Raw genomic sequence first — 240,980 nt, forward strand, 5'->3', positions numbered from 1 at the left:
AAAATCATTTTGTGGATTTTTTTGATGTTTTCGTCGGTAACCACCTCTTTCGGGCGTCCACTGCGTTCACCGTCCTCCGTGCTCATTTCACCACGTATGAATTTTGCATACCAATTAATTATTGTTGATTTCCCTGGGGCAGAGTCCGGAAACTCATTATCAAGCCAAGTTTTTGCTTCCACCGTATTTTGTCCCTTCAGAAAACAGTATTTTATCAAAACACGAAATTCCTTTTTTTAAATTTTTTCACAATAACAGAAGTTGCTTCACAAAAGACGCTCTATCTTACAAACTAATTGGCTTACAGACGTCAAATTTTGACACGAATCATTTGAAGGTTGGTACTATCTAAAAATAATACTAGCGACGCCATCTATATGTCAGACCGGGGACTTATCAGCCAACCTGTTATCGGACCAGTTTTAGATATAGCCCCCATATAGACCAACCCCTAGCTTCTTGGAAGGAGAAATTTCATCCGATGTGGTTGATGTTGGTATATGCCCTCTAACAACTATGTGAAAGTTAGTCCATAATTATATATAGCTCCCACATAAAACGATCCACAAACTTGACTTCCCGGGACACTTGAAGGAGCAAATATTATCCCATTTGCTTAAAATTTAGTATGTGATGTTAACACATGGCTCTAACAACCATGCAAAAATTGGTCCACGGCGGATTAAATATACACGCTCACAAAAAATAGCTTCTGTAACATATACTCCCAAACATATTTTGCTTCAAGCATATACATTTTTGGGTATTGCCCAAACATTTATATGTTTGATCTCTTCCAATATATAATATGTTTGAAAGCATATTGGTCTAAACAATATATGTTTGGGTAGTCGAAGTTCCAAACATTTTGTATTTTTGCATCCAAATTCAATAATGTTGTCTTCCAAAAAACAATATGTTATTATGTGAACATATAATATGTTTGGAAGCATTTTGCACCCAAAAATATTATCTGCTTAAAAAAAATTCTCCCAAACAATATTGTGCTCAAAATTTTATTTATTTATTTATATATCTACAATCATAATGAATTATGAAAATAAACAGGTAATATAGGTGCTAAAAACATAGGTTTTCGACCTGAATGCTCAAAATTTTGTTTCTGCCCAATTGTATATTCCCCGACATCTTTCTCACTTCCACGAGATTTTTTAGTTCTTAGCACCTTTTTCTGTAATACAAACATTGTAGAAGAAATTATTCAATTTTATGATTTGTATACCCACCACCATAGAATGGTGACGGGGTATAATAAGTTTGTCATTCCGTTTGTAACGCATCGAAATATCGATTTCCGACTATATAAAGTATATATATATTCTTGATCAGGGAGAAATTCTAAGACGATATAAGCATGTCCGTCTGTCCGTCTGTCTGTCTGGCTGTCTATTGTAATCACGCTACAGCATTCAATAATGGAGCTATCGTCCTGAAATTTGGCACAGAATCGTCTTTTGTCTGCGCGCAGGTCAAGTTCGAAGATAGGCTATATCGGGCCATGTTTTGGTATAGACCCCATATAAACCGACCTCCCGATTTGGGGTCTTTCGCTTATAGAAACCGTAGTTTTCATCCAATTTGCGCGAAATTGAAAATCTAGAGATATTTTGGGACCTTGAAGAGGTGTGCCAAAAATGGTGAGTGTCGGTCCATGTTTTGGTATAGCCCCCATATAAACCGACTTCCCGATTTGGGGTCTTTCGCTTATAGAAACCGTAGTTTTCATCCAATTTGCGCGAAATTGAAAATCTAGAGATATTTTGGGACCTTGAAGAGGTGTGCCAAAAATGGTGAGTGTCGGTCCATGTTTTGGTATAGCCCCCATATAAACCGACCTCCCGATTTGGGGTCTTTCGCTTATAGAAACCGTAGTTTTCATCCAATTTGCGCGAAATTGAAAATCTAGAGATATTTTGGAACCTTGAAGAGGTGTGCCATAAATGGTGAGTGTCGGTCCATGTTTTGGTATAGACCCCATATAAACCGACCTCCCGATTTTACTTCTTGGGCTTATAGAAACCGTAGTTTTTATCCAATTTGCTGAAATTGGAAATCTAGAGGTATTTTTGAGCCATAAAGAGGTGTGCCGAAAACGGTTAGTATCGGTCGGTATTTTAGTATAGCCCCCATAAGAACGGTTTCCCGTTTTAACTCCTTAGGTTTCTACACGGATGAAAAAGACTGTTTTTCATATGTTTGGCTATAAACATTATATGTTTGGAACACAAATTTTGAAACACAATATTTTTGAGTGCAAGCATATAATGTTCATAAACTAGCATAACATGTTTGGGACATATATGTTAATATGTTAGAACATATTATGTTTGGGACATAAAATGTTTGTAAATATAATATGCTTGGATGCAAACATATATTAATTTAGAAATAGCCTATAAACATATATGTGTTTAGTAGCTTGGAGCGCTATTTAACAGGGAGCGATATTGAATTAAGTTGGTGGTTGTTGCTTGTTATTACAAAATTAACATTTTATTTTTCCTTGGGCAATTGATCAGCTACTTCTTTGATCCTTACAAACTGTGTGGTCCGTTGTTCGAATCCCCGTCCGGCAGGTAAAATTAAAATAAAAAAAAATCATACAATTGAATAATTTCTTCTACAATGTTTGTATTACAGAAAAAGGCGCTAAGAACTAAAAAATCTCGTGGAAGTGAGAAAGATGTGGCGGAATATACAATTGGGCAGAAACTAAATTTTGAGCATTCAGGTCAAAAACCTATGTTGTTAGAACCTATATTACCTGTTTATTTTCATAATTCGTTATGATTGTAAATATATGAATAAATAAATAAAATTTTGAGCACAATATTGTTTGGGAGATTTTTTTTAAGCATATAATATTTTTGGGCGCAAACTGCTTCCAAACATATTATATGTTCACATAATAACATATTGTTTTTTGGAAGACAACATTATTGAATTTGGATGCAAAAATACAAAATGTTTGAAACTTAGACTACCCAAACATATATTGTTTAGACTAATATGCTTTCAAACATATTATATATTGGAAGAGATCAAACATATAAATGTTTGGGCAATACCCAAAAATGTATATGCTTGAAGCAAAATATGTTTGGGAGTATATGTTACAGAAGCGATTTTTTGTGAGCGTGTAGAAACCGTAGTTTTTATCCGATTTGCCTGAAATTGTAAATATTCTCGTATTTAAGGCTCACAAAAACGTGTATCGGATTAAGTTTTTATCGGTCCATTTGGTAATGCCTCCATATAGACCAATTTCACTTCTTGTGAGTATAGAAGGCGCACTGATCATGAAAATTGCTTGAAACTCAATGTAAAATTTCCAGATTTTATTTTTCGGGTGAAAATCTACAGATTTAAAATTTCAAATCAAGACGTTATTTTATAATTTTCTTGCACACTTACAAGAGATGTTAATGATTCCTCTAAAACTCAAACAAAAATGGTTCTTATAAATCCAGAATCTGATATAGTCCTCATAGGTGAAATCTTTAAATGTATCTTCGGGAAGTGTCCTCAAGTCCTCAAGCCCTCCTGAAATTTCAAAGAAAATCCTAATATTTGGTTCATGGTGGTGGGTATTTAAGATTCGGCCCGGCCGAACTTACTGCTGTATGTACTTGTTTTATTTTAATTTTACCTTTTGCCGGACGGGGATTCGAACAGCGGACCACACAGTTTGTAAGGATCAAAGAAGTAGCTGATCAATAGCCCAAGGAAAAATAAAATGTTAATTTTGTAATAACAAGCAACAACCACCAACTTAATTCAATATCGCTCCCTGTTAAATAGCGCTCCAAGCTACTAAACACATATATGTTTATAGGCTATTTCTAAATTAATATATGTTTGCATCCAAGCATATTATATTTACAAACATTTTATGTCCCAAACATAATATGTTCTAACATATTAACATATATGTCCCAAACATGTTATGCTAGTTTATGAACATTATATGCTTGCACTCAAAAATATTGTGTTTAAAAATTTGTGTTCCAAACATATAATGTTTATAGCCAAACATATGAAAAACAGTCTTTTTCATCCGTGTAGCCGACGAGAAAATTACATGTCATGTTGGTATAAATCCTTTAATAACTATGCAAAATCGAATCATCGATCCCTAAATTTTACTTCCAAAAATTCTTCGAGGAGGAAATTTCATCTAATCTGGTTGAAATTTGGTTCGTGATGTTAGTACATGACCTCTAATAGCCATGCAAAAATTGGTTCCATAATTATATGTAGCCGTCATATAAACCTATCTCCAGATTTAACAACCGATTTTCTATTTTTTCTATGACCACTACTTTCTAATTATATGGCAACACTTCCCTTTCTGGTAATTTGTATAGGTCTAGATCAACGTTAAAAGTACAGTGCGTGTGTGTGTAACATTACTTAATGGACAAATCTCTAAGATTTCATTCAAGACACAGGATTACAACAATTTTGAAGAAATAAATAAGGAATGTCTAAAGTCAGGCGGGTCGACTATATTAGGACTGTTTTTCTTTTAGCACTGGATGCAACATTTGTATGGGCTATCCAGAACATCGTTTCACTGGTGTTCTATCCAGAACAACTCATCGGTGCAAGTCGCGCCGATATTGCCAGATTGTATTTTGATAAATTGATGCTTCTTTGATTCACAATAGAAATTTAATGTGACTAATTTATCGAAAAACATGAAATTCAAAGTGGTACAATCAGGGCTGCCAATTTTGCCGATTTATCGGCATTATTACGATTGTTTTGCTCACAAAATAGCAAATGTCGATTTTGCGATTTTTGCACCAAAAATGACGATACTTTATTTCTATAGAAAATTTTGTCAAAATTTTATTTCTATGGAAAATTTCGTCAACATTTTATTTCTATAGAAAATTTTGTCAAAATTTTATTTCTATGGAAAATTTCGTCAACATTTTATTGCTATAGAAATTTCGTCAACACTTTATTTTTATAGAAATTTTTGTCCAAATTTTATTTCAATAGAAAATGTTGTCAAAACTTTATGTCAATAGAGAATATGTTCAAAATTTTATTTCTATAGGAGATTTTGTCAAAATCTTATTCTATAGAAACTTTTGTTAACATTTTATTTCTATAGAAAATTTTGTCAAAATTTTATTTCTTTTGTCAAAAGTTTGTCAAAATTTTTCTTCGATAGAAAATTTTGTCAAAATTTTATTTTGATAGAAAATTTTGTCAAAAATGTATTTCTATAAAAAATTTTGCCAAAATTTTATTTCGATAGAAAATTTCGTCAAAATTTTATTCCTTTAGACAATTTTATCAAAATTTTATCTCTATAAGAAATATTGTCTAAATTTTATTCAAAGAGAAAATTTTGTCAAAATTATATTTCTATAGAAAATTTCGTCAAAATTTTATTTCTATAGAAAATTTTGTTAAAATTGTATTTCTATAGATAATTTTGTAAAGTTGGATTTTAAAGAAACTTTTGTCAACATTTTATTTTAAAGAAAATTTTGTCAAAATTTTATTCCTATTGGAAATGTTGTCAAAATTTTGTTTCGATAGCAAACTTGTTTCAAATATCCACACAGAATCTCGAGTCTGTCGCATAGTGTACGCTATGTAGTATCATCATCTTTGTTTGAATAGAAAACTACAAAGACATGAGCAAACCCACGTCAGAATCAGATACAATTACAGACAAAGAAAACATTTTAGAATATTACGATTAACCATTTTACTTCCGTTTTTTATGCACTACAACTATTGTCTTAATAGGCCGATAAAATAGTATCATTGCGACTATCTAAGTGAATGGTTCAGTTTTCATAAAAAAAGGACGTCAGTATTTTTAAAGGATGGTCAACAACTTGGATATCACCTCGAAAAGTGGAAATGATTCCAACAACAGTAGTATTCCAGCCAAGGAAAAACCAGAATGGCTAACACAAGATCTGTTTCGTGAATTTCTGGAAAAGGATTTCCCCAACTTTAAGAAAATTAAAAATTTCATTGTCAAACCAGCTGTGGCAACGGGAGAAAATTATATGACTGTTCTTCTGCGAGTCAATCTATCAGTGGAAATGCCCGATTCCAGTATGAAAACTACATCGTATATGCTTAAAATTCTACCTTCAGTAGAGAAATTCAAAATGATGGTTAAACAATGGCAAGTCTTTGCCAAAGAACTAAGAACCTATACTAAATTAATACCAAAATTTGAAGAATACTATGGCAGGGCAGGAGTGAAGGTAAAATTTGCACCATGCATTTTGGAACCTTTAAGGACGAAAATTGATGATGACCTACTTATCCTGGAGGATTTACGTTTAAAAGGCTTTAAGAATTTTAATAGACATTTGGGTCTAGATTTGCTTCACACCAAAGCTGTTCTCAAGAAGTTGGCCCAATTTCATGCTGCCTCAGCCTATTATGTGGATATGGAAGGTCCTTTTCCATCGTTGTATGATCAATGTTTTTCCTCGGCAAAAGATGTTTTTGGTGGTCATCGTCAAAGAATTGCCAGTAATTTTAGACAAAATCTTCATTTATATGGTGATGTTATGCATTTGGAAGAGAAGTTGGTAAGTAGGGGCATATTATACAGATTAACCCTAATATAAATTAATGAAGGCCCTACGAAATTTATTTGTTACGGTTTTATTGGGTGATTTAGTTAGTTCACACTTGATATTTTGATAAGATTAGAGAAACTATTTGATGTAGATGGAAACATCTAATGAGATTGTAAATTATGAAACAAACGTAATTAAATTTAATTTAATTAAATGGTAGTCGCTGCACAATGGGATGGTTTTTTTATTTTTTTATCACAACCAAATTTTTTAATTTTATTCCTAAAGAAAATTTTGTCAAAATTTTATTCCCACAGAAAATTTTGTCAAAATTTTATTCCCCTAGAAAATTTTGTCAAAATTTTGTTCCTATAGAAAATTTTGTCAAAAATTTATTTCTATACAAAATTTTGTCAAAATTTTATTTTGTCAAAATTTTATTTCTATAAAAAATTTTTCAAAATAGAAAATTTTGTCAAAATTTCATTTCTATAGAAACTTTTGTCAAATTTTTATATCCATAAAAAGTTTTGTCAAAATTTTATTTCTCTTAAAAATTTTTATAGAAAATTTTGTCAAAATTTTATATCTATAAAAATTTTTGTTTCTTTCTATAAAAAAATTTGCCAAAATTTTATTTTTATAGAAAACTTTGACAACATTTTATTTCTATAGAAAATTTTGTCAAAATTTTATTTTCATAGAAAATGTTGTCAAAATTTTGTTTCTATAGAAAATATTGTCAAAATTTAATTTTTATAGAAATTTTTGCCAACATTTTATTTCCACAAAAAATTTGTCAAAATTTCATTTTTATATAAAATATTTCTATATAAAATTTTTTCAAAATTTTATTCCCATAGAAAATTTTGTCATAATTTTATTCCTATCGAAAATTTTGTTAAAATTTTATTTCTATAGAAAATTTTGTCAAAATTTTATATCTATAAAAATTTTTGTGAAAATTTTATTTCTATAAGAAATTCTGTCAAAATTTTATTTCTATAAAAAAATCTTGTCAAAATTTTGTTTCTATATAAAATTTTTTCAAAATTTTATTTCTATAGAAAATATTGTCAAAATTTTATTTCTATAAAAAATTTTGCCAACATTTTATTTCTACAAAAATGTTGTCAAAATTTCATTTTTATAGAAAATTTTGTCAAAATTTTATTTCTGTAAAATATTTTGTTAAAATTTTATTCCCATAGAAAATTTTGTCATAATTTTATTCCTATCGAAAATTTTGTCAAAATTTTATTACTATAGAAAATTTTGTCAAAATTTTATATCTATAAAAATTTTTGTGAAAATTTTATTTCTGTAAGAAATTCTGTCAAAATTTTATTTCTATAAAAAAATTTGGTCAAAATTTAATTTTTATAGAAAACATTGACAACATTTTATTTCTATAGAAAATTTTGTCAAAATTTTATTTCTATAGAAAATTTTGGATTTTTTTTCAAGATTTAATTCCTTTAGAAAATTTTCTCAAAATGTTATTCCTAAAGAACATTTTGTGAAAATTTCATTCCTATTGAACATTTTGTCAAAATTTTATTTCTATAGATTTCTATTCGTATTCGTTTTTTTTTTCAAAATTTTATTTCTATAGAAAATTTTGTCAACATTTAATGAATTTTTTTTTCAAGATTTAATTCCTATAGAAAATTTTCTCAAAATGTTATTCCTAAAGAACATTTTGTGAAAATTTTATTCCTATTGAACATTTTGTCAAAATTTTATTTCTATAGATTTCTATTCGTATTCGTTTTTTTTTTCAAAATTTTATTTGATAGAAAATTTTGTCAAAATTTTATTTCTATAGAAAATTTTGTCAACATTTAATGGATTTTTTTTTCAAGATTTAATTCCTATAGAAAATTTTCTCAAAATGTTATTCCTAAAGAACATTTTGTGAAAATTTTATTCCTATTGAACATTTTGTCAAAATTTTATTTCTATAGATTTCTATTCGTATTCGTGTTGACTACCTTTGCCACGAATTATGGCCTACAAAGCCATCACACGCTGCACGAAAGTAGCTCAGCGGTATTTTGCCCCTGGTAATGGGCCAAAATACCGCGAAGCACCGTCGTGAAATAATCGACACTTCGATATTTTGAGAGCCAATCTTACTCTCCAAAATGCCTCAGGGGCAAAAGTCTAACGAATTGACATCTGGAGATTTAGGGCTATTACCAGGAACCTTTCTTTTCTATATATTTTTTGGTTGACGCGTGCTAAGTGTTGTCCTGTTGGAATGTCCATGGTTTGCGGCTGAAATATTTACCTACCTATGGCTTCAATGATGTCTTTAAGACATCTTTCCGATAATATTTGGTATATATTTTGACCCCAGAACGATGAATATGAGCGGGGAGTGACCATCGGCCTTAGGGAGTTCAAATCATTACTATCAGCGGCCTTTGATTTTTGGTGTTCAATCGAAGGTGTACATTTTCAGCTGACATCGTTGGCTAGTAAATCCAATCATTTTATTTGTCCATGAACTGCTCAATTTGGAATGGATCCTCATCAGAGAAAAATAAATTCAGTAACAGACCATATTCGTGCAAGCGAAGCAACTCCTTGATTCTTCCCAGACTAACTTTTTTTGTTCATCTGTGAGTTCTTTTAGTTTTTACCTTCAGTGGCTTTAGTCCAAGTTCATTTTTCAATATGTGTGACATCCTTTCTTTCGATATGTTCAGCTCACAAGAAAGTTTTCTACCACCGCTTGTAAGCATGGAAATGAACTGACACTGGACTCTTCCAGACGAGCGGATTAGAAATTATGAGAAACCTGAAGTTGATTGCAATACACATCAGCCATACTGTAAGTTTTCCATGATACCACCTCACCATGCATGCAATCCCAGTGGCGACCAAACGCAAAAAAAGTTTCTCAGAATTTTAGTATGAATTGCCATTGGGATCCGGCTATAAAAAGGAGATCGCTTTTCATTGAGCTAAACGTCGGCCAGAACTCACTGATAAGATAGAAGTGTCCCGGATAAATATCATCCGGATCATATAAGAACAACTCTTGTGTTTTCCAAGCTAGAATTTGAACAGATTGTGCTCTTAATGCAAAATTACATATTTTGGTTGACAGGGATAATATAATTGATTTTGAGTTGAGTATTGATCTTCCCAATTGCATTACCTGGTGCTCTTAACGCAATATTTCATCTTCTTCCTTTATAACAGAATATAAACGAAATAGTTTTTGCTTTTGGGATGAGTATAGCTTTTCGTGATAGTTTTAAGAAACCATAGAAAAGGTATTGTCAACATTATCCATAGCCTAAATTAAGGAGCAAAGACCAAGGCAATTATTTGAATAATTAATTTGACTTAATTTAGTTGCATTATTAAATTTAGAAAATAAATTCTTTTCTTACAGAGAATCTATGGAGAAAATCAAATAGATCCATTCCATTTGAAATCTGAAAAGAATCCCTATGAGTTTAATGTCTTAAATCATGGAGATTTATGGGTCAATAATATAATGTTTCAATATCACGAAGATGGTTCCTTGAAAGAAACTTATTTTATAGATTTTCAAATGGGACGCTATGGATCACCAGCTCAAGATTTATTATATTTCTTAATATCATCAACAAATTTGGATATTAAAATACAACAATTTGATAATTTCATAGCATATTATCATAGGGAATTAATTGATCATCTACAATTGCTTAAATACCAAGGTCAGTTGCCAAAGCTAAAAGATTTACACATGGCTTTATATAAATATGATTATTGGGGTAAGTAGAAAATCACAATATTTTATTTATAAAAAAAATATTTTAAAATTTTATATTTTATAGCCTATACCACAATTAGTTTACTCGTGCCTATTGTGCTCTGTGAGTCTCGAGATGATGCCAATGTTGATTCTTTGGTGAATGAGAATAGTGATGATTTCCGTCAGGCCATGTATAGCAATCCTGAATATGCAAAATGTATGGGTACTGTGATTCCATGGTTGGATGGTCGGGGAGCTTTCGATTTGTGATTTTTTTTATTGCCATATAGCATTTAAAAGTAACATTGTTTTTTAACTAACATAATGTTTTTGTTTTATCTTATTATGTTTTTTTTTTTTGTTTTATCTATATATTTTATTAACAATATGTAATATATATTAACTATAAAATATCATCAATGTAATCACGGTTGCCACAGTTGGTATAATTCTACCAAAAATAAAATTTTTACCAAATTTTTTGACCACAGAATAGAAATATTTTTTTGCAACAATTGTGTGTGGAAATAAAATGTTTACTAAATTTTCTATAGAAATAAAATTTTGTCAAAATTTTCTATAGAAATACAATTTTGACCAAAATTTTCTAAAAAAAAAATCTATATAAATAAAATTTTGACCAAATTTTCTATAGAAATAAAATTTTGACCAAATTTTCTATAGAAATAAAATTTTGACCAAATTTTCTATAGAAATAAAATTTTGACCAAATTTTCTATAGAAATAAAATTTTGACCAAATTTTCTATAGAAATAAAATTTTTACACAATTTTTTATAGAAATAAAATTTTGAAAAAATTGTCTTTAGAAATAAAATTTTGACAAAATTTTCTAAAAAAAAATCTATATAAATAAAATTTTGACCAAATTTTCTATAGAAATAAAATTTTGACCAAATTTTCTATAGAAATAAAATTTTGACCAAATTTTCTATAGAAATAAAATTTTGACCAAATTTTCTATAGAAATAAAATTTTGACCAAATTTTCTATAGAAATAAAATTTTTACACAATTTTTTATAGAAATAAAATTTTGACAAAATTGTCTTTAGAAATAAAATTTTGACAAAATTTTCTAAAAAAAAATCTATATAAATAAAATTTTTACCAAATTTTCTAGATAAATAAAATTTTGACCAAATTTTCTATAGAAATAAAATTTTGAACAAATTTTTTAGAGAAATAAAATTTTGGCGAAATTTTCTATAGAAATAAAATTTTCACCAAATATCCTATAGAAATATTATTTTGACAAAATTGTCTATTTAAATAAACTTTTGAAATCATTTTCTGTAGAAATAAAATTTTGACAAAATTTTCTATAAAATAAAATTCTTACAAAATTTTTCTACAGAAATAAAATTTTGACAAAAATTTTCTACAGAAAAAAAATTTACAAAATTTGCTATAGAAATAAAACTTTGAAAACATTTTCTAAAAAAAATCTATATAAATAAAGTTTTGTCCAAATTTTCTATAGAAATAAAATTTTGACCAAATTTTCTATAGCAATCAAATGTTGACCAAATTTTCAATAGAAATAAAATTTTTCTATAGAAATAAACTTTTGACAAAATTTTCTATAGAAATAAAATGCTGTCAAAATTTTCTATAGGAATAAAATTTTGACAAAATTTTCTATAGAAATAAAATTTTTACCAAATTTTCTATAGAAATTAAATTTTGACAAAATTTTCTATAGAAATGTAATTTTAACAAATTTTCTATAGGAATAAAATTTTGACAAAATTTTCTATAGAAATAAAATTTTGAACAAAATTTCTATAGAAATTAAATTTTGACAAAATTTCTAAAGAAATAAAGTTTTGTGAAAATTTTCCATGGAAGTAAACATTTTCAAAATTTTCCATAGAAATAAAATTTTGACCAAATCTTTTATCAAAATTTTGGCCAAATTTTCTCTAGAATCAAAGTGCTGACAAAATTTTCTATAGTAGTAAAATTTTCACAAAATTTTCTATAGAAATAAAATTTTGAACAAATATTCTATATAAATACAATTTTGGCAAAATTTTGGCAAAATTTTCTATAGAAATAAAATTTTGTCAAAATTTTCTATAGAAATAAAATTTTGACCAAATTTTCTATAGAAACAAAATTTTGACCAAATTTTCTCTAGAGTCAAAATGTTGACAAAATTTTCTATAGTAGTAAAATTTTCACAAAATTTTCTATAGAAATAAAATTTTGACCAAATTTTTTATAAGAATAATATTTTGACCACATTTTCTATAGAAATAAAATTTTGGCAAAATTTTCTATAGAAATAAAATTTTGGCAAACTTTTCTTTAGAAATAAAACTTTGACAATTTTTTTTTATAAATATTTTGTAAAATAAGTTTTTTTTTTTGGTTGGTAGTTTTTTGGTAACATTTTCTGTACATCTTTGTAGAATGACAACCGTGTTCGTAAGACGAATGTGGAGGCCAGTTTATATAGGGTTATACTTAAAAGTGAACCCATATGGTCTATTTGCCGAAGTATCTACATCAATAAAAACGGACGGGCATCCCTAGATCAACTAATAGTTTTACCACGGCACAAAATATAACGTCCCACACATTAGAATTGGTATTTGCGAAAAATATATAGAAATAAAATTTTGATAAAATTTTCAATAGAAATAAAATTTTTCTATAAAATAAACTTTTGACAAAATTTTCTATAGAAAAAAATGTTGACAAAATTTTCTATAGAAATTAAATTTTGACAAAATTTTGTATAGAAATAAAATTTTGACCAAATTTTCTATAGAAATAAAATTTTGAACAAATTTTCTATAGAAATAAAATTTTGTCAAAATTTTCCATGGAAATAAAAATTTTCCATAGAAATAAAATTTTGACCAAATTTTCTATAGAAATAAAATTTTGTCAAAATTTTCCATGGAAGTATAAATTTTCAAAATTTTCCATAGAAATAAAATTTTGACCAAATTTTTTATCGAAATAAAATTTTGACCAAAAATCAAAATGTTGACAAAATTTTCTATAGTGCTAAAATTTTCACAAAATTTTCTATAGAAATAAAATTGTGAAGAAATGTTCTATAAGAATAAAATTTTGAGCAAATGTTTTATCGGAATAAAATTTTGACCAAGTTTTCTCTAGAATCAAAATGTTGACAAAATTTTCTATAGTAGTAAAATTTTCACAAAATTTTCTATAGAAATAAAATTTTTACCAAATTTTTTATAAGAATAACATTTTGACCAAATTTTCGATAGAAATAAAATTTTGGCAAAATGTTCTATAGAAATAAAATTTTTGGAAAAAATTTCTTTAGAAATAAAATTTAGATAAAATTTTTTTATAAATATTTTGCAAAATAAGTTTTTTTGTTTGGTAGTTTTTTGGTAACATTTTCTGTAAATTGACTACCGTGTGCGTAAGTCAAATCTGAGTGCCAGTTTATATAGGGCTATACTTAAAAGTGAACCCATATGGTCTATTTGCCGAAGTATCTACATCAATAAAAACGGACGGGCATCCCTAGATCAACTAATAATTTTACCACGACGCAAAATATACAGTGCCACACATAAGAATTGGTACAGCACCCCAACCCAAATAGTAGTCGTGGTATTTGCGAAAAACATTTGCCTACCAGAACCACCTCCTGAGTCGGTTTAGCCTTTGGTGTCTGACCATGTATTTGTAATTCGCAGTATTCTGGTCACTATTATTAAACGATTTTGATGAAATTTGGTGGCCGATTTGGTGGCCGATGAATGTGAAGGAAATTGTGTTGGGAAGCTCTGGTTTAGACTGTCAAACAAATACGAATGCCCAACAAGTGCTAAATGTACCAAAAACTAATTTCAAACTAACTGTACCAATACTTTTGTTCTTCAAAAAATGTGAGTTTTTTATTTTATTATAATTTAAATATTTAAATTATTATATTAAAATATTTTTTGATTTAAAATAGCTTCATATCACTTTTAAGATGTGGTTATTATCAAAATTGTTTGGTGTACCAATACTTATGTTAGTTACTGTATATATTTTAAGGGGTCTGATACTAATATTTCGATGTGTTACAAACGGAATGAAAAAAAATTTGTATAGCGGTGTAGGGTATAACAAAATGAAGGAGAATTGTGTGGCTAGGCAAACGGATACTACTAAATATCCTGTAAAGTTCATTGAAATTTAAAAATGTTATTATTAGAGCACTACGTAATTTTTGTCAAAACACTTAAATATTTTTTTTTCTCAGGTCTGTTTTTAATTTTTTTAATTATTGTCTGCTTTGCCGAAAATATGCATCGTTTCCCAGCAATATTCAGTTTTTGTTTTTATAAATTATAGACTAGCGATAATAAAAGCTTCGTATGTAACACGCAATGTATTAGGATTCTTTCTTTTCCCTTATGGGGTCATGGTGTTATATATGTGTACATACATTAGAATATAAAACAAATTAATTCAGGCTTTACTCAATTTACATTATAAAGGTTGGAAAATCAAAGTTTTGAAAAAGTATTTTTTTATAAATTTGTATATTTATTCAACAAAAACATTTTTGAAGTTTTTATAGAGTTAAAAAAAAAAAACTTCAAAAATTGAAAAAATTATCTGAAAAGAAAATTTTATTTTTTATTAAACTTCCAAAATTGAGAAATATGTATGTACAGACTGAATATTTTACTTTTAGTTGCCACAATTATTATTTCGAGGCCTACTCGATTTAAACCAGGTAATATGTGGGTGCCCCCACAGTATTCCCCCTCCAAACAAGTTGAAAGTGGTTAACCTATTTGGACTGATTCACAATTATTTCGGATATATGCTGGTTTGACTCGATCGATTGAAATTATTTTTTCTTTGCCGTTTATACTGACTGTAAGGTGTTTTGGAGTTTTGCTCAAAATTAAGAATGGACCTTTGTATGGAGGCTGTAGCGCATTTCTCACCCCATCTTGACGAATAAAGACATGTTTACATGCACTGAAAAAAATATTGTTGTGAGGTCAAAGATTTCATGTCTTTAAAATACGAATGCAAATTTAGCTTAGCATAGAAGACGCATTTCTCTAGTATAAAGTTTTTTTCCTTGACCAAAGGTCGATAAACTTTTCAATGAAGTCGTATTGTCCTTATAATTAAATGATTTGATTTAAAAATGGATATCATAACATTAAAGAAAAAATGTTTGTGCTAAGGTCAACTTGACTTTAATAATTTAGAAAAAAACAAGTAAGGAAAGTGTAAAGTCGGGCGGGGCCGACAATATTATACCCTGCACCACTTTGTAGATCTAAATTTTCGATACCATATCACATCCATCAAATGTGTTGGGGGGTTTGTCCCAAATACATACATTTAAATATCACGCGATCTGGACAGAATTTGATAGACTTCTACAAAATCTATAGACTCAAAATTTAAGTCGGCTAATGCACAAGGGTGGAACACAATGTTAGTAAAAATATGGGAAACATTTAAATCTGAAGCAATTTTAAGGAAACTTCGCAAAAATTTATTTATGATTTATCGCTCAATATATATGTAATAGAAGATTAAGAAAATTAGAGTCACTTTTACAGCTCTTCGACTAAGCAGTGGCGATTTTACAAGGGAAATGTTGGTATTTTGACCATTTTTGTCGAAATCAGAAAAACATATATATGGGAGCTATATCTAAATCTGAACCGATTTCAACCAAATTTGGTACGCATAGCTACAATGCTAATTCTACTCCCTGTGCAAAATTTCGACTAAATCGGAATTAAAAATTGGCCTCTGTGGTCATATGAGTGTAAATCGGGCGAAAGCTATATATGGGAGATATATCTAAATCTGAACCGATTTCAACCAAATTTGGTACGCATAGCTACAATGCTAATTCTACTCCCTGTGCAAAATTTCAACTAAATCGGAGTTAAAAAATGGTCTCTGTGGTCATATGAGTGTAAATCGGGCGAAAGCTATATATGGGAGATATATCTAAATCTGAACCGATTTCAACCAAATTTGGCACGCATAGCTGCAATGCTAATTCTACTCCCTGTGCAAAATTTCAACTAAATCGGAGCAAAAAATTGGCCTCTGTGGTCATATGAGTGTAAATCGGGCGAAAGCTATATATGGGAGATATATCTAAATCTGAACCGATTTCAACCAAATTTGGCACGCATAGCTGCAATGCTAATTCTACTCCCTGTGCAAAATTTCAACTAAATCGGAGCAAAAAATTGGCCTCTGTGGTCATATGAGTGTAAATCGGGCGAAAGCTATATATGGGAGCTATATCTAAATCTGAACCGATTTCAACCAAATGTGACACGCATAGCTACAATGCTAATTCTACTCCCTGTGCAAAATTTCAACAAAATCGGAGCAAAAAATTGGCCTCTGTGGTCATATGAGTGTAAATCGGGCGAACGATATATATGGGAGCTATATCTAAATCTGAACCGATTTCAATAAAATTTGGGACGCTAGACTACACTACTAATTGAACTCCTAGTGCAAAATTTCGACCGAATTGGGGTAATACTCAGGCTTCTAGGGCCGTATAAGTGCATATCGGGCGAAAGATATATGGGAGCTATATCTAAATCTGAACCGATTTCTTCCAAAATCAATAGGGTTCTATTTTGACCTAAAACACTTACTTGTGCCAAATTCGAAGACGATTGGGCTTAAATTACTACCTAATCCCTTGGTTGCAAAAATGTGTTCACGGACAGACGGACAGACGGACATGGCTATATCGACTCAGGAACCCACCCTAAGCATTTTTGTCAAAGACACCATGTGTCTATCTCGTCTCCTTCTGGGTGTTGCAAACATATGCACTAACTTATAATACTCTGTTCCACAGTGTGGCGCAGGGTATAAAAAACTTTAAATTCAATGAAATTGTCTTTAAATTTGTTGTCTTTTTGCATCTTGACTACAAAGCAAAAAATCGTTCAAATATAGGACATGTTTTTCAACACTTTATTTTAAAGACGTTTTTACTTGAAACACAGCATAATTTCTACTAGAAGTCGAGTCTCAATTTGGAAAATAAAGTCGTCGTTAACTTGTTTTTAAAGGACTTTGATAGCATATGAAGAAAAACAGCTGAAAAACGAAAAATTAAAATTTGCTTCCTAGAAGCAAGTACACAAAACCCGATTTTAAAAGAGAATTGTGTCTTAAAAGTATCCTTACTTGTATTCTCCGCTTCTTTTGCTCGGAATCAATACCAAATTTTTTAAAGTAAAGACAAAATCTTTGGAACCGGGTATGCTTTTTTTCAGTGTGAGTTTAGATCTTTGTGGATGAAAATTGTATTAGAAGTTAATGTCTTTGGTTTGCAGTTCTTGCATATCTGTTTTTAATTGTAATATGAATTCATTCGATGGCCTTGTGCCCAACGTTGGTACCAATAAATCTCCTGGGATTCTCACAGTTTCTCCATAAATAAGATCTGAGTCGTCTTCACTTCTTAAACTAGTTCGTAATCCAAGTAAAATCGTCGGTAACATATTCATCCAATTGCTTGTATTGTGACACATAATTGCGGATTTTAAGATTCTGTGGAATCGTTCTACCATTCCATTAGCGCAGGGGTGATACGGGGTGTTACGAATTCTTTCACAACCTAGTAAATTCATTAGAATGCTAACCATTGCACCACGGGAGCCACCGTGCTGGTTATATTTCTGAGGGTTTCAAAGCTTTTCTAAGTGGTTTCACTGCAATGTGGAACGCCGTTCGGACTCGGCTATAAAAAGGAGGTCCCTTGTCATTGAGCTTAATATGGAATCGGGCAGCACTCAGTGATACGAGAGAAGTTCACCAATGTGGTATCACAATGGACTGAATAAAGGGTCAGAGGGTCAAAATTTGGTCAATATAAACTTGACGTATTTCTTTCATGCATTTAAAAAACCTGAACACCCCTCATTTTGAAGGTGTATTTATTCAACAAAAACATTTTTGAAGTTTTTATAGAGTTAAAAAAAAAAAAACTTCAAAAATTGAAAAAATTATCTGAAAAGAAAATTTTATTTTTTATTAAACTTCCAAAATTGAGAAATATGTATGTACAGACTGAATATTTTACTTTTAGTTGCCACAATTATTATTTCGAGGCCTACTCGATTTAAACCAGGTAATATGTGGGTGCCCCCACAGTATTCCCCCTCCAAACAAGTTGAAAGTGGTTAACCTATTTGGACTGATTCACAATTATTTCGGATATATGCTGGTTTGACTCGATCGATTGAAATTATTTTTTCTTTGCCGTTTATACTGACTGTAAGGTGTTTTGGAGTTTTGCTCAAAATTAAGAATGGACCTTTGTATGGAGGCTGTAGCGCATTTCTCACCCCATCTTGACGAATAAAGACATGTTTACATGCACTGAAAAAAATATTGTTGTGAGGTCAAAGATTTCATGTCTTTAAAATACGAATGCAAATTTAGCTTAGCATAGAAGACGCATTTCTCTAGTATAAAGTTTTTTTCCTTGACCAAAGGTCGATAAACTTTTCAATGAAGTCGTATTGTCCTTATAATTAAATGATTTGATTTAAAAATGGATATCATAACATTAAAGAAAAAATGTTTGTGCTAAGGTCAACTTGACTTTAATAATTTAGAAAAAAACAAGTAAGGAAAGTGTAAAGTCGGGCGGGGCCGACAATATTATACCCTGCACCACTTTGTAGATCTAAATTTTCGATACCATATCACATCCATCAAATGTGTTGGGGGGTTTGTCCCAAATACATACATTTAAATATCACGCGATCTGGACAGAATTTGATAGACTTCTACAAAATCTATAGACTCAAAATTTAAGTCGGCTAATGCACAAGGGTGGAACACAATGTTAGTAAAAATATGGGAAACATTTAAATCTGAAGCAATTTTAAGGAAACTTCGCAAAAATTTATTTATGATTTATCGCTCAATATATATGTAATAGAAGATTAAGAAAATTAGAGTCACTTTTACAGCTCTTCGACTAAGCAGTGGCGATTTTACAAGGGAAATGTTGGTATTTTGACCATTTTTGTCGAAATCAGAAAAACATATATATGGGAGCTATATCTAAATCTGAACCGATTTCAACCAAATTTGGTACGCATAGCTACAATGCTAATTCTACTCCCTGTGCAAAATTTCGACTAAATCGGAATTAAAAATTGGCCTCTGTGGTCATATGAGTGTAAATCGGGCGAAAGCTATATATGGGAGATATATCTAAATCTGAACCGATTTCAACCAAATTTGGTACGCATAGCTACAATGCTAATTCTACTCCCTGTGCAAAATTTCAACTAAATCGGAGTTAAAAAATGGTCTCTGTGGTCATATGAGTGTAAATCGGGCGAAAGCTATATATGGGAGATATATCTAAATCTGAACCGATTTCAACCAAATTTGGCACGCATAGCTGCAATGCTAATTCTACTCCCTGTGCAAAATTTCAACTAAATCGGAGCAAAAAATTGGCCTCTGTGGTCATATGAGTGTAAATCGGGCGAAAGCTATATATGGGAGATATATCTAAATCTGAACCGATTTCAACCAAATTTGGCACGCATAGCTGCAATGCTAATTCTACTCCCTGTGCAAAATTTCAACTAAATCGGAGCAAAAAATTGGCCTCTGTGGTCATATGAGTGTAAATCGGGCGAAAGCTATATATGGGAGCTATATCTAAATCTGAACCGATTTCAACCAAATGTGACACGCATAGCTACAATGCTAATTCTACTCCCTGTGCAAAATTTCAACAAAATCGGAGCAAAAAATTGGCCTCTGTGGTCATATGAGTGTAAATCGGGCGAACGATATATATGGGAGCTATATCTAAATCTGAACCGATTTCAATAAAATTTGGGACGCTAGACTACACTACTAATTGAACTCCTAGTGCAAAATTTCGACCGAATTGGGGTAATACTCAGGCTTCTAGGGCCGTATAAGTGCATATCGGGCGAAAGATATATGGGAGCTATATCTAAATCTGAACCGATTTCTTCCAAAATCAATAGGGTTCTATTTTGACCTAAAACACTTACTTGTGCCAAATTCGAAGACGATTGGGCTTAAATTACTACCTAATCCCTTGGTTGCAAAAATGTGTTCACGGACAGACGGACAGACGGACATGGCTATATCGACTCAGGAACCCACCCTAAGCATTTTTGTCAAAGACACCATGTGTCTATCTCGTCTCCTTCTGGGTGTTGCAAACATATGCACTAACTTATAATACTCTGTTCCACAGTGTGGCGCAGGGTATAAAAAACTTTAAATTCAATGAAATTGTCTTTAAATTTGTTGTCTTTTTGCATCTTGACTACAAAGCAAAAAATCGTTCAAATATAGGACATGTTTTTCAACACTTTATTTTAAAGACGTTTTTACTTGAAACACAGCATAATTTCTACTAGAAGTCGAGTCTCAATTTGGAAAATAAAGTCGTCGTTAACTTGTTTTTAAAGGACTTTGATAGCATATGAAGAAAAACAGCTGAAAAACGAAAAATTAAAATTTGCTTCCTAGAAGCAAGTACACAAAACCCGATTTTAAAAGAGAATTGTGTCTTAAAAGTATCCTTACTTGTATTCTCCGCTTCTTTTGCTCGGAATCAATACCAAATTTTTTAAAGTAAAGACAAAATCTTTGGAACCGGGTATGCTTTTTTTCAGTGTGAGTTTAGATCTTTGTGGATGAAAATTGTATTAGAAGTTAATGTCTTTGGTTTGCAGTTCTTGCATATCTGTTTTTAATTGTAATATGAATTCATTCGATGGCCTTGTGCCCAACGTTGGTACCAATAAATCTCCTGGGATTCTCACAGTTTCTCCATAAATAAGATCTGAGTCGTCTTCACTTCTTAAACTAGTTCGTAATCCAAGTAAAATCGTCGGTAACATATTCATCCAATTGCTTGTATTGTGACACATAATTGCGGATTTTAAGATTCTGTGGAATCGTTCTACCATTCCATTAGCGCAGGGGTGATACGGGGTGTTACGAATTCTTTCACAACCTAGTAAATTCATTAGAATGCTAACCATTGCACCACGGGAGCCACCGTGCTGGTTATATTTCTGAGGGTTTCAAAGCTTTTCTAAGTGGTTTCACTGCAATGTGGAACGCCGTTCGGACTCGGCTATAAAAAGGAGGTCCCTTGTCATTGAGCTTAATATGGAATCGGGCAGCACTCAGTGATACGAGAGAAGTTCACCAATGTGGTATCACAATGGACTGAATAAAGGGTCAGAGGGTCAAAATTTGGTCAATATAAACTTGACGTATTTCTTTCATGCATTTAAAAAACCTGAACACCCCTCATTTTGAAGGTGTGTGTGTGTAGAATGTTGCTCCTATTTTGATTTTGGAATTCACTCTTCAGTTGTCAAAATGCCGTCCAAGCAAGAAGAGCAGCGTATCAAAATTTTGCTCGCGCATCGCAAAATCGCTAAAAGTTGCCAAATCAACAAATGTAATTAAATTGTTTGGGGAACGTTTGTCGACAGCCAGGAAGTCTGGATCGGGGTGAAATCGAAAACCGGAAGCCGCTGGGACGACAAAGAGAGTTGCCGGTAGTTTCAAGCGAAACCCTAACCTCTCTCTCCGAGATGCCGCAAATAAGCTGGGTGTATCGTCTACAACCGTGCATCGAGCCAAAAAACAAGCCGGACTATCGACTTACAAGAAGGTAGTGACCCCAAATCGCGATGATAAACAAAATACGACGGCCAAAGCGCGATCCCGGAGGCTGTACACGACGATGCTGACGAAGTTTGACTGTGCGGTAATGGACGACGAAACCTACGTCAAAGCCGAATACAAGCAGCTTCCGGGACAGGAGTTTTATACGGCAAAAGGAAGGGGAAAGGTAGCAGATATTTTCAAGCACATAAAACTGCCCTCCCAATACGCCAGAGCTACGCCCAATGGAGAAATACTGGGCTATTGTCAAGCGGAACCTAAAGAAGACCAAAAAAACTGCTAAGGACGAGCAGCAGTTCAAGGCAAACTGGCTTTCTGCGGTGAAGAAAGTGGACAAGGTGGCTGTACAAAATCTGATGGCAGGTGTCAAGTGTGAGGCCCGGCAATTCGGATTTGGAAAAGCGAAAGCCTAACTGAATATTTTTCCTGAATTTTATACTAATTGAACTTGAAAAAGAAATTTAATTTGATTTTTTAAATAAACGATTTCACCGATTTACACTCGTTTTCCCTTGACCAAATTTTGACCGTATCACCCTTTAGTCTAAGTGAGCCTGATACCTCGGGCTGCCACCTAACCTAACCTAACCTAGTTCCTTAAAGATAGGAGATTCAAATTGTGTCCTTGGTCCGTAGTAATTCGTTCTGGTATACCATTTTCCGGTTGGTTTAAAACAATGTCACTAATTATTGTTAAGATCTCTTGGTCCATTTCAGCGATAGCGTTGAACATTTTAGCTGATTCAGTTGTGATGTCATGTTGTGTGAATTGGGCCTCAGCGAGAACAAGTTTCCAAAAGTTTCCCAAATTTTGGTAGTTTTACATCGCACATTGTTGGGGTTGTTGTGAGGAACTGAACGTTTGGTACTGAACTGACCGTTGGTCCAGATGACGATCTCGTTGTTCTCCGTGACATTTGAAAACGTTCGGGGTCACCAAATATAAAATTATCTGATAGGAAAATTTTATTTTTTTATTATATTTCTAAAATATAGAAATATTTATGAATATTTTATTTTTAGTTGTCACAATTATAATTTCGAAGCCATATCGATTTAAACCAGGTAGTATGTGGGTGCCCCACACATTGGTCATTGAAAAGAAATTCAACAATAAACAAGTATATACGGCCGTAAGTTCGGCCAGGCCGAAGCTTATGTACCCTCCATCATGGATTGCGTAGAAACTTCTTCTAAACACTGCCATCCACAATCGAATTACTTAAGTTGCGGTAACGCTTGCCGATGGCAAGGTATCTTAAAACCTCCTAACACCATCTTCTAAATTGTATATAAGTCCATACGTGGTATATATTAAATCAAAAAAGATCGATCCAATACGTATATAATTCAGTTTGACAAAGTAGACATAAAATTTTGACAAAATTTTCTACAGAAATAAAATTTTAACAAAATTTTCTATAGAAATAAAATTTTCACAAAATTTTCTATAGAAATAAAAATTTTGACAAAATATTCTATAGAAAGAAAATTTTGACAAAAATTTCTACAGAAATAAAATTTTAACAAAATTATCTATAGAAATAAACTTTTGACAAAATTTTCTATAGAAATAAAATCTTGGTAGATTATTTGTGGCTCGAGTGGCAACCATGATTATGAACCGAATAAAATTTTAACAAAATTTTCTCTAGAAATAAAATTTGACAAAATTTTCTATAGAAATAAAATTTTGACAAAATTTTCTATAGAAATAAAATTTTGGTAGATTATTTTTGGCTCTAGTGGCAACCATGATTATGGACCAATTTTTGTGTGATTGGACCAATTTTGGTGTGGTTGTTAGCGACCATATACTAACACCACGTTCCTAATTTGAACCGGATCGGATGAATTTTGCTCTTCCAAGAGGCTCCGGAGGTCAAATCTGGAGAACGTTTTATATGAGGACTATATATAATTATGGACCGATATGAACCAATTATGGCACGGTTGTTAAAGACCATATACTAACACCATGTTCCAAATTACAACCGGCTTGGATGAAATTTGCTTCTCTTGGAGACTTCGCAAGCCAAATCTGGGGATCGGTTTATATGGGAGCTATATATAATTATGAACCGATGTGGACCAATTTTTGCATGGTTGTTAGAGACCATATACCAACATCATGTACCAAATTTCGGCCGGATCGGATGAAATTTGCTTCTCTTTTAGGCTCCGCAAGTCAAATCTGGGGATCGGTTTATATGGGGGCTATATATAATTATGGACCGATGTGGACCAATTTTTGCATGGTTGTTAGAGACCATATACCAACACCACGTACCAAATTTCAGCTGGATCGGATGAAATATGCTTCTGTTAGAGGCTCCACAAGCCAAATCTGAGGGTCCCTTTATATGGGGGCTATACGTAAAAGTGGACCGATATGGCCCATTTTCAATACCATCCGACCTATGTCGATAACAACTACTTGTGCCAAGTTTCAAGTCGATAGCTTGTTTCGTTCGGAAGTTAGCGTGATTTCAACAGACGGACGGACGGACGGACATGCTTAGATCGACTCAGAATTTCACCACGACCCAGAATATATATACTTTATGGGGTCCTAGAGCAATATTTCGATGTGTTACAAACGGAATGACAAAGTTAATATACCCCCATCCTATGATGGAGGGTATAAAAAATATATTTTTAAGGTACAAAAAATTATACAAAAATGAGACTTATAATAAAATACAATGTAATACGGTACATGTGTAAATACATATACATTTAATTTATTTATTTTCAGCATATGGCATTATGAAGTAGTTTTGTTTTCGTTACACCCTAATAACTTTACTATTAACAAACATTTTCACGCAATCTTCACGCAAACTTAAAAGACAATAGTTTTAGTATGGGTAATTGAAATGGATGGTGAATATTTAAAATATTTTTTTTTTCCAAAAATGTACGATGAAAGCAGAATGGCAATCCAAAGCTAATGCTTTCGTATGGCCAAATCTTATAAGAGACATGCAGTGAGATATCAAACATTAAAAACTATTGTTTCGGAAACGGAAAAAATAAAAAAAAACTTTCAATTAATATTAATAACAAAAAAAATCAATAAAATGTCCGAAAGTTCATTGGAGGATTCAAGAAGTGATGGCTGTTTTATCACAATCGGTTCTTCAATACAACAACGAGAATGGCTTACTCCCGAGCTATTCTATGAGTTTCTTGAACAAGATTATCCAAATTTTATTAAAGTCAAAAAATTCGATGTTAATTCAGCTGTGGCACCAGGTGAAAATTTTCTTACTGTGATGCTTAGGATTACACTTGAATTGGAGATGCCTGATGATGGTTGCCAATTAGCATCATATATGTTAAAAATAAGTCCCAGAACAGAACAAATGCAAAATATGGTTACAGAATGGCAAATATTTGATAAGGAGCTAAATATGTACTCTCAATATATACCAAAATTTGAAGAGATATTCCATATCGCAGGTGGCAATGTAAAATTTGCCCCAAAACTTTTGATACCTCAAGGCATGAATATCGATGAGGATATTGTTATGTTGGAAGATTTACGTTTGAAAGGTTTTCGAAATGCCAAACGTCTTATGGGATTGGACATGCTTCACACCGAGGCAGTCCTAAAGAAATTGGCTCAATTCCATGCCGTTTCAGCCAAATATGTTGAGGTCGTTGGTGAATTTTCATCTATCTATGATCAATCATTGGCCACTGATGTTGACAATTTGGTGGAATATCGTTTTAGTCTTGGTAAAATATTTCGAGATCATTTGCATCTTTACGAATGTGAATATTTAAAGGAAAAATTGGTAAGTGGAAGACTGAGCCTATGGACTAAAACTTATTCATTATTATGTTCCCAGAAAATACATATGGAAAATCAATTCGATCCCTATCAACATAAATCGAAAAGAGATCCCGAAGAATTCCATGTCTTAAATCACGGTGATTTGTGGGTCAATAATATTATGTTTCAATACAATGAAGACGAATCAATTAAGGAGACTTATTTTATAGATTTTCAAATGAGTCGTTATGGTCCTCCAGCTCATGATTTACTATACTTTTTACTATCCTCCGTGAATTTGGATATTAAATTACAGAATTTTGATTATTTTATATCATACTACCATAGACATCTTATAGAGAATCTTACATTTTTGGAATATCAAGGAAAATTGCCCACTTTAAGAGATATTCATATGTCTTTACACAAACATGATTATTGGGGTAAGTTTTGAGAATGCGAATTTATATAATAATTTTTTATACCCTCCACCATAGGATGGGGGTATATTAACTTTGTCATTCCGTTTGTAACACATCGAAATATTGCTCTAAGACCCCATAAAGTATATATATTCTGGGTCGTGGTGAAATTCTGAGTCGATCTAAGCATGTCCGTCCGTCCGTCCGTCTGTCCGTCCGTCCGTCTGTCCGTCTGTCCGGCTGTCCGTCCGTCTGTGGAAATCACGCTAACTTCCGAACGAAACAAGCTATCGACTTGAAACTTGGCACAAGTAGTTGTTATTGATGTAGGTCGGATGGTATTGAAAATGGGCCATATCGGACCACGTTTACGTATAGCCCCCATATAAACCGATCCCCAAATTTGGCTTGGGAAGCCTCCCGGAGCAGCAAAATTCATCCGATCCGGTTGAAATTTGGTACGTGGTCTTAGTATACGGTCTCTAACAACCATGGAAAAATTGGTCCATATCGGTCCATAATTATATATAGCCCCCATATAAACCGATCCCCAGATTTGACCTCCGGAGCCTCTTGGAGGGGCAAAATTCATCCGATCCGATTGAAATTTTGTACCTGATGTTAGTATATGGTCTCTAACAACCATGCAAAAATTGGTCCATATCGGTCCATAATTATATATAGCCCCCATATAAACCGATCCCCAGATTTGACCTCCGGAGCCTCTTGGAGGGGCTAAATTCATCCGATCCGGTTGAAATTTGGTACCTGATGTTAGTTTACGGCCTCTAATAACCATGCAAAAATTGGTCCATATCGGTCCATAATTATATATAGCCCCCATATAAACCGATCCCCAGATTTGACCTCCGGAGCCTCTTGGAAGAGCAAAATTCATCCGATCCAGTTGAAATTTGATACATGGTGTTAGTATATGGTCTCTAACAACCATGCAAAAATTGGTCCATATCGGTCCATAATTATATATAGTTCCCATATAAACCGTCCCCAGATTTGACGTCCGGAACCTCTTGGAGGAGCAAAAGTCATCCGATACGGTTGAAATTTGGTACATTTTGTCAATATACGGCCTCTAACAGCCATGTAAAAATTGGTCCATATCGGTCTTTAGTTATATATAGCCGATGACTTATTACACAAAAATTGGTGCATATCGCCAAAAATAATCTACCAAAACTTTATTTCCATAGAAAATTTTGTCAAATTTTATTACTATAGAAAGTTTTGTCAAAATTTAATTTCTATAGAAAGTTTTGTCAAAAGTTTATTTCTATACAAATGTTTGTCAAAATTTTATTTCCATAGAAAATTTTGTCAAAATTTTATTTCTATAGAAAATTTTGTAATCTACCAAAACTTTATTTCCATAGAAAATTTTGTCAAATTTTATTACTATAGAAAGTTTTGTTAAAATTTCATTTCTATAGAAAGTTTTGTCAAAAGTTTATTTCTATAGAAATGTTTGTCAAAATTTTATTTCTATAGAAAATTTTGTAAAAAATTTATTTCTGTAGAAAATTTTGTCAACATTTTATTTCTATACAAAATTTTGTCAAAATTTCATTTCTATACAAAATTTTGTCAACATTTTATTTCTATAGAAATTTTTGTCAAAATTGTATTGCTGTAGAAAATTTTGTCAACATTTTACTTCCATAGAAAATTTTGTCAACATTTTATTTCTATAGAAAATTTTGTCAAGTTTTTATTTCTATAGAAAATTTTGTCAAATTTTTATTTCTATAGAAAATTTTGTCAAAATTTTATTTCTATAGAAAATTTTGTCAAGGTTTCATTTCTATAGAAAATTTTGTCAAAATTTTATTTCTATAGAACATTTTGTCAAACTAGATTATATACGTATTTAATCGGCCTTTTTTTTGTTTAATATATACCCCGTATGGGCTAACTTACAATTTAGAAGACAGTGTTAAAAAGTTTTACGATACCTTGCCATCGGCAAGTGTTATCGCAACCCAAGTAATTCGATTGTGGATGGCAGCCTTTAGTAGAAGTTCCTACGCAATCCATGGTGGAGGGTACATAAGATTCGGCCTGGCCGAACTTACGGCCGTATATACTTGTTTTTTTTTTTAAATATTTTCATTTATAAATTATTTGAAATATTGAATATTTTCAGCATATGCCATTATAACGAATTTAATAACAGTCGTCCTCTGCGAGTCTCGTGATGATGTTAATATAGATTGTGTCCTCAATGTAGACAATGGAGAGGAAGCCCGAGAGGCAATGTTCAGCTCTGAGAAATATGTGGAGTGTATGAAAACCCTATTGCCATGGTTGGACAATCGGGGAGTTTTTGATTTATAGATAAGGAAATATACAGACATGTTTTGTAATTAAATATAAATAAAACTATAAACCACCTTAAAATAAAATAAAATTGAAATGCAACCAAATATTAGGTCGAAGCAGTGTTGCCAGGTAATTTTTGATTCTCCCCCCCAAACCTTAAGAAAAAAACCCCTAAATTGATCTAGACTTTTTTAAAAAAACCCCCAAAAATTTTATGTATGTAAATAATACAAAAAGAGGCCCAAAATTTCGTTAAAAATCCTGTAGTTATACACTTAAAAAATTAAATTTAACACAAATATATAAACTGAAAGAAGATTTTTTCTGACTAACAAAATTTTAGACAAAATAAGGTTTTTATGCTAAAAATTTTCTTTTGAAGTAAATAAAAATCATTAGATAAAATCATTACACCACTTGTCACAAATTCGGGTTCGAATCTTGCTTCTACCGAACACCAAAAAGTTTTTCAGCGGTGGATTATCCCATCTCAGTAATGCTGATGACATTTCTGAGGGTTTCAAAGCTTCTCTGGGTGGTTGCACTGCAATGTGGAACGCCGTTCGGACTCGGCTGTAAAAAGGAGGTCCCTTTACATTGAGCTTAACTTGGAATCGGGCAGTGAAACGAGAGAAGTTCACCAGTATGGTATCACAATGGACTGAATAGTCTAAGTGAGCCTGATATATCGGGCTGCCACCTAACCTAACCTTGTTTTTAATTGTATCAAATATTAAAAATGCCCCTTCAACAGATTCGTTTAAAAAAGAATGTCAGTGCATACTTGCTTGTATTTAGGAACATGGGTTGACTTCCCTTATTTTTTTTTTCTAAAAATTCATGCCAGAATTGTTCCAAATTTTGTTGAGAATTGCTCTACTTTATAAGATTTAATATATTTTTTTACCCCCAAAAATCCCCCAAAATAAATGTTACCCCTAAAAATCCCCCTAAACGTGTAAAAAACCCCTAAATTTGGGGGAAAACCCCCCAACCTGGCAACACTGGGTCGAAGGTAAGATGGAATTGTAGAGAATATAGCCTGTAACGGAACGAACACACATTTTTGTTTGTATTCGTCCTTACAAAGATTTAATTGATTGTGCCTCATGTTGTATAATATAAAGGCACACGCCTTGTGTGGCAACATACCCACTGCTCTACTCTCCACATACCCACTGTCATTCAATGCAGTCTGAGTGGGTATGGGAAGAATGATTTATAAGGCAATCTGACTTTGGTCAACATTTATTTTTGGGTGCTATGAGTATAATTCCCATCTACGTCGTGGCTGACGATATAAACTCAGGGTTTTTGGGCAACGAGAAGAAGTCCCGACAGCCGAAGGGTATTGAATACGACGAGTGGCACGACCGCAGTCAGTTCACACTAAGCGAAAGGAACTCTACCAACGCACTAATCGTTTCCCGTCGATTAGCTTGCTTCCGCACTAATAGCTTCGGCTATTTTCAAATTGTAAAAATTAGATAATAAGAAAATAAAGCTATTGTACTGAATATGCATCACTTCTTAAGGTATGGCCCGAATAACATACAGTGTTTTGGATGTGAATTATAAAATTCTGTGGTATTTTACCAAATAAATAATTTTTAAAATTTTATTTTTTATGATTTTTAATAAAATCTAAGGCTTGTCTGGAACGTTAGACCTCAAATATTTGAAAAAACACAATGTTAGTAAAACAATATGGGAAACATTTAAATCTGAAGCAATTTTAAAGAAACTTCGCAAAAGTGTAATTATGATTTATTAGACGTTAAATATTTATTAGAAGTTTAGGAAAATTTGAGTAATTTTTAAAAGTTTTCGACTAAGCAATGGCGATTTTACAAAGAAAATGTTGGTATTTTGACATTTTTTGTCGAAATCAGAAAAACATATATATGGGAGCTATATCTAAATCTGAACCGATTTCAACCAAATTTGCTACAGACAGTTGGAATGTCAATTCTACGTCCTGTGTAAAATTTCAAGTATATCGGAGTAAAAGATTTGCCACTGTGGTCATATGAGTGTAAATCGGGCGAAAGATATATATGGGAGCTATATCTAAATATGAACTGATTTCAATAAAATTTGGCACAATTGACTACACCACTAATTGTACTCCTAGAGCAAAATTTCAACCAAATTTGGTTAAAACACTGGCTTCTGGGGCCACATAAGTCCATATCGAGCGAAAGATATATATGGGAGCTATATTTCAATCTGAACCGATTTCAATCAAATTTGGCACACTTGACTATAGTACTAATTGTTTTCCTGTTACAAAATTTCAAGCAAATCAGGGTAAAAATATATATGGGAGCTGTATCTAAACCTGAACCGATTTCTTCCAAAATCAATAGGGTTCTATTCTGACCCAAAACAGGAACTTGTGCCAAATTTGAAGTCGATTGGACTAAAACTGCGAACTAGACTTTGATCACAAACGTGTGTTCACAGACAGACGGACGGACATGACTAGATCGACTCAGGGACCTACCCTGAGCTTTATTGCCAATGACACCATGTGTCTATCTTTCCTCCTTCTGGGTGTTGCAAATATATGCACTAACTTATAGTACCCCGTTCCACTGTGTGGCGCAGGGTATAAAAATAATCTCGGGGTAGTTAAAATAAAGAACTTCTTTCGGAGGACATTTTTGGAAACGCTTTTAAAGTTGTGCCTTTATAAGAACCTCCAAAGTTTCTTACTGGTACCAAGAAGTAAAATCTTGGGATCAGCCTATATGGGAGCAATTATTGCGAGTTGGTTAGAGGTCATATATTGAAATCACGTACCAAATTTCAGATCGGAGCGAATGCTTTTTTTTTTCAGTGTATATATAATTTTGTATGGTTGCACTCAAAAAAAATGTTTACTTGGATCCAAAGATGTTGACCTTCCATTAAGGATTTTGGTATTGATTCCGAGCCAAAGATGCGGGTTCTTTAAAATAATTAGTATCTAGGTAAGAGATATTTTAGGAGAATAACATTATCCAGAGAATTAAAAACAATTGAGCTAGTAAACATTTATCTGAAAAATATTGTGCTATACTTCCAAAAAAAATTTTTTTTTTAACCGCGAAAAGAAATTTCCAAACGATTTTCGTTGATCTAAAATTTCTTTTAGAAGGAAAGCATTTTTTTTGTGTGTAAGGTTTCGGTTTTAGGTTTGTTTTCTTATGGTATGGTCACACTGGACAAATATTTGCCACAGTCAAACCAGCAAGCATTTCTAGCTCATATTGGATACATATTTTACGTCAGAATAGTATTTTTGAAAAATGGTATCCAGATATTTTGAAAGTATTCCAGGAAAAAAGTTTGGCACTCATTTTGGGCAAATATTTGCCTAGAGTGGCCATAGCCTTAGTTTATTTTATTTGCAATGAATTATTAATTTTTTATGTCTTTACAATATAATAAGTGTTTAAACTAATTTTCCATGATTTTTATTTTTTCGGTTTCTAACCGGTTCCGTTGATTAATTTTGTAAAATGGAATTTATTCCAAACTCGTGAATACAATTTCTCCAAACAGACGCATTGTGTGTAATAATACATACATTTTTCGTTCAATTAAACAATAATATAATTTAAATAAATTGTATTAAGCTGATAAAGCCATTTTTGAAATCTGTGTTTCATACAAATAAAAAAAAATAAAATAAATAATAAATACTTAATGACAAATACAGCAATTGAAAGAAAGCACATCGCCTTACAATTCAAAATGTAATACAAGGCAGTGTAATTTTGAATATTCTGCGGAATGGTGTCGGTTTTATCCTATTGAAAAAAAAAGAAATAAAAAATATCTGTGATAGACAATAATTTTTCAATGTCTCAAGAAAATATGGAGTTACAAGAAAAATCGCATCCCATCGACCAATCAGAATGGTTAAAACCGAATTTATTTGAAAAATTCCTAAAGGAAGCATTTCCAAATTTTACAAAAATCACAAAATTTCTTATCGAGCCAGCCGTACCAATTGGTGAAAATTTTATTACCACACTCTTAAGGATTATAATCGAGGTGGAAATGTCAAATGGTTATACAGATTCCATATCGTATATAATAAAAACGAAACCCAAAAGTGAGCAATTTTGTACCATAACTGAAGATTGGCAGGTATTTAAAAAGGAAAATCTTCTATATACCAAATATCTACCTCAATTTGAAAAATATTTCCTAAATGTCGGAGAGGTTATACAATTTGCCCCACAGATTTTAATTTCGAAAAATTTGAATATAACTGAAGATTTTATTTTACTAGAAGATTTACGTCGAAAAGGTTTTAGTAATGGCAAAAGACATATAGGTTTAGATATGGATCATACGAAGGCTGTCCTCCGAAAATTAGCTAAATTTCATGCAGCATCTGCCAAATATGTTGAGGATATAGAGCAATTCCCTAATTTATTTCAACAATGTGTCGTTACCGACAAGGATTATCTGAAGCATTTTCGTATGAATGCTGGAAAAGCTTTGCAAGATAATTTACACTTGTATGGTGATTTTAAGGAGCTCCGGGAAAAATTGGTGAGTAAATATGAGAAAGCAGAAACAGCTATGAAATCGGACGGCAGGAAATTTCTCGGACTGCCTGAAATTTTAGATTCGCCTGAAGCAAAAAATTTCGAAAATTACAGCAAATTTTAGAGTCAGTTAAGATTTCTTCAAATTGATACCTTAGGCTTGAATTATGGCCTTCAAACAGCCTAATAAGCCATTCACGAAAGGGGCTCTGTGGTATTCTTCCCAATCTCGGCGAAGCGTCGTCATGAGATGATCGATACTTTGGTACTTTTTAGTGTCAATCTTACTTTCCAAAATACCCCCGGCGAAAAAGCCCAATTGATTCAGATGCGGAGATTTTTGTAAGGAAAAAGATTAGTCGTCTCGCCCAATAAGCGAAATGGCCCAGGCGCAAAAGCCCAATTGATTCAGATCCGGAGATTTTTTTAAGAAAAAAGATTAGTCGTCTGATCCAATAAGCGAAATGGCCCAATTTTTGACTTCCTCATAAAAAATAAAAAGCTCATCAGTCAGGTTATGCGTTTCTGGGCTGGGGTAGAACTTCCGAATCTTATGTACCCTCCACCATGGATTACGTAGAAACTTCTACGAAAGACTGTCATCCACAATCGAATTACTTGGGTTGTGTTATCTTAAAACTTCTTAACATCCTTTTCTAAATTGAGAGTTAGTCCATACGTGGTATATATTAGTCGGAAAAGTTATGTATAGGTAAGTCTACAAATAATTACGAATCGATATAGACTTTTGCACGGTACGTAGAGAGCCAGAATTGAAATATGGCGGTCGCTTATATGGGGGCTATATACAATTATTAACTTGATATGGACCAATTTTTGTGTGATTGGGGATGGATTTATCTGAGGGTTATATATAACTATAGGCCGATATGGACCTAGTTAGGCATGGTTGTTGACGGCCATATACTAGCACAATGTACCAAATTTCAACTGACTCGGATGAAATTTGCTCCCCCAAGTGGCTCCAAAGCCAAATCTCGGGATCGGTTTATATGGGAGCTATATATGATTATGGATTGATATGGACCACTTTTGGCATGGTTGTTAAATATCATATACTACCACCACGTACCAAATTTCAACCAGATCGGATGAATTTTGCTTCTCCAAAAGGCACGGGAGGTCAAATCTGGGGATCGGTTTATATGCTAACCATTGCACCACCGTGGTGCAATGGTTAGCATGCCCGCCTTGCATACACAAGGTCGTGCGTTCGATTCCTGCTACGACCGAACACCAAAAAGTTTTTTAGCGGTGGATTATCCCACCTCAGTAATGCTGGTGACATTTCTGAGGGTTTCAAAGCTTCTCTAAGTGGTTTCACTGGAATGTGGAACGCCGTTCGGACTCGGCTATAAAAAGGAGGTTAGGTTAGGTTATGTGGCAGCCCGATGTATCAGGCTCACTTAGACTATTCAGTCCATTGTGATACCACATTGGTGAACTTCTCTCTTATCACTGAGTGCTGCCCGATTCCATGTTAAGCTCAATAACAAGGGACCTCCTTTTTATAGCCGAGTCCGAACGGCGTTCCACATTTTAGTGACACCACTTAGAGAAGTTTTGAAACCCTCAGAAATGTCACCAGCATTACTGAGGTGGGATAATCCACCGCTGAAAAACTTTTCGGTGTTCGGTCGCTCCCACCGGTGGCTCCCACCGTGGTGCAATGTGGGGGGAGCCACCATATACTAACACCATTGGAGCCACCATAAACTAACACCATGTACCAAATTTCAGATGGATCGGATGAAATTTGCTTCTCTTAGAGGCTCCGCAAGCGAAATCGGGGGATCGGTTTATATAGGCGCTATATATAATTATTGTGGACCAATTTTTGCATAGTTGTTAGAGACCATTGCACCACGGAGCCACCGTGGTGCAATGGTTAGCATGCCCGCCTTGCATACACAAGGTCGTGGGTTCGATTCCTGCTACGACCGAACACCAAAAAGTTTTTCAGCGGTGGATTATCCCATCTCAGTAATGCTGGTGACATTTCTGAGGGTTTCAAAGCTTCTCTAAGTGGTTTCACTAGAATGTGGAACGCCGTTCGGACTCGGCTTGTCATTGTCATTGAGCTTAACATGGAATCGGGCAGCACTCAGTGATAAGTTCACCACTGTGGTATCACAATGGACTGAATAGTCTAAGTGAGCCTGATACATCGGGCTGCCACATAACCTAACCTAACCTAGAGACCTTACACCATGTACCAAATTTCAGACGGATTTGCTTCTCCTAGAGGCTCCGCAAGCGAAATCGGAGGATCGGTATATACGGGGGCTATATATAATTATTGACCGATGTGAACCAATTTTTGCTAAGTTGTTAGAGACCATATACTTACACCATGTACCAAATTTCAACCCGATCGGATGAAATTTGCATCTCTTAGAGGCTCCGCAAGCCAAATCGGGGGATCGGTTTATATGGGGGCTATATATAATTATAGACCGATGTGGACCACTTTGTGCATGGTTGTTAGAGATCATATGCTGACACCATGTACCAAATTTCAGCCCGATCGGATAAAATGTGTTTCTCATAGAGGCTCCGCAAGCCAAATCAGGGGATCGGCTTATATGGGGGCTATATATAATTATAGACCGATGTGGCCACTTTTTACATGGTTGTTAGAGATCATATGCTGACACCATTTACCAAATTTCAGCTGGATCGGATGAAATTTGCTTCTCTTAGAGGATCCGCAAGCCAAATTTGGGGGTCCGTATATATGGGGGCTATACGTGAAAGTGGACCGATATGGCCCATTTGCAATACCATCAAGTACTTGTGCCAAGTTTCAAGTCGATAGCTTGTTTCGTTCGGAAGTTAGCGTGATTTCAACAGACGGACGGACATGCTCAGATCGACTCAGAATTTTACAACGACCCAGAATATATATACTTTATGGGGTCTTCGAGCAATATTTCGATGTGTTACAAACGGTATGACAAAGTTAACATACCTCCATCCTATGGTGGAGGGTATAAAAATTGCGAATTTTTGAAAACATTTCAGACAAGCATAAGAATGTATTAAAAAAATCATAAAAAAATTATACAAATTATTTATATGGCAAAACATTAGAAAAATTTTTAATTCACATCCAAAACACTGAATTCGAATCACAACGTGAAATACGGTGCAAGTTCAATGCAACGGCTAGTGAAATGGTGGACATCCGTCCAATGAGAAGCCCATGTTAAACTTATTGCTTTTGAGCCAATTTAGCACCATTTCCGGATACAATAAGAACAGCTTCACTATTTTTTTTGCGACGCTGTTTTTCTGGGATGTTTCCGTGTATTGAAACCACTTTACCGTACAATACTTGCAGGGCATAAACTTACTGATACTCTAAAACTATTCTTTGTTATAGAAATTTCATGTGATATTAAAATATTGTATATAAAAAAAATATTTTTTTCTTGTTCCTATTTTTATTTCTCAGAAAATCTATATACCGCAACAACCAGATTACTATCAAACCAATTTCAAGCACCAACCTGGAGAATTTCAAGTACTTAATCACAGTGATTTATGGATCAATAATATTATGTTCCAATATCATGATGATGGTTCGATAAAGGAGACATATTTCATTGATTATCAAATGTGTCGTTATGGTTCACCAGCTCAAGATCTCTATTATTTTCTATTGTCTTCAATTCATATAGAAATTAAAATAAAATATTTCGATTATTTTATTGCTTTTTATCATCGTGATCTCGACGAGAATTTAAAGTTACTTAGCTACAAAGGAAATATACCCACATTGAAGGATCTACATGTGGCTTTATTAAATCATGATTATTGTGGTAAGTTTTCAAAATTATTACAAATTACAGAATATTATTTGATAAAAAAAAATAAATATTCCAATTTTAGGCTATTCCGCCGTAATCAATCCTTTGCCAGTTGCACTTACTCAACCTCAAGACGATGTCAATATGGATAATATGATGAGTGCTGATGATAGCCATGATGTTCGAAAGGATATGTTCCGCAGTGAAAGCTATGTGGATCATATGCGTATTATTCTGCCATGGATGGTATATAGAGGCATATTTGATTCTCAGTTTGTTTAACAAAAGAAGATATGGAAAAATATATTTTTTTATACCCAGAACAATATGTTGATAAATTTCCCTTTCAATTTGCATCGAAATATTGGTTTACTATTCATTCATTAGGGTGATATTCTAAGACATTCCAGAGAGAATAACAAGTACATACGGCCGCAAGTTCGGCCAGGCCGAATCTTATGTACCCACCACCATGGATTGCGTAGAAACTTATACGAAAGACTGTGATTTAGTCCATACATGATATATATTAGACAATAAAGTTATGTATAGTTAAGTATACAAATAATTACCAATCGATATGGACTTTTTGTACGTAGAGAGCAAGAATTGAAATATGGGGGTCGCTTATATGGGGGCTATATACAATTATGAACTTGATATGGACCAATTTTTGTGTGATTGCGGATCGATTTATCTGAGGGCCATATATAACTATAGACCGATATGGACCTAGTTAGGCATGGTTGTTAACGACCATAAACTAGCACAATGTACCAAATTTCAACTCACTCGGATGAAATTTGCTCCTCCAAGAGGTTCCAAAACTAAATCTCGGGATCGGTTTATATGGGGCTATGTACGATTATGGACTGATATGGACCACTTTTGGCATGGTTGTTAAATATCATATACTACCACCACGTACCAAATTTCAAGCAGATCGGATGAATTTTGCTTCTCCAAAAGGCAGCGGAGGTCAAATCTGGGGATCGGTTTATGTGGGAGCTATATATAATTATGGACTGATAGGAACCAATTCCTGCATGGTTGTTGGATACCATATACTAACATAACGTACCAAATTCCAACCGCATGGGAAGAATTTTGCTCTTCTCTGGAGGTCAAATCTGGGGATCGGTTTATATGGGGCCTATATATAATTATGGACCGATATGGACCAATTTTTGCATGGCAGTTTGAGGCCATATATTAACACCACATACCAAATTTCAACTGAATCAGATGAATTTTGGTCTTCCAATAGGTTCCGGAGGTCAAATCTGGTGATCGGTTTATATGGGGGTTATATATAATATATATAGACCATATATTAACATCACGTACAAAATTTCAGCCGGATCGGATGAAATTTGCTTCTCTTAGCGGCCTTGCAAGCCAAATCGGGGGATCGGTTTATATGGGGGCTATATATAATTACGGACCGATGTCGACCAATTTTTGAATGGTTGTTAGAGACCATATACTAACACCATGTACCAAATTTCAGCCAGATCGGATGAAATTTCCTTCTCTTAGAGGCCTCGCAAGCCAAATCGGGGGATCGGTTTATATGGGGGCTATATATAATTATGGACCGATGTGGACCAATTTTTGCATGGTTTTTAGAGACCATACACTGACACCATGTACCAAATTTCAGCCGGATCGGATGAAATTTGCTTCTCTTAGGGGCCTCGCAAGCCAAATCGGGGGATCGGTTTATATGGGGGCTATATATAATTATGGACCTATGTGGACCAATTTTTGCATGGGTGTTAGAGACCATATACTAACACCACGTACCAAATTTCAGCCGGATCGGATGAAATTTGCTTCTCTTGGAGGCCTCGCAAGCCAAATTTTGGGGTCCGTTTATATGGGGGCTATACGTAAAAGTGGACCGATATGGCCCATTTGCAATACCATCCGACCTACATCAATAACAACTACTTGTGCCAAGTTTAAAGTCGATAGCTTGTTTCGTTCGGAAGTTAGCGTGATTTCAACAGACGGACGGACGGACATGCTCAGATCGACTCAGAATTTCACCACGACCCTGAATATATATACTTTATGGGGTCTTAGAGCAATATTTCGATGTGTTACCAACGGAATGACAAAGCTAATATACCCCCCATCCTATGGTGGTGGGTATAAAAAGACAAGAGGACGAAACTGTGAAGCGAAACTTCGCCAGTAGGTGGCAGTCATGAGGAAAATTTCTCTAATATCATGCAGTTTTTGTTGGCGCTTCTCTCAAATACCATACAGTTTGCATCGGCGTCACACAGTTCAGTTCTCTGCCGGCTTTACGTAAGGAAAATAGAATTTAGAACCTACTTTGTAATAACAAATGTTCTTTTATATAAATCTTTTCATTCTATTAATTTTTTTTGGCATACAATTTGAAATTATAACTGCCCATGCCTTTATAAAGAATTTATCAAAACTGCGATTCGACCGCTACGTCGGTAATACCAAAGCTGCAGGCATTGTGCGACATCTATAGGTTAGGTATAGTGGCAGCCCGATGTATCAGGCTCACTTAAACTATTCATTCCATTGTGGTACCACATTGGTGAACTTCTCTCTTATCACTGAGTACTGCCCCATCCCATGTTCCGCTCAATGACAAGGGGCCTCCTTTGGACAAATTTTTGCATGGTGCGTAGTGGTCATATACTAACATCATGTACCAAATTTCAACTGGATCGGGTGAAATTAGCTTTTCCAAGAGGCTCCGGAAGCCAAAGCTTGGGATCGGTTTCTATGTAGGTTAGGTTAGGTTAGGTTAGGTGGCAGCCCGATGTATCAGGCACACTTAGACTATTCAGTCCATTGTGATACCACATTGGTGAACTTCTCGATTGCATGTTAAGCTCACTGACAAGGGACCTCCTTTTTATAGCCGAGTCCGAACGGCGTTCCACATTGCAGTGAAACCATTTAGAGAAGCTTTGAAACCCTCAGAAATGTCACCAGCATTACTGAGGTGGGATAATACACCGCTGAAAAACTTTTTGGTGTTCGTTCGAAGCAGGAATCGAACCCACGACCTTGTGTATGCAAGGCGGGCATGCTAACCATTGTACCACGGTGGCTCCCATCTATAGATTGACATTTGTTGTTTTTGTAGAAGAGCGCGTTTCGTTTCCTTGTGGACATTCTAGCGACAGTGTTGCCACGTTGGGAATTACCCCCAAAATTCGGGGGTAAAATTTAAGAAAAGGGCTGTTTTCTTTTAGCACTGGATATGCTAAGCCGTTAAGGACTAAAAGAAAACAGAATACTCGTTTATCCAGGTAATCTCCAAAAATATGCAACACTGTCATCAGCTATCTAAAAACAATCACAGAAAAGAAGTGAAATCTTGCGTTTTTAATGTATGAAATGGTCCAATTAGTAATAAATATTTACTGCTGCGATTATTTATTACAGTGTCATAACTTTGAATTTCATGTTTTTCGATAAAATAGTCACAATAAATTGCTATTGTGAATCGAAGAAGCGTCACTTTATCCAAATACAATGTGGCAACATCGGCGCAACTTGCACTGATGAAATGTTCTGGATAGAACACCAGTGCAACGATGTTCTGGATAGCCTATACAAATGTTGCAAAAAGAAAACAGCCCTAAAGTATCAAATTGGAGATTTCCCCGTTTTATAGAATTTTTGGGGGTACATTGTTTCCTATCCTTTCATTAGGGTGATTTTCTAGCGACAGTATTTCCAAGTTGGGAATTTCCCCCTAACATTTACATGGTAGGATTTTTAGGAAAATACCAATTTGGGATTGCCCCGATTGAAAGGATTTTTAGAGGGAACATTGAATTTTTAATTTACTATTCATTCATTAGGGTGATATTCTAAGATATTTTAGCCACAGTGTTGCCACGTTTCGGAATTACCCCAAAATTCCGGGGTACAATTGCTTGGGGGATATTTAGGAAAATATCAAGTTGCGGGTTTCCCCGTTTGATATGATTTTCAGGCGGTTCACTGAAACATTAATTTTCTATTCTTTCATTAGTGTGAAATTCTAGCGACAATGTTGGGGTTTCCCTAAGTTCGGGATTTCCACCCAAAATTTAGGGGTACATTTACTTAGGGGGAATTTTTAGGAACCAAGTTGGTGATTCCCCGTGTGATAGGATTTTTAGGGGTACATTGAAATATTGATTTTCTACTCTTTCATTAGGGTGAAATTCTAACGCAGTCTATCGACAGTGTTGCCAAGTTAGGGATTTAAACCCAAAATTTTGGTGTACAGTTACTTGGGGGATTTTTAGGAAAATACCATGTTGTGGGTTCCCTCGTTTGATAGGATTTTTAGAGGGTACATTCAACTATTGATTTCCTATTCCTTCATTAGGTTTAAATTTCAACACATTGTAGCGACATTGTTGCCAAGTTGGGAATTTCCACCCAAAATCGAGGGGTATATTTACTTTGGTGGGATTTTAGGAATTTTTTGAAAAAAGTTGGGTGTTCCGCGTTTGATAGGTTTTTTAAAGGGGTACATTGAAATATTGATTTCCTATTATTTAATTAGGTTGAAATTCTAAAATATATTAGCGACAGTGTTGCTAAGTTAGGGATTACCACCCAAAATTTAGGGGTACTTTTACTTAGGGGGGATTTTAAGGAAAATACCATGTTGGGAATTGCCCTGTTTGATAAGATTTTCAGGGTGTACATTAAAATATTGATTTCCAATTCTTTCTTTAGGATGAAATTCTGACACATTCTAGCGACAGTGGTGGGATTTCCCTAAGTTGGAGATTTTCCCCCAAAATTTATGGGTATATTTACGTGGGGTAATTTTTAGGAAAATGCCAAGTTGGGAATTCCCCGATTGATAGAGTTTTCAAAGGGGTACATTGAAATATTGGTAGGGTGAAATTTTAACACATTGTATCGACAGTGTTGCCAAGTTGGGAATTTCCACCCAAAATCTAGGGGTACATTTACTTTGGGGGGATTTTAGGAATTTTTAGAAAAAAGTTGGGGATTCCCCGTTTGATAGGTTTTTTAAAGGGGTACATTGAAATATTGATTCCCTATTCTTTCATTAGGTTCAAATTCTAAAACATTTTAGCGACAGTGTTGCCAAGTTGGCGATTTCCTCCCAAAATTTCGGGGTACATTTGCTTAGGGGGGAGTTTTAGGAAAATACCCTGTTGGGAATTCCCCCGTTTGATAGGATTTTTAAGGGGTACATTGAAATATTGATTAAATTTGATTTGATTTAAATTTGATTAGGGTGAAATTCTAGCGACAATTTTTCCAAGTTGGGCTTTCCCTTTAACATTGAGGGGTACATTTACATGGGAGGATTTTTAGGAAAATACCAAGTTGGGGATATCCCCGTTTGAAAGGATTTTTAGGGTATTTTTAGTATTGATTTTGTAGCCTTTTATTAGGGTGAAATTCTAACATATTCTTACGATAGTACTGCCAAGATGGGGATTTCCACCCAAAATTAAAGGGTTCATTTACCTGGGGGAATTTTAGGATAATGCAATGTTGGGGATTCTCCCATTTGATAGGGGTTTTAAAGGGGTACATTGAAATATTGCTTTCCTATTCTTTCATTAGGCTGAAATTGTAATACATTCTAGCGACAGTGTTGCCAAGTTGGGGACTTCCACCCAAAATTTGGGGTACATTTACTCTTTTTAGGGAAATACCAAGATTAGGGATTGTAGAATCAGTCTAGATTTGTTCTAATTTACTACTACTTTTGGTACAAATTATGGCATTTAAACGACTGAAAAAGCCATCACACTCTCCACGGAAGAGGCTCTGCTGTATTTTGACCCTTGAGAAAATCGATTCTTTTCGAAATGCTCCAGACGCAAGATTCCAACGGATTTCCGACCTCAGTAATGCTGGTGACATTTCTGAGGGTTACAAAGCTTCTCTAAGTGGTTTCACTGCAATGTTGAACGCCGTTCGGACTCGGCTATAAAAAGGAGGACCCTTTGTCATTGAGCTTAACATAGAATCGGGCAGCACTCAGTGATAAGAGAGAAGTTAACAAATGTGGTATCACAATGGACTGAATAGTCTAAGTGAGCCTGATACATCGGGCTGCCACCTAACCTAACGGATTTCCAATAATATTCGATGCGAAAATTGGTTCATATCGGTTCATAATTATTTATAGCATGCTCTATATAAAACGATTTTTCCATATGGAGGTTAAGAAGGTTTAATAGACCTTGTCATCAGTAACTGGTACTACCACTCAAGTAATTCAATTGTTGAGGATAGTCTTTGGTAGGACTTTGTACATAATCAATGGTGAAGAGTACATAAAATTCGTCCCAGCCGAATTTTCGGTCGTATTTACGTAGTAATTTACATTTCGAATAAATCCTTCCACTGAACTTTTATACCCTAAACCACATAGTGGTCAGGGTGTAATAAGTTTGATCGGCCAAAAAAATGTGCCTACCAGAAATATTGACTTTAGACCCCATAAAATATATACCGATCGACTCAAAATCTCCTCCTGAGTCGATCTAGCGCTTGGTGTCCATCCGTCCGTCCGTCTGTCCATGTATTTGTTGTTCACAGGATTCCGGTCGCAATTATTAACCGATTTTGATGAAATTTGGTACGGGGAGTTTCTTGGGCACAAGGACGAACGCTATTGAATTTGAAAGAAATCGGATCAAATTTAGATATAGCTCCCTTATATATGTATCGCCCGATTTCGACAAATGGGGCACGTTACGCTTTTTTTCAAACGGATCATCACCAAATTTGGCAACAGGTAATCTTTTCCATCGCCCGATTTTCCCAAATTTGGCCACAAAACCTTTATTTATCAACCGATCTTTCTCAAAGTTGGCTAAATATAATCTTCTATTGCATTAACTATATGTGCAAAAAATCATCGAAATCGGTTCAGATTTGGCTATAGCTCCCATATATATGTACCGCCCGATTTTTCTAAATTTGTAAATTATTTATCAACCGATCTTACTCAAATTTGGCTAAATGTAGTCTTCTATAGCATTAACTATATGTGCAAAAAATCATCGAAATCGGTTCAGATTTAGATATAGCTCCCATATATATGTATGCCCGATTTTCCCAAATTTGGCCACAGAACCCTTATTTATTAACCGATCTTACTAAAAGTTGGCTAGATCCAGTACTCTATAGTACTAACTATATGTGCAAAATTTCATCGAAATCGGTTCAGATGTAGATATAGCTCCCATATATGCATCACCCGATTTTGAAAAATTCGCCCCTAATAACCTTATGTTTGACCATACAGGCCTCATTTCTTAACTGATCTTACTCAAATCTTGCACAAGGTTACCTTTTGTGGTATTAATCAAACCCGCAAAATATTATGCAAATTGGTTCAGATTTAGATATAGCTTCCATATATATGCATCGCTCGATTTTCCCAAATTTGGCCATAGTACTCTTATTTATTAACCAATGTTACTCAAATTTCAAATTTTGATGTACTAGCCGATCGTACTTGTAGCTCTTACATAAGAATATTGCTCGATTTTTACAAATTTGTATTTATTACCCACACTAATTTAACGATTTTCTCTTTTTTAATAATGGGCTCAATATTAGTGGCATACTAACTCCGTAGGTGCAATATCAACACAGCCATTGTTGCTAGAAGTAGGGGAAATTCCCTATATGTAGGGATTTTCTAATATTTAGCGTCTTGTAGGGACGTAGAACCACAATGTAGGACATTTTTACTCAACACAATTTGTAATAATTTTTACATTTTGGTGGCTCTAGACACCGAAAGAATTCTCTTCGTTAATTTTAAGAAGAATTCTTCATTAACTATTCTTCGTGAATTCTTCATTAAAATAAGGAAATTTTCATTCATTTTCGTAAATTTTACGAAGAACATTTTACGAATATACGAAATTTCTACGAAATATTCTACATTAACTTTTCTTCGTAAAAAGTTCGTACTTTTAACGAAACTTTCTTCAAATTTCATGAATTTTGTGAAGAAGTTTTTACGAATATTTTACGAAACATTCTGCGTTAAAATTTCTTCATAAAAAGTACGAAACATTTTCTTAGAAATAACGAAGAAGTTTCATTGAAGTTGTAAAATTTCCGTTCGCGGCATTAAATTGTCTTTTATAATGTGCGTGAGTGTATTATTTTATTCTATTTTTTTATGCAAGTCTATGCTACTTCTCATTTGGGTGATAGCGCGCTATGAATAAAAGTGAAGCAATAAAACAAAAAATTATTCAAAAACTTAAGATGTAAAGTAGTGATGTCATTTTTCACACTTGTAACTATAACCAAATGCACTTTCGACTATAAATTTTTTTCTAAAAGTTCAAACATTTTTGAAAAAAAGTACGAAAGTTTTTCATAAAAAGTACGAAAATTTTTCATAAAAACTACGAAAATTTTTCATAAAAAGTACGAATTTTTTTCGTACAAACTACGAAAATTTTGGAAGAACTTTTCTTCGTAGAAAGTACGAAATATTTCGTACTTTTAATGAAAAGTTTCTTTGGTTGTAAAACAATGACAAATTTCGTACTTTCAACGAAATTTTTCGTTCTTTTTACGAAGAAAATTCTTTCGGTGGAGGAGGATATTAGAAGCCGGCAAGGCTTGATCTTTAACAATGTGTGGTAAACTTTATTCCTGTAGAAAATTTTGTCAACATTTTATTTCTATAGAATATTTTGTCAAAATTGTATTTCTATAGAATTTTTTTTTTTCAAAATATTATTTCTATAAAAATTTTTCTCAAAATTTTATTTCTGTGGAATTTTTTCTCAAAATTTTATTTCTATAGAATTTATTGTCAAAATTTTATTTCTATAGAAAAATTTCTCACAAAAATTTGTTTATAGAAACTTTTTCCAAAATTTTATTTTTATTGAGATTTAACAAAAAAGGTAACTAATTTGGGTAGAATTCTACCAACTGTGGCAACCGTGATGGTAATACAAATTTATATTTTAAGTTATATACGTTGCATATTCATGTTCTAAGATAATAAAGTACTTAGAACCATTTTTGTTTTGTAAAATTTCTTAAATTTAACGAAAAATATAGTAGGGAAAATTGTTTGGGAATGTATGAGAAAGTAGGGAACTTTTTTTGTCCTTGTAGGGTAAACCGAACATTTTCCCTGGCAACATTGACTATGAGCTATAGTCAGATTGACACAAAGCACCCATAGACATGTACCCCTTAATTTTCTTAAATATGCAACTGCGGTTTATTTCCCAGACCTATATGTTACCCCTCAAATGCTTATGATTACTAATTCTGTAATGGTGGTTTAGGGTATGATATAGTCGGCCCCGTCCGACTTTCTACTTTACTTACTTGTTTAAATTAAAAGTGTCCAGTCACAAATAATGTTTTTATAAGACCAATTTTCTAATACATATTAGACTAATCATACCACCTTCATTCTAAAATATAATTTTTGATGTGGAGAATATTAAATATGTCTAGGGGTTACACAATACTATTTGTTAGGAATGTTAACCAAAAACCATGCTGATATTTCTAACGAATTTAATACTGGCCGATTAGTTGTTTTACTTAAATTTCATATAATAGATAAGAAAATACAAGGTCGTCATTGTGATTTTTGGTGATTAGATATGAGAATATTTTTTTATTTATACTCATTATAGAAAAGTTTAAGGTCGAGGACAATTTTTTTGTGGTTGAAGGAGTTTTTGTTGCAAAATTCAGAAGCTAACCAGATATATTTTTATCATTTGAAAATAGTTGTGTACTAATTTCATTGGAATTGAATTAACTATATTTGTCATCCGATTCGCCAGGTGAAGTTTATTCCCTATTAATTAATAGGTTAATATATTGAACTTAACAATTTGATGTAGGCCCCCAAATAAATCAAAAATTTCTTCCATACCAAAAAAACTAGTATTAAAGTCAATAATGGGAAATAGGTCCTATGCATTATCTATATCTACCCTACATTATCAATATTTTTTTGCAAAATTTTATTCAACATTATAAATATCTTAACTTATTCATGGATAGATAAGAAACGAGTTTTGCATGAGTAAACATATTTTTTATATGGTTTTACCAATTGCGACATTTTATAATCATGTTTTCTAATTTTTTTCTGGTGTACTAATTTTAACGCTTAACTATACGTTTTATGTTTCTGATAATAACAAAACTAGAAATTGGGTGATGAAAAAGAAGTGAAAATTTTCTCATCATTTTTTTATGTAATAATAGCTAATATTATTGAAATATTAATGATTTGTCAAGTGGAAGCTTAGGAAATGCTTAATATAATGAAGGATATTTTCCGCCTCAGTAATCTTAGTTATCCTCTACAAAATGCTCAACTTATTCAAGTTGGTCTATTACAATCAACTGATGATAATATATCGATAAATATATCTCCAAATGACATTTACATAAACATATTATTCTTCTATATTAAAAATAATTAGTAAAGCATCCACTGAACTGTAACTGAAATAACCTAACAAAAAATTTGAACTTCTTCTACACCCAAAAAAAAAAAAAATTAACAAGAATATTTTACTTATTGCAAAAACAATAAATAAATTAACACTTAGTGTTAATTTGAAGAAAATTTATTAAAAATAATACTTTTTTATTAAAAACAAGTATAGTATATGGTATCCAACAACCATGCAGGAATTGGTTCATTTTAGTCCATAATTTTATATAACCCCATATAAACCGATCCCCAGATAATACGTTTTTTTTATTAAAAACAAGTAAGAAAAGTCTAAACTCGGGCGGAGCCGACTATATTATACCCTTCACCACTTTGTAAATCCACATTTTCGATAGCATATCAAATCTGTCAAATGTGTTGAGTGCTATATACAAAGGGTTTTGTTCCCATATATATATATATATTTAAATCTGACCCGATCTGGACAAAATTTGTTAGATTTCTACAAAATTTGTAGACTTTAAATTTAAGTCGGGTAATGACCCGGGGTGAATCACGGTGTTAGTAAAAAACATTTAAATCTGAATCAAGTTTGAGGCAACTTTGCAAAAGTGTATTTGATTTATGATTTATCGGTTGATAAATATGTATTAGAAGTATAGGCATATCGGAGTAATTTTTACAAGTTTTCGACTTAGCAGTGGCGATTTTATAAGGAAAATGGGTATTTTGGCAATTTTTGCCCAAATAGGAAAAACATAGATATGAAAGTTATATCGAAATCTGAACCGATTTCAACCATATTTGACATGTGTAGTTCCTATGTTAATTCTACTCACTGTGCAAAAGTTCACGTAAATCGGATTACAACTCTGTGGTCATAGGACGGGAAATCGGGTGAAAGATATATATGGGAGCTATATCTAAATCTGAACCGATTTCAACCAAAATTGGCATGCATATCAAGAACCTTAATTCTACTCCCTGTGCATAGTTTCAAATAATTCGGGGTAAAAGTTCGTCTCTGTGGTTAAATGAGACTAAATCGATCGAAAGATATATGTGGGAGCTATATCTAAATCTGAACCGATTTCAACCAAATTAAGCAAGCGTAGTTCGAATGTGAATTCTATTCCCTCTACAAAATTAGCACGTAAATCAGAGAACAACTTAGGCCTCGGTGGTCATATTAGTCCAAATCGAGCGGAATATATATATATATATATATATATATATATATATATATATATATATATATATATATATATATATATATATATATATATATATATATATATATATATATATATATATATATATATATATATATATATATATATATATATATATATATGGGAGCTATATCTAAATCTGAACCGATTTCAATAAAATTTGGCACACCTGACTGCAGTACTTATTGTTCTCCTGGTGCAAAATTTCAAGCAAATTGGGGTAGAGCTCTGGCTTCTGGGGCCATATAAGTCCATATCGGATGAAAGATATATATGGGTGCTATATCTAAATCTGAACCGATTTGAATCAAATTTATTGCACTTGACTGCAGTACTAATTGTACTCCTAGTGTAAAATATCAAGCAAATTGGGTTAAAACTCTGGCTTCTGGGCCCATATAAGTTCATATATGGGAACTACCGTGGTACAATGGTTAGCATGCCCGCCTTGCATACACAAGGTCGTGGGTTCGTTTCCTGCTACGACCGAACACCAACAAGTTTTTCAGCGGTGGATTATCTCACCTCAGTAATGCTGGTGACATTTCTGAGGGTTTCAAAGCTTCTCTAAGTGGTTTCACTGGAATGTGGAATGCCGTTCGGACTCGGCTATAAAAATGAGGTCCCTTGTCATTGAGCTTAACATGGAATCGGGCAGCACTCAGTGATAAGAGAGAAGTTCACCACTGTGGTATCACAATGGACTGAATAGTCTAAGTGAGCTAAGTGATACATCGGGCTGCCACATAACCTAACCTAACCTAACCATATATGGGAGATATATTCAATTCTGAACCGATTTGAATCAAATTTGACACACTTGACTATAGTACCAAGTTCTGCTTTTTTCAAAATTTCAATCAAATTGGGTCAAAACTCTGGCCTCTAGGCCCATATAAGTGCATATCGCGCGAAAGATATATATGGGAGCTATATCTAAATCTGAACCGATTTCTTCCAAAATCAATAGGGTTTTATTCTAACCCAAAATAGAAACTTGTGCTAAATTTGAAGTCGATTGGACTAAAACTGCGGCCTAGACTTTGATGACAAAAATGTGTTCACAGACTGACGCACGGACGGACATTGCTAGATCGACTCAGGAACCCCCCGCCCTAAGCATTATTGGCAATGACACCATGTGTCTACCTAGTCAACTTCTGGGTGTTGCAAACATATGCACTAACTTATAATACCCTGTTCCACAGTGCGGCGCAGAATATAAAACCCTTATAAAGAAATGAGGAAACACTTTTTGGACAGAAATTCTTTGAAGTTCCATTGATAGAAGCTTTTCAAATCTAAACGATATGGACTCTTATGGGTCTGAATTGTTTCTGGATTCTAAATTAATTTCTCTGGTCGAAGCTAACCATTGGCATTGTTAGAAGATTATCCAGTCAACTGATTTAAAGGATAATATCCACCAACAACTCTAAAGTTTGCTCACTGAACTATGTTCTGTGGGCCATGGATGTTTTAATATAATACGGAAGGAAGAGAAATGATCCTTATAAATTTCCTAACTTTGAAGCTTCGAGTGTGATATCTATGCCGTTTGAAAAATCAATCGAGGAGTGGGGTTGTATTCACCTAGATTGTACTCATACGAAACATTCTTGGACTCTGCCTTCGACATAAGCTTCCTGCAGGATTTCCTCATTGTACTTCACTCTCCACCATCAATTCAATATATAGAATTTTTTACCATCGAGGAATCACACAATCTTAAAGAATTGAACAAAAAAATGAACTTATCTACCCTTTAACTTTCAGTGTAGGGCAGCAGCTAAAAATTATCTTCTCGCTCGATTTAAATATTTGTTGACTTGTTTTTATTTTCACTGAAATTGCTTCATATTTAATCTGGTATATTGACTTATATACTCTATGCAATCTCAAAAGAATATTCATCGTTTTTTTTTTTCGTTTATAGCTCGACTATGTCGACATGGTAGTCAAATGACATTAGACTTTACTTTTATCATCAGAGTCGTCATACCGAAACTGCAGGGTAACAAAAAATCACCGACCGTTGTAACATCTGTATGTCTATGGTTTTTCGCCGGTACTCTTCTTATCTGGGCTGGAAGAGATTGTTATGACTTATTCGTCATATCTATTATATATGCATTCAAGTAGAGCGCATCGAACCAACATTTCCATAAGTTATTCGTAATTTTCATAGCAGTTAAGAAATCTTAGAGCTTTGTGCTGGTTGCGATTTTTTCTTATTGTGGGTGTTAGTAAAAATATTTCAATATTTGTGACGATGGGTGGACGTGTATCGAAAAATAGTTCAAAAAGTTATGATATAACACCAATTGAAACAACCAAAAATGTTGGAGGTAGAAGATCACCTAGAACTTTACCTAAAGTAACATTACCTACTGGAGCATCAGGAACAAGTGGTAATGATTCAAGTAATGCCAATTTAGAAAATGAAAATAATTCAACTAATGATCAAATAGAAAAGGGAAAAGATCACAATAATGATGCTCCCAGAAGTGATAAGGCAAAAAGATTTCTTGGAGCCCAAGATAAAGATGAAAATGTGATGGATTCCCAGGTTATGGAAAATGTTGTTAGTGACAAGGCTCAAGAGAGTGATAATTCAACGGGTGAGAGTAATAAGTCCAGTGATTTGCATAAGGATGACAGTGATCGTACCGGTGAATCCAAATCAGATTGGAATGATCCCAGCAATGTGAAGGTAGTAGATGTCCAATGCACGGATGTTATTAAAGGAAGCACAGATAATACCGCTGTTGACAATAACAAATCCAGTGATCTTCCAAAAGAAGGAAGAATTATCGATGGTACTATAACCAGTGATCTTTCAGAAGAAGAAATAATCAGCAGTGGAAATATTGGAGTACTTTCACCTAGGAATACTGCAGCTGATGACTCAGATAATTGTTGTGTAAAAGATGATGTGATTGAGGAAAGATATGATAACACAGACTATAAGAAATTCAGTGATTCTTCAGCAGAAGAAAAGATCACCAGCGGAGATACACCAAGAGAAATTGAGGCACCTAAGATAAATGTAAGTGATAGAAACGACCATAGTGGTGCGGAGGAGTTCGAAGCGAAATGCAATGAACTGATAGATGCAAATAAGGAAGGCAGTGATACTACAACTGGCGACAGTAATAAATCCAGTGATTCTTCAGTAGAAGAAAAAACCAGAAGTGAAAATATTATTAGTGCAGTTGATCCACCCAACGTTCATGTATCTGGTGGAAATAACCAAGACAGTATGAATCTGATGGACGCCGAATCAAAATATGTTACTGTTATGACTACAATAGACAGTGATAATACAGTTGTGAAAAGTAATAAATCCAGTGATTCTTTCGTTGAAGAAAAATTCCCCACTGAATGTATGGTTGACCCACCGAAGGACAATGTAACTGATGGAAACTCTCAAAGCAAAGCTGCTATAGAAGATAGTGATAAAACAACTGTTGACAGTAGCAAATCCAGTGATACTTCAGTAGAAGAAGAAAGCACAAGGGAAAATATAATCAGTGTAGAAGATTCAACGAAGGATAATGTGGCTGATGGAAGTTTTGAAAGCTGTGTGAAGATGGTGGATGTCAAATCCAGTGATGAGATCCATGTGAATATCAGTGAATTTGATCTACCTAAGGACAATGCAACTGATGGAAACTCTCAAAGCAAAACAGCTACAGAAGGCAGTGATAATACAACCGTTGACATTAATATATCCAGTGATACTTCAGCCAAAGAAGAAACCAATAGGGAGAGTACTATCACTGAAGTTGATCCACTAAATGATAATGAAGCTGATGGAATTTTTGAAAGAAGTGTGAAGGTGGGGGATGTCCAATTTAATAAGGTTGTGGATATTAGTAAGGAAACCAGTGATCATAGTAGAGTTGACAGTAATAAATCCGGTGATGCTTTAGCAGAAGACACAATTACCAGCGGAACATTTCCCAATACAGTTAATAATGAAATTGGTAGTAGCTGTTTAGAGATTGGGAAAGACCAATTGAAAGACGATGATCATAAAATAGGTGACATTAATAAATCCACCGATGCTTTAGCAGAAGAACGAAATACCAGCGGAACTATTCCCAGTGCAGTAAAGGATGAAAACGATAGCAGAAGTTTAGAGATCGACCAAGTCCAATTGAAAGATAATGTTCAAGTCTGTGAGTCTTCAGAAAAACTCAACCTTGTAAATATTCCCAGTGGAATTGAATCATCCCAGGATAATGCTACTGATGGAAATGTGATAGATCCTCATTGCAGTGATAATATTGGAGTGATTAATAAAATCAGTGATACTACAACTATTGGGTGTAATAAATCCTGTGATTCTTTGGAAGAAGAAAAAAACAGCACTGAAAATATTTCCAAAACAATTAATGATAGCAAAAATCACAGCAATACAGAGACGGAGGAAGTTCAATGCAATGATCTTATTGGTATGAAGAATGAAGACAGTGATAATACAGCAGATGATAGTAAAAAATCAAGTGATAATTTAGTAGAAGAAGAAATCAGTAATGCAACTATTTCCAGTAGCATTAAACCACCCAAAGATAATTCTAATGATGGAAATGATCATTACAATATAAAGGTTATGAATATCCAATGCACTGATGCTACAGATTTAAGCCTCGGACACAGTGATACTACAAAGGCTGACAAAACCCAAGTCCATGAATCTTCAGATGAACAAACCAAAGGGAAAGATAATCCCAGTGAAATTGATACAGCCAAGGATAATGTATTAAATATACTAGATCATGTTATCAACAATGCTGAATCAGATTTACAAAGTGATAACATTGAAGGTCCAACGACATCATCATCATCATCGTCGAAAAAATCAGAAACATCATCAAATCCTCTCCAAAACTCACAAGTTCCCAATTGGGTAAATGAAGGCACTTTTTTGGAATTGTTAAGAGAAACAAATCCAAATTTTGTAGAAATTATCTCATTTACCACTGAACCTGCTATTGCTGTTGGAGAAAATTATGCCACACCTATATTTAGAATCAAAATCGTTATAAAACTTGAAGATTCCCAAAATCTGGAAATTTCTTATATTTTAAAAGTTGCTCCTGATAGTCAAGATCTTGTGGAAATTCATAAAAATTTCTTTAATGTTGAGAATACAGTATACAACGAAGTAATACCGGAAATGGAAGATATTTACTTTCAACAAGGATTAAATATACATTTTGCTCCGAAAATCTATAAACTTGGCGAAGATACTTTGGCGCATCATCATATTCTTTTGGAAGATTTAACTGTTAAAGGTTTTCGAAGTGTTAATCGTTTAGATTGCCTGGATATGGACCATACTAAAGCTGTTCTAAGAAAATTAGCTCAATTTCATGCTGCTTCAGCTTCTAGAGTTTTATCGAAAGGATGCTATGCAGATATTTTATCTCCTTATATGAATAATCCCTTGACCCGTACTATGATGCAACATATGATTGGTTCATTTAAAGAACCATTTATGGATAATCTGGATAAATTTGAAAATGGTGAAGAATACAGAAAAGCTATGGTTAGTATTCAATAGCAAAATTTATTTTTTCTGAAAATTTTATTTATTATTTAAAATTCAAGTTTTATAAATATAAAAAATAAAAAAATTCTTCTCTATAGAAATAAAAGTTTGAAAAAAAATTTCTATGGAAATCAAATTTTGAAAAAATTTATATAGAAATAAAATTTGAAAAAAAAAAATTATCTAAAGAAATAAACTTTGACAAAATTTTCTACAGAAATAAAATTTTGACAAAATTTTCCATAGAAAAAAATATATAGAAATAACATTTTGAATTTTGTAAAAATTTTCTATAAAAATAAAACTTTGACAGAATTTTTTATAGAAATAAAATTTTGATAAAACTTTCTATAGAAATAAAACTTTGACAAAATTGTCTATAAAAATTAAAGTTAGAAATAAAATTTTGACAAAATTTTCTATAAAAACCAAATTTTGACAACATTTTCTAAAGAAATAAAATTTTGCAAAAATTTTCTATAGAAATAAAATTTTGCATAAACTTTCTATACACACAAAAAAAATTTTTTCTGATTCAATCACCAAATTAATTGATCCAATTAATTTTTTAATTGAAATGTCTTCAATCACGAAAATGATAGTATCAATCACAGTTTTAATTGGGCATAGAAAAAATTCTTGATTAAGAAATTAATTGATTTTTTCAGCAAATTTCAATTAATTTTTTAATTGATTCAATTAAAAATTTAATTGATGTTGATTGCAAAACTCAATTAATTTATTAATTAAAAAAGGTAACTATTTTTAATTATTTTCTGAATTGGTTTAGAGTTTTTATTTGGATTAACAAATGATTGTTTGAAATACAATTTTAATTAGTCTTCCGAATTAGATTAAAAAGTTAATTGTATCAATTAATTTTTTAATTACAAATTTTAAAATTTTCAATCATTGACTTAATTAACTTAATGTTTCTATCATGATTAAAAAGTTAATTGTATCAATTAATTTATTAATTGAAAAAATTTTCAACTTCAATTAACTTTTTAATTGGAAATATTTTGGTGATATTTTTTTCTGTGTAGCAATAAAATTTTGCAAAAATTTCATATATAAATAACATTTTGCAAACGATTTCTATAGAAATACAAATTTGATAAAATTTTCTATATTACTAAAATTTTTACAACATTTTCTATAGAAAAAAAATTTGACAAAATTTTTTATAGAAATAAAATTTTTAAAAAATTTTCTGTAGTAATAAAATTTTAACAAAATTTTCTATAGAAATAAAGTTATGACAAAATTTTTTATAGAAATAAAATTTTGACGAAATTTTCTACAGAAATAAAATTTTGACGAAATTTTCTACGGAAATAAAATTTTGAAATTTTCTATAAAAAAAAAGTTTGAAAAAATTGTCTATGTTAAAACATTTTGCAAAATTTTCTATAGAAATAAAATTTTAACAAAAATTTTTATAGAAATAACATTTTGATAAAATTTTATATAGAAAAAAAATTGTGACAGAAGTTTCTACAGAAATAAAATTTGACAAAATTTTCTATAGAAATAAAATTTTGACAAAATTTTCTATAGAAATAAAATTTTGACAAAATTTTCTATAGAAATAAAATTTTGACAAAATTTTCTATAGAAATAAAAAATTAATAAAATTTTCTGTAGAAATAAATATTTGACAACATTTTCTAAAGAAATAAAATTTTGACAAAACTTTCTATAGAAATAAAATTTGACAAAGTTTTTTACCTTAACAAAATGTTGATAACATTTTATATAAAAATAAAACTGGGACAAAATTTTCTATAAAAATAGAAGTTTGAAACATTTTTATATAGAAATAAAATTTTGGCAATATTTTCTATAGAAACAAAACGTTGACAAACTTTTCTAAAGAAATAAAATTTGGCAAAATTTTCTATAGAAATAAAAAAAAATAATAAAATTTTCTGTAGAAATAAAATTTTGACCATATTTTCTAAAGAAATAAAATTTTGACAAAATTTTCTTTAGAAACAAAATTTTTTATATATTAGTAAAATTTTGATAAAATGTTCTATAGAATTAAATTGTAAAAATTTTCTATAGAAACAAAATTTTGACAACATTTTCTAAAGAAATAAAATTTTGCAAAAATTTTCTATAGAAATAAAATTTTGCATAAACTTTCTATGGCAATAAAATTTTGCAAAAATTTCCTATAGAAATAAAATTTTGCAAACATTTTCTATAAAAATACAATTTTGATAAAATTTTATATATTACTAAAATTTTTACAAAATTTTCTATAGAAAAAAAATTAACAAAGTTTTTTTATAGAAATAAAATTTTTACAAAATTTTCTATAGAAATAAAATTTTAACAAAATTTTCTTTAGAAATAAAGTATTGACAACATTTTCTGTAGAAATACAATTTTAACAACACTTTCTATAGAAATAAAATTTGGACAAAATTTTCTATAGAAATAAAATTTCATCAAAATTTTCTATAGAAATAAAGTTTTACTTGTTGTTAAATATACCCTCCACCATAGGATGGGGGGTATATTAACATTGTCATTCCGTTTGTAACACATCGAAATATTGCTCTAAGACCCCATAAAGTATATATATTCAGGGTGGTGGTGAAATTCTGAGTCGATCTGAGCATGTCCGTCCGTTTGTTGAAATCACGCTAACTTCCGAACGAAACAAGCTATCGACTTCAAACTTGGCACAAGTAGTTGTTATTGATGTAGGTCGGATGGTATTGCAAACGGACCATATCGGTCTACTTTTACGTATAGCCCCCATATAAACGGACCCCCAAATTTAGCTTGCGAGGCCTCTAAGAGAAGCAAATTTCATCAGATCCGGCTGAAATTTGGTACATGGTATTAGTATATGGTCTCTAACAACCATGCAAAAATTGGTTCACATCGGTCCATAATTATATATAGCCCCCATATAAACCGATCCCCCGATTTGGCTTGATGAGCCTCTAAGAGAAGCAAATTTCATCCGATCCGGCTGAAATTTGGTACATGGTGTTAGTATATGGTCTCTAACAACCATGCAAAAATTGGTCCACATCGGTCCACAACCATGCAGGAATTGGTTCCTATCAGTCCATAATAATATATAGCTCCCATATAAACCGATCCCCAGATTTGTCCTCCGGTGCCTTTTGGAGAAGCAAAATTCATCCGATCTGGTTGAAATTTGGTACGTGGTGGTAGTATATGATATTGAACAACCGCGCACGTTTCGGAATTACCACATTCCTCATCAGCATCCTCTACTTGCAGCAAAATCCAACTGCACTCAAATCGATAATTTGATGGTGGCAAAGGAAAAGAGAAATGTTTGTATGAATTTATTTCGGCATAAGCCGGCTATCATAAACTTTTTTCGGAAGGTTCAAGTGTGGTTCACCATGGGTTTAGTGAACTGCCTGAATTTATTCTGATAACTGGTTGATAGTTTTGCTGCAAGTAGGGGATGCTGATGAGGAATGTGGTAATTCCGAAACGTGCGTCCATCCAACCATCTTGCAGTCTTTAGGGCTTTGCCCAAATAAATTTGACAAACATTCTTTTCCTCTGTTGGTTAAGCTACTCTTGTAGTTTAGTCAACACAATGGTTTTAAAGCTGCGATCAAAACAACAAATATGATTGAAGTACAAACCCACAATTAAAAAAACAAAACACGAAATAAAATGTTGACAAGATGTTCTATAGAAATAAAATTTTATCAAAATATTCTATAGAAATAAAATTTTGACAAAACTTTCTATAGAAATAAAATTTGACAATATTTTCTATAGAAATACTAGTATGACAAAAGTTTCGATAGAAATAAAATTTTTACATTTTCTATAAAAAAAAGTTTGAACAAAAATTCTATGTTAATATAATTTTGACAAAATTTTCTATTTTTCTATTTTATTTTCTATTTTGCTATTTTATTATCCTAGAAAATGTTGACAAAACTTTCTATAGAAATACAATTTTGAAAAAATTTTCTATAAAAATAAAATTTTGACAAAACTATAGAAATACTATTTTGACTAAATTTTTTATAGTAATAAAATTTTAAAAAAATTTTCATAGAAATAAAATTTTCTAGAGAAATAAAATTTTATCAAAAATTTGATAAAATTTTCTATAGAAATAAAATTTTGACAAGATGTTCTATAGAAATAAAATTTTATCAAAATTTTCTATAGAAATAAAATTTTGACAAAACTTTCCATAGAAATAAAATTCGACAAAATTTTCTATAGAAATACTATTTTGACTAAATTTTCTATAGTAATAGTTTAGGTTAGGTTAGGTGGCAGCCCGATGTATCAGGCTTACTTAGACTATTCAGTCCATTGTGATACCACATTGGTGAACTTCTCTGTGTGCTGCTCGATTCCATGTTAAACTCCGCACGGCGTTCCACATTGCAGTGAAACCACTTAGAGAAGCTTTGAAACCCTCAGAAATGTCACCAGCATTACTGAGGTGGGATAATCCACCGCTGAAAAACTTTTTGGTGTTCGGTCGAAGCAGGAATCGAACCCGCGACCTTGTGTATGCAAGGCGGGCGTGCTAACCATGGTGGCTTCTATAGAAATAAAATTATGACGAAATTTTCTATAGAAATAAAAATTTGATAAAATTTTCTATTGAGATAAATTTTGAAAAAATTTTCTATAGAAATAAAATTAAATAAAATTTCCTATAAAAATAAAAGTTTGAAAAAATTTTCTATAGAAATAAAATTTTGACAAAATTTTTTATAGAAATAAAGTTTTGACAGAAATTTTAATAGAAAGAGAATTTTTAATTTAAAAATATAGCAAAAAGATTTTTTGTGTTGTTTTTTTTTTTTGGTAAAATCTAGTGATGTCTGTATGTGACAAAATTTTCTATAGAAATAAAATTTTGACGAAATTTTTTTTTTTTTTTTTTTTTTTTTGGTAAAATCTAGTGATGTCTGTCCGTGACAAAATTTTCTATAGAAATAAAATTTTGACGAAATTTTCAATAGAAATAACATTTTGACAAAATGTTCTATAGAAATAAAATTATGACAAAATCTTCTACAGAAATAAAATTTTAACAAAATTTTCTATTGAGATAAAATTTTAACAAAATTTTCATAGAAATAAAATTTTAACAAAATTTTGTATTGAAACAAAAATTTAACAAAATTTTCTATAGAAATAAAATTTTGACAAAATTTTCTATAGAAATAAAATTTTGACAAAATTTTCTATAAAAATAAAAGTTTGAAAAAAATATCTATACAAATAAAATTTTGACAAAATTTTCTATAGAAATAAAATTTTGACAAAATTTTCTATAAAAATCAAATTTTGACAAAATTTTCTATTGAGATAAAATTTTTACAACATTTTCTATAGACATTTTGAAAAAAATTTCTATAGAAATAAAATTTTGACAGAAATTTTAATAGAAATAGAATGTTCAATTTTAAATTATTGCAAAAATATTTGTTGTGTTGTGTTTTTTTTTTGTTTTTTGGTAAAATCTAGTGATGTCTGTCCGTCTGTCTATTGCAATTACGCTAACTTCCGAATAAAACAAGCTATCGGCTTGAGACTTGGCGCAAGTAGTTGCTATTGATGTAAAGCGGTTGATAGTGCAAATGGGACAAAATGGATTCCTTTTGGGTATATGGTAGACCTTTATAAAAACCTTATATAAATTTCGGCTCTATATACTTGTTTTCTATTTATTTTATTTAATGTATTATTTTATATACATTTCGCAGAATAATTTCTTTGATTATGTCGTGGAGAAATTCATTTATGGCCGTCAACCTAAACCCAGCAATTTCAATGTTCTCAATCATGGTGATTGTTGGACCAATAATATTCTCTTCAAATATTCCCAAGAAGGCGAGATAGAAGATGTACACTTTGTTGATTTTCAAAATACCAATTATGGTTCTCCAGCCCAAGATCTATTCTATTTGATAATATCATCGACACAAATCGATATTAAAATCGATCAATTTGAACATTTCATTTATTATTATCATCAAAATCTAGAAGAACATTTGAATTTATTGAAATATCCTTTGGATAGGATTCCAAGTTTACGAGAATTACATAAACAGTTGATCGAATATGGTTTCTGGGCTACAACAACGGCTTCCATGACAATGGGTGTGGTACTATTGGATCCTAAAGAAAAGGCAAATTTTGAAACAATTATTGGTGAAGAAGGTGAGAGTATGGATCTGAAGAAAGCAATGTACTTGAATCCAAGATACATTCAGCATATCAATCAATTATTGCCATGGTTGTCTAATCGAGGTTTTATGGAAATCGAGTAAGTTAGCTAACATATATTTTTGAGACCATCTTTGTGGTAACTTTTATATTTTTTTCTTCCACAGAGAGATGACAGTTGAAACTGTGTAATTGTTGGAAATCCTAATGCTGAGCAGATCAGGAAGCACCAGTTTGTTAGTTATGCTGAACAACTATATATATCTTAACCCTCTAATACCCAAAATCGCCTCTTGCGTTAAAACGAAAAGCTTTTAGTAAAACACATCTAAAGAGAGCCAAAAAGGATAAAATGGAAAAAAAACTGAGTGAAAACTGTACGGGAGAATTTTACAGGATTTACTTGTTCCTTTTACTTTATTTTGTATAACATTATATTATATGCTGGCAAAAATTGGGGACATTAGAGGATTAAGTTAAAAGCATTCTAGATTTGTTTTCTTTTATTATATATTCTGTTTAATCTTACAAATATAATTAGTTATTAATAAATAAGGAAGTAGTTGCGCTCGATTATTTTGTGTATATTCTATGGATATACAAAATGGAATTTAGACTAATGAATTTCCTAATATTCCTTTAGAGCAACACCTACACAGAAGAAACTGTCCCCGAAACTTTTAACCCTTCCGCGACTATCAATCCTTTTGTAACTTAGCGAAATATTGGTCTCAGACACCATAAATCGTTAAATCGATCCAGCGATGTCCGTCCATCCGTCTGTTGAAATAACGCTAGCTTCCGAACGAAAGAAGCTATCGACTTGAAACTTGGTACGAGTCCTTGTTATCAATATAGGTCGAATGTTGTTTTAAATGAGCCATATACGACAACTTTTAGGTATAGCCCCCATATAAACCGAACCCCAGATTTGATTTTCGAAGTGTCTTGGGAGTGCAAATGATAACCAATGCGGTTGAAATTAAAAATTTTGAAAAAAAACTCCTCAATTTTAACTCTCGATCCCAAGAGTAGTTACAATGAATACATAAACGGTTATGACTAGAATTTGAAATTTTTAATAGGATTTGGGTGGAATTTGCAAATTGTTGGGGGCAGGGACCGTAAATAACAGTTATTCACAAAATTTTAATTCAAAAACTCTTCATGTTACAGTGAAGGGAGGCCTATACTGTCATATACCAATAGATTCATCTAGGAAAGCTCTTCCAGAATCCATGATGATATTAAAAAAACGCTCCCAACTCCAAAGTTAAGGGTTATTTTTCAACGTAAAAATAAAAGGTCATAAATAAAATTCTTTTTGGGAGATTCATTTTTTTCCTTCAGAAAATAAAATTCTTTTTAGGAGATTTATTTTTTCCTTCAGAAAATAAAATTCTTTTCAGGAGTAGTTTTATTTTTTCCGCCTTAAATAAAACTCATTTTTTTTTCTTTCTTACAGTTTCTTGTTTTATTGAGTCTATCTCATATAAAGTTTGTATTAATTTATTTGTTTAATTTAACGAACATAATTTTTTCCAAATTTTCAACGAAAACAATTGAACGCAGGTCGCTCAGTAGAATGCTCTTTTCACGCGTACTTGGGTTGCAGGAACATACTGTGAAGTGAAGGATTTTTTGAGAATAGAAAGTAGATGATGGTCGATAAATGGGAACTCGGTACATAATTTTATGATTTTTCCACAGGATTCTCCCAGACTTTTTTAAGTAAAAAACTTAAATTTACATGAAGTTGACAGACAACGTAGAGGGTGCTTCATTTTCCGGTATAACAAATGTTAATATGGTCAATTTTTAAATACTTTTACTTTTTCCGATTTATTGCACGGTATTTTAATGCAGATGACTGTCCAACGATTTGAATACAGAACAATTAAAAAACAAAAACTTGGTTGAAAGGGAACACTCGCTACCCGACGTTTGTGAAGCCGGTCCGTTTTACATCTGCATAACCGCCCTATTTCTGTATATGCACGAAAAAGCAAGTAGTCCGATTTTTTTTTTAAATGTACGGGACACGTGTGTGGAAACCATGGAGTTATTAATCAGTACTTCAGTTTTTGGTGCAGACTTCCTCTGACCCTACTATTTAAAAGAGCTCAAATCTTTTCGAATTTGTTTTCAAATCGAAGAATATGATTCACTAAATTAACGAAAATATGCGGCGAAGCGGGCCGGACGGGTTACACTAGTATTTCATATAAAAATTTGATTTTTTTTTTTGATTTGGATGGAATTTTCAATTGTTTAAGGGTGATCACGAATTAGCGCATTTTTGAGGAGAAATGGTCAAAAGAAGTTTTTCATATAGAAATTTGAATTTCTATAGGATTTGGAAGGAATTTAAAATTTTTTGGGGGTGATCACGAACTAACCTCCTTTTCGCTCTAGGACGCTTAGTTTAGGTGATATGGCCAAAATAAGTTTTTCATATAAAAATTAAATTTTTTTTAGATTTGGATGGAATTTTAAATAAGGTTGACAAGATCTCAATTTTTTATAGAATTTGGGTGAAATTTTCAATTTTTTTTGGGTTGATCACGAATTAACGCATATTTAAGGTCAAAAGAAGTTTTTATACCCTCCATCATAGGATGGGGGTGTATTAACTTTGTCATTCCGTTTGTAACACATCGAAATATTGCTTTAAGACCCCATAAAGTATATATATTCTGGGTCGTGGTGACATTCTGAGTCGATCTAAGCATGTCCGTCCGTCCGTCCGTCCGTCCGTCCGTCTGTTGAAATCACGCTAACTTCCGAACGAAACAAGCTATCGACTTGAAACTTGGCACAAGTAGTTGTTATCGATGTAGGTCGGATGGTATTGAAAATGGGCCATATCGGTCCACTTTTACGTATAGCCCCCATATAAAGGGACCCTCAGATTTGGCTTGTGGAACCTCTAAGAAAAGCATATTTCATCCGATCCGGCTGAAATTTGGTATATGGTGTTGGTATATGGTCTCTAACAACCATGCAAAAATTGGTCCACATCGGTCCATAATTATATATAGCCCCCATATAAACCTATCTCCAGATTTGGCTTGCGGAACCTAAAAGAGCAGCAAATTTCATCCGATCCGGCTGAAATTTGTTACATGGTGTTGGTATATGGTCTCTAACAACCATGCAAAAATTGGTCCACATCGGTCCATAATTATATAGCCCCCATATAAACCGATCTCCAGATTTGGCTTGCGGAGCCTAAAAGAGCAGCAAATTTCATCCGATCCGGCTGAAATTTGGTACATGATGTTGGTATATGGTCTCTAACAACCATGCAAAAATTGGTCCACATCGGTCCATAATTATATATGGCGCCCATGTAAACCGATCCCCAGATTTGGATTGCGAAGCTTCAAAGAGGAGCAAATTGCATCCGATCCGGCTGAAATTTGGTACATGGTATTGGTATATAGTCTCTAACAACCGTGCAAAAATTGGTCCACATCGGTCCATAATTATATATGGCGCCCATATAAACCGATCCCCAGATTTGGGTTGCGGAGCCTCAAAGAGAAGCAAATTTCATCCAATCCGGTTTTAATTTGGAACATGGTCCATATCGGTCCATAATTATATATAGCCCCCATATAAAACGTTCTCCAGATTTGACCTCCGGAGCCTCTTGGAGGACCAAAATTCATCCGATCCGGTTCAAATTAGGAACGTAGTGTTAGTATATGGTCGCTAACAACCATACCAAAATTGGTCCAATCACACAAAAATTGGTGCATATCGGTTCATAATCATGGTTGCCACTAGAGCCAAAAATAATCTACCAAAATTTTATTTCTAGAGAAAATTTTGTTAAAATTTTATTCGGTTCATAATAAAATTTTCATCATTGTCAAAATTTTATTTCTATAGAAAATTTTGTCAAAATTTTATTTCTATAGAAAATTTTGTTCAAATTTTATTCGGTTCATAATCATGGTTGCCACTCGAGCCAAAAATAATCTACCAAGATTTTATTTCTATAGAAAATTTTGTCAAAAGTTTATTTCTATAGAAAATTTTGTTAAAATTTTATTTCTGTAGAAATTTTTGTCAAAATTTTCTTTCTATAGAAAATGTTGTCAAAATTTTTATTTCTATAGAAAATTTTGTGAAAATTTTATTTCTATAGAAAATTTTTTAATATTTTCTTTCTGTAGAAAATTTTGTCAAAATTTTATGTCTACTTTCTCAAACTGAATTATATACGTATTGGATCGATCTTTTTTGATGTAATATATACAACGTATGGACTTACATACAATTTAGAAAATGGTGTTAGGAGGTTTTAAGATACCTTGCCATAGGCAAGCGTTACCGCAACTTAAGTAATTCGATTGTGGATGGCAGTGTTTAGATGAAGTTTCTACGCAATCCATGATGGAGGATACATAAGCTTCGGCCTGGCCGAACTTACGGCCGTATATACTTGTTTTTTTTTTTTTTAGATTTGGATGGAATTTTACATTTTCTATAGTTCGAATATTTATTTTGTGATGTATAATAATTTTCAGTCATCAAGAAATCGAAAAATTTTGCAGATTCATCTTCCCGAGCTCGTTGACAAGAATCCCCATTTGTATACCCAGTAAACAATTTTGTGTTGGGGGGATATCGTCACACTGTAATTTTTTTCTCAATGAAATATCCCTAAGTTCGCCATCAAATCCCAATGTCGATAAATGGGACGAAATTTTTGAGTTGAAGATTTGATGGGGAATTTTTATACTAAACACATTTCGAAAATTCTCTATAAATATCCCCAAGTCAAAATTTCGTTCCTATTCCTGAAGAGAAATTCCCATTAAAAAAAAAATCTCATTTAAAACAAAAATTCCCAATACTGGCAAGATTGGTTGTCATTGGGCTCGGGAAGATGAATCTGCAAACTTGTTTGTTATTCTTAGGTTGTTGATGAAAATAATTATTGGAACTATACCAATTTTGAAATTCTACTCAACCCCATGAAATATCCCCATTTACGTATTCAACATATAACTCAACACAAACTACATAGACCAAATCACGATATTGCAATCGGAGCTATTAAACCTGATAAAAAAAAAGATTAGAAGTGTTTGTATAAAATTATGTAGACCAGAGAGAGAGTAGAATTCTCAGAGAATTTTGATGTGAGTATTTGCGAATTCACCTTCCTCAAAAACCACGTAGAGAAAGCGAGCATTCTAAACGATAGCAATAACAACAAATCGTAGGGGCTACCTATCAAACGACCATCTATCTATCGGCTAGCTAGCTACGATCATTGTGTGTCCATACCAAATTGTGGATATCTGTAAATTGCATGTGGTCGAAAATTTTGTTAATAATAGTTTCGGTTCCAGTTGTCAACTTAAAGTGAACCGTGAAGGTTTACTTGCTCTGCCTGCCCGCCTGATTGTCTGTTTCCCTATCGGTTTGTGCCGTTTTATATGTTATCGGTCGAATGAGCGTGTCACAGTGCTTAGATACATAGTGATATTGATTTGGTTATTTTCCCTAAACAAAATTTACTGAGAAAATTAATTACAAAAAACCAAAACATGGGATTATTTAGTTCCAAAGATTCAAAAAAGAGCTATGACATAGCTCCTGTGGTCTCAGATAAAGATTTCAGTTTCAAAAAGTCACCTAGGCCATTGCCTGAAGTCAAATTGCCAGCAGTGATTATAACACCTGAAACACCAGTGGACAATCTGGAGGATATAAAATCACCCATAAGTGAAACTGCCGCAAAACCTGTAACAACTTCCCTTATTGTAGAAAATGCCATAGAAGCCCAAGCAGAAAAACCTACTGAAGCCAACCAAACACCTGTAACAACTTCCCTTATTGTGGAAAATGCCACAGATGTCCAACCAGAAAAACCTGCTCAACCCCTGGAACCTAGAATTCCCACTTGGGTAAATGAGAATAATTTCAAACCTTTCCTTATCGATACCTATCCCGATTTTGAGGAAATTCTAAGTTTCCACGCCAAACCAGCTTTGGCGGCTGGCGAAAATTATGCCACACTTATGTTGAGAGTTAAAGTGACCATTAAATTGAAAGATGCCACTACCAAAGATCTATCCTATATGCTTAAGGTGGCCCATGACAATAAGGAAATGATGGATATGCTACAACATATGAATTTCTTTGATGTTGAAAATGCTGTCTACAATGAGGTTATACCGGAAATGGAAGAAATGTATCGTCAAGCTGGTTTGGATGTACATTTCGGTGCTAAAGCTTATCGTATGGGCCCTGAAGCACCTGGTGCCTATTATGTTCTATTGGAGGATTTAAGTTTACGTCATTATAAAAATGCCAATCGTTTGGAAAGTTTGGATATGGATCATGCTGAATTGGTTTTACGTAAATTAGCCCTTTTCCATGCTGCGTCGGCCAGTCGAGTTGAGGCTAAGGGAGAATATTCAGCTACACTTACTCCAGATATGGATAATCCTGTGGCTCGTGGTATGATGCAACAAATGTTCGGTTCATTTAAGAAACCATTCTTGGATAATATTCATCGTTTTGAAAATGGAGAAAAATATGCTGCATCTATGGTAAGTGAGAGAATATTTTATAAAGATAAAGCACTACCAATGATTTTGGTCTCAGATCTAACGATTAATCAGTTAAGAATCCCATTCTGAGTCGCTACACCCAGAGAAGAACGAATATGTTCACCTTCTAGAAAAAAACTTTATTTTTGGTCGGTGAACATATAACATGTGTGTCATAACTAGGTTATTTTCTCCGACATTATGTATATAATTTCGACAACAATTTTATGTTTGTTAGGAAACAAAATTTTTGTGGCACAAATGTTTCATATTCCTTCTCTCAGTGTACTGGGGATTCAATGGGCGAAAATCAACCTTTTGTGAAAAAAGTCGACATTACCTTCATGTGATATTAAAATTCGGTGATATTAAAAAAAAAGAAGAATGTCATGTGGATTTTTATACCCACCACCATAGAAAGGTGACGGGGCTATAATAAGTTTGTCATTCCGTTTGTAACACATCGAAATATCGATTTCCGACTATATAAACATTTTTGATCAGGGAAAAATTCTAAGACGATATAGCCATATCCGCCTGTCTGTCTGTTGTAATCACGATACAGTCTTCAATAATGAAGCAATAGTGCTGAAATTTTGAACAAACTCGTTCTTTGTCAGCAGGCAGGTCAAGTTCGAAGATATGCTTATCGGTCCATGTTTTGGTATAGCCCCCATATAGACCGATCGCCCGATTTTATTTCTTGGGCTTTTAGAATCCGTAGTTTTTATCCGATTTGACTGAAATTGGAAATCTTGAGATATTTTAGGACCATAAAGAGGTGTGCCAAAAATGGTGAGTATAGGTCCATGTTTTGGTATAGCCCCCATATAGACCGATCTCCCGAATTTACTTCTTGGGCTTTTAAAATCCGTAGTTTTTATCTAATTTTCCTGAAATTGGAAATCTAGAGGTATTTTAGAACCAGTAAGAGGTGCACCAAAAATGGTGAGTATCGGTCCATGTTTTGGTATAGCCCCCATATAAACCGATCTCCCGATTTTGCTTCTTGGGCTTATAGAAACTGTAGTTTTTATCCAATTTGCCTGGAATTGGAAATCTAGAGGTATTTTAGAACCATAACAAGTATATACGGCCGTACGTTCGGTCAGGCCGAAGCTTATGTACCCTCCACCATGGATTGCGTAGAAACTTCTACTGAAGACTGTCATCCACAATCGAATTATTTGGGTTGCGGAAACACTTGCCGATGGCAAGGTGTCTTAAAACTTCCTAACACCGTAATATATACCATATAGTGGCATATATTAAACTAAAACAAGTATATACGGCCGTAAGTTCGGCCAGGCCGAATCTTATGTACCCTCCACCATGGATTGCGTAGGAACTTCTACTAAAGGCTGTCATCCACAATCGAATTACTTGGGTTGCGATAACACTTGCCGATGGCAAGGTATCGTAAAACTTTTTAACACTGTCTTCTAAATTGTAAGTTAGTCCATAAGGGGTATATATTAACCAAAAAAAAGGCCGATTAAGTACGTATATAATTCAGTTTGACAAAATTTTCTACAGAAATAAAATTTTGACAAAATTTTCTATAGAAATAAAAACTTGACAAAATTTTCTATAGAAATAAAATGTTGACAAAATTTTCTATGGAAGTAAAATGTTGACAAAATTTTCTATAGCAATAAAATTTTGACAAAATTTTCTATAGAAATAAAATGTTGACAAAATTTTCTATAGAAATAAAATGTTGACAAAATGTTCTATAGAAATAAAATGCTGACAAAATTGTCTATAGAAATAAAATGTTGACAAAATTTTCTACAGAAATAAATTTTTTACAAAATTTTCTATAGAAATAAAATTTTGACAAAATTTTCTATGGTAATAAAATGTTGACAAACATTGCTATAGAAATAAACTTTTTACAAAACTTTCTATAGAAATGAAATTTGGACAAAACTTTCTATAGTAATAACATTTGACAATTTTTACATGGCTGTTAGAGGCCATATACTAACGAAATGTACTAAATTTCAACCGCATCGGATGACTTTTGCTCCTCCAAGAGGCTCCGGAGGTCAAATCTGGGGATCGGTTTATATGGGAGCTATATATAATTATGGACCGATATGGACCAATTTTTGCATTGTTGTTAGAGACCATATACTAACACGGCGTACTAAATTTCAATTGGATCGGAGGAATTTTGCTCATCCAAGAGGCTCCAGAGTTCAAATCTGGGGATCGGTTTATATGGGAGCTAAATATAATTATGGACCGATATGGACCAATTTTTACATGCTTGTTAGAGACCGTATACTAACATCAGTTACCCAATTTGAAACGGATCGGATGAATTTTGCCCCTCCAAGAGGATCCGGAGGTCAAATCTGGGGATCGGTTTATATGGGAGCTATATATAATTATGGACCGATATGGACCATTTTTTGCATGGTTGTTAGAGACCGTATACTAACATCAGGTACCAAATTTCAACCGGATCGGATGAATTTTGCCCCTCCAAGAGGCTCCGGAGGTCAAATCTGGGAATCGGTTTATATGGGGGCTATATATAATTATGGACCGATATGGACCAATTTTTGCATGGTTGTTAGAGACCGTATACTTAGACCACGTACCAAATTTCAACCGGATCGGATGAATTTTGCTGCTCCGGAAGGCTCCGCAAGCCAAATTTGGGGATCGGTTTATATGGGGGCTATACGTAAACGTGGGCCGATATGGCCCATTTTCAATACCATCCGACCTACATCAATAACAACTACTTGTGCCAAGTTTCAAGTCGATAGCTAGTTTCGTTCGGAAGTTTGCGTGATTTCCACAGACGGACGGACAGCCGGACAGACGGACGGACGGACGGACATGCTTAGATCGACTCAGAATTTCACCACGACCCAGAATATATATACTTTATGGGGTCTTAGAGCAATATTTCGATGTGTTACAAACGGAATGACAAAGTTAATATACCCCCATCCTATGGTGGAGGGTATAAAAAGGCCGATTAAATACGTATATAATTAAGTTTAAAGTTTCAATAGAAATAAAATTTTGACAAAATAAAATTTTGACAACATTTTCTATAGAAGTAAAGTTTGGAAAAAATTTTCTATAGAAATAAAATTTGGACAAAATTTTCTATAGAAATAAAATTTTTACTAAATTTTCTATAGAAATAAAATTTGGAAAAAATTTTCTATAGAAATAAAATTTTTACAAAATTTTCTATAGAAATAAAATTTTAACAATGTTTTCTATAAAAATAAAATTTTGGTAACCATGATTATGAACCGATATGGACCAATTTTTGTGTGATTGGGGATCGGCTATATATAACTATAGACCGATACGGACCAATTTTGGCATGGTTATTAGCGGCCTTATACTAACACCACGTTGCAAATTTCAACCGGATCGGATAAATTTTGCTCCTCCAAGAGGCTCCAGAGATCAAATTTGGGAACGGTTTATATGGGGGCTATATATAATTATAGACCGATATGGACCAATTCTTGCGCGTTTGTTAGAGACCACATTCTAACAACATGTTCCAAATTTCAACCGGATCGAATGAATTTTGCTCCTCCAAGAGGCTCCGGAGGACAAATCTAGGGATCGATTTATATGGGGGATATATATAATTATGGACCGATATGGACCAACTCTGACATGGTTGTTAGATACCATATACTAACAACACGTACCAAATTTCAACCGGATCGGGTGAATTTTGCTCCTCTAAGAGGCTCCGGAGGTCAAATCTGGGGATAGGCTTATATAGGGGCTATATATAATTATGGACCGATATGGACCAACTCTGGCATGGTTGTTAGATACCATATACTAACAACACGTACCAAATTTCAACCGGATCGGATGAATTTTGCTCCTCTAAGAGGCTCCGGAGGTCAAATCTGGGGATCGGCTTATATAGGGGCTATATATAATTATGGACAGATATGGACCAATTTTGGCATGGTTGTTAGAGACAATATACTAACACCATGTACCAAATTTCAGCCGGATCGGATGAAATTTGCTTCTCTTAGAGGCTCCGCAAGCCAAATCGGGGGATCGGTTTATATGGGGGCTATATGTAATTAATGACCGATATGGACCAATTTCTGCATGGTTGTTCGAGACCATATACTAACACCATGTACCAAATTTCAGCCGGATCGGATGAAATTTGCTTCTCTTAGAGCAATCGCAAGCCAAATTTGCGGGTCCGTTTATATGGGGGCTATACGTAAAAGTAGACCGATATGGCCCATTTGCAATACCATCCGACCTACATCAATAAAAACTAATTCTGCCAAGTTTCAAGTCGATAGCATGTGTCGTTCGGAAGTTAGCGTGATTTCAACAGACGGACGGACGGACGGACAGACATGCTCAGATCGACTCAGAATTTCACCACGACCCAGAATATATATACTTTATGGGGTCTTAGAGCAACATTTCGATGTGTTACAAACGGAATGACAAAGTTAATATACCCCCATCCTATGGTGGAGGGTATAAAAAGGTGTGTCAAAAATGGTGAGCATCGGTCAATGTTTTAGTATAGCCCCCATATAGACCGATCTCCCGATTTTGCTTCTTGGGCTTATAGAAATCGTAGTTTTTGTCCAATTTGCCTACAATTGGAAATCTAGAGGTATTGTAGGACCATAAAGAGGCGTGCAATAAGTGAATTTACTGTTTGAGATTCTAGAAACCGTAGTTTTTATCCAATTTGCCTGAAATTTTAAATCTAGAAGTATTTTAGGAGCATAAAGAGGTGTGCTAAAAACGGTGAGTATTGGTCTATTCCTTAGTATAGCCCCATACGATCGATCTCCTGATTTAACTCCTTGGGTTTCTAGAAAGCGTAGTTTTTATCAGATTTGCCTGAAGTTGTAAATATACTGGTATTTTAGACTCACAAAAACGTCTATCAGATTTAGTTTTTATCGGTCCATTTGGTAAGGCTTCCATATAGACCGATTTCATTTCTTGAGAAGGCGCACTGATCATGCAAATTGCTTGAAAATGAATGTAAAATTTTCAGATTTTACTTCTTTCATCATTATTTCATCATTTTCTTGCACACTTACAATAGATGTTAATTATTCATCTAAAACTGAAACAAGTATATACGGCCGCAAGTTCGGCCAGGCCGAATCTTATGTACCCACCACCATGGATTGCGTAGAAACTTCTACGAAAGACTGTCATCCACAATCGAATTACTTGGGTTGTGGTCTCTTAAAACTTCTTATTCCTGCATGGTTGTTGGATACCATATACTAACATCACGTACCAAATTTCAACCGAATGCGAAGAATTTTGCTCTTCCAAGGGGCTCTGGAGGTCAAATCTGGGGATCGATCGGCAAATTTCAGCCGGATCGGATGAAATTTGCTTCTCTTAGGGGCCTCGCAAGCCAAATCGGGGGATCGGTTTATATGGGGGCTATATATAATTATGGACCAATGTGGACCAATTTTTGCATGGTTGTTAGAGACCATATACTAACACCATGTACCAAATTTCAGCCGGATCGGATGAAATTTGCTTCTCTTAGAGGCCTCGCAAGCCAAATCGGGGGATCGGTTTATATGGGGGCTATATATAATTATGGACCGATGTGGGCCAATTTTTGCATGGTTGTTAGAGACCATATACTAACACCATGTACCAAACTTCAGCCGGATCGGATGAAATTTGCTTCTCTTAGAGGCCTCGCAAGCCAAATCGGGGGATCGGTTTATATGGGGGCTATATATAATTATTTACCGATGTGGACCAATTTTTGCATGGTTGTTAGAGACCATATACTAACACCATGTACCAAATTTCAGCCGGATCGGATGAAATTTGCTTCTCTTAGAGGCCTCGCAAGCCAAATTTTGGGGTCCGTTTATATGGGGGCTATACGTAAAAGTGGACCGATATGGCCCGTTTGCAATACCATCCGACCTACATCAATAACAACTACTTCTGGCAAGTTTCAAGTCGATAGCTTGTTTCGTTCGGAAGTTAGCGTGATTTCAACAGACGGACGGACGGACGGACATGCTCAGATCGACTCAGAATTTCACCACGACCCAGAATATATATACTTTATGGGGTCTTAGAGCAATATTTCGATGTGTTACAAACGGAATGACAAAGTTAATATACCCCCCATCCTATGGTGGTGGGTATAAAAATTAATCAAAAGAACTTCCTTTGTAGTTAAAATAAAGAACATCTTTGGCAGGGTATTTTAGGAAGTGCTTGTAAAGTTTTTCGTTTAGAACAGTTTCCAAATATTTTTTTGCTGGCATGGTCATGTTATTGTGTGTATCGGTCCATATTTTGGTATAGCCCCCATATAGACCGATCTCCCGATTTTACATCTTGGGCTTATAGAAACCGCAGTTTTTATTCAATTTACCTGAAATTGGAAATCTAGAGGTATTGTAGGACCACAAATACGTGTGCCAAAAATTGTGAGTATCGGTCCATATTTTGGTATAGCCCCCATATAGACCGATTTTCCCGATTTTACTTCTTGGGTTTCAAGAATCCGAAGTTTTTATACTATTTGCCTGAAATTGGAAATCTAGAGGTATTTTCGGATCATAAAGAGGTGTGCCGAAAACAGTGAGTATAGGTCCATATTTTAGTATAGCCCCCATAAGAACGATCTCCCGATTTAACTCCTTGGGTTTCTAACAACCGTAGTTTTTATCTGATTTGCCTGAAATAGTAAATATTCTGGTATTTTAGGCTCACAAAAACGTGTATCGGATTAAGTTTTTATCGGTCCATTTGGTAATGCCTCCATATAGACCGACTTCACTTCTTGAGGGTGTATAAGGCGCACTGATCATGAAAACTGCTTGAAACTCAATGTAAAATTTCCAGATTTTACTTCTACAGATTTAAGATTTCAAATCAAGACGTTATTTTATAATTTTCTTACACACTTTCAAGAGATGTTAATGATTCCTCTAAATTTCAAACAAAAATGGTTCTTATAAATCCAGAATCTGATATAGTCCTCATAGGTGAAATCTTTAAATTTATCTTCGGGAAGTGTCCTCAAGTTCTCAAGCCCTCCTGAAATTGCAAAGGAAACCCTAATATTTGGGTCATGGTGGTGGGTATTTAAGATTCGGCTCGGCCGAACTTACTGCTGTATATACTTGTTAATGGATACATTTAACTTTTTTTGCTTAATTATTCTTTTAATTAAAATTATTTCTTCTTCATCTATTGCAGGAAATATTCTTCGATAACTTAATTGAGGAATTCATATACAGTCGCAAAGCACATTCCGGATATTTCAACGTACTCAATCACGGTGATTCATGGTCCAATAATATTCTCTTCAAATACGATGCCAATGGCAAAGTGGAAGATTTAATTTTCGTAGATTTTCAAAATACCAATTATAGTTCACCAGCCCAGGATCTTTTTTATTTCATGATATCCTCTCTGCAAGTCGATATTAAAGTGGCGAAATATGAATACTTTATTAATTATTATCATAAGCATTTGGAAGAGAATTTACGTCTTTTAAAATATCCAGAGGAGAAAATTCCCAGTTTACGGGAGTTACATAAACAACTGATAGCTTTTGGATCCTGGGCTACAATCACCGCCTTCATGACTATGGGTGTGGTCCTCTTGGATCCTCATAATGATGCCAAATTTGAAAATTTCTTGAGTGAACATCAAGAGGGAATGGATTTCAAGAATTTACTTTTCTCCAATCCTCGTTACATTAAGCACATTAATGAGGTATTACCATGGCTATATAATCATGGTTTCATGGAACCACGGTATGTAAAAGACAATGAAGATCAAACACAGCTTTAAAATAATGTTAAAAAATTATATTAAAATGCAAACAAAAAAAAAAAAATTATGCAAAATATTATACCGTTTTCTTAAGAATATGATCATTATAAAAGAACTATATTTTATTAGAATACAGCAAGGACATGTAATAATTCATCCCTAATGTATATCAATGGAATACAGTAGTGATGCTACACCGGCTTTAATAATTTCAATAATAATAAAAAATAAAATCTACGCATTATTAAAATTTTCACACACGCAGAGAAGGAATATGAGCACAATGTTACTTTTTCATGGAAAACATGTAACATGTTTGTCGAAGCTATGTTATTTTCTCAGAAATAATATATGTGATTTCGGTAAGCACGACGAGAAAAGAATATTTTTGCGACCAAAATATCACATGGTCGCAGTGAACAAGTAACATGGTACTCTTGAAACATGTTTGAGGTGATCATATTTCTTCTCTGAGTGAACGAGCTTGTTGAAAAATAAGAAGAAAATGCCATATATCAAACCACACAAGTCTGACTATACACATGTTTCATTGCTGCATAAGTCGAGTTCTATCACGGTTGCCAGAGTTGGTAGAATTCTACCACAATTGGTAAATTGGTAGAATTCTTGATTAATTTCTTATAGAAATAAAATTTTTACAAAATTTTCTATTGCAATAAAATTTTTACAAATTTTCCTATTGAAATAAAAATTTGACAAAAATGTCTATAGAAAGAAAATTTTGAAAAAATGTCTATAGAAATAAAATTCGGGCAAAATTTGCTATAGAAATAAAATTCGGGCAAAATTTTCTATAGAAATAAAATTTTGACAAATTTTCTAGAGATATAAAATTTTGACAAAATTTTCTAGAGAAATAAAATTTTGCCAAAATTTTCCATAGGAATAAAATTTTGAGAAACATTTGAATTGAAATATTTTTTTTTATAGCAATTAAATTTTCACAAAATTTTCTATAGAAATGAAATTTTTACAAAAATATCTATAGAACTAAAATTTTAACAAAAAATTCTACAGAAATAAAATATTGACAAACTTTTCTATAGAAATAAAATTTGGACAACATTTTCTATAAAAATAAAATTTTGACAAAATTTTCTATTGCAATAAAATTTTAACAAAAATTTTCTATAGAAATAAAGTTTTAACAAAATTTTCTATACATATAAAATTTTGACAAAATTTTCTATGGATAAAATTTTGATAAAATTTTCTATAAAAATAAAATTTTGTCAAAATTTTCTATACAAATAAAATTTTGAAAAAAATTTCTATAGAAATAAAATTTTGAAAAAAATTTCTATAGAAATAAAAATTTGCCAAAATATTCTATAGAAATAAAATTTTGCCAAAATATTCTATAGAAATAAAATTTTGACAAAATTTTCTACAGACATTTAGTTTAACAAATTTTAACAAAATTTTCTATACAAATAAAATTTTGACAAAATTTTCTATGGATAAAATTTTGATAAAATTTTCTATAGAAATAACATTTTCGCAAACTTTCTTATAGAAATAAAATTTTTCATAATAAATTTTTCTATGGATAAAATTTTGATAAAATTTTCTATAGAAATAAAATTTTCACAAACTTTCTTATAGAAATAAAATTTTGTATAATAAACTTTTTCGACTTGGTAGTTTTTTTTGGTAAAATTTTCTTTTAATTTTTGTAGATTATTTTTGACTCGCGTGGCAACCTAATTTCTATACCCTTTCGTATAGATCTAGCGGGGGGAAATGATTCATTTTGGGTCTTATATGCTAACTTATTATGGAAATTCCCAAATTGAACCATTTTTCACCACAACTATGTAAAATCAAATGTTTTTTTTGTTAATTTTTATTAATTTATAATAAAATGTTGTTTTCATAAATTTTATTAGTTCTTTATTCTTCGCCTTTTCAGTTATATCGCTGACAATAAAATCGCTTCGGCCGATAAGTTAAGCGTGACAAGCCCAGCAGACGAAACAGCAAAAGTGACCGCCAAATGTTCCTATCCAGAATGGGTCAATGAATCGTATTTTGAAAACATTATACGATCAGATTGTGAAAATTATCAAAAAATTTTAAAATTCAACGTCAGCCCCGCAACAAATGCTGGTGATAATTATTCATCGATAATGTTAAAAATTGATATAGATGTTGAACTAAAAGGTATGTAAGAACTCTTATTTTTTTTTTCATTGAAAAATGTCATTTCATGCTTACCTAGCCAATGAATAACTCGAATGTTACTTATCATAGAATAATCAAAACAAGTGATTTTTTTTAATCAACAAATAATTGGACTTTTTCCCAAAAAAAAAAAAACAAAGGAGCTGATTAGAAAAAATACTAATATGTTTTACTTTATTTTAATTACGATTAATGTATACTCACAGTAATTTTCATTAAAATTAAGCCAACGAAATGTTTTCTGAGTCGATCTAGCGATATCTGTCCGTCCGTCGGTTGTAATCACCATTCCGTCGGATGGTATTGCAAATGGGAAATACCGGAACCTTTAGAATCCCCCCCAATACCTTGTTTTATTCTCAAGATTTTGTAGCAAAATGTACCTATATCGAATGAAGTAACAAATCCATCATATGAGACTCCTCAGTCGGGCTATCAACTTCTAAGACTACAGAAAGTTAAATCTAAGACCAGAGAAAGTTATCAAGTCGAGAACTGGCAAGAATTAGACCCAGCCTTCATAATAGATGGCCGTTGTTTTGTTTATAATCGTTGATCGTTGCTTTGTAACATGATTGCCTAGAAGTAGGAAACAGGTTCTCTAAATACGTTGATGCCAAGTATTTATCCTGTAGGAAAATTCGTGCAGCCTTATTTTCTACGGGCTGAAAGAAGTCACTACCAAAATTATCTACGGTAATTCCATTACACATACCCTTTAAAATGCTTTAACATGCATGTTTGCAATATTTTTTAAGTCAACAATTACCACCATCATCAAGGTTCCCACAATATGCTTCATAAAGGTCCATTTTTGTAATGTAGTAAATTTTTACTATAGATTGCTAGAATTCTTGACGTTTTGGTAGATTTTGCCAAATAATCCTCTCCACCTAAGATGTACTTCACAAATTTTTATAGAAATACTATTTCGATAAAATTTTCTATAGAAATAAAATTCTCGCAAATTTTTCTCTATAAATAAAATTTTGACAAAATTTTCTATAGACATAAAATTTGATAAAAATAATAGAAATAACATTTTGACAAAGTTTTCTATAGAAATAAAATTTTGACAAAGTTCTCGATAGAAATAAAATTTTGATAAAATTCTCTATACATACAAAATTTTGCAAAAAAAAAGATTTTATTTCCACAAAATTTTCTATAGAAATAACATTTCGATAAAATTTTCTAAAGAAATAAAGTTTTGATAAAAATATTTGAAAAAATATTTATAGATATAACACTTTAAGAAAATTTTCTATAGATATAAAATTTTGACAAAACTTTCTATGGAAATAACATTTCAACAAAATTTCTATAGAAATAATCTTGACAAAATTTTCTATAGAAATAAAATTTTGGCGGAATTTTCTATAAAAATAAAATATTGAAAAAATGTTCTAGAGAAATAAATTTTTTATATAAATAAAATTTTCACAAAATCTTTATAGATATAAAATTTGGACAAAATTCTATATAGAAATAAAATGTTGACAAAATTCTCTATAGAAATAAAATGTTGACAAAATTGTCTATAGAAATAAAATGTTGACAAAATTTTTTATAGAAATAAAATGTTGACACAATTTTCTATAGAAAAAAATGTTCACAATTTTCTCTATAGACATAAAATTAAGACAAAATTCTCTACAGATGAAAAAAAAAAAGATTTTTATAAATATAATATTTCGACAAAATTTTCTATAGAAATAACATTTCGACAAAATTTTCTATAGAAATAACATTTCGATAAAATTTTCTACAAAAATAAAGTTTTGATAAAAGTTTCTATAGATATAACACTTTACGAAAATTTTCTATTGATATAAAATTTTAACAAAATTTTCCATGGAAATAACATTTCGGCAAAATTTTCTATAGAAATACAATCATGACAAAATTTTCTATAGAAATAAAATTTTGGCAGAATTTTCTATAAAAATAAAATATTGGAAAAATTTTCTATAGAAATAAACTTTTGACAAAATTTTTTATATAAATAAAATTTTCACAAAATTCTTTATAGATATAAAATTTAGACAAAATTCTCTATAGAAATAAAATGTTGACAAAATTCTCTATAGAAATAAAATGTTGTCAAAATTTTCTATAGAAATAAAATATTGACAAAATTTTTTATAGAAATAAAATAGTGACAAAATTTTCTATAGAAAAAAAATTCACAAATTTCTCTATAGATGCAAAACAAAAAACAAGTAAGGAAAGTCTAAAGTCGGGCGGTGCCGACTATATTATTCCCTGCACCACTTTGTAGAACTAAATTTTCGATACCATATCACATCCGTCAAATGTGTTGGGGGCTATATATAAAGGTTTGTCCCAAATACATACATTTAAATATCACTCGATCTGGAAGAATTTGATAGACTTCTACAAAATCTATAGACTCAAAATTTAAGTCGGATAATGCACTAGGGTGGAACACAATGTTAGTAAAAAAATATGGGAAACGTTTAAATCTGAAGCAATTTTAAGGAAACTTCGAAAAATTTTATTTATGATTTATCGCTCGATATATATGTATTATAAGTTTATGAAAATTAGAGCCATTTTTACAACTTTTCGACTAAACAGTGGATATTTTACAAGGAAAATGTTGGTATTTTGACCATTTTTGTCGAAATCAGAAAAACATATATATGGGAGCTATATCTAAATCTGAACCGATTTCAACCAAATTTGGCACGCATAGCAACAATGCTAATTCTACTCCCTGTGCAAAATTTCAACTAAATCGGAGTTAAAAATTGGCCTCTGTGGTCATATGAGTGTAAATCGGGCGAAAGCTATATATGGGAGCTATATCTAAATCTGAACCGATTTCAACCAAATTTCGCACGCATAGCAACAATGCTAATTCTACTCCCTGTGCAAAATTTCAACTAAATCGGAGTTAAAAATTGGCCTCTGTGATCATATGAGTGTAAATCGAGCGAAAGCTATATATGGGAGCAATATCTAAATCTGAACCGATTTCAACCAAAGTTGGCACGCATAGCAACAATGCTAATTCTACTCCCTGTGCAAAATTTCAACTAAATTGGAGCAAAAAATTGGCCTCTGTGGTCATATGAGTGTAAATCGGGCGAAAGCTATATATGGGAGCTATATCTAAATCTGAACCGATTTCAACCAAATTTAGCACGCATAGCTACAATGCTCCCTGTGCAAAATTTCAACCAAATAGGGGTAAAACTCTGGCTTCTGGGACCGTATTACTCCATATCGGGCAAAAGATATATATGGGAGCTATATCTAAATGTGAACCGATGTCAATAAAATTTGGCACACTTGACTATGGTACAAATTGTTCTTCTTGTGCAAAATTTTAAGCAAATTAGGTTAAAACTCTGGCTTCTGGGTCCATATAAGTCCATATCGGGCGAAATATATATATGGGAGCTATATCTAAATCTGAACCGATTTCTTCCAAAATCAATAGGGATCTATTCTGAGCCAAATCACATACTTGTGCCAAATTTGAAGTCGATTGGACTAAAACTGCGACCTAGACTTTGATTACAAAAATGTGTTCACGGACAGACGGACATCGCTATATCGACTCAAGAGCCCACCCTAAGCATTTTTGCCAAAGACACCATGTGTCTATCTCGTCTCCTTCTGGGTGTTGCAAACATATGCACTAACTTAAAAAAAGATTTTTATAGATATAACATTTCGACAAAATTTTCTATAGAAATAAAATTTTCCATAGAAACAAAATTTTGAAAAAAAAATTCTATAGAAATAAAATTTTGAAAAAATTTTCTATAGAAATAAAATTTTGACAAATTTTCTATAGAAATAAACTTTTTAACAAAATTTTCTACAGAAATACAATTTTGACAAAATTTTCTATTGGAATAAAATTTTCAGAAAATTTTCTGTAGATATAAAATTTAGACAAAATTCTCTATAGATACAAAATTTTGCAAAAAAGATTTTTATAGATATAACATTTCGACAAAATTTTCTATAGAAAAAACATTTCGATAACATTTTTTATAGATATAACATTTTGGCAAAATTTTCTATAGATATAACATTTTGACAAAATTTGCTATAGATACGAGTATACAATTTTCTATGGAAATAATATTTCGACAAAATTTTCTATAGAAATAAAATTGTCCATAGAAATAAAATTTTGACAAAATTTCCTATAGAAATAAAATTTTGCAAAATAAGGTTTCTTGGTTTGGTAGTTTTTTGGTAAAATTTTATCCAAATTTTGGTAGATTATTTTTATCTCGAGTGGCAACTGTGATAACGACATATCTGTCACGGAACGCAAGCTTAAACTGGAGAATATGTGTTCTTTGCATTTGCTCCGGCTTTATATAGGGCCTGATTACACAATATCTAGTGTAGCTTTTATTTCATGGGCTCATTTCTGTGACATTACAATTTTCAGTTATTCACCATTCCACTTATAACCATAACTCTTTATTATTCTTTTCTCCATTTTTTAGATAACTCTCAACGTAACCTTTCCTATATGTTGAAAGTTCCCCCAAATGGCGAACAAGCCCAACGGCTTATAGCTTTCATGAATTCATTTACGAAAGAGATAAAGGCCTATAAGGATATAGTACCACAACTTGAAAAAGTCTACAAGGATCAATGCAATCTGGAAGTGGTATTTGGACCTAAGAGCTACAAACCGTCTAAGGATCAAGAATGTGATACATTGATTTTGGAGAATTTAAAGGTTAAAGGTTTCAAAAATTGTGATCGTCTCAAAGGCCTGGATATGAAGCATACATTGGCCGCACTGAGGAAATTGGCTCAATTCCATGCAGCTTCAGCCTTTCTATTTGAACAGCAAGGTCATTATGACAAAGTGTTTGAGCAATCAGTTTATCGCGAAGAAATTAAGCAAGTCCGAGAACCTATGTTCAAAGAATTCTATGATATCTATTTGGAGTGTGTTAAAGAATACCAAGGAAATGAAGAATATTATGATAGTTTGGTAAGTGAAAAAGCAATAAAATATGAGATTCAATTACCATTTCTTCTTTCCTTTGCAGAAAACTCTATTGGATAATGGCTATGACAATATGACTAAAACATTCACCATAGATTTTAATAAATTCAATGTTCTCAATCATGGAGATTTTTGGGTCAATAATATTATGTTCCAATATAATGAGAATGGTGACATTGACAATACCTACTTTGTGGATTATCAATTATGTCAATATGGATCACCTGTCTATGATCTTTACTACTTTTTGTTATCATCTACGAAATTTGAATTGAAATTAGACAGTTTTGAATATTTCATTCGTTACTATCATGAAAATCTTGAAGCCAATTTAAAATCTTTGAAATATTCCAAAGCTATACCGACACTGAAGGAGTTACATATGGAACTTTTGGAAAAATCAGGTTTTGGTAAGTTAGAGTTTGAAATATCATCGATATTTGAGTATACCTAAAAACATGTTTTGTTGTAGCTATATATGCGGCAACTGGAGTTATGGCTGCTGTACTTTTGGAACCCAGTGAAAATGCCAACTTAGAAAATATGGTCAAGGAAGGAGATTCTGGAAAAAAATTCAAAAAGAATATGTATTTAGCTACACTGTATCGTTCTCATGCCGAAGCAGTTTTACCCTGGATGTATCGCAGAGGTCTTTTCGATTCGAAGTAAGTAAGAGCTTTGGTGTTCTACAAATTGAAACCGAATCTATATCTAAATGTAGACTTATATCTCTAAAGCCTAAAGTCTCTTGAAAATAGAAAAAAGTTTGCTTCACAATTATTTCTCTTTAAATATGTATGTAATGGTTTTATTAATTGTCCGGATTTACTTAATTTGTTACCATTTTATACACCTTGCCGCCACCTACGCCATTATGCACCATTTTATGTTTCTCTTAATAGATCACATTATGCCAATTTTGAGCCAATTTAAAATAATTTAACAGAATTTTTAATACCAATATAGACTTGTTTGTACCCTTAAATAATTTTGTAACTATGTTAGATATTATATATTTTTAAACAAATATTATACTAATATAGTTAACTATGATATTTATTGTTTTTGTTTATATAAATAGTTAATATGCTTTGTAAATTAATTGCTTAGTCTGTAAGGAACTTTATGCTTCCATTGACTTAAATAAATTTGTTAGAAAAAATCAATAACATGTAGCTATAGTAAATGTCTGGCGATTGGAGATTTTTTCCGTGAATGGGGATAAATTATTTGGGAATTTTTTCCTTGAAGGAGTAGGATTTTTTAAATTGGGCATTTGAAATTGGGGATTTACCCAGTGAAAATGTCAACTTAGATAATATGGTCAAGCAAGAAGATTCTGGAAAATTGTTCCAAAAGAATATGTATTTGGGCAAACTCTTTCGCTCCCATGACGAAGCGATTTTATCCTGGATATTTTGGCTTTATATTGATACTGGAGTCGAAGCGAGATCGAGACACAGGCAGCCAGAGGGTTTCATCCTGCATCATGATGGCTGTGAGTTTGTGCGCTTCCACCATCTTTCTCAATATTCGACTAAAAGACGAATCGAAATCCAGCAAACACCGTAGAAGAAACCCTTTCTTCCTTTCTTCGATTCTCACTAGTACGGTTGTTACGAACACAATGTTGTTGTTGATGACGGGCCCATTGTTGATGACATTTGCGATCGATTGAATGTCTACCTCGCTGATCTTACCAGTTATTTCACTGCAAGAAATTTGAGGATATCTCCCACTAATTCATCAGCCACACTATTCACTTCATGGACGGCGGAAGTACGCAGGCAGTTGAATGTCAGAGTCGACGGCGAAATAATTCCGATCATAAATTACCCCAATATTCTCGGGTTCACATTTGACAGCCTTTTTAAGTCGTCCGCCAATGCCACTGCAATTTTTGATAACCTTCCTCAAGTCGCTTGCCGGCAGTACTTGGGGTGCGGACAAAGAAACCTTGTTGACTACATATAAGGCAATTGGCCGGTCAGTGGTAAACTATCCAGCGAGAGTGTGGACACCTGAAACGAGTGATACGCAGTGGAATAACATACAGACCTGTCACAACTCTGCCCTTAGAACCGTAACAGGATGTCTCCGCAGTACACCCCTGGATCACCTTTATGCGGAGACCAAGATCATCCCAGTGTGTCGACACAATTACATGTTGCCAAAGCAGTACCTCTTGGGTTGCTATCGAAGTTGTCATCCAAATCACCAACTTGTTGATAGACAACCCCCACCCAGGAATGTTAGGAGTGATCTTCACCTTCTAGTACCCGAGATCTAGTGTTACAAAAGAGAGCCTCTAGATCAGGCAGCATACCAGACAGGTCTGAACAGGATTCATGAGGATACTGTAGCTGAAGCAATGAGAAGCTACAAGCCCATAGCACCGGAGGAGAGAGACCTCCCACGGCAGACCAGGGTAGTTTTGGCCCAACTAAGATCAGGCAACTGCAGCCGCCTCAATTCATACCTATCAGTGATTGACAGCAGCGTAGCTGACGTGTGTCCCATCTGTATTCAAGGGCCACATGACCCTTTTTGCTTGCCCGCTTAAGCCTATCCGTCTCACCACCAGATCACTCTGGACACACCTCATCCTTGTCGCAGAGTTCCTTGATCTGGCTACTAGTTGATCTACACAAGCATAGAATAAAATGGATGAAACTACATTAAAAACTGTTACAACAACAACAACGATGTTGTTTTGCCTCATAAAGAAGGAGAAGAGCGATGTCCTCTCTTGACCAAATATGGGTCTTAAAAATCTAGTTAGTGTAGTGGAAGTTGACTGGGAAGTACCCGTAGAGATCGGTCTTGCAAATCGAGACGAGGAAGGTGAGAGCTTGATGGGAAGCACCCACAACGGGTGATTTGGCACGCTCCTTGGTTGTTTCTTTTCTTCGTGTTGAAAGAGGATGATGAAGTGCGTGATGGCAAATTCGACAACCAGTCGTAGAAAAACATCTCCCGTGAGAATGTCAATGTACCAGACAATGGATGCAATAACCTCTGTTTTAAGAATTTCTTAAATGTTTGTAATCGAAGTGGAGATGGACGCAGAGATGGAGGTGTAGAACTTAGTTTTGGATACCTTACCATCGGAAAACTTTGAAGGAGACGGTGACTTGGACATGATGCTATAGAAGTGGAAGGAAATAATAGAACCAGTCCGTGAATATTCATGTGCCAGAGAATTGATGCAATAACCTGTGTTTTAAGAATTTCTTACATGTTTGTAATCGAAGTGGATATGGACGTGCGCGCTCCGTGCTAGTTTCTTTACTTCGTGTTGAAAGAGGATGATGAAATGTGTGGTGGCAAATTCGACAACCAGCCGTAGAAAAACATCTCCCGTGAGAATGTTCATGTGCCAGAGAATTGATGCAATAACCTGTGTTTTAAGAATTTCTTACATGTTTGTAATCGAAGTGGAGATGGATGCAGAAATGGAGGTTTAGAACTTTTGCTTTGGATACCTTACCACCGGAAAACTTTGAAGGAGATGGTGACTTGGGCATGATGCTCTAGAAGTAGAAGGAAATAATAGAAACTGTTATTTCTCCTGCGGACGAACAATGAGTTTACTAAAGGGTCGGGTAACTACTCCTCGTTGAGTTATTAGGTATCCTCACACGGTTGTCAGGACCTGGATAATACTTGGACACTTGCCTCCAAACGCCATGGATTCGGCGGAACGTAATTATCTTTATTCACCACAAGCAGAGATGGAGACTGCTACTTGTGGCGTTTTTGAAGCTCAGACAAGTACTCGGACTTCCTCTTAATACACAGATGCCGATGTACGGCCTTTTGTCTTCTCCCAACGCTTAAGCAAATATATTTGAGAATCATCAGTCTGTGGCTCTACGGATGCTGGAGTCGGAACACCTATCAAAAAATGTCCAGGGGTTTGAGCTGACAAATCGGTGGGGTCTTGTAACAGAGGTGAGAGTGGTCGAGAATAAAGGCTTGTCTCGATGCATGCCAACAACTTGGAGAACTCCACGTAAGTGAATTTCATCTAGCCAGGGAATTTATAAAAGTGGGACCTGGAGCTCTTGATATGTTTAGCGGACAGACGAAAGAAATGCCACGTTACCTGCTGATTAGTGCTTTCCGTGATGTCCTTAAAAACTCGCGAGCCTGCATCTGGGAGGCACCCACAAAGGTAGTAACATTGTCCCAATATAGATGGGATGGACATTCCCGAAACGAATCGCTGGAATACTGCAAGAAATGCGGCTGTGGTAACTCAGAAGTCGCTTCCAAGTGAATGGAATTCGTGGAGAAATAGACAAACATGCAAACATATCCCTTAACTATATGTCAGCCTGCAGGTTTTGAGATCGAACGGACCCACAAAGTCCAAACATGTCCGAGAAAAAGGACAAGTACTCCGACTTCCTCTTGGTACAGATATGCTTATGTACGGTCTTTATCTTCCTAAAATGCTAAAGCAAAGATATTTTGGTGTCATCAATCTGTGGCTCAACGGGTACTACAATCGGAGCGCCTATCAAAAAATGTGCTGAATGAGCTGACAAATATGTGGGGTCTTATGACAGAGGTGAGAGCGGTCGACAATAAAGGCTTGCCTCGATGCATGGCAACAACTTAGAGAACTCCGCGAAAGTGAATTTCATCTAGCCAGCTAATTTACGAAAGTGGAACCTGGAGCTCTTGACTCTTGATATGTGGAGCGGCCGGAGGAAAGAAATTCCACGTTGCCTGCTAATTAGTGCTTTCCGTGATTTTCTTAAAAACTCGCGAGCCTGCATCCGGGAGGCAGCCACAAAGGTAATAACATTGTTCGAATATAGATCGGATGGGCATTCCCGACACGAAACGAAACGCTGGAATGCTGAAAGAAACGCGGCTGTGGTTAACTCAGAAGTCGCTTCCAAGTGAATGGAATTCGTGAAGAAATAGACAAACATGCAAACATATCCCTTAACTATATGTCAGCCTGCAGGTTTTTAGATCGAACGGACAAAGTCCAAATATGCCCGAGAAAAAGGACGAGAAATATGGGCTCTCTCCGCATACAGAGCGACTATTAGCTGTTACTAATATTTCCACAATTCGTACTATTCAATTCAAAGTCGATGATGGTTAGGTTAGGTATAGGGGCAGCCCAATATCTCAGGCTCACTTAGACTAGATATTACAGTGGTGAACTTCTCTCTTATCACTATGTTTAGGTCACTGACAAGGGACCTCCTTCTTATAGCCGAGTCCGAACGGCACTTCACATTGCGGTGAAACGACTTAGAGATGCTTTGAAACACTCAGAAATGTCACCAGCATTACTGAGAGGGGATAATCCACGGTTGAGAAACTTGTTGGTATTTGGTCGAAACTGGGTTTGAACCTACGACCCTGTGTATGAAAGGCGGGCATGCTAACCATTGCTCCATGGTGGCTCCGATGATGACGTTTGGTCGATATTTTTTGGAAATAGTCGATTTTTTTTTTTGAAAAAAATCAAAATTCATAGTAGAATCTAAAAAGCTGACTTAGAACTGTTGAATTTTGTTAGACAAAAATCGATTACTCGGAGATTAGATTTTTGGCTTTTGTAAAACCGGGTTAGGATAAAAACTATAATTGGATATGAAAGTCTTTAATCACCTGTTTTATTCCCTCTTATTTTTCTCCATTTCTAGATTAAGCATTGCAACGACTGTCGCACCAACAACACCATCTGGTGAAAAAATGAAAGAAGCCCATATTCCATCATGGATAGATGCTAAACACTTTGAAGATATTGTAAAATCAGATGTTGAGAATTTCGATAAAATTCTAAGCGTAAATGCTTCGTCGGCTACAAAATCCGGTGACAATTATGCTTCAACATTGCTAAGAGTAAAAGTTGAAGTTTCACTAACAGATGGCAGTACTATAACAAAATCTTATATACACAAAATGCCAGTAGAATCAGAAGAAGAAAAAGGTATGTTCGCCCTAATGAATTTGTATGAAAAAGAAGGTATCATGTATTCCAAATATATACCGGAATATGAAAAACTCTTTGCCCAACATGGAAAGAAACTCGAGTTTGGACCTAGATATTATAAATTCTACAGTAAAGATACCAAAGAAGATTTAATTCTTCTCGAGGATCTGGGACACAGAGGTTTCAAGTGTATCGATCGTCGTCAGGGTTTGGATATGGCTCATACAAAATGTGTTTTGGAACGAATGGCACAGTTCCATGCAGCTTCGGTAAAATATATGGAATTGAATGGTCCTTATCCGGAGGCTTTTCAAAAGGGTGTCTACACCGAAGAGACAAGAGACCTATTCAAAAGTATGGATACAAGTGTGTTCTATGAATATTTCAAACAATTCGAGAACCATGAGGAATATATAGATAAAGTGGTAAGTTACAGAGTAAGAAATGAAAATGTTTCGTTGTATTAATGAACAATTTTTATTGGGGGCAATTTTAATGGAATTTCAGTTGGCGAACTTTATATTTCCCTTTTTCTCTAATTCCAGCCTTCTCTATTGGCGAATGGTGTAGATTACAATATACGCATGTCTAAAGTGGATCCCATGGAATTTAATGTCCTTAATCATGGTGACAGTTGGATTAATAATATCATGTTCAAACATGATGAAACGGGCAACATCGAGGAAACCTATTATATTGATTATCAAGTCTGTAAATATGGCACACCCGCTCAAGATCTATGGTACTTCCTTATGTCCTCGACACAATTGGATATTAAAGTGGAACATTTTGATTATTTCATACGCTACTATCATGAAAACTTGTTGGAAAATTTGAAACTTTTGGAATATCAAGGTCAAGTGCCTACATTGAATGAACTGCATCAGATAATGCTGAAATATGGTTTCCTAGGTAAAAAGTTAAATTCATCGATTTTTTTTTTGCTTTCTGGTGATTTAATGTTGCAATTTGTTTTTTAGGTTACAATACAACTATCGGAACTACAGCCATATGTCTTTTGGATTCTAATGAAAATGCTAATTTGACCAATTTTATGGCCGCTACGCCTGAGGGAAAACGTTTTCGTGATTCTATATTTTTGAATGAGAAATACAAGGCCAATGCTGCCATAGTCTATCCATGGCTGGCTAGACGTGGTTGTTTGGATTAAACGCTATGACCTTTTAATTGTTATTATCTTGATCTATTAATTATTATTTGTTTGTTATTATTGTTAATAAAATTTTGTGTATATGTGGAATTTATAAGATGCGGTCAGTAAATAAATACTGAACTGCTTAGCTATCTTGTTGAGAGGTTTGCGACAGTTGATGTTTGCTTTCGATTTTAGGAATTTTGGTACTAAAAGATCGAAAGAGCTGGAACTAGTTCCCTTAGTTGCTTGTGAAGTGATTAGCTCCAATGAACTAGCTCCATCCGGAATAACCAAACTCTACCCAACTCGGAGTACATGGGAACTGTGCATCTCATCGAATTTTTCATGTCGATGATTGCACCCAGAGAAGGAATATGATCACCTCAAACATGTTTTAAGAGCAAAATGTTATTTTTGGGTGGTGACCATGTAACATGGTTTTCGCAACAATGTTATTTTCTCGGAAATCATGTATCTGATTTCGGCAAGCAGGCTATATTTGACAAAAAATAACATTTTAGTGACAAACATGTTACATGGTCACCATACAAAAATTACATTTTGCTCTTGAAACACGTTTGGGGTGATCATATTCCTTCTCTGCCTGTGCTAACTGTCACACACAAAAAAAATTTTTTCTGATTCAATCACGAAATTAATTGATCCAATTAATTTTTTAATTGAAATGTCTTCAATCACAGAAATGATAGTATCAATTAAATAATTAATTGAAGGTCAATTAAAATATTAATTGATCCAATTAAAAAATTAATTGATACTATTAATTTTTGTAATTGATTTTTGTTTCAATTAAAAAATTTGTTGATTCAATTAAATTTTTAATTGAATATTTTTTAAAACTCAATTAAAATTTTAATTGGAAAAATTTTCGTGAAATTTTTTTCTGTGCACCACGGAAATCCCTACAAGGATTAGGTAAACTGGACGCGATGGTAAGTTCCGGGGCCTTACAGAAGGCTTAAAAGCCTACATGCATATTTAGTTTGATACCATCGTTATAGAAATTTGAGCAACCTCTGTTCTCTGGAATTTATGAACACCAAAGTTCTCTATTGGGAATTTCAATTTCATATATCTGAGCGAATCGACCTTTGGCCAAAGTATTATCCACAGTAATTCGACTAAAGCCGTTGTTGGCTATTTGCCCGAATGGGGAGCCATCGTGGTGCAAAAAGTCTTAGTTTGCAGTTTTTGATTTCTTTAAAATTTTTTGTCAAAATTTTATTTCTATAGAAAATTTTGTCAAAATTTTATTTCTATAGAAAATTTGGTCAAAATTTTATTTCGATAGAAAACTTTGCAAAAATTTTATTTCTATAGAACATTTTGTCAAAATTTTATTTCTATAGAAAATTTTGTGAAAATTTTAATTCTATAGAATATTTTTCCAAAAAATTTTCTATAGAAAATTTTGTCAAAATTTTAGTTCTATAGAAAATTTTGTTAAATTTTTAATTCCATAGAAAATGTTGTCAAATTTTGTTCCTAGAGCAAATTTTGACAAAATTACTCCTATAGAAAATTTTGTCAAAATTTTAGTCCTATAGAAAATTTTGTAAAAATTTTAGTCCTATAGAAACTTTTGTTAAAATTTTCTTTCTATAGAAAATCTGTCACAATTTTATTTCTCTAGCATATTTTGTCAAAATTTTATTCCTAGAGAAAATTTTATTTCTATAGTAGGTTAGGTTAGATGAGGTGTCAGGCCGATATATCAGGCTCACTTAAACTATTCAGTCCATTGTGATACCACATTGGTGAACTTCTCTCTTATCACTAAGTTCTGTCCGATTCCATGTTAAGCTCAATGGCAAGGAACCTACTTTTTATAGCCGAGTCCGAACGGCATTCCACATTGCAGTGAAACCACTTAGAGAAGCTTTGAAACCCTCAGAAATGTCACCAGCATTATTGAGTTGGGATAATTCACCGCTGAAAAACTTTTTGGTGTTCGGTCGAAGCAGGAATCGAACCCACGACCTTGTGTATGCAAGGCGGGCATGCTGGAATGTGGAACGCCGTTCGGACTCGGCTATAAAAAGGAGGTCCCTTGTCATTGAGCTTAACATGGAATCGGGCAGCACTCAGTGATAAGAGAGAAGTTCACCACTGTGGTATCACAATGGACTGAATAGTCTAAGTGAGCCTGATACATCGGGCTGCCACATAACCTAACCATTGCACCACGGTGGCTCCCATTTCTATAGTAAATTTTGTCAAAATTTTATTTTTATTGAAAATTTTGTAAAAATTTTATTTTTATAGAAAATTTTGTAAAATTTTATATTGATAGAAAATTTTGTCAAAATTTTATTTCTATAGGAAATTTGGTAAATTTTTTATTATATAGAAGATTTTGTCAAAATTTTATTTTTAGAAAATTTCGTAAAATTTTTTACCCAAAAAAAAAAAATGGTCACAATTTTATTTCTATAGAAAATGGTGTGAAAGTTTTATTTCTATAGAATATTTTTTCAAGATTTTATTTCTATAGAAAATTTTGTCAAAATTTTAATTCTATAGATAATTTTGTCAAAATTTTATTTTTATAGAAAATTTTGTCAAAATTTTATTTTTATAGAAAATTTTGTAAAAATTTTATTTTTATACAAAAATTTTGTCAAAATTTTATTTTTATAGAAAATTTTGTCAAAATTTTATTTGTACATAAAATTTTGTCAAAATTTTATTTTTATAGAAAATTTTGCCAAAATTTTATTTCTATAGAAAATTTTGTCAAAATTTTATTTCTATAGAAAATTTTGTCAAAATTTTATTTCTATAGAAAATTTTGTCAAAATTTTATTTTTATAGAAAATTTTGTCAAAATTTTATTTCTATAGAAAATTTTGTCAAAATTTTATTTCTATAGAAAATTTTGTCAAAATTTTATTTCTATAGAAAATTTTGTCAAAATTTTATTTTTATAGAAAATTTTGTCAAAATTTTATTTTTATAGAAAATTTTGTCAAAATTTTATTTTTATAGGAAATGTTGTCAAAATTTTATTTTTATAGAAAATTTTGTCAAAATTTTATTTTTATAGAAAATTTTGTCCAAATTTTATTTTTATAGAAAATTTTGTCAAAATTTTATTTTAATAAAAAATTTTGTCAAAAAAAAATTTTTTTTATAGAAAATTTTGTCCAAAATTTTATTTTTATAGAAAATTTTGTCAAAATTTTATTTTAATAAAAAATTTTGTCAAAATTTTATTTTTATATAATTTTTTTTTAAATTTTAAAATTTGGTAAAATTTTTATTTATATAGAAGATTTTGTCAAAACTTTATTTGTAGAGAAAATTTCGTAAAATTTTTTATCCAAAAAAAAACCCTGGTCACAATTTTATTTCTATAAAAAATTTGGTCATATTTTTGAACATTTTATTTCTGTAGAATATTTTTTCAAAATTTTATTCTTATAGAAAATTTTGTCACAATATTAATTCTATAGAAAATTTTGTCAAAATTTTAGTTCTGTAGAAAATTTTGTCAAAAGTTTAGTTCTATAGGAATTTTTTTCAAAATGTTATTCTTATAGAAAATTTTGTCAAAATTTTAATTCTATAGAAAATTTTGTGAACATTTTAGTTCTATAGAAAATTTTGTCAAAATTTTATTTTTCTAGAAAATTTTGTCAAAATTTTATTTCTACATAAAATTTTGTCAAAATTTTATTTTTATAGAAAATTTTGTCAAAATTTTATTTCTATAGAAAATTTTGTCAAAGTTTTATTTCTATAGAAAATTTTGTCAAAATTTTATTTCTATAGAAAATTTTGTCAAAATTTTATTTTTATAGAAAATTTTGTCAAAATATTAATTCTATAGAAAATTTTGTCAAAATTTTAGTTCTGTAGAAAATTTTGTCAAAATTTTAGTTCTATAGGAATTTTTTTAAAAATTTTAGTTCTGTCGAAAATTTTGTCAAAATTTTATTCCTATATAAAACTTTGTCAAAATTTTAGTTGTGAAGTACCTCTTAGATGGAGGGAATTCTGTGGCAACCGTGATCACATATCACTTATACTAATATTATAAGAATAATAATTCTGATGGTGTTAGACTTTTATGAAATAAGTAAATAAATTTTTCATTGAACTAATGGAATCGGGAGTTGTTGGTAACAAGAGCGAAGTTCACCACTGTGGTATCAGAATGGAATGAATAGTCTAAGTGAGCCACTATACCTAACCTACCCCATGAGGTGCCATATAATATAGGCCCCATGAAAAATTGATCCCAAACCTAAATGACGTAGAACTCCAAAAAATTATGAGGAAAACAACACCAAGTTTTTATGTTTCATGGGTAGTAAGTTTGTTTTACTTTGGGAGCCCGTTTGTATTATAGAAAAAATCGCAATATTTGGGATCGTTTTAAGGTGGGTCCCATTATTGCTCCCTGGGATTTGACAATGGTGACAACTATACACGCATCACATTTGGGCTTTGCCTGCGGATTTAAAACTTTCTTCTATGGACATATTCCAAAATGGGCTAACGCGATTCCTAAGAGATATAAATGATAGGCCTTCTGCTGGGATCTAAGACTTTCTCCTATTGACGGAGTCCGAAGTTGGCTCATGTCATTCCAATGTAATATATGTGGCAGGCCTTGGCTCAAGGTTTGATACATTCTGTTATGGGTAAAACCCAAAGTGGGTTAAAGCGATATAAGTGGACGCCTTTACTTGAGGCTTGAGTCCTATTGGCAGATTCAAAAGTGGGCGATTCCAAAGAGACACAAGTGGCCGCCTTCAGTGGGGCGTTAAAATTTTCTTCCGTGGACGAATCAATGTGGACCAAGGATACTTGTGTTTCGGTCAATAGACCGACAGACAGATTCGAAAGTGAGCCAAGGCGATTCCAAAAGAGATGTACAATTAACCGCTTTCTGTTGGGCTTTAAAACTTTCTCCTATAGAGGGATTCAAAGTGGGTAAAGGCGATTCCAAAGAGGTATAATCATCTTGGCAAGGTTTGAGTCTTTCTCCGATGGACAGATTCTAAAGTGAGTCGAAGGTTTGAGTTTTTTTTTTTGAGACTTTATCCTATAAACAGGATTCAAAGTGGAATAACGCGAATATGAAGTCAGTTAAGTTGTTCCATTTTTCACATTTTGCCCGAAATATCATCTATTTAGGTTCTATTAAAAAAACGCAGCAGTTTTGTCAGCACTGCCGAAAAACGAGCTTGATGTGATTGTTCTAAAAAGCAGAGTGACATATGCAGCTGATGGAAAAAGTAAATGTGAACTAATTTTAATAATTTCACTCCCATTTTGTACCAAAGATATATATTGCGCACAAATAAGGAAGACACGTGAATGGGTTTTATATTTTTTAATACCCTCCACCATAAGATGTGAAGGGTTATATTAACAATGTCATTTCGTTTGGAAAACATCGAATTATTACCCTCAGATCGTAGTTGTTATTGATGTAGGTCGAATGGTTTTGGAAATGGGTCATATGTGGCCAATTTTAGGTATAGCCCCCATATAAACCCATCCTCAGATTTGTCCTCCTGAGCCTCTTGGAGAAACAAATTTCATTGGAAGCTATGATGTTCATATAAACGAACATTCGGGGTTCGTGATCTTCGTATATGTCTCCTAAAAACCATAGAAAATTGGTCCATATCGGTCCATAAATAAATATATCACCAGATTTGGCTTCCGGAGTCTCTTGTTACACTAGTGTATGTTTTCTAACAAACATGCATAGATTGGTCCATATCGGTCCATAATTATATATAAATCCAATATAAACCGATATGACCCCGTATAATCTGCCTTTAGTCTATAGTAGAATTTTGTACACAATCCATTGTGAAGGGTACATTAGGTTCGCCCTGAGGTCTTTCGGCTACATATACTTGTTTGTTTTCCTGTTTGCTTCTTTGAATTCGTTTCTGTTCGTTTAAATGATAACATTTTCAGATTTCTGGCAACATTTTAATTTATATTTAAAATTTCATCGGCCATGGTTCATTATCATATGATCTCACAAATCAAAAGAGTTAAATTTTCATGCTTTGGAGGTTTATATTCATTGGAAACAATCGCCTCACAATTGGGACCCTATTACATTTGCTTTATGTGTCACCTTTTCTTAGGGCCCTTTTTAATACTGCCTTTGCGAACCAGTTTTAACTTAAATAAATTTCGGCTTCGTTCCCTCTTTAGCCTTTCCTTTCCCTTTATAAATTCCCATTTAGACCAAATGAAAAAAAATCATCAATATGTAATTCTGTTTACTTTATCAGCTTGTCTTTCCATGCGCCGAATATTGTGTTCCAGCGAAGCCTCAATTGCATCATTATCAGTTGCTTTCTGTTGAATTATCCATGGACATTTGCTATATCTCTAAATTCTCAGATTTCCATTATCATGCTTAATAAACTGCATACGAGTATGCAAGAAAGATTTCCCCCTTTAAAATACGAGACACATGGGATTTTTATTGTCAGTTACAATATTGAAACATATCAGTTAAGTTATATAATACAATTGTCTCTTGTTAAACGTTGAATTAATTCGAAAACAAAAATAAATCAAGTTTAAAATATGGACATTAAAGAAAATAACAATCAATTAAAAAGGAAGTGCATATATCCCGAATGGATAAAAGCTGACATATTCGAAAATGCTCTCAAAAAAGCTGAACCAGAATTCAAACAAATTTTGGAATTTAAAATCAATTATGCTTTGCCACCAGGAGAAAATTACTTGACGATTATGCTAAAACCAGAATTTGTAATCGAATTAAATGGTAAGATTTACACGAAGAAATTATGGTTAAAATTTGGCTTGGAAAAGTTATATAATATAGGGCCATAAGTTCGGCCTGGTCGGATCTTAAGTAGCCACCACCATGGATTGCATAGAAAGTTCTACTAAAGACTGTTATTTACAATCGAATTACTTGGGTTACTGTAACACTTTCCGATGACAAGGCTTCTCTAAACTTCTTAACATTGTCTTCTAAACTGTAAGTTAGTCCATTTGGAGAAATTTTGACCTCTCTGGAGCTCCGGTTATTAGAGGCCATATACTAGCACCACGTACAAAATTTCAACTGAATCGGATGAAATTTGCACCTCGAGGAAGAACCAGAATTAATAGAGTTATGGACCGATATGAACCAAGTTTGCCATGGTATCTGAGGACATATACCAAATTTCAACCCGATCGTATGAAATTTGATACTCCAAGAGACTCCGCAAACCAAATCTGGGGTTCGGTTTATATGGGGACTAGCGCTTATACTAGCATCGCGCCTTAAATTTCCGGATGGGATTTGCACCTTCAAGAGCATCCATAAACCAAACGCGAAAACCAAACCTAGTACCGGATTTTAGTCCGTCACGGCACATTTGACTGTGTTTTTGCATAGTGTTTCGCTTTTTAAGATAATTGCTGGCATCAAAGTAAATGCACTATCCGGAAAACATTTTTAAATCTACTTTAGATCCCACGGTTATGAAAATTTGGTTAGTCCTACACATTTTTGACATTAAAAAAAAAAAAAACAAGTATATACGGCCGTAAGTTCGGCCAGGCCGAATCTTATGTACCCTCCACCATCTTATGTACCCTCCACTTCTACGAAAGACTGTCATGGACAATCGAATTACTTGGGTTGTGGTATTTTACAACTTCTTAACATCGTTTTCTAAATTGTGAGTTAGTCCATACGTGGTATGTATTAGACAATACCTAGAGAGCCAGAATTGAAATATGGGGGTCGCTTATATGGGGGCTATAAACAGTTATGAACTTGATATGGACCAATTTTTGTGTGATTGGGGATCGATTTATCTGATGGCTATATACATAAATATAGACCGATATGGACCTAGTTAGGCATGGTTGTTAATGGCCATATACTAGCACAATGTACCAAATTTCAACTGACTCGTATGAAATTTACTCCTCCAAGAGGCTCCAAAACCAAATCTCGGGATCGGTTTATGTGGGGGCTATATATGATTATGGACTGATATGGACCACTTTTGGCATAGTTGTTAAATATCATATACTACCACCACGTACCAAATTTCAACCAGATCGGATAAATTTTGCTTCTCCAAAAGGCGCCGGAGGTCAAATCTCGGGATCGGTTTATATGGGGGCTATATATGATTATGGACTGATATGAACCAATTCCTGCATTGTTGTTGGATATCATATACTAACTTCAGGTACCAAATTTCAACCGAATCGGATGAATTTTGCTCTTCCAAGAGGCTCCGGAGGTCAAATCTGGGGATCGGTTTATATGGGGGCTATATATAATTATGGACTGATATGAACCAATTCCTGCATTGTTGTTGGATACCATATACTAACTTCAGGTACCAAATTTCAACCGAATCGGATGAATTTTGCTCTTCCAAGAGGCTCCGGAGGTTAAATCTGGGGATCGGTTTATATAGGGCCTATATATAATTATGGACCGATTTCGACCAATTTTTGCATGGGTGTTTGAGACCATATATTAACACCACGTACCAAATTTCAACTGAATCAGATGAATTTTGGTCTCCCTAGAGGCTACGGAGGTCAAATCTGGTGATCGGTTTATATGGGGGCTGTATATAATTATGGACCGATGTGGACCAATTTTGGCATGGTTGTTAGAGACCATATAATAACACCATGTACCAAATTTCAGCCGGATCGGATGAAATTTGCTTCTCTTAGAGGATTCGCAAGCCAAATTTGGGGGTCCGTTTATATGGGGGCTATACGTAAAAGTGGACCGATGTGGACCAATTTTTGCATGGTTATTAGAGACCATATACTAACACCATGTACCAAATTTCAGCCGGATCGGATGAAATTTGCTTCTCTTAGAGGATTCGCAAGCCAAATTTGGGGGTCCGTTTATATGGGGGCTATACGTAAAAGTAGACCGATATGGCTCATTTGCAATAGTATCCGATCTACATCAATAACAACTACTTGTGCAAAGTTTCAAGTCGATAGCTTGTTTCGTTCGGAAGTTAGCGTGATTTCAACAGACGGACGGACGGACATGCTCAGATCGACTCAGAATTTCACCACGACCCAGAATATATATACTTTATGGGGTCTTAGAGCAATATTTCGATGTGTTACATACGTAATGACAAAGTTAATTACGTATAAAAATAATAATGTCGAAGTAAAAACTAGGATAGTTTCACTCTCGACTCGTTAAATTCACTGAGATTAATTGTAAAAAAAAACCTGTCAATGAACATAAAGTGTGGTGTGGCGAATATGTGGTATCATAAAATGAAGCCTCCGATTCGCTCCGCCGATTTTTAGTGGTTCTCACATTTTTTTTTGTCAATCGACGCCCACAATTATCTTGATTGAAGGTGAGGTTAGGTATAGTGGTAGCCCGATATTTTTGGGAGCCACCGTGGTGCAATGGTTAGCATGCCCGCCTTGCATACACGAGGTCGTGGGTTCGATTTCTGCTTCGACCGAACACCAAAAATTTTTCAGCGGTGGATTATCCCACCTCAGTAATGCTGGTGACATTTCTGAGGGTTTCAAAAGATTCTCTAAGTGGTTTCACTGCAATGTAGAACGCCGTTCGGACTCGGCTATAAAAAGGAGATCCCTTGTCATTGAGCTCAACATGGAATCGGGCAGCACTCAGTGATAAGAAAGAAGTTCACCAATGTGGTATCACAATGGACTGAATAGTCTAAGTGATACATCGGGCTGCCACCTAACCTAACCTAGCCCGGCTAACTTAGACTATTCAGTCCATTGTGATAGCACAGTGGTGACCTTCTCTCTTATCGCTGAGTGCTGCCCGATTCTATGTTAAGCTCAATGACAAGGGACCTCCTTTTTATAGCCGAGTCCGAATGGCGTTTCACATTGGAGTGAAACCCCTTAGAGAAGCTATAAAACACGCAGAAATGTTACCAGCATTACTGAGAGGGGATAATCCACCGCTGAAAAATTGTTAAGTGTTTGGTCGAAACTGGTTTCGAACCCACGACCTTGTGCATGCAAGGCGGGCATGCTAACCATTGCACCATGGTGGCTCGAAGAAATCAATTAATTTTATAAAGTAAATTTTTATATATCCAATTAACGGCCATTTTCATGTATCTCCGTTAGACTTTAACTCCCAGTTAACAGAAAGTAAACTCGAAATATCTTCTCTCCGGTTAACTTTAACTGAAATTTTTTTAGCAATTAAGTTTCTAACTGGCATATGGAATATATAGACAAGATGACAGACATGTTCATAGTACGGTTTAAAAGTTCGTTAGCTAACGTAGCACTAACGGAGCTTCCTGAAAATGGGGTAACTCTATTAATTTCTATTAAATATCATGTTCTTGATTGAAGAAATTTCAATTAAAAAATTAATTGGATCAATTAATTTCGTGATTGAATCAGAAAAAATTTTTCTCTGTATGTGGAAGAGAAATTTCTATCCCGAGTAAAAATTGAGAGATCTAATTTGATACAATTAGATATGAGTAGACCCGAAAAATGGTAAAATCTAATCATATCTAGTTACTATGAAAGCAGATCTGCTCAGATCTCAATATTGGCCTAGATCTAATGTCTTAGATATAATTACATCTATCCCTATATATGGTTCGATCTGATGTTAGATATCGTCATATGTGGAATTATATATAATTATATCTAATTCTATCTCATCATATCTGGGTAAATCCGCATAGATCTAAAGTGGCCAATTTTGAGATCTAATTATATCTAATTAGATCTTCCAATTTTTACACGGGATATCATTAAAATTGTGATATTAAAGAAACTAATTCAGATAAACTTTTTTCCCCATATTGCAGATAAGTCATCTAAAACTCTTAGCTTTATGATGAAGATAGGCTACGATACCGAATACTATCGTGAAATGTTGAAACCGTACAATGCCTTCCATGTGGAGACGGAAATGTATCGTGATGTTATACCAGAATTGGAGAAAATATTTTATAATGCTGGATTAGAGGTTAAATTTGGACCCAAGCCGTATAATTTGCCCACAGATGAATTGTATATTTTATTGGAAAACCTTAAACCTCTGGGTTATCGAAATGCAAATCGTTTGGAAGGCTTCGATATGAAACATTCGAAATGTGTACTCAAGAAACTGGCTCAATGGCATGCAGCTTCGGCGGTAAGAGTTGCTACCAAAGGTCGATACTCTGATCAAATTCATTGGGGTTATATAAAACGCGAAAATTACCATATAGTCAATGGAATGTATGAAAATATATCAAAGATTCTACTGGAATGTATTAGAGATTATACCAACTCGAATATCTATTATGATAAAGTGGAGAAATTACAATCTCAAGTAACTGATGAAATATTCAAAACTTTGGATGATAATGGTGATGAAAACACATTTCAAGTCCTCAATCATGGTGATATTTGGTCCAATAATATTATGTTCAAATATAAAGATGATGATGACGATGGGAGTGGTGATATAGTTGAGACCTATTTTGTGGACTATCAAACACCTCGTTATACTTCACCTGCACCGGATCTTTTGTATTTTATTATGTCCTCTTGTCAATACGACATCAAATTGAAGAAATTCGATTATATGCTGGCCTACTATCATAACCATTTAGTTGAATATTTGAGAATTTTAAATTATCCAAAAAAAGTACCAACTTTAAAGGATATTCATTATATGGTGTATAAACATGGTATATGGGGTAAGTTGAAGAAATGTTTGTTTTTTTTTATTAAAAAATTTTATAAATATTTTCCTTTAATTTCAGGCTATGCCTCCTCCATTATTGTTTTGGCTGTTGCCTTGTGCGATACTTGCAACAAAGCTGATTTGGATAATTTCATTGGTGCATCTTCTGATGCTTCGGAGTTTAGGAAACAAATGTATTCCAATCCTCGTTATCGTAAACATATGGAAGCCATATTGCCTTGGCTATTGAATCGGGGACTACTTGATTTTTAATATTATTTCGAAAGAAATTTTTTTATGTAATTTTTATGTAAATGTTGGAAACACTATATTTAAACAATTCTTTATTTAAATCTGAATATTTTATATTTGAAAATAACCAAAATATTTTTGTGATATATGCTTTTAAACATGTTTTACTTAAGAGCAAACAAAAATCATTTAGAATAAATGTGGCAGCAGTTAATAAAAAAATCATTTGCAGTTGCTTCTAATAAAACACTAAATACAGGGTAGTTGCAACGAAATATTACCAATGATATTAAATGTTACCTACATAGACGAAAAAGGCTATTTTTCATATGTTTGGGTGTAAAAATTATATGTTTGGAACTCAAATTTTTAGCATATTATTTTCAAGTGCAAGCATATAATGTTCATAAACTAGCATAACATGTTTGGGACATATATGTTAATACGCTAGAACATATTATGTTTGGGACATAACATTCTTTTTTTTTATGCAAACATATATTAATTTAGAAATTGCCTCTAAACATATATGTGTTTAGAAAGAGCGGCCGATAGAGTATGTTGCAAGTAAAAAATGGAAGTAACCAATTGACGCCTTAAAAATATGTACACACAAAAAAAATTTTATTAAATTTGTTTCTACCAGTGTATGCCTCTGGTGAAACATAATATGTTTGAACAATACAAAGAATAGTTTGTTTGGACCAATCCTCAAAATATATACGCTTGAACGGTCTCTGTAGATTTCAAGTATAACGAAGAAGTTCAGTTTTGAGGTAAAACCAAAAGTCAAAGGCATGATTGCCGAGTTTTTGTCTACACACAAAAAAAATATTTTTCTGATTCAATCACGAAATTCATTGATCCAATTAATTTTTTAATTGAAATGTCTTCAATCACAGAAATGATAGTATCAATTAAAAAATAATTGACACTTAGTTAAAAAATTAATTGATACTATTAATTTGTGTGATTGATTTTTATTTCAATTAAAAAATATGTTGATTCAATTAAATTTTTAATTGAATATTTTTTAAAACTTAATTAAGATTTTAATTAGAAAAATTTTCGTGAATTTTTTTTCTGTGTAGCGACAAAACATCTTCTTCCCCTAAAAATTTAACGAAAATCCAAATCCAAAATAAAATAATTAAAAAAAAAAAAAAATTTTTGAAAGATACGACGAAAACAAAGGAAATCAATTTTTTTAAATGTTACAATCACGGTTCCCACAGTTGGTAGAATTATACCAAAAATGGTAGTTATTTTATTGCTTGGTAGAATTCATAATGTTTTGGTAGGTTTTGTCAAATATTCCATTCCAATTAAGAGGTATTTCATACATTTTCTATAGAAATAAAAATTTGAGAAAATTTTTATGGAAAAAAAAATTTGAAAAAATTTTCTATAGAAGTAAAATTTTGACATAATTTTCTAAAGAAATAAACATTTGAGAAAATTTTTTATGGAAATAAAATTTTGAAAAATTTTCTATAGAAATAAAATGTTGGCAACATTTTTTTATAGAAATAAAATTTTGGCAAAATTTTCTATATAAATAAAATTTTGGCAAAATTTTTTATAGAAATAAAATGTTGGCAAAATTTTTTATAGAAATAAAATTTTGGCAAAATTTTCTATATAAATAAAATTTTGACAAAATTTCCTATGGAAATAAAATATTGGCAAAAATTTCAAATTAAGTAAAATTTTTGACAAAATTTTCTATAGCAATAACATTTTGATAACATTTTCTATGGAAATAAAATTTTGGCAAAATTTTCTATACAAATAAAATTTTGGCAAAATTTTCTATAGAAATAAAATTTTGGAAAATTTTCCAAAAAAATAAAATATCTGCTTAATTTTCTATAGAAATAAAATTTGCATAAAATTGTCTTTAAAATTAAAATTTTGACAAAATTTTCTAAAGAACTAAAATTTTAGCTAAATTGTGTATAGAAATAAATTTTTGGAAAAATTTTGTATAGAAATAAAATTTTGGCAAGAATTTCTATAGAAATAAAATTTTGACAAAATTGTATATAGAAATAAAATTTTGACAAAATTTTCTAAAGAAATAGAATTTTGACAAAATTTTGTATAGAAATAAAATTTTTGCAAATTTTCTATAGACATGAAATTTTGGCAAAATTTTCTGTAGAAATAAAACTTTGGCGAAATTTTCAAATTAAGTAAAATTTTTGGCAAAATTTTCTATAGGAATAACATTTTGATAACATTTTCTATAGAAATAAAATTTTGGAAAATTTTTTCTATAGAAATAAACTATCGGCTTAATTTTCTATAGAAATAACATTTTGACAAAATTTTCCAAATAAATAAAATTTTAGCTAAATTCTGTATAGAAATAAAATTTTGGCAAGAATTTCTGTAGAAATACAATTTTGGCAACATTTTTATAGAAATAAAATTTTGAAAAAATTTTTTATAGAAATAAAATGTTGACAAAATTCGATATAGAAGTACAATTTTGATAAAATTTTGTATAAAAATAAAAATTTGGCAAAATTTTCTATGGAAATAAAATTTTCTATAGAAATAAAATTTTGCCAAAAATTTTCGATAGAGATACAATTTTGCCAAAATTTTCTATAGACATAAAATTTTTACAACATTTGTTATAGAAATAAAATGTTGGCAAAACTTTATGCAGAAATAATTTTTTGCAAAATAATTTTGACAAAATTTTGTATAGAAATAAAATTTTTTATAAAAATAATATTTTGACAAAATTCGCTATAGAAGTACAATTTTGATAAAATTTTGTATAAAAATAAAATTTTGGCAAAATTTTCTATGGAAATAAAAATTTCTATAGAAATAAAATTTTTCCAAAATTTTCTATAGACATAAAATTTTGCCAAAATTTTCTATAGACATAAAATTTTGCCAAAATATTTTATAGACATAAAATTTTACAACATTTTCTATAGAAATAAAATGTTGGCAAATTTTTAATAGAAATAAAAGTTTGGCAAAATTTTTTATAGAAATAAAATTTTGGGAAAATTTTTTTTATAGAAGTAAAATGTTGACAAATAATAAATTTTTTCAAAATTTTCTATAGAAATAAAATGTTGACAAAACTTTATGCAGAAATAATTTTTTTGCAAAATAATATTTTTTTTAAATTTTTGGTAACATTTTCTCCAAACTTTGGTTACACAGAAAAAAAATCCGTAGTTAAACTAACGTTACATTTAACTTATTTTTATTGGAAAAAAATTATTTGCTTGTAGTTAAATTTTATTATTTTTATCGAAATTTTCCACAGCTTAATGAAGTCTTTTTCTTCTATGAGATGATGTAATTTCGTGAACTGCAGTTAAAAAGTACAACAGGGCATTAAAATTTCCTGGTTTTAACAACGCTTTGTGGAAATCTCAAAATGTGGAGTAAAATTTAGTTCAATTTTCGTGCGTGGTCGTTCATTCTTCCTCTAAAACAGTTCGCTTTTTTTTTTCGGTGTACAGTCGTAATCTTATCATTACCTCCTTATTGTACTTAACAACATTTTGATTATGAGTAGCCATTGATGAGCTGAGCATAAGTCATTCAATAGCTATTAAATGAATTATGTTTGTTACGCTCTCATTTTAGGAACAATATTCTCTCGTATTTTTCTTTTTCTCATTATTCAATGGCAAATAAACACAATGGGATACATGGCATTTAAAATAGATACTTATACTTGCATTTAATGAAATATAGCTTGTGGGGCTTTCGCATTTAATACTTATCGTTTGCTTCATACCTGGATATTCTTGCATGCTATCATCCAACGGGCAAACACCTTCGGTCAGTTATTCCTAAACCTGTGATCGTATAATACACATAACATATATGAGCGGGAAGACACCTGAAATAATCGCAATTTTAAAGCTCCCACTACCCACAGTGCACAGGTTTGTATGACCTATATGAAAGTATTGCCAAACTTGTTTTGCTACAGTAGGTAGCTTTAGGTAGAGATTCTCGATTGGTTGTCAGTTATTTACGGACGTTCTTCACGTTGATAAGAAAGAAGTGTAATTTCAAGTGTTTCTGCTTCAGTAATGAGCTCCACCGAAAATGGGAATAATAACAAAAATCCAACATCACCTTCTGTTGTACCCAAATGGATTGAAGAGAAATTGTTTGAGAATACCCTGAAGGAATTGGACTCGGAATTTGTGAAGATCGAAGAATTTAAAATTGCACCGGCTTTATCACCTGGAGAGAATTATGCTAGTGTTATGCTTAAAGTCGATATAGTCATTAAATTAAATGGTGAGATATTGTGTGAAAATATTATTTAATTGTTACACTGTACATTTCGGAATATGCTGCATCATACAGAAGACCCTCATTTCTTAGTGTAATAAAACAAATTAAAATTTTCGGGAAGATATTATCTTCATACATGGGAACATCCCTTTATCTGCCCTCATAAAAATGATCGATTTATATGGGGGCTATACCTAAAGCCTCTACCACATATACCAAATTCAAGCGGATCACATGAAAATTGCTCCTGCAAAAGGCTTCGGAAATCAAATCTGGTAATCGGTTTAGTTGGGGGCTATATTTAACTATATTTCGCAATGGAGCAATTTTAGTGTGATTAATAGAAAACATATTCTGACATCACGTACCAAATTTCAAGCGGAACGAATGAAATTTGCACCTCCAGGAAGATCCGGAAATTTAATAATGGGACTATATATAATTATGGACCGATACGGTAAATTTTTTGCATAGTTATTAGAGCCAAAATCAGACCATATATCCAAAATCAGATCTGGGAATGGAGTTATATGGGGGCTATATAAAATTATGGGCCGATATGGACCCATTTTTCTGTATTATCACATGTTAGCACGATCAGATGAAATTTGCTTATCCAGAAGGCTGAAGAAGTAAAATCTGGGTATTAGTCTCTCTGGGAGCTATGCAATGAAATTTACACCTCCAAGTGGTTCGAAAGCGAAATCTGGGAATCGGTTTATATAAGGGCTTTATATAATTCTGGAGAGATATGGACCAATTTTTGCATGGTACACTCAAAAAAAAAGTTTACTGGTATCCAAAGATTTTAACCTTTTGGTATTGATTCCGAGATAAAATGTTTTATTAGTTAAAACAAAAAAAAAAACATTACAACGAAGATGACAGATCCTCAAAATAAGTCTTAGCCCATATTTGAAGCGTTTTTATCTTTAATCTAAAGATTCATTATTTCAGTTAATTTAAGGACAATTTCTTTAACTCAAAAATGTGTTTCTTTATTTTAAGGAAAATTTTCCTTAGTTAAAAGATATGCGACTTTAACGGAGGGACGCAAAATTCCAAAATTTATGTCTTAATTTTAATGAGAAAAATTTTTGAAGCAAAGATTATAAACTTTGTTTTAATTAAAAATTCGTTGTTTTTAAAATTGTTTTTCTTAATATTTTGTAAATTGTGCATCCTAAAATATAGGTTGCATAATCTTTAATTTCACGTAAATAATTTTTTCAGTGTAGTTAAAGACCATATGCTAACACAACGTACAAAATTTCAACCGAATTGGATGAAATTTGCGCCTCGAGGGGCTCTGGAGATCACATCTGAGAACCGGTTTATATGAGGCCTATATATAATTATGGACCGATATACAAAAAAAAAAGTTTACTTGCATATATACTAACACCAGGTACCTAATTTCAACAAGACCGGATGAACTTTGCTTCGCTAAGGCTTTAAATCACGGTTGCCACAGTTGGTAAAATTCTACCAAAAATGGTAGATTTTTTATTGTTTGGTACATTAACAGAATTCATGATGTTTTTTTTTTTTTGCCGAATATTCTTCTCCAACTAAGAAGTACTTCACAAATTATCTATAGAAATAAAATTTTGACAAAATTTTCTGTATAAATAAAATTTGGACAACATTTTCTATAGAAATACAATTTTGAGAAAATTTTCTATAGAAATAAAATTTTGACAAAAAATATTCTATAAAAATACACTTTTGATACAATTTTCTATAAAAATAAAATTTTGATAAAATTTTCTATAGGAATAAAATTTCGAAAAAATATAATAACAAAAATAAAATTTGGACACAATTTTATCTAAAAATAAAATTTTGTCACAATCTTCTATAGAAATAAAATTTTGTCAAAAATTTTTACAAAAATGCTCTATAAAAATAAAATTTTTAAAAAATTTTCTATAGAAATAAAATTTTGACAAAACTTTTTATAGAAATAAAATTTTGACAAAACTTTTTATAGAAATAAAATTTTGGCAAAATTTTCTATAGAAATAAAGTTTTGACAAAATATTCTATAAAACTACAATTTTGATACAATTTTCTGTAAAAATAAAATTGTGACAAAATATTCTATAAAAATACAATTTTGATACAATTTTCTATAGAAATAAAATTTAGACAAAATTTTCTATAGGAATAAAATTTCGACAAAATATTTTATAAAAATAAAATTTGGACACAATTTTCTCTAAAAATAAAATTTTGTCACAATTTTCAATAGAAATAAAATTTTGACAAAAATTTTTTAAAAAATGTTTTTTTTTTAAATTTTCTATAGAAATAAAATTTTGACAAAATTTTCTATATGAATAAAATTTTGACAAAATATTCAATAAAAATAACATTTTGACAAAATATTCTATAAAATAGAATTTTACACCATTTTCTATATAAATAAAATTTTGAAAATATTTTCTCTAGAAATAAAATTTTGACAAAGTTTTCTATGAAACTAACATTTTGAAAAAATATTCTATAAAAATAAAATTTCACAAAATTTTCTATCGAAATAAAACTTTGACAAAATATTCTATAAAAATTAATTTTTGATACAATTTTTTCTATAAAAAAATAAAATTTTGACAAAATATTGTATAGCAATAAAACTTTCACAAACGATTCTATAAAAATAACATTTTGACAAAATATTTTATAAAAATAGAATTTTGGCACCATTTCCAATATAAATAAAATTTTGACAAAATTTTCTATAAAATTTTTTTTGACAAAATTTTCTCTAGAAATAAAATTTTGACAAAATTTTCTCTAGGAATAAAATTTTGACAAAATTTTCTCTAGAAATAGAATTTTGACAAAATTTTCTCTAGAAATAAAATTTTGACAAAATTTTCTATAGAAATAAAATTTTTACAAAATTTTCTCTAGAAATAAAATTTTGACAAAATTTTCTATAAAAATAACATTTTGACAAAGTTTTCTATAAAACTAAAATTTTAAAAAAATATACTATAAAAATAAAATTTCACGAAATTTTCTATCGAAATAAAACTTTGACAAAATATTCTACAAAAATGAAATGTTGACACAATTTTCTCTAGAAATAAAATTTTGACATAATTTTCTCTAGAAATAAAATTTTGACAAAATTTTCTATAGAAATAAAATTTAGACAAAATTTTATATAGAAATAAAATTTTGACAAAATTTTGTATAGTAATAAAACTTTGACAAACGATTCTATAAAAATAACATTTTGACAAAATATTTTATAAAAATAAAATTTTGACACCATTTTCTATATAAATAAAATTTTGACAAAATTTTCTCTAGAAATAAAATTTTGACAAAATTTTCTATAGAAATAAAATTTTGATAAAATTTTGAATAGAAATTAAACTTTGGCAAACAATTCTATAAAAATAACATTTTGAAAAAATATTCTATAAAAATATAATTTTGGCACCATTTTCTATATAAATAAAATTTAGACAAAATTTTCTATAGAAATAAAATTTTGACAAAATATTCTATAGAAATAAAACTTTGCCAAACGATTCTATAAAAATAACACTTTGACAAAATATTCTATAAAAATAGAATTTTATCACCATTTTCTATATAAATAACATTTTGACAAAATTTTCTCTAGAAATAAAATTTTGACAAAATTTTCTATAGAAATAAAATTTTGACAAAATTTTCTCTAGAAATAAAATTTTGACAAAATGTTCTCTAGAAATAAAATTTTGACAAAATTTTCTATGGAAATAAAACTTTGACAAAATATTCCATAAGAATGAAATTTTGACATAATTTTTTCTAGAAATAAAAATTTGACACAATTTTCTCAATAAATAAAATTTTGACAAAATTTTCTATAGAAATAAAACTTTTGCAAAATAATTTTTTTTTTGTTTAGTAGTTTTTTGGTAAAATGTTCTCGAAATGTTGGAAGATTGTTTATGGCTCGAGTGGAAACCGTGCTCTCAACACTTTAATTAATTTTGTAAATAATAAGCAATTCTCTTTGCATACATTACTTGCAGATGGCTCTTCAAAACCTATCAACTTTATGTTGAAAGTTGCTCAAGATTCTGATGTTTTTCGTCAAATGTTGGAACGGTATAATCCCTTCATTGTGGAAAAGGATATGTACTGTGATGTGGTACCCGAGTTGGAAAATATCTACAAAGAAGCCGGAATTAATGTACAATTTGGAGCCAAATCGTTTACACTACCCACCACTGAACCATATATACTCATGGAAAATTTAAAAGTTCAAGGATTTCACAATGCTAACCGCTTGGAAGGCTTAGATATGAAACACGCTAAGCTTGTTCTTAAAAAATTAGCCCAATGGCATGCTGCTTCAGCTGTTCGAGTCGTAAGGAAGGGCAAATATTCTGATAAATATAAATACGGTTATTTGAGACCGGAATGTTATGACATGGTTAAGGGAATGTTCAATGCTTCTTCAACTATACTCCAAGAATCTATAAGAAAATATTCTAATGCTGATATCTATATGGAAAAGGTGGAGAAAATGCAAACTCATATTGCTGATGAAGTATTTAAAATTGTAGCCAAATTTGATGGAGAAGACAACGATGATGATGGAGTTTTTAAGGTACTCAATCATGGTGATGCTTGGTGCAACAATATTATGTTTAAATATGATGAAGAGACCAATGAGCTATTGGATACATATTTTGTTGATTATCAAATACCCTGCTATAATTCACCAACTCTGGATTTATGGTATTTCATTTTATCATCATGTACTTATGAAATAAAATTGAAAGAATTTGATTATATGATTTCATATTATCACAAACATCTGGAGGATAATTTGAAATTATTAAAATATCCCAAGAAGATACCATCATTAAAGGATATCCATTATATGTTATATGAAAATGGAACATGGGGTAAGTGTGGAAAATTATAAATTAAGAAATATATTTAATTGAATTTAGGAAATGTTGTAATCGATAGCGATCTTTATATGATTTTCGTAAACAAAATTATAGTAAACCAAAGGTGTCGTAATCATAATACTTAGTTGTCGCAATCCCTCCAACTTTCGGCTACATGCCTGGACATATAAGGAACAGGGTATAGTTTGACAGAACTCTTTCAATTTTAAAGTTACACTTACCTCAGTTGTCGGAATGATATGACTTAGTTGCCACAATCCCTCCCATTTACGACTAAATGAATACGGTTGCCACAGTTGGTAGAATTCTCCCAAAAATGGTAGATTTTTTACTGTTTGGTAGATTTGTAGAATTCTTGATATTTTTGTAGATTTTACAAGTTATTCCTCTCCAACTAAGATAAAAATAAAATTTTGACACAATTTTCTATAGAAATAAAATTTTGACAGAATTTTCTATAGAAATAAAATTTTGACAAAATCTTGTATAGAAATAAAATTTTGACTAAATTTTCTATAGAAATAAAATTTTGACAAAACTTTCTAGAGAAATAAAATTTTGACAAAATTTTGCCAGAGAAATAAAATTTTGACAAAAATTTTTTTCAATCAAATCGATGATTTGATGGTGGCAAAGGAAAAGAGAGATGTTTGTACGAATTTATTTCGGCATAAGCCGTCTATCAATGTAAAGCCTTTTTACGGAGGGTTCAAGTGTGGTTTATTGTTGGGTTTAATGAACTGCCTGAATTTATTGTGATAATTGGTTGATAGTTTTGCTGCAAGTAGAGGATGCTGATGAGAAATTTGGTAATTCCGTGCGTCCATCCAACCATCTTGCAGTCTATAGGGCTTTGCCCAAATAAATTTGACAAACATTCTTTTCCTCTGTTGGTTAAGCTACACTTGTAGTTTAGTCAATGTATTGTTTTAAAGTGAAACCAAAAAAAAAAAAAAAAAAAAATACAACAATGATTAAAGAACAAAAACCAACAATAACAAAACAAAACTAATGAAAAAAATTTTTATAGAAATAAAATTTTGACAAAATTTTCGATAGAAATAAAATTTTGACAAAATTTCCGATAGAAATAAAATTTTGACAAAATTTTCTATATAAAAACAAGTATATACGGCCGTAAGTTCGGCCAGGCGGAATCTTATGTACCCTCCACCATGGATTGCGTAGAAACTTCTACGAAAGACTGTCATCCACAAATTTCAACTCACATTGTTGTTAAATATCATATACTACCACCACGTACCAAATTTCAACCAGATCGGATGAATTTTGCTACTCCAAAAGGCACCGAAGGTCAAATCTGGGGATCGGTTTATATGGGGCCTATATATAATTATGGACCGATATCAACCAATTTTTGCACGGGTGTTTGAGGCCATATATTAACATCACGTACCACATTTCAACTGAATCAGATAAATTTTGGTCTTCCAAGAGGCTTCGGAGGTCAAATCTGGGGATCGGTTTATATGGGGGCTATATATAATTATGGACCGATATGGACCAATTTTTGCATGGTTGTTAGAGACCATATACTAACACCATGTACCAAATTTCAACCGGATCGGATGAAATTTGCTTCTCTTAGAGGCTCCGCAAGCCAAATCGGGGGATCGATTTATATGGGGGATATATATAATTATGGACCGATGTGAACCAATTTTTGCATGGTTATTAGAGACCATATACTAACACCATGTACCAAATTTCAGCCGGATCGGATGAAATTTGCTTCTCTTAGAGGCTCCGCAAACCAAATCGGGGATCGGTTTATATGGGGGCTATATATAATTATAAACCGATATGGACCAATTTTTGCATGGTTGTTAGAGACCGTATACTAACACCATGTACCAAATTTCAGACGGATCGGATGCAAATTGCTTCTCTTAGAGGCCTCGCAAGCCAAATTTGGGGGTCCGTTTATATGGGGGCTATACGTAAAAGTGGACCGATATGGCCCATTTGCAATACCATCCGATCTACATCAATAACAACTACTTGTGCCAAGTTTCACGTCGATAGCTTGTTTCGTTCGGAAGTTAGCGTGATTTCAACAGACGGACGGACGGACATGCTCAGATCGACTCAGAATTTCACCACGCCCAGAATATATATACTTTATGGGTCTTAGAGCAATATTTCGATGTGTTACAAACGGAATGACAAAGTTAATATACCCCACATCCTATGGTGGAGGGTATAAAAAATTGACAAAACTTTCTAGAGAAATAAAATTTTGAAAAATTTTTCTAAAGAAATAAAATTTTGACAAAATTTGCTATATAAAAAAAAATACAAAACTTTCTAGAGAAATAAAATTTTGACGAAACTTTCTAGAGAAATAAAATTTTGACAAAATTTTCTATAGAAATAAAATTTTGACAAAATTTTCTATAGAAATAAAATGTTGACATAATTTTCTATAGAAATAAAATTTTGACAAAATTTTCTATAGAAATAAAATTTTGGCAAAATTTTCTATATAAAAAAAAATTGACAAAACTTTCTAGAGAAATAAAATTTTAAAAAAATTTTCTATAGAAATAGAATGTTGACAAGATCTTCAATAGAAATAAAATTTTGACAAAATTTTCTATAGAAATAAAATTTTGACAAAATTTTCTATAGAAATAAAATTTTTACAAAATTTTCTATAGAAATAAAATTTTGACATAATTTTCTATAGAAATAAAATTTTGACAAAATTTTCTATAGAAATAAAATGTTGACATAATTTTCTATAGAAATAAAATGTTGACATAATTTTCTATAGAAATAAAATTTTGACAAATTTTTCTATAGAAATAAAATTTTGGCAAAATTTTCTATATAAAAAAAAATTGACAAAACTTTCTAGAGAAATAAAACTTTGACACAATTTTCTATAGAAATAAAATGTTTACAAAATTTTCTATAGAAATAAAATTTTTACAAAATTTTCTATAGAAATAAAATTTTGACACAATTTTCTATAGAAATAAACTTTTGACAAAATTTTCTATAGAAATAAAATTTTGACAAAATTTTCTATAGAAATAAAATTTTGACAAATTTTTCTATAGAAATAAAATTTTGGCAAAATTTTCTATATAAAAAAAAAATTTGACAAAACTTTCTAGAGAAATAAAATTTTGAAAAAAATTTCTATAGAAATAGAATGTTGACAAGATCTTCAATAGAAAAAAAATTTTGACACAATTTTCTATAGAAATAAAATTTTGACAAAATTTTCTATAGAAATAAAATTTTGACAACATTTTCTATAGAAATAAAATTTTGCAAAATAAGATTTTTTTGTTAAGTAGTATTTTTTTGATAAAATTTTCTCCAAATTTTGGCAGATTATTTTGGGCCCGAGTGGCAACCGTGGTTCTGAGTTGGAACTAAGCCTACACTCAAAAAAAAATGTTTACTTGGATCCAAATGTATTGGCCATCCCTTAAGGATTTTGGTATTGATACCGAGCCAAAGATGCGGATTCTTTAAAATAAAGACATTTTTAGCGACCTAACTGTATTTAAATCTAGGATCAATAAAATTTAAATTAGGATACATATCACATTTATGGAATTTTCATTCTCTCTTCACGGTATATTAATGAGGCTACTCACGTACAAAAAAATGACAAACCAAATGTCCAAATTATAACGTTTACTTCAAAGTAAGAAATGTTTTCTTAACCCAAAAAATCCTCAAAATACGTTTTAGCCTGTATTTGAAGCGTTTTTATTTTAAATATAAAAATGCAATATTTCAATTAATTTCAGGACGATTTCTTTAAATCAAAAATGTGTTTCTTTACTTTAGGGAAAATTTGCTTTAGTTCAAAGGCGTGCGACATTAGCGGAGGGATGCAAATTTCCAAAATTTGTGTCCTAAATATAATGACAAAATTTTGAAGCAAAGATTATAAACTTTATTTTAATTCAAATTTCATTATTTAAAAGAAATTTGTCCTTAATATTTTGTAAATTGCTCATCCTCAAATTTAGGTTGCGTAATCTATAATATCACGTGAAATTTTTTTCAGTGTAGTTTAAGAAAATTTTTAACTTTTTTCATTAAAGAGTATAAAAAGATTTTTTTTTATAAATATTTCCGTTTGCGACAACTATTTATGTATTTGTTTCAATCAACTCAAAATGCTTTTCAATCATTATTTTCCTTAATTTTACTTTCTATTGACAATTTGCTATCTTTTCTATTTCCAGCTTACAATACTATAACAAATGTCATGTGTGCTGTTCTATGTGATCCTACAGACGGTGCATCCATGGATAATTTTATATCTGACTCTGAAGATGGATTAGCATTCAAGAGGCAATTGTTTTCGAATCCCCGATATCGCAAACATATGGAAGCCATTTTGCCATGGCTATTAAATCGTGGACTACTCGAATGTTAAGATGAAATTGAAATAAATATAATAAATTTTGTTGTAATATATTTTATTGGGGTTTCTTTCAGGCAAGTGCGTACACTCAAAAAAAAAAAAAAGTTTACTTGAATTCAAATATTTTGACATTCCATTAAAGATTTCGGTATTGATTTTGAGCCATTTGAACGGATTATTTAAAATAAAAACACGTACCAATCAATCTAGGCTCCATAAAATTAAAACTAGAATACAAGTCTAATCTACTGCATTTTCATTTTCTTTTTGCGCTATATTAACAAAGCTTTTTAAATTCCTATTTAAAAAATCCAAATATTATCTGAAAACAAGTAAGGAATGTCTAAAGTCGGGCGGGGCAGGGTATAAAATAATGTTTTCTTATTTCCAAAAAAAAAAAAAAAAACTTTAAACCAAAATCTTCAAATTAAGTTTAGCCTATATTTGAAGTTTTTTTTTGTTTTGTTTTTAACACAAAGATTCAATATCTCAGTTCAGTTAAATATTATTTCTTTATATCCAGTTAGTTGCAATTTTTAAATAGTCGTAATTTATTTTTTCATTTCGGGTTCGATTGGGATGCCCAAATTGAAACAGATTGCTAAGAGTTTGTCCGAGACTGGTTCCTGAGGACCTGTCTATGTGGTGCTCCTGCTAAATTGTCCCAGGACGTGTTTTTTGGGATGAGTCCAAAACGCGTCCTAAAATGTAAATTTACTGCGTCAATGACAAACCCATGTCAAAGTGACCGGTCCCATCCATACGTTTTGACCAGAACTGGGACTGGTCCATACACACCAAGGACTATTCCTGTACCGGTGCTGTGGTTGATCCCTTTCCCGTAGGGATATGACTCCAACGGAGGGACAAACACTAAAAAAAAGTTTTTGTGGATCCGAAGATTTTGACCTTCCCTTAAGGATTTTGGTATTGATTCCGAGCAAAAAATCTGGCTTCTTAAAAATAAGGACAGTTTTTGGGAACCTTTGTTGTTTTAAATCTAGGATCAATAAAATTAAAATTAGGATACAGATCTCATTTTTGTTTTTTAATTTTCATTCTCTCTTTGTGTGTAAATCTGTTCACGTATATACAAATTCCAGTGTAAAATCGAATTATAAGACATACTTCAAGGAAAAACTGTTTCCTTAATTCCAAAAAAAAAAACTTTAACCCTTAAATGCACAAGATCACCAATTCCTCCGAAAAAAATATATAATATGCAAAATGGTAAAAAAAGAACATCAACATACTATATTTACAAAAATGTGTTTTTTTAGTGATTGTATCTAAAAAATGCAGTGCGCATTAAACTAAGTTTTTATTTACAAATAAACAATTTGATTTTAGTAGAGAGAGTAGTAGAGAATAGAGATATATTTACATTACACAGTTTTTTTACCAACATTACTTTCATCTGCGGATTTTGATATGTTTGTCAAAATTTAATTTTCAATTTTGATTTCAAAATACCCAGAAGTAGTACAAACTTTCCATCATATTTTTAAAAATAGCATTATGATGTTCTTAAAGAATTAAACTTGATTTCAGAGAACCCGGTCAAAATTTGAAAAAATAAGAATTTTTTTCTTGTTGTATCTTAAAAGATACAGTGCGCATTTAAGGGTTAAATCAAAGATCCAAAATCCTCAAAATATGTATTGGACTCTACTTGAAGTTTTTTACTTTAAATTAAAAGATTCAATATATCAGTTAATATTAAGATGATTTTTTCTTAATCAAAAAAGCTTTTCTTTATTTTGAGGAAAATTTTCTTTAGTTCAAAGATATATGGCTTTAATTTAGGGACGAACTTTTTCCAAGTTTTAGGTCCTAAATTTAATGAAAATATATATATTTTTTTTAATTTTAAAGACTAAAACCCTTCTTTTAATTAAAATTTAATTATTTTAAATAAATTTGTCCTTAGTATTGTGATAATTGCGAAACGTAAAATTCAGACAATATTTTTTCAGTGCATTTATTCAATACTGTTTCAATTTCTCGAGACTAATGACAATGAAGAACAATTAACTACAATTCTCATCAATTTATTACAATTGTTTATTAACCAATAAATGTAAACAAAGATTATTATGATCAACGGATCTAATCTGCAATATTTATATGTAGTCATACAATAAAATTTCAAGCAAAAAAACAATAAAATGAAAATTGAACAGTTAAAAAATTAAAATAAAATTTTAAACCAATAAAATTAAGTCAAAATAAATAAATGAAATTGAAATCGAAACAATTGAATACCCAGCAAAAAAGGCGTAGCCAAAAAGTAGTGAAAATGTTCTTTTTGGATCCGGAAGTGGTGCCAAATTGACGCGGAAGCGATGAATTTAACATGGGCTTGCCATAGGACGGATGTCCACCATTTCAACAGCCGCTGCACTGAATTTGGATCACTTCTTAAGGTGTGAGGCGAATTCAGTGTTTTGAATGTGAATTAAGAAATTTTGCGATATTTTGACAAATAAATAATTTTTAATTTTTTTATGATTTTTAATGCATAACGCTTGTCTGCAACTTTTGTGATCAAATATTTTCAAAAATTCGAAATTTTCAAAGGATTTAACATTTTTTTTTTTTGGCTAAATTTGAATAATTTGTACCATTTTATTAATTCTTTATCTGTTTTTAACCTATTTGAAACAAAAAAAAATAAATTTCCCATTAAAAATATGAAAAAGGCGAGTTATAAAGAAATTGACTCAAATGAACTTCGTGTGCAGTTAAATTAAAGAACATCATTGGGAGAGCATTTTTGGAAGTTCTTTTAAAGTTGTGCCTTGAGAAAAACTTCCAATTTTTTTTGCTGGGTATAAATAAAATACATTAAAAAAAATTAAGCAAAAATTGTATTTAATTTAATAGAAAAAAATTAAATTAAAATAATTAAAATTGGAATCGAAACAATTAAATATAAATAAAATAAAGCAAAATAAAACTTAAACAATTTATTTAAAAAAAAAATAAATATTTTACATCAATATATCGATTAAGTTTTATTTAATAAAAAATTAATTTTTAATTCAGCCACCGTGGTTCAATGGTTAGCATGCCCGCCTTGCATACACAAGGTTGTGGGTTCGATTCCTGCTACGACCGAACACCAAAAAGTTTTTCAGCGATGGATTATCCCACCTCAGTAATGCTGGTGACATTTCTGAGGGTTTCAAAGCTTCTCTAAGTGGTTTCACTGCAATGTGGAACGCCGTTCGGACTCGGCTATAAAAAGGAGGTCCCTTGTCATTGAGCTTAACATGGAATCGGGCAGCACTCAGTGATAATAGAAAAGTTCACCACTGTGGTATCACAATGGACTGAATAGTCTAAGTGAGCCTGATACATCGGGCTGCCACATAACCTAACCTAACCTAACCTAACCTAACCTAACCTAACCTAACCTAATTCAATTTAGTCTAATTGAAATCACCCATATTTTATATATCGATTTTCCAGGTTCATTTCTTATGAACCGGGAATAAGAATTTCAAATTAAACTGTGGCTCTTCTTCATTTATGTCACATTGCATCTGAGTTTATTTTGAAAAATATGTAACTATATTCATAGCGAAGTTGAAGAATGGTGGTGAAATTCCATCAGTGGTAGAAAATACAGCACTATATTACCCATTATCCATACTGAAGAATATGCAAACAGTTGTAGCTGAAAAGTATAATTAATCAATGACATTAAATATTTAAAAATTTTGCAAAGCTTTTATGTAATTCATTGTCTGATTTCAACAAACAAAAATCACACATGATAAAATAAAGCTTTCATATCACTATACAACCAAACTTTTACTACTCTGGACTATTTCATCAGTTATGCTTAAATCGACGATTTCAATAGTGGAGATGCCATAAACAGTACTCAATGGCAAATAATATATTCAGTCGTTCATAGGTGTAACTCGGCTCCGGTCGTTTTTATCATTTTCAAATTTATAGACGACGCTACTCGGATAGAACATTAAAAACGATTAAATTCATACGCGCACAATTCATTCAAATTTTTATTCATTCAATTTGTTTAATAAACAATGAGTGCCAGTAATGACGATACTAATCAAACGGCTGCATCTGTAGTACCCAAATGGATTGAAGCTAGTCTCTTTGAAGGAGCCCTTAAAAAGGCTGAATCACAATTTAAAACGATTAAAGAATTCAAAATTGGACCAGCTTTAGCTCCTGGTGAAAACTACGTCAGTATTATGCTGCGAGCCGATTTTGTGATTCAATTGAATGGTGAGATTAGATTAAATTCGTACATTCAAAATTGCTACAAAATATATGTGTATAAATTTAATACGTTCAATGGGACAAAGCATTTTAGGATGGACTCGAACAAATGACTTGCAAAAATAATAATTGATTTTATTTTGCTATTATAAAAAAGAGTCAAAACAAGTATATACGCCCGTAAGTTCGGCCAGGCCGAAGCTTATGTACCCTCCATCATGGATTGCGTAGAAACTTCTTCTAAACACTGCCATCCACAATCGAATTACTTAAGTTGCGGTAACGCTTGCCGAAGGTATCTTAAAACCTCCTAACACCATCTTCTAAATTGTATGTAAGTCCATACGTGGTATATATTAAATCAAAAAAGATCGATCCAATACGTATATAATTCAGTTTGACAAAGTAGACATAAAATGTTGACAAAATTTCCTACAGAAATAAAATTTTAACAAAATTTTCTATAGAAATAAAATTTTCTATAGAAATAAAAATTTTGACAAAATATTCTATAGAAAGAAAATTTTGACAAAAATTTCTACAGAAATAAAATTTTAACAAAATTTTCTATAGAAATAAACTTTTGACAAAATTTTCTATAGAAATAAAATCTTGGTAGATTATTTGTAGCTAGAGTGGCAGCCATGATTATGAACCGAATAAAATTTGAACAAAATTTTCTATAGAAATAAAATTTTGACAAAATTTTCTATAGAAATAAAATTTTGAAAATGATAAAAATTTTATTACGAACCGAATAAAATTTGAACAAAATTTTCTATAGAAATAAAATTTTGACAAAATTTTCTATAGAAATAAAATTTTGACAAAATTTTCTATAGAAATAAAATTTTGGTAGATTATTTTTGGCTCGAGTGGCAACCATGATTATGAATCGAATAAAATTTGAACAAAATTTTCTATAGAAATAAAATTTTGACAATGATGAAAATTTTATTATGAACCGAATAAAATTTTAAAAAATTTTCTCTAGAAATAAAATTTTGACAAAATTTTCTATAGAAATAAAATTTTGGTAGATTATTTTTGGCTCTAATGGCAACCATGATTATGAACCGATATGGACCAATTATTGTGTGATTGGACCAATTTTGGTATGGTTGTGAGCGACCATATACGAACACCACGTTCCTAATTTGAACCGGATCGGATGAATTTTGCTCCTCCAAGAGGCTCCGGAGGTCAAATCTGGAGAACGTTTTATATGGGGGCTATATATAAGTATGGACCGATATGGACCAATTCTGGCACGGTTGTTAAAGATCATATACTAACACCATGTTCCAAATTACAACCGGCTTGGATGAAATTTGCTTCTCTTGGTCTCGCAAGCCAAATCTGGGGATCGGTTTATATGGGGGCTATATATAATTAAGGACCGATATGGACCAATTTTTGCATGGTTGTTAGAGATCATATACCAACATCATGTACCAAATTTCAGCCGGATCGGATGAAATTTGCTTCTCTTTGAGGCTCCGCAAGCCAAATCTGGGGATCGGTTTATATGGGGGTTATATATAATTATGAACCGATGTGGACCAATTTTTGCATAGTACTTAGAGACCATATACCAACATCATGTATCAAATTTCAGCCGGATCGGATGAAATTTGCTTCTCTTTGAGGCTCCGCAAGCCAAATCTGGGGATCGGTTTATATGGGGGTTATATATAATTATGGACCGATGTGGACCAATTTTTGCATGATTGTTAGAGACCATATACCAACACCATGTACCAAATTTCAGCCGGATCGGATGAAATATGCTTCTCTTAGAGGCTCCACAAGCCAAATCTGGGGATCGGTTTATATGGGGGCTATATATAATTAAGGACCGATATGGACCAATTTTTGCATGGTTGTTAGAGACCATATACCAACACCATGTACCAAATTTAAGCCGGATCGGATGAAATTTGCTTCTCTTTTAGGCTCCGCAAGCCAGATCTGGGGATCGGTTTATATGGGGGCTATATATAATTATGGACCGATGTGGACCAATTTTTGCATGGTTGTTAGAGACCATATACCAAAAATCAGCCGGATCGGGTGAAATATGCTTCTGTTAGAGGCTCCACAAGCCAAATCTGAGGGTCCCTTTATATGGGGGCTATACGTAAAAGTGGACCGATATGGCCCATTTTCAATACCATCCGACCTTCATCGATAACAACTACTTGTGCCAAGTTTCAAGTCGATAGCTTGTTTCGTTCGGAAGTTAGCGTGATTTCAACAGACGGACATGCTTAGATCGACTCAGAATTTCACCACGATCCAGAATATATATACTTTATGAGGTATTAGAGCAATATTTCGATGTGTTACAAACGGAATGACAAAGTTAATATACCCCCATCCTATGATGGAGGGTATAAAAATCATTTTAAATTTCTGCTTATCTTTATAATGAGGGGTCTCATGAAGAGTATACTTGTTTTGAAAAAAAAATTAATGGTTAGTTGAAAATATGACCCAAATTTTGAAAGAGATTTTATGAATGATAAATCCAGGTCTTGTAGGTAAAGTAAAGGCATGGGCAATGTACCATAACCCAAGATCGATAGAAGACTCGTTACCGGTGTTTATAGACCAGTCCTAGTTCTGGCCAAAACAATCGAAAGGGAACGTGGATTTTACCGATAATTTGCTTCGGGTCCAGCTGACGTTCATTAACAGATCATGGGAGAAATGGTGGGCGAAGCACAGTACACTGAGACAGTAGTAACTCGAAACAAGGGATTATGGACTTATTCATGAATATCTGGTATCACGACAAATTATATTTGAATACAAAATTATATACATCACTGGACATGTTGGAATAAAGGAAGTCTGCAAAAATCTGACGATACGAGCCTTCAAGCTCGCAAATAAGTTGACTTAAGGAACGTAGGAACGTAAGTTGAAAAGGTACGATAGAATATACAACGAAAACATCATAGAATTATAGAAAGTACTGGAACAGAGGAAAACAGTAGGACCGTTGGGAGCCACCGTGGTGCAATGGTTAGCATGCCCGCCTTGCATACACAAGGTCGTGGGTTCGATTCCTGCTTCGACCGAACACCATAAAATTTTTCAGCGGTGGATTATCCCACCTCAGTAATGCTGGTGACATTTCTGAGGGTTTCAAAGCTTCTCTAAGTGGTTTCACTGCAATGTGGAACGCCGTTCGGACTTGGCTATAACAACGAGGTCCCTTGTCATTGAGCTTAACATGGAATCGGGCAGCACTCAGTGACGGTGGATTATCCCACCTCAGTAATGCTGGTGACATTTCTGAGGGTTTCAAAGCTTCTCTAAGTGGTTTCACTGCAATGTGGAACGCCGTTCGGACTTGGCTATAACAACGAGGTCCCTTGTCATTGAGCTTAACATGGAATCGGGCAGCACTCAGTGATAAAAGAGAGGAGTTCACCAATGTGGTATCACAATGGACTGAATAGTCTAAGTGAGCCTGATACATCGGGCTGCCACCTAACCTAACCTAACCTAATATATTGAAGAATATTCGATGTAATATGATGTTAAGGGCATCTATAAATGTTTTACAAAAAATTTATTCACATTTTCTACAATTCTATTCTATAACTGGCCACAGACTGTCGTTCTGTATACTATTATAGATCAAACTATTGATGGATACAGGCATTGAACAATTTTGGTAATATGTCACTGAGAGCATAAGAGTACCTGACTACCACCCAGTACTAATTCGCGTATACCACCACTTTTATTCTTTTTCTTAGGATATCGAATTACTCCTTATTAGCTAACATTAAACAGTGATAGGTTCAAGATATCTTAAAGTAGAAAGGTAGATAAGCTTGTTGAACGGAAATTCTCTTTAGGGATGCTTTTTTTTTTGTGGAATATAAGTCGACAAAGAATTTGTCTATCACAGACAACTATTTGACTATTTAGTTAGAACAGGAGCGGAATTGTTGTGATGGTACTTAAAATCGTATGATCATGTGATTCTTAAAAATTTTGATATGATCCTTAAAAATCGAACACTAATTTTTCCCATATTTTCAGATGATACCGAGAAACCAGTAAGTTTCATGTTAAAAGTATGCCCAGAAAGTGAGCTCTTTCGTGAAATGTTGGAAGGTCATAATGTATTCGATATTGAGGCTGGCATGTATCGTGATACAATACCCGAAATTGAAGAAATATTGGCAAATGCAGGCATAGAAGTTCGATTCGGGGCTAAAACATACTCCCTACCTATAGATATACCTCATATACTATTGGAGAATCTTAAAATGGAAGGTTTTCGTAACACCAACCGTTTAGAAGGTTTAGATATGGTCCACATTAAGAGTGTCCTTAGAAAATTGGCTCTGTGGCATGCGGCAACAGCAATGCGTGTAGCAACCAAAGGCATTTATGAAGACAAATATGCCACAGGATATATGAAACCTGAGAGTTATGAAATGACAAAGTCAATGTTTAGTAATGCTACAAATGTTTTATTGGAAAGCATACGAGAATTTTCCAATTCGGATATGTATTATGATCAGGTGGTAAAGTTGCAGAACGGCATAACCGATGAACTGTATAAAGTGGTAGGCGTTGGTGCTAAGAACTGTGATGATGAATTTAAAGTTTTAAATCATGGTGATGCCTGGTCGAATAATATTATGTTCAAATATGATGAAATATCGGGAGATCTTAAAGAGACCTATTTTGTTGATTATCAAATACCAACGTACTCTTCTCCAGCCCAAGATTTATGGTATTTCATAATGTCTTCTTGTAAATATGAGATACGATTACAAGAATTTGATTATATGATTGCCTATTATCATAAACATTTGGAGGAAACCCTAAAGACGCTCAAGTATCCCAAAACGATACCCTCGCTAAAGGATATACACTGTATGTTGTATAAAAATGGAATATGGGGTAAGTTGAAGAAAAATTAATTGAATATTGGGTGAAGAAATGCCTCCAAAGTTTCTAAAAAAATTCTTTAAATGTTAAAAAAAACTTTGCGTTCGATAAGATTGCCAGTAGATGAAACGCATATCAATGATTACACTGAAAAAAATATGGACCTAATATGAAAGGTTATGCAACAAGAATTTTAGGACACGCAATTTACCAAAAAGGAAATTTTAATTAATTAATTCAAATATCTGAATCTAAGTAAGGTATGACGCTCAACATACATACACTGAAAAAAATATTGTCGTGAGGTCAAAGATTTAATGTCCTTAAAATACAACTGCAAATTTTGCTTAGCATAGAAGAAGCATTTCTGTAATATAAAATTTTTTTCCTTACCCAAAAGTCGATAAACTTTTCAATGAAGTCGTATTGTCCTTATAATTAAGTGATTTCACTTAAAAATGGGTATCATAACATGAAAGAAAAAATGTTTGGGCGAAGTTCAACTTGACTTTAATAATTCAGAAAAATTCTTTAGATTTAATGAAATTGTCATTAAATTTGTTGTCTTTTTGCATCTTGGCTACAAAGCAAAAAATGGTTCAAATATAGGACATGTTTTTCAACTCTTTATTTTAAAGACGTTTTTTACTTGAAACATAGCATAATTTCTACAGGAAGTAGAGTCTTAATTTGGAAAATAAAGTTGTCGTTAACTCGTTTTTAAAGGACTGTGATAGCATATGAAGAGAAAAAGCTGAAAAAGCGAAAAATTAAAATTTGCTTCCTAGAAGCAAGTACACAAAACCCAAATTTAAAAGAGAATTGTGTCTTTAAAAGTATCCTTACTTGTATTCTCCGCTTCTTTGGCTCGGAATCAATACCAAATTTTTTAAAGTAAAGACAAAATCTTTGGAACCGGACATGCTTTTTTTCAGTGTATCGAGGAACACGAAAATTAAAATCTTCAACGCCAGTTTAATATCAGTAACACTGTATGTGGCTGTGAGACATGGGATTCCGCAAATAAAGACCTACAGACTATTCAAGTGTTTATTGATCGCTGTCTAAGGAAAGTAGTCCGAATATTTTGACCAAACACTATCACCAACGAAGGCCTTTGGCTTACCACCAGGCAGCAACCTGTTTTATTGGAAATCCGAAGATGAAAATGGATGTGGATCGGGCATACTTTGAGGAGCCGCACGATGACATAACACGGCCCTATGTTCCTCTTAGGACTTTCAGGAAAATATATATAAGTAAACTTTTTATACCCTCCACCATAGGATGGGGGTACATTAACTTTGTCATTCCGTTTGTAACACATCGAAATATTGCTCTAAGACCCCATAAAGTATATATATTCTGGGTCGTGGTGAAATTCTGAGTCGATCTGAGCATGTCCGTCCGTCCGGCTGTATAAATCACGCTAACTTCCGAACGAAACAAGCTATCGACTTGAAACTTGGCACAAGTAGTTGCTATTGATGTAGGTCGGATGGTATTGCAAATGGGCCATATCGGTCCACTTTTACGTATAGCCCCCAAATTTGGCTTGCAATTGCTCTAAGAGAAGCAAATTTCATCAGATTCGGCTGAAATTTGCTACATGGTGTTAGTAAATGGTCTCTAACAACCGTGCAAAAATTGGTCGACATCGGTCCATAATTACATATAGCCCCCATATAAACCGATCCCCCAATTTGGCTTCCGAAGCCTCTAAGAGAAGCAAATTTCACCCGATCCGGCTGAAATTTGGTACATGGTGTTAGTATATGGTCTCTAATAACCATGCAAAAATTGGTCCACATCGGTCCATAATTATATAGCCCCCATATAAACCGATCACCAGATTTGACCTCCAGAACTTCTTGGAAGACCAAAATTCATCTGATTCAGTTGAAATTCGGTACGTGGTGTTAATATATGGCCTCAAACACCCATGAAAAAATTGGTCGAAATCGGTCAATAATTATATATAGGCCCCATATAAACCGATCCCCAGATTTGACCTCCGGAGCCCCTTGGAAGAGCAAAATTCATCCGATTCGGTTGAAATTTGGTACGTGATGTTAGTATATGGTATCCAACAACCATGCAGGAATTGGTTCATATCGGTCCATAATATATAGCCCCCATATAAACCGATCCCAGATTTGACCTCTGGTGTCTTGTCATCCGATCTGGTTGAAATTTGGTACGTGGTGGCAGTATATGATATTTAACAACCATGCCAAAAGTGGTCCATATCAGTCCATAATCATATATAGCCCCCATATAAACCGATCCCGAGATTTGGTTTTGGAGCTTCTTGAAGGAGCAAATCCGAGTCATTTGAAATTTGGTACATTGCGCTAGTATATGGTCATTAACAACTATGCCTAACTAGGACCATATCAGTCTATAGTTATATATAGCCTTCAGATAAATCGATCCCCAATCACACAAAAATTATTTGTAGACTTACCTATACATAACTTTTTTGTCTAATATATACTATGTATGGACTAACTCACAATTTAGAAAACGATGTTTAGGAGTTTTAAGATACCACAACCCAAGTAATTCGATTGTGGATGACAGTCTTTCGTAGAAGTTTCTACGCAATCCATGGTGGAGGGTACATAAGATTCGGCCTGGCCGAACTATCGTCCGTATATACTTGTTTAGTTGTACATTGATATGCGTTTCTTCAAATTCCTTTTTTTTTGTTTAGTTCATCTATCAATTATTTTTTTCACATTAATTCTATTTTAATAATTCTCTTTTCTATTTTTTTATTAATTTTACAGCCTATGCTACCGTGACCAATGTGATGGCTGCCGTATTATGTGATCCTACCAATAATGCTAATTTGGACAATTTTATATCGGAAACCGATGAAGGCTTGGCATTCAAAAAGCAAATGTATTCAAATCCCCGCTATCGTAAACATATGGAGGCAATATTGCCATGGTTATTTAATCGTGGCCTTCTGGAATGTTCCTTATAAAAACAGTATTTATTGAAACTGTTTTAAATATATATTAGCTAATAAAAAAATATTTTTGAAAATAATTAATATTTGAGCCTTTTGATCTTGCAGGATTAAAAAGCCTAAAAATAGGCTAGGAATTATTTTTGAGATACAGTGTCGATGGTTTAGCCTACACTGAAAGAAGAGTTTTCTTTTCTGAGAAATCAAATTTTAGACAAACGAAGATTTCTATTGACGCTAAACAATTTTCTTTAGAAGCAAATAAAATAGATTAGAGATCATTGTTGCAACATTTGTCATGAATTCGGGTTTATTAGCTCTCAATGAAAATACTATATGTCAAAGGGAAATTTGGTTTGTCTAAAATTTCGTTCCTTAGGAAAGTATTTTTTCTTTGGGTGTATCTATTGAATAAATATTAATTATTTATTTTATACCATGAAAGTAATTAAAGTATATGTCAAACATATTTTCATATTTCTCTATTCCCATCAAATTTGATATTTAAGCTAAGTCTTGCTACTTAATGCTTTGATTACATTAGACTAGAACTTTTGCAAAAACACAAAACATTTCGTCAAATATGCAAATTGTATTCCAGTTTGTTTTTTTTTTTCAATACAGAAAAAAATACCAATCTCAATCACAATCTACATCTACTAGCTTTTCGCTTTGGAATTCTACACCCATTGCTTTCAGTCAATTTAACGTTGAGTTGCACGAAAGTCGTTAGTGAAAATTGTATTTAATTTATAATTATACATATAATTCGAATTTAATTGTTTTTCAACACAATGGCTGGCAATCAACTAGAAAATGATCAATCAACAAAAACTCATGTGCCACAGTGGATCGAAGAACAACTATTCGAGGAAGCTCTCAAAAAACTTCAACCCGATTTAAAAAAAATTACAAAAATTTACAATTCAACCTGCCTTGGGACCTGGAGAAAATTATATTAGCCAAATGTTGAAAGCGCATTTTCAAATTAAGTTAAATGGTAATCGATTCCATTTCTTTCATCACTTTAAAATTGTAGAATATCAGAGTAGAAGAAAATTATATTAACCCTTTGACTGCCGATGTCCACTACAGGGGACATTCGAAAACGACACGAAACTCTAACTTCCCACTTAGTTTCAATTTATTTCTTGATGTTATTTTAAAGTAGAGACTATAATCTAAATATACATATTGGTGGATACTGAAAGTAGATTTTCTATATAAATAAAATTTTGACAAAATTTTCAACTGCCTTAAAATTTCGACAAAATTTTCTATAGCAATAAAATGTTGACAAAATTTTCTATAGCAATAAAATTTTGACAAAATTATATAGCAATAAAATTTTGAAAAATTTTTCTATAGCCATAAAAAATTGACTAAATTTTCTATAGCCATAAAATATTGACAAAATTTTCTATAGCCATAAAATATTTACAAAATTTTTTATAGACACAAAATTTTGACAAGATTTTTCTATACAAATTTCATCAAGTTTTTTATAGAAAAAAATTAAGACAAAATTTTCTATAGAAATAAAATGTTCACAAAATATTCTATAGAAATAAATTTTGACAACAGTTTCTATAAACATTAAATTGTGACAACATTTTCTATAGAAATAATATTTTGACAAAATTTTCTCTAGAAATAAAAATTTTAAAGCGAATTTTCTTATAAAATTAAATGGTAATGGATTATATTTCCTTCGTCATTGTAAAATTTTAGAAAATCAGAGTAGAAGAAAATTATATTAACCCTTTGACTACCGATGTCCACTACGGGGGATATTCGAAATCGACACCAAACTCTAACCTTCCACTTAGTTTCAATTCTTTTTCTTGATGTTATTTTAAAGTAGAGACTGTAATATAAATATACAATAAATATTTTCCATATTGGTGAATAATAAAAGTACGACTGCCAAAACTCTGCCGAAAAAAATTTTGAAAAAATTTTCTATAGAAATAAAACTTTGCCAAATTTTCTATAGAAATAAAATTTTGACAAAATTTGCTATAGAAATAAAAATTTGACAAAATTTTCTATTGAAATAAAGTTTTGACAAAATTGTCTATTGCAATGAAATTTTGACAAAGTTTTCTATAGAAATAAAATTTTGACAAAATTTTCTACTGCCATAAAATGTTGACAAAATGTTCTACAGAAATAAAATTTTGACAAGATTTTCTATCACCAAATTTTGACAAAGTTTTCTATAGTCATAAAATTTTGACAAAATTTTCCATAGCCATAAAATTTTGACAAAATTTTCCATAGCCATAAAATTTTGACAAAATTTTCTACTGCCATAAAATGTTGACAAAATGTTCTACAGAAATAAAATTTTTACAAGATTTTCTATCACCATAAAATATTGACAAAATTTCCTACTGCCAGAAAATTTCTATTTAATTTCGTTAAAACTATTAACAAAATTTTCTATATAAATAATAAATTATAATAAATAATAAATTCTATATAAATATAAATTATTAATTTTCTATAAAAATAATAAATTATTAACAAAATTTTCTATAGCAAAAAATATTTTACAAAAATGTCTATAGTAATAAAATTTTGACAAAATTTTCTATAGTAATAAAATGTAAATAAAAATTTCTACTGCCATAAAATTTCGACAAATTTTTCTACTGTCAAAATTTCGACAAAATTTTCTGTAGAAATAAAATTTTGACAAAATTTTCTGTTAAAATAAAAGTTTGACAAAATTTTCTGTAGAAACAAAATGTTGACAACATTTTCTGTAGAAATAAAATTTAGACAAAATTTTCAATAGAAATAAAATTTTGACAAAATTTTCTGTAAAAATAAAATTTTGACAAAATTTTCTGTTGAAATAAAAGTTTGACAAAATTTCCTGTAGAAACTAAAATTTTGACAAAATTTTCTACTGCCATATAATTTTGACCAAGTTTTTTTATAGAAATAAAATTTTGACAACATTTTCTATAGCCATAAAATATTGGCTAAATTTCCTACTGCCAGAAAATTTCGACAAAATTTTCTATAGAAATAACATTTGTCAAAATGTTATTTCTATTCTATAGAAATAAAATTTTGAGAAAATTTTCTATAGGAATATAATTTTGACCAAGTTTTTTATAGAAATAAAATTTAGACAAAATTTTCTATAGAAATATAATTTTAACAAATTTTTTTTTAAAGAAATAAAATGTTGACAAAATTTTCTATAGAAATAAAATTTTGACAAAATATTCTAAAAAATAAAATTTGACAAAATTTTTTTATAGAAATAAAATTTTGACAAAATCTTCTATAGATATAAAATTTTGAAAGAAAAAAAAATTCTATAGAAATAATTCTATAGAAAGAAATAAAAATAAAATAGACAAAATTTTCTATAGAAATATAATTTTAACAAATTTTTTTTTAAAGAAATAAAATGTTGACAAAATTTTCTATAGAAATAAAATTTTGACAAAATATTCTAAAAAATAAAATTTGACAAAATTTTTTTATAGAAATAAAATTTTGACAAAATCTTCTATAGATATAAAATTTTGAAAGAAAAAAAAATTCTATAGAAATAAAACAAATTTTATTTCTATAGAATATTGTGTCACAATTTTATTTCCATAAGAAATTTTGTCAAAATATTATTTTTATAAAAAATTTTGTCAAAATTTTATTTATATAGAAAATTTTTTCAAAATTTTATTTATATAGAAAATTTTGTTAAAATTTTATTTATATAAAAATTGTTTTTCAAAACTTTATATCTATTGAAGATTTTATCAAAATTATATTTCAACAAAAAAATTTGTCAAAATTTTATTTCCATAGAAAATTTTTTTAAAATTTTTTTTCCATAGAAAATTTTGTCAAAATTTTATTTCCATAGAAAATTTTGTTAAAATTAAATTCTATAGGAAAATTTTTCAAAATTTTATTTCTAAAGAAAATTCATTCCATCATACCGCAAACCACATAGTATCTGCAAAATATGTACCGGAAAATACGATTTTGGTCCTTTAAAATACATTCCGATCGACTCAGGATCACCTCCTGAATCGGGTTAGAAACCTTAGAAACCTAGAAACCTTTTCTCATACCAATTGAAACCTTTCGCATAATTTTTTATATTACCTGCTAAAATTACCATATGGACTAATCTGTGCATGTATGATTAACATAAAATAGATTATATTAATTTATTTGAATACAATTAAAAAACATTATAATAATTTGAAATCCTAACCAAATTAAAATAAATAAAAATATATTAAATTTAATTATTGTTTCTTGGTGTTTTATTCGATCTTTTTCTTTTTAATAAATGTCTAGCTTAATAAAACAATTGATATTTATTAAATTTAATTTTATAATATTACATACATATTTTCCATCTTTCCATTTCAGCTTTTGCTACCGCCATTAATGTTATGGCCATAGTTTTATGTGATCCCACTAACAATGCAAAGCTGTATAACTTTATCTCTGGCACAGGTGATGATTTGACCTTTAAACGATTAATGTATTCTAATCCTCGTTATCGGAAACATATGGAAGCTATATTGGCATTGCTTTTAAATCGTGGCTTACTTGAAGGTCAATGAAAAAAGCTTCTGTCATTAGTAAATAAAAATAAGTAATACACAGATATTTAAAATAAAATGCAAAGAATTTTAAAATTATGTATGATTAGTAGGGTGAATATGCACATACCGTAGATCATGGCATGACAATAGAATAATTCCAAACAAGAATATACGGCCTTAAGTTCAGATGAAAGTTATTTCTCCATGAGACCGCAATTACAATTTGAGAGGCTATATATAATTATGAGACGATATGGACCTATTTGGGCACGAATAGTAAAAAGCATATACTGACATTGCGTACCGACTTTCAACTGGATCGGTTTATATGGGAGCTATATACAGTGAAACCTCTCATACTTGGACACTCTGATAACCGGACACCTCCCAAGCATGGACAGTTGTCTGGGGACGTTTGCTATATTAACATATAAAAATTTACCTCTCGTACCTGGACAAAATTTAGGCGACCGTGGGTGTCCACCTTTCAGAAGTTTCACTGCATAATTAATGGCCGATATTCTCAAATTTTTGCATGGTAGATAGTAGTCATACCAGTTCGGATGCAGTTTGCTCCTCAAAGATCCTCCCCAAGCACGGTTGCCACTCAAGCCAGAAATAATCTACCAAAATTGGGAGAAAAGTTTTCGAAAAAACTACCAAAAATAAACATATTTTTTTCCAAAATTGTATTTCCATACATAAGTTTCTTTTATTTCTATAGATTTTTTTTTCAAAACTTTATATCTATAGAAGATTTTGTAAAAATTTTATTTCTATAAAAAAATGTCAAATTTTATTTCTACAGAAAAAAGTATCAATATGTTATTTCCATAAGAAATTTTGTCAACATTTTATTTCTAAAGAAACTTTTGTCAAAATTTTATTTCCATAGAAAATATTGTCAAAATTTTATTTCTACAGCAAATTTTGTAAAAATTTTATTTCTATAAAGAATTTTATCAAACTTTATTTCTATAGAAAATTTTGTCAAAATTTTATTTCTATAGAAGATTTAGTTAAAATTTCATTTCTTTAGAAAATTGTATCAAACATTTATTTCCATGAGAAATTTTGTCAAAATTTTATTCCTATAGAAAATTTTGTCAAAATTTTATTTCTATAGAAAATTTTGTCAAAATATTATGTCCATAAAAAGTATTTTCAAAATTTCATTTCTATAGACAATGTTGTCAAAATTTTATTTTTATACAAATTTTTATTCAAAAATGTATTTCTATAGAAAATTTTAACCAAATTTTATTTCTATAATTTTTTTTTCAAAATTTTATTTCTGCATGTTGTCAAATTTTATTTCTATAAAATATTTTGACAAAATGTTATCTCTATAGAAAATTTTTTCAAAATTTTATTTCTATAGAAACATTTTTCAAAATTTTATTTTTAAAGAAAATTGTATCAACATTTTGTTTCCATAAGAAATTTTGTTAAAATTTAATTTCTATAGAAAATTTTGTCAAAATTTTATTTCCATGGCTAATTTTGTCAAAATTTTATTTCTAAAGAAAATTCACTCCATTATACCCCAAACAACATATCTTATATAGAAATTGTTTTTAAAATTTTATATCTATAGAACATTTTATTTCTATAAAAAACTTTGTCAAATTATATTTCTATAAAAAAAAATTATTTATATAGAAAGTTTGTCAAAATTTTATTTCCATAGAAAATTTTATTTAAATTTTATTTCTATACAAACCTTTTTTCAAAATTTTATTTCTATATAAAATTTTAACAAACTTTACTTCTATAGAAAATTTTGTCAAAATTTTATTTCTCTAGAAAATTTGTCAACATTTTATTTCCATAAAAAGTATTCTCAAAATTTCATTTCTATAGACAACGTTGTCAAAATTTTATTTCTATACAAATTTTTATTCAAAAATTTTTTTCTACAGAAAATTTTATCAAAATGTTATTTCTATAAAAATTTTTTTCAAAATTTTTTTTCTGCATGTTGTCAAATTTTATTTCTATAAAAAAATTTGGCCAAAATTTTATTTCTATAAAAAAAATGTCAAAATTTTATTTCTAGAGAAAATTTTATTTTCACGTTAGTTGTTAGTACCTTTATTTTTTGTATTTATCTTCATAATTTATTATGATTTTAAATAAACTAATAATGGTTAGGTTAGGTTAGGTTAGGTTATGTGGCAGCACGATGTATCAGGCTCACTTAGACTATTCAGTGCTGCCCGATTCCATGTTAAGCTCAATGACAAGGGACCTCCTTTTTATAGCCGAGTCCGAACGGCGTTCAGCGGCGTGAAACCACTTAGAGAAACTTTGAAACCCTCAGAAATGTCACCAGCATTACTGAGGTGGGATAATCCACCGCTGAAAAACTTTTTGGTGTTCGGTCGTAGCAGGAATCGAACCTACGACCTTGTGTATGCAAGACGGGCATGCTAACCATTGCACCACGGTGGCTCCCAAATAAAGTAATAATAATAATAATTTTATTTCGATAAGAAATTTTGTTAAAATTGTATTTCCATAGAAAATTTTGTTAAAATTTTATTTCTATAGAAAATTGTGTCCAAATTTTATTTTCATAAGAAATTTTGTCAAAATTGTATTTCTATAGAAAATTTTGCCAAAATTGTATTTCCATAGAAAATTTTGTCAAAATATGATTTAAATAGAAATTTTTTTCAAAATTTTAGTTCTATAGGAAATTTTTTTCAAAAATTTGCTTCTAAAAAATTCACTCCATTATACCACAAATCACATAAAATATATTCCATAAAATATATTCCGATCGACTCAGAATCTTCTCCTGAATCGGATTAGCCCTTGGTGTCCGTCTTTCTGTCCATGTATTTGTTGTTCGCAGTATTCCGGTCACTATTATTTACCGATTTTGATGAAGTTTGGTACAATGTTAATGGAAGAATGGGGGAATATAGGTACAGATAACATAATAAAATTAATCCATTCAAGGTCTAGACTACTTGATGCTGTTAGCAAACAAAAACGAAAAAATTAATTTAGAAAAACCTGTGCTATTGGCATTTTATTCATAGCAAGAATTATGTAGGGCCGTAATGTCCCATTTCCTCATGCAATCCAAGCTTTAGTAGATTTCATATCTTTAATAAGAATGATTCACTTAAGTTCATGAATCTCGATATTATTAGCCCCATGTTTACCATGTGAAAATATTATATGGTCGCTACAATCATATAAGTTTGCTCGTCGAATAAAATCGTGGAAACCATAGTTTTTTTTTCTGCACGCAACTTTGAATAGCCTGAAGCTTTATTCTGTGTAAACCCATACTAATGTGAGTAAAATATAAATAAGACTATTTAATAAAATTTTAACATGTTATTTTTTAATGGGCACGAAATTTTTGTCAGAATAAATCTAAATTTTTGAATTATATTTTTTTTTATTTATTTTTTTTTTATTTCTAAAAATCTAATCCTCCCCTTGAATTCAACCAAGGTATGATTACTTGAATGTGTTCCAAATATCGTTTATTTAGAAACATATTTTCTTTAAATTTTGCAGAATCTTCTGAATCACCCATAAGCAGATCTAGATTGGCAACATCACGCGGCTCACATAAGGCTCCAGCCATGATTGATCCAACAATGAGGATACCTAAAGAAGGAAAAGAATAAAAATTTTAATTAAATCATTTTTTAGAAGGTAAACACAATACACAAATGGAAACAAGTAAGAAAATCTAGAGTTGGACAGACCTGTCAATATTATGCCATACTCTCTACTTTCACAGAAAGTTTTGAGCTTCCATATGTAAAATCAGATTCAAAGATATATATATACACTACCCTACACTAATATATGGTCATAATATAATAAAATTTGTCAGCATTATATACAGTCAGGGCTAGTCCGAGTCTTAGTCAGTCTAGCCCTGGTTGTCTGCCCTTTCCTTCTTTATATAACTTATATTAATTAGAACCCTAAGGCGATCTATATCGGTCTCTCTACACTTAAAAAAATATTTACGCGATATTGAAGATAAGGCAACCTAAATTTTAGGATAAGGAATTTACAAAATGTCAAGGGGAAATTTCTTTAAAATAATGAAATTTTAATTAAAGTACAAATGAAATTAAGTACAAAATTATTCCTTTATAAAAATTCGAATTTATTTGTATTTCTAAATACGATAAATTTTAAATGCATTTAAAATGGTGTTAAATGCTAGTAAGTTTATAATCTGTGCTTCAAATATTTTTTTACTAAATATCGGACACACATTTTGGAAATTTACATCCCTCCGTTAAAATTTTATGTCTTTGAACTAAGGCAAATGTTCCTTAAAGTAGAGAAATACATTTTTTATGTAAAGAAATAGTCCTTAAATTAACTGAGATATTCAATCTTTAGATTTAGGATATAACGCTTCCAATATATTTTGAGGATTTAGCATCTTTGGTTTAACGTTGTTTTTGGAATTAGGAAAGCATTTTTCTTTCTTTGAAGTATCCGTTATAATTTGGATTTTTAAATTGGCATTTGTTTGTACGTGACGAGCTTTTTTAATATACCGTGAAAAGAGGATGAAATTTTAATGAATGAGAGCTGTATCCTAATTTTAATTTTATTGATTCTAGATTGAAAGCCAGATAAGTCGCTAAAAAATGTCTTTATTTCAAAGAAGCCGCATCATTGCCACCGAATCCATACCAAAATCCTTGAGGAACAGTCCAAAAATTTGTTCTCAAGTTAACCTTTTTTTGAGTTTAGCTTAGTTTTACAACTGATTTTTTTCTATTTAGAGCGATAATACTATCGATTTAATAAAAACAAAAAACTGTTAAAGGATGATACGGTCAAAATTTGGTCAATATAAACTTGACGTATTTCTTTCAATTTTGCATTTAAAAAACCTGAACACCCCTCATTTTGAAGGTGTGTGTGTAGAATGTTGCTCCTATTTTGATTTTGGAATTCACTCTTCAGTTGTCAAAATGCCGTCCAAGCAAGAAGAGCAGCGTATCAAAATTTTGCTCGCGCATCGCGAAAATCCGAGCTACTCGCACGCAAAGCTTGCAAAATCGCTAAAACGTTGCCAAATCAACCGTTACATATGTAATTAAAGTGTTTGGGGAACGTTTGTCGATAGCCAGGAAGTCTGGATCGGGGGGAAATCGAAAACCGGAAGCCGCTGAGACGACAAAGAGAGTTGCCGGTAGTTTCAAGCGAAACCCTAACCTCTCTCTCCGAGATGCCGCAAATAAGCTGGGTGTATCGTCTACAACCGTACATCGAGCCAAAAAACGAGCCGGACTATCGACTTACAAGAAGGTAGTGACTCCAAATCGCGATGATAAACAAAATACGACGGCCAAAGCGCGATCCCGGAGGCTGTACACGACGATGCTGACGAAGTTTGACTGCGTGGTAATGGACGACGAAAATTCCAGCTTCCGGGACAGGAGTTTTATACGGCAAAAGGAAGGGGAAAGGTAGCAGATATTTTCAAGCACATAAAACTGTCAAAGTTCGCAAAGAAATATCTGGTTTGGCAAGCCATCTGTACCTGTGGCTTGAAAAGCAGCATTTTCATAGCTTCCGAAACTGTCAACCAAGAAATTTACGTGAAAGGATGTTTGAATAAACGTCTGCTGCCTTTCCTGAAGAAACACGGTTGTTCCGTACTGTTTTGGCCGGATTTGGCATCTTGCCATTACGGTAAAAAGGCCATGGAGTGGTACGCCGCCAACAACGTGCAGGTGGTTCCCAAGGACAAGAACCCTCCCAACACGCCAAAGCTCCGCCCAATTGAGAAATACTGGGCTATTGTCAAGCGGAACCTAAAGAAAACCAAAAAACTGCTAAGGACGAGCAGCAGTTCAAGGCAAACTGGCTTTCTGCGGCGAAGAAGGTGGACAAGGTGTCTGTACAAAATCTGATGGCAGGTGTCAAGCGTGAGGCCCGGCAATTCGGATTTGGAAAAACGAAAGCCTACCTGAATATTGTTCCTTAATTTTATACTAATTGAACTTGAAAAAGAAATTTAATTTGATTTTTTAAATAAACGATTTCACCGATTTACACGCGTTTTCCCTTGAACAAATTTTGACAGTATCACCCTTTAAATTGTTCTTATTTCTCAACGCCTTATAGGCAAAAAAATCTTGTTAAGAAATAAAATATTTTATACAAATTCATATTACTAGTTTATAAGACCAAAAAACCTCTTTGCAACTTACCCCATATGCCATATTTAATTAACATCTGATGAATACTCCTCAAAGTCGGCATTTCTTTTTCATATTTCAATATAATTAAATTTGCTACTAAATTGTCATGATAATATTTAATCATTTCATTGAAATGATTAATTTTTAATTCCAATTTACTTGAAGAAAATATAAAATAATACAAATCCATAGCTGGAGAACCCCATAGAGGTACTTGGAAATCAACAAAATATGTAGATTCCAAATGATTATCGGCATCATATTTGAACATAATATTGTTGGACCAACAATCACCATGATTTAAAACATTAAATTCGGTTGCATCCTCTTGGAAATTTTTACGAAGATATTCAGCTACAGTTTTACTTAATTTAGAGATTTTCTCTAAATAGTCGTGATTTTGAGGTAATTGTTTCACAGCCATTAATAGACCTTCCATAGCATCTGTGAACATTTTATTCAATAACTCTTTGGCATTTTCATTAAGAATACCCCTTTTCAAACGAAAATTATCTCTTAACTGGCTACATACAGCCGAAGCTGCATGCCATTGGGCCATTTTTTTGAGAACACTTTTACAATGATCCATATCCAAACCATTTTGTCGTTTCAGGGTTCGATATCCAGTTCGGGTTAAATCTTCCAAGACAATATGATTATCGTCGATTGCTAATGTATATATTTTAGCTCCAAATTTCACTTCGACTCCATGCAGTTTATAGAGTTTTTCAAATTCTGGTATTATTTTATGATACATTTCCGACTCGGTTTCGAATAGACCCCAAGCTATCCATTGATCGTTCATTATCTCATAATTATTGGGTACTTTCAGCATGAATGTTTGTTTTTTCTCTAATTTGTCTTTAGATTTAATGTCCAACTCTATCTTCAACATATTGGAAGCATAATTTTCTCCTGGCTTTAAAGCTGGATAGACTCGAAATCCGTTTATAGCTTGAAAATCTTTAACCGCCTCTTTCAGAACATTCTCAAAAATATTTGCTGTTATCCACTGTGGTATGCTACTTGTTCCATTATTAGACATAATGTGTGTTTGTAAATAATTAAGTACGAATATCTCAAATATTGACTTCGCCTCGTTAATATTGATCAATTAAAGCCACGCGACACTATTTTTACAACTGAAAGTCTTATGCGTGTTTTTTCTGATCTTCCTCAATATACAATGAAAATTAATTTCATAACATTAATATTATTGGTTGTTATGATAATTTTTGTTTATCTCTCTTTGAAAGCTCAATAGTGAGAGCTTTCATTCACAACAGTGTTGTCAACTGAAGTAAATATATATTGGGAATACTAAAACAACGTTGGCAAATGTTCTTGTTTTTTTTTTTGAACAACAAAATGCCATACATCTAAAAACGTTGAAACCCGTTATGCCCTGAAGCAAAGTGCATACCGGACGAAAGATATATACACAGAAAACAATTTCCGTCAGTTTACGTCTCAAACATTTTATGAACTAAACGTGGGTATAAAGTTCAATGACCGTACACATTAGTTCAATATGTACTAACGCAAAAGAAAATTTTCGTACGATTCCCAAAAATAGTAAGAATGAACTACTGTATGGTTAAAATGACCATGATTTGGCGCCAATGATTTTCATCTTTATTATACACTCCATCATAGGATGGGTGTATATTAACTTTGTCATTCCGTTTGTAACACATCGAAATATTGCTCTAAGACCCCATAAAGTACATATATTCTGGGTCGTGGTGAAATTCTGAGTCGATCTGAGCATGTTCGTCCGTCCGTCCGTCTGTTGAAATCACGCTAACTTCCGAAGGAAACAAGCTATCGACTTGAAACTTGGCACAAGTAGTTGTTATTGATGTAGGTCGGATGGTATTGCAAATGGGCTATATCGGTCTACTTTTACGTATAGCCCCCATATAAACGGACCTCTAAATTTGGCTTGCGGAGCCTCTAAGAGAAGCAAATTTCATCCGATCCGGCTGAAATTTGGTACATGGTGTTAGTATATTATCTCTAAAAACAATGCAAAAATTGGTCCACATCGATACATAATTATATATAGCCCTCATATAAACCGATCCCCAGATTTCGCTTGCGGAGCCTCTAAGAGAAGCAAATTTCATCCGATCCGACTGAAATTTGGTACATGGTGTCAGCATATGATCTATAACAACTATGCAAAAATTGGTCCACATCGATACATAATTATATATAGCCCCCATATAAACCGATCCCCAGATTTGGCTTGCGGAGCTTCTAAGAGAAGCAAATTTCATCCGATCCGGCTGAAATTTGGTACATGATGTAAGTATATGGTGTCTAACTACTGTGCACAAATTGGTCCACATCGGTCAATAATTATAATAGCCCCCATATAAACCGATCCCTCGATTTGGCTTGCGGAGCCTCTAAGAGAAGCAAATTTCATCCGATCCGGCTGAAATTTGGTACACGGTGTTAGTATATGGTCTCTAATGACCATGCAAAACAAATTTTTGATCAAACTTTTGTGATTATATGAAAAAATATTTTTTGTTTTTGAAAGAAATGTTTTATTTTATTATTTTAGAAGTTTATTTCAGTATTTACAATACTAGTTATTACCATCTCTCCTATTAGCGACAATTGTGTTGGGTAGAAATTTTTGTCAAAATTTTATTTCTATAGAAAATGTTGTCAAAATGTTATTTCTGTCAAAATTTTATTTCTATATATATTATTTTTGTCAAAATTTTATTTCTATAGAAAAGTTTATCAAAAATTTACTTCAATAGAAAATTTTGTTAAAATTTTATTTTTATAGAAAAATTTGTCAAAATTTTATTTCTATAGAAAATTTTTCCAAAATTTTATTTCTATAGAAAATTGAAGTACCTCTTAGTTCGAGAAGAAAATCTATCAAAACATCCAGAATGTTACCAATCTACCAAACAGAAAATTTTGTCAAAGTTTTATTTCTATAGAAAAGTTTGTCACAATTTTATTTCTATGGAAATTTTTGTCAAAATTTTATTTCTATGGAAATTGTTGTCAAAATATTATTTAATAGAAGATTATGTCAAAATTGTATTTCTATAGGAAAGTTTGTAAAAATTATATTTCTCAAGAAAATATTGTCAATATTTTATTTCTACACAAAAATTATTTCAAAATTTTACTTTTATACAAAATTATATCAAAATTTTATTTCTATAGAAAATTTTATTTCAAAATTTTACTTTTATACAAAATTATATCAAAAATTTATTTCTATAGAAAATTTTGTAGACATTTAATTTCTATAGAAAATTTTATTCTATCGAAAAGTTTGTCAAAATTTTGTTTGTATAAAATTATGTCAAAATTTTATTTCTGTAGAAAATTTTACCAAAATTTTATTTCTATAGAAAAGTTTATCAAAATTTTGTTTCTATAGAAAATTTTGTCAAAATTTTATTTTCATAGAAAATTTTGTCAAAATTGTACGTTTATAGAAAATTGAAGTACCTCTTAGTTCGAGAAGAAAATCTATCAAAACATCCAGAATGTTACCAATCTACTAAACAGAAAATTTTTTCAAAATTTTATTTCTATAGAAAATTGTTTAACATTTTATTTCTGTAGAAAATTTTGTCAAAATTTTATTTCTATAGAAAAATTGTCAAAATTTGTTTTCTATAAAAAATTTTATCAAAATTTTATTTCCGTGGAAAATTTTGTCAAAATTTTATTTCTGTGGAAAATTTTATCAAAATTTTATTTCTATAGAAAATTTTGTCAACATTTTATAGAAAATTTTGTCAAAATTGTATTTCTATAGGAAAAATTTTGTCAAAATTTTATTTCTACACAAAAATTATGTCAAAATTTTATTTCTACACAAAAATTATGTCAAAATTTTAGTTCTATACAAAAATTATATCAAAATTTTATTTCTATGAAAATTGTGTCAAAATTTTATTTCAATAGAAAATTTTGTCAAAATTTTATTTCAATAGAAAATTTTGTCAAAATTTTATTTCAATAGAAAATTTTGTCAAAATTTTATTTCAATAGAAAATTTTGTCAAAATTTTATTTTTATAGAAAAGTTAGTCAAAATTATGTCAAAACTTTATTTCTATCGAAAATTTTGTCAACATTTTGTTTCTATACAAAAATTATGTCAAAATTTTATTTCTTTAGAAAATTTTGTCAAAATTTTATTTCTTTAGAGAATTGCGTCAAAATTTTATTTCAGTAAAAATTTTTTTCAAAATTTTATTTCTATAGAAAATTTTGTCAAAATTTTATTTCTATAGAAAATATATATTATTTCTGTCAAAATTTTATTTCTATAGAAAAGTTTATCAAAAATTTACTTCAATAGAAAATTTTGTTAAAATTTTATTTTTATAGAAAAATTTGTCAAAATTTTATTTCTATAGAAAATTTTTCCAAAATTTTATTTCTATAGAAAATTGAAGTACCTCTTAGTTCGAGAAGAAAATCTATCAAAACATCCAGAATGTTACCAATCTACCAAACAGAAAATTTTGTCAAAGTTTTATTTCTATAGAAAAGTTTGTCACAATTTTATTTCTATGGAAATTTTTGTCAAAATTTTATTTCTATGGAAATTGTTGTCAAAATATTATTTAATAGAAGATTATGTCAAAATTGTATTTCTATAGGAAAGTTTGTAAAAATTATATTTCTCAAGAAAATATTGTCAATATTTTATTTCTACACAAAAATTATTTCAAAATTTTACTTTTATACAAAATTATATCAAAATTTTATTTCTATAGAAAATTTTATTTCAAAATTTTACTTTTATACAAAATTATATCAAAAATTTATTTCTATAGAAAATTTTGTAGACATTTAATTTCTATAGAAAATTTTATTCTATCGAAAAGTTTGTCAAAATTTTGTTTGTATAAAAATTATGTCAAAATTTTATTTCTGTAGAAAATTTTACCAAAATTTTATTTCTATAGAAAAGTTTATCAAAATTTTGTTTCTATAGAAAATTTTGTCAAAATTTTATTTTCATAGAAAATTTTGTCAAAATTGTACGTTTATAGAAAATTGAAGTACCTCTTAGTTCGAGAAGAAAATCTATCAAAACATCCAGAATGTTACCAATCTACTAAACAGAAAATTTTTTCAAAATTTTATTTCTATAGAAAATTGTTTAACATTTTATTTCTGTAGAAAATTTTGTCAAAATTTTATTTCTATAGAAAAATTTGTCAAAATTTGTTTTCTATAAAAAATTTTATCAAAATTTTATTTCCGTGGAAAATTTTGTCAAAATTTTATTTCTGTGGAAAATTTTATCAAAATTTTATTTCTATAGAAAATTTTGTCAACATTTTATAGAAAATTTTGTCAAAATTGTATTTCTATAGGAAAAATTTTGTCAAAATTTTATTTCTACACAAAAATTATGTCAAAATTTTATTTCTACACAAAAATTATGTCAAAATTTTAGTTCTATACAAAAATTATATCAAAATTTTATTTCTATGAAAATTGTGTCAAAATTTTATTTCAATAGAAAATTTTGTCAAAATTTTATTTCAATAGAAAATTTTGTCAAAATTTTATTTCAATAGAAAATTTTGTCAAAATTTTATTTCAATAGAAAATTTTGTCAAAATTTTATTTTTATAGAAAAGTTAGTCAAAATTATGTCAAAACTTTATTTCTATCGAAAATTTTGTCAACATTTTGTTTCTATACAAAAATTATGTCAAAATTTTATTTCTTTAGAAAATTTTGTCAAAATTTTATTTCTTTAGAGAATTGCGTCAAAATTTTATTTCAGTAAAAATTTTTTTCAAAATTTTATTTCTATAGAAAATTTTGTCAAAATTTTATTTCTATAGAAAATATATATTATTTCTGTCAAAATTTTATTTCTATAGAAAAGTTTATCAAAAATTTACTTCAATAGAAAATTTTGTTAAAATTTTATTTTTATAGAAAAATTTGTCAAAATTTTATTTCTATAGAAAATTTTTCCAAAATTTTATTTCTATAGAAAATTGAAGTACCTCTTAGTTCGAGAAGAAAATCTATCAAAACATCCAGAATGTTACCAATCTACCAAACAGAAAATTTTGTCAAAGTTTTATTTCTATAGAAAAGTTTGTCACAATTTTATTTCTATGGAAATTTTTGTCAAAATTTTATTTCTATGGAAATTGTTGTCAAAATATTATTTAATAGAAGATTATGTCAAAATTGTATTTCTATAGGAAAGTTTGTAAAAATTATATTTCTCAAGAAAATATTGTCAATATTTTATTTCTACACAAAAATTATTTCAAAATTTTACTTTTATACAAAATTATATCAAAATTTTATTTCTATAGAAAATTTTATTTCAAAATTTTACTTTTATACAAAATTATATCAAAAATTTATTTCTATAGAAAATTTTGTAGACATTTAATTTCTATAGAAAATTTTATTCTATCGAAAAGTTTGTCAAAATTTTGTTTGTATAAAAATTATGTCAAAATTTTATTTCTGTAGAAAATTTTACCAAAATTTTATTTCTATAGAAAAGTTTATCAAAATTTTGTTTCTATAGAAAATTTTGTCAAAATTTTATTTTCATAGAAAATTTTGTCAAAATTGTACGTTTATAGAAAATTGAAGTACCTCTTAGTTCGAGAAGAAAATCTATCAAAACATCCAGAATGTTACCAATCTACTAAACAGAAAATTTTTTCAAAATTTTATTTCTATAGAAAATTGTTTAACATTTTATTTCTGTAGAAAATTTTGTCAAAATTTTATTTCTATAGAAAAATTTGTCAAAATTTGTTTTCTATAAAAAATTTTATCAAAATTTTATTTCCGTGGAAAATTTTGTCAAAATTTTATTTCTGTGGAAAATTTTATCAAAATTTTATTTCTATAGAAAATTTTGTCAACATTTTATAGAAAATTTTGTCAAAATTGTACTTCTATAGGAAAAATTTTGTCAAAATTTTATTTCTACACAAAAATTATGTCAAAATTTTATTTCTACACAAAAATTATGTCAAAATTTTAGTTCTATACAAAAATTATATCAAAATTTTATTTCTATGAAAATTGTGTCAAAATTTTATTTCAATAGAAAATTTTGTCAAAATTTTATTTCAATAGAAAATTTTGTCAAAATTTTATTTCAATAGAAAATTTTGTCAAAATTTTATTTCAATAGAAAATTTTGTCAAAATTTTATTTTTATAGAAAAGTTAGTCAAAATTATGTCAAAACTTTATTTCTATCGAAAATTTTGTCAACATTTTGTTTCTATACAAAAATTATGTCAAAATTTTATTTCTTTAGAAAATTTTGTCAAAATTTTATTTCTTTAGAGAATTGCGTCAAAATTTTATTTCAGTAAAAATTTTTTTCAAAATTTTATTTCTATAGAAAATTTTGTCAAAATTTTATTTCTATAGAAAATATATATTATTTCTGTCAAAATTTTATTTCTATAGAAAAGTTTATCAAAAATTTACTTCAATAGAAAATTTTGTTAAAATTTTATTTTTATAGAAAAATTTGTCAAAATTTTATTTCTATAGAAAATTTTTCCAAAATTTTATTTCTATAGAAAATTGAAGTACCTCTTAGTTCGAGAAGAAAATCTATCAAAACATCCAGAATGTTACCAATCTACCAAACAGAAAATTTTGTCAAAGTTTTATTTCTATAGAAAAGTTTGTCACAATTTTATTTCTATGGAAATTTTTGTCAAAATTTTATTTCTATGGAAATTGTTGTCAAAATATTATTTAATAGAAGATTATGTCAAAATTGGATTTCTATAGGAAAGTTTGTAAAAATTATATTTCTCAAGAAAATATTGTCAATATTTTATTTCTACACAAAAATTATTTCAAAATTTTACTTTTATACAAAATTATATCAAAATTTTATTTCTATAGAAAATTTTATTTCAAAATTTTACTTTTATACAAAATTATATCAAAAATTTATTTCTATAGAAAATTTTGTAGACATTTAATTTCTATAGAAAATTTTATTCTATCGAAAAGTTTGTCAAAATTTTGTTTGTATAAAAATTATGTCAAAATTTTATTTCTGTAGAAAATTTTACCAAAATTTTATTTCTATAGAAAAGTTTATCAAAATTTTGTTTCTATAGAAAATTTTGTCAAAATTTTATTTTCATAGAAAATTTTGTCAAAATTGTACGTTTATAGAAAATTGAAGTACCTCTTAGTTCGAGAAGAAAATCTATCAAAACATCCAGAATGTTACCAATCTACTAAACAGAAAATTTTTTCAAAATTTTATTTCTATAGAAAATTGTTTAACATTTTATTTCTGTAGAAAATTTTGTCAAAATTTTATTTCTATAGAAAAATTTGTCAAAATTTGTTTTCTATAAAAAATTTTATCAAAATTTTATTTCCGTGGAAAATTTTGTCAAAATTTTATTTCTGTGGAAAATTTTATCAAAATTTTATTTCTATAGAAAATTTTGTCAACATTTTATAGAAAATTTTGTCAAAATTGTATTTCTATAGGAAAAATTTTGTCAAAATTTTATTTCTACACAAAAATTATGTCAAAATTTTATTTCTACACAAAAATTATGTCAAAATTTTAGTTCTATACAAAAATTATATCAAAATTTTATTTCTATGAAAATTGTGTCAAAATTTTATTTCAATAGAAAATTTTGTCAAAATTTTATTTCAATAGAAAATTTTGTCAAAATTTTATTTCAATAGAAAATTTTGTCAAAATTTTATTTCAATAGAAAATTTTGTCAAAATTTTATTTTTATAGAAAAGTTAGTCAAAATTATGTCAAAACTTTATTTCTATCGAAAATTTTGTCAACATTTTGTTTCTATACAAAAATTATGTCAAAATTTTATTTCTTTAGAAAATTTTGTCAAAATTTTATTTCTTTAGAGAATTGCGTCAAAATTTTATTTCAGTAAAAATTTTTTTCAAAATTTTATTTCTATAGAAAATTTTGTCAAAATTTTATTTCTATAGAAAATTTTGTCAAAATTTTATTTCTATAGAAAATTTTTTAACATTTTATTTCTGTAGAAAATTTTGTCAAAATTTTATTTCTATAGAAAAGTTTGTCAAAATTGTATTTCTAAAGATAATTTTGTCAAAATTTTATTTCTATAGAAAAGTTTATCAAAATGTTATTTCTGTGGAAAATTTTGTCAAAATTTTATTTCTGTAGAAAATTTTGGCAAAATTTTATTTCTATAGAAAATTTTGTCAATATTTTATTTCTATAGAAAATTTTGTCAACTATTTATTTCTAGAAAATTTTGTCAAAATTTGTGTATACCCTACATGTTAAAAAAATATGGCGCTTTACTTTGTTGCATTACATATATCCTTCCCTGCAATTTTATTAAAATATATTTAAAGTAAATTATATCTTTTAATTTGTTTATACTTCAAAAACTTTGTGACCTACAAAAAATATTTTGCATTATTTTTTGTGGATTTTTAGCTCTTTTTTGAAGGGGAAGGGGTGGGGGGTGGGGGGTTGGAGTAATCTAGTAATTTTGATGCAAAAATTCTGGTAACACTGGATATGTACCATTCCTCTCATGCAAGGCATGAGAAGATTTTGGTGACAAAAAAAAACGCATGAAGATCTTCGGGATATTTCTTATGAGTTTTATTCTACTCCACTTTGGTGAGAATATAATCTTAGACATTGAACCGCCAGGCTTCATTGGGGCAATCCAAATCAGTTCGTCATGAAAAAAATTGCTTGAATTATTAGCATATTATTCTATGTTACAAGCTTTTATTGTGAAACTCCAAAGCTCTTATAAAAAAATTTTGAAAAGCTTCCCCTTTAACAGGTTTAAGAGAAAGTTCTTTTACAAAACTGATTATTTCCAATCACAAAGAGCCAGTAAAACAATCTGAGACTTCTAGCAAACAATAAATGGCCAATGAAAACAGCATTCCTACATGGCTAAAGCCGGATCTATTTAAGGAAGCTTTACATGATACCGTGGGTGATTTTAGAGAAATTCGAAATTTCAAAATCTACAATGCATTGGAACCGGGAGAAAATTATGCCACTATAATGCTTAGAGTCGAAATGGATTTATTGTTATCGGATGATAAGCCACAATCGCATAGCTTCATGGTAAAGGTACCCCATGACAATGCAATGTATCGAGAGCACATGTCTAACTGGGATATGTTCAAAAAGGAAAGTGGTATGTATCGTGATGTTATACCCGAAATGGAAAATCTCTATCACAAGAAAGGTGTGGATATACGATTTGGGGCAAGATCTTATACTCTGCCAACATCTATGGAATATATACTACTGGAAGATCTTGCCAAGAGGGGTTTTCGCAATGCCAAACGACAAATTGGTTTGGATATGCAGCATACCAAAAGCTCTCTAAAGAAGCTAGCTCAATGGCATGCCGCCTCAGCTGTCCGAGTATCGGAGAAGGGTCCTTACGAAGAGGCTTATATCCATGGTTTTCTTAGCGAGAGTACCCGAGATATGACTCAACAAATGTTTGATTGTAATCTTAAATATGTCTTGGCGGCCATTAGAAAGCTACCCCACCATGAGGATTACTATGGAAAATTGGAATCCCTCTTCTCCTGCCTTACCGATCTGGTATATATGGAGCGTTCTGGGGATGTGGATGAAAATGAATTTTTTGCCTTAAATCATGGTGATTTTTGGTGCAATAACATCATGTATCAATATGATGAGAACGATGGCCATCTTCTGGATACATATTTTGTAGATTTTCAAATGCCTCGTTATGGTTCTGTGGCCCAAGACCTTTTATATTTCATTTTATCTTCGACACAATTGGATGTGAAAATTAATCGTTTTGATGAAATGATTCAATATTATCATCAACAATTATTGGAGCATTTGAAAATTTTGGAATATTCCAAACCTCTGCCATGTTTAAGGGATATCCATAAATCCTTAATCAAAAGGAGTATATGGGGTTAGTAAAAATATTTTTTTTTTTTAATTCCATATTTTACATTAATTATTTTTTTATTTTAGCTATAACAACTGTAACTTGTATAATGGCTGGTGTTTTATGTGATCCCACGAATGTTGCCAATATGGAAAACTTTGTTGGTGATTCAGCAGATAGTGAAGCATTTCGAGAAAAATTATATATGAACGAACGTTATTTGCAGCATATGAGTATTGTTCTACCTTGGCTACATAATAGAGGATCATTTGAGTTATGAAAAATAGGAATTAGAATGAATTTGTCTTAGAAAAAATTAATAAATTATTATTATATGAAAATTTGATATCATTAAGTAAACAACCCAGCAAAAAAATTTGGAAATTCTTCCAAAGACACAACAACTTCCAAAAATGTCCTGCCAAAGAAGTTCTCTATTATAACTAGACAGGGAATTCTTTTAATACAATTTTTACAACTCGTTTTTTTCATATTTTTAATAGATAATTTTATTTTATTTTTCTTGTTTTAAATATGCTAAAAACAGAGTAAAAATTAATAAAATGGTACAAATTATTAAAATTTTGTCAAATAAAATTTTAAAGCCATGGTAGAAAAAAATTGCGAATTATGGAAAATAGTCGTTAGAATGCTTTGAAAATCACCAAAAAAAAAATTATAAAAAATATTTATTTGAAAATTTTCTATAGAAATAAAATTTTGACAAAATTTTCTATAGAAATAAAATTTGGACAAAATTTTCTATAGAAATAAAATTTTGACAAAATATTCTATAGAAATAAGATTTTGACAAAATTTTCTGTAGAAATAACATTTTGACAATGTTTTCTATAAAAATAAAATTTTGGTAGATTATTTTTGGCTCCAGTGGCAACCATGATTATGAATTTTTGTGTGATTGGGGATCGGCTTTATAAAATTATGGACCGATATGGACCAATTCTTGGTTGTTAGAGACCATATACTAAAACCACGTACCAAATTTCAACCGGATCGGATGAATTTTGCTCCTCTAAGAGGCTCCGGAGGTCAAATCTGGGGATCGGCTTATATGGGGGCTATATATAATTATGGACCGATATGGACCAATTTTGGCATGGTTGTTAGAGACAATATACTAACACCACGTACCAAATTTCAATCGGATCGGATGACTTTTGCTCCTCTAAGAGTCTCCGGAGGTCAAATCTGGGGATCGGTTTATATGGGGCTATATATAATTAGGGACTGATATGAACCAACTCCTGCATTGTTGTTGGATACCATATACACTCATAGAAAAATATGTTTTTCATATGTTCCGATATAAACAAAGTGTGTTTCGGGCACAATTTTAAAACACAATATATTTAAGTGCAAACATGTAATGTTCCTAAACTAACACTAAATGTTTGGGACATCTATGTTAATATGTTAGAATATATTATGTTTGGGGCATAAATGTTTCATAAAAATCATATGTGTGAATGCAAACATATATAAATTTACAAATTTCGACTAAACATACATATGTTGTGATATTTTATCCAAAGCGAAAGAGAGAGTAAGAGAGAGAAATGGAAACCGGGAGAGTTGACGAAAGATATCAACATAACACAGTGAAAGAATCAAAAGAGGACAATTTCTGTGAAGCCGCCGGTATGTTGTTTCGAAAAACTGTTTTATGATAAGGCCAAAAATTTGATATGCTTAAGTCTAAATATTATTTAATTTGAATAAAGAGAATGGACATTCGGAACCAAGAGAATATGTATGTGTGGACATGTGTTTTGTTTATCATTTTGGCATTATGGGCACAATTTTTTTCATGGTTCGTTAAAAGAAATCAGGGGTCTTCATAAAAATAACGAAAGGGCACTATACTCTTTTTAGAGTTGGGACAGTAAAATGAAATAAGGAGGAAATAGTGAAAAATTACACAGTAAAATGTATAAAAACAAAGTTTAGTTCCTCTTTATTAATAAGTAGTCCAAGAGGAGTTGACGGACACCTTCAAATATAAAAGCGGGCATTAAGTTCGAGTTTTGCAGCTAAAACAATTTAAAAAGTTTATTTTCTTTAAAATGAATTATTAAAGAAAAATAAAAGGCATTTTAGAGCGATGGTGTTAAATGCTAGTAAAAAACTGTTCACGCCTAAATAAATTTATGTTTATATTATAAAATTATTTATGTATGTTTATACTCGACTCCACGTTCTTCTTTTGTTAGTTTTTGAATTCCTTTCAAATTTTAAAGTTTTGTACCAAAAACAGTTTTTTGTTACAAAATTGTTATTTTTGCAATAAAAAAATAATATTTTATCCAAAAATCAGTCAATTTCGTTTATATCAAACACTGTTAATGACTATAAATCTTTAATAACCCACATTTCGAAGTTTCATTATAAAAATTGAATATAGTATAAATATAAATGTGTAAATTAAAAAAAAAAAACAAAAAAGTGTTCGGTCGGAGCAGGGATTGAACCCACGACCCTTTGCATGCAAGGCAGACATGCTAACCACTGCTCCACGTGGCAAACAAATGTATTTTTCTGTTAAATAATGTTATGTTTGCATGGGCTCGTGGGCGCTGCAAACTATGCTATATAAATGTAACTTATAACGATAATTATCTGCTGGTGACCATGACAGCTACGTAGCCCAGTGGATAGTGTGTTGGCTTACAAACTGTATGGTACTCGGTTCGATCCTCCGTGCAGGCGAAAGGTAAAATTTAAAAAAAATTATAAAAGTGAATAATTTCTTCAACATTATTTGTATTACAGAAAAAGGTGCCAAGAATTAAAATATTTCGTGGAAGTGAAAATAACGATTATGTTAGGGAATGAGCACAATCGTCTTTGGGAAAAATTCTTCCAAGCATATAATATTTTTGGGCTCAAAATGCTTCCAAACATATAATATGTTCACATAAAACAAACATATAATATGTTCACATAACACAAACATATTAATGTTTCGGCAGTATCCAATAATATATGTGCTTCCTGCAAAATATGTTTGGAACATATGTTAAAGAAGCGATTTGTTTGAGGGTGTACTAACTTCAGGTACCAAATTTCAACCGAATCGGATGAATTTTGCTCTTCCAAGAGGCTCCGGAGATCAAATCAGGGGATCGGTTTATATAAAGGGTGATACGGTCAAAATTTGGTCAAGGAAAAACGCGTGTAAATCGGTGAAATCGTTTATTTAAAAAAACAAATTAAATTTCTTTTTCAAGTTCAATTGGTATAAAATTCAGGAAAAATATTCAGTTAGGCTTTCGCTTTTCCAAATCCGAATTGCCGGGCCTCACGCTTGACACCTGCCATCAGATTTTGTACAGCCACCTTGTCCACCTTCTTCGCCGCAGAAAGCCAGTTTGCCTTGAACTGCTGCTCGTCCTTAGCAGTTTGTTTGGTTTTCTTTAGGTTCCGCTTGACAATAGCCCAGTATTTCTCAATTGAGCGGAGTTCTGGCGTGTTGGGAGGGTTCTTGTCCTTGGGAACCACCTGCACGTTGTTGGCGGCGTACCACTCCATGGCCTTTTTACCGTAATGGCAAAATGCCAAATCCGGCCAAAACAGTACGAAACAACCGTGTTTCTTCAGGAAAGGTAGCAGACGTTTATTCAAACACTCTTTCACGTAAATTTCTTGGTTGACAGTCCCGGAAGCTATGAAAATGCTGCTTTTCAAGCCACAGGTACAGATGGCTTGCCAAACCAGATATTTCTTTGCGAACTTTGACAGTTTTATGTGCTTGAAAATATCTGCTACCTTTATCGTCGTGTACAGCCTCCGGGATAGCGCTTTGTTTGTTTGTTTATTGGTTCCAAAATAGTACACTTTATAAAGAAAGTGTTATATTTTTGCAATCGATACTACTAATAAAAGTTTAACATTAAATATTGAAATTTTTAAGAAACAAAAACAAAATAAATAAGTAAATAAATAGATAGATAAATAAATAAAAAATAAATAAATAAATGTATGGTATGATGACAAGAAATTACAAATTATTAAAACAAAAATTTGTTTATCATCGCGATTTGGAGTCACTACCTTCTTGTAAGTCGATAGTCCGGCTCTTTTTTTGCTCGACGCACGGTTGTAGACGATACACCCAGCTTATTTGCGGCATCTCGGAGAGTGAGGTTAGGGTTTCGCTTGAAACTACCGGCAACTCTCTTTGTCGTCTCAGCGGCTTCCGGTTTTCGATTTCTCCCCGATCCAGACTTCCTGGCTGTCGACAAACGTTCCCCAAACACTTTAATTACATTTGTAACGGTTGATTTGGCAACTTCTAGCGATTGTGCCAGCTTTGCGTGCGAGTAGCTGGGGTTTTCGCGATGCGCGAGCAAAATTTTGATACGCTGCTCTTCTTGCTTGGACATGCCGTTGACAACTGAAGAGTGAATTCCAAAATCAAAATAGGAGCAACATTCTACACATACACACACCTTCAAAATGAGGGGTGTTCAGGTTTTTTAAATACAAAATTGAAAGAAATACGTCAAGTTTATATTGACCAAATTTTGACGGTATCACCCTTTATAGAAAAAATTTTCAACATTTTCTATAGGAAATTTTGTCAAATTTTATTGCTATAGACAATTTTGTCAAAATTTTATTTCTATAGAAAATTGTGTCAAACTGAATTAATTACTTTTTATTTATTTTTTTGTTTAATATATAACCCGTATGGACTAACTTACAATTGAGAACACGGTGTTAAGAAATTTTACGATACCTCGGCAACCCAAGTAATACGATTGTTGATGACAGTCTTGAGTAAAAGTTTCTATGCAATCCATGGTGAAGGGTACATAAGATTCGGCCTGGCCGGACTTACGGCCGTATATACTTGTTTGCATTATCGACCACAATTTTGATAGCAGAATTATTCAAGCATTATGCTAGGGTCACACTAGGCAAATATTTGACAGAATTCGAAAAAGAATCCGTCGCCATAGCTAAACCAGCAAATATGTTATTTTGAGCTCATATTGGATATATACTATCATGGTACGGTTATTTTCAGAAAACCGTATCCAGATATTTGGAAAATGCTTCTAGAAAAATGTTTGACACTCATTTTGGTCAAATATTTGTCTAGTGTGACCATAGCCTTAAAAAATTGGAATATGATCTAAGTTTCCACAATATACGCGCTCAGGTCCATTTTTTCACTCATCTTTGACCAAGTACGAGTACTCTAGTTTTTTTAGTCCGTCACGTGTACTCAGTACTAATATAAAAAAGACTCAAAATAAAACAGTACTCAACACTGAATATATTTCTTTATTTCAGTATATTTTATCAAAGTAAATAAATAAATAAGAATTTACATTTCTAATAGAATTCCACACACTTTCTTTAATTTACAATGCAATGTCAATGTAATTTCATATTAATCACAGCCTTTCAATTTATTGCTTGCAATTGATCTCCTGATACTAGTAGTGTAATGAAAAGAAAATTGAAAATTCTTTTCATCTGTTCATAGACAATTTGATTCATTGTTAATAAATTCTATTGATGATTTGCTATGACTAAAAAACCAATTAATATTCAGTCAGTTAATAATTACATCTAACACCTAAACAAAACAACAACACAATTGATATTTAAAATAGGCACACACTTAAGCTAATTAAAATGCTACCATTGTCACAACTTTTAAATAGTTGATGTAACCACGTAATCGTTTAATAAATTGGCTCCTTCAGAAGCATATGTTTATTATTAAGACCGATTATACCTCTTTTCAGCATTATTTTTCTTCTTCTATTATTATTGCAATATTTCCCACTCACAGTAGTATTTTCCATTATTTTGAATAATATCACTGTAACTGTTGTAATTATACTGAAATCTCCCTCCACCATCCCATGAAACAAAAATTTAAGTTCTTCCAAAGGTTCTTCTTCTTTACTACAATATCTGAACATGTTTGAGAGTAATATTCTCTATACCACATTCGTTCGCAAATGTGAAATGTGATTTTTTCCGCCACACTGAGGAACAGAGTATTATAAGATAGTGCATATATTGAAAACGCCCAGAAGGAAACGATGCCTCAGTTGGTAGAATTCTACAAAAAACAATGGTAATTTTTTTACTATAGAATTCTTGATTTTTGTAGATTTTGCAAATTTTCCAGATTCTTCATAAATTTTCCATTGATATAAACTTTTGATAACATTTTCTATAGAAATAAAATATTGTCAAAATTTTCAAAAAAATAAAATGTTGACAAAATTTTCTGTAGAAGATAATTTTGATAAAATTTTTTATAGAAATAAAATTTTGATAAAATTTTCTATAGTAATAAATTTTTTTCAAAATTTTCAATAGAAACAAAATTTTGACAAAAATTTTCTGTAGAAAAGAATTTTGATAAAATTTTCTATAGAAATAAAATTTTGTCAACATTTTCTATAGCAATAAAATTTTGACAAAATTTTCTATAAAAATAAAATTTTGACAAAATTTTCTATAGAAGTAAACTGTTGACAAAATTGTCAATAGAAATAAAATTTTGACAACATTTTCTATAGAAATAAAATTTGACAAAATTTCCTATATAAATAAAATTTTTACAAAATTGTCTATCGAAATAAAATTTTGACAACATTTTCTATAGAAATAATATGTTGACAACATTTTCTATAGAAATAAAATTTTGACAAAATTTTCTATAGAAATAAAAATATTGACAAAATTTTCTGTAGAAAATAATTTTGATAAAATTTTCTATAGAAATAAAATTTTGATAAAATTTTCTATAGTAATAAAATTTTGTCAAAATTTTCTATAAAAATAAAATTTTGACAAAATTTTCAGTAGAAATAAAATTTTGATAAAATTTTCTATAGAAATGAAAATTTGTCAAAATTATCTATAGAAATAAAATTTTGTCAAAATTTTCTATAGAAATAAAATTTTGACAAAATTTCCTATAGAAATAAAATTTTGACAAAATTTTCTGTATAAATAAAATTTTGATAAAATTTTCTATAGAAATAAAAATTTGTCAAAATTATCTATAGGAATAAAATTTTGTCAAACTTTTTTATAGAAGTAAAATTTTGACAAAATTTCCTATAGAAATAAAATTTTGATAAAATTTTCTATAGAAATAAAATGTTGACAAAATTTTCTGTAGAAAATAATTTTGATAAAACTTTCTATAGAAATAAAATTTTGATTAAATTTTCTATAGTAATAAATTTTTTTTCAAAATTTTCTGTAGAAAAAAAATGTTGACAAAATTTTCTGTAGAATTAAAATTTTGTCAAAAATTTCTATAGAAATAAAATTTTGACAAAATTTTCTATAGAAACAATGATTTGACAAAATTTTTTATAAAAATAAAATGTTGACAAAATTTTCCGTAGAAAATTTTGATAAAATTTTCTATGGAAATAAAATATTGATAAAATTTTCTATAGTATTACAATTTTGTCAAAATTTTCTATAGAAATAAAATGTTGACAAAATTTTCTGTAGAAAAAAAATTTTGATAAAATGTTATATAGAAATAAAATGCTGACAAATTTTCCTATAGAAATAAATTTTGATAAAATTTTCTATAGTAATAAAATTTTGACAAAATTTTCCATAGAAATAAAATGTTGACAAAATTGTCTATAGAAATAAAATTTTGACAAAATTTTCCATAGAAATAAAATGTTGACAAAATTTTCTATAGAAATAAAATTTTGACTAAATTTCTATGGAAATAAATTTTTACAAAATTTTCTGCAGAAATATTTTTTTTAGAAATTCTTAAAAAAAATCCAAATCAGTCTAGATTTAAATATACGTTTACTTTTCCAATAAAGTTAAATTGACTTTAGTGAAATAGAGGGGTAATTTTTTTGAGTGTAGGAAAACTTCCCTAACCAATAATTATTTCAACTCATTTAAAGACTATAAGAATATATTTTTTTGTCTTTTTTTTATTTCTTTAATACTACTCTCACAAAAAATGTGTATAATACGTGAAATACTTTTAACTTTAAAATACGTCTAACTTAAATAATAAAATATAAAACTATATTTCAAATGCTCCACGATAACATAACCATGGTAAAACAACTTCCAAATGTTGTATAAAACGATCATTGGAATAGAGAAGTTCTTTGAATTTTTGACTGGCTTCGGATTCGCTAACGAAATTATCAATGGAGGCTTCATTGGTGCCATCACAAAGTACGGCTGCCATTGTAATAATAACCGTCACAATACCTAAAAAAAATAATAAATTTGTGTAAAATTTAGATTAAGGATATAAATAAAAAACATTTATTCAGAGAAGGAATATGATCACCCCAAACATGTTTCAAGAGCAAATGGAACGTCTTTGTCGCAACCATGTTATTTTTTCTAAAATTATGTAACTGATTTCGGCAATCATGTATATGTTTGCCGAGAAAACAAAATTTTTCGTACAAAAATAAGACTTTGCTCTTAACACATGTTTGCAGTGGCACGAATGTGGCACAATTGAAATTAAATTTATGGGTCCTAATGTCCATAACAGAAATGGTCCGTAATTTCTTCAGAGAATTTTAGTGACGACGATATTTCACATTGGGTGTATGCGTCCTTCATAACATATAATTTAATCAATTTTGACGAAATTGAACGAGAGTGTAAGCCCATAGTTTCCGACAATAATACTTTTACAGATTTTTTAATTTTACCATCAAAATAATTTTTATGAAATTTTTTCTGAGTAGAAAGTCTAATCACACTCAAAAAAAAAATCGCTTCTGTAACATATAGCCCAAACACATTTTGTTTCAAGAATATATATTTTCACAATTGATCCAAACAAAATATTGTTTGTATTGCTCAAATATATTATGTTTCACCTTAGGCATACACTGGTAGGAAAATTTTTTAATGAAATTGTCCTTGTGTATATATATTTTTAAGGCGCCAATTGTTTACTTCCATGCATTTACTTGCAGCATATATGTTTATAGACTATTTCTAAATTAATATATGTTTGCATCCAAGCATATTATATTTACAAATATTTTATGTCCCAAACATAATATGTTCTAACATATTAACATATATATCCCAAACATGTGATGCTAGTTTATGAACATTGTATGCTTGCACTTAAAAATATTGTGATTAAAAATTTTTACACGCAAATAATTTAATAATTAATAATAATTAATTTTCACTTAACCTGACCAGAGGAATTACTTTGGTGGCCTAATCAATTTTCACAAATTCAACTTACCCCATATGCCTCCCCTTATGATCATTTGATGTAAATCCTTCAACGATGGCATAGGCTTTAGGTATCCCAATATCTTTAGATGGTGAATTAAATTTTCATGATAATAACGAATCATTTCATCGAAACGTTTCACTTTCAAATCCAATTGCGATGAAGATAAAAGAAAATACAATAAATCTTGGGCGGGGGATCCATAGGAGGGCATTTGGAAATCTATAAAATAAGTTTCCAACACTTTGCCATCTTTATCATATTGGAACATAATGTTATTGGACCAACAATCTCCATGATTGAGAACATTAAAATCCTTCTCGTTAATTTTAATTTCAGCAAATATCACTTTGACAAAATTTTCTGATAATTTCTTTAGTTCGGGATAGATATCTTGACAGTTTTTCAATTTTTTTGATGTATTCAAAACATGTTTTAGACCATCATTCAGCATTGGTTCCAAAAGACCTTTGCCTTCTTCACGAACCATGCCCTTGTGATAGAGTTGAGGAAATGGGCCATGCGTTTGAACCCAAACCGCTGAGGCTGCATGAAATTGAGCCATTTTCCGAAGGACACGTTTACAGTGATCCTCATCCAGACAATCCTGTCTCTTTACATTACGAAAGCCTCGACGACATAAATCTTCCAAAAGGATATATTCATCTTTCACAGGCAAATCGTAGGCCTCAGCTCCAAAACGTATAGCTATACTCTTATCACGATAGAGTTTTTCAAATTCTGGCACTATTTCACGATACATTCCAGCTTCGGTGGCAAACATATCCCATTTGATTAATTCCGTACGATACAGATCATTGTCGTGGGGTACCTTAAGCATTAGGGTATATTTTTCGATGTTTCCTGAATCCTGCAAGATACAGTCCACGTGAACCTTAAGCATAACAGTGGCATAATTTTCACCAGGAGCCAAGGCGGAGCGTACTGTGAAATTTTTTATGGCTTTGAAATTTTTCACATTATCCCGAAGAATTTTGGTGAAAAGTTCAGGCTTAATCCATGCAGGTATACTATAGGTGTCCTTGGACATTTTGGTGCTATAATTTTCAAAATCTTTTCCGCGACGCTTTTCTTAAACCGATTTTTGTAACCCTTTACCGTTTGCCTTTTAAATGATCACTGAAGAACTTACTATCGTAACTGGGCTAGGAAATAGAAAACCACTCCGATTGTATGGAATGCCAAGTAGCTAATGATTGTTGCCATTGATCGTTCATGACAGTTGCATGCCATTGACACTGACTTTCAGATGCATGAAACAAATCGCACAGTAGTTCCTCAACAAATTTATAATTATCCGTCGTAATTACATCGTAGCGGACCATCTATTCTGCATGTCAATGTGACGTTTAAAGATCCGAGAGCTAATGATACACATTGATGCGTTTTTATTTTTACAAAAAGTGATATAATAATAAAAGGCAAATATAAATGAGAAAATTTGCATTTGAAAACAGCAAAAAATATGGAATATTATTTTTTATGGGAATATAAAAAGTTATGAATGTACATTCGAAACTACTATTACAATGGACTGAATAGTCTAAGTGAGCCTGAAACTTAATCGGGCTGCCACTTTAACCTTTTAACCAACATTCAATACTAAAAAGGTCTACATTTTTTGAACCCTTGTAGGACTTCCATCGGCCATTCACCATCCTAATTGAAATTTCTTGCAGTTAGGCATTGCTGATTCCGACTCCCTTCCGTATTTGTATGACCAGCATCCATTATAGGTGAATACTGTACCACTTAAACATTTCGTTGAGAGATTTGCGGCAGTCTATGTTCGGAGGCTATACAAAGTTGTATGTATTAGCCAGTGTTGCCAGTATTGGGGATTTTTTCCCCAAATCGGGGATATTTTCTCGTGAATGGGGACAAAATTTCTGAGTTGGGGACTTGGGGATTTGGTGGGAAATTTCCATAAATTTGGGGATTTTTGTGGGGATTTTTTTTTTTCAAGAAATCGGTTTAATCTTTTTTAAAAAAATTTTATTTCTATAGCCAATTTTGTCAAAATTCTATTTCTATAGAAAATTTTGTCAAAATTTTTTTTCTATATAGAATATTTTGTCAAAATTTTATTTATATGTAGAAAATGTTTTCAACATTTTTTTCCATATACAAAATTTTGAAGTACCTCTGCAAAATCTACCAAAACATCAAAAATCCTACCAATCTACCAAATAATAAAAAAATTACCATTTCTGGTAGTATTCTACCAACTTTGGCAACGCGTCTACTACCCAAATTTATTACTTGAATATTTAGAAGCAAATTTTCGTACATAAATCCAAGGTTTTTGAATTCATATCTGCAGCATTAGTTTAGGTTAGGTTAGGTGGCAGCCCGATGTATCAGGCTCACTTAGACTATTCAGTCCATTGTGATACCACATTGGTGAACTTCTCTCTTATCACTGAGTGCTGCCCGATTCCATATCTCCAGCATTGGGAAGACGATCGAACCGTTTACAGGGTTAGTTTCATACTCGAACTAAACGCTATACAACAAGTATTGGCATAGCATTAAAATGCAAATAGAAAGAAATTAAGTGCACGAAATAAATTTCCATATTTTTTTTTTTTTTTTGCCTAACAGTTAACATTGTTTCATTAAGAATATTAAACTTTTCATTTAAAAAATAAAAACTAAAAACAAAAAATTACAAACCTGTATAGAACTAACCTGGTAAATGCAACATTTGGTATGACGCAAGCCAATTTCCTATCTTACTCAAGTTTATTTCTTTGATTACCAGTCTCTTGATGTTGTGGTTCGAAATCTGGATTTTATTGCAGTTTGCTGGATTTGACAAAATTTTAATTTTTAAGTTATTACTGATTTTCTACAGCGGAGCCTTTTGCTTTATTATTATTATTATTTTTTTTTTTTTCAAAAAAAAATTGTCAAAAATTGTTTTTGGGGACGAAAACATCATAATTTGGGGACAAGAGCCAGAAAAATACTTGCAACACTGGTATTAACACGGTGGTCGATATGTAATAACAAAGTAAAGCGCTATTTTTTTCGTTTTCTTGTTCAAAAGCAAAAAATTTCACAAAAATTTTAGGATCAGTTTAGATATGTTCGAAGTAGCTACCTTTGGATAAGCTGAACGCAATGGTCAATTCGGTACAAGGACCTGCCAATATCGCTTTCTAGACCGTGAGATCCAACGTAGCAAAAACGAGCCTCTAGATCTAACATCATACCTGGCAGGTCAGATCAGGATTCGTAGGTACTAAGGATTGATGGGTACCAAGAACCCGCGACCGTGGGTTTCTAGAGGGAGAGGTTACAAAAGAAAGCCTCTTAATCTGGCTGCATACTAGACAGGTCTGAATAGGATTCACGAGCATACTGTAGCTGACTTGGTGAGAAGCTACAAGGACTGATCTTGCAGATCGACCATCGCACATAACACCGGGCATAAAAGACCTCGTACGGCAGACGAAGGTAGTTTTTAGTTATCAGTGGTTGATAAAAGTTGCATTTTTAAAAAAGTGGTCACCGTTTTTACATCGGCTCGTGGCCGCCGAAAACTATGCTTTATAAATATAACTGCTTGGCAGTTTCTGTTGGTTGTGCGTTGGTGGATATAGCGATAATTGTGTGTTGATGACAATAATAGCCACGTAGACCAGTGGATAGTGTGTCTGCTTCGACCGAACACCAAATATTTTTTTTACGTTCATTGCAAAAATGTTCGGAAAATTCCGAAGTGAAAGAAATTGAAACTTCAAAATGTGTCTTATTAAAGACTTAAGGGCAGAAAAGAACATTGTTTGATATAAACGAAATGGAAGGTGATTTTGGATGTAATTATACCCTGCGCCACACTGTGGAACAGAGTATTGTAAGTTAGTGCATATGTTTGCAACACCCAGAAGGAAACGAGATAGACACATGGTGTCTTTGGCAATAATGCTCAGGGTGGGTCCTTGAGTTGATCTAGCCATGTCCGTCTGTCCGCCCGTCCGTCTGTCTGTGAACACATTTTTGTGATCAAAGTCTAGGTCGCAGTTTTAGTCCAATCGACTTCAAATTTGGCACAAGTTTTTGTTTTGGGTCAGAATAGAAACCTATTGATTTTAGAAGAAATCGGTTCAGATTTAGATATAGCTTCCATAGATATCTTTCGCCCGATATGCACTTATATGGAACCAGAAGCCAGAGTTTTATCCTGATTTGCTTGACATTTTGCACAGGGAGAACAATTAGTACTATATTCAAGTGTGCCGAATTTGATTGAAATCGGTTCAGATTTAGATATAGCTCCCATATATATCTTTCGCCCGATATTGACTGATATGGCCCCAGAAGCCAGATTTTTACTCTAATTTGCTTGAAATTTTGCACAAGGAGAACAATTAGTACTATAGTCAAGTGCGCCTAATTTGATTGAAATCGGTTCAGATTTAGATATAGCCCATATATATCTTTCGCCCGCTTTGGACTTATATAGCCCCAGAAGCCAGAGTTTAAGTCCAATTTGGTTGAAATTTTGCACTAGGAGTACAATTAGTAGAGTAGTCAAGTGTGCTAAATTGTATTGCAATCTGTTCAGATTTAGATATAGATCCCATATATATCTTTCGCCCGATTTTCCGTCATATGATCCCATAGTTCAAAGTTGTAGTGCGATTTACGTGAAATTTTGCACAGAGAGTAGAAGGATATAATATATTCGGCCCCGCCCGATTTTAGACTTTCCTTACTAGTTTTTTAATGCAAAAATAAAAATTTTTTAACAAAAAAAAATTTTTTTTTGGTGATAAAAGTTTGAAATTTCCGAAGAAATTCAAAAAACTCTAATATAAGAAAAACATTTTCGGTACATGTTTTCCACACCTTTTTGTTTTCTTTGCGTGTATGTACCGCCTACTTCAACCAACAATTAGCTTTTTCGGTAAGTGTACCGCATTCTAGATTCAGTCGTAACGTATTTAATTGTTTTATTGAATATAATTTATTATCACTAATCCATATATGGTACATAATTACAATCTATAATATAATTGGTTTTAGGGTTCCCACGAGCCCGTGCATATATGATATAATTAGAATGTATGTGATTTTATTACTGTTGACTATATTTAATAACAACAAGTAAAGGGTGATTCTTTTGAGGTTAGGATTTTCATGCATTAGTATTTGACAGATCACGTGGGATTTCAGACATGGTGTCAAAGAGAAAGATGCTCAGTATGCTTTGACATTTCATCATGAATAGACTTACGATCTGCCACAACGTCGAATTTTCAGTGAATGGGCCCTAGAAAAGTTGGCAGAAAATCCGCTTTTTTATCGACAAATTTTGTTCAGCGATGAGGCTCATTTCTGGTTGAATGGCTACGTAAATAAGCAAAATTGCCGCATTTGGAGTGAAGAGCAACCAGAAGCCGTTCAAGAACTGCCCATGCATCCCGAAAAATGCACTGTTTGGTGTGGTTTGTACGCTGGTGGAATCATTGGACCGTATTTTTTCAAAGATGCTGTTGGACGCAACGTTACGGTGAATGGCGATCGCTATCGTTCGATGCTAACAAACTTTTTGTTGCCAAAAATGGAAGAACTGAACTTGGTTGACATGTGGTTTCAACAAGATGGCGCTACATGCCACACAGCTCGCGATTCTATGGCCATTTTGAGGGAAAACTTCGGAGAACAATTCATCTCAAGAAATGGACCGGTAAGTTGGCCACCAAGATCATGCGATTTGACGCCTTTAGACTATTTTTTGTGGGGCTACGTCAAGTCTAAAGTCTACAGAAATAAGCCAGCAACTATTCCAGCTTTGGAAGACAACATTTCCGAAGAAATTCGGGCTATTCCGGCCGAAATGCTCGAAAAAGTTGCCCAAAATTGGACTTTCCGAATGGACCACCTAAGACGCAGCCGCGGTCAACATTTAAATGAAATTATCTTCAAAAAGTAAATGTCATGGACCAATCTAACGTTTCAAATAAAGAACCGATGAGATTTTGCAAATTTTATGCGTTTTTTTTTAAAAAAAAGTTATCAAGCTCTTAACAAATCACCCTTTATATACGGCCGTAAGTTCGGCCAGGCCGAATCTTATGTACCCTCCACCATGGATTGCATAGAAACTTTTACTAAAGACTGTCATCCACAATCGAATTACTTGGGTTGCGGTCGATGGCAAGACATCTTAAAACTTCTTAACATCATCTTCTAAATTGTAAGTTAGTCCATGCGGGATATATAGTAGACAAAAGAAAGGTCGATTAAATACGTATATATTCAGTTCTTTACCGGTATATATAGGGAAGAAATAATTACGAACCGATATGAAATTTTGTGCGGTAATTATAGAGCCAGAATTGAAATATGGCGGTCGCTTTATATGGGGGCTATATACAATTATGAACACGAGTCGACCAAAACTGGCAGATTTTTTACTGTTTGGTAGATTGGTAGAATTCCTGATGTTTTAGAAATTTTGCAAAATAGTCCTCTCCAATTATGAAATGCTTCATAAATTTTCTATAGAAATAACATTTTGACAAAATTTTCTACAGAAATAAAATTGTGACAAAATTTTCTAAAGGAATAAAATTTTGACAAAATTTTCTAAAGAAATAAATTTTTGACAAAATTTTGTATAGAATTTATTTTTTGACGAAATTTCCTAAATACATAAAATGTTGACAAAATTTTCTATAGAACTAAAATTTTCTATCGAAATATAAAATGTTGACTAAATTTTCTATGGCAATAAAATGTTGGTAGATTATTTTTGGCTGGAGTGGCAATCGTGATTTTTCTGTGATTGGGGATTGGTTTATATGATATAGATCGATACGGACCACTTTTGGCATGGTTGGTATCGGCCACACATTAGCGAAATGTCCTAAATTTAAACCGGATCGAATGAATTTTGCTCCTTCAGGAGGCACAGGAGTTCAAATCTGGGTATCGGTTTATATGGTTTCTATATATCATTATGAACCGATATGGACCAATTTTCGAATGGTTGTTAGAGACCATATACTAACACCACGTATTAAGTTTCCACCGGATCGGATGAAATTTGCTTCTCTTAGAAACTCCGCAAGCCAAATCTGGGGATCAGGTTATATGGGGGCTATATATAATTATGGACCGATGTGGACCAATTTTCGCGTGGTTGTTAGAGATCATATACCAACACTATGTACCAAATTTCAGCCGGATCGGGTGAAATTTGCTTCTCTTTGAGACTCCCCAAGCTAAATCTGGGGATCGGTTTATATGGGGGCTATATATAATTATGGACCGATGTGAACTAATTTTCGCGTGGTTGTTAGAGACCATATACCAACTCCATGTACCAAATTTCAGCCAGATCAGATGAAATATGCTTCTCCTGGAGGCTCCCCAAGCCAAATGTGGGGGTCCGTTTATATGGAGGCTATATGGACCGATTTGGACCAATTTTTGCATGGCTGTGAGGGACCATATACTAACACCATGTAGCAGAGACCATATACCAACATCATGTACTAAATTTCAGACGGATCGAATAAAATTTGCTTCTCTTTGAAGCTCCGCAAGCCAAATCTGGGGATCGGTTTATATGGGGGCTATATATAATTATGGACCGATGTGGACCAATTTCCGCGTGGTTGTTAGAGATCATATACCAACACTATGTGCCAAATTTCAGCCGGATCGAGTGAAATTTGCTTCTCTTTGAGGCTCCGCAAGCTAAATCTGGGGTTTATATGGGGCTATAATATATATAATAATGGACCGATGTGAACTAATTTTCGCGTGGTTGTTAGAGACCATATACCAAAACTATGTACCAAATTTCAACCAGATTGGATGAAGTTTGCTCCTCCAAGAGGCTCCGCAAGTGGTCCGTAAAAGTGGTCCGATATGGCCCATTTGTGCCAAGTTTCAAGTCGATAGCTTGTTTCGTTCGGAAGTTAGCGTGATTTCAACAGACAGACGGACGGACATGCTTAGATCGACTAAGAATTTCACCACGACCCAGAATATATATACTTTATGGGATCTTAGAGCAATATTTCGATGTGTTACAAACGGAATGACAAAGTTAATATATCCCCCATCCTATGGTGGAGGGTATAAAAAAACATCCGTATTAAAACAAAATTTTCGTAACTATGATGTGATAGTTTCTATTATAATGAGGCGCTGTTCTCACAGCTGATTAGAGAGTGTAAATAAATTTAATATGACCGAATTTTTATTCAAAACGTTTGAAAAATATTGCGTGCCTATAATTGAATTGAATTTCCATTTCTTCTCTGTATACAAAGTCACAAAGAAAGTGATAATAATCATCATCATCAATAATATTTTAATTATATACTGGTTTATAAAACGATTTAGTATTCATAAATATATTTTTAATTGGTAAGAAACTGAAAGAAATTAAAAAAAACCCAAACCTGTTTTATCAATTACCGCCATCATCAGAGCTATTCGGATAATACAACATGTAGTAACATCAATTGGACAAGGTAATTTAGAATAACAGAGTAAGGATTATTCAACGGACACAATAAATGCACCAGAATCGTATATATTTTTCGCGTCGATTGTGAAATAAAGAGAGGATTTCACCCTTATTTGAGATTTACTTAAACTTTACAGGAAGCCTAAAAGAGGTCCTGCGGATAAAGATGGCTATTATTTTGAGGCTTTACTTCTTTGGATGTAGACCTTTTCGCTATCCACTTTCCCTTTTTTCCTTGCAAAGAAGTAAATTTGTGATTTGATATCCCAGAAAAAAATGGAAGTTCTTCTAAAGGCACAACTTTAAAAGCACTTCGAAAAATGTCCTCCCAAAGATGTTCTTTATTTTAACTGCAGAGGAAGTTCAATTGAGTCGGTTTTTTTATAACTCGCTTTTTTCATATTTTTAATAGGAAATTAAAAATTTTTTTGTTTAAAATGGGTTAATAACAGTTAAGATATTAATAAAATTGTACAAATTATTAAAATTTTGCCGAAAACAATGCTAAATACTTTCTAGAAAAATTGCGATTTTTTGTACAACATTTGATGTTAAACATTTCAAACACGCGTTATAATCTTTAAGAATCATAAAAAATTTTTAAGAATTACTTATTTGTCAAAATATCACAAAATTTCTTAATTCTCATCCAAAACACTGAATTGGAATCACATCTTAAGAAGTGATGCAAATTCCTTTCAACGGCTGTTGAAATGGTGGACATCCGTCCTGTGATAAGTTAAATTAATCGCTTCTGTGCCAATTTGGCACCATTTCCGGGTCCAAAAAGAACATAATTAAGTGCTTTGACCTACAAATGAGTATCATAACATGAAAAAAAAAAATTTTTGGGCTAAGGTCAACTTGACTTTAATAATTCATAAAAATTCTTTAAAATTAATGAAATTGTCTTTAAATTTGTTGCCTTTTTGCATCTTGACTACAAAGCAAAAATCTTTCAAATATAGGACATGTTTTCAACACTTTATTTTAAACACTTTTTTACTTAAAAAATAGCATAATTTCTACTGGAAGTCGAGTCTGAATTTGGAAAATAAAGTTGTCATTAACTCGATTTTAAAGGACTTTCATAGCATATGAAAAAACGAATAATTAAAATGTGCTTCCTAGAAGCAAATACACAAAACCCAAATTTAAAAGAGAATTGTGTCTTAAAAATATCCTTACTTGTATTGTCCACTTGGTTCGGAATCAATACCAAAAACGTTTAAAGTAAAGACAAAACCTTTGGAACAGGGTATGCTTTTTTCAGTCTAGGGCGGCGACTGATACTAAATTTCAGCCTCCGGCGGCGGCAGCTTTAGGCCAAATCGATATAAATATGTCTATTCAGCGGCGGACAATTATCCATTATAAAATCAATTTGAAGTTATTCGAATGGTAATTAAATTATTTGTACAACTAATCGTACAATAAAATTCACATTTTATTCAAATTTTCTTAGCTAAATTTTTGCAAAATTATTATACTAGCTTGAAATTGATTAATTGTGGAGGGAAGGTTCCACATTTTGGCAAAAAATACGACAATTATTAAAACATTTTTCTGATTTAAACCGAAATTTTTGATTAATTGACGGCTAAATTTTAATCGAGATGAGTCGACGTATTCAACGGCGGCGACTGAAATCGGCGGCGCGACTCGGCGGCTTCATCTCTGCTCCAAATAGGTTGAATATTTATAAAGTCTTAGGGAAGCCTTTCAAATTGGATTTGAAATTTCTAATTATTTGTAGACTTCGCATTGCGAGATGAATCACGCACCTGCAAATAAATTTTTGGCAAAAATAAATTTCGATGAATTTTCTTCAACCTCTTATCCGATTTCCCCTGGCTAGCTCAGTCGTTAGAGCATGAGACTCTTAATCTCAGGGTCGTTGGTTCGAGCCCCATATTTGGCGCCATTCTGTAATGGTATATTTTTATTTTCATTAAAAAAAATATATAAACATTAATACGGCTAGGACTCGCCGGATTGGTCGGGGTTCCTGTCTGATTTACCATCATAACAATACTTGTCCAGGTTGTTTCTCTGAAATTATTTGAATTCAACCCCAGTGATGGGGATAGATACAATCATATGGTTGACAACTTTTGTAATTCCATATAAATATTTATTAATACTAAGTATGATATAACAATACTTTTATAGTTTATATAAATATTTTTTAATTTAACACAAATAAAAAAACTTAACAACTACATAATAATTATAAACTATTCAATATAGTATAAGAGGAATTTTAATTTTCTTGAGATAATTTCATTATTTTAGAAAATATTTCACATAAAATGTGTTGTTAATATTATCCTATATATTGTTTTTTATTTCAATAATCAAAAAAGCCTTTGTAGTACATCCAGGGCATTGTCAATTCCAAATGTTTTTGTATAAGTTCTTCCTTGAGGACAAGGGCCTTAGCCTCAATACTTTCTTCCGAATCACCCACAAGATTATCTAAAGTTGCTGATTCCACAGGATTTGCCAAAGCAGCGGGCATTATGCTAAATGCAGCAAATGTTCCTGGAAATATTTATTAAGAAAAAAATTTAAATATATACATAGTATAGTACAATTCCAACTGGATTCGGGAAGGAAAATTTTCATAACAAAAAGGATGAGTTATGTATCACTAGGGCGGTTGGCACAGGTGGTAGAATTCTACCGAAATTTGTTGATGTTTTACTGTATAGAAATAGAATTTTGATAAAATTTTCTATAGAAATAAAATGTTCTATAGAAATAAAATTTTGACAAAATTTTCTATTGAAGTAAAATTTTGAAGTAAAATTTTGGCAAAATTTTCTATAAAGCTGAGATCAAAACAACAAATATGATTGAAGTACAAACCCACAATAAAAAACAAAACACGAATAAAGTAAGAGGAAGCACGCTCAAAATAAACCCAGCCAACTGCACTCAAATCGATGATTTGATGGTGGCAAAGGAAAAGAGAAATGTTTGTATGAATTTATTACGGCATAAGCCTAAGGCTATCATAAACCTTTTTTCGGAAGGTTCAACTGTGGTTCACCATGGGCTTAGTGAACTGCCTGAATTTATTCTGATAATTGGTTGATAGTTTTGCTGCAAGTAGAGGATGTTGATGGGGAATGTGGTAATTCCGAAACGTGCGTCCATCCCACCATCTTGCAGTCTATAGGGCTTTGCCAAAATAAATTTGACAAACATTCTTTTCCTCTGTTGGTTAAGGTACTCTTGTAGTTTAGTCAACACAATGGTGTTAAAGCTGAGATCAAAACAAGAAATACAATTTTGACAAAATTTTCTATAGAAGTAAAATTTTGTCTAAATTTCCTATAAAAATAAAATTTTGACAAAATTTTCTATAGAAATACAATTTAACAAATTTTTCACTAGGAATACATTTTTGACTAAATTTTCTCTAGGATTAAATTTTTGACTAAATTTTCTCTAGGATTGAAATGTTGACACAATTTCTAAAGAAATAACATTTTGACAAAATTTTCTCTGGGAAATAAAATTTTGACAAAATTTTCTATAAAAATAAAATTTTAACAAATTTTTCCATAGAAATAAAATTTTGACAAAAGTTTCTATAGAAATAAAATTTTGACAAAATTTTCTATAGAAATAAAATTTTGACAAAATTTTCTATAGAAGTAAAATTTTGACAAAAATTTTTTATAGAAGTCAAATTTTGAAAAAAAAAATTATAGAAGTAAAATTTTGATAAAAATTTTTTATAAAAATAAAATTTTGACAAAATTTTCTATATAAATAAAATTTTGACAAAATTATCTATAGAAATAAAATTTTAACAAAATTTTCTATAGAAATAACATTTTAACAAAATTTTCTATAGAAATAAAATTTTGCCAAATTTTCTATAGAAGTAAAATTTTTTATAGAAGTCAAATTTTGAAAAAAAAAATTTTATAGAAGTAAAATTTTGACAAAAATTTTTTATATAAATAAAATTTTGACAAAATTTTCTGTATAAATAAAATTTTGACAAAATTTTCTATAGAAGTAAACTTTTGACAAAATTTTCTATAGAAATACAATTTGACAAATTTTTCTCTAGGAATAAATTTTTGATTAAATTTTCACTATGAATAAAATGTTGACAACATTCTCTCTAAAAAAAATTTTGACAAATTTTTCCATAGAAATAAAATTTTTACAAAATGTTCTCAGGAATAAAGATTTGACAAAATTTTCTCTAGGAATGCAATTTTGACAAAATTGTCTCTAGGATTAAAACGTTGACACAATTTTCTAAAGAAATAAAATTTTGACAAAATTTTCTCTAGGAATACATTTTTGACAAAATTTTCTCTAGGAATAATATTTTGACAAATGTTTCCATGTAAATAAAAAGTTGACAAATTTTTCCATAGAAATAAAATTTTGACAAAATTTTTTCTAGGAATAAATTTTTGACAAAATTTTCTCTAGGAATAACATTTTGAAAAAGTTTTCTACTGAAATAAAATTTTTATAAAATTTTCTATACAAATAAAATTTTAACAAAATTTTCTATGAAATAAATTTTTGTTGACAAAATTTTCTATGGAAATAAAATTTTGACAAAATTTTCTATAGAAATAAAATTTATACAAAATTTTTTATAGAAAGAAAATGTTGAATTTGACAAAATTTTCTATGAAATAAAATTTCGACAAAATTTTCTATAGAATTTTTTTTTTTTAAATATTTTTACAAAATTTTCTATAAAATATTGATTAAATTAAATATTAAATATTAATTAAATTTAATATTAAGATATCATCTTAAAAAAAGTTTAATTTTCATTTTAGGTCTTACTATCCATCATAAGTAAGTTCTCCCTTTTCCATTTTGGGTAAGTTCTCCCTATGCCATTATTGGTAAGTTCGTCAATTTTATTATTTTATCGGTAAACGTATACATGCTTGTCGAAATCAGATACATAATGTCCGAGAAAACAACATGTTCCATGTTTACCGTACGAAAATAAAATTTTGCCCTTGAAACATGTCTAGGGTGATTATATATCTTCTCTGGGCGCTTATGGTACAAAAATGTAGACAATTGACAACAAAGGCTCACGGAATTTTCGGTAGCAAAAATACCAATGTATATCAAATGGGTAGCGGAAATTTCGTTTGAGGTGCATACCGGCCTTTAACATATCTTTTACTGTATCCCCTATCCCTAACTAAATTTCCTTTGGGCACCAAACTTACCATAGGCTTTAGCCTCATATATGCCTTTGTGAATTTCTCCCAGTGTTGGTAAGGGTTTGGAATATTTCAATAGCTTCAAATGCTCAATCAAATTATCGTGATAATATTTTATCAATTCATCAAAACGGGTCACTTTCAAATCCAATTGAGTTGATGTTACCATAAAATAAATGAGATCTTCACCGGGTGAAGCATATCGCATCATTTGATAGTCAATCATGTAAGCATCTTTGATTTGTTTATGCTCATCGTGTTGATACATAATATTATTGCACCAAAAATCTCCATGATTCAGGACATTAAATTGATTGGGATTGTGAGCGATTTTTCCCAGTAGAAATTCAGGATAATTTTCACCAAGCTTTTGCAATTGTTTATAGTAGGCATCATTGTTTTTCATATCCTTTACAGCTTTTAGAACATTCTGTATGGCAGCACTGCCCATAGCCCGAACCAAAGGTTCTCCATCTGGATTTATGGAACCCTTAAAGTAGATTTCATTATAGGGACCCTTGCGTTCAACACGAACTGCCGAAACAGCATGCCATTGGGCTAATTTCTTTAAAGTGAATTTACAGTGATTCATATCCAAGGATTTTTGTCGATTCATATTTCGAAATCCCATAGCATTTAAATCCTCCAGCAGGAGATATTCGTGTTCCACTGGCAATTCATAGATCTTAGGACCAAAACGCACTTCCAAACCGGCCTCACGATACATTTCCTCAAAATCAGGTATGAAGACGCGATACACTTCGGTTTCCTTATTGAAGACATTCCATTTATAGAAGAGAGTATTGTAGAGATCATTATTGTGGGACACCTTCAAGAAGTAGGTTTGAGTATGCAACGAATAATCCGTCAACATAACCTTCAACTCCACCTTAAGAGCCAATGCCACATAATTCTCACCGGGACCTAAAGCATCGTAGACCTTAAACGATTTTATTTCTTTATACTTGGGCACTGATTCTTTTAGAACATTTTCGAAAATGTTTGCCTCTATCCAATTCGGTATGTGAGACATTGCACTTGCTTCGCGTTAGATAGTCTAAAACGAACTAAAAGCCCATTGCAAATTTTTTGATATTTTTACAAATATAAAACTTTTAATTTTTTTTGTATTCACAAAAATCGTGTTGACTGGTTATAGTCATCCAAAATGTTCATATGATAAAAAGAAGAAACAATTTACACAACCAAAAAAAAAAACGCATACTAATCTTAACTAACTTGTTTCATTAGAAGTACATTTTTTTATCGAATAGGCTTGTATGGAGTATCAGGCTTACACCGACGGAAAAGACTGTTTTTCATATGTTTCGGTGTAAAAATTATATGTTTGGTACTCACATTTTTAGCACAAAATTTTAAGTACAAGCATATAATTTTCATAAACTATGTATAACATTTTTGGGACACATATGTTAAAACATATTATATTTGTGACATTACATTTTCTCAAATGTAATGTCGTTGAATGCCAACATATATTAATTTAGAAATTTCGTGTGAGCATATATATATTTTTAGAATAAATGTTTGGGAGGTAATATTCAAATTAAAAATTACAAACATATTTTTTATTTGTATACATATAAAATATATACAAGAAAATACGTTTGTGAGTATATGTTACAGAGGAGCGATTTTTTTTTTTTTTTTTTTGAGGGTATAGTCTTGATTCCTTTCACAGCAATGCACAGTGAACGATATTGACTCATATTGCAAGTCAAAGTCAAATGCCAAAATTAAATTAAGGCAATAGTTATAATTAAACTATGTACAGAGTGACTGATATCTTTGCAACCAACTTCATGTTGCCAAAATTTCTAAACAGGTAATTTTCCAGTGACAATTAACTTTATTGTTTACAAGCTTACAAAAGCAATGGAATTCAAGCGTGATAGTGTAATTGATTTATAATTGGCTGGAAAACAACAAATGGCTATCGTTAGAGGCCTCCATAATTTAAATGTGAATATATCTTTTGTTTCTTGTACCATTGCGAATTACCTTGATACTGCAAGTGTATCATGGCGTCCAAAAAGTGGACGAAAACACACGATAACAATACCAGAAATGATCCGAAAAGTGAATGCCCGAATTTCATCGGAATTTCATAGTGGTAGAAAACTTGCTCGTGAGCTGAACATATCGCTAGAGCGGATGCAACACATATTAGAACAAGTATATACGGCCGTAAGTTCGGCCAGGCCGAATCTTATGTACTCTCCACCATGGATTGCGTAGAAACTTCTACGAAAGACTGTCATCCACAATCGAATTACTTGGGTTGTGGTATCTTAAAACTTCTTCACATCGTTTTCTAAATTGTGAGTTAGTCCATACGTGGTATATACTAGACAAAAAAGGTATGTATAGGTAAGTCTACAAATAATTACGAATCGATATGGACTTTTGCACGGTACGTAGAGAGCCAGAATTGAAACATGGGGGTCGCTTATATGGTGGCTATATACAATTATGAACTTGATATGGACCAATTTTTGTGTGATTGGGGATCGATTTATCTGAGGGCTATATATAACTATAGACCGATATGGGCCTAATTAGGCATGGTTGTTAACGGCCACATACTAGCACAATGTACCAAATTTCAACTAACTCGGATGAAATTTGCACCTCCAAGAGGCTCCAAAACCAAATATCGGGATCGGTTTATATGGGGGCTATATATGATTATGGACTGATATTGGCCACTTTTGGATGGTTGTTAAATATCATATACTACCACCACGTACCAAATTTCAACCAGATCGGATGAATTTTGCTTCTCCAAAAGGCACCGGAGGTCAAATCTGGGGATCGATTGATATGGGAGCTCTATATAATTATGTACCTATGTGAACCAATTTTTGCATGGTTGTTAGAGACCATATACCAACATCATGTACCAAATTTCAGCCAGATCGAATGAAATTTGCTTCTCTTCGAGGCTCCGCAAATCTGGGGATCGGTTTATATGGGGGCTATATATAATTATGAACCGATGTGGACCAATTTTCGCGTGGTTGTTAGAGATCATATACCAACATCATGTTCCAAATTTCAGCCGGATCGGATGAAATTTGCTTCTCTTTGAGGCTCCGCAAACCAAATCTGGGGATCGGTTTATATGGGGGCTACATATAATTATGTACCTATGTGAATCAATTTTTGCATGATTGTTAGAGACCATATACCAACATCATGTACCAAATTTCAGCCGGATCGGATAAAATTTGCTTCTCTTAGAGGATTCGCAAGCCAAATTTGGGGGTCCGTTTATATGGGGGCTATACGTAAAAGTGGATCATCCGACCTACATCAATAACAACTATTTGTGCCAAGTTTCAAGTCGACAGCTTGTTTCGTTCGGAAGTTAGCGTGATTTCAACAGACGGACGGACGGACATGCTCAGATCGACTCAGAATTTCACCACGACCCAGAATATATATACTTTAGAGCAATATTTCGTGTTACATCGATGGTGGAGGGTATAAAAATGAGCTTGGACTAGAGCCATTGATGTTCCAAAAATCGCAGAAACTAGACTGGAAAGAGCCAAGAAGTGGCTTGCACGAAAGTTGTGATTAGAACCCCGACCAAGGTTAGGTTAGTTAGGTTAGGTGGCAGCCCGATATATCATACTCACTTAGACTATTCAGTCCATTGTCATACCACATTGGTGAACTTCCTCTTATCACTGCTGCCCGATTCCATGTTAAGCTCAATGACAAGGGACCTCCTTTTTATAGCCGAGTTCGAACGGCGTTCCACCTTGCAGTGAAACCACTTAGCGAAGCTTTGAAACCCTCAGAAATGTCACCAGCATTACTGAGGTGGGATAATCCACCGCTGGAAAACTTTTTTGGTGTTCGGTCGAAGCAGGAATCGAACCCACGACATTGTGTATGCAAGGCGGGTATGCTGACCATTGCACCACGGTGGATCAACGCCGGCTAAGTTGAACAGATTGTGAAGAAATGAAATGAACGAATTTACTCAAATCTGGGGATCGGTTAGGGGTCAGATGACTCCAGAACCCAATCTGTGCCAATGGTAACGATAACGGCCGATAGTTACTCAATGATAATATTCATAGAATTTGGGGTCAAACCAAATTCCGAGAATGGAAACAGTGAGTAGACAAACACTTCAGCAGCAAACCATGGACATTCCAGCAGAACTCAGCACACGTCAAACTAAAATGGCTTAAAAGGGAGGAAATAGGAAATCTAGAGGTATTTCAAAACTACAAATTGGTGTGTCGAATATGGTATGTATCGATCCACCTTTTGGTACACCCTATAATATAGACTAATATCCCGATTTGATTTCTTGGGTATCTAGACACAATAAACTTTATTCGGTTTTCCTGAAATTCAAAATCAAAAATTCAAAATGTGGATGTAAGATAATCCACAAATACCTGTACCGGGTGCAATTATCAAGCGACTTCTCTCCGATGTCCAAATTTTCTTAACTTGTTCCGTATTGAATTTATGCATTCGATTTAAAAATTTTGGGCATTAGATTTTAGTATTATTAATGGTTTTCTTAACTAAAGCAAGGGAGTCACCGTGGTGCAATGGTTAGCATGCCCGCCTTGCATACACAAGGTCGTGGGTTCGATTCCTGCTTCGACCGAACACCAAAAAGTTTTTCATCGGTGGATTATCCCACCTCAGTAATGCTGGTGACATTTCTGAGGATTTCAAAGCTTTTCTAAGTGGTTTCACTGGAATGTGGAACGCCGTTCGGACTCGGCTATAAAATGGAGGTCCCTTGTCATTGAGCTTAACATGGAATCGGGCAGCACTCAGTGATAAGAGAGAAGTTCACCACTGTGGTAAATATCACAATGGACTGAATAGTCTAAGTGAGCCTGATACATCGGGCTGCCACATAACCTAACCTAACCTAACTAAAGCAAAATGATTAAAATCAATTTCGGAGTGTATATAAGTTTCAGACCTATTTCAAAAATTTGAATAATTCATCGTAAATTAACTTAAAAATAACCGATAAATGGCACCAATAAAATCAAAAATAGAATTTGTATATTAATAAACAAGTTTTGCTCAAAAAAAAAAAACAGGAGAGAATATGAAGAATCAATGAAACTGTCAAAACCCATATAGAATTCAGTGAAATGCAATGCAAGAAATCGTCTTTAAATTAACTGATATTTTAAAACTTTAGATTTAAGATAAAAACGCTTCAAATAGAAACTAAGACTTATTTTGAGGTTATGCACCTTTGGTTTTTATTTTTTTAAGAAAACCGTTTTTACTTTGAAGCATATACCAGCAAAAAAAGCGTCGCCAAAAAAGTAATGAAAATGTTCTTTTGGGATCCGGAAGTGTTCAAAATTGACGCAGAAGCGATGAATTTAACATGGGCTTGTCATAGGGCGGAAGTCCTGGATTTCATCAGCCATTGCACTGAATTTGCATCACTTCTTTAGGTGTGATCCGAATTCAATGTTTTGGATGTAAATAAAAAATAATTCTGTGATATTTTGTCAAATTAATAATTTTTAAATTTTTATAATTTGTAATGGATTCTAACGCTTGTCGGAAACGTTTGACCTCAACTATTTTCAAAAATTCACAATTTTTTCAGATTGGATTTAGCATTTTGTTCGACAAAATTTAAATGATTTTTACCATTTTATGAATTCTTACTCTGTTTTTAACCTATTTGAAACAAAAAAAGTTAAAATTACACATTAAAAAGATGAACAAACGAAGTTATAAAACATTGAATTAAAAGAACTTCCTGGGTAGTTAAAATAAAGAACATAATTGGGAGTGCATCATCTGAAAGTTCTTTTTAAGTTGTGCCTTTGGAAGAACTTCCAAATTTTTTTGCTGGCATGTTATAATTTGGATTTTTAATCTGCTAATTGTATATACGTGAATATATTCCCTAAAGTAAGAAAAAACATTTTCGATTTAAAAAATAATAAAAAATAAAAATAATAATAGGCCAGGACTTTTTGGGGATGGTTCATCAATGATTTACAATTTTTTGAAATCGAGCAAATATGTTTCACTTTGGAGTATCTAATAAATTTTGGATTTTTTAAACTGTTTGGTAACAAAAAAATGAAAATTCCCTAAAATGAGATATGTATGCTAATTTTAAATTTATAGAGTCTAGATTTAAAGCTGGATAGTTCCCGATTTTTTTAAGAAGCCATCCTTAAGGGAAGCTCAAAATATTTGCATTCAAATATAAACAGTTATTTTCAGTGTCAATTATGGATTTATTTCAAAAATCACGTTTGTAGGCTACTTTCATTAAATTGATTTTTTACAGTTAAAATCAACAATTTCTATTCAATTGCCAACAGTTTGCTTGTTGGCACAATATCAAATTGTAGAAATTTGATTATGCATTAATTTCACATTATACCTTAAGCGCAATACAAGTAAAAACGAATATTAGTTGATGAGGTGATTCCTATGCGAAAAACCAATAAATTTGTTTTGCATTTTTTTCAATACATCAAAAAGGTAACCTTTTAAAATAAAATATATTAAAACAATTTTTATGATAATTAATTAAACTATAATGTTGCCAATTTTTTAAATATACAAGTGAGAACAAAGCGTCTGTATCGAATCTAATATACCCTTCACCATTAAAAGAATGTTCATAATATTGAATATTTTCTTTGAAGTATAAAAAAACTAATTGAAAGAAATAATCTATAAATAAACTAAAATAGTGAACATTTGGATTAAAGATAAAAAATCTTGAAATATAGGTTAAGACTGATTTTGAGTTTTTATATATTTGGTTAAATTTTGTTTTTAATTAGAAAAACATTTTTTACTTTGAAGTGTGTTTTATAATTTAGATTTTTAAACTCACATTTGCTGTATTCGGATATTTTTGTTAATACATTGCACAAAAATATAAAAATTCGTTTAAAAACTGCTCCCTTATATTATTTTTATACAGCCTAGATTTACCAAAATCCTTAAAGGAAGGTCAGCATATTTAGATCCAAGTAATCTTTTGTTTGAATGTACACAGTTAAACTAACTCTAAATTAAACTTATTTTTATTGCAAAAAACTTATTTGTTTGTAGTTAAATTTTATTTAACGAAATTTTCCACAGCCCAATGAAAATTTCGTTTTTTTAAGTATGTCTCAAACATTTTAAGAACTAAACTTGAGTATAAAGTTCAATGACCATACACATAAGTTCAATATGAACTAAAGCAAATGAAAATGTTCGTACGATTCCCAAAAATAGTAAGAATGAACTACTGTATGGTTAAAATGGTCATGATTTGGCGCCAATGATTTTCTTCTTTAATTTTAGTTAATTTCTTCTTCTATGAGAGAGTGTAATTTCGAGAACTGCAGTTAAAAAGTACAGCGGGGCATTAAATTTTCCTGGTTTTAACAACACATTGTGGAAATCTCAAAATGTGGAGTAAAATTTAGTTCAATTTTCGTACGTATAAAACAATTTACTTTTTTTCAGTGTACAAAAATCCGACATAGACTTTTTTAAGAAAATTCGATTGGTCCATAAATTAACATTTGAACCCTATAATAAACTCTCTTTCTTATTGTGGAGTATAAAAAAACGATTTATCTTCTTCTACCAAATCGCCCACTGTTCCACTCGAACAATAACGTGTAACAAGCTACAAAAATTGTATAATTAGTAACTTTTTGTTTTTTTGAGGATAACCACTTTAATATTAGTCGTTTAAAACAATGTTAAGAATACTTTCAACTTTTTCCCACGTGGCGTCATCAAATAGATGTCTAAAATATATTTCTCATATACTGAACGGAAAATTGAACTACAAAGGTATCATAAAAAATTCAAACACGCACATTTTTTTATGACTAAAATAATTATTACGTTACAGATATCTTTAATTGTGGCTGAGAACTCAATTGAATCACATTGTTTTGATAGATTACAGTCACTGTTCCTCAAAACCAATAAATTCGGCAAAAAATTAAGTCATATTGAATCTCCATCTCCAGTCTCCATCTGAGCTTCCTTTGAAAATTTCCAAAAAGTGGTACAAAAAGTGTCATTAGCAGTATGTGTCGAGCGGGGCCGGCTATATCATAGACCACACTTACTGAATTAGTAAACCTAAGCATTTGCGAGATGTTATTAGAATAAGCTTAGAAGATAAACCAAAATCTCATAAATCAACACCGATATGCCTGTTATTCAAATCCAAGAGGTGTTGCAAAGTATTACCCTGTGCTATATTTGAAACAGATTGTTTAACACATGAGAGGGTACAGTAAACACTTTCTTGATAATTTGATCACTATATGTATATCTAAACCCGATCCATGTGTCCATATATATATATATATATATATATATATATATATATATATATATATATATATATATATATATATATATATATATATATATATATATATATATATATATATATATATATATATATATATATATATATATATATATATATATATATATATATATATATATATATATATATATATATATATATATATATATATATATATATATATATATATATATATATATATATATATATATATATATATATATATATATATATATATATATATATATATATATATATATATATATATATATATATATATATATATATATATATATATAATATATATATATATATATATATATATATATATATATATATATATATATATATATATATATATATATATATATATATATATATATGTATATATATATATATATATATATATATATATATATATATATATATATATATATATAGGAGCTATATCTAAATCTGAACCGTTGTTTTAAGTGACATTTTTCAGGATTAGTTTTTACTATAGAAGATTACATTTTGACAAATTTGAATAAAATCGGGTAACAAATTAGGATTATATGACCTAATATCGATAAATCGGGCGATATGAGTGATATATTTAAATCTAAACCGATTCAATGACATTTGAACAGACTTGAAAAGTGCTAAAGAAAGATTGCAGCATGTCAACTTTAACGGTGGTGGGTTAGCAAAAAAGCACAATATGACCACGATTGCCACTTGGGCCAAAAATAATCTACAAAATTTGGAGAAAAATTTACCAAAATAGTTACCAAAATTAATGAAAATTAAAATTTTAAATTTATATAGACAATTTTAGTAAAGCTTTATTTCTATAGACAATTTTGTCAAATTTTATTTCTATAGAAAAGTTTGTCAAAATTTAATTCTTAAAAATTTTATTTGTAAACAAAATTTTTTCACAACTTTAATTCTATAGAACATTTAACTAAAATTTTATTTCTTAAAAATTTTTTCTTCACAATTTTTATTTCTTAGAAATTTTTGAAAAAATTTATTTCTATAGAAAATGTTGCGAAGATTTTATTTCTATAGAACATGTTATAAAAATTTCACTTCTATAGAAAATTTTGTGAAAATATTATTTCTATAGGAAATATTTCAAAATCTTATTTCAATAGAAAATTTTGCCAAAATATTATTTCTATAGAAAATTTTGTCAAAATGTTATTTCCATAGAAAATTTTGTCAAAATGTTATTTCCATAGAAAATTTTGTCAAAATATTATTTCTATGGGAAATATTGTCAAAATTTTATTTCCATAGAAAATGTTATAAAAGTTCACTTCTTAGAAAAATTTTCCAAAATTTTATTTCTATAGAAAATTTTCTCAACATTTATTTCTATAGAATATTTTGTCAAGATTTTATTTCTGTAGTAATTTTGTCAAAATTTTATTTCTATAGAAAATTTTGTCGAAATGTTATTTCTATAGAAAATTTTATCAAAATGTTATATCTATAAAAATTTTTTTCTTCAAAATTTTATTTCTTAGAAAATGTTGTCAACATTTTATTTCTATAGAAAATTTTGTCAAAATTTTATTTCTATAGAAAATTTTGTCAAAATTTTATTTCTATAGAAAATTTTGTCAAATTTTATTTCTATAGAAAATTTTGTCAACATTTTATTTCCATAGAAAATTTTGTCAAAATTGTATTTCAATAGAAAATTTTGTCAAAATTGTATTTTTATAGAAAATTTTGTCAATATTTTATTTGTATAGAAAATTTTGTCAAAATAGTATTTCTATAGAAAATTTTGTCAAAATTTTATTTCTATAGAAAATTTTGTCAAAATTTTATTTCTATAGAAAATTTTGTCAAAATTTTATTTCTATAGAAAATTTTGTCAACATTTTATTTCCATAGAAAATTTTGTCAAAATTGTATTTCAATAGAAAATTTTGTCAAAATTGTATTTTTATAGAAAATTTTGTCAATATTTTTTTTTTGCTGCAAGTAGAGGATGCTGATGAGGAATGTGGTAATTCCGAAACAGCTGTACATCCAACCATCTTGCAGTCTATAGGGCTTTGCCCAAATAAATTTGACAAGCATACTTTTCCTCTGTTGGTTAAGCTACACTTGTAGTTTAGTCAATACATGGCTTTAAGCTGAGATCAAAAAAAAAAAAAAAAAAAAAAAAAAAAACAATAACGATTGAAGAGAAACCAACAATAACAAACAAAACGAATATTTTATTTGTATAGAAAATTTTGTCAAAATAGTATTTCTATAGAAAATTTTGTCAAAATTTTATTTCTATAGAAAATGTTATAACAATTTCATTTTTTCTTTCTATAGAAAATATTATTTCTACAGAAAATTTTGTCAAAATGTTATTTCCATAGATAATTTTGTCAAAATATTATTTCTATAGAAAATTTTGTTAAAATTTTATTTCTATAGAAAATTTTGTCAAAAATTTATTTCTACAAAAAATTTTGCCAAAATTATTTTATTTCTATAGAACATGTTTTTAAAATTTCACTTCTATAAAAATTTTTGTGAAAATATTATTTCGGTAGGAAATATTGTCAAAAATTTATTTCTATAGAACATTTTATCAAAATTTTACTTCTATAGAAAATTTTGTCAAAATTTTATTTCTATAGAAAATTTTGTCAATATTTTATTTCTGTAAAAATTTTTGTCAAAAAATTTTTCTATAGAAAATGTTGTCAAAATTTTATTTCTATAGGTAATATTGTCAAAATTTTATTTATATAAAAAATTTTGTTAACATTTTATATCTATAGAAAATTTTGTCAAAAATTTATTTCTGTAGAAAACTTTGTCAAAATTTTATTTCTTAGAAAATGTTGTCACAATGTTATTTCTATAGAAAATTTTATTTCTATAGAAAATTTTGTCAAAATTTTATTTCTATAGAAAATTTTGTCAAAATTTTATTTCTATAGAAAATTTTGTCAAAATTTTTTTTCTATAGAAAATTTTGTCAAAAGTTTATTTCTATAAAAACTTTTGTCAAAGTATTATTTCTATAGAAAATTTTGTAAAATTTTATTTGTATTGAGAATTTTGTCAAAATTTTATTTGTTAGATAATTTTGTCAACATTTTATTTGTATAGATAATTTTGTCAAAATTTTATTTGTATAAATAATGTAGTCAAAAGTTTATTTCTATAGAAACTTTTTTTGAACAATTTTATTCCTATAGAAATTTTTGTCAACAATTTTATTCCTTTAGAAAATTGTGTCCGACATCAAATACATGGGCAGATAGACGGATGGCAGACACCAAGGGTAAATCGACTCAGGAGGTGATTCTATTAGCAATACCATCCGACATTACTTATTGCTATTTGTGTCAACTTTTAAGCATATAGTTTGTTACGTTTGGAAGTAAGTGCAATTTAAACATAAGGTTTTCCTGTTGGAGCAAATAAGCCCGAATTTATAATGAACGACTCAACAATTATTTTTAAACTTTTTTATTTGATTTTAAAGAAACTTTTGTAGTGCAAAAGAATACTTTGTCTTTTCGTTTGTTCCTCAGAAAAGAAAACACATCTTTCAGTGCTTTCACATATCCGCTTGAAAACACTATTATATGAAGAATAATTGTCAATTGTCATTTTTCAAAATAGAAGCAGCAACCTTCGTTAAAATTGACTAGATTGCGATGTAAACAATCGAATATTTACATTTGCTCATTTCATTAACCTGTTTACTATAGCATAGCATGGTAGAGAGATAGAGAGAAAGAGAGTGACCAATTCGACACTCAATGAAATTATTTTGTTTGAGCGTAAGCTCCCCCACCAAAAGCTTGATCATATGGTTTTGGAGTAGCATTGACATTGACAATGATTTGTTATTGTTTTGGCTACATATATTGTTTATGTTGTGTGTGTGCATGTGTTCGGTTCTTACAACAATACATTAGATATAATGGAGCTTTTTTAGGGATGTCAAATTTGTTAGAAAAATTAATTTAATTGGATGTCATTTTACGAGTGCGGTATGATTGGCATATTTCCCTCACCTATATCTATTAGGTATTCCCTCACGGACTTATGCAAAAAGAACGCTGAAAGAATAGTTTTCTTTTCTGACGAACGAAAGTTTGCTGTTTTCTTTAAAGGCAAATAAAACAGATTATAGACAATCGTTGAATCGCTTGTAATATATTCGGTTTGTTAGAGTAAACATGAAGAGTCGCAGTTAATGAAATAAATTTAAATAAAACGACGATTTAAGTTGCACTACAGGAAGGCTAATATATATTGTAACCAACTTCAAATTTTTATCATTTCTAAACCTTTCGTCTGACATCTGATAGTTTTATTCCAGTGACAGTTCATTTTAAAGCGCACACTAGATATGGTAGTGGTCTCAAGTAGAGGTGTGCATGTGAGTAATATTTTACTCACGTTCACGCACACTCACGACGGAAAAATCTTACTCACGCACGATACTGTTTGGTAGAACTCACACTCACGCACAGTCACGAAAAGAAAATTTGTACTAACACACGAAAGTGTCGTGACTCACGAGAAATACCGTTACTAACGAAAAATATCATGACTCACGAAAAATGTCGTGACTCACGAATAATTATATGAGCAATTTACGTTAGGGACATGTCTAAAAACATGAACATGATTAAAATCGAGAGCGTTATTTAACTTTTAACATCTCAGTTGTCACTAAAATTGTAAATTAATTCAACTCGTAAGCGTATTATGTCCGTGGCCGGGATTATTTTCGTGAGCGTGTTTTTCCGAAATTCGTTACTCACGCACACCCACAGGTTAAAGTGGCAGTCCGATTAAGATTCAGGCTCACTTAGACTATTCAGTCCATTGTGAAAAAAATTGTTTTCGTGACTCACGCTTACGCACGACATTTGATTTGCTAATCACGCACACTCAGGCCACGACAATTTTCGTGAGTCACGACAATTTCGTGTCACGTGTACACCTCTAGTCTCAATACGTCAGATATCACTCCATATATATGTGATATTGGCACTGTTGCATCATGTCCAAAAAGTAAACGAAAAAGAACGGTAACACACCAGAAATTATCCGAAATGTGAAGGCCAGATTTGAGCGAAATCCACGCCGCTGTGATAAAAAACTTACCCGTGGGCTAAACATATCGCGAAACCGGATGCAACACATATTGAAGAATTAGCTGGGCCATTAAAGTTCGAAAAAGTACCATATCTCACTGATGCACAAAAAAGTTAAACTGAAAAGAACCAGGAGTTGCTACGCTTTTGTGGTCAGTTACCGAATCACCAATCGAAAGTGGGTCAAATGCCGAAAATTATCGAGAAAATGACCCACAAGACAGTATTGAAGCTCCCGGGCAGACAAACATTTCGACAGCAGACCATGGACTCAACACGCGTCAGCCAAGAATGGCTTAAAAATGAGGTTCCTCGCTTTATTTCTATCGAGAATATCATCGAGAAAATCTCCCAAAAACATAATTGAAGCCAGACAAACATTTCGGCCGTAGACCATGGAAGGACACAGGACCATCGCACTCAGCACATGTCAATCAAAAATGGCTTCAAAAGGAGATTCCTCACTTCATTTCTACCGCACAATTCCCAAAAAAAATTCCTGATCTCAATCCGTTGGACTTTTGCACCTGGGTCATTTTGGAGAGTAAGGTTGCCACTAGCAATTCGAAGAGGTGTAAACTGATTCTAAAATTTGAATCTGATTTGTTATGAACGACATTTTTGAAAAAAAAGAGGGATTTACTTTGTTGCATTACATATCTGTATAGTTGGCAGCACTGTTTCAGTAAATAGGCAATATTGCTCTCTGCAATAACAAATGAGCCACATTTAAAAAAATAAACATCGAATACAAAACAACAACCAGCAGTTGGTCTCAATAAAAACAAAAAAAAACATGAAAACTTTCAACAGAACTTGCAAAAGCTTAAAACGTTTTTTTCAATCTCTCAAAGTTTGAGTTTTATCAGCACAGACCAGCTAAACAGTCAGTTAGTTTACAGTGTTCTTAAAAACTATTGCGTGTTTTTTACTGCGTTTTTCGTGTTTTTGTTTTTGGATTTTTTCTTTGCGTAGAAAGTTAATTAATATGAGTAGCGATCAAGAGCAAAATGGTCAATCACCTGCTTCGTCACCACTACCTGAATGGATTGAACCATCAGTATTCGAATCTGTGATACGAGATAAATGCCCAGACTTTAAACAAATCAAAGACTTTAAGGCTATCCCAGCATTGGGAGCTGGTGAAAATTATGCAACGGTTATGTTGCGCTTAGTAGTCGATGTGGAATTGAATGGTAAGAATAGCACATTTTGGATATCTTTACAAAGACTACATTTTTTTATCGAAAAATGGACCAAGTCATAAAAGTCTTATTTAAAGAACCAAATTGAAAGCGTCTTTATTTTCAAAATTATACTTTATTTTCTATGCGATATATTCTTTATAGAGATGAGAAATTGTCGTGTCTAAAATTTAATTTCTATTTCCGTTCTAAGACAATTTTACAATAATAGAATAGATGGTGGAAAACGCGTGAGCGAGTCAATTACGTAGATATCAACAATGATTTACATACTCATATAAAATTTGTATTTGTATTTACAAACTCTCGTAAAAAAATATAAACAAATACTAAATACACAAGTATATATTTTGCCGGTTCGTTTGTTTTGCATCTAATATTCCATATACAGTGAAACCTCTCAAACTTAGACACTATGAAAACCGGATACCTCTGAAAATCGGATACCTCTTGGTGGATTAAATTTCATCCGATCCATTTTAAATATGGTACGAGATGTAGGTATATGCCATCTAACCACCATCCCAAAATTGGTCCATACGAGGGCAGTTCGGAAACTTCTTAGCCTAGCAAAAAAAGCGCGGTATAAACAGAAAAAAGTTAAGTGGTTTGGAAACTTCCACCTCTGTTATGAACACATGTTAAATTTTGTTTCGATCTGGCAACTCCTTCATCCACATTTTTTTTTTTACAATTGGAAAATTAGAAATGCGTGCTGTCATTAAATATTTACATAAAAAAAGGTTTATCGGACAAGAAATTCATAATGATATGGTGAATGTGTTAGGTGAAAGTGCTCCTTCATATGCAACAGTAAACCAGTGAGTAAAGTAGAAAGTCGGACGAGGCCGACTATATCATACCCTAAACCACCCCTACTGAATTAGTACACATAAGCATTTGTGGGGTATCATTGGTATAGGTTTTGGAGTATCATTGGTATAGGTTTTGGAGAACATAAAGAGGGGTACATGTTTATGGGTGTCTTGTCACAATCGGAACAGAAATGTCTAATATTAGGACCTATAGTTTATTTTGCACCAAAAGAGTTAGTATGCCACTAATATCCATTAGTTAGTATGCCACTAATCCATTATTAAAAAAGAGGAAATCGGTCAATTAGTTGTGGGGTAATTAATCCAAATTTCTGCAAATAGGACAATGGATTTATATAAGAGCTACATGCAAGTCTAAATAGGATCGGCTAGTACATCACAATTTGAAATTTGAGTGACATTGGTTAATAAATAAAAGTATTATGGTCAAATTTGGGAAAATCGAGCGATGCATATATATATGGGACCTATATCTAAATCTGATCCAATTTGTATAATATTTTGCAGAAGGTCACTTTGTGTAAAATTTGAGTACGATCAGTTAATAAATGAAGTCCCTATGGTCAAAAATAAGGTTATTTGGGCAAATTTTTCAAAATCGGGCGATACATATATATAGGATCCAACTTTGAGTACGATCGGTTGATAAATAAGGGTTTTACGGTCAAATTTGACCAAATCGGGCGATACATATATATGGGAGCTATATCTAAATCAGAACCGATTTCGATGAAATTGGGCATATACAGTTAGAGGTATAGAATATTATATTTAGCCAACTTTGAGTACTATCGGTTGATAAATAAGGATTTTACGGCCAAATTTGGCAAAATCGGGCGATACATACATATGGGAGCTATATCTAAATCTGAACCGATTTCGATTATTTTTGGCACATATTGTCAGTACCATAAAATATTAGAGTAGGCCAAATTTGAGTAAGATCGCTTAATAAATAAGGTTTTTATGGACAAATTTGGGAAAATCGGGCGATACATATATATGGGAGCTATATCTAAATCTGATCCGATTTCGATGAAATTTTGCAGACTTACAGGGTGATGAAAAAGTTTACTATGTGCAAAATTTGATGACGATCGGTTTCTAAAAAACCGCAACGTGACTCCATCTTTCGAAATCGGGCGATACATATATATGGGAGCTATATCTAAATTTGATCCGATTTCTTCCAAATTCAATAGCGTTCGTCCTTGTGCCCAAAAAACACCTGTACCAAATTTCATCAAAATCGGTTAATAATTGCGACCAGAAATCTGTAAACAACAAATACATGGACAGACGGACGGACGGACGGACACCAAGCGTTAGATCGACTCAGGAGGTGATTCTGAGTCGATCGGTATATATTTTATGGGGTCTAAAATCAATATTTCTGGTAGGCACATTTTTTGGCCGATCAAACTTATTATACCCTAACCACTATGTGGTTTAGGGTATAAAAATGGGTTGCTGACTTTAAACGTGGTCGTACAAGCATTGAAGATGAACCACGTAGTGGACGTCAAAAAAACAGCAACAAAAAAAAAATTGTAGCCACATTGCATGATATGGTATTAAATGATCGACGAATAAAAGTGCGTGAAATTTCTAATATCATGGGCATCTCAAATGATCGAGTCCATTTAATTTTGCATGAAAAACTACAGATGGAAAAGCTTTCTGCAAGATGGGTGCCCCATTTGTTAACAGTTGATCAAAAACGCATAAGAATGAACATTTCTCAAGCTTGTTTGGATCGTTTTAAGCGAAATAAAATGGATTTTAAGCGTCGTTTCATAACTTTTGATGAGACATGAAACCACCACTATACTCCAGAGACAAAAGAACAATCCAAGCAATGGACTGAAGTTTAAGAAAATGCCCAAAGAAAGCAAAAACAATTCAATCGGCTAGTAAGGTTATGGCAACGGGTTTTTGGTAAAAACCAAGGGATAGAATTGCTAGAAAAGTGTTGGACTAAGTGTATAGAAGTTTCAGGAGATTACATTGAAAAATAAAAATATTTTTGAAAAACTAACTATTCTCTTTCATTGATAGGCTAAGAAGTTTCCGAACTGCCCTCGTATATGTCCATAATAATATAAAGTGCCTCTTATAAATCACTTCCCATATTGACTTCCGGAGCCTTTTGAGGAAGCAAATTTCATCTGAACCGGTTGGAATACACCATGCGCAAATTGGTTCACAGCGGTTCATAATTATTTGTAGACTCCTCTTTATAAACCAATCAAGAAGTAAAATGTCTTTGTCACGGTTGCCGCGCGTGCCAAAAACAATCTAACAAAATATGAAGAAAATATCTACCAAATTTAAAAAAAATTTATTTTGAAGTTTTTGATCAAAATTTTATTTTTCTAGAAAATTTTGTCAATATTTTATTTTTATAGAAACTTTTGCCCAAAGAGTATTTCTTTAGAAAATTTAGTCAAAATGTACCACTAGAAAATTTTGTCAAAATGTACCTCTATAGCAACTTTTGTCAATTTTTTTCTTCTATTTAATATTTTGATAAAATTTTATTTCTCAAGACAATTTTGTCACAATTTACCTGTATAGAAAATGTTCATAAAATTTTATTTCTCTAAAAAATTTTGAAAAATTTTCCTTTAAAAGTTTTTGTCAAAATTTACCTCTATAGAAAATTTCCTCTCTAGAAAATTTTGGCAATTTTTTTCTATTTTTTTTTTTAATTTTTATATTGTCAAATTTTTTTTTAGAAAAATTTTCCAATTTATTTCTATAGAAAATTTTGTCAAAATTTACCTCTCTAGAAAAATTAAGAAAAAATTATTTTGAAGTTTTTGACCAAAATTTTATTTCTATAGAAAATTTTGTAAAAATTTTATTTATCTAGACCCTTTTGTCAAAATTGTATTTCTATAGAAAATTTTGTCAAAATGTACCTCTAGAAATTTTGTCAAAATTTACCTCTATAACAACCTTTGTCAAATTTTTTTTATATTGAATATTTTGATAAAATTTTATTTCTCAAGAAAATTTCGTCAAAATTTACTTCTATAGAAAATTTTGTCAAAATTTACCTCTAGAAAATTTTGTCAAAATGTACCTCTTTACAAAGTTTTTTCATAATTTTTTCTATAGAACATTTTCATAAAATTTTATTTCTCAAGAAAAATTCTTTGTCAAAATTTACCTATATGGAAAATTTTGATAAAATTTTATTTTTCTCAATAAATTTGTCAAAATGTACATCTAGAAATTTTTGTCAAAATTTACCTCTCTATAAAATTTTGGCAAAAATTTTTTTATAGAAAATTTTGTAAATTTTTTTTCTAATTTTTGTCAAAATGTCTTTATAGAGAAAATTTTGTCAAGACCTATTTCTATAGAAAATTTTGTACAAATTTTTTTCTATAGAAAATTTTATTTCCATAGAAAATTTTGTCAAAATTTTTCCTATAGAAAATTTTGTCAATTTTTTTTCTGTAGAAAATTTTGTCAACATTTTTTTCTATAAAAAATTGTGTCAAAATATCAAAAATTGCCAAAATTTTTATCCATAGAAAATTTTTTCTTATAAAAAAATTTTGTCCAAATTGTTATTTATAGAATAATTAATATAAAACAAGTACTTGCACAAAAAAGCATTAAAATATTTTGGCTATCGCATCCAGTATCTAATATCAAGTATCACTGGCCAAAACAAAAATGGGAGATAATTGCTTTGGCCTTGAGTTCTATTTTGTTTTAATTCACAATACCAACAAAATGCAAATATTCACATTTAATTGTTGGAATTTTAAGATAGTAAATGATAGCCGGTTATATTCACATTTTCATATGCTATGTGTTTATAGTTCAAACATATTTATTACTTATATTCAGACTGAACAATGGAATCATAAAATGGGTTATTAATTAGTTTGTATGATGACAAACATTTTTGTTATTGTGCTTTTCTTTTCATAGTATTTGCAAGGAAATCAAATTATAAACAAATGTGTGCCAAAATTATTATTTAATAATTATTTTTTTTTTTATTAAAAATATTTATATACAATGAAATACCTAATACATATCTACAATTACTTCTAATAATTTTGGAAAAGTATTCCACTTAAAAACACATTTTTGAGCAACAAAAATTGACGTAATTTGGAATCAAACAAAATAATAAGAATATTATTTTCAAAGACCGTACAATAAAAATATTTATTTAATTTATTATAATTATTTATTATTTTGTTAATTATCAGAATTGAATAGGAGATGAGAATATTTCATTTAAAACCTAATTTTTGTTGATAGTATTTGCTAGGGATCCAAATTAAAAACAAATTTATGCCAAAATGTTAATTTCAATTTGTTAAATATTTTTATATATATTTTTAAATATCTAATACTACGTCTAATGATTTTGGAAAAGTATTTCACTTAAAATCTAATTTTTGAGTAATAATAATTGAATAAATGTGCAATCAAAAAATTATAAGACAATAGTTTTCGAGGACCGTATCCCAATTTTTATTAACAAATTTATTATAATTATTTATAATTTTATTAATTATCGGAATTTTATAAGGGGAAAAACATTCTATTTAAAAACTTATTTTTGAGTGTTTCAATGGGCAATTATCTGCAAAATAGGTTACACTTATGGTCTTGCCATGGTTACACCAATGGTTGCCACAGTTGGTAGAATTCTACCAAAAATGGTAGGATTTTATACTGTTTGGTAGATTGATTTCGCAAATTATCCTCTTCAATTTTATTTCTATAGAAAATTTTGTCAAAAGTTTATTTCTATAGAAAATTTTGTCAAAATTTTATTTCTATAGAAAATTTTGACAAAATTTTATTTCTATAGAAAATTTTGTCAAAATTTTTTTGTTATAGAAAATTGTGTCAAAATTTTATTTCTATACAAAATTTTGTTAAAATTTTTTGTTATAGAAAATTGTGTCAAAATTTTATTTCTATAGAAAATTTTGTCAAAATTTTATTTCCATAGAAAATTTTGTCAAAATTTTATTTCCATAGAAAACTTTGTCAAATTTTTATTTCTATAGAAAATTTTGTCAATATTTTATTTCATAGCAAATTTGGTGAAAATTTTCTATAGAACTAAAATTTTCTATAGAACTAAAATTTTCACCAAATTTTCTATGGAAATAAAATTTTGACAAAATTTTCTATAGAACTAAAATTTTGACAAAATTTTCTATAGAACTAAAATTTTGAACAAATTTTCTATAGAAACAAAATTTTGAACAAATTTTCTATAGAAATAAAATTTTGAAAAAAATTTTCTATAGAAATAAAATTTTGACAAAATTTTATATGGAAATAAAAATTTGACAAAATTTTCTATGGAAATAAAATTTTAACAAAATTTTCTATGGAAATAAAATTTTGACAAAATTTTCTATAGAAATAAAATTTTGACTCAATTTTCTATAACAAAAAATTTTGACAAAATTTTCTATAGAAATAAAATTTTGAAAATAAGATTTTTTCTTTGGTAGTTTTTTGGTAAAGTTTTATCCAAGTTTAGGTAGATTTTTTCCCTTGGCTCGAGTGGCAACCGTGGTTACACCCCGTTAATTGAACGTGTACATTTTGGCTAGGTATCACCTGCTTTTATATATATATATATAAGAACATATATATCGGTCATAAATCTGACCATCAGTCCATTACTCTGTGCCACTAAATTCCATTATTTTTAATTCTTGTGCAACTTTTTGTCCAAATGTCCTACTTTTTAATTTAATACTCCAATATTATTTTTATACCCTCCACAATAGGATGGGGGTATATTATGGGGGTATATTAACTTTGCTATTCCGTTTGTAAAACATCAAAATATTGCTCTAAGACCCCATAAAGTATATATATTCTGGGTCGTGGTGAAATTCTGAGGCGATCTGAGCATGTCCGTCCGTCCGTCTGTTGAAATTACGCTAACTTCCGAAAGAAACAAGCTATCGACTTGACACTTAACATAAGTAGTTGTTATTGATGTAGGACTGATGTTATTGCAAATGGAACATATCGGTCCACTTTTTCATCCGATCCGGCTGAAATTTGGTACATGGTGTAAGTATATGGTCTGTAACAAACATGCAAAAATTGGTGCACATCGGTCCATAAATACCATATAAACCGATTCCCAGATTTGGCTTGCAGACCATCTAAGAGAAGAAAATTCCATCCGATCCGGCTGAAATTTGGTACATGGTGTTAGTATATGCAAAAATTGGTCCACATCGGTCAATAATTATATATAGCCCCCATATAAACCGATCACCAGATTGGACCTCCGGAGCCTCTTGGAAGACCAAAATGCATCTGATTCAGTTGATGTTTGGTACGTGGTGTTAATATATGGCCTCAAACACCAATGCAAAAATTGGTCGAAATCGGTCCATGGTTAGGTTAGGTTAGGTGGCAGCCCGATGTATCAGGCTCACTTAGACTATTCAGTCCATTGTGATACCACATTGGTGAACTTCTCTCTTATCACTGAGTGCTGCCCGATTCCATGCTAAGCTCAATGACAAGGGACCTCCTTTTTATAGCCGAGTCCGAACGGCTTTCCACATTGCAGTGAAATCACTTAGAGAAGCTTTGAAACCCTCAGAAATGTCACCAGCATTACTGAGGTGGGATAATCCACCGCTGAAAAACTTTTGGTGTTCGGTCGTAGCAGGAATCGAACCCACGACCTTGTGTATGCAAGGCGGGCATGCTAACCATTGCACCACGGTGGCTCCATAATTATATAGCCCCATATAAACCGATCCCCAGATTTGACCTCCGGAGCCCCTTGGAAGAGCAAAATTCACGTGATTCGGTTGAAATTTGGTACGTGATGTTAGTATATGGTATCCAACAACCATGCAGGAATTGGTTCATATCAGTCCGTAATTATATACTGCCCCAATATAAACCGATCCCCAGATTTGGCCTCCGGTGCCTTTTTGAGAAGCAAAATTCATCCGATCTGGTTGAAATTTGGTACATGGTGGTAGTATATGATATTTAAAAAAGTGGTCCATATCAGTCCATAATCATATATAGCCCCCATATAAACCGATCCCGAGATTTGGTTATGGAGCCTCTTGGTACAATGTGCTTGTATATGGCCGTTAACAACCATGTCTAACTAGGTCCATATCGGTCTATAGTTATATATATAGCCCTCAGATAAATCGATCCCCAATCGCACAAAAATTGGTCCTTATCAAGTTCATAATTGTATATAGCCACCATATAAGCGACCCCCATATTTCAATTCTGGCTCTCTACGTACCGTGCAAAAGTCCATATCGATTCGTAATTATTTGTAGACTTACCTATACATACCTTTTTTTGTCTAATATATACCACGTGTGGACTAACTCACAATTTAGAAAACGATTTAAGATACCACAACCCAAGTAATTCGATTGTGGATGACAGTCTTTCGTAGAAGTTTCTACACTATCCATGGTGGAGGGTACATAAGATTCGGCATGGCCGAACTTACGGCCATATATACTTCTTAAAATTGTATTGCTAAATTCCATTGAATATACGAATATCTGATCCATGCTTAGAAAATAATGAAGTTTATGTATCCAATAATTTCAAGTGAAAACATGTAACGCCTGAAAGTATGCTAACAAAATGTTCTATAGCGTGTAAGCCTAAACCGCTGAGTTTGAAATTTCAAAGGATGCATTTCAATAATATTGAAGTCAAATAGTATTTATTTTAATTTTTCAAAATATTTCTGTATCTTCCCTTTATGGAAAAATGGTAAACTGCCCTAGGTAGCAGTTTTTTTCAATATACTGCATGGTTTATTCTTTCATGAATTATTTTGGATAGTTAAAAATTTTGATCGCCCCTGAATTCAAGTCTCGCCGAACCATCTCAGACCGCAAATGGTAGCTTTTCCACCACTTTGAGAAGTTTGAGGTAATCAACAATAGCCGTTTATAAGTTTCCAACTCAATATAACGCAAACACACTACATGAAAATGCTTTTGATGGTTTTTAAACAGCTGCCACGTATCTGCGTTTCCATTCAGCATGTCTGAAAGTATCATAAAATGTGGAACACTAACTTCTATTATATTATAAGATACCCATCAGAATCGTATTTCCAAAGATATCCTGAGACAAATTTTACAAAAACGGAATTAAAACAGGAATTAATTAAAAGTGTCATAACATGGCAAAAATTTGGGGCCAAAAATGTAATAACTATGGCATTTTGAAGCAGGACAGTGTCGTCGCATGAAAATGTTGCAATTAGCCACTGAGGTGGCATGTCGCTAAAACTAACGTCTATATGACGCCCCTATATTCTCTCCTCTCCTAAATTAAATTTTCTATACATTTATATTTATTTGCCTTCATTACAGATGGATCATCCAAGAACATATCCTTCATGATGAAGACAGCCCATGACAGTGAGTTCTTCAGACAAATGATGTCCTTTCACAATGCCTTCCAGGTTGAATCGGATGTTTACCGGGAAATTTTACCTGAATTTGAAGAAATGTACAAAGAGGCGGGGGTTGAAGTAAAATTTGGAGCTATATCTTATGACTTGGCAGTGGATCATCCTTATATTCTACTGGAAGATCTTTCAACACGTGGCTTTAAAAATATGAATCGTTTGGAAGGTTTAGATATGGACCATATTAAAGCAGTACTCAGTAAATTGGCTCAATGGCATGCTGCATCAGCAGTACGTGTAGCCAACAAAGGACCCTATAAGGAAACATTAGACAGTGGCTTCATTAAAGAAGGTGCTCGAGATATGATGAAGGGTATGTTCGATGGCATGTTTAAAATATTTTTGCAATGTGCCAAATCCTATGCTGGTGTCGAAGAGTACTGGGAAGCTATGAATAGAAACTGTGAACATATGATCGATAATTTCTTCAAGGTGGCCCAGGAAGAAAAACAAGGTTTTTGTGTTTTGAATCATGGCGATTGCTGGTCCAATAATGTCATGTTCCAACATGATGACTCTGGGAAAATTAAAGAAACCTATTTTGTTGATTTCCAAGCACCCCGATATGGTTCACCAGCCCAAGATTTGTATTATTTCCTCTTGTCATCGGCCCATTATGATATAAAAGTGAAGAATTTCGATTATTTCATTAAGTTCTATCATGATTGTCTGGTGAAAAATTTGACATTGCTCAACTATTCAAAGAAGGTGCCAACATTAAAAGATCTGCATATTATGATGTATCAGAGCGGATTGTGGGGTAAGTTCGATGCTATCATTCACTCATTATTTCATTTTATTTTGAATATGATATCTTAATGGACTAATAATAATAAAATGCAATTTAAATAAAATATCACAACAAAACATAATTCGATAATTTACTAAAGGATGAACACATTTGTTTTAATTCATATGTACGTTCCACCACTTGGAAGTATTTTAATTGCCCAGATGTAATTGTCTGCAATTAGCATTAATTTTGTACTTTTACATTGCAAATATAAAAATCAAAGGATTTGAAAGTACCGGTTCTAACGGTTCACAGAAACCGATAATCAGTGTTAGAAAGTAAAACCGTGCACCGGTTTTTATTCACCATTTTTTTATCACTTTAGATAGAACCGGTGTTATCGAAGTAGGATGATTACAACCGATGGACCGCTTTATTTTTTATTCACCTATTGTAGGCTTTGTTGCACATCCCATTTTCGGAGGAATAGAAGCCGTAAGATACGATAAAGAAGCTTTGTATTCAAATTGAGTAGAGTGATTAAAAACGGTGAACGGAAACCGGTTGGCAGAAACCGGTGGACCGCTTTTTTTCACTGATTGTAGGTGTTGTTAAACATCATATTTACGGTGGAAAAAAAGCCTTAAGAAACTATAAAGAGATTTTTTTCGAATTGGCTACTACACACTGCGAGCCGAGTTATCAAAACCGGTGGACGAAAACTGTTGGACTGGTTTATTATTTTTTTCAAACGATTTTCGGTTTTATTGAAAATACATTCCATGATATACGATAACGAAGCTTTTTATTCAAATTGAGTAGAGTGATTAAAAACGGTGAACGGAAACCGGTGGGCAGAAACCGGCGGACCGCTTTTTTTTCACTGATTGTAGGTGTTGTTAAACATCATATTTACGGTGGAAAAAAGCCTTAAGAAACTATAAAGAGAATTTTTTTCGAATTGGCTACTACACACTGCGAGCCGAGTTATCAAAACCGGTGGAAGAAAACTGTTGGACTGGTTTATTTATTTTTTTTTTCAACCGAAATTCGGTTTTATTGAAAATACATTCCATGAGATACGATAAAGAAGCTTTTTATTCAAATTGAGTAGAGTGATTAAAAACGGTGGACGGAAACCGGTGGTCCGTTTTTTTTTTCACTAATTGTAGGTGTTGTTAAAAATCATATTTACGGTGGAAAAAAAGCCTTAAGAAACTATAAAGAGGATTTTTTTTTTCGAATTGACTACTACACACTGCGAGCCGAGTTATCAAAACCGGTGGACGAACACTGTTGGACGGGTTTATTGTTTTTTTTTTTCAACCGATTTTCGGTTTTATGTAAAACATTTTTCGGTGGACTGGTAGAACCGGTGTTTTCGTGTAAACTAAGCAGAAGAAAATTTTCGTACGAAAACTAAAATCCTTGAGATATGATAAAGAGAGTTATTTTTCGAATTGACTACCACGCACTACGAGTAGAGTTGTAAAAATTTCTGAACGAAAAAAAATGTTTTCCAAGTTAAAACAAAATGTATTCAGTTAGACCCGGTTATAGTAATAAATTATTTTAGGTTAACTTTTAGGACAATGACTCCACCGTGGTTCAATTGTTAGCATGCCCGCCTTGTATACACAAAGTCGTGGGTTCGATTCCTGCTTCGACCGAACACCAAAAAGTTTTTCAGCTGTGGATTATGGTGACATTTCTGAGTGTTTCAAAGCTTCTCTAAGTGGCTTCACTGCAATGTGGAACGCCGTCCGAAAAGAGGGTCCCTTGTCATTGAGCTTAACATGGAATCGGGCAGCACTCACACGATTCCTGCTTCGACCGAACACCAAAAAGTTTTTCAGCTGTGGATTATGGTGACATTTCTGAGTGTTTCAAAGCTTCTCTAAGTGGCTTCACTGCAATGTGGAACGCCGTCCGAAAAGGGGGTCCCTTGTCATTGAGCTTAACATGGAATCGGGCAGCACTCACACGCAGAGAAGGAATATGATCACCTCAAACATGTTTCAAGAGCAAAATGTTATTTTTGTATGGTGACCATGTAACATGTTTGCCACTAAAATGTTATTTTCTCATCAAATATAACCTGATTGCCCAAATCAGATACATGATTTCGGAGAAAATAACATGGTTGCGAAAACCATGTTACATGGTCACCACCCAAAAATAACATTTTGCTCTTAAAACATGTTTGAGGTGATCATATTCCTTCTCTGGGTGCAGCGATAAGAGAGAAGTTCACCACTGTGGTATCACAATGGTACACAATAGCCTAAGTGAGTGAGTTAGGGTTGCCACCTAACCTAACCTAGGACAATGACTCAATTCCCTTTCCAAATTACCCGTTTTTATGGTTGTTTTGGAAAACCCGATTAAACCGGTTTGCGGGTAATTTGTTATCAAAAAAAAAACATGGACCAGTTTCAAGCATTTAATACGGTTTTTAAAACCGAGAAAACCCAACTTTAAAAAAAATTGCGGGTAGTTATTGCTATAACTTCGAGTAAAGTTCCATTTTCTTAACCTCACACAAATTAATGAGAGGAACAATTCAAGAGGATTGGGTATTTGAAATTGATGTTACAATGAAATTTAAATGACCATAAAATCAAGCTCATAATTTCGAATTTTTCTATGCAATTTTTAAAATTCATATATTATGTTTTTATTTTTTATAGGCTATTCAACTGTATCTGGTGTAATGGGTGCTGTATTGCTGGATCCTAATGAAAATGCTCAAATGGATAACTTTTTTGCTGACACTGATGTTGGACAATTGTTTAGAATTCAAATGTATTCCAATGCACGTTATCGCAAACATGCAGAAATGCTTTTACCATGGCTATACAATCGTGGTGCCTTTTAGAGGCTGGGTCCCACCATATATACAGAGAAACCTCTCAAACTTGGACACTTACAATTGCCGTGAGAAATAGCATACGTCTCACATATTAAAATTAACCTCTCATAGCTGGACGTCTGCCAGATGTGGACAAAATTTAGGCGAGCGTGGGTGTCCACTTCTGAGAGGTTTCAGTGTATATTTAGATGATATAAGGTTTTACCATAAATAATGGAATATTGCATATATAGAATTTCTATTACAGTCCAACAATGTTATAAAGGTTCGTTATATCCGTTATAACCATAGTAAAGAACAAAGATGGTATGTATGTCATCATTGTTCTTTACTATGTTTAGTAACATGAAAATTGAAAGACATTGGTGTATTTACTTTACAAAATTGATTTATGATTTTATTTAAATTTTCCATGCTATTAATAATTTGTATTTTTCTGTTACGGCCGATTTCTCATATCTGAAACGTATATCGTTCGTTGAAAACACACCCAGAGAAGGAATATGATCACCTCAAACATGTTTCAAGTTAAAATTTTATATTTGGATGGTGACCATGTAACATGTTCACTGCAATCATGTTATTTTCTCAGAAATTATGTATCGTTTTCGGAAAGCATGTTATGTTTGGCAAGAAAACAACATTTTTGCGACAAACATGTTACATGGTCACCATCCAAAAATAACATTTTGCTCTTGAAACATGATTGAGGTGATCATATACCTTCTCTGTGTGCAGGAGTTTATAAAGAAACCACAGCTTTTTTGGTCGGATATGTGGAATTGGCTGTTACTCTGGAGAGACTTATTTTGTTTGTTCATTAAAAACATAATATTTTTAATGAAAATATGATAAAGGGACCATAAATATTGTTGGCTATAAGCATAAATTCGTTATAACCAATAGTTCGTTATAAAAATAATATATACTCTTTTTGCACTGTAATTTTAACTATAAAAAATATTTAGACAAGTATTTAGTAGTCCATTTTTATTTATATAAATTGGCTGCTCTGTGGCTTCACATTATAAAAAAACAATAAATAAATATTTGCATGTATATATTCATAGACATATGTATGTACATACTAACATAGACCAAGGAAGGTATAGACATCTCAAGTGAATTCACAGCGCTGTAGTTTGTCTGCACACCGTAGATGGCTCTTTTTCGTCTGCAATTGAGTGATTTTTTAATTTGGCTTTAATGTGTTTTTTTTCCTTTGTTCTCTCGTTGAAACATCAAATATTGTGAAAGTTTATAAAATACTATTCATCCCCACCTTTTTTGTAATGCAAATTGACTAATTTATACGGTTATTCTCGTTTTCCAAAAATAAATTGAGTCACTTGACTGCGCAATTGAGTGGAATGACTGCGCACTGCAAATAAACAAAACCATGGTGAATTATCAAGGTATGTCTCTATATTTTCTTGGTCTATGATACTAATTAATGAATATTTTGAATTCCAAAGTGATTAATAAAACAAATATACTTATATATATCTCACAAAATTATAATGACATTTTTTTTAATTTGCCATCTATGGTAGTCATCTAATATGGTCTAGCAACTACAATGAAATTAGATGTATGTATGTAATAGAGGGTGAACCCACCATGAAAGAAAATATATACTGAAAAAAAATTCCGTGGTTAAACTAACGCTAAATTTAACTTATTTTTAGTGCAAAAAAATATTTGGTTGTAGTTAAATTTTATTATATTCTTCGAAATTTTCCACAGCCCAATGGAATTTTCCTTTTTATGTCTGATAACTTTATGAACTAAACTTGGGTATAAAGTTCAATGAGCTACACATAAGTTCAGTATGAACTTAAGCAAAAGAAAATTTTCGTACGATTCCTAAAAGTAATAAGAATTAAATTTTCCTGGTTTTAAAAAAATCTAAAAATATGGAGTATAATTTAGTTCATTTTTCGACGTAGTTCATTCTTGCTATAAAACAGTTTACTTTTTTCAGTGTAGGTTTATATTAGAAAAATTTTATTAAAATATTTTAGTAATTGCAAAATGATACAAATAAATTCTATCTGGACACATTTTGATAGATTTCTGCAAAATCTATAGACTCAAAATTTAAGTCGGCTAACACCCTAGGGTGGAACACAATGTTAGTAACAAAATATGGGAAACATTTAAATCTGAAGCCATTTTAAGGAAACTTCGCAAAAGTTTATTTATGATTTATCGCTCGATATATATGTATTAGAAGTTTAGGAAAATTAGAGTCATTTTTACAACTTTTCGACTAAGCAGTGGCGATTTTACAATGAAAATGTTGGTATTTTGACCATTTTTGTCGAAACCAGAAAAACATATATATGGGAGCTATATCTAAATCTGAACCGATTTCAACCAAATTTGGCACGCATAGCTACAATGCTAATTCTAATCCTACTCTACAACTAAATCGGAGTTAAAACTTGGCCTCTGTGGTCATATGAGTGTAAATCGGGCGAAAGCTATATATGGGAGATATATCTAAATCTGAACCGATTTCAACCAAATTAGGCACGCATGGCTACACTGCTAATTTTACTCCCTGTGCAAAATTTCAACTAAATCGGGGCAAAAAATTGGCCTCTGTGGGCAAATGAGTGTAAATCGGGCGAAAGATATATATGGGAGTTATATCTAAATCTGAACCGATTTCAACCAAATTTGGCACACATAGCTAGAATGCTAATTATACTCCCTGTGCAAAATTTCAATTCAATCGGAGTAAAAGATTGCCCACTGTGGTCATATGAGTGTAAATCGGGCAAACGATATATATGGGAGCTATATCTAAATCTGAACCGATTTCAATAAAATTTGGCACACTTGATTACACTACTAATTGTACTCCTAGTGCAAAATTTCAAACAAATTGGGGTAAAACTCTAGCTTCTGGGACTGTATTAGTCCATATCGGGCGAAATATATATATATGGGAGCTATATCTAAATCTGAACCGATTTCTTCCAAAATCAAAAGGGTTCTATTCTGAGCCAAAACACATACTTGTGCCAAATTTGAAGTCGATTGGACTAAACTGCGACCTAGACTTTGATTATAAAAATGTGTTCACGGACAGACGGACATGGCTATATCGACTCGGGAGCCCACGCTGAGCATTTTTGCCAAAGACACCATTTGTCTATCTCGTCTCCTTCTGGGTGTTGCAAACATATGCACTAACTTATAATACCCTGTTCCACAGTGTGGCGCAGGGTATAAACAATTAAAATAGGAAAAAAATTTTACATTTGGCAAAATTTAACTACAATCAACTAATTTTCATTAATTAAAATAAAGTTAAATCGGCTACACGCAAAGAAAAAAAACGTTTGGAAAACGTGTACCGAAAACGTTTTTCTTTTGTTAGAGTTTTTTGAATTGCTTCGAAAAGTATACACTTTTATCACCAAAAAAAATTCGTTTCTTACAAAAATTTTTATTTTTTCAATAAAAAAAAATATTTTTGAACCAACAACACAGTCCACTTCGTTTATATCAAACACTGTTCTTTTCTGACTTTAGGTCTTTAATAAGACACATTTTACAGCTCATGGTAAAAATTTAATATAGTAGAATGTAATGTTGAACATTTTTTGGAACCATATCTGGTATATGTAAAAAAAAAACAAAAAAAACTTTAGTCGAAACAGGGATCGAACCCACGACCCTTGGCATGCAAGTCGGACGTAGCAACCACTGCTCCACGGTGCCCAACTAAATGCATTTTTCTGTTAAATAAACTTTGTTTAATCGGCTCGTGGGCGCCGCAAGCTATGCTATATAAATATAACTCATATGGGTAATTGTCTATTGATGACAATAACGGCTACATAGCTCAGTGGATAGTGTGTTGGCTTACAAATTGCATGGTCCGCGGTTCGATTCTCCGTCCAGGCGAAAGGTAAACAAAAAATTAAAATTTATAAAATCGTATAATTGCTTCTACATTGTTTGTATTACAGAAAAAGGTACTAAGAACTAAAAAACTTCGTGGAAGTGAGAAAGATGTGAGGGATAATGCAATTAGCCATTTTTTTTTTTTTTTTAGTTAGTCTTTATGAAATTGGTTTTACATCGTGGAAAAGAATAAACGTTTATCAAAAAAAGTATATACTTTTCTTTCAAATATACTTCCTTTCAACGAAAAGCAAATGAGAAACGAACTTTGTTAGTCTAAAACTTCGTTTGGGAGGAAAGAATTATTTTTTTGCGTGTGTAAAAAATATATTTGTCTTTTTTTTTGGGGGGGGGGGGGGGTTGGGGGTGGGTTACTAACATTACATACCAAATTTCAACCGGTTCGAATGAAAGTTTCTCCTCCAAGAGGCTCTGCAAGCCAAATCTGAGGAACGGTTTATATGGGGCCAATATAAAATTATGGATCAATTTTTGCATAGTTGTTAGAGGCCATAGACTAATACCACCTACCAAATTTCAACCGGATCGTATGAAAGTTGCTCCTCCAAGAAGCTCCGCAATGCAAATCTGGAGGTCGATTTACATGGATGATTTACATAAAATTTGTCCGATATGCTCTATTTGCAATACCATCCTACGATCTAAATCAATTAAAAACTATTTGTGCTAAGCTTGAAGTCGATAGCTGGTTTCGTGTGGAAGTTAGCGTGATTTCAACAGACGAACAGACATCGACTTTGAATTTCACCACGGCCCAGACTTTACTCTAGGGGGTTCGAAACCAATATTTCGATTTGTTACAAACGGAATGACAACGATAATATAGTCCCCATCCTTTGGTGGAGGGTATAAAAATATTTGTATATCGCACCATAAATCATTATAATAATACGACCCACTCTTATTCACATACGCCTAAATACAATTATACATAGTTGTGTACATTTGGATAAACGATTATTGAATAACAAAAAGTTCAATGAAATTGTTCTGGCATACAAATTGAAATGTATATCTTCTTCTCGATATAACAAGTGTTTGTCAATAATCGCAGCAAATAAAAAATTTGTTGAAGAATCCAACGAGGGTCGTTGTATTAATCAGGCAACTGTATGGAATTTTATTAAGTTCAAGATCAATGGAAATTTCGTAGCTTTAATGAAGTGTCGAAGCCAAGATAAAATGAATTTTACGCTGTCTTTCATTTTCCATTTCACAATTTACCAATTTTACCCAAAATTCGAACATTTATGATGCAAAGACAATTTACAAATAACATAAAAATTTTAAACTTCATATTTGTACGATAATTGTGACCAAACTCGAGAAAATAAAAAAAAATATTTTGAGCGGATTTTCTAAAGGCAGTTGAAGTAGTTATAAAATCTAATTCTGTGAGTAGATGGTTAAGAGTTCAACATGACGAATATATACCGAAAAAAAAGTGAACTGTTTTATAGGAAGAATGAACTACCACGCACGAAAATTGAACTAAATGTTACTCCACATTTTTAGATTTCCACAAAGCATTATACTTTTTAACTGCAGTTCACGAAAATTTTCATTTGTTTTAGTTCATATTGAACTTATGTGTACGGTCATTGAACTTTATACTCACGTTTAGTTCATACAATTTTTGAGACATACTTAAAAAAGTAAGATTTCGTTAAGCTGTGGAAAATTTCGATAAAAATAATAAAATTCACTAGTAAACACGGCCGTAAGTTCGACCAGGCCGAATCTTATGTACCTTCCACCATGGATTGCGTAGAAACTTCTATGAAAGACTGTTATACACAATCGAATTAGTTGGGTTGTGGTATCTGAAAACTTCTTAACATCGTTTTCTAAATTGTGAGTTAGTCCACACGTGGTATATATTAGACAAAAAGGTATGTAAGTCTACAAACAATTACGAATCGATATGGACTTTTGCACGGTACGTAGGGAGGGAAATATGGGGGTCGCTTATATGGGGGCTATATACAATTATGAACTTGATATGGACCAATTTTTGTGTGATTGGGGATCCTAGTTAGGCATAGTTGCTAACGGCCATATAATAGCACAATGTACCAAATTTCAACTGACTCGGAGGAAATTTACTCCTCCAAGTGGCTCCAAAACCAAATCTCGGGATCGGTTTATATGGGGGCTATATATGATTATGGACTGATATGGAGCACTTTTAGCATGGTTGTTAAATATCATATACTACCACCACGTACCAAATTTCAACCAGATCGGATGAATTTTGCTTCTCCACATGGCACCGGAGGTCAAATCTGGGGATCGGTTTATATGGGGGCTATATATACTTATGGACTGATATGAACCAATTCATGCATGGTTGTTGGATACCATATACTAACATCACGTACAAAATTTTAACCGAATCCGATTAAGTTTGCTCTTCCAAGGGGCTCCGGAGGTCAAATCTGGGGATCGATTTATATGGGGGCTATACATAATTATGGACCGATTTCGACCAATTTTGCATGGATGTTTGAGGCCATATATTAACATTACATACCAAATATCAACTGAATCAGATGAATTTTGGTCTTCCAAGAGGCTCCGGAGGTCAAATCTGGGGATCGGTTTATATGGAGCTATTAATAATTATGCACCGATGTGGACCAATTTTTGCATGGTCATTAGATACCATATACTAACACCAAGTACCAAATTTCAGCCGGATAGGATGCAATTTTCTTCTCTTAGAAGCTCCGCAAGCCAAATCTGGGGATCGGTTTATATAGAGGCTATATATAATTATGGACCGATATGGACCAATTTTTGTATGGTTGTTAAAGACCATATACTAACACAATGCACCAAATTTCAGCCGGATCGGATGAAATTTGCTTCTTTTAGAGGCTCCGAAAGCCAAATCCGGGGATCGGTTTATATGGGGGCTATATATAATTATGGACCGATGTGAACCAATTTTTGCATGGTTGTTAGAGACCATATACTAACACCATGTACCAAATTTTAGCCCGATCGGATGAATTTTGCTTCTCCACATGGCACCGGAGGTCAAATCTGGGGATCGGTTTATATGGGGGCTATATATACTTATGGACTGATATGAACCAATTCATGCATGGTTGTTGGATACCACACTCAAAAAAAAGTGAACTCTCTATTTCACTAAAGCCAATTTAACTTTATTTTAGTTCTTGGAATTATTATGTTTGGAGAAAGTTTCCTTTACTCTAATAATTTTTTGTGTACGTTAGTTAAATTAACTAAAACCGAGGAAAAAAATATACTCGAATGAAGCATAAAGATTAAATAAATTCGTGTCTTCCACAAAATAGTTCAGAATTTCTTTAAATTGGTAAATTTTACTAAAAATGCGTCCATCGTGAACTTCGTATGTCACTAAAGACATTCTTGCAATTTGTAACTCCAAGTTTTTCCTTGAAACTACAAAATTGTCTTTAAGAAGTGAAAAAACTTAGTTATGTCTAATAAATTTTCTTGAATTTGTCGAAAAATATTTACTTATTTTTATGACATCGGCGTGATGCCAATGTTTGTAATACTGTTTAGTTAAAATTTTCTATAAATATTAAAAATTTTCTAAAATTAACCGAAAGTTTTCTCCCTGGTGGGTTCACTGTTTTTTCAGTGCATATACTAACATCACGTACCAAATTTCAACTGAATCAGATGAATTTTGGTCTTCCAAGAGGCTCCGGAGATCAAATCTGGGGATCGGTTTATATGGGGGCTATACATAATTATGCACCGATGGGGACCAATTTTTGCTTGGTCATTAGAGGCCATATTCTAACACCATGTACCAAATTTCAGCCGGATAGGATGAAATTTGCTTCTCTTAGAGGCTCCGCAAGCCAAATCTGGGGATCGGTTTATATGGGGGCTATACATAATTATGCACCGATGGGGACCAATTTTTGCATGGTCATTAGAGGCCATATTCTAACACCATGTACCAAATTTCAGCCGGATAGGATGAAATTTGCTTCTCTTAGAGGCTCCGCAAGCCAAATCTGGGGATCGGTTTATATGGGGGCTATATATAATTATGGACCGATATGGACCAATTTTTGCATGGTTGTTAAAGACTATATACTAACACAATGTACCAAATTTCAGCCGGATCGGATGAAATTTGCTTCTCTTAGAGACTCCGCAAGCCAAATCGGGGGATCTGTTTATATGGGGGCTATATATAATTATGGACCGATGTGAACCAATTTCTGCATGGTTGTTAGAGACCATATACTAACACCATGTACCAAATTTCAGCAGGTTCGGATGAAAATTGTTTCTCTTAGAGGCTCTGCAAGCCAAATCGGGGGATCTGTTTATATGGGGGCTATATATAATTATGGACCGATGTGAACCAATTTCTGCATGGTTGTTAGAGACCATATACTAACACCATGTACCAAATTTCAGCCGGATCGGATGAAATTTGCTTCTCTTAGAGGCCTCACAAGCCAAATTTGGCGGTCCGTTTATATGGGGGCTATACGAAAAAGTGGACCGATATGGCCCATTTGCAATACCATCTGACCTACATCAATGACAACTACTTGTGCCAATTTTCAAGTCGATAGCTTGTTTCATTCGGAGGTTAGCGTGATTTCAACAGACGGACGGACGGACGGACGGACATGCTCAGATCGACTCAGAATTTCACCACGACCCAGAATATATATATACTTTATGGGGTCTTTGAGCAATATTTCGATGTGTTACAAACGGAATGACAAAGTTAATATACCCCCCATCCTATGGTGGAGGGTATAAAAACAAATCGGGAGGTCGGTTTATATGGGGACCATACCAACACATGGACCGGTGCTCACCATTTTTGGCACACCTCTTTACGGTTCTAAAGTACCTCTCGATTTCCAATTTCAGGTAAATTGGATAAAAACTGCAGGCAAATTGGATAAAAACTACGGTTTCTATAAGCCCAAGACCCCAAATGGGGAGATCGGTCTATATGAGGGCTATACCAAAATATGGAACGATACTCACATTTTTGGTACACGTATTTGTGGTCATAAAATACCTCTAGATTTCAAATTTCAGGCAGATTGGATAAAAACTACGACTTCTATAAGCCCAAGACCCCAAATCGGAAGGTCGGTTTATGTAGGGACTATATCAAAACCTGGAACGATATAGCCCATCTTCGAACTTGACCTGCCTGCAGACAAAAGACGAGTTTGTGCAAAAATTCAGCACGATTGCTTCATTATTGAAGACTGTAGCGTGATTGCAACAGACAGACAGACGGACATTCTTATATCGTCTTAGAATTTCTCCCTGATCAAGAATATATATACTTTATATAGCCGGAAATCGATATTTCGATGTGTTACAAACGAAATGACAAACTTATTATACCCCCCGTCGCCATTCTATGGTGGTGGGTATAAAAACCCCCATTTTTATAACAATGGACTGAATAGTTTAAGTGAGCCTGAATCTTAATCGGGCTGCCACTTTAATCTTTAACCCCCATTAGATAACATAATACAGAATCTGTTCTAATTATTGACATGAGACTGAAGTTCCTTTGTGTGGTATCAAAATGGAGTTGTAAGTCATAAACAGACAGCCATAACATAGGGGTTTTCCGCCTCCACTTTTCAAACTAATCGTATTCCAACTTCGACGAAATCTGTTGGAATCGTTCAACATACAGATCTATACTAAGAAAACTTTACCCACTTATCAATTTTACCTGTTTTCATAAAAATTAATCTATGTCTTGTTGCGGGTTCCCCCACAACGAATAAACAATTCGCATTCTTCTTCACATTCCTCTATTTCTCAAATGTTAGAAATTTTGTCAAGATAAAAATTCTACATCAACAACATTGTTGCATCTTTTGTCATGATAAAAATCTTTGAGAATTGTCCCACAACGAGGGAGTAGGTTAGTGACAATTGTGTCATTCAACAATCTATGTCAATTAATAAAGTCAACCGTCGCATACATTTTATTCAAAAACCACTGTAATTTCCCATATGTCCAAATAAAAAGTAATCATCAATAACTGGTTTGGGATGAACGTATGTCTCATAGTTTCAGAAACATATCAAGTGATGTATGAAGAACAATCAACAAGTTCCATAAACAGCACACAATAGATTGTAAATTTTGATGAAGAGTTCAAAGACCGAATTAGCCAACCATAACATCTCCATCACGTGACTGTCAAAATTGTTTGGAAGGCAAATTAACCGAAATATACAAAATGGGGTTGAAAGAAGGTTTGTAAATTTCTATACATCTCAATACCCCATACATCATACGTACAATATTACATAATAGGAAATAAATATTTGAAGACAAGATTTGAAATGTGGGAATAATTTGTGGCTAATTAAAAACGTAAATATGTAGTTTAATTTAATTTTTTATGATACAATCGGACCCTAAATAGATCCATTAGTATGGCAAAGTTTAGATTATCAAGTAGTAAAATCGGGATTTCGACATTTGAGTTTTAGTAAAAATATGCTTCTTGTAAACTATGCCCATCAATATAGGGGTTATATAATTTGATGGAGTTTATACTTTCTTATCCCAATGAAGTTTGGTTTTCATATATTTAAATACCTAAATAATCCACTTCAGTTCTTGATCGGTCTATATAGGGCTATATAGGACTATAGACCGATATGATATATATATGCTTGGTTGTTATATTACAACCAACTTCAGGTTCCTATCACTTCTAAACACGGTTGCCATTCGCAAAATTTTGTCAAAATTTTATTTCTATAGAAAATTTTGTCAAAATTTTATTTCTATAGAAAAATTTGTCAAAATTTTATTTATATAGAAAAATTTGTCAAAATTTTATTTCTATGGAAAATTTTGTCAAAATTTCATTTCTATAGAAAATTTCGTAAAAATTTTATTTCTGTAGAAAATTTTGTCATAATTTTATTTCTGTAGAAAAATTTGTCATAATTTTATTTCTATGGACAATTTTATGAAATACTAGCGTAACCCGGCCCGCTCCGCTGCGCCTTCCGAAGCGTATTTGTAGGAACATTTTGCGTTAACTTAGTCAACCATATCTTTCGTGCTGAAAACAAATTCGAAAAGATTTTAATTCTTTCAAACAAATGGGACTACTGGTTTTTTCATTTATAGGTACAAATACGGCGGATATGCATATGTACAACGGTTCGTCTTAAAAAATGTCGAAGAGAGGGTGTACCCTTTCAAAGAATTACTATTTCCCATCCATTTAATCGGAAAAAGCAAAAGTAGTAAAAAAAAAACACATTAACATTTGCTAAAATGTTGGCAAATAATGCAACCTCTACGTTGGCTGCCAACTTCATGTAAATTTAAGTTCTTTACTAAAAAGAAGTCTGGCAGAAGCCTGTACAAAAATCATAAAATTATGTACCGAGTTCCCATTTACGGACAACCCTCTACTTTCAATTTAAGAAAAAAAAAACGGACAAAAGGGAACCCTCTCCCCACCTTCGCTCCACTCCGACCTGATATCGGACTATCACGTACCCTATATTAATTTCGCAACTACTCAATGGTCCCTATAAATTCTATCGAAGTAAATCGATAAAGTTTATTTCAATTTTCCCCTTCCCCACCCAGATATCGAAAAATCATATACTAATTTAAAAATTATGTATAAATTTAATCACCTCCTGCCACGTCCCTGTAAATTTCAAGTAGATCGGAGATGTTTAAATTTTGCTCTATTGTTTTAAAGGGACGTCACTTTCCCCGATACAATATCGACACCCCTAACCTTCCCTGAAAATTCTTGAAACTTTCCTTCAAGTGTTGCCTCTTCGTTCATAACCTTCCCCCACTGCTTTTGTAAATTTCAAGAAAACTTAAATTTTTTTGTAGTTTTAGAGGAGGACCTCCTCCCCGACCAAATGTCGAAAAAGCGTATCTTTTGTAAACGTCCCAGAAAATGTCAAGCAAATTATAAGCCTAAAGGGGCGGCCTCTATTACGGTTGACGGAGATTACGATCTCTCCCCAGTCCTCTGTAAATTTCAAGTAACTCGGTAAAGTTTAATTGTTTCTCTGTATGTACTTAAGAGAAGCGGATGTCTCCCTATGCCCTTTTATTTTTATTAAAAAATCAGGAACCTGATATAAATTTCGTAACCCATTTTTTCTGTAAAATTTCAGTCGGGGGAGTTTAGTTTTGTTTGAACTTTCAAAAAATAACAAAAATTGGGCAAAGGGGTGGTCCCCCTCCCCGACCAAATATCGGAAAATAATGTAGCGGATTTTTGTCTACATGCCAACCCCAACATTCAATGAAAATGTGAAGCAAATCGCATAATTTTGTTCCAAGTTTCAAAAAGTAGGGCAAGGGGGAGGTCCCCCTCCCCATCCATATATGAAATCATCGGGTACCCCATATTAATTCCGTAACCTCACCACATGTTCTCTGTAAATCTCAGATAATTTAGAGAATTTTAGTTTTTTCACTGTACTTTAAAAAAAGTCGAACAAAGGAGAGGCCCCCCTCCGCCACCAAATATCGAAATAAAAAGTAGCGGATCTTTGTCTAGATGCCAACCCCAATCTTCAACGAAAATTTCAACCAAATCGGTCAACTTTGGTCCAATTTTCAAAAAGTCCGACAAAGGGGAGGTCCCCCTCCGCGACCAGGTGTCAAAAAATGAGGTACCCTATTTTCACCACATGAACGCCCCCTACGATCTCTGAAAGTTTCAAGTAAATCGGTTCAGCCGTTTCGGAGCCAACTCGGTACATACAAACAAATAAACAAACATAAATTGAATTTTATATATATAGATTTAATTTAGGAGAGGAGAGAATATAGGGGCGTCATATAGACGTTATATATATATAGATTTGTTTCTATAAACAATTTTTTTATAATTCTTATTTCTAAAATTTTAACACAATTGTTTTTCAATAGAAAAGTGTGTCAAAATTGTATTTCTATAGAAAATTGTTTAAAAATTGTATGTGTATGGAAAATTTTGTCAAAATTGTATTTCCACAGAAAATTTTGTCAATATTTTATTTCCATAGAAAATTGTGTCAACATTTTATTTCTATAGAAAATTTTATCAAAATTTTATTTCTATTGCAAATTTTGATAAAATTTTGTTTCTATAACAAGTTTTGTCGAAGTTTAATTTCTATAAAAAATGTTGTCAAAATTTTATTTCTATTGAAAATTTTGATAAAATTTTGTTTCTATAACAAGTTTTGTCGAATTTTAATTTCTATAAAATATTTTGTCAAATTTTTATTCCTATAGAAAATTTTGTCAAAATTGTATTTCTACGGAAAATTTTGTCAAAATTTTATTTCTATAGAAAATGTTGTAAAAAATTTATTTCTATAGAAAATTTTGTCAAAATTTTATTTCCATAGAAAATTTTGTCAAAATTTTATTTCTATAGAAAATGTTGTCAAAAATTTATTCCTATAGAAAATTTTGTCAAAAGTTTATTTCTATAGTAAATTTTGTAAAAATTTTGTTATACAAAAATTTTGTCAAAATTTTATTTCTATAGAAAATTTTGTCAAAATTGTATTTCTATGGAAAATTTTTTCAAAATTTTATATCTATAGAAAATTTCGTCAAAAAATTATTTCTATAGAAAATTTTGTCAAAATTTTATTTCTATAGAAAATATTTTCAAAAAATTATTTCTATAGAAAATTTTGTCAAAATTTTACTTCTATAGAAAATGTTGTCAAAAATTTATTTCTAAAGAAAATGTTGGCAAAAATTTATTTCTATAGAAAATATTTTCCAAATTTTATTTCTATAGAAAATTTTGGCAAAGATTTATTTCTATAGTAAATTTTGGCAAAATTTTAGTTCTATAGATAATTTTGTCAAAATTTTATTTCTATAGAAAACTTTCTCAAAATTCTATTCCTATAGAAAATATTTTCAAAAATTTATTTCTACAGAAAATTTTGGCAAAAATTCGTTTCTGTAGAAAATTTTGGCAAAAATGTATTTCAATAGAAAATTTAGTCAAAAATTTATTTCTATAGAAAATTTTGTCGAAATTTTATTTCTGTAGAAAATTTTGTCAATTTTATTCCTATAGAACATTTTGACAAAATTTTATTACTATAGAAAATTTTTACAAAATTTTATTTCTATAGAAAATGTTGTCAAAAATTTATTTCTAAAGAAAATGTTGGCAAAAATTTATTTCTATAGAAAATATTTTCAAAAATTTATTTCTATAGAAAATTTTGGCAAAAATTTATTTCTATAGATAAATTTGTCAAAATTTTATTTCTATAGAAAAGATTGTCAAAATTTTATTCCTATAGAAATGTTTGTCAAAAATTTATTTCTATAGAAAATTTTGTCTAAATGTTATTTCTATAGTAAATTTTGTCAAAATTTTATTTCTATAAAAATGTTGTCAAAATTTTATTTCTATAGAAAATTTTGTCAAAACTTTTTGTTCTATAGAAAATTTTGTCAAAATTTTGGTTCTATAGAAATTTTTTTCAGAATTTTATTTCTATAGAAAAATTTGTCAAAATGTTATTTGTTTCGAAAATTTTGTCAAAATTTTATTTCTATAGAAAAATTTGTCAAAAGTTTATATCTATAGAAAATTTTGTTAGAAAATTTTGTCACAATTTTCTTTCAATAGAAAATTTTGTCAAAATTTTATTTATTTTGTCAAAATAAAATTTTCATAAATTTTTCTATAGTAATAAAATTCTATAGAAAATTTTCTCCAAATTTTATTTCTATAGAAAATTTTGTCAAAATTTTATTTCCATAGAAAATTTTGTCACAAAATTTTACTTCTGTAGAAAATTTTGTCAAAATTTTATTCCTATAGAATATTTTGACAAAATTTTATTTCTATAGAAAATTTTCTCAAAATTTCATTTGTATCGAAATTTTTTCAAAATTTTATTTCTATAGAAAAATTTGTCAAAATTTTAATTGTTTCGAAAATTTTGTCAAAATTTTATTTTTATAGAAAAATTTTTCAAAAGTTTATATCTATAGAAAATTTTGTTAAAAATTTTTATCTATAGACATTGTTTTTTCAACATTTTAATTAATGATGTGAGTCTCTCAGTTGTATTTTAAGAACAAGAAATCTTTTATGCCTGCAACACTATTTTTTTAGTGCACGATATAAATGGTCTAGGGTATCATGCCATTTTATCACTCTTTCTTACTTGTTTGGCTCGATGAAATAGCATTCGTCCAACTAAATATTTATTGTGTTGTCTTATTAGAAATAATGCAATCAACGCCCACTAACATCAATCTTTCCTTCCAGATTTATTACTATTATCTTTATGCAAGTAGAGCTATTTCCATTATTATTATTATGACATATATAATTACACCAGATTTTTTAAATATTTCAATACCAAAAGATAATTGCTTTTAGCTTGCACTGAAACAATAAACTAAAAAAATGTTCAGAAACTATTATCTCAAATCAAAAGCATATAGAGAAAGCTTCAAATAAATATTTTTTTATTAAAATCGCTAAAGCATCATGACTTTCGTATTTTATAGAAGATTGCTAGAGGTCGATATGAATCTCACAAAATTTGAAAACTGAATATTTAACCGATAAAAAAGACACAATGACTAACTAGCAAGTTATTGTTTCGATTGGTGTTACTTTATGCTCTCTCTCTTCCCCTAGTTAACTCTCTGTCTTTCTCTCTCTCTCATTGGAGATTACAATGAATTGAGTTGAGGCTTAGTGTTATCTACTGGGACTCAGTCTAAATTCAAACAGTCTTCTTCATAGTCAATGGCAATTGATTCATAGACAGTAGACATAAATCACTACTAACTAACATAATTTCATTGATAGTTTCCTAAACAAATACATATATATGTAAATCACTTTAAATTCTTATAATTTATAAAAAAAAAAAAAACTATATTATATGCTTATAGTTAGTTCCTCTCTTGTTTTGAGAACTAAAATCTGTATTGAAAAACATTCTCCTAAGCTATAATTTTCAAATAGACAAAGGTTGTTAGAAACCAAACTGCTCTCACTGGACGTCAGTATTGGGCGAACTGTGTAGACGATCGGTTAAATAGTGAATCAATAGAACGCTTATAATTTTCTATTTGTAGCAATTTCGAAAAAAATGGCTTCACCTGCTGTTATACCCAAATGGATAAAATCCGATCTATTCGAGGAAGTAATTAAGAAAAAAGTTCATAATTTCCGTGAGATTAAAGAATTCAATGTTAAACCTGGATCGGCGGCTGGTGAAAATTATGCAACGGTTATGTTAAGAGTTGATATCGTAGTGGAATTAATTGGTAAGAGTGCCGTCAAGTGCCGATAAGATCTAATGTCAGTTGAGTGTATAGCAAGATTTCATCTCACGATCGGTAGAAGTTTTAAAGGCCAAATATCTTATATGTGCTAATCGTTAATTTCAATCATTATTTCTAATATATTAATACGGTCGCTTGGATTTAATTTATTATCGATCTGTATACAATACAATTAAAATGTATCCTCCATCGTGGATTGCGTACAAAGTTCTGCTAAAGATTGTCATCCACAATCGAATTACTTGGGTTGTGGTAACAATAGCCAATGACAAGTTATTTCAAACCTTCTTTATCTTTTAAATTGTAAGTTAGTCCATATAGAGTTGATGTTAAATACAAAAAAAGAAACAAATTAAATACCTATATAAGCCACTTTAGTTGTTGATCGCTGTATATTGACGAGTTTATAAATAATTTTTAACCGATATGAACCAATTTCTACATGGTAATTAGAGAGCCAAATTTCACCCGGATAAGATAAAGTTTAATCCTCTAAGAGGCTCCGGAAGTGAAATCTGGGGATAAGTTTATATGGGGATAAGTTTAAAAGGCAGAAATCACGCACCAAATTTCAACCAGATCCAAAGGTTCCGGAATTCAGAGGTTCATATGGGCTCTATATATAATTATAGACCGATATGGGCCAAGTTTTTATGGCCGCATAGACTAACGGTATGGTCACACTGGCAAATATTTGTCAGAAATCTAACAAGTATATACGGCCGTAAGTTCGGCCAGGCCGAAGCTTATGTACCCTCCACCATGGATTGCGTAGAAACGTCTACTGAAGCCGATGGCAAGGTATCATAAAACTTCCTAACAACGTAATATATACCACATAGTCCATACGTGGTATATATTAAACTACAAAAGGGCGATTAAATACGTATATAATTAAGTTTAAAGTTTGTATAGAAATAAAATTTTGACAAAATAACATTTTGGCAACATTTTCTATATAAGTAAAATTTTGACAAAATTTTCTATAGAAATAAAATTTGGAAAAAATTTTCTATAAACTAAAATTTTGACAACATTTTCTATAGAAATAAAATTTTGACAAAATTTTCTATAGAAATAAAATTTTGACAAAATTTTCTATAGAAATAAAATTTTGACAAAATTTTCTATAGAAATAACATTTTGACAATGTTTTCTATAAAAATAAAATTTTGGTAGATTATTTTTGGCTCGAGTGGCAACCATGATTATGATGAATCGGATCGGATGAATTTTACTCCTCCAAGAGGATCCGGAGGACAAATGTGGGGATCGATTTATATGGGGGCTATATATAATTATGGACCGATATGGACCAATTTTTACATGGTTGTTAGAGACCATATACTAACACCACGTACCAAATTTCAACCGGATCGAATGAATTTTGGTCCTCTAAGAGGCTCTGGAGGTCAAATCTGGGGATCGGCTTATATGGGGGCTACATATAATTATGGGTCGATGTGGACCAATTTTTGCATAGTCATTAGAGAACATATACCAGCACCATGTACCAAATTTCAGCCGGATCGGATGAAATTTGCTCCTCTAAGAGGCTCTGGAGGTGAAATCTGGGGATCGGCTTATATGGGGGCTACATATAATTATGGGTCGATGTGGACCAATTTTTGCATGGTCATTAGAGAACATATACCAGCACCATGTACTAAATTTCAGCCGGATCGGATGAAATTTGCTTCGCTTAGAGGCTCCGCAAGCCAAATCGGGGGATCGGTTTATATGGGGGCTATATATAATTATGGACCGATGTGGACCAATTTTTGCGTGGTTGTTAGAGACCATATACTAACACCATGTACCAAATTTCAGCCTGATCGGATGAAATTCTTTAAGAGCAATCGCAAGCCAAATTTGGGGGTCCGTTTATATGGGGGCTATACGTAAAAGTGGACCGATATGGACCAATTTTTTCATGGTTATTAGAGACAATATACTAACACCATGTACCAAATTTCAGCCGGATCGGATGAAATTTGCTTGTCTTAGAGCAATCACAAGCCAAATTTGGGGGTCCGTTTATATGGAGGCTATACGTAAAAGTGGACCGATATGGCCCATTTGCAATACCATCCGACCTACATCAATAACGACTCAGATCGACTCAGAATTTCACCACGACCCAGAATATATATACTTTATGGGGTCTTAGAGCAATATTTCGATGTGTTACAAACGGAATGACAAAGTTAATATACCCCCATCCTATGGTGGAGGGTATAAAAAGAATTCGTCGCCACAGTTAACATTTTTGGCTCATATTGGATATATTACATAACGACGAAAATGTTCCTGGGAAAAACAGCAAGTACTAAATTCCAACCATATTGGATGACATACGTTCCTCCAAGAGGCTCCGGAAGTCAAATCTCCAAATATGGGGGCCATATAAAATTGAATGGATAATTGTGCTCTTTGGCGGCTATGTGGTCCGATATGGCCCATTTGCAATACCAATTTTTTTTTGTCAAACATTTATTTCTATTGAAAATTTTGTCAAAATTTTATTTCTATAGAAAAATTTGTCGAAATTTTATTTGTTTCGAAAATTTTGTCAAAATTTTATTTCTATAGAAAAATTTGTCAAAATTTTATTTGTGTCAAAAATTTTGTTAAAATTTTATTTCTATAGAAAATTTTGTTAAAAATTTATTTCTATAGAAAATTTTGTTAAAAATTTATATATACAGAAAAAAATTTTCAACATTTTTCTAATGCAAAACATCTGAAATCTGAATACTTCCTATTTCTATAGAAAAATTTGTTGAAATTTTATTTGTTTCGAAAATTTTGTCAAAATTTTATTTCTATAGAAAATTTTGTAAAAATTTTATTTCTATAGAAAATTTAGTTAAAAATTTATTTCTATAGAAAATTTTGTTAAAAATTTATATCTATATAAAATTTTGTTAAAAATTTATATCTATAGAAAATGTTGTTAAAAATTTATATATATATATAGAAAAAATTTTTCAATATTTTTTTTAATGCAAAACATCTGAAATCTGAATACTTCCTATGACAAGCCTATGTAAAATTCATTGCACATTATCCAAATTTGCACTACTTCAAGATCACAAGTTAGAAATTGGAAGCTTCTTTTTTACTGGGATCAGATTTCTTATACACCGAAAGAATTCTTCCTTTATTCTATTGTTATACCCTGCTCCACGCTGTGGAACAGGGTATTATAAGTTAGTGCATATGTTTGCAACACCCAGAAGGAGACGTGATAGACACATGGTGTCTTTGGCAAAAATGCTCAGGGTGGGCTTCTGAGTCGATATAGCCATGTCCGTCTGTCCGTCTGTCCGTGAACACATTTTTGTAATCAAAGTCTAGGTCGCAGTTTTAGTCCAATCGACTTCAAATTTGGCACAAGTATGTGTGTTTGGCTCAGAATAGATCCCTATTGATTTTGGAAGAAATCGGTTCAGATTTAGATATAGCTCCCATATATATATTTCGCCCGATATGGACTTATATGGCCCCAGAAGTCGGAGTTTTACCCTAATTTGCTTAAAATTTTGCACAAGAAGAACAATTAGTACTATAGTCAAGTGTGCCAAATTTTATTGAAATCGGTTCAGATTTAGATATAGCTCCCATATATATCTTTCGCCCGATATGGACTAATACGGTCCCAGAAACCAGAGTTTTAGCCCAATTTGGTTGAAATTTTGCACAGGTAGTAGAATTAGCATTGTAGCTATGCGTGCCAAATTTGGTTGAAATCGGTTCAGATTTATATATAGCTCCCATATATAGCTTTCGCCCGATTTACACTCATATGACCACAGATGCCAATTTTTTGCTCCGATTTAGTTGAAATTTTGCACTGGGAGTAGAATTAGCATTGTAGCTATGCTTGCCAAATTTGGTTGAAATCGGTTCAGATTTAGATATAGCTCACATATATATGTTTTTCTGATTTCGACAAAAATGGTCAAAATACCAACATTTTCCTTGTAAAATCGCCGCTGCTTAGTCGAAAAGTTGTAAAAATTACCCTAATTTTCCTAAACTTCTAATACATATATATCGAGCGATAAATCATAAATAAAATTTTTTGAAGTTTCCTTTGTGTTCCACCCTAGTGCATTAGCCGACTTAAATTTTGAGTCTATATATTTTGTAGAAGTCTATCAAATTCTGTCCAGATCGAGTGATATTTAAATGTATGTATTTGGGACAAACCTTTATATATAGCCACCAACACATTTGACGGATGTGATATGGTATCGAAAATTTAGATTTACAAAGTGGTGCAGGGTATAATATAGTCGGCCCCGCCCGACTTTAGACTTTCTTACTTGTTTATGCATATCTATGCTGATTCTCATTTGGGTGATAGCGCGCTATGAATAAAAGTTAAGCAATAAAACTAAAAATTATTAAAAAACTTAAGAGGTAAAGTAGTGATGACATTTTTCAAACTTTTTCAAAGTGTGAAAATACTTTTTCTAAAAGTTCGAACAAGAACGAACTTGTTCATAAAAAGTACGAACATTTTTCATAAAAACTACGAAAGTTTTTCATAAAAAATACGAAACATTTTTATAAAAGAACGAAATTGTTTCATAAAAAGGACGAATATTTTTCATAAAAAGTACGATTTTTTTACCTACAAACTTCGAACAATTTGGAAGAACTTTCTTCGTAAAAAGTACGAAATATTTCGTACTTTTAATGAAAAGTTTCTTTGGTTATAAAACAATAACAAATTTCGTACTTTTAACGAAATTATTCGTTCTTTTTACGAAGAAAAATTTTTTCGGTGTAGAACAGTACATTGCTATTGCAATTTCTAGTTTTATTCTTAATTGCTTCACATCAGATAACGATTCTAAACCACGATGGTGTAACATGTATGTGAAATATTGAGGTTATTAAAAATGTTCAAAATCCAGTAAATTCCTGGAATTGAATTTTCTTAGCCCTCTAATGCCCCAATTTTTTTGCCAGCTGATTAAATCTTCAATATTAACGACACAAAAGCAAGAGAACTAAGCAAGAAAAATGTATACGGTAAAATTCAGCATATACTGCAAAGTCTCTTGAATAGTTTCAAATAAGTTTTCTTTTAATTTTGCCCATTTTTGTTGTCTTAAGGTGTGTTTTACTAAAAGCTTCCTTATTAAATGATTAGAGGGTTAAATACTGAATCCCTAATTACATCCCTTATGTTGTATACCATAAGTCACGACCAGGCTGGACCTTTTTACTTGTGTTTCGATATGTTTTCGATTGAAATTCAAATCTGTTATAATCCCCCGATTCCTAACGCATTTCAACTTGTTATGCTTCATTGTAGATGGTTCCACTGAACCCATTACCTTCATGATGAAAACCTGCCACGACAGCGATGTAATACGTGAAATGATGAAGACCCACAATATGTTCGATATTGAAAAATCAATGTACGAACAAATAGTACCGGCATTTGAAAAATTATATGACGATGTAGGAGTTCATGTAAACTTTGGTCCCGAATCTTATAGTTTACCCACATCAGAACCATATATACTTTTGGAAAATTTAAGCCCTCGTGGATTTAAAAATGCCGATCGTAGAGAAGGATTGGATCAGGAACACATTGAAAATGCTTTAGTTAAATTGGCTCAATGGCATGCCGCATCGGCAGTATATGTAGAACATAATGGAATCTATGAAGATAAGTATATGTATGGATTCTATAGACCAGAGGCAAGACCAATGATGGAAGATATGAGATCAAAATTGCATGAGCTATTTATGGGTTGTGTTCGAAAATATTCCAACTATGAAGTGTATGCAGAAGAATTGGTAAGTAAGGCTAGTTTTAAGCAGAGTGTTTCAAAAATGGACACAAATTTATTACAGAACTCTGTCTGTCCATCCTTGAAACACAGACAGAGAAAATAGATAAGAAAGTACTACATAAAACAAAATATCAACCAAATTTTTCCATTTGAAATTTTAATTGAAATTTAAACGATTTGTTTAATTAAAACAAAATACAATCACAAAAATTATTTATATCAATTAAATTTTTAATTTGAAAAAAATTATAATAGAAGTCTGTCCATTCATCCGACATACACAGATAGAGAACAAGTATATACGGCCGTAAGTTCGGCCAGGCCGAACCTCCACCATGGATTGCGTAGAAACTTCTACTAAAGATGGTCATCCACAACTCAATTATTTGGGTCGCTGCCGATGGCAAGGCATCTTTAAACTTCTTAACATCATATTTTAAATCGTAAGTTAGTCCAAGCGGGATATGTAGTAGACAAACGAAAGGTCGATTAAATACGGAAGAAATATGAAATTTTGTACGGTAATTATAGAGCCAGAATTGAAATATCGGTCGCTTTCTATGAGGGGCTATATACAATTATGAACACGAGTCTACCAAAAATGACAGATGTTTTACTGTTTGGTAGATTGGTAGAATTCTTGATGTTTTGGAAGATTTTGCAAAATATTCCTCTCCAACTATGAAATGCTTCATAAATTTTCTATAGAAATAATATTTTGAAAATTTTTTCTACAGAAATAAAATTCTGACAAAATTTCCTATAGAAATACATTTTTGAAAAATTTTTGAATAGAAATTATATTTTGACAAAATTTCCTAAAGACATAAATTTCCTAAAGACAGCAAAAACTAGGTAACCACATCTCATTACAATTGACATTACCAGGAGTAAAGCTGTCATTACACGTTGCATTACATTGCGGCGAGTTATAATGACTAACTTGTAATGACAAAAATAAATACTTCTCGGTAATTTTCGAATTGTTATTCTCAAATTTTTAGGCAGTTGTAGTTAATATAAGTATTCACATAATCGAGCACTTACATAAAAAATCAAAAAGAATATGTAATGTAACGGTAATTCTGAAGATTTTTCCGTTAAGAATTTTTTATCACAAATATTTCATAATAATTGTGTTTAATGACATTATCATATTATGTTTTAAATAAACATAATATGATAATAATCCAAAATGCGCTTAAACTAAATTTCAAATTTTTTTGTTATGTTCAATTATTTAAAATCTTAAAATTATATTAATTTCAAATCATTTGTATTGCCAAATACCAGCTAGTACTGTAATTTATAAGATATCAAATCTTGTTGTACTAGTTTTACAATAATAAATAAATAAATAAATCAAATGCCATTTGCCTTATAAAAAAGAGACTTAAAATCCACTTTTAGTAGATTTCGAACCTTATGTGAATTGGTTATTGGATATATTATAACGTAATTCACGAATCCAACTCCCTTAAACAACCTACATTTATTTCTATTTTAAGTGTGACATTAATTTGAGTGTAATCGTATTTAGATTATTTATTAGATTTTTTGTTTATTTATACAATATTCTATTTCTATTCAGTAGTTCTCCTATTACAGCACCACTCGCCATATTTTGATCCATTGTAATCGGCGATAGAAATCAATATTTTCGAGATTTGGTTGGCTGAGACTATAAGTGGCTATTTTGCAAGCTTTGGTGTATCTACGAATAAGTCATTACATATTAGGTGATTATATGCTTTAAATGCACTACTTATTTTATGGCCGAAAGTATGCCTGGGGAGAAGTACTTTCCTCCTAGGACATGCGTATGTAAATGTAATCCGAAACGATGCCAATTAATAAGTGGTTATTAATTTTTAAATAGCCTTACCTACAAGATTACCGGGTAATGAGAGTTTTTGCTGGGAATGAACCGATATGGACCAATTTTTGTATGGTTGTTAGATACCATATACTAACACCACGTGCCACGTTCAAGCAGATCGGATGAAATTCGCTTCTCTTAAAGGCTCCGCAAGCCAAATCTGGGGATCGGTTTATATGGGGGCTATATATAATTATGGATCGATGTGGACAGATTTTTCATGGTTGTTAGAGACTATATACCTACACCATGTACCAAGTTTCTGCCGGATCGGATGAAATTTGCTTCTCTTTGAGGCTCCGCAAGCCAAATCTAGGGATCGGTTTATATGGGGGCTATATATAATTATGGACCGATTTGGACCAAATTTCAGTCGGATCGGATGAAATTTGCTTCTCTTTGAGGCTCCGCAAGCCAAATCTGGGGATCGGTTTATATGGGGCTATATATAAATATGGACCAATGTGAACCAATTTTTGCATGGTTGTTAGAGACCATATACCAACATCATGTACCAAATTTCAGCCGGATCGGATGAAATTTGCTTCTCTTAGAGGCTCCGCAAGCCAAATCGGGGGATCGGTTTATATGGGGGCTATATATAATTAAGGACCGATATGGACCAATTGTTGCACGGTTGTTAGAGACCATATGCTAATACCATGTACCAAATTTCAGCCGAATCGGATGAAATTTGCTTCTCTTAGAGGATCTGCAAGCCAAATTTGGGGTCCGTTTATATGGGGGCTATACGTAAAAGTGGACCGATATGGCTCATTTGCAATACCATCCGACCTACATCAATAACAACTACTTGTGCCAACTTTCAAGTCGACAGCTTATTTCGTTCGGATGTTAGCGTGAATTCAACAGACGGACGGACGGGCGGACATGCTTAGATCGACTCAGAATTTAACCACGACCCAAGATATATATACTTTGTGGGGTCTTAGAGCAATATTTCGATGTGTTACAAACGGAATGACAAAGTTAATATACGCCCCATCCTATGGTGGAGGGTATAAAAATAGCACTACACAGAACAAAATATCGCCAAAATTTTCTAATTTAAAATTTTAATTGAATTTTAAGAAATATCCAATTAAAAATTTAATTGATTTGTTTAATTAAAACAAAATGCAATCACACAAAAATTTATATTTATTAAATTTTTAATTACACCAATTAATTTTTTAATTGACGATGGTTATTGATACTACCATTTCTGCGATTGAAGTGATTTCAATTAAAATAGATTATTTTGATTGAAGAAAAAAATATGTTTGCCTGTATGAATACTTGATTTCTAATTAAAAACAAGTATAAACAGCCGTAAGTTCGGCCTTATATACCTTCCACCATGGATTGCGTACACGCAAAGAAAAAAAACGTTTGGAAAGCGTGTACCGAAAACGTTTTTCTTTTGTTAGAGTTTTTTGAATTGCTTCGAAAAGAATACACTTTTATCACCAAAAAAATTCGTTTGTTACAAGATCTTAATTTTTTTAATAAAAAAAGTTATTTTTGACTCAACAACACAGTCCATTTCGTTTATATCAAACACTGTTCTTTTCTGACTTTAGGTCTTTAATAAGACACATTTTACAGTTCAAAATTTAATATACTACAATGTAATGTTGAACATTTTTTCGGAATCTTCCTACCATATCTGGAATATATGTAAAAACAAAAAAAAAAAACAAAAAAAAAACTTTGGTCGAAGCAGGGATCGAACCCACGACCCTTGGCATGCAAGTCAGACGTAGCAACCACTGCTCCATGGTGCCCAACTAAATGTATTTTTCTGTGAAATAAACTTTGTTTAATCGGCTCGTGGGCGCCGCAAGCTATGCTATATAAATATAACTTATATGGGTAATTATCTATTGATGACAATGACGGCTACATAGCTCAGTGGATAGTGTGTTGGCTTACAAATTGCATGGTCCGCGGTTCGATTCTCCGTCCAGGCGAAAGGTAAAAAAATTTTAAAAATTTATAAAATTGTATAATTTCTTCTACATTGTTTGTATTACAGAAAAAGGCTAAGAACTAAAAAAAATCGTGGAAGTGAGAAAGATGGGAGGGAAAATGCAATTAGCCAGAAAAAATTTTTTTTGAGTTAGTCTGTATGAAATTGTTGTTACATCCTGGAAAAGAATAAACGTTTATCACAAAAAATATATACTTTTCGTCCAAATACACTTCCTTTCAACGAAAAGCAAATGAGAAACGAACTTTGTTTGTCTAAAATTTCGTTTGGGAGGAAAGAATTATTTTTTTGCGTGTAGAAACTTCTACGAAAGTCTGTCATCCACAATTGAATTACTTGGGTTGTGGTATCTTAAATCGTTTTCTAAATTGTGAGTTAGTCCATATATGGTATATATTAGACAAAAAAGGGTATGTGTAGGTAAGTCTACAAATAATTACGAATCGATATGGACTTTTGCACGGTACGTAGGGAGCCAGAATTGAAATATGGGGGTCGCTTATATGGGGGCTACATACAACTATTGATATGGACTAATTTTTGTGTGATTGGGGATCGATTTATCTGAGGGCTATATATAACTATAGACCGATATGGACCTAGTTAGGCATGGTTCTTAACGGCCATATACTAGCACAATGTACGAAATTTCAACTGACTCGGATGAAATTTGCTCCTCCAAGAGGCTCCAAAACCAAATCTCGGGATCGGTTTATATGGGGGCTATATATGATTATGGACTGATATGGACCACTTTTGGCATGGTTGTTAAATATCATATACTACCACCACGTACAAAATTTCAACCAGATCGGATGAATTTTGCTTCTCCAAAAGGCACCACACTGAAAAAACAGTGAACACACCAGGAAGAAAAAATTCGGTTAATTTTAGAAAATTTTGAATATTTTTAGAAAATTTTAACTAAACAGTATAACAAACGCTGGCATCACGCCGATGTCATTAAAATAAGTAAATATTTTTCGACAGATTCAAGAAAATTTATTAGACATAATTAAGTTTTTTCGCTTATTAAAGAATATTTTGTAGTTTGAAGGAAAAAATTGGAGTTCAAAATTGCAAGAATGTCTTTAGTGACATACGAAGTTCATGATGAACGCATTTGTAGTAAAATTTACAAATTTAAAGAAATATTGAACTATTTTGTGGAAGACACGAATTTAGTTAATCTTTATCCTTCATTTGGGTATATTTTTTTCCTCGGTTTTAGTTAATTTAACTAACGTACACAAAAAATTATTAGAGTAGAGGAAACTTTCTCCAAACATAATAATTCCATAAACTAAACGAAAGTTAAATTGGCTTTAGTGAAATAGAGAGTTCACTTTTTTTTGAGTGCAGAGGTCAAATCCGGGGATCGGTTTATATGGGTGCTATATATAATTATGGACTGATATGAACCAATTCCCGCATGGTTGTTGGATACCATACACTAACATCACGTACCAAATTTCAACCGAATCGGATGAATTTTGCACTTCGAAGGGGTCCGGAGGTCAAATCTGGGGATTGGTTTATATGGGGGCTATATATAATTAAGGACCGATTTCGACCAATTTTTGCATGGCCATTAGAGACCGTATACTTACACCATGTACCAAATTTCAGCCAGATCGGATGAAATTTGCTTCTCTTAGAGGCTCCGCAAGCCAAATCGGGAGATCGGTTTATATGGGGGATATATATAATTATTGACCGATGTGGACCAATTTTTGCTTAGTTATTAGAGACCATATACTAACACCATGTACCAAATTTCAGTCGGATCGGACGAGACTTTCTTCTCTTAGAGGCTCCGCAAGCCAAATCGGGGGATCGGTTTATATGGGGGCTATATATAATTATGGACCGATGTGGACCAATTTTTGCATAGTTGTTAGAGACCATATTCTAACACCATGTACCAAATTTCAGCCGCATCGGATGAAATTTGCTTCTCTTAGAGGCTCCGAAAGCCAAGTCGGGGGATCGGTTTATATGGGGGCTATATATAATTATGGACCGATGCGGACCGATTTTTGCATGGTTGTTAGAGACCATATACTAACACCATGTACCAAATTTTAGCCGGATCGGATGAAATTTGCTTCTTGTAGAGGGTCTGCAAGCCAAATTTGGGGGTCCGTTTATATGGGGGCTATACGTAAAAGTGGACCGATATGGCCCATTTGCAATACCATCCGACCTACATCAATAAAAACTACTTGTGCCAAGTTTCAAGTCGATAGCTTGTTTCGTTCGGAAGTTAGCTTGATTTCAACAGACGGACGGACGGACATGCTCAGATCGACTCAGAATTTCACCACGACCCAGAATATATATACTTTATTGGGTCTTAGAGCAATATTTCGATGTGTTACAAACGGAATGGCAAAGTTAATATACCCCCATCCTATGGTGGAGGGTATAAAATTAATTCAGTTTGGAGACCATACTTCATTAAATTCTCAGCAAAAAAATTTGGAAGATGTTCCAAAGACACAATTTTAATCGCACTTTTAAAAATGTCCTCACAAAGATGTTCTTTATTTTAACTACATAGGATGTACTTTTAATTCAATTTTTTATAACTCGCTTTTTCATATTTCTAATAAGTAATTTTAACTTTTTGTCTCAAATAGAGTAAAACAATTAATAAAATGCTGCAAATTATTAAAATTTTGTCGAACAAATTGCTAAATACAGTCTAGAAAATTTGCGAATTTTTAAAAATATTTGAGGTCAAATGTTTCAGACAAGCATTAGAAAGCATTAAAAATCATAAATAATTATAAAAATTATTAATTTGGCAAAATATTAAAAAAATTTTTTAATTCACTTCCGAAACACTGAATTCGAATCACACCTTAAGAAGTGATGCAAATTCAGTGCAAAGGCTATTAAAATGGTGGACATCTGTCCCATGACAAGCCCATGTTAAATTCATCGCTTCTGTGCCAATTTTGCAACTCTTCCGGATCCAAAAACAACATTTTCACTATATTTGATTTCTCAATTAAGAAATTAAATGAGTTTGTTGATCATAATTAATGCAATTTTTTAATTAAATCAATTGTAAATTAAAATTTATCTATGTTCTCTTTCCACTAGTTCATTTTTTTATGTCTATTTTTTTTTTTTGTAGGAATCTACCTCAGATCGTTATTTGGATGAAGTTTTTCGTGTTATTCAATACGATCCCGAGGAATTTAATGTTTTGAATCATGGTGATTTTTGGGCCAATAATATTATGTTCCAATATGATGATATGGGAAAACTTAAGGATACCTATTTGATTGATTACCAACTACCGAAATATGGAACACCAGCCCAAGATCTATACTATTTTCTTATATCATCGGCTAACTATGATGTTAAATTGAGTAAATTTGATCATTTCATACGTTTCTATCACGATCATCTCTATGAAAATCTAAAAATTTTAAATTATGGCAAAAAGATGCCTACACTGAGAGATATTCACATAATGCTTTTGAAATATGGCATATGGGGTATCTCAACGGCTATGGGTGTTATGACTGTGGTGCTATTGAATCCTACCGAAGATGCCAGTTTGGAACATTTTATGGGTGACAATGATGCAGCTAAAGCTTTTAAGATAGCCTTATATGCAAATCCACGTTATCGCAAACATATGGAAGCAGTATTGCCTTGGCTTAAGAATCGTGGTGCTTTTTGTTTTTAATTTAGATATTTTTTTAATGTACATATATGTTTATTTATGTATTATTTATTATATTATAATTTTATTATAATAAAGGTGTTTTTTTTTAATGTGAAATGGATTATTTTAAAAATAGTGGGGGAAAAATGAAGGGTCATCGAAAACGCAGTATTGCCTAGCAAATTTTTTGAAGTGCTATTATCCGCTTCTTTGTCAGAGATTCAATACCAAAATCATTAGAGTAAAAGCAAAATCTTTCGAACAGGACAAGATTTGTTTTCAGTGTATCCAATGGTATGCTAAAAACTTTTGCTGAATAATTCAACTAAAATTTATCAAAATTTTACTATACAGCTCTAAAACTTCATACCGTTCTTATCTTAGCTCCTAACAAATGACGTGCCAAATTATCAGCTATACGACAAATAGACAGTGATTTCTACGAAACCCCAACCCCCCTAAAAGACATAATAATTATCATTTGTACTTAAAAACAAATAAATGTTGTTGTTGGCAAAAAAAAAAAATTATAATATCAATCGATTATTCGCTCATGCCAAAACTCTCACAATGGGCTATATCACAAAAAGCAACCAAACAGGTCTTTCTTGGTTTTTATCAAAACCCCTTGCAAACAGTTTCTAATCAACAAAGCAAAAGAACACACGATTTACTAATAATGACTGATCAAACAAATGGTAATGTTCCACCACCAAATCTGGTCCCATCATGGATAGATAGAACATTATTTGAAAAAGTTCTTAAAGAAAATTTAAATGGATATGAAAGTATTAAAAAATTCGAAGTGAAACCAGGATCGTCAGCTGGAGAAAATTATGCCACCATAATTTTGAAAATCGATGTTGAAGCTGCTTTAAAAGGTAAAGAGGAGTTTAAGTAAAACAAATAAATTTGGTAATCTTTTCAATTGAGGATTGAAATAACTTATAATTTATCTTTCTATCTAAGAAATATAGTAAGATATACTTTTAATCAAACCGAAATTTCCGTCCGTCCATCTGTATAATTATAACCAGGCCACAGCAAATCTTTCAATAATATTGTAGGGAATTATTATTTTAAAATAAAATATTAATTTAAGCATTCATACGGAAATAAGAAAAATATTTCATGTATGAAAATATTTTACTTCTCAAATCCAAGAGATAACAAGAATTGGTCTGCGCTAAATTTAATTTAAGTATATACAGCCGAAAGTTGACAAATTTTTCTATAGACATAACATTTTGACAAAATTTTCTACGGAAATAAAATTTTGACAAAATTTTCTATAGAAATAAAATTTTGGCAAAATTTTCTATAGGAGTAAAATCTTGACAAAATTTCCTATAGAAATAAAATTTTGACAAAGTTTTCTATAGAAATAAAAAATTTGACAAAAATTTTCTACAAAAATAAAATTTTGACAAAATTTTCTATAAAAATAAAATTTTGGCAAAGTTTCCTATAGAAATAAAATTTTGACAAAATTTCCTATAGAAATAAAATTTTGACAAAATTTTCTGTAGAAATAAAATGTGGGCAAAATTTTCTATAGAAATAAAATTTTGACAAAATTATCTATTGAAATCAAATGTTGACAAAATTTTTTATACAAATAAAATTTTGACAAAATGTTCTATAGCAATAAAATGTTGACAATGTTTTCTATGGAAATAAAAAAAATTTGACAAAATTTTCTAAAAAAATAAAATTTTGACAACATTTTCTATAGAAATAAAATTTAGGCAAAATTTTCTATAGAAATAAAATTTTGACAAAATTTTCTATAGAAATAAAATCGTGACAAAATTTCCTATAGAAATAAAATTTTGACAAAGTTTTCTATAGAAATAAAAAAATTGACAAAAATTTTCTACAAAAATAAAATTTTGACAAAATTTTCTATAAAAATAAAATTTTGGCAAAGTTTCCTATAGAAATAAAATTTTGACAAAATTTCCTATAGAAATAAAATTTTGACAAAATTTTCTGTAGAAATAAAATGTGGGCAAAATTTTCTATAGAAATAAAATTTTGACAAAATTATCTATTGAAATCAAATGTTGACAAAATTTTTTATAGAAATAAAATTTTGACAAAATGTTCTATAGCAATAAAATGTTGACAATGTTTTCTATAGAAATAAAAAAAATTTGACAAAATTTTCTAAAAAAAATAAAATTTTGACAAAATTTTCTATAAAAATAAAATTTTGACAAAGTTTCCTATACAAATAACATTTTGACAAAATTTCCTATAGAAATAAAATTTTGACAAAATTTTCTGTAGAAATAAAATGTTGACAAAATTTTCTATTGAAATAAAATTTTAACAAAATTTTCGGTAGAAATAAAATTTTGACAAAATTTTCGGTATACATAATATTTTCACAAAATTTTCCATAGAAATAATAGTTTGACCAAATTTTCTATAGAAATAAAATTTTGACAAAAATTTCTATAGAAATAAAATTTGACAAAATTTTCTATAGAAATAAAATTTTGACAAAAAAAATTTTCTATAGACATACAATTTTGGCAAAATTTACAAAATGTTCTATAGAAATAAAATTTTGACCAAATTTTCTATAGAAATAAAATTTTGGCAAAATTTTCTATAGAAATAAATTTTTGACAAAATTTTCTATTGAATTAAATTTTGACAAAATTTTCTATAGAAATAAAATTTGGCAAAATTTTCTATGACAATAAAATTTTGACATTTTTTATGGAAATAAAATTTTGACAAAATTTTCTATAGAAATAAATATTTGACAATATTTCCAATAGAAATAAAATTTTGACAATATTTCCAATAGAAATAAAATTTTGACAAAATTTTCTATAGAAATAAAATTTTGACAAAATTTTCTATAGACATAAAATTTTGACAAAATTTTTTATAGAAATAAAATTTTGGCGAAATTTTCTATAGAAATAAAATTTTGACAAAATATTCTATAGAAATAAAATGTTGACAAAATTTTCTATAGGAATAAAATGTTGATAAACTTGCATATACATATAAAAATTTTGACAAAATTTTCTATAGAAATAAAATTTTGTAAAATTTTGCATAGGAATAAAATTTTGACAACATTTTCTATAGAAATAAAATTTTTTCTATAGAAAGAAAATGTTGACAAAATTTTCTATAGAAATAAAATTTTGACAACATTTTCTATGGCAATAAAATTTTGACAAAAATTTCTATAGAAATAAAATTTGACAAAATTTTGTATAGAAATAAAATGTTGACAACATTTTCTATAGAAATAAAATTTTGGCAAAATTTTCTATAGAAATAAAATTTTGACAAAATTTTCTATAGAAATAAAATGTTGACAAAATTTTCTATAGAAACAAAATTTCGACAAAAATTTCTATAGAAATAAAATTTGACAAAATTTTCTATAGATATAAAATTTGACAAAATTATCTATTGAAATAAAATTTTGACAAAATTTTCTATAGAAATAAAATTTTGACAAAATTTTCTATAGAAATTGAATTTTGACAAAATTTTTTATAGAAATAAAATGTTGACAAAATTTTCTATAGAAATAAAATGTTGACTAAATTTCCTATAAAAATAAAATTTTTACAAAAATTTCTATAGAAATAAAATTTGACAAAATTTTTTATAGAAATAAAATTTTGACAACATTTTCTTAAGAAATACAATTTTAACAAAATTTTCTATAGAAATAAAACTTAGACACAATTTTCTAATTTGGCAAAATTGTTTGTGGAAATAAAATTTTCTAAAGAAATACATTTTTGACCAAATTTTCTTTAGAAATAAAATTTTGACAACATTTTCTTTAGAACTAAAATTTTGACAAAATTTTCCTTAGAAATAAAATTTTGAATAAAATTTCTATAAAAATAAAATTTTGACAAAATTTTCTATAAAAATAAAATTTTAACTAAATTTTCTTTAGAAAAAAAAAAATATGCAAAATTTTCTATAGAAATAAAATGTTGACAAAATTTTCAATAGAAATAAAATTTTAACAAAATTTTATAGAGAAATCAAATTTTAGTAAAATTTTCTGCCGAGAACCTAGCATGGCGGAGATGCGAATCATAGCACCACGGTGACTAACAACACGAAGTTTGCAAAGTTTCAGGTCGATATATTCTTTCTTTCGGATGTTAACTTGATTTCAACAGATGGGCGGACACCTGGACGAACATAGCTAGATCGTCTCAGAATTTTACCATGAACTAGAATATATATTTTATAGATACTGCGATCTATATTTCCATGAGTTACAAACGGAATGTCAAAGTTACAAACGGAATGTCATAGCTCCATCCCATGTTGGACAGTATAAAAGGGAGATCACACATCGTGACTGCGAAATGGGTGATAGAATTGGTTCTTGAAACAAAATCCCCAAAGTCAAACTAATACATTTGTGTATTGCGCAGAAGCAAATTGGAATTAAATAGGGTAGGACGTTCGAAGTTGAGCTCAATATTGGAAATGCGATAGCTAAAATGTGGAGAATAAAAATCAGACGATACAGGAAATGAATGTATTTAGTAAAACAATTATAGATGCCCTCAATGTCAAGTTGCATCTATGTATAATGTCCTCGATCATGATCCAGATTTAATTTTAGTACATCTAGAATCATCTGTTTCCATATTGATCCATGTTTCACATAAACCCTATTTTGACAATCCTCCTTATTTTTCATTCGAATAAATTAATATTCTAAGGGCGAGAAGTTAGTATTTACAACTCTAGATTTCTATATCCTATATATTTCCAGATGGTTCAACCAAATCGATGACATTTATGATGAAAATATGTCCTGACTCGGAAATGATACGGCAAATGTTAAAAATTCATAATATGTTTGATATTGAGAAGGGCATGTATGATGATATTGTGCCAACGTTTGAGAAGCTCTATGCTGATGTTGGTGTTCAGGTGAAATTCGGTCCAAAAAGCTATACATTGGATACACAAGAACCTTATGTCCTATTGGAAAATCTAACACCCAAAGGATTTAAAAATGCCAATCGTTTGCAAGGTTTGGATATAAAACACACCGAATGTGTTTTGAAAAAACTCGCTCAATGGCATGCTGCATCGGCAGTGTATGTGGAAAAAATTCGAAAATATGAAGATAAATATCTATATGGCATGTTTCGTGAGGAAATGAAGCCTATGATGAGAATGATTCAAGGAAATTTCACAAAAATCTTTATGGAATGTGCCAAAGGCTATACAAATTATGAAATTTATGCTAAAGATATGGTATGGATAAATCAAAAATTGAAACTTTTAAGATCTAATAGGAATTATTTCTTCTAGGAATCATTTACCCAAGAGGATAACATAGATCTAACATTTCGTATGGCTCAATATAAACCCAATGAATTTAATGTACTTAATCATGGAGATTGTTGGAGCAATAATGTCATGTTTCAATATGATGCCTTTGGTAAAATCAAAGAAACCTATTTGATTGATTATCAATTACCCAAATATGGTACACCTGCCCAGGATCTTTATTATTTCCTAATGTCTTCAAGCCAACTTGAAATTAAATTGAAAAAATTCGATTATTTCATTAAATTTTACCATGATCATTTAAGTGAGAATTTAAAACTATTGGGCTACTCGAAAAATATTCCCAAATTAAGTGAGATCCATATGCATCTGTATAAATACAGTCTATGGGGTTTATCAACTGCTGGAGGTGTAATGGGGGTCGTATTAATGGATCCTAGTGAAAATGCAAATTTGGATAATTTTATGGGTAAAGGTGACGATGGAGAAGCGTTCAAACGTCTGATATTTACAAATGATCGTTATCGCAAACATATCGAGGCTATACTACCTTGGCTGCATAATCGTGGAGCTTTCTCAATTTAGTTTTGTTATTATTGTTTATTATTCATTTGTTTTAGAGTATATCTTAATTTATTTATTGTTATTATTTTGTTATCAAATCATTTTTATCATAATAATGGCTTAATGAAATACTAAAGTCATGCTGATAAGTTTATTTGTGTTTGCGAAAATAAAAGAAAATCTTTAATAATTTAAAAATTGTAAAAAAGGTCAAAGTTTAAAAGTGTCCATTTTTCTTTGCCCAAATAATAAAATTTCAAGATCTATCAAAATTAAAGTTATAGAAAAATTGAACCGATATAAATAATCTTTAGACCAAAAGGTTTCCAAATTTTGAAGGCAGTCCGATAAGTACAAAACCACAATGGAAAAATAAGATTTTTTTTTGGGAAAACTGACGACATTTTAACCTCCCTTGTGGTGAAAACGGCATTTGCATTTACGGTTGCCACTCGAGCCAAAAATAATCTACTAAAATTAGGAGTATATTTTAGCTAAGAACTACCAATTTAGTCAAAATTTTAGTTGTATACAAGAATTTCGTCAAAATTTTATTTCTATAGAAAATTTTGTCAAAATTATATTTCTAGAGAAAATTTTGTCAAAATTTTATTTCTACAGAAAATTTTGACAAAATTTTATTTCTATAGAAAATTTTGTCAAAATTATATCTCTAGAGAAAATTTTGTCAAAATTTTATTTCTATAGAAAATTTTGTTAAAATTCTATTCCTAAAGAAAATTTTGGCAAAATTTTATTTCTGTAGAAAATTTTGTCAAAATTTCATTTCTATAGAAAATTTTGTCAATATTTTATTTCTTTAGAAAATTTTGTCAAAATTTTATTTCTGTAGAAAATTTTGTCAAAATCTTATTTGTATAGAAATTTTTGTCAAATTTTTATTTCTATAGAAAATTTTGTAAAAATGTTATTTCTGTAGAAATTGTTGTCAAAATTTCATTTCTATAGAAAACTTTGTCAAAATTTCATTTCTATAGAAAATTTTGTCAAAATTTTATTTCTGGAGAAAATGTTGCCAAAATTTCATTTCTATAGAAAATTTTGTCTACATTTTATTTCTGTAGAAAATTTTGTCAAAATTTCATTTCTATAGAAAATTTTCTCAACATTTTATTTCTTTAGAAAATTTGGTCAAAATTTTATTTCTATAGAAAATTTTGTCAAAATTTTATTTCTATAGAAAATTTTGTCAAAATTTTATTTCTGTAGAAAATTTTGTCAAAATCTTATTTGTATAGAAATTTTTGTCAAATTTTTATTTCTATAGAAAATTTTGTAAAAATGTTATTTCTGTAGAAATTGTTGTCAAAATTTCATTTCTATAGAAAACTTTGTCAAAATTTCATGTCTATAGAATTTTTTTTCAAAATTTTATTTCTGTAGAAAATGTTGCCAAAATTTCATTTCTATAGAAAATTTTGTCTACATTTTATTTCTGTAGAAAATTTTGTCAAAATTTCATTTCTATAGAAAATTTTCTCAACATTTTATTCCTTTAGAAAATTTTGTCAAAATTTTATTTCTATAGAAAATTGTATGCCATGAAATTCCTTCACACCTATACAAAAACATGTGGGCCAGCCAGTGTCATGAAAAACTTTGCCTGTCCGTCTGACTGTCATATGTCTGTTGTAATCACGCTACAGACATCAATAATAAAGCTATTGTCTTGAAATTTGGCACAGATTAGTTTTTTACTCGCAGGCAGGTCAAGTTCGAATATGGGCTATATAGGTCCAAGTTATGACATATTCCCCCTCCTTATTTGACTTCTAGAGAATCTAGACACAGTATATTTTAACAGAATTGGATGAAATTAGGAATGCAGAGTTATTCGAGGTGCCTAAGTAGCTGTATTAAATTTTATTTATCTCGGTCCGAATGTTATGCATAACACTCCTTGACTTCTTAAAGTGTATAAAAGCCACAATATTTATCCGATTTGACTGAAATTTAAAATCTCAAAGTAAACATTAATCCATAAATACCTGTACTAAATGTGATTTCTATCGGTCCATAATTTGATATGGCCACCGTATTCACTGGTTTCCCGATTTGACTTTTTGGAAGCACAGTAAGCGCAAACCTCGTCTAAAATTTCCCGATTTAACAATTTTTGCGGGTAAAAATCGACAGAGTTTTCTTTTCCTTGAACGTTTGAACATGAATTTTTAGATTTCTCCAGAACTCAAAGAAAAATCAATCAAATTCTGATGTAGTCTCCATATATGCCAATTTTAAATTTAACTTAGTAATACCTACCATTTAATCCGACCTAATCCATTACGATGAGGTTTTTTTCGAAGAAAATTATTATATTTGGTGCACGGTGGTGAGTATCTAAAATTGGGCCCTGTCCAAATTACGGGTTAGTTTTGTATTATTTTTTCGGTAAAAATTTTATTATTTTTTTGAAGTGTCTATATCACATGAATGATTGTCTCTAAGGCAATTTTTGGCATATTCTCCATAGTGAAAAGTACATATGACTCAGTCCCACAACATATTTCGCCTGTTTTTTTGATAAGAAAATTGCTATCATACAAAAGGAGAATGAATGTAATTTCTAGTTTATTTATCCACATATATTTTCTTATCGTCTATCAGATTGATTAGCTGACCATGAAACAAAAAACAATCACATGCCTCTATGCACTATTCTACAAAATGTTATTGTTCTTCGATTAATTTTACACAAAGATATATGACGTTTTTTTGTAATATTTAATCGATTTTCACTTTCTTTCCAATGAACTATTATATCGTTGGTTTCTAGGTATTATTTAATTCTTCGAAATACTTTCATAAATTTTATGGAATAAATATAGGTATTTATGAAACAATAGACGACAATGCAGATTATCAACCATATATGGCACATGTGGAGTTATCTGCTGCAAAACACATGATTGCCATAATTTTATTGAACGATTGAAATATGCATTTATGCACAGTGGATTTAAAACATCGAAATATTGGTCTCAGACCCCATGAAGGACATACGTTTTCAGGGTGGTGGTGAAATTCTGAGTTGATCTTGCGATGTCCGTCCGTCTGTTGAAATCAGGCAAACTTCCGAAAGAAACAAGCTATCGACTTGAAATTTAGCAGAAGTAGCTGCTATTGATGTAGATCAGATAGATATTTAAGTATAGCCTCCATGTTAGGTTAGGTTAGGTTAGGTTAGGTTAGGTGTTAGCCTATCAGGTTCACTGTATCAGGCTCACTTATGCTATGGTCACACTGGGCAAATATTTGACAGAAATCAAAAAAGAATCCATCGCCACAGCCAAACCAGCTAACATTTTAAGCTCATATTGGATATATAACATCGTGGTAGGAGTATTTAAAAAAAACCTGTATTCAGATATTTGGAAAATGATTCTGGAAAAATATTTGACACTCATTTTGGTCAAATATTTGCCTAGTGTGACCATAGCCTTAGACTATTCAGTCCATTGTGATACCACATTGGTGAACTTCTCTCTTATCTCTGAGTGCTGCCCGATTCCAAGCTCAATGACAAGGGACCTCCTTTTTATAGCCGAGTCCGAACGGCGTTCCACATTGCAGTGAAACCACTTAGAGAAGCTTTGAAACCCTCAGAAATATCACCAGCATTACTGAGGTGGGATAATCCACCGCTGAAAAACTTTTTGGTATTCGGTCGAAGCAGGAATCGAACCCACGACCTTGTGTATGCAAGGCGGGCATGCTAACCATTGCACCACGGTGGCTTCCATAAAAACTGATGCCCAGATTAGACCTTCGAAGCTTCGAAGGAGCAAATTTCATCTGATCCACTAAACACCACGCAAAAAGTAGTCCGTATCGGTCCATAATTATATATAGCACCCATATAAATCGATGCCCAGATTTTCTTTCCGGGTCTTCTTGGAGGAGCAAATTTCATCCTATCCGGTTGAAATTTGGTTTTCCGTATATGACTTCTAATAATTATGCAGAAATTGGTCTTTATCGGCTCATAATTATATAGCACCTATAGAAACCAACCCCCAGATTTGACTTCCGTAGCCTCATGTAGGAGCAAATTTTATACGATTCGGATGAAATTTAGTACGTGATCTTAGTATATGCCCACCAAGCACCATGAAAAAAATTAGTCCATAATGATATAGCCTCCATTGAAACCGATCCCCAGTATAGTATATGGTCTCTAGGTTAGGTTAGGTTATGTGGCAGCCCGATGTATCAGGCTCACTTAGACTATTCAGACCATTGTGATACCACAGTGGTGAACTTCTCTCTTATCACTGAGTGCTGCCCGATTCCATGTTAAGCTCAATGACAAGGGACCTCCTTTTTATAGCCGAGTCCGAACGGCGTTCCACATTCCAGTGAAACCATTTAGAGAAGCCTTAAAACCCTCAGAAATGTCACCAGCATAACTGAGGTGGGATAATCCACCGCTGAAAAACTTTTTGATGTTCGGTCGTAGCAGGAATCGAACCCACAACGTTGTGTATGCAAGGCGGGCATGCTAACCATTGCACCGCGATGGCCTCTAACAACCGAGCAAATATTAATTCGATAAATGTATATAGCCCCGTATAAACCGATCTCCAGAATTGGCGTGCGGAGTCTCTTGGAGGAGCACATTTCCTCCGAAGCCGTTGAAATTTTGTACTTGATGTTCATATTATATATATCCCATAGTATAAACCGTCTTCCGTCCAGAGCCCCTTGGAGCAGCTGATACACCTGAAATTTGGTACGTGACATAAGTAGACGTTTTTTTTTGGGAGCCACCGTGGTGCAATGGTTAGCATGCTCGCATTGCATACACAGGTACGTGAGTTCTAACCCAGTTTCGACCAAACACCAAAAAGTGGTGGATTTTTCCACCTCAGTAATGCTGGTGACATTTCTGAGTGTTTCAAAGCTACTCCAAGTGGTTTCACTGCAACGTGGAACGCCGTTTGGACTCGGCTCTAAAAATGAGGCCCCTTGTCATTGAGCGGAACATGGGATCGGGCAGCATTCAGTGATAAGCAGTGATGCCATATGTAGGGAAAAATCCTTTTTTGTAGGGATTTTTTCCTAAAATTACACCTGTAGGGAAAAAAGGACAGATTTTTCATTTTTTATACAAATGTAGGGAAATTTTATACCCTCCACCATAGGATGGGGGTATATTAACTTTGTCATTCCGTTTGTAACACATCGAAATATTGCTCTAAGACCCCATAAAGTATATATATTCTGGGTCGTGGTGAAATTCTGAGTCGATCTGAGCATGTCCGTCCGTCCGTCCGTCCGTCTGTTGAAATCACGCTAACTTCCGAACGAAACAAGCTATCGACTTGAAACTTGGCACAAGTAGTTGTTACTGATGTAGGTCGGATGGTATTGCAAATGGGCCATATCGGTCCACTTTTACGTATAGCCCCCATATAAACGGACCCCCAAATTTGGCTTGTGATTGCTCTAAAAGAAGCAAATTTCATCCGATCCGGCTGAAATTTGGTACATGGTGTTAGTATATGGTATCTAAAAACCATGCAAAAATTGGTCCATATCGGTCCACTTTTACGTATAGCCCCCATATAAACGGCTTGCGATTGCTCTAAGAGAAGCAAATTTCATCCAATCCGGCTGAAATTTGGTACATGGTGTATATGGTCTCTAACAACCATGCAAAAATTGGTCCACATCGGTCCATAATTATATATAGCCCCCATATAAACCGATCCCCAGATTTGACCTCCGGAGCCTCTTAGAGGACCAAAATTCATCCGATCCGGTTGAAATTTGGAACATGGTGCTAGAATGTGGTCTCTAACAAACACGCAAGAATTGGTCCATATCGGTCGATAATGATATATAGCCCCCATATAAACCGTTCCCCAGATTTGATCTCCGGAGCCTCTTGGAGGAGCAAAATTCATCCGATCCGGTTGAAATTTGCAACGTGGTGTTAGTACAAGGCCGCTAATAACCATGTCCAAATTGGCCCATATCGGTCTGTAGTTATATATAGCCGA

At 31.4% G+C, this 240,980-nt stretch overlaps 11 protein-coding genes across 13 annotated transcripts; 8 read left to right on the forward strand and 3 right to left on the reverse strand.

Annotated features, from left to right (window-relative positions):
• Window positions 1-5,783: 5,783 nt before the first annotated feature.
• On the forward strand, window positions 5,784-37,368 carry LOC142220487 (uncharacterized). 3 transcript variants are annotated; one of them, XM_075289663.1, is made up of 3 exons: window positions 5,784-6,599; window positions 36,652-37,018; window positions 37,089-37,368. In XM_075289663.1, exons 1-3 carry the CDS (start codon window positions 5,874-5,876, stop codon window positions 37,286-37,288), a joined length of 1,293 nt encoding a protein of 430 aa, XP_075145778.1. In that variant the 5' UTR covers window positions 5,784-5,873; the 3' UTR covers window positions 37,289-37,368. The 3 variants fall into 3 exon arrangements, with proteins under 3 accessions (XP_075145778.1, XP_075145779.1, XP_075145780.1); XM_075289664.1 differs by lacking the exons at window positions 36,652-37,018; window positions 37,089-37,368 and adding exons at window positions 10,000-10,366; window positions 10,430-10,846 and having other exon boundaries at window positions 5,793-6,599; XM_075289665.1 differs by lacking the exon at window positions 5,784-6,599 and adding an exon at window positions 32,409-33,177.
• LOC142220486 (uncharacterized) lies at window positions 24,855-28,710 on the forward strand. Its single transcript, XM_075289662.1, has 3 exons — window positions 24,855-25,889; window positions 25,944-26,310; window positions 28,451-28,710. The coding sequence occupies exons 1-3, from the start codon at window positions 25,050-25,052 to the stop codon at window positions 28,639-28,641; spliced, it is 1,398 nt and encodes a 465-aa protein (XP_075145777.1). The 5' UTR covers window positions 24,855-25,049; the 3' UTR covers window positions 28,642-28,710.
• Window positions 37,369-50,680: 13,312 nt separating the features above from the next.
• On the forward strand, window positions 50,681-61,049 carry LOC142220485 (uncharacterized). Its single transcript, XM_075289661.1, has 3 exons — window positions 50,681-54,260; window positions 60,014-60,576; window positions 60,644-61,049. The coding sequence occupies exons 1-3, from the start codon at window positions 50,976-50,978 to the stop codon at window positions 60,666-60,668; spliced, it is 3,873 nt and encodes a 1,290-aa protein (XP_075145776.1). The 5' UTR covers window positions 50,681-50,975; the 3' UTR covers window positions 60,669-61,049.
• Window positions 61,050-65,833: 4,784 nt separating this feature from the next.
• LOC142222514 (uncharacterized) lies at window positions 65,834-101,420 on the forward strand. The gene is made up of 16 exons (XM_075292688.1): window positions 65,834-67,051; window positions 74,300-74,862; window positions 76,815-77,065; window positions 81,586-82,085; window positions 82,144-82,510; window positions 82,573-82,765; window positions 87,776-88,490; window positions 88,611-88,977; window positions 89,046-89,234; window positions 94,076-94,203; window positions 94,306-94,334; window positions 95,362-95,391; window positions 95,464-95,710; window positions 95,810-96,017; window positions 100,078-100,956; window positions 101,023-101,420. Exons 1-16 carry the CDS (start codon window positions 66,044-66,046, stop codon window positions 101,214-101,216), a joined length of 5,868 nt encoding a protein of 1,955 aa, XP_075148803.1. The 5' UTR covers window positions 65,834-66,043; the 3' UTR covers window positions 101,217-101,420.
• Window positions 101,421-105,173: 3,753 nt separating this feature from the next.
• LOC142222522 (uncharacterized) lies at window positions 105,174-127,077 on the forward strand. The gene is made up of 8 exons (XM_075292700.1): window positions 105,174-105,488; window positions 109,526-110,407; window positions 114,652-114,842; window positions 114,908-114,911; window positions 118,420-118,522; window positions 118,894-119,099; window positions 123,156-124,028; window positions 126,809-127,077. The coding sequence occupies exons 1-8, from the start codon at window positions 105,275-105,277 to the stop codon at window positions 127,006-127,008; spliced, it is 2,673 nt and encodes an 890-aa protein (XP_075148815.1). The 5' UTR covers window positions 105,174-105,274; the 3' UTR covers window positions 127,009-127,077.
• Window positions 127,078-134,913: 7,836 nt separating this feature from the next.
• LOC142220488 (uncharacterized) lies at window positions 134,914-138,987 on the reverse strand. Its single transcript, XM_075289666.1, has 2 exons — window positions 137,798-138,987; window positions 134,914-135,212 (listed from the first exon to the last, which is right to left on the reverse strand). The coding sequence occupies exons 1-2, from the start codon at window positions 138,831-138,833 to the stop codon at window positions 135,019-135,021; spliced, it is 1,230 nt and encodes a 409-aa protein (XP_075145781.1). The 5' UTR covers window positions 138,834-138,987; the 3' UTR covers window positions 134,914-135,018.
• An 8,676-nt stretch (window positions 138,988-147,663) lies between these two features.
• LOC142220489 (uncharacterized) lies at window positions 147,664-149,329 on the forward strand. Its single transcript, XM_075289667.1, has 2 exons — window positions 147,664-148,771; window positions 148,834-149,329. The coding sequence occupies exons 1-2, from the start codon at window positions 147,727-147,729 to the stop codon at window positions 149,025-149,027; spliced, it is 1,239 nt and encodes a 412-aa protein (XP_075145782.1). The 5' UTR covers window positions 147,664-147,726; the 3' UTR covers window positions 149,028-149,329.
• A 7,371-nt stretch (window positions 149,330-156,700) lies between these two features.
• Window positions 156,701-159,239, reverse strand: LOC142220491 (uncharacterized). The gene is made up of 2 exons (XM_075289668.1): window positions 158,022-159,239; window positions 156,701-157,009 (listed from the first exon to the last, which is right to left on the reverse strand). The coding sequence occupies exons 1-2, from the start codon at window positions 159,061-159,063 to the stop codon at window positions 156,816-156,818; spliced, it is 1,236 nt and encodes a 411-aa protein (XP_075145783.1). The 5' UTR covers window positions 159,064-159,239; the 3' UTR covers window positions 156,701-156,815.
• Window positions 159,240-168,642: 9,403 nt separating this feature from the next.
• LOC142220492 (uncharacterized) lies at window positions 168,643-172,822 on the reverse strand. Its single transcript, XM_075289669.1, has 2 exons — window positions 171,765-172,822; window positions 168,643-169,074 (listed from the first exon to the last, which is right to left on the reverse strand). The coding sequence occupies exons 1-2, from the start codon at window positions 172,789-172,791 to the stop codon at window positions 168,881-168,883; spliced, it is 1,221 nt and encodes a 406-aa protein (XP_075145784.1). The 5' UTR covers window positions 172,792-172,822; the 3' UTR covers window positions 168,643-168,880.
• Window positions 172,823-186,140: 13,318 nt separating this feature from the next.
• On the forward strand, window positions 186,141-229,194 carry LOC142222531 (uncharacterized). The gene is made up of 8 exons (XM_075292712.1): window positions 186,141-186,466; window positions 195,708-196,565; window positions 199,229-199,407; window positions 199,658-199,716; window positions 204,288-204,462; window positions 215,467-215,683; window positions 221,034-221,524; window positions 228,538-229,194. The coding sequence occupies exons 1-8, from the start codon at window positions 186,259-186,261 to the stop codon at window positions 229,096-229,098; spliced, it is 2,748 nt and encodes a 915-aa protein (XP_075148827.1). The 5' UTR covers window positions 186,141-186,258; the 3' UTR covers window positions 229,099-229,194.
• A 515-nt stretch (window positions 229,195-229,709) lies between these two features.
• Window positions 229,710-235,177, forward strand: LOC142220493 (uncharacterized). The gene is made up of 3 exons (XM_075289670.1): window positions 229,710-229,958; window positions 233,864-234,354; window positions 234,412-235,177. Exons 1-3 carry the CDS (start codon window positions 229,757-229,759, stop codon window positions 234,973-234,975), a joined length of 1,257 nt encoding a protein of 418 aa, XP_075145785.1. The 5' UTR covers window positions 229,710-229,756; the 3' UTR covers window positions 234,976-235,177.
• Window positions 235,178-240,980: the final 5,803 nt, after the last annotated feature.

This window comes from Haematobia irritans, chromosome 1 (genome assembly GCF_050003625.1).
Source record: "Haematobia irritans isolate KBUSLIRL chromosome 1, ASM5000362v1, whole genome shotgun sequence".
Taxonomy (NCBI): Eukaryota; Metazoa; Arthropoda; class Insecta; order Diptera; family Muscidae; genus Haematobia; species Haematobia irritans.

Coding starts and splice junctions, on each gene's coding strand:
- LOC142220487 (XM_075289663.1), top strand. CDS start 5,874: ATGGTCAACAACTTGGATATCACCTCGAAAAGTGGAAATGATTCCAAC. Junction 6,600..36,651: donor TGCATTTGGAAGAGAAGTTG/GTAAGTAGGGGC, acceptor TTTATTTCTCAG/AAAATCTATATACCGCAACA. Junction 37,019..37,088: donor ATTAAATCATGATTATTGTG/GTAAGTTTTCAA, acceptor TTCCAATTTTAG/GCTATTCCGCCGTAATCAAT.
- LOC142220486 (XM_075289662.1), top strand. CDS start 25,050: ATGGCCAAATCTTATAAGAGACATGCAGTGAGATATCAAACATTAAAA. Junction 25,890..25,943: donor AATATTTAAAGGAAAAATTG/GTAAGTGGAAGA, acceptor TTATGTTCCCAG/AAAATACATATGGAAAATCA. Junction 26,311..28,450: donor ACACAAACATGATTATTGGG/GTAAGTTTTGAG, acceptor GAATATTTTCAG/CATATGCCATTATAACGAAT.
- LOC142220485 (XM_075289661.1), top strand. CDS start 50,976: ATGGGTGGACGTGTATCGAAAAATAGTTCAAAAAGTTATGATATAACA. Junction 54,261..60,013: donor AAGAATACAGAAAAGCTATG/GTTAGTATTCAA, acceptor TACATTTCGCAG/AATAATTTCTTTGATTATGT. Junction 60,577..60,643: donor CGAGGTTTTATGGAAATCGA/GTAAGTTAGCTA, acceptor TTTCTTCCACAG/AGAGATGACAGTTGAAACTG.
- LOC142222514 (XM_075292688.1), top strand. CDS start 66,044: ATGGGATTATTTAGTTCCAAAGATTCAAAAAAGAGCTATGACATAGCT. Junction 88,978..89,045: donor GCTGAAATATGGTTTCCTAG/GTAAAAAGTTAA, acceptor TTTGTTTTTTAG/GTTACAATACAACTATCGGA. Junction 94,335..95,361: donor TGGAATAACGCGAATATGAA/GTCAGTTAAGTT, acceptor ACCTTTTCTTAG/GGCCCTTTTTAATACTGCCT.
- LOC142222522 (XM_075292700.1), top strand. CDS start 105,275: ATGAGCTCCACCGAAAATGGGAATAATAACAAAAATCCAACATCACCT. Junction 105,489..109,525: donor TATAGTCATTAAATTAAATG/GTGAGATATTGT, acceptor CATTACTTGCAG/ATGGCTCTTCAAAACCTATC. Junction 110,408..114,651: donor ATATGAAAATGGAACATGGG/GTAAGTGTGGAA, acceptor TTCTATTTCCAG/CTTACAATACTATAACAAAT.
- LOC142220488 (XM_075289666.1), bottom strand. CDS start 138,833: ATGTCTAATAATGGAACAAGTAGCATACCACAGTGGATAACAGCAAAT. Junction 135,213..137,797: donor AATTAAATATGGCATATGGG/GTAAGTTGCAAA, acceptor TTCCTTCTTTAG/GTATCCTCATTGTTGGATCA.
- LOC142220489 (XM_075289667.1), top strand. CDS start 147,727: ATGGCCAATGAAAACAGCATTCCTACATGGCTAAAGCCGGATCTATTT. Junction 148,772..148,833: donor AATCAAAAGGAGTATATGGG/GTTAGTAAAAAT, acceptor TTTTTATTTTAG/CTATAACAACTGTAACTTGT.
- LOC142220491 (XM_075289668.1), bottom strand. CDS start 159,063: ATGTCCAAGGACACCTATAGTATACCTGCATGGATTAAGCCTGAACTT. Junction 157,010..158,021: donor CATAAGGGGAGGCATATGGG/GTAAGTTGAATT, acceptor TATTTTTTTTAG/GTATTGTGACGGTTATTATT.
- LOC142220492 (XM_075289669.1), bottom strand. CDS start 172,791: ATGTCTCACATACCGAATTGGATAGAGGCAAACATTTTCGAAAATGTT. Junction 169,075..171,764: donor ATATGAGGCTAAAGCCTATG/GTAAGTTTGGTG, acceptor AAATATTTCCAG/GAACATTTGCTGCATTTAGC.
- LOC142222531 (XM_075292712.1), top strand. CDS start 186,259: ATGAGTAGCGATCAAGAGCAAAATGGTCAATCACCTGCTTCGTCACCA. Junction 199,717..204,287: donor CATAGTAAAGAACAAAGATG/GTATGTATGTCA, acceptor AATTATACATAG/TTGTGTACATTTGGATAAAC. Junction 215,684..221,033: donor TATCGTAGTGGAATTAATTG/GTAAGAGTGCCG, acceptor GCTTCATTGTAG/ATGGTTCCACTGAACCCATT.
- LOC142220493 (XM_075289670.1), top strand. CDS start 229,757: ATGACTGATCAAACAAATGGTAATGTTCCACCACCAAATCTGGTCCCA. Junction 229,959..233,863: donor TGTTGAAGCTGCTTTAAAAG/GTAAAGAGGAGT, acceptor ATATATTTCCAG/ATGGTTCAACCAAATCGATG. Junction 234,355..234,411: donor AAATTTATGCTAAAGATATG/GTATGGATAAAT, acceptor TATTTCTTCTAG/GAATCATTTACCCAAGAGGA.